Raw genomic sequence first — 288358 nt, 5'->3', positions numbered from 1 at the left:
TCTCATTCTTTTTCTCCCACCCTCTCTGCCCCCTTTGTAAAATATTACTCTGGAGCTCAGAAGGACTTAGAGGAGTTTCTGTTTTTTTTCCTCATCAAAAGAAGTAAACCCCTGCTTGCCTCACCTGGCACACCCTTCAGTGAGGACATGGTTGGCTTGACAGCTGGTATGTCAGCCAAGTTAAACAAAACTCATGGATTTTGAAAGTAAGTCCACCATAAATTAAGCTGCCTGGTGAGGTCTGCAGAGAACACATTTAATGAGTTGTGTTATATTAAAAGTGTAGTGTAGCTGCAAAAGTATGTTAACTGTAAATTCGGTGTGTGTTTAAAAAATGGGCTGCTGATAATTGAAGAACTGCATTTTTCTTAATCTCAATGTGAGAAAAATGGTGGATAAGAAGCTCAGATGTACTACTTCTAGCTCTTGTGTTGATAGGAAATAATTTGTGATGAGTATTTTGCTGTTTCCTACCTTTATTTCTCTTCTTCGGAGGATACATCCCAGGTAAGATTTAGAGATCTTTATCCCCGAACTGTGATCTGCACAGGTCTTTGCAGTTGACCTTGTTCCACAGAAGTAAGAGATGCACAGGACAAGAGGTAATGGCCTTAAGTTGTGCCAAGGGAGATTCAGGTTGGATATTAGGAACAATTTCTTCTCCAGAAGAGCAGTGAGGCACTGACACAGCTGCCCAGGGAAGTGGTGGAGTCACCATCCCTGGAGGTGTTTGAGAACCATAGAGACGTAGCACTGAGAGACATAGAGGGCATGGAGGAGGTGGGCTGGGGTGGGACTTAGTGGTCCTAGAGGTCTTTTCCAACCTTAACGATTCTATGACCAGTTGAAAGCACTGTGGACTCTTCCAAACAGGCTGAATTAAATGGCAGGTAGTGATTTAGAATAAAAACTTCACCCTTTGAAATATGATAACCTTCCAAAGTATTTCGACACATTTCCAACTGTTGGTCTTGAACTTTCCACGTAGCAACAACAATACCCACATGAGCAGAAAACACAGCTGAGTTTTCCCCTTTCAGAAGTAATCTGGCTGTACTCCAGAAAGGTCTGTACAGTTCGTTCGTTCTTTAGGTTTCAAAGAACAGTGCTAGTATGAGGTAACAGAATGATTACCAAAATAATATTTCCTTTTCCTTTATTGACCAAAGAGGCTTTATACATATATCTTTTTTTTTTTCAGCTAGAAAATTCAGTAAAATGTTATCTGGGGTGGGAGAGGGGTTAAGGGTAGGCACTGAACTTGCCATTGTTTTCTATTCCATGCTGGCAACATTTTTTCTGCAAACACTATTCAGCCCTAAGCATGGACTGAGGAGAACCCAGAAGAGAAAGGCTGATAAGCAGCAAGGAAACCTGACATGTAAGGGCAAGATGATAAAATGGTGTTTGTTTGGTCTAGCAAAGCTGAGGCAAGGGTACATAGAACAGTCTGGAATAGAGGCAGTGAACATCCAGTGATGAAACAGAGGATCTGGCACCAACCTGTTGTCTGCTCTTATGGCTTACGACAAAGGAGTAGCTCTCAGGTAGGTGTTCAGAACACATAAACGATGTTGTGAAGACGGTCTCCTTCCCTCCCAAAGCCAGAGCAGAGCATACTCGTGGACCATTTTTAACCCAAACAGGAGAGCTTCAGTAGACAAAATTAACATTTTCCCTCCACGTGCCTATTAGGTATCCAGGGATCTGTTTATGCAAACTACAAATGCTTAATGGAGATGATTTAAGGGAGAAGTGAATGTCTTTTTGCTGAATGAATATAAATAACTACACTGTAACTTAATCAGTATTTACTTCACTACAGTCTGCCCGTGAAATCATGTCTGTTTGCAACTCAGCTAACTGGAAGTTGGAATAGAGAACACCCTCAATTTTCTCTCATTTGACTGCTGGCTGGGGTGAGGGGACAGTTCTCAACATGAAGACATTTTCCTCCCTCTTTTTGCATGAAATCACAGAATCATCAAGAAAAAGGGACTATGTACAAGGTTAAAATGCAAATAAAATCATAAAAAAAAAAAGAATACATGATTTGTGCTGAACTGATAAGACCTAACACAGAAATATGATTGTTTTCCAGGGAATTGCATGGCTCAGACAAATTGCACTATACCCCGAATGAGACAAGATCTATAGCCAAAATAGTTCAGGTCAGGGAAGCTTTCACAAAACAAGTAAATACTCCTGTCTTCATTCTGCTCTGACTCATGGAGCTGGTTCAAATGCAATCCTCACAGCTCCAGCTAAGACCTCTCCTTTCAGCTAAAATCAATTGTATCCTGGAATTCAAGGCTGTAAGTAGATTTATTTTACAGAAACCTCTCACTTAGGCATAGAATTAACTAAATATTTAAGGGAAGGGAAAAATCGATGCTGGTTTAAATAATCATGTATTTCAAAACCAAAATTTGACAGTCTGTGATTTCATTTTTCTGTATGAAAAAGTAACGGGGGCAAAAGTTTGAAGAGCTCAGCTGCTATACTTTGCTTTAATGTGTTTAATAAGGATGTTTGGGCTACTCCATTATTTGTATGTCAATACAGACATTCACTTTTAGCTGCTTGAAGGCTTTTTTTTTTCTTTTAATCCAATGGCAACTCTTGTTCTCTCTGCCCTAACTGGCCACCTGGAAGTGAAAACTGTCATTTTCTGTCAGGTGCTCCGTGTGGTTGTCCTCAGTAGCAAGAGAAGATGCATGCAGTGTCAATGGGCCTTTTTTCTTGGCCAAAGGAAGGCTTTTTAAAGAAAAAAAAATACAATTACCAGTATTTCACAGCTGTAATTTTACTGTACAGGTTACAGTGGATTCAGCTGCAAGAGCATGCGCAACAGCTGGCTTCTGCCTGTTTCAGTGCAACCACAGAATGTAAATCTGTCTCTGATTTTTGTTCTAATGAAAAAGATTAAGGGTAACCATAATGTGCATTATTCCAGCATCCAGTAACCCAGAGCAATTTCTCCATTAATAAAACACTTCAGTAATAAACTGCAATAAGGACAAATATAGAGTTGCTCTTGTAGCGTGGCACTGAGCATCCCACGCAACTGATTTCCTGAAGTGTGAGGTGAGGACACGTCCAGGGCTCTAACCATAAAGTCTGTTGCGTGCGATGACACTGATGACCCATTTTAACAATTAACCTGGCCGCCTCCTACAGCTTCAACATAGGCCAATGTCTTCCAAGTTTCTCCCTATAGTCACAGCGAGGTAAAAATATCTGCCTGACCTCTACGGGCAGTAATGTGACACCCAGAAGCAGGAGGTTTGGTCTCCTTTATCGTGCAGCCTCAGCTCTGCCATAGAAGCCCAAGTGATCACTCACTTCACTTACTCTCCCAGATCCACGTGAAAGTAAAGACGTCATCGTCACCAATGGTGCATTATCAGTGATCATCTCTCATTAAATCAACGTTACTGGTATTCAATATGCTCTTAGTTGGCAGGATTTAAGCTATGAAAAATAATACTGAAAAGTACTGGAAAAAAAAAGAAAAAGAGCACTAAAGTTTAAAAGAAGTAACCATTTTCTTTTGGAACTAGAATATAAGTACATGCAGCATGGGTCTGATTATTTTCAAAAGTTTGATTTATAGCACTTCACAGTATGTGACCGGGAGGCTGAAAAGGCTTTTCATAGTTGTGGGGATCTTGCATAACTCGGGAAACTCTCGGTAGTTCTTAATTAGTCCACTACAATTTGCTCTGTGGGACACTATGCATCAAATAATCAAGAGTCAAGTGTGGAACAAAGGAGCAAAGTGCAAAATACATACAAATAGACTGCTGAGAAATCATTTCTGTTAGCAAAGCCAACCATAATTTTAACCCTAGGGCTGAATACCTTCTAATACCAGAAAAGAACAAATTAGAAATTGGAACAACTGTGCTGGCAGACAAAAAACTAACCCCATTAACAGGACTATCCTATTGATTGCAAAGGCAAATGGACTGCCAATAAACCCTCCTGTGTTACAACAAAATGCAATTCCCCTCATCTTCAAGACTCTTTTAATGTTAAAATGGTTTGCAACTCAATTTTTAAGGCTTGTTTTTAAATATCAAGGCATATTCTGAAAATCTTGCTCATGGGGAATGCAGTCTTGGGCAGGAACTCAAAAACTTTGAGGGAGTCCTGATGTCATCTTTGTTTTGTTAATTCTACAGAGAATGCCTATGCTATGTAAACTCATGAATTAGAACTTGTATGATGGTCACAATTTCTAAATATTTAAAGGAGTGCTTACTAGTCTGTTCTGTCTGTTAAGTATGCTTGTATGTAAAATGTATTAATTCAGGTCAGTGTATGTAGGCATAATATCTGATTTGCACACATTGTGTGGGAATCTATACAGAAAGGTCTCTGGGTTTACATTTTGGAAAAGTTCACTTTTAAACACAGCCTAAATTTGGAGCAAATCCAACAAGCTGATCCTGAAGGATTCAGAAAAGTCTTGGCATTAAAGGCTTTCCTTATGATCAGTTTGTTCAAAAATTGTTACCACTGCCAAGAAGTATTGCAACATGCATGCTAGAAGTTCTTTACATATAAGGAAAGGGAATTCTTTTATAAATGCATAAAATTATTTCATTATGTAAACCTTACAGAATAATTCAGTAATTAAGAGAAAAGTAACACTGAAAGCAAAGACCCATCAGTGGGGTCAGAACTGATGGATCTGCACTGTAGAGTACACAATTGATACAAAGTAGCTCTGCTGAGGAACATCTGGTGGAATTTTAATTGCAAAGTCTGTACTCAGCGAGGTAACACAAACAAAACGATGACATTGGCTTCAGCCTCTGGCAGCAAGCTGCCTGCAAACAGGCTATCACTGTAACCACTACTGAGCATTAGGAGACTCCTCTAAGCTTCCATACTCCTTTTTACTAGAGAGAGAGGCAGGTGCCACAAGGGAACAAGGAACATCAGAAAAGGATTGACGGTAACATAAAGGAATTTTGCTGTTTGAAGAAAGACTGGGCACACAAATTAGACGAGTGAGAGTTGCGTAATATTAAAACAACAACAACAACAACAAAACATGCAACAGATGTCTTCAAACTCACATCCAAAAGGAATGTATCTAAATCCCATGAAACTGGGCTATAAATGCTACTACTCTTGGGTCCTAAAACAAGATAAAAAAGTGTATTCGGAAGAAACATTTTTTATAGCTAGAAGTCCTCCTTACTGTTGTTTTTTTTTTAATATATATATATAATCTTTTTTACTGGCCTTCAAAACAGACAAGGACAAATAGCTTTATCTTTCAAAATCCTTGCAGCTTTTAAATTCCTGGCGAGACAGTGATTATAATTCCTGTGTTGTTTTGCAAGAAAGTGAAGCCAGTGATTCACCCCCTCACATCAACACACAGCCAGAGCCTTGTGAAGGTAATTCAGAACAGGTAAGACAGTCTGCAGCAAAGGATAGCATCTCTGAGCTGAATGTTTTAGTTGTCTTAAAAAGAAAGTTGATCTATTTCTTCAAAAATAAGTGTAACTACAAAAGGTCACTTTTTTTTCCAAATAATAAACCCCCAAATTTGACTGGGGAAGACAGGAAATATTGCACATTCCACTTATAATAGAGAAGATTAGAGTAGGAAACAGTAAAATGAAAATAGCTTGGGGCATTAATCAAAAGAATGCTGAGTGAATACTGGGATCCTTTTGTCTGATGATTTGTATATTTTTTTCCTGTTTTTTTCTCCTAGCAAGGTAACATTTGAAAAACTGTCTGTACTTTAGAAGATATCCATCTCTACTTTACCTTGCCGCACGGACGGTACTGAAGAAAAAGAGCTTGTGCAACAATGGTATGTATAACCTAACAATAAAAGTAATAATAAAGTAACTTAAATAAGCAGTAAGATTTTGATGAGAGCAGGTGAGGCAGTGAAAAGCAGGTAACAGAATCAGACAGATGATAAAATGAAAAAGATGAAGTGCCAATGCTTACGTTACAATCTGTTCTAAAAACCTGCAGCAGAGAGAAACTAAGTTGTCCATAAAAGAAGGCCAAATCTTAAAAGTATGCAAATAACAGTACAGTTGTACAAGACCAGGCCATCTCTCTGCTTCTGGTGCTTAAAGGGACATTTTCCATTCACCTCTGCCACTTCCTTTTCTCTCTGCTCCTAGCACACTCCATATTTGCATTTTTGTGATTAGGATAGCAAAAAGCTAGCCCAAATAAGTATTTTTTTTGCCAGATTAGTGAGCAGAATTGCCTCACCAAGGGGGCAGAGAAGCACTGGAGCCAGTCAAATGCTGAAAGCCAATGAAACAGAGTAGGAGGAGGCACGCTGCTGGGAGCAGTGAGATATATTTAGAAGCCTAAATTTAGACATTTTCTTTAATTGCCTAGCATTCTGGCACTTGTAATCACTCATTTGTAAGTAATAATCACTCTGTTTCAAACAGCTACAGCAGAAGTTTGTATGACAGAAAAGACTGAAGTGGTAAAGGATCTAATTTGTTTTTGTAAACAAAGTCACTCAACTTTACCAAATAAAGGAAACAGAGGGACTTAAACTCATTTTTGAACTGTTTCTGCAGAGTAAGTATGTGGTTGACTGCGCTGTTTTAGACGGTGAAGTCTGAAAAAAGAATGCCTGCTCACAAACATTGTCATTTGCTGGGTTCTGGTCAAAGCCACAGATTGACTGTCACACAAATCATTGTATGAGCCCTAAAGATAGCTCATTTCAAAAGAAGCAAGATGTGGTCCCAACTCTCATTTTGTACAGCAAGACTTCAAAAGGAACCAACACAAACCCTCAAATGTTCGGCTGGAAGCGTCATCTTCATGACAGTTACAGGCCTTAGTTACGCCTAGCCATGAGTACTTCCTACGGATACACATTTTCAGCGTTGACCTTTAAGGAGCTCTGTACATGCTTTTTTTTCCGTGAATGAAGTGCATGAGCAATACACTTTGGGTGGACTTACATGGCAAGGAAGTACTTAAACCCATCCTACGCTCCAGGATTAACTTGCTAACAAGCACAAAGCTGATAATCAGGCTTCAGATTCACTGAGATTAAACAGCAGTTTTGACCTCAGCTCTGTTATGTTCTAAAACCATTTCCTGTGCATTTGGCTTTTTTTAGTATGATGTAAGTTCAGTTTTGGCTTGTTTAGGAGTATTTAACTTGTTTATTCTTCAGCCTCTTTTTTTTTTTTTTTTTAAGTTGAATTACATTTCCTAAGTTGTATTTAAGTGGAAATATTAAACAAAAAAAAGCAGATTTGCTAAAACTGCAGGAGTACTTGCATGAGTCTACCCTTAGGATGATGCCCTAAATAGGTCCCTCACAGAAACATCTACAGTTGTACAAATTTTCACAATTCAGAGGGTGAACTTCTATTTTGAAATTCTCAAATGGGCATTTTTTCCAATAAATATTTTTTCAAAATCGTAAAAAAAATCTCCTCCTCTATACTGCCAGCATATGTGTAAAGGTTTGATTTCGATGCCTCTTCAGCTCTCATCTATTCCTTGTTCCTAAATGCAATGTTCTAATTTCCTGACATTTTATGAGTCCATTTCTTGGAAGACTGAATATTGTCTCCAGTAAATTTGATTTTGAGGGAGCTTTCAAGGCCGTCTAGCACCAATTGAAATCAGCTGCATCTGCATCACACAGTCCACTTTTTGATTAATGTGTGAGACTGGCTTCAAGTATGTCTACCTGAAAATGCTGTTACAGTTACAAATAGAGCACTATGGATATTTGTAATTAGTGACTAAGCACCATTTCTATCTAACAGCCAGTTTCTGGCTCATATTATCTTTCTGAGTGCAATTGCAATTTCATACTGTAGAAAATCGAGCTATATTCCAGGGATAACTTCTATGGCTTTTTCCTTTCCATATAAATTGATTGAAAACAATGAATTCATTTACCAGGGCCACTAAGATCCAGAAGAAGACAGACGGGCATTGCTTGCTGCTTTACAACACTGTTCGTAGCTGTAGGAGGCCATCGATTCAGTGTGGCTGTACTTGCACAAGACCTAAAACCAACAAAAGCCAAACAAAGAGCTGAAACAGAGGTGGTAATGACAGAGTCGACATTATCAAACTGCTTCAGATTACAGCCTGCGAATGACTGTTTGTTTGGCCACACCATTATATAGTTTTGAAATGAAGCCCAATGGAGCAACCAGGAAGCTTCTCCCCATTTGTGTACATAAGAAGCTGACTGAAAAAAGACTCTCTCCGCTCATTGTTGTCCAAACACAAAGTAAGGAATATCTGGAGAAATGTATGAGGGCAACAGTGGCTTTGTGTGAGAATAAAGGAAAAAAGAACATGACTTGAAAGCAAGGGGTATGGCAATTGGGAATGTGCACCTCATGGTGACAGAACCATAAAGTATCCTGAGTTGGAAGGAACCCGTAAGGATCGCTGAGTCCACCTCCCCAGAGCTGGACTCTACCACTGTATTGACTGATCCTGGGAATTACAACACTCAGCTTGCCTTTCCCAGTCCTTCTACAGCCTTGTAATTTTTATTTGGCTGTAAAGCTTTTATCCCGGTATATCCTATCAACGGATCCTCCCTCTGGCTCACCTGTTGGGGCTGCAGATAATAGCTGGAGAGACAAAGCCCGATCCCCGCTGTCTGGGGCCCTGACCTCCGTGCCCGTGAGGGAGCAGCTGGAAGCAGGACGAGGAGGTGAGGAGGGGGCAGAGCGCGCTGGCCCCGCGCTGAGGCAGCTGCCCGGGCAGAGGCGCCATGTCCCCGCAGGGGCTGCGGGCGGGAACGGCCCTTCGCCGTTACAGCGCCCAGCTCCATCTTGCGCCTGAGGGAACGATGGGTCCCGGCCCCATTTGGAGCTGGGGCGTGGCGGGCTGAGGTAACCCGGCGGGGCCTGGCGCGAGCTCGGGCCCCGCGGCGGTTTCCTGCTGAGGGGAGGGGCGGACCGTGACGGGCGCGGGGCTGCGAGGCGGGGCGGCCGCCATCGTGTGTATGCGGTAAGGACTGAGCATCCCCGGAGCACGGAGCCGGCAGGAACGGAGGTAACGCGGGCAGCCGCGCCGGTACAGCTGCCCGGAGCCGCCGTGCGGGGCCGGCCGGGCGGCGAGCAGCGGGGTGGGGCCCTCTCCGTAGCAGCCGGGGCCGCTGCAGGTGCGGGTTTGGCGCTGAGGGGCTGCGCTCGGCCCGCCCGACCCCCGCCTCTGCCATGAGGCGCCTCAGCCCCGAGGCGCGCGGCGGCCGCCGGGCATCCGGAGCGCGCGAAGCGGCTCCGAGTTCGGCTCCTCAGGGAGAGGAGCGGCCGCAGCAGCGCTCTCCCCGCGCCCCCGGGCAGCTCCCTCACAACGCGCGGTGTTTGCGGGCGGGCGGCGCGGTGCTCGGGCGCAGGATGTGACAGCGCATGGAGCCATGGCCGCGCTGCGACTGAGGTGTGTTAGCTTACACAGCGGCGTTACTGTGAGTCCCGTGGCCTCTCTGCTGGGGGTGCTGCTGTGTTTGTGCAGACATCCCCTCGTGGCAGCTGCCGCCCTCCCGACCCGGCTGCTGGCTGAGGGCGGTCTGCCGGGAACTAGGGAGTTGCTTTGAATTTCCAGGGGAATAAATGGGAAGTGTGAGCAATGTGGAGGCATAGTGGTACGGTGACGCGTTGTTTTCCACTCGTAGCCTAAAGCTCGCACAGCTTTAAGGGGGCTGGGTTTGCAATCCGCCCCTGAGTTAGATTTGTGTAGCTTGGGTACTTCAGCAAAATTTGATAAGTCGCTTGTGAGCGGGCTGATTTTCTCTCATGTCATGTTCACAGCCGTTTTCAGGGTTTGTCTGAGGACGTGGGTGGCACTGCTGAACAGCTTCACACAGGTACGTATTTACTGATACACCACTGAGTGTATACCTAGAAAGGACTCAATATGCTTGATAAACACACCTTGCCCCTTCTTGAAAACGGATACTAGAAGCTCATTTATTTGATCTAAGCTTTGTGTTGGTTTATACGACGTGAAGAATGAGGCGGAGATGTGACGCTGAGGGACGTGGTTGGTGGAAGTGGTGGGGATGGGTTGGGGTTGGGCTTGAGGATCTTAGTGGGCTTTTCCAACCTTAGTGACTCTGTGATTCTGTGTTCACCTATGGGAGCTCGCAAGACTTGGCTGAACAGGTTAAATCTTTACATTGAGGGTTACTTTTGTCACAAGGCCTTCCTGTCTGCTGGCTGTGTGTAGCCTGGACAGGATTTTTCTCTCACAAAAGCAATAAGAACCATTCTAGACAGACTAAGCCTTTCCCACATAAATACTCAGACTGTGAGGTGCCTAAATACATACATTGCAAGGAATAGGCATTTCTGGGACATACAACCTTTGCTCTGTTGGTGCTTAACTCCCTGAAGGCATTTATGCTGTTTGCTGGTGTAGGGCAGTCTTGACTCTTACCCACAGGACCAACTGTTAAATTTCTCAACGGGGATTTTACAGCTAGGATATGCAGATGGAGTATTTCTATAAAGTTATGTTACAGTGAGGGTTAGTTCACATAGTCAAGACAACTGCAGAAGACAGAGGCAGGTATACTGGTCGTCTCTCCTAGTGAGCAGGTGTTGTACGTGAGCATTTGGATTGGATGTGGGCTGAAAGATTCCCTCCCAGCTGGACAGCTGCTGTCCTGCTGAATGGGAGAAAGGAGTCTTCCTCTATCCATGTTCTTGAAGGAAGGTCATGCCGTATTTCAGTGCTAGTATTTGGTTAAAGGCACGTTAACCTTCGGTAGTTCCTTTGGAACGTGGCCGGTATGTGATAGGCCTTATCAGAATATGTACTTCTGAAGTGATCTGAATTTCAAATCATTATGTCCGGGTTTCCTGTTGAAGCTTTCTATGTTACTCCAGTAAAAATCCTGTGCGTATCAGCAAAAAGATTCCTCACAGCTGCAACCATCAGCAAAAACAAGAGGTTAAGACTTTGTATTGCACAAGGGTGAGTGGTGTAGAAATACACGTATTAGCTTGTGTGATGCCATAAGCCTGCATTAGCCTTAGTAGTCCTATGGCAGGGCTTTGGCAGCGTTAGAGTTCTATGTGTAGCTGGAATAGTGCAGAATTGTTGTGTGTTAGAAGATACTGTGCTGTTTCTCCCTGGTTGTTCTCTTCCAAGTATATATTCTGCTTGCACAACAACAATGGCCTTGTGCCAGAGTCATGGATTCTAATATGTTTTTTGTTCTTAAATTTTCTAACTTTGACATCAATTTCCTTCCTGCTTGTCTCTCTTTCTTTTTTTGGGGGTGTGTGTATGTTTATACATGTACGTATGTGTATATATGTGTGTGTGTGTGTATATATATATACACACATATATACATATGCATTCAGTTGGTTGAAGCTACTGGGTTTAGTTCCGGTTAAGTGAAGTTTGTAGACCAAAGAAACACCCCAAACCTGCCAGTAGTTTTGGTTCTGACCTAGGGGTAGTGTAATAAAACGCCAGACTCGGTGACGAGCAATTCCTGCCCTGAAGGCTTTGAGGGTGTAAAACAAACAAAAGGTTAGCGAAGAGAACCAAATGAGTGAGCTTGAGGGAGCTGTTGAGCACGCCTTAGAAGCTATGAATAACAAAAGCAGACTCGGAGAGTCTGAAAGAGTATTGAGGGGAAAGTGAGCAAGCTTGGGAGGATGTTGTGGTTGTTCTTTCTCAGGTAGTGCAGAGTAGGGCGAGAAACAGTCAAGGTCATCGGTCACAAAGTTGTGTAGAACAGCAGTCACGTGCTGCTAATTGAGATGGAGGCATTTGAACAGTGATAGGGTCTGTACTTACAAGTAATTAAATTTACCTCTGGACTTTGGACCATGAGGTAAATGACATTGTCTCATTGTAGAGCTTGCCTATGTGTGAAAGAATCAAGTTTGATTTAATTGGAATGATTTAATTGATGTGAATCAAATCATCAGAGTGCCTGATTACTCCAAGTCATGCTTATGTTTCTGAAAGAGCTGTGCTTTAAAAGGTGTTCCAGGAAGACATGGGAGTGGTGATGAGGGCACATGGTGTAGCAAATCACAAAGCAGTGTAGTTGCATGTGGCAGATTTTCCAAATGGCAGTCGGATGCCGTAGTAATGCTACAGTACTCTTATTTTCCCCGCTAGGATTTCTCCAGAGTGATTTGCCTTCTGGAATATGTTTGCAGCCAGTGTCCTGTCTGAGTCAAAGCAGAAATGTCAAGTTAAATTTCAATTTCAGGTTAAGTGCTATTTTTGCTGGTGACAGGTGTTTGTCAAATTAGTCATGAAGATGCCTGCTTTGGTTGCTTGTCCTTCTGTTTTACACATTTACGCTTTCTGATGACTGAATCGTATTTGTATTTGGTTATTATGATTTTTGCACTATGCAATTATAACTGAACCTTCTCTTTCAAAGCAAACAAAATAATCTTACAAGCTTGCAGGCCTTATGAAGACTTAGCTCTACTACACCAATAACAGAAAATCAATCAGTCTGTGGTTGCAAATGTATTTGGTGGGAGCAGTGGAAGATAGGTGCATATTTAGACAGAGTGACTGGGTACAGAGTAAATAACAAGGAGGACCGATAACGACTGGTGAGCTGAACTTGCTTAAAGTTTTCGTTGCAGTTTGCACATATCAGCACACTCATGTGGAAATGGTGTGGATTCCTCTCTTCTAATTAGTTTAATTCTGTTGGAGATGCCTCACTGTAGCAGTCCGGCTTTTAAGTTCTGAAAGAGCAGAGTTTCTGGACAGTTAAAAAGTTTTGGTCTAATTGAAAGCATGAAATCTGATGGCATATGATGACACTAGATAAGATGTTGACTTGTGTAAACTGATAAAATGTGTATTTAGTAATGAAGCATCTTTAGAGTGTTTCTTTAGCGAAGGAAGAAAATAAATGAGAAGGCATTCAGCTGAACAGATTGAGGATCTCATTTTTCATTACTTCAAAGAACAAAATCTCTATTTCGATGTAAAGGAAGCTTGAACATTCACGCTAGTTGAAGAAAAATGATATTTCAGTAAATGATTTCTACTCCATTTCAGTAGAAGTTACTTTTTAATTGGTTGAAAATAGTCTTTATCCTTTTCGTATCTTTAAAACTATTGAAGTTAAGTGATAGCAAGCCAAATTTCCTGTTTTGCAGTATACAGATGTTGTCTGGGTAATAAAGGAAAAGTTTGGTTACTACATTTTCCCTCCAGAAAACATGCTCTAACTGGATGAGCAAAACCATGTGTATTTGTTTGCTACTACGTGCATAGATATCTATGTAGTTTGTCTGGTTGTGTACTGTTCTATAGTAAAGGGCTGAAGCATGTGCTGAAGGTTTAATGAGGGGCAGGTAGTGCATGCTAGTAATTATTTAGGGCCTATTCTTTATGCAGTTGATATCCCAGTAATCTAAGGTACATTTGCAATTTTGGTTGGTTTCCATTCAACACTTCTCCATGGCTAGATTTCTTAGTTGGTCTTCAATAGAATGTGGCTTGCTCAGAATCGCTGCTAATTATCAGCTTGTTCTTTTACTGAAAATGTGATTAGCAGTACCTTGCTTTCAGGAGGCATGAGAGAACTTCCTGGAGCGCTGAGAAGAAGGTGCTTCTTTTCCAGATAGTCAATTCTGAAGCAAAGGAAAATGTTTGTTTGATTTCTGTGTTCTTAGGTACTGTTAAATACGGTTACTAGTGGAGAAATTTGGATTGGATGTACTTTGTTTTTTTGTGGGCGCGCTGCACTCTTAGATAATGCCAAAAAATGGGGCGGTGGGAGCTGGGAACAGAGTTTATTGGAGAAGGTTTGGGGGGGAAGGCAAACCATTATGCAATATAAATCAGCAATTAGATGAAGGGAATTCTGGAGTAAGTGTCTCTTCATGTTGCCCCTGGTAAGAGCCTACATTGTGTTGATCAAGCGTGCTGCTGTTAGATTACTTACAACTTACCTGTGTAAGTATTGTCACAGGATGAATTTTTTAGTACTGCAATAAATCTATATTCATGCTTCATACTTCCAGCTTGGTCCCAGAATGCTTTCATTTATTTATGTTTCCTCATTTTGGCTCTAGCTGCTCTTTTTCAACTGTGCAGTTCCTCAATTCTGTCCTTCCTACTTTTTTTTTTCCCCCTAAAGGTAGAAATTCCTTTCTCTATTTAAGTTATGCTGGCACTTGTGTCTTGCTGTGTGTATGTTGGGTTTTTTTTTTTTTGTTTGTTTGCTTTAACTATACACGGAATTCCCTTTGTGTAATGACACATAAGAAGTAGTAAAAGGTTATTTCACATAAGGTGAAAAGTTGGAAAGGAGACTTGGCAAGAATGTTACAGGATAAACATTTTTATCATGATATCAGCTGTCTCTTCTATTCTAGATTGCAGTTCGGAGTCCTGGAGAATTCACAGCCATTCCACTATGGGAGAAAGGACAGACTGTGCTAAGTCTCATAGCTCACTGGCTGAATACAGCCCCGTCAGTAAATCAGACAAGACAGATCCAAACGACCACTCGGAAATACAGGATGGAAACCAAAACACCATGCAACTCAAGAAAGAAATATCTTTGCTAAACGGGATAAGCCTGATAGTAGGCAACATGATCGGTTCAGGTATCTTTGTCTCACCCAAAGGAGTTCTCATCTACAGCAAATCGTATGGATTGTCTCTAGTAATTTGGGCAATTGGAGGGATTTTTTCAGTCTTTGGAGCTCTCTGCTATGCTGAACTTGGAACCACTATTACAAAATCAGGAGCCAGTTACGCATACATCTTGGAGTCTTTTGGGAGCTTCATTGCTTTTATTCGTTTGTGGACCTCGCTTCTAATTGTTGAGCCAACTAGTCAGGCGGTTATTGCGATCACCTTTGCTAACTACATAGTTCAACCTTTCTTCCCATCTTGTGATCCTCCATATATTGCCTGTCGTCTCATAGCAGCTGCTTGTGAGTGTAAGTATTTCTACCACGGTAATATTTTTATTTGCGGTTAAGCTTTATTTAAACAAATCTTACTGAATCCCAGGGTTGTTGCGTACTGAAATGATTTGAGTTACATTAGGAAAAAACAATATTTTCCAACATATGAACAACTTAGAAGTATTATTCTGCCAATTGTCATGTTCTTATTCAGAAGCAGAACAATGTTTAACTCTTCCAAGTTGACTTACATGAGAAAAATGGAAAAAAAAAAGTTTCTTTTTCCTCAGAGAGATATATTAAACCACAAGATACTCTTGGTGTGATCTACGAGTTGTTCTTATGCTGTGAATTCTGCTGTAATTTATTTTTCGATAACTTCTCAGTGTGGACATGCTTAGGTAATTGCTCTGGTAGATCTTCAGGAGTTCAGAGAATCACAGAATGGCTTGGGTTGGGAGGGACGTTAAAGATGATCTAGTTCCAAACCCTGGTGGTGATCATTCATTCAAGATTCTTTATGCTTGTAATTAACAGTAGCATCAAAAGAAGTTGTACCTGTTGTAAAGCTGTTTTGAAGTCAGGAAATCTTGTGTGCAGATAGAACACTGAAATGTTTGTAATCACATAGCTAGCTTGATTAGTCAATACAGATTAGTCAACAACAACATGTGCTTCAAATCAGGACTGTTTTGCTGCATGAAAAGAATGGAACTGATTGTACTATGTGTGTCTTAATTTTAGGTATTTCCTATTAAGTGCTTATTCTACATACATGTTCTTCATTTCTAGTACACAGTGGAAAAAAAAAAAATCTTTCAGAAAGTCTGCATGGCAGCCCTTGGTTTCATACCGTACAGTCTCGCTGCATGCTGTGGAGCCTGCCCTCCCTGTCAACCTGATGTTCTTATCATACAGCTGATAGGCATCTCGAGCTTCTTACTGCCAGCAGCATGCTGCGGGAAGGAGATGTGCTGTTCCTAGTTGGTTCCTTTCTGAGGCAACAGGGAGCCTGTTGAAATAGCTGTGATGTTCCTTGTGGTGTTGTCTGTGTAGGACTGGGGGGAGGGAACGGGCACAGCAGAGTGTGTGCTTCTAATAGTTGACCTCTGTAATTAGCTGTAAAAACTCCCTTCTCCATTTTTGGGGAGTTAATTTGTTATTGCTGGGAAAGGACTAATGTGGGCCAAGGGACACAGCGAATGGGAAGAATAGTCACATACTTTCTCCAAAAATATCTGTCAGCTTACTCAGCTGTGTTCCCCTCCCTCCCCACCCCCAGATGGATGACTTTATTTTGTTGTGACGGCTTCAGGGCAGGAATGAAGGACCTGTAATGTCATGTCTACCTTCCTTAAACAGATGTTGTCCCAAGGTATCCTGGCACAGATTTGTTGCTAAGAGAGGAAATCTAGCACTTTTTTTTTTTTAATTTTTTTATTTTTTGCCCCCCCCTTCTTCTGAAGTGAAGACATGACAACAAGATGAAAGACTTATAACAGTCCATGTTCTGGTTTAAATGCTTGTCCTGCCTTGTTCCAGGCCTCAGTGCTGACACTCACCCCTGCTCTCCAGCTTCATGTTGAAGCCTACGCTGCTCCCTGGCAGGGCTGAAGTTGTGTCAGTCCTTACCTGTGGATAAGGTTAATGCTTTATTAATGAAGCTGCTGGCCTTGGAAGTCTAAACACTGGTTAGGTATAGATTGTATGTGAGAACAGGTACACTTGCCATGTTGTTGTTTTGTTTGTTTGAACTGTAGTAGTAGCAGTACTTCGGTGAGGTCTGTCTGAGAGTTGTACAGCACTGCTGTACAACATTTGTATTGAAATCAGATTGGCATCTGGTGCTGCAGAAGTAAACGTGGCAGTTCTCAGCAACCTTACGTAGCTAAATGATGTTAAGTTGAAGAGAACATGATAGAATAATGTTAGTAAAAGAAAGGACATGACTTCTTCAGATTCTTCATTGTTTTCTTTTGTTTATCTCTTTTAAAGATACCAGAGACAGAGTAGCAACTCAAAATAAGAGCTAATAACAATTGCTCCCCACTTAAAATTGCTTCAATATCTGAGTGCTGAAGTACACCCTGTGAGGAAATACTCTGAGAGTAATACTGGTCGTTAATTCTGAAGAGCAGAGACCAAGCAGAGTTGTTTTTTTTCCTGAGGGTTCTTTGCTGGCTGGCAGCGCTGCCTTCTGAAATTTGACACAACTATTTTTCCCCTCTGGCAAAGCCTGGTTCAGCTGTTCTGCTGTACCCGCACCAGCGATGAGATCATTACCTTGCTTTTGTTATCTTTTAAATGGTTACTCTTCTGTTTGGTAACTGTGCTTATTGCATTTATATCTTAATAGGAGCATATTATTCTTGGATTATGGGAAAGGAAATAATTTATCACATCTCTAATTTTGATTTGCTGCCACCTTACTTCTTTATCAAGTTAAATTTTTAAGTATGCACATGTTAAAAGCACATGGTACAAGAAAGTTCTACGGAGATAAAAACTGCAGGGGAATATAACCACGTTTGCTAGCTAGTGGAAGCGCTGAGAATTGGAGGGAAATACATAAGGGTTGGAATAAAAAATATGATAATCTGGATGAGAAAGATGTTCACTGACTTAGTATTTTATTGAATAAAGGACACTGAAGATACTGAATCCTATGAAGTATTCGACATTGGAGTTGAGGCAGAGGTTGTCTGGCTCTCTGCCTGAGGAAAAAGCAAAGTGTTGAGAGCCATGAAAACAATGTATTTCAACAGTAGCTTGCAAAGCATGTTTTTGGGAAGTTGATCGTATGAGTCAGTTTAGTCAGCAACTGTTGGTAAAATATTTGTGAAGTCTGGAACTTCAATTCCGTTTCAGTCTTGTGAAATAGGTCTGACACTGATTTATTTTGTGGTAGAGGGAAGAATATACTTTCTGCATTTCTTGCCACCAGTTCTTAAAAATACAGAATCATAGAATAGTTTGTGTTGGAAAGGACCTTAGATATCACGTCGTTTCAATCCCCTGACGTAATATTGCATTAGTTACAGACCATGTCCTTTGATCTGTTCTAGTCTCAGTTGTTAATTCAGTGTAACACAACTGGAAAAGAGCAATGAATTGCCTGTGACCATGTTCATTTAAAATAGTTTGTGGATGTTGAACTGATCCTCAGACTTAACAAGGAAGGAGGGAAAACCTTTTAAAGCTCTATTTTAAATGTTTACTTAAAGGAATTTTTGGATAATCTTTCATTTATCAGAACAATATCGATAAATTTAAGTTAATAATTTCATGCAGTGGTTCTCTAGCTTGAAAATTGCTGCAGAATGCATCTGATGAGGGGTAGCTAGGAAATGGGTCTTGTTATTAGAGAGCCACCAATGTGGGGAAGGTCTTTCCTTCCCCCTTTTGAAACAGTGTGTTTTACAAACCTTTAGAACATATGTTTCCTCTGTTTTTTTTCTGTTTGTTTTCAACCAGTGTGTTTTCAGTGCCTATGTACTGGTACTCTGCTTAGTTTAATCTAAGTAGTAGTATAACAGGTGAGTGCTTATTAGGATTGCTTTTGAAAAATGAATTAAATTGAATAGCGTTCAAATTGCTTTTTAATTTTATTTTTTTCTTCTCTCCTCCCTCCTTACCTCCCCACCTCTAGGTCTTCTAACATTTGTAAATTGTGCCTATGTAAAATGGGGAACACGGGTGCAGGATATATTCACTTATGCCAAAGTTGCTGCTCTTATTGCCATCATCGTAACTGGAATTGTTAAAATATGCCAGGGTAAGCTTATAATCTTAAAGCACTATTATATCATGATAAGCTGTCCTATCTCCGTTGACTTTGAGCTGGGTGAAAGAAGGTAACTGATTGCTCAGCCGTTTTGTGCCATTTACTGCCTGTTGTGTGGAATCGTAAAGGAAAACAGCAAAATACAGAGCTAGCAAAATACAGTAGGAGTGAAGAAAGCTGTAAATTCCTGTGAAAGAACATCTTACTTTGCACTGAGGTCAACTGAGCGTTGTTTTCACAGACTTAACTTTGTGCGGGTTGGAAGGTGACTGAACCTGAAGATAGATAGATGTGTAAGAACCTGTAACCAGATCTATGTGACAGAAGCTTGTTGTTGTTGTTTTCGTGCTCAAATCCTGAGTTCTGTTACAGCTGTTGGAAGTGAGAAAGTCGATGCCTTTGGGGATTTTGTGTGTGTCTTGTCTGTGTTGGGCATGTGCCTTCAAGTTCAAGGAGAAAATTCTGAACCAAGTTTTGTTCTTACCCTTTCTCTTGAGGAGGATTTATTGCTATGCTAACTTAGACGTAGAATAGCCCTAACTTAGAATAAATAAAATTACCCTGCTCTCAAAGCTGCCACAATTGCCTTTTCCTGGCAGTCTGGCAATTTGTGTCCTTTGCTCCAAGCGGTTATTGTTGAAAGTAACTACTGTGAATGGAGCGCGAATAGCATAGGTGAGCTCCTGCTGGAGTGCTAGGTCCTTAGCATGTCTGTTTGGCAGATACTAGGCTTGTTCCATGCTAACTTCTCCTCATCGGCTCATTTCTCTAACTCAGCAGTTACTCTGCCTATGTTTGTGCCCAGGGAATAGTGATCTGTGTGTAGGATAAACACAGGAAAGAGGTGCAAGGATAGGCGAGAAGCCTCAAATACTTCCCTGTCCAGTTCTGATGAAGTCTAAACACTTTGGAATGCATAGTGCAGGGCACATTATGGAATGGCGTAACGAGTCACTGGTCTGTATGTGTAAAGCACTTTGAATATATAAAACTGCCACAATGAGCATATTTTGACTTGTTGCAAGTCAGAAGATAACTAACACACATTCTCACAAGTGCTGGTGCAAAAAAAAAACAAAAAAAAACCGCTTTTTCCCTCTTAGCTTGGGAAATTTTTTTCTCACCAATACTTTATATTCTCATTATTGTTCTGTTTGCTGTTATTAATAGATAAAACTTAGATATCTGCTTTTATATATTGCACTGTTATCTAAAAACAACCGTAGTCTTTGTTTTATGTATAGGCTAAATGATTGAAAATTTATAAGGTTGTAGCAGGAGAGAGTGAATTATTTTCTGAGTGTTATTAAAAGAATATGTTTAGCCTGAGTATGGTCACTGCTCCTTGTCTGTAGCTCAGTCTGAATTTAATGCTTCTGAACCTTTTGTGCCATTGTGTGCACAGAACTGTGTAGTCATAGTAGTAGTATCATCCAAGAGCATGGCTTTTAGTACTTCAAGTGCTCTGCTTTGTCTCATGGCTGAAGCACAGAGTGGAAATGGAAGAAGAGTTCAGTGGGCAGCTTTGAGGGAATTATGGTTCCTGAGTTTTGTGTCTGTGTGCCAAACTGAAGGAAATTACTTGATGTATTTGATTGTCCTGCACCTCGTTGTGTCTTCTCTGTATGCAGGATATTCATCGCACTTTCAGAACTCTTTTGAGGGATCCTCTGTTGATATTGGAGACATTTCCCTCGCGCTCTACTCTGCCTTGTTCTCCTACTCTGGTTGGGATACACTCAATTTTGTGACCGAAGAGATCAAAAACCCAGAAAGGTGAGAGATTGGAGCTTTCTAGGACCTGGGTACTTCCCAGTTGTTCACTTTGTATTTGTTTTCGCTAATGAGTTCTAAACTTATGCAGAGATGAATAAAAAGTTCTCCTTACCCTGATGATAAGGCCATGTGTAATCATCAGCTAAGAATTATTAGCTTTAATTAAAGTTGTGAGAAGTAGTAAGTCTAGATGATTGCAGGATGCTCTGTTCAATGCTTGGTAAGGTTTTAGTTCAAGCCAGCACATACTATTGGTTGCAAAAGGAGTTAGTATTGCAGTGTAGCAGTTACATAAGCCTGGGCTGTTTTCTGTGTGATCATTCTAATTTAATATTGAAGAATGTTATCTTTTACATGAATTTATGGTGTAACAGTGTGACTGACTACACTAGTCTTGTTCAGTCATGGGTCTGTAAGCAGACACCTTTATGTTAAAAATAGAATGTCATTTGATTTTTTTTTTTTTTTTGCTTCCTATTATAAGCAACAGCTCAGATTGCTATAGCAGGAAGATAAAGAACTTAAGAGTTTTTGTTGTTTTTTTTTTTCAATTCTCCCAACAGAGTGGACTTGTGCAATTCTTTCTGTTACCCTGGAGTTCTGTGCTGTGCATTTCTTTAACTGTAGAATTGTGTATTAAAAAATAGCAGTTAATTATTTTTAACTCTAAAAATAACCATTTTTAGTCAGACTGAATTTCAGGTCAATGATAGTATTTCTTCAAACTGTCTTGCAAAGACTTGCTATACATACTTAAAACAGATGTATATGTTACGTTTGCATGTAAAATGTTTGTAGTTTTTGCTCCTGCAGAAAGACATCTCATTCTGAGTGCTGTGCTTTCCCATCTTCTCAGAATTAATGTATTGTTCTGTGTTGACAGTTGGGTAACATTTGTGTTAGATGTATTATTTGGGGAAAAAGATGTCTTGCAGGATACATGGTTGATGAAAACTTCTTTTGGTATGTTTGTTATTTGCAGGCATTAGTGCCTTACACACCTTTCATTCTTGGTAACAACTGAAGCTGATAAAATTCAAATTTGAGCTTTCTGCAGTACCTTGACATTGAAGACTCTTCCGAAATGTGTTTCATTCTTTGTTTTGTGGGGTTTTGTGGTTCCTTTTCTTTGTCTGTTTTTGTTGTTGTTTCGTTCATGTCAGATGTTCATCTGTGTCAACGTTCTGTGTTTGATTTTTAAAGTGAGTGACTGGGAGAGGAAAGCTGAAAGAAGTGCAGCATATATCTGGTTTCAAGTCCAACCATGCACCTCACGCTGCAAGTCTACCACTAAACCACGTCCATAATCACCAATATTAAATGGTCTGATTAATTTGTTCTGTGCTGTGATGAGTGCAGATGAGATGAAGGCTTTTGCTTTGATGTAGTGGATCTCCATGCACCAGTGCTAGAACTGCAGCATTCTCCAGGGAGAATGAATGCAGTGGCTCAGAGCTCCATCCCTTTGGATTCTATTTGTGGTGCTTAACATGGCTGGTAGGAAATAATGTAAGGCACGTGGATTTGAAGGCTATTAGCACTGATCTGGAAACCCTAAGGTTAGGGTATTGAAGAACAGCTGCGTAGAATCTTCCTTTCAACATAATTTATGTTGAGACTTATTACAATACATGTCTAATTCTGCTAGTGTTCTGTATTAGAATTTCCACTTTTGGAAGAAACCAAAGTCTTCCAGACATACCTATTTTGAAATCTTTATTTTATCTTCATACCTTTCATCTCTAAGGTGAAGGATGCATATCAGTGAGATAATTGTGTTACTGATTTCTTCCTCAGGTTGCAGGTTTTATTTTTTTCCTTGTCTTACAGGAACTTGCCTCTGGCTATTGCCGTGTCTATGCCAATTGTGACTGTCATCTACATTATGACCAATGTAGCTTACTATACAGTGCTGGATGTTCAAGCTGTTCTTTCTAGCGATGCAGTGGCAGTGGTAAGTTGGCCATGTAGCACTCTGCTACGTTGCTCACCCTTCACTTTTTAGGGATGTGTTTCACGTGTTTCTCAAAGAGGAGCAAAACAGGAAAAGAAGTCCTTACTCTCCACGCACCAGTTGTAATACTTCAGCAAATACAGAGAGATATGAAGACTCGCTGTGAAAAATTTGATCTTAAAATGAAAAATAGTTAATGAAGTCATGCAATAATAATATATGAGCAGACTTAATAAAATAAGCTCAGATACAACTCGTTAATGTGTTTTGCATAGAAGCTAACTAGACTTGTGCGTTTTGAGCTGATTGTAAATTAGACTCATTAGTACATAATGGTCTTTTCTGTTCCTTCATGCTGCCGTATTTAAAAAGCTCAACATTCTGTTTGGGTATTCACTGGTGTGGTGCATATCTGTAGAGGAATGTGTTGCAGCTTAGCTATGACAAAGTTTAGCTTTGCATCTCCTTTTCAATAACTTGAATCCCTATCTTCCCAAGGTTGCGTTAATTACAACAACTTTTAATATTTTAAAATGTGTTGTTTTTTTTGTATATGGATAGAAGTTCAAGTCCAATTAAAGTATAAAGCTTCTTAAAATGAAAGCTGGATTAAACGTGTTTTATGCTCAAAGCTAGTCATTATACAAAAGTGAAGGGGTTTTGTTTTGCTTCCTTTTCCTGTAGCTGTATTTCTGATTACTGTATCCTTTAGATTTGAGGGGCAGAATCTCACCACCTTTTTGGATATTTGCATTGGAGGAAAAGAAATAGCCTTCCTCCCCTTTATATTGCCATGTAGCTTCTAAATTTTAAGTAGCTGGACAATGGGCAGAGAGAGTTAAATACATCAAAATGAAGGAAGTACACACTCGGTTCCCACAGAGGATTACTGGGATTGAAAACTGGTTTGGCCAATCAGCAAACTCTTGTTTAAATGCATTTAGGCAGAAGGTTAGGCAGAGCACTTATTTGACTCTCTTTAAAACTTGGGAAGTATTTGTGTTTGATGTAACCTTGCAGAATTGTTTATGGTAAATGTGAGTTGTATCCTGTTGTTTCAAATGTAATTATGCAGGCATTTATTTCAAAACATTGAAAGTAGATAAATTCTAATTCTTGGCCTCCTCTTAGCTTGAATAATGAAATGCCAAGTTGTCACAAAATGCATTGTTAGAGACTTGATCAAACACTTCAGAATGAAACAAAAGAAGACAAGGATGGAAAACATTTAATTTTGAGTCAGCATGTACTAAGGGGTAATAAGGTCTCCAGGAATGTTTCTGTTGTAGGCCGTGGTTTCCCATACATAGTGTCTTTTGGTGACTCATAATGGTATTTTTAATTCTTCTCTATAATTAATTAATCCAGATGAAACTAAAAGTCAAAACAAAGTCCACTGTCCATTATGACTTCAGGAAAGCAATACGCTATTATTTTTTCTAGAAGATTTGGAAATATTTTGCTTTGACAGCAGTGAAACTCTCCAGAGCAGGCTACCCAGCAAGAGTCCGCTGTGCCTACTCCACAGCTCCTGGCCATTGCCATCACAGGGGGTTCACGCAGCCGCGTGGTGAACGGGATCAGGAAGATTGATCCACCTTGGGAAAGCTGGGGGAATGGTTCAGCTTGTGGCATGTCCAGTCTCTGTGGCTGTGCGTAGCACGTGGTTGCACTGCAGCAGGAATGAGCAGCTAGGTAAAGAAGGGATCAGGGATGCCTGGACATTAATATGCATGTGAAACCCAAGGCTAATTCTTTATGATTTTACCTATACTTCCTGTACTTTTTGACATGGTTTTTGATCGAAAGTGAGTATATATTTATTTGTGTGTATACACATTTGTGTGTGTGTACATATACGTATATACACAGTCTAATTTTACATGAAATTGCAGTGCACAGAACTGATCAGGTCTTCCTCTCTATTAAGGGATGCATGTGAAAATGGAAGATAAATAAAAAAAAAGGAAGGCTGAGTGGTGACTTAATCCTCAGTGAACCTAATTGCTTGCTGAGATACTAGGAGACTAGAATATGAATGAAAGTATGTTTGAGATTCTAGGGGATTTATGCTTTGTGCTAGTTTTAATGGAGCTTAATTGGATGATTGACTTTAGACATGTAAGGCTGTGCTTTTTCACTAGATCTCAGGATCGCCAAATACTTGCACTTAAAAGTTTTAACTAACTAAAGGCATAGCTGTCTAAAGGCATTTCTGCTGAGACATGTCATCAGCTGGCAAGCAGCGTTCTGCTGAGTGCCATTACTTACATCCCTCTTAGAATGAAAAGGTGAAAGTTCAGCTGAACTCAACACATGACTCATTAATGATTCCTTCTTGTTGCTGATGCAAATTCAATTGCCCAGTTTTATGACACCAACTTTAAGCTTGATCTGCTAATATATTAACAACTAATGTGGACCTCAGCAAGGAACGAGGTAGAGTAGAACTGGTGATCTGACACACACACACTTTATGTAATACTTGCTAATGTTTCAGATTGCAGTAGATGAATGCAATAGGTATGCTCTTGGTATATGTCTTCTGGTTTAGCCTGTCCTCAAGGGGAAGCTGCCCCTAGCTCTGAGACTGCTGAACAATGTGAACCATTAAGCAGCAAGGGGCAATAACTGGGAGAGTTTCTTCACGAGTGCACTCGTGGTCTGCTCACATAGTCTGCATGTGACTGCTGTAGTTTCCTTTTTGTCTTGTAAGTAGTTGTTACATGAAAATTACTATAAGGAATTTTTAAAGAAAAATGTCAGTAATGTTGCTGCATTTCAGAACCTTTTGTGTAGTAAAGCACCTGTTTAATTTAGTCTCTGCCTATGTCTGTTTGGGAAGGAGTAGCTGTCTCCTATTCGTCTCAGTCAGCTTTGAGCTAGAAGGAGCATGCCACCAGTTTCTAAATGAGGAGAGGAAAGGTTCCAAGTAAAAGGAATACCAGCAATAGTGCATCTTTGCACATCACCTTGCATACTGTTTTTCTTAAAGGCTGAGAGGTGAAAGAGATCTTACCAAGGATTGATATGAAACTAAATGATATAATGGCCTTCCTTTTAGCTCATTATGAGCTTTGCTGCTGGTTTAATTCCACTGTCAAAGCTAAGAAATTCAGTTTCTTAAAGCTCTCTGTGTTGAAGTATGTGAAGTAATGTGGCAGCAGATAGCTTAGGAGTCTGCAAATGCTTTTCAGCCATTTGCTGATCATGTAAAAATCACTTCCTTTCTCAAAGATTCCTTTCAGTTTTTCAGTTCTTACTTCTGTTTTACTTCTGTATGCAAACCATTGCAACCATTGCTGTTAAGCTTTATGCGTATGAAACAGTTCCTCTGTTTCACACAGAAAAAAGTGCAGAAATTTTATTTCAGCTTCCTTTATCCTTGCACAATTATTTTTTGCAATTAAGAGTGGCATTGTAGTTTTTGTTTGTGAAGAAGGCAGCTGGCTCCTCAGTCGCTTGATCTTTTTTGGGCTACCTCATCTTCTAACAGGAAAGAGCGAACTAGCTGACATGGCTTTTGAGCATTGCTTGTTACCTGCTTCTTCTGTGTGGTCATGTCTTTTTTTTTTTTTCCTGTCTGGTTGATTGAATTCATGCAGTGGGTGATATTTGGCAGCTTACTTCTTCAAGTCAGAAAAGCTAAAAATGCTTCGTGATGGAAGCAATTGATTGCCCTTCATAGCTGGCTGTCATGTTTCATGAGGCTGTACGGCTCTGCTTGTAGATTTGGAACAAAGATGACCACTTCAAACACGTCTTTGAATTCTATCATGTGAGTCCAGCACTGATCAGTCCAATTTAACCTGGTATACTCATATTCTAGAGCAGACTTGCTTTGGTTTGGCATATGTCCTCCTCCAGTGAAACAGGAATGTAACAGTCTGTGTGACTTAGCTGTTTTAATTTTCTGTGGTGTATAGTTGAACAAATTTTGAAACATACTTTCTTCTGAGTTCATCCAGAAATTGCCAAGTTCCTTTTAGACGCTGTGTGTTACTTCTCGTACTTCATTTGGCCAGTCACTGGCTTCTTTCCTGAAGAGGGAAACCTGCTTGTCTGTAGCTGCCTGTGTCACATCCACCGTGCTTGGTTGCACTTGCACCTCCCACTAAGGTTCCTTTGGTTGAAATGCATGTTCTCTACCTTATAATGGAGGAACTGCTCATTAGAATTATCAATAATACAAGGAGATAATTATGCCTGTTTAAATAATTCAACCAACAGAATGGCAGATGAAACAAGAGTAACAGGAGATCTGAACAATTTTCTTCAATTCCTTTCTATTTCACCTTGATTCTCTGGCTGTGCTTGGTGTTCTCTTTCTCTCTTGTCTTTAAAATGTGTGACAATAAATCTAACTTGGTCGAACTGAACAGATGTCATACAGTATCTTGACAAATGTGATCTATGACAGTGTAAGAAACTTGATGTGCTCAGTGGCTATTTTATTTGGGCAGCTTCCTGATTGCCATAAATCATGGTTTTTGTTTCCCTTAGGAATTAGCCTCTTAAAGGCCTGAGAAGCTGAAAACAGAAAGCAGGCAGTAGTTCAGACTGGCAAATCTTGTAATGTGGGGGTGTATTTATAGTCTGCCTCAAGAGAAAAGTCGAAACAGAATTAATTGCACTTCCTAAATAATAGCCAGACTGCTCATAATCTCTTTACCACTATATATGAAGTTTATATAGATAAGAATGTCGTAGAACTGAGCCTGGAAAAACTCGCATGTGCAGTAAGGTCTTGAAATGAGCTATTTAAAGAGGCTCTGGAGATGCCTTTTAAGCCTTCCTAATCCAAATACCTCATAATCTTTCAGTGTAGCTTTGTATAAGTTTCTGGTTCCTGTTAGAGTACATTCTCTTTGCACTTACCCATCTGATCAGTGCTGGTTTTCTGACTTGCCAGCACTGCTTGCAGCTCCGCGTGCTCTCAGTGCAGTCTGACGTTTTTCCTGTGCCTCTGTGTGCACTTTTTTGCGTGCAGCCAAGTATGATGAAGCAGTCCTCATCTTGTGGTTCCTAAAATAAATGTGGGTCTTTCTGATTGTTTTGTGTGCCTGAATTGCTGGGTGTGATGTGGCATCCCTTGTGTTTTGTTGTGGCAGCTCGTTGTGTGGGATAACTCCTGCTCCATTTAGTTCAGAGCATTCATTCAGAACTATTATTCGGACACTTCAAAGGATAAAAAGTGTTCTTAGAACCATTCACGGAGTACCAGCTGATGATCATGAGATCAAACTGAGCCAGGACAAAAAATGTAGTTAAATTAGTCATTCACATCTTTAAACAAAGCTGTAATTCAGTTTTCAATAGTTCTTCTGGGAGTAATGCGTAACGTTTCGGTTGTGAGGAAGTGAGGGCAGTTCAGCTGAGACGTGTGTGGCTGGGAGCACCTGACTTCTTCCTTCATTATTCTTCCCCATTGATGGTTTGGGAAAAAAATCAGAATGGAGGAAGTGATTCCAGGTGCATGCCTTTCTACACTGTGTGTGTATATATGCATATCTTACATGTCCAATGTATGGGAGGGCATAAAAAGACATCAGCTTTAATTGCAAGTGTTATAAAAGCCACTGAACTCTTTTATGTTTCCTAGCTATTAGAAGCAGTTGTAGTGGAAGTCTGGGCTACAGGACTTGACAGACTATAGCAGAGATGACAATTTAATCTCTTAATCCTTCTTGCTCTTTAGACTTTCTCAGAAGAAACCTGAGAAGAAATCCATCCCCATAGTGGTGGCTTTCTCCTGTTATGGTGGACTAAATGCTTCTGCTATAGCTGCCTCCAGGTAGGCTCCTCTGTCATCCTCCGCATACCCCTACAAATGCTCCATTCTTTCCCCTGTTGCCAGCTCATTTGTTTTTGTAAATGCACTTCACTGCTCCCAGAAGTAGTGGTAGTTAAAGTGGAATTGGTCAGATGCTCAGTTCAGAGCCCAGCCCTAGCTTGTTTGTGGAGGTTGTAAAGTTATGGTTTTAGCAGAAAGCAGCCACTAACTCTTCTCCCTCCCCTTTTATTTTCTCTTGGTATACTGCACGTGGTATATGTGCTTGATAACTTGACTGCTTTTTGTACTTTTCTCTGCCCTCCTTTCTCATGCAGAATAACTGTCTGACATGCACGTGGTTGAATGCTTATTGTGGCCACTTTTACTTAGCTTTCAGTAACACCTTCTGCAAGAGAAACACTATAGCATAGCCTTGGTGAAGACATTTCTTAGCATCTGTCAAAGTAGAAGTGTTGGAGGATTTACTAGTATGTGAGTGAAGGATAAAAGTAAGATTTAAGTATTAGTAGTAATGTAAGAACTTGGCTGTTGTTTTTTTTTAATAATATATTTTTAATGTTGAAAATGAAGTCAGAAAACGCCTGCACAAAACCTTTGGCTCTATACCTGCCATGTTAAGCTAGGTACTATCTAGAAAGTTCAATGACACTTCAGGTACCTTTCAGCTGAGCAACTTGGTTTTACTGAAAGATCATTTAGCAGACAGATCGACTTGGCAGACCAAGCTGAACTTGACAGATCATTCTGAATTGAAATACTCTCTTGCCTTATCTTACCTCATAAAGTTAAGCTCTTTTTGTTAATGCTCCACCCTCCATTCTGTCAAGAATCCCAATCAGAGCTTTAGAAAATAAATCAGAAATGATAGTGTGGGTAAAGGCCCTGACAAGGTTACTCTCTCTTTCAAAGGGGCTGACTGGTACAGATCGAGGAAAATTAATGATTTAGGCTTTGAGGTGGATCAGCAGTTGTTACATATCTTAGAGTCACAAGTCTGCATCTGGAATACACTGACTCTGTAACATCTTCATCTGTGTATAATGTGTGGAAGTGATACCATAGCTTTGCCTTAACACTCTCTGGGTTTTACTGCTCGTAGGACTGATTTCTGTTTTTCAAGATGTGTGAAATAACATTGGCATATTTTAGAAGGATAGGGTATTCCTGATAGGATGGAAATGGACTTTGAGTTAGTTTTACATCTGGTGTTCCACAATGGCCCTGTGCTAGATGTTCCAAAAGGAACTGGAAAATGTTTACGAAGAGCAAACACAAACCTGCCATCTGGGGAAGAGGATTCTCCAGCTAATTTGCATCCTGTAGCATAAGATTACATCCTTATGTTTTCCTTCTCTTTTTTACCTGCAGCTGTTAATGTTACTTACCTAAATGCTTATCATTTAAGCAACGTTACTAAACAATGTAATTCTTTAACATCATGTTGAGTGAGTTCTGTATTTTACCTTGCATATTTTAAAAAAATCTTCTGGCAGTTACAAGTTTTGGTATCTAACTTCACTTGCTGTTTGGCTTTGGAAATGAGGCGGCCCCGGCTTAAATCATCCTTTAAAATGATTGAACGTCCTTGTAACAGTTGTCTGTTAGAATTTTCATCTAGTCCTCCTTCTTGACCTGTTCTGCAGAAGTTGTTGTAATTCTTTCACTGGGTTATTACAAAATGTGTTCTGCTTTGGGAGGTGAGCTTTGTCAGAGCTGCGTTTAGATCAGATAAAGATCTGAGAGAAGCACTGAGTTCTTGTAGTTAATCTTGAACAGCAAAAATCTTTTCTGTACTATAATGTAAATAACTGTAACTGTACTATAATGTAAATAATGATTTGCTTTTTTGGTTTCAGTGGACTGAAAATGGGCAATCCATGGTACACAATTTTTAAAACTTCTGTGGGAGTTCGTGTGCGTGCGTTTTTCTTCTCCCCTGTGTTGATGCTGCATTTTGAGCATCAAAAAACGTGTATGAAAAAAGTGAGCTCAGGAAGAGAGGTGCTTCAGTAAGAATCAGGTTGACTAACACAATTACCTTTGAACCTGTTGGAAGGCTCTCACTGAAGTGATTATGTGCTTTTGTGCTGTCCCTTAGCAGCAGGAAATCCTGTCTGTCTTCGCTGAGGTTCAACTAGATGACACAGAAGGATGGAATACGTTTTCCTGTTTAATGTGGATGGTGGTGTGCAGCTAAGCAGGGTTGGATTCTGAACCTCGGTGATGTGCTGAGCAAAGCACTTTGTTAGCCCAGAAAAAAACAGGAAACTTTTACTGACATAAAAACAACGCTTGGCCGTTAATTATTCTGCATTTGATTAAAGCTGTATGCAGGGTTTTGTTTCGGAACTCAATCACTTGTTGCACAGAAAAAATCAAAGAAATTTAATGTAGGTTTTATCGAACCACCCCGAAATCAGATCATAATGCATTGCTTTTGTTAATCTTGTTCCTGGAACAGTTAAATCAGAAATTGACCACTGTTAAAGCCAGCTTTGTGTTCTTCAAACAAAGGCCGTTTCTGAATACTAACTCACTTTGACTGGACTTCCTAGTTCATGAAAAAGAAATTGTGACGAAGAGTAGTAGTTCAAAGGGGAGGCCAAGAGGGAGATGGTATCAGGATATTAAAAAGCGATTCAAAGGAAAAAGTTGTGGTAGGAAAGACTGATGCACAGAAAGCTGAACTAGATTATAGGCTTCTTGTGTCTGATGATCTTGAAAACAGCAAAGAGAGCTGAAGAAGTGATGTAGAGAGAGGTTCATAAGATGTGTAAATGACTGCTGCTTGCTGAGACGTAAAATATTTGCTCTGTGTGTCCTAATACCCGCAGAATCTTTGGGTGGTGGTGGTTTTTTTGAATACCACTTACATGTGAGTACATATATTGCTGTTCTGTACTGGTTTAGTGCTAATGCAGACCTGATCCTTTCACTTCTGTGACTGTTAGTTTGCGTCAGGAAAAGAAATCGTGGAAGTAATGAGCTATCAGAAGATAGGATGCAAATTACTACCTGTTTGCACTATGCTTCTCCGACCACTGGCGTTCAGTGGCTCTTACTACTTGCTGTGAAATTTTGAGGCTTCTGGCTTCTTAGCTTCGGCTCTGTGCTATGGGAGGTCCCATCGCAGCTGGCCTGCGGGATTGCCTAGCGCCGCTAACAAGTGACTGTCTGAAAAACTGCTTCCTCTATGAGTTGCTTTGTTGTGAGACAAGTGCCCAGAGGTCCTGATGGCAGAGCTGAAGGGCAAAAACGAGTCCCTTAGGAAACTGGAAAAGCAAGAGAAGAAAATACATTGCTAGAGTAGTATCCACAAACTGCGTGTGTGCTAGTGACTGTCTTTGTTATCTGCGTTACGGCGCTCCTCTTTTGGATGTGTAATCGTATCTTTATTCTCTCTCCAGTCAATATGTTAGACCCAAGTTCGTAAATTATGTTAGATGTAATCAGATGTACTGGGATTGGTGAGAAAATTCTAAGAACACTGCTGTCTCCTGTGAGAATTGTTTTGTGATCAGAAAACGTGAGTCCAGGAGCTTGCGTAAAGAATTCTGTTCCTGTTTAGAATCAGGAAATAAGGAGAAATGCTGTGTGCTGCTTTGTGCTGCATTATGGATTGTCCCTACTAAGTTATTATTTTTCCATATATGCTTGGAACAAAAGCTTTGATGACGTTGTTTTACATAAGCTTTGTTACTGATATTTTCATGTTGTTTGTTTTTTCTTCCATCAGACGTTTGCTGATGAGGTGTTTGGTGTCCTCAGTTGGACAATTCCAATTGCTGTGGCCTTTTCTTGCTTCGGTGGACTTAATGCTTCAATTCTAGCATCATCGAGGTATCTCTTCATGTTTAACAAATGTTCATTGGTATTCTTATATGTTACTATTGCAGTCATCTGTTATGAGAGCGGCAGAAGCACTTTTGTACTAGAACCTGTAACACATAGCTACAATATAATAACAGATGAAGTAAACCACAGTGTGGGTGTATGTAGTGACACCCCAGGCACTGCCTTACTTCCCCATAACTTCCTTAGCTGTGTGCAGAATACAATTAAAGGTCAAATGAGTATTGTCTGTGAGGTGAGTTCTTGTGTCTTCTAATTATTTGAATTGAATTATCGTCCACTTTACTTGATAAAATTGTTACAGCAAGTTCTGGTTTTTAAATGTATTCATGTTGAACTTACTTTGTAATCATAGTATCTTTTTCTCCAAGTAAAAAGTTTTGAAAGTTGTTGCTATTAACCTCCAGTCCAAAAACTTAGAATATAGTATAGAATCTTTCTTCTGAGCACTGACTATAGGTGTAGCTACTGGTTTTAAATAGATTTTCTCAAGCATTTTAACATCCTTCCCTTTCATTGAAGGTATGCGCCGTGTCTGTATGTAGAGCAAACATGAACATGGTCTGGTGAGATCACGTAGAACAATTTATAGTTGACAGTAAAATCAGACACGATTGGTTTATGAATGTATAGTTAAGTGAGCTCATTTTAGAGATCTGGTGATCTCTTCTGGTTGCCGTTGAAAACTGTTCTGCTATGAGCTGCAATGTTTTCAACAGTAGCTTTTAGAATTTTTTTTACAGTAACAGAGCTCTATTTCAGTTACTATGGACATTTTTTATTTTGTCTGGAGGATTGTTTTCTAAAAAGTGGTTGTTAATGGTATGTTTCTAAAAGCTTATATATCTTGTAATGATTGTTGTAAAGTACATCTTTACAGGAGGGGTTGAGTCCATTTTCCAGTTTAAAGTATGAAAATTTAGTGGTATAAACACATATTTTGAATGGTAGTTTTTTTTCTGTAATTTGTTCTTTCTTGTCTTATGGCCTCAGTATCTACTTTGTGATTTGTTTTATTTTTTTTTTTTTTCAGGCTGTTTTTTGTAGGATCTCGAGAAGGTCACCTTCCTGACCTGTTGTCTATGATCCATATAGAGAGGTTCACGCCTGTGCCAGCACTGCTCTTCAATGCAAGTTATTTTTGCTTTTCTTTTCAACAGTCTAGATGTGACTATAGGAATTATTTAGAAGAAGACATTTTTACATAGGCTGGAATGAGACAATAGAGGAAATTCAGTTCAAAACACAGTAACAGTCTCAAAAGACTTCCTTAACTGAAAAGAACCAACCTGCTATACTCCTAACAATAAAGAAAATTGAAACTGAATGGATATGATTGGATTATTTTGTTGGGCCACTGTTACGTAAGATCTGTTAGCAGACTTGTTGACTCTGAGCTAAATACAGATTAAAACAATTCATAAGATTAGAATGTGACTTCTGTATGCAAAGTAAACTGAGGATGAAGATATTATCAATTGTAAAAAGTCAATTACTGTATAACCTAATATACTGATAAAAACCTCTAATGGATACTGAAGAGTTATTACAAACTGATAAGGAGTAAGAAATTATTGTATTTGTACTCCCGTCTCCATGGGAAGCATCAGTAAATCTCAGCAGTGGGAATACTCAGAAATAATTGTTTAGTTGATAGCACAAGGGAGAACTTTAGATTGACTGTCATCAAGGTGATTTCTGATACTGCAGATTTTGAGGGAGGCATAAAATCATACTGAACACCACAGAGGGAAGGATGGTGTTAATTTAATGGAAAAGCAGCTTAAAGAGTATGTTTCAAACTTCTCTTGTTCATCTCAGTGCTGTTCTTTTCTGACAGTGTGCTATGACCCTGATTTACCTGGCTGTGCAAGATGTCTTCAAGCTTATTAATTACTTCAGTTTCAGTTACTGGTTTTTTGTTGGTCTGTCTATTGCTGGTCAATTATATCTACGTTGGAAGGAACCAAATCGAGCCAGGCCTCTCAAGGTAAAATTTACTTAATACAGAATTGTTTAAAATCCCTCTTTTTTCCATAACTTTAATGCACTGTCTGAAATGTGTACCACGCTTGTTATTGCCAAAGCTTACAAGTTGATTAGGACACAAAACATCTTCCATATTGTCCTGTGAAACCTAGCTTGTTAGCTAGATGAGAACAAATATTGTAATAGCACACTCTTTGTTTTTTGGATGTTACTTCAGTCAGTAGCCCATCTCTCTGTCAACTGAAAAATGTCTCAATAGGCCAACATACCAGGGAACCTTTTTTTCCTCAGAATAGTTTTCATTAGATTAGAAATCTCAAGTTAGGAATGCTTAAGTTAATTCTGTCACCGTAGACCACATTTAACTGTTGGTGTTTCAGTTTAGAATCTGATCCTCTTATCACCTTCTCCTACCTAAAGTCTATATGCTTCATGACAAAGTCCTTCTTGTTTCCTGAGATTGAAGGGTTTTGTTTAAAAACATATCGTTCTGCTGCACAGTTTCTTTGGACACAGGACTTACCATACCGCATTTTGCCTTACACTTCTTAGCAGCAGTTCTGTTGAAGAGTTCTACTATTTTTTTACAATTCTAAATAACCATGAGGTCCAAGAGGAAGAACTAATAATTTCACAAACTGGGGTTCAGAGAGAAGAGGCTATGATTGTCACCAGAACACATGCAATTGTAGATAACTATTATTTCAGTCACGTTCTGCTCTTTCTTCTGTCTCCAGCTCAGTGTGGCTTTCCCAATAATATTCTGCATATGCTCAGTATTTCTCGTGGTTGTGCCACTCTATAGTGACACCATAAATTCACTGATCGGAATTGCCATTGCTTTATCTGGAATTCCAGTCTATTTCTTGGGAGTCTATTTACCTGCATCAAGGAGACCTCAGTTTATCAACAAGATTTTAGGTAAGTCTCTTCACAGATGTAGATGTTGTTAGGAAAGAGAAAAATGTAGTAGGTGAATCTGAGTCCATTGATGAAAAGAGTTGTGGTGGATTGACTCCAGCTGGCTGCTCAGCACCCACAGAGCTCCCTAATCTCCCCAGCAGGATTGGGGGAAAGGATAGGAAGAAGGAAAGCAAGAAAACAGTGTTACTGACACTGTTTTAGCCACAAATCTAAAGCATCTAAAGCACAGCACCTTATGAGCTGCTATGAAGAATGTTATCTGCATCCCAGCCAGACCTGGTGAAGGGGGATACTGATTTTACGTTTGCTTATACATCCAATTTTTATTCACTGTGTATTTAAAGTATCACCCATTTTCTGCAGATTTTGTCCTCAGTTTTTAAACACTCTGGTCTAATCTATCATGTGAAAAGTTTTTTTCTTAATTAAGGCTGATTAGTGTAAAAGGGCTGGATGTTCTTGGCAATGCAAATGAACTGTCTTGCTATACTGAATCAGTTGTTTAAAGATGCTGTTTATGTCAGACACAGATTGAATTTTCCTTCAATTGAATTACTGCAGTTAAATGATACATTTCTCTCCAGCAGTGCCATGTTATCATTACTGAGAAAACCAGAATGAGTTATGTGGGAAGGAAGATTTATAGCATAATCTTGGAATGTGAGAGGATGTGGTGCTGCAGCAGTTAGTGAATATGTAAATACTCAATAATATTGTCACTACTGTGTGCCATTTGAAGTTCCTGTGTGTTTCATTTTGTTTTGTTTTGCTTTTTTGTTCTACCAATTTTACATTCTTAGTTACAGAGAAAAAAGATTTTACTGAAGTAACTTGGCAGAGTGCTTGAGAGAAAAAAACACCTTAGGCAAGAGATAATGAAATCAACAGAACAGCCTTAAATATTGTTTAAAAATACTGAGTGGAAAATACTTGTGCTTTCTTTTCTGGTTCGTACTTCCCTTAACAGAAGTGAGCCAGCATTCTTGACAATTAACTGTCATTACTTGGTTACATGTTGCATAATTACTGTTGAGATGGGTGTCAATTCTGATCTGTCTTTTATTTCCTCTGCAGATGCAGTCACACGAAACATGCAGCTGCTCTGTTGCTGTGTTTTAACGGAGATGGACGCAAATGAAGAAAAGAAATTAGAAAACAAATCTAACTAAAATTTCAAAGCCGTCATAAGAACAGGAGGGAGAGTAAAGCGATTACAGCAGTGAAAGGGAATAAATGGAACTGGAAAAAGTGGGAAAACTGTTTTCACTCTTCTCTCAGAATACTGAAAATGTACTTGCAGCTAGACTCCTGCATAGACCGTGCCCTCACGTCATCCACCTACACTGAGATACATTTTCAGGGCGTATTTTCACTGGATAATTATTACCTACTCATTTCAGGTACACAAGGTATCTGTTGATACTCTTCATTCTGAATTTTCTTCAGAATTGCTAGTAAAATGGTAAGAGCTAATGGATCAAATCAGATTTCTGCAGAACCTGCAAAGTGAAGTAATGCATTTTTAAGTTGAACTGAAAAACACTTTGAGTCAGAAGACCGGAAGCCATTTCCAACTTAATTATAATGGATGTTTGCATGAAATGATTTGCTGTGCCATCTCAGCTCATAGAATCACAGAATGGCCTGGGTTGAAAAGGACCTCAAAGATCATCGAGTTTCAACCACCCTGCTGAGTGCTGGGTCACCAGCCACTAGACCAGGCTGCCCAGAGCCATGTCCAGTCTGGCCTTGAATGTCTCCAGGGATGGGGCGTCCACAACCTCCTTGGGCAACCTGTTCCAGTGCATCACCACCCTCTGAGTGAAAAACTTCCTCCTACTATCTAACCTAAATCTCCCCTGTCTCAGTTTAAAACCATTCCCCCTTGTCCTATCGCTATCTACCTTTGTGAACAATCGTTCCCCCTCCTGTTTATACGCTCCCTTCAAGTATTGGAAGGCCACAGTGAGGTCTCCCCGGAGCCTTCTCTTCTCCAAACTAAACAAGCCCAGTTCCCTCAACCTTTCTTCATAGGAGAGGTGCTCCAGCCCTCTGATCATCTTGGTGGCCCTCCTCTGAACTCATTCCAAGAGCTCCCTGTCTTTCTTGTGCTGGGGCTCCCAGGCCTGGACGCAGTACTCCAGATGGGGCCTCACAAGAGCCGAGTAGAGGGGGACAATCACCTCCCTCTCCCTGCTGGCCACTCCTCTTTTAATGCAGCCCAGAACATAGTTGGCCTTCCGGGCTGCCAGCGCACACTGCTGGCTCATGTCCAGCTTCTCGTCCACCAGGACCCCCAAGTCCCTCTCTGCAGGGCTGCTCTCGAGGAGTTCTTACCCCAGTTTGTATAAATACCTGGGATTGCCCCAGCCCAGGTGCAGCACCTTGCATTTGGCCTTGTTGAACCTCATTAGGTTCACATGGGCTCACTTCTCCAGCCTGTCCAGGTCCCTCTGGATGGCTTCCCTTCCCTCCGTGGATCGACTGCACCGCTCATCTTGGTGTCATCTGCAAACTTGCTGAGGGTGCACTCAATTCCATCGTCTGTGTCATTGATGAAGATGTTGAAGAGCACCCGTCCCAGGACTGAGCCTTGGGGGGCACCACTTGTGACCGGCCTCCACCCTGACATAGAACCATTAATCATAACCCTTTGGCTGCGACCAGCCAACCAGTTCTTAACCCACCGAGCAGTCCATCCTTCAAACCCATACCTCTCCAATTTGGAGAGAAGGATGTGGTGAGGGACCATGTCAAAGGCTTTGCAGAAGTCCAGGTAGATGACATCCATCACCCTTCCCCATCCACCGATGCCGTCACTCCATCATAGATGGAGTGCCACCAGATTGGTCAGGCAAGATCTGCCCATGGAGAAGCCATGCTGGCTGTCTCGGATCACCTCTTTTGTCTCGTATGTGCCTTAACACGGTACCCAGGAGGGTCTGCTCCATGATCTTCCCAGGCACAGAAGGGAGGCTCACAGGCCTGTAGTTCCCTGGGTCATCCTGCCTCCCTTTCTTAAAAATGGGACTAATGTTTCCCTTTCTCCAGTCACTGGGGACTTCACTGAACAGCCATGATTTTTCAAATACGATGGAGAGCGGCTCAGCAACTACATCACCCATCTCCTTCAGAACCCTGGGATGCATATCACCCGGCCCCAAGGACTTCCACACGTTCAGTTTCATGAGGACATCTCGGACTTGTTCCACTGTTACAGTGGGACGGAATCCGCTCCTCTCACCCACACCAAGAGGTCCAGGGTCCTGGCAGACATGGGGAGCCTGACCACCAGTGAAGACCGAGGCAAAGCACTTACTGAGCACCTCAGCTTTTTCCACATCTGAGGAAGCCAGTTCTCCATCCTCATTTATCAGAGGAGGAACACTCTCCTTGACCTGTCTTCTCTTGCCTATGTACCTGTAGAACCCCTTCTTGTTATCTTTCACATCCCTCGCCAAGTTCAGCTCCGTCTGCACCTTGGCTTTCCTGATCCTATCTCTACACGTGCGGGCAACAGCCCTATATTCCTCCCAGGCTACACAACCCCGCTTCCACTTTGCATACATTTCTCTCTTTTCCCTCAGTTTAAGCTGCAGGTCCTTGCTCAGCCATGCCCGCCTCCTCTGCTCTATTTCTTTTCCTGGGGGGTGGAGAGTTCTTGCGCTCTCAGGAGGGTGTCCTTAATGAGCTGCCAGCTCTTTTGAGTTCTTATCCCAGAAGACAACTGGCTACATCACACCACGTAATTTGTCATTACTAGCAGAAAAAATGGATCAAGTTGTGCTACTATGTTTAAAGACCTCTCCCTTCAAGAGAAACTTATCATTTCCATATGCTACATGGAAATGTGGTATCTGTCGCAAGAATTTAATCAACAAAGCACCTTTCTGATGATACAAATTCCTTGATGCTGAAGATTTGATTTAGGATTCATTATGTTTTCTTTCTTTCCTGCCAGGTTGTTAGTACTTGGTCATCTACTACACGGTTATATGGAACTTTAATAATTAAAATGTTCAGTCTGAATCTTGTAAGCATTTGTTTCTGAACTGTTTCTGCGAACACACATTCGCAATGTTACTTCAGTCAGAAAAGTTCTGAATTTCATTGTTGTTCACTAGAAAATGTCTATCCATAAACTCAGAGAACAGACCACTTTTCTTTTATAGCAAATATTATGGTCCATGGCAGCAACTCTATCTCAGAAACTAAGTAGCAGGAAAAGAAAATAAGAATGAAACCAGGAATAAGTAGTAGTGTCTTATGGACTGATGCTGATCAGTCGTGTTTGTAACTTCACAGCTCTAAGCCTAACATTAGGACACTGATAATGAACTTCGGTGTACCACAGGGTAACATGAAGCCACTCTGTTCAGCCAGCAAAGCAAGATACCCTTCAAAAAACACTCCTATGATTTTTATCTTAATTCAGAATGTTGTTCTCAGCCGACCTGAGTTTGTCCCTGTGTACGGTTGTTGCGCGTTTATGGTGAACTTAATCTTGTGACCACAAGATTATGGCTGAGGCCACGTCTCCTTCAACTGCTGCACGTTTCCATCATCTTGAATAACAGTGAGTATATCTGGATTCTTGTACTGACTTCTTGTCCAGGTTATCTTAAACAAAAAGCTGCAGATAATTGCAAGTTGCAGAAAATGCAAAATGGAGTCTGAGCTACTTTCACGAAGCAGCACTGATACAAAGTTAAAATTCCAGGTGAGGAAATTTGAACACAGTTGGAACATAAACATGCAAGGTATTCTTGCTATTTAATTTAAAAAAATAGCATTTAGCTTTCTTACTGCAGCTTTTTAGTCTTATGTATGATTAGAATACATTAACAGTATTTAAGTTGAGACATCTGTCCAGTTGGCAGCATAGCTTTAACAGGCTAGGACTGTGACATAGGTTAATAGTCACCCAGTCCTTCCTGAGAAGAAACATTTTGTCTCTGTTACCTTGGTTATCACCATTCAGAACTAATTGACCACAAAGGCCCTGCTGCACCTACAGCTCACGGCTGACTTTGATCTAACATCTCATTAGCCATTTATTAGAGACTTAAGTAAAGAGAGTTTTGAAATACTTTTAAGTAAGCGTCTAGACAAGTAACTTGGTTTGGGTTTGGGGGGATAGTTCTTACAAAAGCAACTGCTATACCACAGTAGATATTCAGTACTGCAAGATTTCTTAACTGTTAGGGTTCAGCCAGATGGATGAATCCCAGTTTGCATGTAAAATTACACAGGTGATGGTGCTAGGTTATCGGCTGACAGCTGCAGTACAGCAAAAGCTAAGTGTATAACAAAGGAAACGAGCTGTATGTTTCCAGACTTAAGCCAGAGACTAGCATTCGGGATGCTGCCCTCTTCTGGACCCAACAGGGAAATTTAACTACACCTGGGAGTAGCATAGGATACTAAGAACCCTTGCAGACTTTAAAATTTTTCACAAGTTTCAACAAGGGCTGACAATACCTGCATTTTTAATAATTATTACACAACAGAACATGTTACTCAGTATGGAGTTTCAGTAGGCTTTGGTGGTGGTGTGGCTTAGCTTTCACTTGCCCTACACATTAAAGCCAGACTCCAGACAGTTCACCCGGGTCCAAGGAAGGGATGGTGGAAGGCTTGTCCCTTCTAACAGCACTAATGCAATCTAATGCTGAAAAAAAAGCACAAAGGTATCACTGCAACTCCTAAGCTTCTTAGGAAAAGGAAATATAATGGAAATTTTGGCTTCCAGGTTAAGTATGTGTATGTTAAGTATGTGTATGATAAGAAACAGTCTCAGATTTACTACAGACTGGAGCAGGTACACTAAGAAGCCAACATTAAATATATATATATATACATATACATATATATATATATACTATCCAGACTACAAGAACTCTGCAGTCTGTTTCCCTGACAAAAGTAAAAACCAAAACCTTCAAAGTGTTGGTGCTGCTAGGCAACGTTACAACATAGGTCAGTGCCAGCAATCAAGTACCTGCTTACAGAAGGCTGTGCAAAGTTACAGTAAGTAGAATGCTAACGTAACTTCAGCTGAACCAACTTCTGTGATCTCTGAGAAAAGAAAATGTAGTCAAAGATTCTTTATTTACAATTCAAATGCACATAACATTGTTCCACTGGAATTACTGGACAGAGAGCCAAAGAATGGGAGGGTCAAGGCATTTTGTATGCTCAAACACTTGTAAAGAAGGTAACTTGAAACCTAGGAACAAATACAGTAGAAGGCACGAGGAGAGAGTCCCTTTTCTGAGATTCCTGCTTGCCATCACAGTAGCTATGTTCATCTTGTGAAAAATTGTACATTAGTCATGACAAGCTTTCTTCCTTTCATAACCTCAGAATGATTGAACTAGTGGAATATTCCCTTTTAAGTGATACAGCATCTTCTGCACGGGAAGAAAATTTGTATCATCAAATGTCCATCCTCAGACCTATTTATTATCAGCTGAAGTTGACTGGGCATTTGTGACAGCTTGGATGGTAAGCAAAGCTTTTAGTGTTTGCTGGAATTCCACTTTAGTACTCAAGCCTAGACAGTAGGCATCAGGGTGAACTATGCCAGTCACCAACAGTTTCAAAACATTATTTAAAAGCCAGGCAAGAATTTAGCTTAAAGCTCATTCAGGTAGAAACTGGTTTTCTACTCTCCCAATCAGTACAACTTCTAGCAGAACGTGTTTTTCCAGGTGTTGTTTGTTTTTTTCCCTTCAACGCTTTTATGTAGAACAGCCAGCAGCAGCTGTCTGGATTTTCAGTCCTACTGCAATAGTTCTATGTATTTCATCTTAAAAAAAAAAAAAAAAAAAGGCTACTAGTCAGAATCCAAATCCTGGATCTCATCATAGCCAAATTCCTGTAGAACATCCTGACGGTATTTGTTCCATGTTCTTCTCCTGTAGCACTGGTTCTCGTCACTGGAGCTCTCTTCAGAGTCTAAAGAAAAGTGCATTAACGTTTTTATGTTATCCCTTTGTTTAGTTAAACAACTTAATCAGACTATTGTAACTTCTTGGGTAACACATGTTGACAAATAGGAAGTTTGAACAACTGTATTAGGTGAGACTGGATTTGTACTTAATTATACTTGAGAGTACACGGAAAGGGAGTTAAGAAGGAAGACTGTTTCATAAGCACGTGGAACCAAGTCATCTATTCCTTCTCAAAACAAGCAATCCTTTGCAATTGCAGCAGCCTGAAAAGGAGTTCTTAGTTCTGACTTTGCAAAAACATCAAGAGCAGCTGTAGGACCACAAAAGATAAACCTCTGTCTAAAGATGACAGTCTGCAAGAGCATCTGATCTTCCAGCACAGCTGGAAAAGTGAAATGTATGCATTTTAAAGCCAGTTACTAAAACCTTGCATGTAAGTTCTACAAGACACGGTGAAACCATTTAACTGTTCACTTCCTCTATCAGAAGTTTGTACTCCTCCTTCTGCCTTCCTTCATTCAGTGTCAGCTTCCTTTGCTGTCGTGCTAAAAATCACGGAATCACACAATATCCTGAATTGGAAGGGACTCAGAAGGATCACTGCATCCAATTCCTGGCTTAACAAAGGACCATCCAAAATTATCCTTCTCTGGGCAGATTTAACCCAGTGTAAGAGCAGAACAGTAACCTAGCAGTGCTGTCAGTTGGTTTTTTTTAAGAAAGAAAACCAGAAAATGGATGGGATTTATATGTGCACAGCAGGAAAGCAAATAATACTTATGACAGGCATACCTTTTTCTTCGTCATCTTCCTCAGCTAAGAATTCATCTTCATCAGGATAATCATTACGCCAGTTATCTTCATCATTTTCATCATCTTCATCTTCGTATATTTCAGCTGGAACTTGATCATCATCTACCTACACGTCAAAACAGAACATTTCATACTAACACAGCCACTTTGCAGTAAGCAGTTTTTCAGCTACCTATACAACAATCATAAAGAGCCAAGAGAAACTTATCTGCTGCAAGCACAGTAACTCAGCAGTTGTACAAAGCACACTGTAGAACAACTGATGTTGCCAGTATACTCACAGTAATGTGTTAATCTGCTTTAGGGGAAGTGTGATGTGAATTACTTTTGTCAACATTTGTCATTTTGAAGCCAGCTGAATTCTCAGTACACGAACATCATGTTCATCACTCACTGTCGTATCAGAACTTGACTGAACCAACAGTAACTTGAACGAGCACAAAACTGGCACTGAGCATAAATGCAGTATCTGCAAGTATCTTCCCTGGCCACGGCAGCTTTTCTTCACAGGACTCTAAGCATGTTTATTCTTGACCTTCCTACTTAAGATCAATCTGTTTTTCATACCCTTACCAGTTCATACTCTTCTTTATAAGGCTGTACAGAGAGGATGTTTTGGATCCAACCAGGAGCCGATGTTTCCATGCAGTAGATGTCATAAACATACTCATCTTTCTCACGGTGTTCTACTTTTTTATGATCTTCAGAAACATTTAAACGCTCACGGATCATCTCTACTGCATTGCAGAGAATCACATCTGGATCACCAGTTTTCTGTTAAAAATAAACAAACAGGCAGATCTTCACTGGAGCCAGACACACAAAGTTTCAGTAAAGTTTCCTCTGTGACAGTAGCCAAGAACAAAGGATGGCATTCTGAAATCTTAGGCCAAAACGCTTTCCCATTGCAACACAGATATTTGTAACATGAGCAATTTAAAACAGCGAAGCATTTTCCCATTAATGTAGTGCTGTGCAGCCATGCCTTGTTTCATGGAATAGGAAAAAGCTACTGGGACAGGTTCATTACGAACTACCAAAGGGATACGACTCATCCTGTACACCTGCTCTTCTGATGACACAGTGGTTGAAAAGGCATGTTTTCAGATAGCCTGTGCTTTGTGGAAGGAGCATTACACTTTTAGAAGTGCAGGAAAGATGTGCATACAGTAGCACTGATACAATGCAAGTGTATTACAGCATACAAAGTCTATGGGAGAAACAAGGAAAATGTGAGAAATCAACAAGAAAATCTTGACAGGCCCTGCAGATAGGCTTTTATTTTATTACCTCGTTCAACAGTAGAACAGAAGAAATTTCTTGGCGCTTTCTCCTTCCTAATAAATAATTTGCAGTGCCGTTGCTTTAGTGGCCTGTACCTGAAAGCCTACATTTTCCCTCTGCTACAGCTTCTCAGAATATTTTTTCCAATCCACGCTGGTATCCCCTGAACTGCTTACGTATTTCTGAGGAAGAGCTACAGACAAGAGCTTCAATCACTTCCAAATACTGATGGAATCAAAGAGAAAGCTTACGTTTTCCTTTCACACTTACTGCTAGCTCTAGAAGAGTACAAACAAATGTGACATTGATTTGATTCCCATTTTTCTGATCAGCAGATTGATAGATAACAGATCTCAAATGTCTATTTGAACTACTTTGGCTTTAGAAGAAGCAAGAGTGTGATCTTTAAGAAATGCTGAAGGATGAAAGCTGGTTGGGCTCTGCCTGACCAGAAGATTTTCTTTAAAACAAAGCATTTGCATTTTCCTCATAGTTATGATGGGCTGCATAAGTAAAGCATCCATCCTTCGCTTATATACAAAGAACTGCTAAAGGATGCATATGCAGCCCTTCTACCTGCTTTTATATGTGATTTACAGTCTTAAATACAAAGTCTTTTTAATATTCTGTGTGCAGGGGTACCCTATATGGAAGGCAGAGCTTCTTCATTCTTAAAAGCGTTCTAGATATTGAGCAGATATTCCTCCAACCAAAAAGGTACTTAACTCATACCAATGAAAATGGGGGCTAAAAAGCCTGTCAAACAGCTGGAGTGCTGCTATTAAACAAAGCATACAAAAAAAACCAACCTAAAGAACACTGCAGATACTGCAATTACAAGGAGATGCTCAAAAGTATTTAAGTGAATCTTGCCTACAAGTGGCATTCCTAACCATCTGAGTGGATGAGAAGACACTGAATTAGGCTTTTTTTCTTCTCTAGCAGGTACAAAACAACTCAGCAACCCATCTAAGAGAAAAACAGGAGTGTTAATGTACCTGAACAGTGCACAGAAAAAACAGAGTGGTACAAGCCAACTGTGTACGGCTGTCAAACATTACTGCGCTCTAGGATCCCCATAGAAGTTGCTTCTCACACCACGTGTTAACTACTGCAAGTTACAAATCTCCAGTTAAAGCTGCTGCTGAACGTGGGAATACACATGATGCAAAAACCTTCCAGTCTGCCCACGCGTACCAGTCAGCGACAGAAAGGTGCTTCAAGCATGCTACGTTTATCTGCTGACCTGTGGGTTTGCTGCAGTAACGCTGGAGTCCTCCACCACCTCCTCCTCTTGTACGATATCAAACAGCTGGAATTTCCCACCGCAGTCCGAGCTCTTATCGACAGCACCGTTCTCCTCTGGTGATGCATCTCCTGCTGCTGCAGGGGCCGATCTGCCGCCATCACTCGCTGCCTCGCTGTCTGTGTGCGGTGTGGCTGTCCCGCTGGAGCCCGGCCGATGGCTGGTGACCACCCGGTAGCGGTTCTCCTTCCTCCTCACCTGCTTGGAGGAGCGGAGCTCCTGTGCGATCCGCTGCGCGCTTCCCAGGGAGGGCCGCAGGCTCTGCGCTGCTTTGTCTCGACTGATCCCCTCTTGAACGTATTTCTGAATGGGTTCGTTCTGGTAGAGGAAAAAAAAGAGGAGAGACGTGGACCTGTTAGAGTGCATCCAGAGGAGGGATCCTCTGATGCAAGGGGTGGAATACCTCATCTGTGAGGACAGGATGAGAGCTGGGGCTGTGCAGTCTGGAGAGGAGAAGGCTCCGGGGAGACCTGAGCGCGGCCTGTCAGTATCTAAAGGGGCTGTAAGAAAGAAGGGGACTGTCCCTTTAGCAGACTCTGCTGTGATTGGACAAGGCAAAATGGTTTCAAACTAAAGGAGAGGAGATCTACATTGGATATTAGAACAAGTTTTTTTATGATAAGAGCAATGAGGCAGTGACACAGGCTGCCCAAAGAGGTGGTGGTGCCCGTCCCTGCAGACAGCTAAGGTCAGGGGATGGGCTGTGAGCACTGATGGAGCTGTGGGTGTCCCTGTGCATTGGAGGGAGTGGGAGCAGACGGTCTTTAAGGTCCCGTCCAACTCAAATGACTTGATGATTCTACGAATGGAAACAGTGACACCACCCGCAGTAATCACGCTCCTTTCTAGAAGCGACTAGAACCTAGCTCGCAATATCCTTTACAACCAATTACAACGGAACAAAAAAACATTTCTTTTCAATCCCGAAGGCCGTGCGTTAGCTGGAAGCCGCTTCCCCTGCGTAGCCGAGCTTCAGCACCCAAACTCGGCGCCGGCTTCCCCAGCAGCCCGCCCAACGCGCACCCAGCCGGCGGCCCGAGGAGCCCGGCGGTACCTTGGAGCACACGGTGGCCACCAGCTTGAAGACTCCCCTCTCCACCGGCGCGGCCTGGCCGGGTTCCGCGCGCAGCCGCTTGCAGGAGAGCAGCAGCGCCTCGGCCGGCTCCGCGCCGCCCCGCTTCCGCTGGACGCGCAGCACCGCGGCCCGCTCCATGGCGCCGCGCGGCACGCCGGGACGGGGCGGGCACTGCCGGCACAGCGCCGCGCGGGGCAGGCCGGGCAGGCCGGGAGGGCGGGCCCGCTCCTTCCGCGGGGAGGTCAGCACGCGGGGTTTGCCGGGCCCCGCTCGGAGAGTAGGGGAGCGGCTGTGGGTGGGCGCTGTGGTTTGTTTTCTTTATTCACAGTCAAGGCTGGGGGATGAGTTTGGGTTGAAAACGCTCGGATCGCGCGGGGGGAAGGCAGCGAGCAGTGCTGCTGGCCGGGGTGGGTGTAGGAGGGAGGTGTGTGTGTGTGTGTGTGCGGGCACCCGGAGCTGTGAGATGGCTGTTGTGTTCACTGGAAGGTGGTTTGTTTGCTCTTCCACCAATGTTTTGCATCCCGACAGCAGAACTGCCCGTTCGTAAATAACATACGTTGAGATTGGTCATGAAGACGTTTTGTGGGAGAGCCAACCCGACCACGGGCTCGTTGGAGTGGGTAGAAGAGGATGAGGACTATGACTACCACCAAGAAATTGCGAGGTATGCTGGGAAACGTCAGCCTTCAGTTTCGAGTTTGCTTCTGTCTCCACAGAAATCCCAACAATGCAAGGCTAATAAGGCAGGCTGAATGTTGCGGTGTTTATGGGGGTGGACAATAAAGGTGGAGGTCACCATCCCTGGGGGTGTCCCAGAGCCGTGGGGATGTGGCACTGAGGGACGTGGGCAGTGGGCACGGTGGGATGGGTTGGAGTTGGAGTTGGGGATCTTATTGTTCTTTTCTGTCCTTAACGATTCTGTGGTTTTATGATTAATTTAGCTTGAGAAGTACAATTGGGTCCTAAGTTATGATGAATGCAGCTTTTGGTGTGTGTATTCTGGTAATTAATGACAGACCATTATTAGACAGCCTTTAATTGCTTTGTATGAACCTCCCTCTGTTCCACTTGTTACTTCAGAGCTGTCTGTCCATAGGTCCATACTTTAGGACCCATTGCTGGAGAGAGGATATCTACCAGCAATTAATTAGCTCATGGGAATTCATGACCACACCACCGAAATTACTTAATTCCGTAGGTCTGGGAAACCACTTAGAACTTCAAAGAGCGTGCCATGGTTATCTGCGCGTTCATGGGACGTGGGACTGGTTGCATTAGAAGGGGAAAACAAAGGAGGTTTACAGGTCTGCAGTGCTTTGCAGCATGCAGTGATTTGATTGGAATTTTGTTTGTTGTAGATCACGCTATGCAGACATGCTTCACGATAAGGACAGGGTAAGTACAGAAGCAACAAACTTTTGAATGGTGAGAAGACAGTCACTTTCTTTCTCTTGAGCAGATGCCACTGCATGATAGTAGAGATTTCTCTGAAGGATGAAGTGTTCAGATTCATTCTCCTCAAGGTGTCAGACCTGCTCTTAGGTCAGGTGTAGATGCATATCTGCAGGTTTGATGAGGCCTGGAGGAGTGGTTTAAATGTTCCTTATGCTCTAGCCATTTAGTCAGCTGTTTAATTAAAAACCTTTTAAAAGACTTCTATGTGTCTACGTTATGGTACCTTGAAGCAAAACCTGTAGCATCTTACATGGTTATTATTATAATCAGCTTCAGAAGAAGTTTTGTATTTGTAAACACTTCTACTGACTGGCTTTGGTGTGACTGTATCGCATAAGGAATGCCTGTAGGCCTTTTTTCTAATTATTAATACATATAGTCTGAGAAGGGAAGATTTCTGCACAAAAATTAAAAGCAGCTAGAAGCTGTTGATCTCATTTTATTTAAAAAAAGATCCCTATTATGTATTTACTTTCTTCATTTCCACAGAACATGAAATATTACCAAGGTATTCGTGCTGCCGTGAGCCGAGTCAAGGGAAGAGGTGAGAGAGCAGTTGTGCTAGACATAGGGACTGGCACAGGGCTCCTGTCTATGATGGCAGCTTCAGCAGGTGCAGATTTCTGCTATGCAATTGAGGTAAGCATTTGTTACAAACTGCATCCGTGTTTGTGATTTCTTTTTAAGAGCTTCAGTGCAGCTGTTGTGTCTTCATGATCACTGGTGTGGGTGCATTTGCTGTGCTGTACTTTGCTTTCTGAAGTGCAGATGTTGTATCGTAATGTGTATGAAAAAGAGGTAGATCTCAGAAGAGTATAGTTGAAAATGCATAAAACATTTTTTGGGAACAGTTTCTGTAGATAAGCAGATCATCTAACAGTCGAGTTTTATACTGCTCTGTCTTCTCTGCTTAACAAAACTCAAGTGTAATGTGGAGAACTTGATTAATATTCTTGAAAACAGTGAGTATTCTCAAGCCATGTTGCTGATCTTCCTAAGTTTCAGTTCTTGTTGGTGGGCTCTCAGACCACTAAATCAAAACAGGGACCACATCTTGATAGAGAGACTGCCTCGTAAACTGCTCTTTTCATCTCTGTGTTTAGGTAGAGCATCTCCTACTGTACTGACAGTTGTGAAGCATCCTGATGGTCGTTAACAGCAGTTACTTAGGTTAAGGGTAATACTAGGAATACTTTGGCCAATTTAACATATTCTTTTAATGCATTTGTAGAAACAGAATGTTCACTTGTCCCTAGGTTGTGTCTGGAAGCCACATGTATATAAGTTCTAAGAGCAGTATATTATTCCAGTTATGGAACTGGGGCTAGGTTCCAACGTGGCCGCGAATTTCTTAACCTGAGTAGTCAGATTTTGTGGCTGGGTAGAATATTCAAAATCTGTATGCTTACAAACAATCTAGTCTTGAGGCCCTTTTACCACCCTCTTCATTATTCAGTTATTTTCAAGCTGTCTCTTTATTCTTCTCTTTGTTCTGAAGGAACGAAAACTTTTCTTCAATGTTACTCTGTTAGTAAGAGCAGAGTTGTGGTATATTCTGGTGACCGTTTCTGTGCTGGTTCTTTTTTCCCTTTTAATTAATATTTTATTTACTTATTTTTACGTCTTGAGCATGTACAGGTTTCTTGAAGCCTTTCTGATGTGTATGTCCCTTTATGTTTAAGAGCAAGTTTGTTTAATGTAAATGCTAAAAAATTCATAAGGTGTATTCTTTCAAAAGTTAAAGTGGAGTAGCTTTTGGAGACAGCTGAGGGTCAGTTTTGAACAATGCCATTGGAGGCTATGAACTTTTGAAGAGAGGCTTAAAATCTTGTTTCATGGTCATGAACTTCAACCACAGGAGAAAATACAGGTGTAAAATTTTAGCAGGACCAAATGTGCTGCATTTCGTGTTGTTGTATTTTTGAAAGCTAATATTAGCTAACCAGTTTGTTGCACTCTTGCTACTTACAGGTTTTCAAACCCATGGCTAATGCTGCTGTGAAGATAGTGGAGAAAAATGGTTTTCGTGACAAGATCAAGGTGATCAACAAGCACTCCACTGAAGTCACAGTTGGGCCAGGTGAGAAATATAAAGCTGGGTTCATGTGTATACTTCACTACTACTTCAAATCTTTGAGGAAATAAGTATTTTTTTCTACTTCTCCAAATGATTTTAATTAAAAAAAGAAGTCCTTTTTTTTTCCAGAAAGTAATATTGGAAGATTACTTCACAAGGAAATGTTTCTGGTAATATTTAAGTAGTCATTTGAATTTCTCAGTAAACCTCTATAATGTATTTTGCAGGCTTTGGCAGGTTCTCTGTCCGGAGAGAGTTTTTAATGACTTGTCTTTTCAGCACGCCAGCCTCCTGAAAGACTTCTTTGTCAGTCTTAGCATAACAACAGTAAATTATGTCTTTCAGATGGAGATATGCAGTGTCGTGCAAATATCCTGGTAACAGAATTATTTGACACAGAGCTGATAGGAGAGGGGGCTTTACCAACCTACGAGCATGCGCACAAATACCTTGTACAGGTGAGAAAATGTAGCATGTCAGGTTTCTCCCTAGGGATCTTTTGTGGAGTAGGACAGAGGTAGATGACAAAACTTCAGCTTTCTAGGCTTCCTTTCACCTGTTTCTGCATGGAAAGATAATAACACTCCAGAACTTTTTATAGCTTTCCCCTGTAACTGATCTGTTTTGCAAAAGCATTCTTGCTGAGCTTCATGGTTAGCTTTTAGTTCTGCGTTTGTTTAGAACAACTTTTATGTTTTCTACGCTTCAAACATGGTTATGTAGTTGTCACTGAATAAATAATTGGGGCATTGTTCTTGTTTAGTCATTGCAATAACAAATCATGTGTTAATGTTGATAGCTTAGTAGTTATGTGCCCAGAGAAGCTCAAAATGGATCTGTCACCTCAAAATGAGAATGTGGATTTCAGTTTAACTGAGCAAGTGAACGGATACTGCTGTATCACTGATGCAACAAAGTGATCCTTCAAAGTAATCCTTCTGAAGGACGCCCAGTGAGATGGACAGGCCTATCCTATTTCACATAGAGGGACAGTGTTCTGATGTCAGGGAAGTCTGAAATAATTGGAATTTAAGATTTCAAAGTTCCCAGTCTAATTACTTTTCCTTTAATTTGGTTGGCATTTCAACTGATTTAATTTTCATGTATGTTAATAAGACAGCTTTGTTGAATTCTTTTTTTACCCTTTGTTTTGCATGCTCAGGAAGGATGTGAGGCCGTGCCTCACAGGGCAACAGTGTATGTCCAGTTAGTGGAATCCAAAAGAATGTGGTCCTGGAACAAACTGTTTCCTGTTCGTATTGAAGCAGAGGATGGTGAAAGAATTATTGTCTCCCCTTCAGAAATGGAGAACTGTCCAGGTGTTCCTTCTGTTTGTGACATCCAACTGAACCAGATGCCTTCAAGTGACTTCACCATCCTTAGCGATGTGGTGACCATGTTCAGGTAGAGTAGGCATTGCTTTGTTCAAAACAAAGTTTTCCTGTTATGCTTTGTCTATGAATTGTGCATTCTGCTTAGGAAGCAGGTGAGAATTTCTGAAGAATACTGAACTATTTCTTTTTACAATTTCGGTGCTTCTCTGCAGCGTGGATTTCAGTAAGCCAGTAAGGAGTGCATCTACCTGCTATAGTGTGCAGCTGGAGCCTGTGAAATCTGGCAAGGCACAAATTGTACTCTCCTGGTGGGATATTGACATGGACCCCGCTGGAACGATAAATTGCACAATGGCTCCATACTGGGTAAAACCCACGTCTGCTTTCCAGGTAAAATACTGAGCCCTCGGATACTGTCATCAGATGACTTCCAGTAATTATTTTAAGTGAAGGGCCTGCTGGGTATTTTAAACAGCTGTCTTGTAAACTGTATAGGAACTTTGCTAATATTTTATGCATTGGAAAGTGATAAATCATAGGAATGCTAATTTTATTATGCACAAATTTTAGGTTTGCTTTAATGTATAACTTAAAAACTGAGGCTGCCTTTTAATCTACAATTCTTGATAATTTTTTTTTTTAATTTTACTTTCAAGAAATAAAACAAAGATTTCCACGTATTTTTCTTTAACTGGTCCCTGTCCTTGGTCTTTGCTCTGTCCTTGTGTTTTGCTTCCATGTACTTTTTGTATTCAATTTCCAAATGCGTTAACTTTAATATATTTATATTCCCATCAAGAAGATGACTATTAGGGAAAAATGATGAGTTGACAGTGGATATTGAGAGGAAGAGGAGATCACTGTTAAACTAGACTCCTGTGCTTTTATATTTACTTGTAGTGTAAACTTGTTCAAAAAGAAACTACAGAGCAATTGTTTGCACTTACTGTGTTTGAAAATAAAATTGAAAACTATCAAGCTTTGTGACATTGGCTTACAACATTTGCACTGCAGAAAGCAACTTTTTGAAACACAAGATAGCTGTATCGTCATGTCATAGAGACACTAATTGGGCTCATTTGATTCATGAGACTCCAGCCACTGGTCACTGTGAGCAATTCAATACAGGTTTCTAACGTAAGTGAGCTATAGAGGTAAAACAGCATTAAAAAGTATAAAAGGTATTTTTGATCTGGTTTTCATCTCATAAAACACAAACTTAGGTACACGGCAAGCCAATGGTCTCAAGCTTGTTCTATTTCAAGACAACTGTACAGGTTATCTTTATTCAGTGCACAGTATTATTCCTTACTCAGCCTTGCTCACGTGAACAAGATTCTTTCAGCTAAGCACGTGTCAGTGCTTCAAAGTCATGCCCATTCTTTCTAGTTCATTTTTTGTATTTCTTTACTTGTGCATTTACTGTTTGAGTTAATCCCTAAGGTTTTGTTTATCAACTCCTTTCCAGTGGAGGGATCACTGGATGCAGTGTGTGTACTTCCTTCCCAGCGAGGAGCAGGTTCTCCGGGGTGAGGAGGTGCAGCTGACCGCCTGTCGTGACGAGTACTCCCTGTGGTATTCGCTACGGAAAGCCAGGTAATGAGATGTGTGTGTGAAAAAAGGGTGGTACCTTCCTCCAAGCTGGACTGTTTGCTGCTCTTACAGCTGAACCATTGTGTGGAAGAATGAGATAAAAACCTAGAGGCTAAAAAAATTACAGAAAGCCTAAACAAATTAAAATGCACTACAATGAGCAGGTGACAAAAAAAATAAAAGTGATGCATAGGAACAGACTTGAGCTTTGGACAGCTGGATTCTGTACTTAATCTTCCATTTTTGTTGTTGTTCCAGACAAGAAGACGAGAATAAGGCAGATGCTCGTGTTGAGAGTCCTGTTTGTAGATGCCAGGCTCACCTTCTTTGGAACAGACCGCGCTTTGGGGAATTAAATGATCAGAACCGAACACAGCAGTACGTCAGGGCTTTGATGAGTGTGAGTGCACGTTGCCTTTAGTTTTCCTGGCTTCTCTGGTAGGTGCATGTATTGTTTTAGTTGTAACAGTTATTTTTGGAATTTTTTCTCCCTTGCTAAAGGGTTTGTTCATAGAGTGTATTTTATTTACATCAGCAAGTGTAAATTGGATTTTGTTGTGGTATAACCCTTCTTGGTGTGTTTTTGTTTTTTTCTAATAGCAAGCAAGCGTTTTTTAACAGGCATTTTAGCAGCTCTGTGTATTTGTGAGAAGGTGTATTGGTGATTGGATAGGGGCAGACTTTTTATGATCACGTGTGGAAATAAAAACATAGACTCTTCTACACACCCAATGTGTGTTGGTGAAAACATTTTCTTACCTAAAACAAGGGATTACCTGAACATTTCTTACTCTGTTCTGTTCTGCTTGAAGTGCTTATGTGAATCATGTACATCTCACTCCTTATTTGCTATGCAACTGTAAAAAGTGAGGAAAAACACCTCCAAAATGTCGAGGGTTTGAAAATTATTTCATTTGGAATAGGAATAACAGCAACAATTTGTTTTACTGTAGGTTCTGAAAGCAGATAGCGTTTGCCTTTGCATCAGTGATGGCAGTCTGCTGCCTGTGTTGGCTCACTATCTCGGAGCAGAGCAGGTACAATACTTCCTCCTGGGTTGGTTTTTTTCTGACCTCTGTGTTTTAGCTTGGTGTTTTCAGCTCTGTCATACTCCACTCCTTTATTTGATGATTTCCAAAGCCTCTTCAGTGACAGGTGAGAAAGAGGCTCCCATTGTGTTGAAAAGGAGGTTAAATTCATCGAGCTGAACTCTAGGGAGATAGCAGTAACCGATTTTGATGTTTGCCAATGCAAAGCCTTGAATGAAAGTGCTGTTTTTCATTCCTTGCTGATTGCTGTTTACCTTCATATACTGGTGCTTTTGGAAATTCTCTTTCCCCTGACCAAAATGTCTGGCAGGCTTTTTTTCTTCTTTTCTGTTCACAGTTCTGTAATTACATTTATTATCCACTTGAAAGTGGAAGGTCTGTAACAGCCAGATAAGAGGCTTTAAGAACAATGAACCTGTCTGTAGATGGAAGACTGAGAGTTGCCTGGCTGTCATGTTTACATACATACATACATACATTGATGCATTCCTGCTTGAGGCCCTACAGACTAAAATCTGTCATAGCTGGACTGAATATCCAGGAATGTGTAATGTAGTATAATCCCAAAGAAGACACTAGGCAGTTCATGGAAATGAACAAATGTGCACGGCTCTCATGTTTTTGTCTTTAGTCTCACAAGAGGCCAGTCTAATTTCCTATAGACTCATAGCAGCACATTGCTTAACGATTCACCAATATTGAATGAAACCTAAATGTTTTCTTTTTTTTTTTTTTTCCCCTTACTTCAAAGTAAATCTGCAAACGTGTTTTGAAGCCTGTCTGACTAATCTGGATATCTTGAGTGAACATTTTGATGAACAAGAAAATCAGTGGAAGTTTTGTAGGTTGACTGGCAATATAATAAAAACTGTTTATCGCTGTAACCGTGTTCAGAACATAAACTACACACAACACCATTCATATTGAGTCCTCCTAAAGCTTCCATCCCGATAAACTTAAATCCCCAAACTGTTGTCAGAGTGGAAATTTGAATATCTAGCTGACTGCAGTCTGGATTTAACGGTTTTGCTGTAAGAGTTTGTTTTGTTAGCAATATGCTTGCATTTGTTCAGAGATAAATGTATGCCTAGAGCAAACATTAATGTTATGTGCATCTTAAAAAAGGAAAATGAATGGTTGCGTTCAGGAGTGGTTTTTTTCCTCTTGCACAGCTGTGAAAGCAGCATTAGTTAGCCTGTGGCTGCTGAGAGTTCTTTTGACAAAGGACTGTAGCATGTATGTGTGTTTTTTATTAAGTATGTGTGGGCTCAGTTCATTAGGGTATCGAAATATTTCCTTCATCGTTCAATCTGTAATCATTTTCACTAAGAATATAAAACTAGTTTGATTCTCTGTGGTGTATTTTCCGTAGGTATTTACATTAGAAAACTCTGCTGTGTCCTGCTCTGTCATGAAAAAAGTGAGTATTTGGTTTTGTGTTAAAGCAGTAAGTATTTGTTCTGAGGGTTAGTGGAATGGGAGAGTATCATGTAGATTGCACCAGCCTCACCTGAAGGGCAACAAGGAGCAGTTCTTCTCTCCTGCTGAAGAAGGACGGAGTGCTTTCCTGTTCTGCTCTGAGCAGAAAGTAGGCAGTGAGTCTGAACTGCCAGTGATTTTTCAGCTCATTCCAGGACGATTCTGGTGGAGTGAAGCCGGTTCAGAAGAGGCAGCTAATGTCTAGAAAGTGGTTGGAAGCCGTTTCCTGGAGTCGTTGGTCATCTCTTGCCTGTTTCAGCTGGCACTGCATACATAACAGAGTTCTAGCTCAGCACGTGACTTAAAGACTACGAAAATGGGAACTGCAGGCGAGTTAGGATGCTGACCTGGTTTCACATACAAGCCAAATATGCATGTTTTCACAATTCCAGCAATTTCTGGCTTCCATGGCTGTCCTTCCCATACACTTCAGAGTACAAATAAATGATGGTATCATCTGCCATTTTTTTTTTTTTACTTAGTTGAAGGAAGATGAGGAGCACGTGCTGTTGCTCACGAGGTGTGAGGAGCTGGCTCTCAGTGCGTGCTCCCTTCAGGAGCTTGTGCCATCCTGAGGGCTGACTTACGGAAGGCAGTTTTTAAAAATTTCTTTTGGGTGTTTGTTTCTTTCTTGTTTGTCTTTTATTAAAATATGAATTTGGTGTGGATGCGAGTCTCAATTGCAGTTTTGGATAAAGACAGAACGTTACTTTTTTTCTAGTTTTTTAAGGCCAATCATCTTGAAGATAAAATTAAAATAGTAGAAGCCCGTCCTGAGCTGCTGACGTCGTCTCACCTGGAAGATAAAAAGGTATGGAATAGTTGTCCAGTACTGAATGTCAGTGGTGTTACAGGAAGAGGAACATGAAAGCAAGTTTTGCTCTCCAGCTGCGCTGCTGTAACCGCAGTGAACCACAGTTCGTACAGAGTAGCAGTCATTTGAGGCTTCCTCCTACTGAAACGGAGTGAAGCATGCTTTACAGACTTGGAGGTTTTCTGTTGTTGTTTTTTGTTTTGTTTTGCCTTTGAAAGGTTTGAAAGATTTTCCCTTCCAGCATAATGTACACCTGTTGTAACAACGGTTAAACCAGTTTAACTGCGTAGGTACCACGAGGCTGTAGCTCTTCTTCCTCAAGGCAGTCTGAAGATTGCAGTCTATCAGGAGGTCCTAAAATCCTGAAGTTAAAATTTTCAGAGTTCTGTGACTCTTCTTATTAAGCTTTCCAATTGAAAACTGCAATATTTTTTCATGGAATTTCGATTTAAAATTCAGTGACTCAAAAAGGTGTCTGTTATACAGTGTGCAGTAATTAAATCCGTATGGAGAAGTTTTTATCTAGATGACTTTGCTTGCTATATTTCATTGTCAGCTATTGAAGATGTAAAGCCTCTGTTATGCCTTGAGCTGTTGTTCTTTATTTTGATGCTTTCTATCTCTTTTCTTTGCCAAGATTTCTGTTCTTGTTGGAGAGCCGTTTTTCACGACAAGCTTGTTGCCATGGCATAACCTGTATTTCTGGTATGCTAGAACAGCTGTGGCCAAGCATCTTGCCAGCGATGTCACCGTCTTGCCCCGGTCTGCTGCCTTGCACATGATGATCGTGGAGTTTCAGGTGAGACTGTTCAAAACCATCCATTTTGTATTGATATGGATTCACCTAAAACGGAGTACACTTTGGGAAGTTTTTAACACCAGGTTTATATTGTCATAATGCTGTTCTCTTTGATAATCGTTGCACTTGCCACCTGAGAAGAGAACGTTTGACATCTTGGAGGTGAGCTTTGACATTTCAGCCATCCCTTGTCTGGAAATTACCTTGAAAATTTTTGCTATTTTAAATGAAAAGACTGAATGCTTTCAAATATTTCTTTACATTAGACAGATTGTTACTGAAGCATGTCAGAATTGTGTTATATTCTGTAAAATAACAGTCTTAAAAATGATATTGGAGTGCAAGACTATAAGCAGATTCCCTAATTGCATGTTCATTTTCTTTGAAACCTTAGAGAATGCACACAGTTCTAAACTTGGGTCATAGTACCCTGAAAAGTAATCTTTCAGAAATTTCACAAAGGTATAAACTTTTTGTTTGCTTTTATTAAGGACTAGAAGATGGTTGGTAAAGGTTATTAAGAGTTTGCCTACAATGACGACAGAAATTACAGAAGTACTTAGTACGCTGACTTTCTGTCCAGTAGCTTAAGTGGGGGGACTCTCTAGTCAGAAACTGTGTAAATAAAATATACACATCTATAAAACAAAAGATGCATATTACCTAACATATATTCACATAATCATAACCTTCAGTTTCTTTTCAAAACACCAGCTCTTCTATTTCCTCTAATTCGCCAACTGCAGTTTTGTCCGAACTTTCTTTCCCTTCACAGTTTCCTAATTCTGATACTCTTTAACCTTGTTCCCTCACTTCTACCTTTGATTTGTACAGGTGAAAACATGTATGTTCTTTTTTCCTGTGGGATTATTCATCCACACTGCATGTTTTTGCATAGCTCTTGTGGTTTTCTGCAGAAACATAGAGAATTTGAAATGTATTCCGAGAAAATAATGCAAATCTGAGCCATGTAATAGGAAGCAGATGTTTAAGACTAATCAACAGTAATCAGATTGAAGTAAGCAGTTAATTTTAATCTCATGCTCTTTTATCCTGAGGATTTACATCCCTAGAATTCAAAGGGTTTCATAAGAAAGTAAATTCTATTCTCTTCATGTTTTGGATGTCAAAACTGAAGCATGCAGAGTGATGATTAAGTTTATTCAGTAATCTAGTACTGAACCTAGAATGACATTCATATGACCTGAACCTCAGTTTTACACTGTTGTATTCAGTGTTGTGTTCAGAGGTGATCCTACATGGCTGTTGTGTTAGAACATAGAATATGCTGTGTTCCATCAAGCTAGTCCAAAAGTTATAACTTAAATTTGGCGCTTTCCTCTTTGTTCAGTGGTGAGTCTAGTCTCAAACACTAGAATGTGTTGAGTTTTATTTTGGTTTTAGATTACATCTGCATTTGTCAGTTCTTGATTAGACAGAAGAACCAGACATACTCTTATAAGGTATTCTGCAGAAGTATTCTGTGTTGTCGGAATAGCCATATCTCATTACACTTCTGCAATTAGCTAAAGCTGGATTCAGGAGAAGAAATTTGATGAAAATGTCCCAGTTATATTTAAAGTTCTACTGCATCTTATTCACCATCTGTGAGGTGAATACAACCTGGAAAACAGGTGTTGTAGAAAATCTATTTCATTCAAGTCTTCTGTGGGCTGTAGAGGGGAAAACTATATTGTCAGTCCTTCATGCCTTAATCTTTCTTTCACTGTCAGTTAATCCTTCCTGCAAATTGGGGGCGAAAATGTTAGGATTACACCTTCACTGTGAGACAATACAATGCACTCTGTGAATTTTTGAGAACATATTTCCTTCAGTTCATCCAGTAATTTAACTTTTTTATGGCTATAGTGAATTTGTTGTATTACCACTTAACTTTGTTTTCCATCTAAATAGATGAGGAAATATGCCCTAAAATATTCATTCAACAGAATTATTTCTCTTTTTTTTTCTTATGATTACACAGAAATTGCTCTTGTAGTAAGAACTCTTCTGAAGGAAAGTGATGTCAATTTTAGGGCAAGAACATTTTTGTCTTAGTTCGTTATGTAATGTTTATGTATCTTCCTTGTAAAATATACCAGCTGTGCATTTTACAAGGAAGAGTGATGGTTTGTTCAGACAAAAGAGGCAGTGTTGACATATCCTTAGTTAGGAAGGGGCTGATTCAAACCAATTCACTTAGCGAAGATCAACTAAGAAAGAAATCCTCACAGTATTGACTACCTGAAATTCTACTGAACTAGGTCTGATTTCCATCTTGTAATTTAGAGGTGTAATGTAGTCTGTCCTGTTTTGTGGAAACCTAAATTTGGTTGACCTAATATGCACAGACTGGGGGGAGGTACATGCACTTTACTAACAGTTGACTTTACAGCTAAAACTATTTCCATTAACAGAGCCAAACAAAATCTTATTTTCCTTTTTAGGACTTATGGAGAATCCGGAGTCCATGTGGCACCTGTGAAGGTTTTGATGTCCGGACTATGGATGATATGATTAAAGTAAGGCTATTTAACAATGAGTACGTTAGTCAACGCCGCCGTTTCAGTTTTTCATAAATATTGTGGCTATTTAATCAACTCATCTAGGAGCTGTTCATAAAATGCATCCTGCAGTCTTCACTTGCCCCTGCAGGTACTTTTGAAAGTGAGCAGGGCTCTCTGAGAAACAGATGAGACTGATGAAAGGGTGAGATATATCTATCAGTTTCTAGCGTTTATTGTGTATCTCCATATTTGTGGTAGCCATTTAGGTTGACTTTGTAGTCACTGTGTGGGAGTGCAGGCCACTGCAGAGTAAAATTCATCTCAAGAGAGAAGTTTGAATGCATTGTATCTTGAGAGTACCCACTTTTATCTGCATGTTGAGGACTGTAGTCCATACGAGTAGTTCATGCACGTAGCACATGGTTTTCCTTTACCTAAGAAGTGCAGTCCTATCCTGTTGGAACTTCAATGCTTAAATATCCTGGAATCACGATGCATAGTTAATTTGAAATCAAGGACTTTTATTTGCCTTTGGACTGTTTTCAGATAATTTTATTACTTTTTCTTTCTTCAGAATTCTCTGAATTTTAGAGAATCAAAGGAAGCAGAACCTCACCCTCTGTGGGAATATCCATGCAAGTCCCTCTCCAATCCCCAGGAGGTTTTGTTATTTGACTTCAGAAAGACTGTACCACAACACTGTCTCAGCACAGAGGGTTCTGTAAATCTTTTACGGTGAGTTTCCTCATTGCAATAAATGGTTTTCACTGTAATTACTGTCTTTTTACCTCATTTTTAAACTGCGTGTGTGTTAACTAGTGGGATCATAGTTAACAATTTTTAAAAATGTCACCTAAAGTTGTGGAATTCGCCCCAGCATAAACTTCCCATGGCTACTCACAATAGGCTTTAACAGTGGAAGGGTAATTATTTAGACAACATGCCTGTATTTCAAGAATAACATTTAATTAGTTGTCACCATGATTTAAAAAGTAAACAGGTTAATTTATAGTTTACAGAAAACAAATTGTTTGCAGTCTTTGAATTTGTTCCCTGTTGCTGTGTTCTTGCAGACAAAGCTCCTATTTAGTGTTCCAAATTACTCTGTTTAATAGCTTTGAAGTGTACATGATCTTTCCCTTCAGCAATAATTCTGACAAACTTGGTATTTTTCACATCATCTGAGATACTTTTCGCTGTAACTACAGATTGTAATTACTTCTATTCAGATATGAAATGCTGTTATAAAATAAAAAATGGGTAAGTTACCTGTAACTATCTTGGGTTTGTGTAACTGGATGTTTCCATTGTGAAGCCAAATTAATGGCTTCACAAAACCCAGAGCCATCTGTGTAGGGTTTCTGTTGCCTTTGCACCAGTTGTATTTCCAGGCACCATGCCAGCGTGACTTCTGCCCTTGTGAAGCACAGACTTGAAGTGTGATTAATAAAAATGATACAGACTGGGCTCTGTGAAGGAGATACTCTCCAGATACTCTATATCATTTATGCCACGTTTTATTAAGTGCCTGTTAAATGACTATGTCTGTTAGCAGATTTAGTTGTGATTTAAGTTCCTCTCCATTGTCTGTTTTAGATTTCATGTCTGCAAACATTTAAGAATTTGCAAACCATTTACCAAATTACTCATCTGTTCAATTTGTTTTCAAAGAAATAAGTTATTCATGCTTTCACAGCTCTCACAGCTAGGTGAGGAATGGGTGCAGTGTTTAAAGACATCAAGTATTGGATAAAGATAATGCTATGGTGATGGATTTTAATCCCCTACCTCTCTCCAGAAAGGGAAAGAGCCATGGAGCAGTTCTGTGGATGGAATATCATCTTACTGCTGATACCTCAGTTAGTACAGGACTGATGCAGATTTCAAATGAAAAGGTACTTCTGCAATCAAATCTTATTATCTTTCAAAGTCTGTTAGGATTACAGGGCTGAAAAATGAGTCTCTGTTGGCCACGCTTGATTTACATAGTGCTCTTTATTAAACTCTTTGAATATTATGTAAACAGAACTAGTAGAGCTATCTGTTTGTATCTCTGTGGGAAGAATGAGATGAACCTTAAAATAAGAGTCTGAACTGGATCCAAATGCTTCTGTAGATTGGAACCACATACAGAATGCAGATAGGATGCTGGTTCAAAGCAGAATTTATACAACTTAAATACAACGTGCTTAAAAACAACATCCAACTTCCTTTTCTCAGTTCAAGAAAAACAAAGAAATTAGAGAAGGACGGAGTATTTCAGTACTCTGTGTAAATACTGTTTGACCAAATCTGTTTGTTTGTAACTTCAGCGTGCAGCATAGCATGTTAGACTTCAAGTTATGCATTCCTATAATGAGTGGTTGGCAATGATTGTGATAACTTGTATCTGATCTTTCTGTACTGAACTGAAAATAAGAACGCTTGTGCTCTTGTTGCATTATTACTGTCCAATAGTAATATCCTAGGATTGTGACTAGTTTCACTTTTAACTCTTTCCTGTAGGGAAACTGTGAATGGAATCCCCACTGCAAGCAAGCTGTCTACTTTTTCAGTTCTGTTATTGAATCAGAAACTCCGGCAGACCTTCCTACCACTGTCACGTATGCTATGAATTTTGACACAAAGACAGGAGAGATTGCCATGGATTTTAAGCTATTATAAAATACTTTCACTTGTGCTCTAAATTATAATAAACTTATGAAATATTCTTTGTATGGCAGAGGTTTGTTTTTTTTTTTATTGTGCTTAGAGAGCAAACACTTTGAAAAATACTTTTAAATCTTTTTGGTTTCATTTTAAAAATATTTACCCAGGGAGGGAGAGAGAAACCTTTCCTTAAGGACAGGTATTCCTTCCAGGATTCATGTTACAGCTGTACACTTACTTGCTAGCACCTCTTCTGGTGTGAAACTACATGTATTTTGGGGTGCTGAATAGCATTATGGGAATACAAAACAGTTAGTGTACTGGGTATTATATGGCATATTAGCAGATGAAGACTCTAAACATTATGCTGACATTAGATAAATGTGAGTTAAACTCATCTCTTTCTAGGCTTTGCTTTTGTTGCCGTCAAATGGAAGCTAATCATCAGAGTGCACAAAAGGAAATCCCAAATCAAACTACATGTGTATATTAGTATGCTCATTAGGGAAAAGGAAATGTGCAGGCTACTCGCAGGATCGTGTACGTTGCAGTTAGTATTAAATTGAAATAGTCTGTGAATTAAAGTATGTTGCACTGACATTCTTCTGGAGTCTGATGTGCTGCATTTCTGAAGCTGAACAGTGGGCAAAGTGTGGAAATATATAACTGAAAATTAGAAAATACACAGATTTGAGTTAGCTGGAAGTGACCAGCAGATGACAGTCTGACCACAAATGAAAGAAAATGACCCATAATCTAAAAATAGTCAGATATCTATAGAATATAGGTAATGTGCGTATGTGCAAACTTTTGGCTTATATTCATTCCATCAGCAGTCTGAATAACATCTGCACGTTTAGGTAAGTTGTAAGTTGTTCTGCAATAGCGTATTGTCCATAACTGAGGTTTTCTTAGTTGCATTCCAAATTCTGTTGGCAGAAACTGCAGTGTGTGACCGTGTGTGCAATTCATTCTGCTTTAGATGAACGATCAATTGCTCTGTCTTGTCTGTGTGTTCTATGAAGTCAAATAGAAAATCAATGTGCTGCCTGCCCTAAATCATGTCACCCAGCTGCAGGGATAGCTGTGAACCAAAGCCACTCCTGTTTCCTCTGAGCAGCAACTTCTGTCAAGTGACAAGAATACAGTAAAGAAGCCGTGAGGGAGCAGGAGCCTACTGCGCTTTGCCTGGTCACCATGGTGAGTAGGAATTTTTCCTCTTTGTAAGTTTGTGATCATATTTATGGACCTGGAAGCCATCTAAAATACTGCTAAATATTTTCCTGATCAAGATCTTAGCACTTAATAAATGTAAGGCCTCGGGAAGAGAAGGATTACATAACTAATGTTTTTCACTAGAGGAGAAAGCTCCTGACAAGGTCTGTGAATTTCACTTTTCAAAACTGTACTTCTAGGATACTGAAATTCAGACTCACATTTCTCAAAAAATTGATTGGAATATAGAAGTTACTCTATACAGTTGTTTCTAATTTTGATACACTGTTCATAGCCCACAGAGAGTATAGTATCACAGATCTGTTTGTTGTATGTTGAGACACTAAGATCTACAATCGCAAGGGGAACAATAAACGGGCTAAAAACCTTGGCCCTTAACTGTTCTTTTTGTTCCAGTGCTCATTACTCTGTTTTAAAAAATACTGCATTTTTATATTTGTATGACAATTATATATCAAATAAATTAATTTGTGCAAATCTGAATGCGTGAGGTTTGCATTTTGTAGCTTCTAGTCTCTTGAAGGAGGTAACAGCAGAACACAGCTAGATGCTGCCTCCTGTGGCCTGACACAGGGCTTGAGCTGCTGTGCACTACAGAAAGCTTCTCAAGGTGCTCTGCTTACTGCACAACTAAAGCAGAATCTAACAGAAGCGTGCAGTGTTCTGATGGGAACATAGAATTAAAAGGACAGCAATACAGCAGGATTTATGTTTAAGAAATAGAAATAAAACCAACGCAACTGAGGTTACAGCATTTTAATGTCTAGTGTTAACTTTCTCAAAGATAACCGTATATGTATGTGCCTCAATCAGACTTCTTAAGAAAAATCATACCTTTGCTATAACATCAAATGGAAGAAATATCTTTTGATGGAAATTTGTATTTTGTTATTAGCGTTACATGTTGGAGATACGTAGGCAGTGTGATAGGCCCTAGGCACGGTGACTTAGAGGTATCCTTCCCAAACCATTTTGATATTGTGAGACTTGACATTGTTTAGACTCTCAGAGGTGAGTGTAGCAAAAGTGAAGGCCATAAGGAAAATGTAGTGGCATTTCTGCAGAACTGTGCTTCCAGAGCTGCACTGCAGCAATTAATATAAGTCATTATTAGCATGTGAGGAAAAACATCTTAAGTTTCTGTATTCCTAGAACAGTAATTTTATTGCTGATGCGAGGAAGAAGGAAATCTGGAACACTGTGCATATTTTAGCACCTGTGTGTTCCTTAGAGGAACAGCATCTGATGAATGTACTCAGGAAACCTGGTTTGTCATAAGTACTGTTAGCATTGTTAATGCTTTCTTGTTACACTTGTGTAGTTAGACAGGCATTGAACCTGCTCTGGGGGTTTGGGTAGAAGACATGAAAGCTGTTAGGTTGAAACAAGCCCTTACCACATGTATGGTTTCAGTGTTTTTGCATCAGCCACACCATTCATCAAATTCTGTTACCTAGAAAACACAATGATACTGACAAGAATCTGGGTGAATCAGTGGAAGCTTTGTTCACCTGTTTTGAGGAGTACATAGCATATAATTATAGAATCATCATAGAATGGTTTGAAGGGATCTTAAAGATCATCTTGTTCCAAGCCCCTGCTGCGAGCTAGTTGTCACCCACCAGGTCAGGCTGCTCAGAGCCCCATCCATGCTGGCTTTTTGTGGCTTCAGGAACGGGGCATCTACAGCTGTTCTGGGAGACCTCTTTCAGTGCTTCCCCAGCCTTGTGATGTATCAGTATTCCTTGGCTTCTGTAAGTTCTTCAGAGTAGACTTGAAAACATAGTATGAGCTGTAAATTGTGTGGAAAACAGCTTCATGTAGGGGGATACTCACCATTCCTTGCATATGTGTATTTTTAAAGCACTTGTCTCTGTCCTTTTCCAGAGGGCATTTTTCTGCAAGCATACAGGGGGGGAAAAAGGCCACTTTATCAGAAAAACACATCTACCCAGGAGCAACATTTCAACTACTATTTGTTCTCAGAGTTGACAGAAATGTTGCCATGATGTGCTGAGTTGGAAGAGCTCCTGGCTATTGGCATCTCAATAAGTTGATCATCCTGTTTTCTCTTGGAAGGAAACGTACTCTGTGCTGCCTCCAGAGGCATTTCCCACCCCCCACCCCAATGACAATAGGTTTGATACTGACTAGGCCTGCAGGCATAGATGCATGTTCTGAAAGAAACAAGATCTCCTGCCACCACTGAACTGACATTACAGCTCATGAGAGCCAGTATGTAATGGGCTGATTTTTGTATGTGGCACAAGAAGAAATACTTCCAGTAAAGACAGGTTTTATTAAAGTATTAAGAATGATCATACATTAAAAATTGCTGCCATCTACATTCCCTATCATAGTTCTGCTGCTAAAATAACTTTCCTATAGCTCTGAAGTTTTACCAACATTTGGTGGATGTTAGTATGTGGTTATCCCACCACCAGTCCACGAGAGGGTGCTGAGAATCCATTCCTAATTTTTCAGTGCATTTTTCAGTTCATACGTGTTTACTTCTGTTAGGGAGAGGTGCACAGACTTACAATGCAGCTTTCTTGTCTTCTGTGCAAATAAAATGCTTGTGATGTTATATGATTACCATGCATACGCACACTGAAATTGAAAACTAGTACTAACACAGTGACAATTGCTGGTAAGACTGATACAGACTTGCCCCTATAGTGAACAGGCAGGTGAAGTGTCCTGTGTTAAATACATCAAATGAATAATATTCTTAACACAGTGAATTTGTCTTAGTCCTGATGAAGCAAAATCTTGCATTTTATTTAAAAAATCTTTTCTAAGTCACAGCAGTTGCAAGTTCTTTTTCCGTGTTGCAGAACTACTGCCTTTTGTCTGAAGGCCGGACAGTCCAAGGGCTGGGATCCAGGAGCTTGCTTTTCTCCTTCATTAGCCCTTTGAAACTGCTCTGTGTAGGCTTCCTGCATTTAACAAGAGAGAGGATGCAGTTCAAGACTAATTCATTTAGGCACTCATCTTTTGTATTCTATTTGTAGTTACAGCTGGTTGTTAGGAGGGAAGGAGACTTGCAGCTTCTTCACGGTAGATTTTTCTAGTGACGATGGTGAGCTGAATACAAGGGGTGCTTGCGTCGTTGTTTTACCTTATTGACCCTGCTGGCATTGCAGACTATTAATGTGGTTTGGTACTTAATGGTCTTCAAACTGCATGTTTCCAGGCATTTAATGCAGATTAATGATTCAGATGCTTCTTCTCAGAGAGAGGTATGCATTATCATCCCTGTTTTTCAGATGAGGAAAAACCAAGAGTGGTTTGTGTGGGTGTTAAAGTGTTTCATCTGCCCCAAGATCACTGTAAGATTAGGTCCTCGGAGCTAAAAATGACTTGCTCAGGGCTGTGCAGCATCAACTAATCCCCTGGCTCCCTTGCTCTGCTTTAATCATTTGTTTGCTTAGTGCAGTGTGATTTCAAGTGCAGCCTTAGGAGGTTTGACCGAGATACAGCAGATAAAGGCTCAGAGGCAGCAAATCCTTGGATACTTCAGTAATTAAAACCATGGTTTAAAAATATATGTATAAGGCCATAGGGCTTTGTTGTTGTTTTGAAGGCTGTCACAAAGTTGACCCACTTTTTTCTTTTTCCCCAGCAGGGTTCTTATCTAGGATTTGAGAGCCCTAAAGATGCCTCTTCTGCGGACACAGGCACTGATCAAAGAATGAGAGCTCCTGTGTGTGAAGGGAAAGCCCTGACTGAGGGCTGATGGCTCCCTGCGGTCTGTGGGCACAGCCCCAGGGTATGTTGGCTCTGCCACTGCTCGCGGGGCACAGCCTTCTCCTCTTCCTCAGGGCTGTGCTGAAGGGCAGCTGCGTAATACACTGCAGCAGGAGCCTGTTCGCAGCGCACGTTGTCTCTCGCTCCTCTTGTTTTCTGCACCCTCTGCTCTTTCTGGCCTTGCACATCACTCAGTGAGGTGGAGTGTGGCACTCGTGCAGTGGAAGAAATAACAGGCACTGGTTTATTGTACTCTGCTCAGCAAGGCTGACGGATCCCGCTCCAATAAAGTGACTGTGTGGCTCATGCTAAAGAGTATCTGAGAAACCAATTATTCACAACCCCGAGAATCAGCAAATAAATCAGGCTGCTGCGATGAATGGCATTGAGAGGGAGAGAGGCAAACAGCTCTCGCTCTAGCACTTGAACATGACAGCTGAGGGGAAACATGACATATTTCTAGGAACCGTGGAGGTGACTGTGCTGCAGGTCTGCATGCATAATCTCACATCCCCCTCCCAGGCAACTGCAAAGACATTTATAACAAGGGATTGGTGACCAAACCCCTGTCCCTGGATGGCTGCGTGTGTCTGTGCCGGGCAAGGTGAGGGCAGCACCTGTGAGGAGGCCCAGCCGCAGCCCCTCGGCCGCTCCCGCCTTTTCCTCTCCGCGCGCCCCGCTCCGGATTGGCCGAGCCCTCTCCTCAGGGCGGTGGGCGCCATTTTGGCCGCCTGCCGCCTCGGCACGGGGCGGACATGTTCTCCTCGCTCCGCCCGCTCTCCCCGACGAGGGAGCGGCCGCTGGGGGGCAGCGTTTCGCCCGAGCGCCGCGGGACGCAGCCGTGAGGCGTTATGGTGAGGATGGCCCCCGTTGGCCGAGGTGGAGCGGGTGGCCCCGGGGTGTGAAGGCGGGGCGGGGGCTGCTGCGTGGGCCTTGGGCCGCGCCCGTCGCGTCGCGGTGGCTCTGCCCGGCGGGATGCGGCCTTACCCGGCCCTGCTCCCCAGCATGGGCCCCGGAGTTGTTTCCTGTGTGAAATAAGCAGTGCCACCTGCTTCCAGCCCACAGGTTTGCACGAGGGAGCAGACTTTGGCTGGGTCAGGGGCCTGCTTTGTGTCAGGAGTCATAGTGGGAATTCAGAAACAAAACTTGAGGTGTTGAGTCTGTCTGTGTGACTATCGGACCAAAGAAACCATGCATGCTGTGGATATGAAAAAAATACCGTGCAGTTCTCTTGCTCCTTTGCCATGTGTGTGGCTTGGCATGCCAGTCTCGTTCTGATCAAGCAAAAGCCAGGACAGCTGCTTTGGTACTGTGTGTGAACACTTCTGGTGTGCCAAAAGACATAACTTCTTTGTTTTATCCCTGAAATTTAGTTGCTTTTGGATCTAATTTGCAGTAGAACTTTAAGTTTTCTTACAGAGCTGGCTTTACAAGTAACAAAACAACTCTAAAGAGCTGTTTTCTAAGCCGTGCTGTCGGACAGAAAAGCAGAATGTGGTGTAGGGGGTTTCTGCTTGTTTGTTTTGTGGTTTCTGTGTTACAGGTGGTATTTATATCCCACCTTCATCAAGAGGAAAGAAGAGGGAGAGTAACAAATGAATGCGTATTTCTTGAACCTCCTGTGTGACGTGAGCCAGCTGAGACAGACTGACCTCAGCTGCACGCCTGCAGTCTGTCATTCTGCCTCTCTGGTAGCATGCTTCCATGCAAGTGATTAAAATGGCTTTTGGACTTTATTCTGGTAGTTTTGTTCTGTTCACAGAGCTAATGTGATGGTCCCTAAAAGCGAGCTTGTTGGTGTCGCATCACCTTGAGCTATGGCCTTGCCCAGATCAATGGCCATGTCTTCCATTCCTCCCACCTCTGTTTTGTGGTGAGGACATGGCTGCCCAGCCATGCAAAGTTTCAAGAGTCTCACAGAAAAGCAAGCCAGAGGCCTCCCAGAGTTAGCATTATCAGAATTAGTAGAGTTTCTCTTAAGCAAAAGGTGTTTCTGTCTACAGAAAAGTTTCAGCTAAAGTTTATGCTTCTGAAACTGTGCTGTGGAAAGAAAGCCACAAAGCTTTTATGTGAAGGGGCCGACAAGGCATGTGCAAAATGTGGTAAGATGACAGTGAAGTACGTCTCATTTGGCTTTTGTGGCATTAGAGAGCACTGTTCCTAGGCATAGCGTGCAGAAGGATGGAGGTCTTGTGGAGGCATGTTAATGTTTTATGGTCTTGTGCAGAAAACTGGGCTAATGTATTATGTTATGATGGATCTTAGCAGCTCTTTTCTCAAGAGGACATCAGAAGTTCGTGGTTTTGGGTTTAACTGCGTGTGTCCCAGTGTTCATATTTTGTAGGTTGTCTTCTGTTGATTTTTTTTTTTTTTCCATTTTATTATTTATGTACTTGACTCAGTTTTAGGTTCACAGGGCACAGGAGTGGTACCTCTTCGGTGGTAGTTCAGGGCTGTGATTCTAACTGTAGTGCGATGGTTCGTAGTCTTTGCCACTTCTTTTACAGGTCATTTCTTGTTATGTTTCTGTTTTGCATGAAACTGGCAGGGAAGTTGCATCTCTTCTACTTACCTATCCCCCCCTTTCTTTTTGCATAATACACAACAGCCAGCATTCAGCAACAACTAGCAGTTCCCTCTATGTCACACAGCAGAAAAAAAGAATAGTAAGGTCAACTTCGATGTTAAATGAATGTTTTCATCCTTTGGTATTATCTTGGTGCATACTTTGCAAGATATGTCAAAGGAGTCTCCGAAAAGAGAAGGCAGGGAAAAATCTAGGCAGGACTATGTCTTTGTACTTCAGTACAAAACAGTACTTTTGTTTATTTTAGCTACCTCCACAGGATTCATAGGTATATGTGTTTGGTTTCCTTGTGTTTTCTTTTGTGTTTTTCACAGAGAGAAATCTCTTCAAGATGGGTGTCTTGTTGTGTACATATGCACTGCCCTTATTGTCAGGCTGTGACATTTACTTGACTTTTGTAGATTATATGAGCAAAGGGGGGGAGGGAAGGAGGAGAAGTAGCGTTTCCCTTTCACTGGTACCTCTAGTCATCAAAGCAGTTCATCCAAAAACGATTTAGTGCCAGGGTTGTGTTGTGGGAAGTTGAACTCCTCTAATTATCCGCTGCAGGCATGCTAATGTACAGATGTGCTGGCAGCAGGTTCCTTGTTCCACAGTGGAAGTCATCAGGTTATCAACAGGAGTTTTGTGATAAGGTTATGAAGTGGTGCTTCTAAGTGCTGGTTAGCCATTTCTTTTTTTTTCTTTTCTTTTTTTTTTTTCTTTGAAGCCTCACTCAACGGGAGAACATCCCATTTAGAATGCTGCCATGTTTGTATTTGTCATGGTGCCAGTCAGCCAAGCTATGTAGTCTAACCTCAATAAATAAAAGTATTTTCTCACAGGAGATCTTCTGTTTGGATCAATGCAATGCCTTGTATCCACTGCCAGCTTCCTGCTGCTTTCTTGGAGGCTGCTGCCTACATCCCTTTGCTAAAGGGAAGAATATTCCACTTGTGTCAGCCTCTGGCTGAAAACAAGGTACACTGCTCTGTTCTTTACCTCTCCTTAAAGCTGAGAGCTTTGACTCTCGTTTTGAGGCAGTGTGTATTTGCATTCGCTGGGTTGTCTGGGCAACAGCTAATCAAAGAATTCTATTTAAAATAAGATTTTATCAAGGCGCCTCTAAAACTAAAGGGAATATCAGTATAAGCATGCTTCTCAGAAATAGAGCTAGCCAGAACTGTATATTTTGTTGAATGGCTGCAACATAATTAATGGCCATTTAATATTTCTTAATGTACTTAACTTTTTTTTTCTCCTTTTTAGATGCTCTTCTATCTTTATAGCACACCTGCAGACCCAGTGTTTCCTTCCCTGCCCCCCTGCCTCCCCCATGCTGGATGGGAGCTCCAAGTACAAGCTCCTTGCCCGGAGACATGACTGGGAGTCATTTGTACTAGAAGAGTTTCTGCTAGCAAAAGCTAGTTCTGCCCATGTTTAAAACATGAATAGAAGTATCTTTTTTTTTTTCTTTCTCTTTTTTTAAGGAACAAACAAGGCCCCAAACAGATCATTATGCATGCACTCGTAAATAATCCCTACTTAGAAGTAAAAGAAATTCTGTACTTTTCTCCTGACCTCAAACCAAACACAGAACTGAATGGAACCTCCTGGCTTGCTCTGTCTGGTCCCTTCCTGTGGTAGGCCTTACACATAAAATCTTTCTTCTCTTTACAAATACAACAAACCAATGAAGGACAAAAACAGTTTGGTTTTTTCTTTTTTGCATTCCACTGTGGTCTGTTGGAAGCTGCTTTTGAACTTGGCTGGTCTTGTGGTCAGAATCCTCCTTCTAATTGTCGGCCCTGGGAGCCAGTCCCAGACCAGGGCTTTCTATACTGGGTAGGGAGTCATTGCTGAGCATTTAACCAGACACAGCGTTTGTTTCTGTCGGTGTATAATAAATGCTGGATTTACAACTTGCACTTTGCTCTAACATTGGAATGGACAGCTGCAGATTGGTGAGGCTGAGGATTTGCAGAGAGGTGGAAGCACACGCAGGGTCAGCTGTGGGCAGCAGGGATCTCGCTGGGGCAGGCACTGATAGCCTGTGTGTGCCACAGAGTTCTGAGAACAGCAGTCCAATAACTAATGAAGTAGCTGCAGCATGAAGCCCTTATGTGCTTATTGTGAGTTACAAGACGTGTTCTGTTAAAAGTCTGAGTTTGAGATGGCTATAAATAAGCAAAAGTGGCAAAGGGAAATTATAGAGTTTAAATACCTGTTTCATAACACTTCTAATTTCGGGCTGAGATAATGGACTAGGCTGCATACTGAGAATCAGTTTGTCTTGTGTGATACACCTTTCATTAGAAATATATTTAGCATAGTGCTTGGCACCACACTAGGCCTGGGATTTATTTATTTTTCTTCAATTGGTGCCTTGTAGACCTTGTGACAGCCTGTTGTTCCCTGATGGCCCCAAAGTGCTTGCGGAGCTTTCCGGTAGCTGACAGCATTGCTGTTGACTTCAGGAGAAGTTTTTAGTTGTAGAGGAAGATGTAGCTCAATTTTGCTGGGTATTCAAATTTCTGGATTTACATTTGGAAAGTATTTAGGAATCTGTTGCATCCAAACAAAAAAAAATTAAATATTATACCTAATTAGATTAGAAAAATGAATGAGGATCTTTGTCTGGACCTGTTGTAGGAGGCCAGAGTGTTCAAGCTAATTGAGAAGCTCTTAACAAGGGTACCTTATAGCCTTTGATCTGGAAAGCTGTCATCTTCCCCCCCCCCCCATGCCCATCTCTTCCCATTCATTGCAGCAGGATCCATTCAGACTGCGTTGCCATTGGGTGATTTCGGGTTGCACACTCCGGTGTTTTGGTTTGGAAGAAGTGGTGTTCTTTGCAGGCTGCCCGTGCAGACCCTGCAGCTGCCTGCTCCAGCATGCAGTGCTGTGGCAGTAGTGCAAGTTGGTGCCTTTGTTTTTACTGCATCTTTCAGAATCTTAAGATTACAGAAGTATTATTGTGGAATGGGGCAGCTCTTGCTATAGCTGCATCATGACCTCTGCAGTGTGAGTCATGCTAGGCATCTGTGAGAATCACAGCTCACAGGATAGTTGTGAAGGTCTGCCCTTCCCCTCCCTCCATTTAGGAGGATGTTGCCATCCTTTCTATGAGCAGGTCTGTTTCTCTGGCGTAACACCGCAATGACTTACTAATTGTCCTCCATTTTGTATCGTTAAGGCGGAAGGATTTATATCAATTACTTGCTATTATGTTGTTTCATGTGTGTCTCTGTGAGGCTGATTCCTTTTTGGCTGGGTGGAGAGTAGTCAGAGCTATCAATATTCAGTACACTAATGATCGTGTGCCATTCAGGGAACGCATTAAGGTCTGTATTGAGCTCATCAGATTGATGCATCTCGGTGCTGCGATTTGGAAGAGTAAAATTTTTGCAGATAGGAGTGGAACATAAAAGGCTTCAGGCTGCTTTTGACACATTGCGTTGACTTGAGGAGTTTCAGCAGAGCTTCGCAAAACTCTGATGTAATCTAAGTGGTGGTCATGAGAAGCTTTTACCTGATAGTTTTGATATGGCTCAGTGTCCTTGCAGTAGAAGTTGGAGGTTTTCTATTTGAGCTGTTTTGGGCTTGGTTTGAGCTAGCTGGGTTTCTGTTGGCATGTGTGGGTTCTGTGGACAAGTTAGGTTCCTTTGATTCGGTAGATGTCTGCCAGAGAATATAACTGATGGAACAAATGGGCTGGGGAGTCCAGGTCATTTTTAATCTGAAAGGTGCCCCTTGAAGACTGATGTGCATAAGCGAGTGCTACTGGCTGCTCAGTGGATAGCTCTGTGTTGTTTTGCTCAGGGACAGGCAGCAATGACTTATTAATTTGCTTTTTCATCTTTCCCACTGCATGTGTGTATGTAGGGACCTTGGGAATTCCTCTGAAATTACTAGAACAAGACTTTAATGCATGGTCTGAAACTTGATGTGAATGTGACGACTGGACCTCTGCCATGAAGCTAATGTGATGATGCATTCTAGAGCTGGTTTTGATACCTTTCATGCTAACAGCTTTAGAGTACTTCCAAAATAAAAATTAATGCCTGGAATATAGTATAGATTTAGAATAAATAAGTAAATGAAAATAGCGACGAAGCATGCAGCCACCAGCCCAGCCTTAGACTGATAGGGATTACAAGTTCCTCTTCCTTACTGCAAATTGTTTTGCCTGTTTGAGATCTTGATTAGCTGAACTTGAAACTCCTGTTCTTGAAGTACCGCCCTAACCATCCATGCACTTTCACATACTTATGCTGAACGGAGAACTTGTACTTCAGTGGTGTGAACAGATTACTTTAAAAGTATATTTTTAAAAAAGAGTTTGAGCAGCAGTGAGGTTTTTTTTTTCAGGTTATTATTCTTGAGACGTAGTAATGGCACAGCCATGTATAGTTGTATGTCAGGTGTTAGAGTTGGTACCTTTTGGAACTGCAGCAGTGTCTTGTGTGAATTCCTAAAGGAAGACAGCAAAAAGAAAAAAATCAGTTTTAGTTTTCTCTGTTGTGACATTATGCCCAATGTGATGCTGAGGTCTGTTCAAAGCGACATAAATCTGCGACAGTGATACTCAACCAACGTATCTGTAACAACAAAGTGAACAAAGTTAACTTTAAACTTACTGGTTTGCATGAAGTTTGAGAGACTTGAAGTAGTTTAAGAAAATTTGAAAAAGATGAGATGCTCTTAAAAATGTAGTATAGCAGTGGAAACCACTTGATCTGTGAAGTTTGTAAAGATAAAGGGCATTCTGAAACACGTGTGTACTAGCACTTCAGGCAGCTTGGAGTTGTTCTGCCAGGTCAGGATGTGCAGATACCAACGGTTCACTTTCAGAAGGGAGAGGGAGGCCTTGGCAGAGCTGCAAACTGCAGGCACGTGTTGGAGGATGGCGTTCTCGTGTGGGAGTTGAGGGAAGGTGAGGTGTCGGCTTATGAGCATTTCCAGAGAAGCAGAGCAAACAGGTGCTGTTCTCTAGGAACCGCACAGCTTACAGTTGCGTATTGACAGGCAGGATGCTGAAAACTGGTATGTTAATAGGAAGGTATAGGGAAATGTCTGTTTATGTGACCATTTTCCATTATTATCTTGTAATTTAAAGCACACAGGAAGTCTGGAGCACTTTTATACTACAGTTAATCTCCTCTTTTGATTACTTGTTATTGTGTTGAGTGTTCTCAGTGCCTAGGAACCACTTTATATGACCACATAGTGCTGGGGACTGTAGAAGGGCAGTGACGTGATCTTCTGACCCAAAGGCTGTGAGAAACAGAAAGAGGGTGCATGATGGAACTCGGCTGCCTTGGCCTGTTTATTGGGTTCAAAGGCAGGAAAAGTGTCTGGCACTGTGAGGGGCCATGGTATTGGCATGGGCACTGAGATGTGTAGGGCTGAGTACAGCTTGAAACATTTTGCAGTCATAGATGTTCTTCAGACCTTTGTGGAAGGAAAGAAAGGGAATGAATGTAAGGCTTAGATTAAACATTGACAGATTCCACAATCCAATGTAGAACTGCCCTCAGATACTTCCTTCCTTTTTCTTCTTTCTTAGTTGCCATTAATGCATGTTTCTTCCCATACGCATCTGGTGGTTGTAAGGAGCAGTTGTTAAATCTCCCATTATGTGAAATAGGAGAATTACGATTGTTGTTTTCCTAAAGCAAGCCCAGTTTACTGATTTCACTGGTGGCTGCATGGAGTCTATCCTAAATGTCAGGGAAAAAAGTACAGAAAAAAGTATGAAGGGCTTAAAAACATAGGAGGTGGTAAATGGGAAATATGGATTAGTCATAAACAACAGTAGAGGGTAACAGCATGTGTTTTGAAAGGCCATGAAAATGTATATGAGCAACTTGAATTAGCAGCAACAGAGAAGGAGTATGAGTACAGCAGAGCATTAAATCACCAAAGAAAAGGGCTAGAAGAATACCGGTTCAGCAGCATTCTGAGCAGAAATTTCAGTGGGTAGGGAGGTTTGTGTTTAATGGGCGCTTTGCCAAGAGAATCTGTGCAATAGCCAAAGAGGCAGATGGCATTTTAGTTCGAGGGCTGGCTAGCAGGCAGCTGTGGGCATCAGTTCATAAGAACTGCACTAAAACTCATGGGGCAGGGAGAGCAGGAAGAAGGACCCACGCTTCTCTGTTCTTGTTCTTAGTGAAATGTCTGGAAGACGTAAACTCTCAGGAATGATTGTTTTTGCCTTATGGTTCTGTAGTATTTAACACAGGGGAACCCACTCTTGAGGTGCTGACATTGTAATTCGGACTCAGATGATGGAAAAACAGATTTGGTATTGCAGGAGAGCCACATGCCATGCATCCACCACTGGAAACTGTCCAGGTGTAATGGTGGTAGCAACAGAATGCAGTCAGCTCTACAGCAGTAGAGAAAGCTGCAGGGACAGTGTTTCTAATGTCCTGTCTCACAGATGGAGTGGGCAACCCTGCACTCAGCAGAGGGGTTGAAACCGGGTGATCTTTGAGGTCCTTTTCAACCCAGGCCATTCTATGATTCCTTCCTTAGCCGATGGCAGGAGATGTGTGCATTGTGTTCTTCCTTAACCGCTTGCATTTCACCGATTTCCTCCTTTCTGCTTTTGGAGAAAATAAATTCTTCAAGGTGGGTTTCCCTACCACCTTTATAAAAGACTGGGGACCATTCAAAAAGGCTGAATCACCAGAATGGATTATTTTCCCTTGATGTTCTTCTGTGAAATCACTGGATTTCTTAAGGACGCGTATGTGTGTTGTGTTCTTGTTTTTCTGTTTTTAAGTTAATTTTGACTGTACACTATACAGATCAAACCTGCTTTCAGTTCAGGGACCGGGAAACTGTTGAGGTATCAAAATGCAGAGCTGGATAATACGCTGTTCTTGTGAAGTATTCTTCTGTTAAATGCTAGTAGAGTGCGGCGCAGGATGGATGTCCCAAACTGAAAGTGTGGACTTGGGACGAGGCGCAGAGTTCAGCAGCCTGCAGCGGGTGGAACGCACGCTTGTGCGAACGCTGCACGCCTTGAAACTGAGCGAGGTTTCTGTGCAGGGGGGAATGTGAGCAGCAGAAGCCAGGCTGTTGAGTTAAAAGCACTTGGGTCTTTCACCCTTTCTTTTCTGCAGATTCACTAAAACAGGCACAGCACAATGGGAGTGCACTTTATCCTCCCATGAGGCAGCAGGCAAATGTTCAATTAAGACTAACTTAAGAGTGAAACTTCTGTTAGTGATATCAGACTCCGCACCACAAAACCAGAAAAGGGACTGCAAAGAAACATTCGAGCCTTGAAATTTTATTATCTTGTTTGCATCAACCAGTAATTCCTTTCAGCACCAATAAAAGACAAAAAAAAACCAACAAAAAACTCTCCTTGTTGTTCAAAATACCTTGTTCTTACCAGGTCAAAGGTTGTGGTTTTCTTACAGGCAAAGAAACCAATGAAAATATTTAATTTTTTATTTTTTTAATACATTTATAACAAAATGTCAGAAGGTGTGTGCTTACCATATAAAAACATTAGGTCCCAGAAGGGTACAATACCGAAAAAATTATTGAAATAAAAAAAGGTTATTCTTGTTACAGGATTTCTAAACCTCAGCAATAATACAAGATTTTAAAATCACCAAGATTGTATTTAAAACAAGATGGCATGGAAAAATGAGACCTTCAGTAACAATTTGAACCTCATTATAATGAATGGTAAAATTGGGAGTTTCTGAAAGTGCTTGAAATTGTAGGTATTTCTGTTCTCGTCCTGTGGTGCCAGGAGGAGGTGAAAATGTTTCATTTCTGAGCTGATGATATGTGCTGACACCGACGTGTTGCTGTGATCCGAGGGTAGCTCAGAGACCAAACTGGAGACAGTCAGATCTGCTTAATCTGGACTACCAAACAAAGGCTATTTAAAAAAGAATAACGAGTGGCATTCTAAGTTCCTTAAACCTTACTGTCTCATCCAACAAGTAGGACCGAGGTTCTGGCCAGACTAGCTGAGAGTGCTTCTGGGACAAAACCTTGTAATAATTCTTGCACAAGACGAGTGGACCCATTACACAAGACAGCTTGCTCTCGGGTTTCCCTAAGCCGGCCTCAGGTACCTCAGAGGGTGGCAGGCTCCTCTTGGAGCCACTGTGTGGTACAGTTTGTTAAGCTGCTTTAGACTGCTTCAATTAAGCATCCAGTTGGTGATGATGATAAAACTAGCTGGCCACTACTTGAATTATTTAGTCAGCGCTTTCTGACAGAGCATGAAGCATTACTACCCTAGTCCTCAGTGGCTGAGCTGTGGTGGAAAGATGTGGCTCATGTATCCCTTTCAGGCCCTCAGACAAACAGTGCACAAAGGGACTGGCGCTGCATGTGCCTGAAAAGCTACGTACTGTTTTCTGTAGGTTGTGTTTTTGAAGTGATCTAAAGGTACTGACTTTGTAAGGACCTGACATCCTTGAATCTTCTGGAAGTTCATAGTTTTCATCTGTCCTCATTTATGTCTTTTGTTCACTTGTTCTGGAACCGCTATTGTAAAATGCAAATTGAACATGAGAAACAGAAGATGTTATCTAGCTTTTATAAAAACAGATGACACATCATCTTCAGTGTCTGTGTTGAGTGGCAGTTATTAAACCAAGAATAGCATTATCACCCACTTCTTGATGGTATCTGAAACTCCTGCACAAAGTGGGGTAAGCAACAGTAGATTAAGCTTAACTCAAATTTCTTATTAATAACATCCTGCTAATAAATTGTGTCATGCCATCCTTAGCAAGGCAGGATTGACATCGAAAAATGCTATCCAGCGTTTAATTTCCTGGGCATATTCTGCCCTTTTTTATTTTATTTTGTTATGTAAATATGCTGTTGGATAATATCTGTCTAAGGCTTGTCATGATTGATATCCTGCCAGTACTGTCATTGTCTGATTCTTTGTGAGATAGGGTATGGAAGAGTAGTAGTAGTGCAGAGAAACTGGTTTTTCTCCAGGATGTTGCTCTTCTGGAAAAGAAAGTCTGTTCTTTACAGTTTACCGGTACATATGCTCTCTAACTTCTGCAAGCATATCAAGGCATCAGAAGGCACAGGATCAATGCAAAAAAAAGCAAGGAGCATCTGTACAGTGGTGCCACACAGCTGTACCTCCCAGCATCAGTCTCTTGCAAAGGTAGATCCTTAAGACAGTAAATTAGTTAAGAACTACTTAGACCGGTTAAACGTATGTGCACTGTTTAAAGAGAACGTTTTACATCTATCCATTTATTGATCACTCAAAAGCTAAGAACATCAAAATCTAAAACAGTTTACTTCAAATTTGAAAAAATATTTCTCAACATATTTCAAAAAGTTGACAAAAGTGCCTCATTTTTAGTCAGCACAAAGCCGTTGAACTAATTTTGAAGTAATTTAGACAAAGTTAGTTTTACTGTAAAGAACGAAACATTGTTTGGCAGTAGTTTTATGACTATGTCTCACACAGTGTCAAATTCAGCTCCTGCAACTGATACTTAGTGAAATTGATATCAAATTGTAATTTACATCATTAGGAAAGCTATTAAAAATACTGTACCTTATATTTAACCTTACTACTGAGAAATAGCTGCTGGACAGCACACAAATTGCTACTGATACTGTTTGTTTTTTTTTTTCTTTTTTAAAAAGGTTAATAAAATACAAGCAAGGTAGAAAATAGGATTAAAAGCATTGTTTCAGGTACAAGTCTTTCTGAATTGGATGGAAAGATAAGAAACCAGAAAAACACATTGCACTTACGTGCACCCTCTGTATAAAGAGAAACATACAAAGTGGGAAACCGATGGTGCACTGGGACAGTACACTAAAGTCTCTGATGCTGTAAACTTGAATTCCTAATTTTATCAAAAGGGGGAGTGGAGTCTGGATCCATTTTTGAGTCCCCATGGGTTACGCTTTGCAGAGTACCGCATGGTTTGGCACAGTACACTTGCAAGAGGCAGTCTCTGCTGAAGGGATGCCAGGACTGGGAATGAGGCATAGAACACGTCAGTATTAGGGGCCCTGGGAGAGTGAGAGCAGGGGCCTACCACCTGCTGGGAATTAGCCAATACTGTTAGAGCAGAACTTTCATGACTAGGAAGAGTTCGCAACTTGCAAAATCAGGCTGATCTAAATATAAGTTCACTTGTTTACTGTAGTTAATTAAAGCCAGTACAAGAGGCTCTGCAGACTAGGATTTCTAATTTAAATCTAATTTCTTTTGATCTAGCTCAAGCTGATTCCTAGCAGGTATAAACTGAACCATGACAAGGTCATCAGGAGTTTGTGGCCAGCATAACTGGAAGAAGAGTTTATTTAATGGAGTTAGTATTAGACTAATTCTTTTCAGCACGGGGAATTCGCAATACAGAGGTAATACCTCTAATACTGGAGAGGAATTAGGCAGAAGAAACTAAGTATTGGTTAAAACACAAGGGGTTTCATTGTTCTTCCAGCAACACAAATGCTTTTGAATTGAAATCCCTGGAAATGCCAAGAAGCCTAGTTAATGGACTGGACTTTCAGCTTTTTTTTTTCCTTTTTTTTTTTTTTAAATTAAGTTACAGAAGCTGAGTAGGTCAGGTCATTGGGATAAGATGGCAAAGGGGAGTGGCCCCACCTTTAAAAAGCTGCAGTGGAAAGAACATATGAATTTGATGGCAAAACCCCGATTAAAAACCTGTGAGTGCGTAACAAATGAGTTGTGTCTTGCAGACATGCACCTAGGCTCAGCTCAAAGGAAGTCATTGCTGAATGCTGAGTCACAGTTCTGTTCTCTAGCTACTCTGTAGCTACCCATGCTGTGCTTTCCCTTTAAGTGTACTGATTCCTTTGGAAAATGAAGTTAGTCCTGCCTTATCGGTTACACACTATTCTGTACTTTCCCCCAAAATGTCACTTATGTTTATGTTAACTCTATATCTAACATGCATTTTACAAGCTATTTCCCATTTACTCTTCCTAGCTAAGGCAGAATGTTGGCTCTGGTGTTACCAATGGTACTATAGGAATTTATTCACTGTACTGTAATACATAGATCATCCCATACCATAATTCAGAACTGCCCCACGTGTGGAAAAGAAAGAAAAAACATTACAGGGGAACTGTATTTCTTCTTAAGGGAATGACTTGTGGTTAGAAAACTAAAGGCCAAATTCTGGAGTAGTTATTCAGACAAAACACTTAACAACTCCAGTGGCAACACTGCTGGAAGGAGGGTGGTACAATGTCTTAATTCTAATTTTTTTAATAAATATCCTTAAAAGGGAGAGGAGAATATTGGTTTGCAAAATTAAACAGTTTTTCCTTTGTTTACTTTAATATCTTTCTGTAATGATGGAAGGGTTTGCCAGTCCCAGAATGCCTTGCTTTGGCTGGTATCTGATTTTTGAATTAACTTCCATTCTGATATTCCCCATGGTATCTTACTATTTTATCTCAGAGTGGCATGCAGTGCGGGCGCATGCTACTGATGCAAGCACGCTACTACAACTTCAACAGGCTAAAGAAAAGAAGAAAGCTTTAGCTTCTTAGTTATACAAAGAAATTAAGCAAAAAACCATTGAGCAGCACTAACTCACAGACTAATTACAAACTAAATTGTGCTATATATTAGTATAAAAACATGTTTTAGTAAGAATGGCACTGGTTCAGAAGGAGTGAGGACTTCCATCTTAGTTCCATTCGGTCCACAGTGAAAACATTGTAGTACAGGCCTGCCCTGTTGCCTGAGCAACTTGTGACAGTGGCTTTTGGCCACAACCTTCAATTTCTTCCCTTTTTTTATACTCCATTGTTGGTACGTTCTGGGCAGTGGCCTGGGTCAGGTCTGGTAATTTTTCCTAACGTGGCACCAGAATAGTTCATTCCTATGTTGTGATATTTTCTTAATATCGTTAACATTTCCCTCTTCTAATCTCTCCGAGCTGGTCAGTTTTAAGGGTCATCTTCTCCTGTAGACACCATGAGACGCATTGCTACTGGTAGGTGGTCTGTCAGGCCTGCTAGTTGGGTAATAAAGCTGAACTCTTCCACTTCCTGCAGACAGAAGTAAAAGTAAGAAAGAAGGAATTTGAAAATTTATCTGCTATATCACACACTAAGATTCACCTTTTATTCACTTTTATTTAGTTTACTTTTAGCTGTCTTACAGTATTAGTAGATGTATGGGACTAGTCTGGCATGGCTGGAACTGCTGGTAAATAAATGCTCTGCCACTCAGGGCATGTCAATGTGATGCAGTTAACGAGGCACACCACTTAATACATAGCTGTACTCTTTTTTTTTTTCTGCTTATAGTAAACCAGTGTTGTTCCAGATAGGCTTATCTGTAATGCTGTGGTAGGTAATCCTTGTCTGTAAGGAAATCTCCTCCTGGAAGGACGGGCTGTACTGCTTTGGGCATGACATACAGCTGAAAGTCTGACTTCTTTAGGCTGAGATGCTAAGCCTTATGGGAACATAAGGTGGTCAGGACCTTGGTCCTTGTGTATTAGTTCCAGCCTTTGTCCTTGCAAAATGTTGTATGATCAAATTAAATTTCTGTATGAAATACTGCTTGCTTCCCAGCTTTTGAAAGCTGAATATAGCAATCTTAATGTTCTCTTCACCCAATTCAGTTGTCCCCTCCTGCAGGCTAGCTACTAACTTTGCCAGTACTCTGGGAATGGCTTGCAGAAAAGAGAGAGACTGTAGTTCTACAGGAGCTTTTTGGCTAGTGTAAACTAGCATGCCTTAAGGGTACACAGTCTAGCCTCTTTGTGGCCACATATTTCTTTATGCTGTCAGCATGAGTCTTATCAGAGACATAATCTGGGTCAAATCTATTTAAATGTTGGCTTGACTTGCTGATTGTGTGAACGGAAGATGGGTTTATCATACAGATGCACCATGGACATTTTTCCATCTGAAATGGAAAGCCATGAAAGAAGTTAGCTGCTCAGCAGCCGTGTCTATGGAGTGCACAGATGGATTGAGTTGTCATCTGCTGAGCTATGCTGAACTGCTTGATTACCTGCTCTTCTAGAAATTGCAATGAGTTATACTGAATAAGTGTGAACTAGTTTCTCATTTTCATCATGGAGTTCTGTTTAAGGTGAGGTCCTCAGTGAGGGAGCAGGCAGTGTACTGCAGGTTCTCATTCTAGTTACTCCATGGCAGCTCTTGCATTTGTATTGCAGACTTGTAGATGTTCATAGGCATAATAGAAGCGCATCCAGACTCTTTAAAAGTTTAAAGAATATTCAGACTGGTGATATTGAAAGCATCAGTGAGAACACTTTGTCTGGCAAAAGTTTAAGGAATGGAAACAAGGTTTTCTGTTTGTTTTGGAGGGCAGTGTATGGACAAGTGTTCCTTCAACCCCATCTAAAATGTATCTAGTAGGCTTACAAATTCAGTACTTGCCTGTAAATGTAGAAGATACCAAAGCACTGCGCTGGTTTTTTGTTTTTTTGTTTTTTTTTTTTTGTGTTTTTTTTTTTTTTTGAAACATGACTTGTGACTCAGGCTGAAGGGGCTGCAGAGCCATCCAGACAAGTCTGTTGTGTGAACTATGGCTCTTTTTTGTTAATTGTGAAACTCACCACTTTCCATTCCAGGTAGAGACCTTCTTCTGTATAAAGCATATAGTCAATCCTCCTCCCGTTTCCTTTCAGTGATGCCTTCCTCCCCTTTTGACTGGAACTGTGGTTCTTGCTGGTGGGATAGACTAAGTATCCTTTCCTTCCTTCTTCGCTTTCCAGCACCCTATTTCATTGGAAAAAATAAAATTACATTAAATGTTGGCTCATCCCATGCCTTTGTGCATTACACTGGATTCTCTCCAACTCCCCAGTAAGGGCAATGCTTGTCCAAAAGAACTGTTAAATGTGCAGTGTGAAGCACAATTTCTCTCAGATGGATTTTTCAGTATGAGGTTTCACCACTGCTAACAGTGCTCTTAGAGCCTTATTTGGCATCACTGATGCGGTGCAGCGGTCCTGCAGACCTACCCTTATAGCCAGGAGAACAAAAATCTGGAAGAGAACCTTGCTCGCCTGCTCTCTGTAGTATACTGCAACCCATAGCCCCTCAGTTGATTTCCAGCGTTGCTGAATCCATCAGAAAGGAAGCGGTTTAGAGATAACCTCAGAGCACACCTAAGGACTTTTGATACAGGCCTCTCAATTCTGTGTACCTCTGTTTGAAAGGAGGACAACCACGTTTACGTAAAAGGTATGGATGAGTGGCATGGTTTTCAGGAGCTGGCATTTGGGCGTGTGGTAGTTGGTTCTGAGCAATCCTCTGCATCAGGTTACTGTGTCTTGAAGCCTGAGCTTACTGTACTACTAAGCCTAATGTATTCGATTCCTGAACATGACACTGTATTCAGACTCTGCTAGCACTGCCCCCATCTTGCACAGAGATTACACAGCCCCAGACCATACATGTAAACAGTCAAAATGAAGAATTACTTTTCTAGGTACCAGTCTTGTATTTGGGCAAATAAGCTGCACCTTTGCCATTTAAAAGTTTAGGTACTTAAACCTTAATAGTGTGTTTTATGCAGAAGGTTATTAAGGCCCTAAGCAACTTGATTTGACTTTGAAGTCAGCCCTGCTTTGAAGGTGACTTTGGACTAGATAGCCCACAAAGGTCCCCATGACTCTTCTACAATAATTCTGTGTTGCTAAGCTGCTCTGTATTGCTTTACAATCTTGTATTCTATTTAAAAGATCTACCCAGGTACCTCTACAGACAAGAGATGATTGTGCATGTGAATGCAGGAGCTGCAGTTATATTCAGTCAATATAACAAGTACAATGACAGCTGTTTTGCATGGTAACTGTGCATGCAGAGAGGGACAGACTAGGTGGCATTTTTTCTGTCAGGCTCAAAATACAGGAGCACATGTTTTTCAGTAACCTCCCTGAAAATCATTTTCCTTTACTTACTTGCCAAAACCTGAGCTCGAATGTTCTGTGGTTTCCCTTATAAGAGCTGATTACACCATTAAGCTTCATCAAACTGCTGCAAGAGAAATACAAGCCTGACCTTGGGTCCTGGCAGGTACAAAGCCTTTAATTTGGCCTTGGAAAAAATATAAAGTGCTCTCGATCACCCAGTTTCGAATGCTTGACTTTGGATGATTTTTATGGGTTTGGGAGATTTTTTTATGTGAGTGTACAGAATGAAGGAAAAATGAGAGACAAAGACTAGACCTTCCCAACATGGTTTAATGTTTGAGATTGAAATGGTTTCTTTGTCAAATTTTGTCTTTCAAGTCTCTGGATGGTGTTAGAGGATACATAGCACTTGCTCCAGCTGATTAGGTCTCATTAATGCTATAATCAGTAAGATTGGGTCAGTTGAGATATGCAAGAAGTACTTTATGTGCTTTCAGAAGATAACAGAGGCAAAATTATGGTCATATAGTTGGCTACTTAATCAGAAATTTTCTAACTCCCTTTGGACTTAGTGAAGCACTGAAGGTTCTTTGAGTTTACTGTAACCAGCTGGCGTAAAAGTAAGCTTCCTTTTATGTATTCTGCAAGTTTAGACTGTCATCTAATAACTCATGTGAAATTGGCTTGCTTTCTGCAACCCATTTACAAGCTGATTTTAGAGAGCTACTGCAAATGATTCACTACCTGAAAGCAAGCTCTTTGATGGAACTGACCTCTTCCAAAAATTGTATTTATATTTGGCAAAGCCAATTAAGAAACAAAGTAGAAGAAACTGTTGATTAGTGCTGCAGTATTATTCACAAAAACTTGCATGCATTAATTTAAAAGATGAATTTGTTTTAGCCTCAGTTCTGTCTTTGTGAATGTGAACACAGGATGTTCCCTTAACCGACACAACCGGGCAAGGAAGAGAAATATTATTTTCAGATACCTGGAGAGAACAAATTGTAAGAGGGGGTGCATCTACTTCTGACTAAGACTTCTGTCGCTTTATCCGTAATGGTTTGCTGTCTACAAGTAGGGACGAGAACCAAGCATCAGGCTATGCCATGCTAACAGTTAAATGCTCAGAATTTAGGTGAACATAACTAATTATGACTGTCACACGACTAAATCTGATTTATTTTCAGAATAGTTGCCTTAATTTTTAGGTAAGATAACAAGTAATTGGATTTTTTTTCTTTAAACATCTCCCATCCCTTAAGTATGAAAGTTTTGTCAGGCATTCCTCTGCTGCTAGTCTGTAGTACTGGCTGCAGCTTCATTGAGCAGAGGAGCATGAGGAGCAGTATACATAAGGGAGCCACAAGCTTACTCCTTAAGGGACCGCCTCCCATTCAGGTGAGAAGCCATGGAAACTAAGGAGGACTTTTTACTGGTGTACCTGCCTGTAGCCCAGAACTGTGAGCCACTGGTGGCAGTGGAGTCAAGAAATTTCCTTTTAAATCACTCTTTAGCTGGGTTGTGATGTGCTCTTCTGTGCCAGACTCTGTTTAGGGTTTAGAGGTTAAAATGGGCTTGTTCCAGTCCTAGCTTTAAGGTGAACGTTGTGATACAGTATCAGCTGTGTTCATTTCATGAAGCCTTGAAGCAGAAGCTTGTGCAGCTTCTAGCACTGCAGTAGGGCTTCAGATCATTATGTCCAGCTTATTAATTGTTCTATAATTATAAATGACTTGCTCATTATTTGTACCAAGTAGGTTCTCCAATTCCAGTGTTCTACGTATGCTGTACTTAACATTAAAGAGAGACTTCAGAACTACTTGTTCTACTGCTTTCATGGTCTAATTAGTTTGCTAATGCAAACTACTTAATTTTATAAATAAACTACAGCAGACTGCTGATGTAGAAATAATTCTCTGGGTAGCTTACATTGCCAATTTAAATGTCTGTTTTAAATATCTGTAAAGCTTGATCAAAGTTTATTACTGAAAAAAAATGTAAGGATGGTTCAATTTCAGGCTGTACTCCATTTTGCTGAGTATCCGAATGCTACTTGTTAGCTGGAAAGGGCTCCACAGCTTCGGTGCTGTCAATAACACTCCATAGTCCCTAGGTACTTCATTTAAATATGTTAAGAAAGACGCTTTTAAAAAATGCTTCCAGCATTTTTGAGGCTGGATTTCATTAATGACTTTGAATTTAACTGCATTTATTGGTAATTTCTACAATTACAATTACCAGTCCCTTGCAGAGATGGGAGGACAGGCTCTCTTGGCCTCTTGCAGAAGCGACTGTTTCTCTAATATAAAAGCACATCTACATAATTCACACATTCAGATCCTCATTACCCTGCAGATGTGCCTAAGCAGCTACTGCTTTTTTCCTGGGTTTAAAAGAATTATCATGTATTGAAGAAAACTGAAAGCTGCTTTTAGTAGGCAAAAAGTCTTAGGTATGTTCTGTTACCAGAATTCAAGAATATTTTCCAGTTATCTCGTACTGAAGTGTTGTATATATGCTTAGGTAGCACAAGTAACATTCTCAATCTCTTTGGATCATTTAAAGGCTGTCTGTCTGTCATTCATGTATATGTCAGTGGAATTTAATAACAAGTAACTCTTAAGGGAATAAAGCAAAATATCCCCAAATTAATTTGGTGACAGATTGGCTCAAAAGGCTGCTTGAAAACACAGATCTTATTTTTTATTTTTTTAAAGAGCTCCAAGCCTGCTCTTGGAACCATAAAATAGAATGTTACACCCACATACAGATTTGCATTTGCAAACTTGATTGTAGAGGCCAAATTACCTTACTTTTACTTCCCCAAAATCCTTTTCACATGTACTAAATTCATGTTTTTTAACACGTGAATAGAAATGTCTAGAAATCTTGCAGGCTTTTGAATGTGTAAAGTAGGAGTTACTATAAAAAAAAAAAAAAACACCCTTATCTTTTGAATATAAATGAAACCTAGACCTTAGAAAGGGAATAACAATATGCAATAGACATACGTTCAAAACTGATACATGGAAAACTTCAGGAGTAGCCTTCAACTGAGTGTCCATCTGTACTGTACACTGCGCTTTGTGAATAAAAATGCCAATGTAAAATGTGTCTATGTACTGTACCAGTTCCATTGCATGCACTAATTGAAGAGTCTGTGCACACTCATTAATTCAAATATCTTAACTTCTTCGGTGTATTTTCATAATGAACAACCAGGACATCTTTTATAGTTAGTCATGATAATAATATACTTTGTCCATGAAACTGCCTATGAAGGCAGAGAAGGTGCACAAAGGCTTAGCACATTATTAACTGCTGCTCTAAAGCATACAAAGCTTCTTAATTTCTCTCCATTGGTGTATTACTTAACGTAGGTAAGTCATATTCACAATATTAACGTATAGGTAATCAAGAAGCTTAGCGTAGGGCTCTTGCAAATTAAGAGGTTTTTGTATTTGTTGGAACTCCACTAGCTGTAAAACAAGTACCTCAGTATCAAACTCTTTAAAAGCAATGCTGTACTAGCATTTCTGAAAGACCGTCAGCCATGTTCCTAGTTACGTCTGATGTTTTGTTTTTAATTAATTCCTCTCTATATTTGTGAGCTTGCTTCTTCATATTTATCAAGATTTGCAAGCTTTCCAGTATGGGTAATTAGTTGCTGGGTTGTGTCAAACCTTATGGTTTGTTGTTGTTCTTGTTTTTATTTGAGGAAAACTACATTTCACTTTTGTTTCTGTCCTTTACAGTGCCATCGCCATGGAACTGACTGCCTGCAGAGATCTTCAGACAAGCTGTCTGCGTGCCCTTTTCAGTAGTGCTCAGAGTTCCTCTTCCTAGGGGCCTGTCCAGGTAGGACCAACTCTAGAAACAAAACACACTGACAGCGGTCGCTCTCATCTTTTCACCCGCTGAAGCCAATTCCATTTGGTTTTGAGAAGCAGTCGCTTTTCCTTCCCTTTCCTCCCTCTACCAGACTTCCAGAGTAAAAAACAGTATCTTTTACAGTCCATTAAACACTGCAATTTATGAAATGTTAAACAGCAAACAATGAACTGGCTTTTTAAGGAATTGTTAAGAATAAGTGGGAGAATTAGGAGTTGCGTACTTCTGTAGGTTGTCTGGAGTGAACACTTCTTCATCATATAATCCTTCAGGATCCAGCAAGGTACCTGTGAACAGAAAGGGAAAAGTGACTGTCCCAGCATGGGCCCTGGTACTTGCCTCTCAGAAAGCTTCTGAGGTACAGGAGTGGGAGTGAGGACAGCGCACGTGGCAGGGGTGGGGGACAACACTGTTCAGATTTGAAAACACTATATTCCCTTCTATGTTACACAGGTAATACACATAGCAGATATTACAGAGGTTGCATCTCACACCTGACTAAATGATGCTTTCAGTCCAAGAGATTATTTTCAGAACAAATGTATATAGTTGTAACAGTGAGGATGACAATACTTAAGTACATTTTAGCATGCTGTCTCCCTCCATGTCATCTTTTCCACTTTGCCCACAGCACAGTGCTTAGCTAAGCCTCTTCTGTTTTCCTGGTAGGCATTCCAAGCAAAACTTGAACTTCAGTCTTATCTGTTGCTATCTCTTGTTCCTTACTAATTCTTGCCTGAACTTTTTCTTGTATCCTGTTTTCAAACTAGATACACAAGAAATTAGCAAAAGATAATTTCTAATGGCAAGGAACTGTCCTGTTTGTTACTTACAGTCTAGATGAGCAGCCTTTGCTTAGTCTTTACAAGCAGCTCCTCTCTCTAGACCTTTCAAAATATTGTCTGTGCCTTTTGAGTTTCTCAGGGGCAGAGAAACCTTTTTTCTTTTTCTGTTACAACAGAGTAAAGCCACACTATTAAGTAGTCCCAAACCCTTATATTTAGCATCTTCGTAGTTGTAATTGCTCCTCTAGAGAAAAGCTGTTTCTTCATCCAAAACTTTACTGGGCTCATCTGAGTTTCAGCATGTTGGATTATCTGAGTTCTATGAAATCTTATACAAGATGAACCCTGCAAGTTCCTCATGTTGCTGAATTTACTAGTACATCCTCACAGTGTTTCTATAACACCAGATTGAACATTCAGATAAAGAGGTGCATGTTTTCACTGTGTGCAGAAAGCTCAGAAACAATAATTTGGCTCTCTTTTTGCAAAGTAATCTAGATATTATTTAAAAAGTAGACTAAGCGTGGGAAGGCATGCAAGTAGCTTGATGTATCAGCTCTAGACTGTAGACTCACGTTTGAGATGTCTATTTCCTTCTTAATTAAAATTCAACAAAACATTGTTAAGATTTACAAAATACATGTTGCTGCCTTTGAGATAAACCCATTGCAAAAAGTTGGTCTCAGTCAAACAGTTACTGCCAGTTAGCTATACTGCCTGCTGCCCGTAGGTGTTCTGTGAGTGACAGACAAGAACTGATCTACTGATGGCTAGAGAATGTCTTACCGATTGCCCACGGTTTGTCCTCCCCTGGACCAATTCGACATGGGTCTTTGTAGTGTGTAAACAGAGAATGCTGTTGCTCCAGCTTGTCCTCTGCAGGGAAAGAAGCACAAGAGAAGGCACATCAGTTGTTTGTTGTAAGCCTGTGGACAACTGTATGTTCTACCACAGAATAAAAGGCAAGACTTCCTTCCTACTCAGTATGCATGCATTTTCTAGAGGACTGATTTGAATTAGTTAGTAACTTTACTGCACAGCAATATCCTGTCTTAACCAGTAATTCCAACGAACGCTTGCTGCTAATGACCATCTTCCTACGAAGTCTATCTATGAAAGATAGTTTTTATTAGTTTCTAAACGGAAGTGAAGGTTTCCTAACATTTCACCTTACCCCACCATTCATGTTTGCATTGTATATGCTTGTACAAAACTTCTTGTTGAGATCGGATGAGGCAGAGATTTGGACTGACTTCATAATAGCAAAGTAAGTGGCTGCTATGGATGTATGTATACACCTGAGTAAATTTGAAGATAGAAGCTAGTGCTGTATTTGCTTCAGAAGAATTGACTGAATGCTTTTCAAGCAGTAATAAATAAGACAAAGGACAGGCAATTGATAATTCACTTGAGATATCATCTAAAGCATTAAAGGCATTCTAAATATAATCATCAAGATCTCTCAGCTTTCAAATTAATTTCTTCTTAATTGCTATTGTGCTTCTTGCATTTAAAGCCAAACAGTGCATCGAGTTCCTAGGATCACTAAATTTAGCAGTAACCCTAGAAAAATGCACACATCACAATTTCAGATGCTCAACATAAAAATAAGCGAGTTGTAGTTCTGTGCACCCTGTTTAACATAGTGATCATTATACGTAGGAACAAGTACAATCAGAACTTGAGAATACCAGCTGCTACAATTCCATTTTTGTTAAATGGCAAAGGAACTGGCAATAGCTCCCAATAACTTTCCTTCTTGAAGTACTTTCAGCTTTTACAAGGTTAAAATTTCTAAGCAACACAAACTCTTCTCATGGGATTAATGGAACGTTCACCTGTATTTGGATCTGCTGCTGTTATCATTATCTATTGTCAAGACAGCAGAGTATGAAAGGCATGAGAACAGACTCCTTTAAAGTCTGTGCGTAGTAGAGACAAGGCAGCATACACACTGTAGGGATCAAATTAGTTCTCTGTTTGCAAAATAATGTTCTTGCTTAATATAGGAGCTGTTAACTTCTCCCTGTTAAGGAGGAAGCACAGCACAAACAGTGATGTGGAGTACAGCAGTATTGAGTGTCCATAGCTCCTTCCCATTCTGATGTTAAGAGTGATTTACACAGCTGATAATCTTTCAGCTAGTGCATCCACAGCAGCTGATGTGCCTCACTGCTCGATTCCAGCTTTTTTCCCCAACACCTAACCAGCTCTCTACATTGGAAGTATCTTCTTAGTTGCAAGGAGACTGGAAAATGAATTTGCCAGTCTGTCTTGGAGCCGTGGTAGAGAACTGAAGGACTGACCTCCCAAAGACTTGCCAGGTGTGCAATGTGGAGAATTGTTCTTTCAGTCTGAACAGCCAATTGGCTTGTTTGGTTTGTTTCATTTTTCTGGAAGAGTCCAGAATGTAATCTGTACAATCGCTCCTTTCCTTGGGCTTTCCCTTGTGATATCATATGGCTACAAAACTTCAAAAATAAGACAGGTAAAATTTTGCCATGATTAATTTGCCACCGTGGCACTGATAGTTTACAAGTCAGAGCTGATGAGACAAACTTGGACTCACCTGACTGGAATGGTTTTTATGTTAAGCTAAAAGGTTTAAAAACATAAAGATTTTACTCTAGTGAGACCAACCTGACAAGAAGACAGCATTGTAATAGTGTTTCCAGTAAGCAAGAATTCACTATTTGTGATATTATTCTCTAAAGCTAGGAGGGAGGACTTAGTTTCAGAATATTTGTCAAAAGAATAAGGTTATTCATGAACCTGGAGGTCTGTGAAAACTGTACTGCAAATATATCTAAGAATAGAAGCTTGATATTCGCTGCAACAACATTAATTATTTGCTGTATCAATCTGTGGAGTGGGAAGGAACACAAAAAACAACCCATACATGGAATTACAGAAAGCTGATTATAGAAGGCAAAAAAAACCCCCAACAGTTCAGTTGTGCAATCCTAACAAATGTCCCTAAAACAATGAGTAATGTAAAATGGACAAGAATACTTGCCAACTTTAAAACGCTGCATTGATCTTGCTTAGTGCATAAGGAAGCGAAGCCATGTACAAATAACAAATAGCCAGCTTAATCTCAGTTCCCAGGCCGAGTGAATTTTAAAGGAGAACGGAGTATAAATAAGTTACAGAGATAACAAAAGCACATTTTTATAAGCTACATTTTAATCATCTTTATCATTAGTTGCAACATTTACGACTATATTTGCAAAAGCAAATAGTTGTGTTTTCTTTTGCTTTAAAAAGACAGATCACAAAGGCATTAATTTTGCTTTGTACTTTTTTTTCAAGATAGTGGTTAGAGTACCAAAACTTCTCAGGTAGGGGATGCTAACCATACATGTTGCCTCACAGCTTCACTCATATCTTTCTCTTCATGCTGTATGACCCCTTAAGCAGACTACTACAGCCTGACTGGGCAGGATCCCCTTTGGCATGCAGAGGATAGTTTATTTCCTTGAAGGATGTATTTGCCTTCAGGCCATTCCATCCATCCAAGAATACTGCAGCTGGAACTGTCAAATGGAAGTAGCTGTGCCCATTTGTGTCCCCCAGCTTCTGTCTCCCTTCACTGCTCTAGTTGCCTTGTTAGCCTGCTCTTACAGCAGCGTGGCTAGCTGAAGACCCGTTACTGACTGCATTTCTTCCTTTCCTCCTTAAAAATTCACTACTCCTGCTATCCTTGTATTGTCCTAAAAAACTTTGTTTCACTGCAGCATTCTGTAGCTATTACTGCTTACTGTTCATCTCCACTGTGCATAACGGATTCTCTGATAAGTCATGCCAAGTCTGGCCATTCTGAGTTTATTTCAGATCACACAGTTGTGATTAAGTTACTTTTTGTACCAGTGAGCTAGAAATGAACAGTAAGGCTGTTTTGGGTTGGTGGTCTTTTCTACTCAATTAAATGTTTATCTGACTTTGCTAAAATCTTCCATTACAAGTGTCTGATACAAGCTATGAGATAAGAGAATGGTAGCTATTTTTGTGACCAGACGCTTGTTTTGTTTTGTTTTGAATTATTGGTGTAGTTGTTCCTCTCTGTGCCAATTACCAAGGCTTTTTATGAAGACTACAGAATTCACATGTGATGATGTTTACATATGCACCTGCTAATCCACAAACTCAGTAGTCTGAACAGGTTGCTCAGATGTGCTGTTGATACCCCATTGCTGGAAACACCTGAGGTCAGGCTGGATGGGGCTCTGAGCATGTGATTGAGCTGTAGATGTCCCTGCTCACTGCAGGGAGCCGGACCAGAGGGCCTTTAGGGGTCCCTTCCTACTCAAACAATTTTATGTTTCTAATTGCTGAATTCCCAGTTGAAAGCTGCAGCTTGAGCTTACCTGTACTCGGCACCTCTCCTTGGTAACACAGTGCACAGATGAAATGCCTATGACTGAACTCCCCCCTCACTGTACCTGGCTTATGTATGCCCTTATCTCAGAACTTCTGCTCTGGCCCACTCACGCAGTAGGCCTTGCAGCCATCAGCTTTGCAGGAGGTTGGCTGCTGGGCTCTGCTGATCCACATGCCAGCTCCAAACCAGTAGTTCATTGCCACTGCATAAAGTAAGCAAGGAACTCATGCTGGATGCATGAACTGTACTAAGCGGGAAGCAGAGATGATACAGGAACACAGCTCTGTGCTCTGTGTTGGCATTGTAACTGTTAGCAGAGTATACTTTATGCTTGAAAAGGCTGCCCTCTCTGTAAGTTCACCACCCATTAATTATGGTTCTGTGGTGTTCTTTTTGCTAGTGCCCCCAGCATCGAAATACAGAAGAAAAAATTTAAAATTATTGTTTTTCAACTCTGAATAAAAACAATGGAAGTTACATAGCATCAGTTAATTTTGTCCAAGATTGATTTAATGATGCTGAGTTCTCTCTGGGGCGTTAATCTCTTGCATCTGTGTATGTGCACTATCAAAGGACTATTAATTGCAAGAATTTATTTTTCTTTCGCAAAAATCCCATAGCACACACCTTTTATTAATAACTAAAATTATATGATGTGTTTTAGCACATCTACGTCACACAGGTAAAACTAAATAACTGGATTCTTCTCCCTTGCAATTGCTATTGCAACAAGTCACAAATTACTGCCCTTTGTGCCTTAAAAACTATCGTGTTAAATAACTAGGCAGAATTTGTGTGAGCTGCTGTTCTTGGCTCATGACAAGACTAGTACTTACCTTAAGAAGTTTCTGTAGCAATTAGGCCTTTCCATGCACAAGTGAGTCACTACTAAGTACGCTGCTATAACCCACAAAATGAACAGATCAAGAACTCTGCTATTGTATGTTGGTTTAGGCACACAGAGCAGAAGGCAAAGCTTATCTTACCAGAGGAGCAGTTATCGAAGTTGAGATCTCCACAGATTACATCAAAAGCCACCAGCTCCTCTGGATTGGCTGTGCTGGAGGAGGAGGTAGATTTTCTGAATTCAGACAGCCAATCTTGAAGCATATCCAGTTGCTCACATCGAACGGTAGTGTCTCCTGTAGCAAAGAAGAAAAATGTCAAGAAATAGGATCTTTCTTTTAGCGTGACATTCGGAACATTGCATGCCTGTGGTGCATCCAGCGAAATCTCTTGGGCCACTGCTCTGGCCCAGTGGACAGAGCAGAGCTGGGTCAGAATCCCACCTGCTTTACTTAGAGGGTACTGAGATTAAAGCAATCTAGGAAGACAAAAATAACGTACAGCTATTTCAATCTCATATTCTCTCCTTTTACCCATCAAACATAATCCCTTCAACAGGGCAGATGTAGACAACGAAATTAAAGGAGCACCTTCTCTTTAAAATAAGAAGAGATCCCCACCAAACTTAGTGCATGCATTACTAAGCCTAGACCAGGCCAGTTTAAGCCACTGAGGTCAGATTTACGAAAGATGTAAGTGGTAAGTTAGCTTTGCAGGGCCTTGACTACGATAGGAGGATTTTCACCTATATAATTAGCTATATTAAAAATTCTTACATGGAACAGGAACAGATGAAAATCCAGCTTTCTGGTTATAAAACACTGCACGTGTGGACTTGTATATACATAGGGAAGTGTCTTTAGTTACATGGTTTCAACCGGCTTTTTCTGTGCGATAGCTGATACAGTACAAGCAGATAGAAGTCATTAAAAGTCTTTGCCCATGCTTTAGTAAAAGCATCAAAATTCTGAAATTAGTACTAGAGAGTGAACAACTTCTGTAGTTGTTTAAACGTGGACTAATTTTTGTCATAAATAATATAGTCATATTATTTGCTATGCTGTTGCTAGACATCTTGGGGAAAAATGGTGTGAGATTAAAAAACGACATGGGTAATAGCACATTCATTACGTAAAGCTTAAGTTCATTAGGAACCACATGTTTTGATGATGTAAATATCTTCTGAAATCATACTAGGCACTTCTGAAGAAACAGGTGCAGAAAACTGACCAAATAATCATGTTCCTAGCCACAAGTGGAAGATGATATGATGCACTACGTTAATGATCGGGAATTCAGAGTAAATATCACCCTTTAGCCAAGACTGGCCAGCATGTTCTGCAGTAAACCACTTGATCTTTCTTTGCTTTCTAAATTTTAAACATGAAAAATTTCATTTTCACATGTTACTAGCACATACCGTCAACATTCAATTTACTCATACTGCAGTAATCCATCCAAGGAAGGGGTCTGTTTATGTTCAAGTAAGAATTATGAAGCTGAAAGTATTTTTCTATATTTTTAAAGGTATCTATACAATACAGGCTTAGGTAGGCAGTACTTCAGCAATGAACAGCCAGATTCTTTTCACTGGTTGCAGGGAAGTTATCTTATGACTACGACTGCTGAAGCTGTGCCCTGTATTTATAAGTGACATGGATGATTGGTTGCCAAATGCTCTTTGTTTGTGAAACTGACACAAACCAGCTCTTTTAATTATAGCAACTAACTACGCTTAATTTCAGGCACATTAGGTGACAAAGTCTAAGAAAGAATTCATCACTGCAGTCATTGTAAGAGAATCAGTAAAAGCTTCATATGGGGAAAGAAGTGGGAAGAGATGCATTCTAGAAATGATTCTTTACTATATTGTCCTTCCTTTCCTTTTCTTTTGTTTTCACTGTACCTTTAATGAAGTTATAGCTTTGCTTGTTTCAGATTTGAAACAATATGTCAATTCCGGACATTACTTCTCTTCAAAAGAGAAGATTTGTTTTCAAATTCCACAATCAGAAGCAAAAACAGTGAGCCCAAAGTCACTTGTTCTTATTAAAATTTTCTTTTAACCTACTTTGCTAGCCTGTGATGGCTATTAAAATGTTGTAAGTCACTATTAGAAACATCAGTGATGTATGTCCAAAGCTGCTTTCAGTGGTGACTCACAGTGGAGATTGTGAGCATTTAAGTCTGCATCCTCACAGCTTGTTAATCAGTCATCTCACCTGAGGCTGCCACGCGCACTTTATAGGCTTTTAAAATGTGAACTCTGCAACACTCTGTAACTGCATTAAAACGTAGATGTCAGGCATCAGGCCTTCATTCTCCTAGCACAATTAACTTGGGAGTGGTTGAATTTTCAGAACATTGGGGGCAGGTTGTTTTAAAGTAACAGTTAAATGCAGTCGGAATCAGAAACTTTCCACCAAGTGTGGTTTGATACAATCCTAAATAAATAGATGAAATATAGGTAAGAACATGACCAGGAAAAGAGACCTTCAAGTAGGTTCTGACAGTGACTCATCTCTTCAGACTTAATTCAAACAACAAATAATCTGATTTTTTTCCTTCTAATCTTCAGTTATTCCCAACGAATTACAACAGTTGGGCTGTAATACACAAGCCCGTACAAGCGCTTTTTGGAACTATTCCCTAAGCTACAGTTTCTAGTACTTGTACATAACGTTCAGATAATACCCTAATCACACTGCTTGACACAAATCCAGTCCACTGTATTCTTGGAAAACCCTCTTGCTACCAGAGTGCACATACAGTGCAGAAATGTACCTCACATATTTGCTGATCATACATACTGGTATACTACACACCACAAGAAAACCCCACAGTTAAGATGTGTTTAGTCAAAAGCACAAGAAGTAGGTCACATGGAATAAATACGGCCCACAGCAGGTGATAGTGACTAACAGCAAACAGTGTGCGTGACTGACGTATGCATTCTGCCCAACTAAAGATTCAGGGGAAGGAAGAAGTTGCTAGGGGCTTTAGGTAATCATCTAGTCCATCCCCTCTGCTCAAGCATGGTCACCTGGAGCAGGCTGCTCAGGACTGTCCAGTTGGGCTTGGAGCGTCTCCATGGATGGAGACTCCACAGCCTCTAGGCAGCTCGCTCCAGTGCTCAGTCACCTTCACTATGAAAGAGTTTTGCTTTGTTTAAATGCTCTTTCTTGCATTTGAGTTTGTGCTTATTGCCTCTTGTTCTCTTATGGGGTATGACCAAGGAGAGCCTGCCTTTATCTTCCTTACACCCTCACACCAGCTGTTTATACACTTTGATTAAAGATCCTTCCAGAGCCATCTCACTAACAGTGAAGCGTACTCACAGTCATGGACCCTCCTTTTGCATCACCTGCATCTTTCTATCCTACCTTATCTCCTTAAGCCAGTACTACTCCTGGCTTGCCTTGCAACTTTTAGCATGGTGCCTGTTGACAAGACTACAGTAACTTATCTTGCTCTGCACAAAGTCCTGATTGTATATTGCTTAGCTGTCTAAGAGACTTATTCATTCCTGAACTGTCAGGATGCTGCTTGCATTTTCTGGAAGTATCTATCTGGCGTGTTTTCACTTCGGATGAGCGATCAGATAATACAGCCATTACCAATAAGGGCATCAAACTACAACAACAACCTGAAACAGAACACAGCAAACTCACTTAATAAACATAAAACCCACTTAATAGATGCACAGAGGTAAAATTCTCCAAAACAGGAAACTATTGAGAAAAACATAAAAGACATGCAAAAACATTTTAGGAGGACACTGTGAAAGAAAACAGGCAGCACGCACCGTCATTACTAAAAAAGTGTTAACTACATAGTGACATACATCTCCCTTGTTAAGAATCGTGAGCCTCGTAGCAGCACTGTACACCAGAAAACCACAGAAGAAAGCATTGCAGCTCTACAAACAGACAACCGTCACTTCCTTTTAGAAAAAGTTCAGAACCTGTGACAGGCTGCTTATCTCCAGTTCTCCCCTCTCTGACATCTCTGGTTCTCCCCACTAGAGGTCATGGAAGCAACTGCACTTCAGCACACAAAGTGAAGTGTGTGCAATGAAGTGAGCTACAGCTCCGTTACAAACAAAAAAATCCCCTAAATGCAACTGTGATCTGAGATGAGTATGAAACTAATGTTATCCACCTTCCCGTAGCTACACAGCAGGTACTGAACGTGTCTGGATGCAAAACTTACTAGTGAGACTTAGTCTGAACAGCTTGCAATGATCCACGGCGTTGGAGATGAAGGTAACTGAACTGATCAGACACCTAAGTAGAGGAGAAGCCAAACCTGAGTCCAGAACAATCGTTGAAAAAACCACTCCAGGGCCTGTCTGCTGCTGCAGTGAAACAGCATTGGTTAATATTAACAGAAGGGAGCTAGGAAACATCTCCCAACTATAACATTCCACTTTCCTTCTTCCAGCCTTCCCCTCTAATTAAATGTTCAGATAGAATCACTGATCTGATTGAGTGCCACCAGTGATTAACCAGAGAATACAGATTTGTGCTAATTGCTCTACACCCTTTTCTTCAGTAACTGGGCTGGAAAAATGCAAGTAATCGTGTTGTGACTGGTTCCTGCAGTCAGCATTTCCAAGTTCTTTGCAAGTTCCCTTCAGCTTCAGATTTCATGGAAGGATGAAAGGGTATTGTGGGAAACCACAGCCAGCATAAACAAATACTTCACCTTTGTTCGTTATAGGATAATCATAGCTGCCTTTTTCATTCACTTCTGAAACGATTACTTGAAATTGTGGCTTTAGTTTGAACTGCAGGTAGGTACCAAAGGAGGACTGCTTTGTCCTCCTCAGAAAGCTATCAGGAGAAGGAGCACTAGGGAGAATTAACAAAGCAGCTGATAGGCCTAGCCAGGGACTGGAAATGGAAAGATGCAGTGCAAGTTTTTAAAAACAGAGTTCTTAGCAGTGATCGGTGCTGGGGAACACGAGCAAAAAAAGGAAACGTAAGATGTGAAGCTTAGTCAAAGGGAGTGTCAGTTCCAAGTCACAACCAAAGGACCCACCCAGTTTAGCCGTGAGACAGGCTGTGCCATCCCTGACTGTGTGACGAATTAAGCAGACCTGTGTAATGTATCCAAGCCAGCAGGAGCTGGGGGGAAGCAAAAACAACAACAAAAACCCACCACACCAAAACAGCAACAGAAACAAAAAAACCCTTTTGTTCTGCTGAGTTACATTGTTGCTAGGTAAGGTCCCCAGTCAAATGCAACACCTCCTACAACAGCTGTGTTAGTTTAAGTGAGAGGAAAGGCAAGGGCAGACTGACACAGCTTTGCTACTTCAGAAATCTATATAGAATCACCTCCTAGGGATGTTTAAGACCAGAGACATTCCTGATCACACAGCCATGATTTCAGACACCGAGGGATCTCTCTCAGTCCCAAGCTAAGTTCTGCTTAAGCTGCATATGGATTGGTAAAGACAGTTCTGGAGAAGTCTGAGTTCCCAGCGCACGCTGATGACTAGATGCACAATAACTGCAAACAAGCAGCACACCTGACGTTATGAGAGAGCATCCAGCACATACTATCTGGACCTGGGCTGGAATAGGTTGAGGCTTCCTCTGTTTGGTCTCTTGGTAGGGTGTCTAAAAGGCATGACTCAAAGAGACTTGGGAAGCAGGTAGATTCTAGGCAGCAAAATCTTCACAGAACATTCAACACTAACTGAAAAATATAAAAGAACCATGTAAACTTAACAGCTCCCTGGAAAAAATAGCATTCTAGTCTCATTAAAGGACCCCCTCATTTGTCACTGAAATGCAGCTATTTCCAGAGTGGAAATGGAAAAGCTCCTTCATAACAGCATTCAGGAATAGGTACAGAACTGAGAGGTTAGATTAATCTACATCTAATTCTAACATCTTAGTGAAAAAGGTGAAAGTCAGCTCTGAACAAATTGTAATTGCTTCAAACAGCGTTTAGCTAGCACATCTCTTCAAAAAAAGCATTAGTTCTTCATTGACCATAAACATTTGGATCCCTTCATTTTTTTCTCATGTCAGTACCAGAACTGTCAAGCGCAAGTTTATGTATCCTAGAGGAGAAGCCAAATTGCACTCAGTCGTGTGACAAGATGATATAAATGGTTAACCTTTTAAACAGTGCTTCTTGTTACAGATAACAACACATCTTTCCACACTTGAACTTGGTTTTCTTTTGACATTTTTTTAAACGTGTGAAATGTTTTGAGACAGATGATACAAGTCAAAGTATAGCTCTGCTGAACTGTTATGAACTTTAGTTTTCTGTTTCATTACATAAACTTATATGATTTATCAAAGGACATTTAGACTCTTAGATCCTTGCCTGTTCTATCTGAATGTTGCTTGAACCAGATAAGCATAAAAATACAAAGCAAGAACATAAACAGGAAAATGGAAAGCTACATTTTAACCCTTGGAGAAGCTTTGGAGTGACTTTGTGGAAAAGAATGTTAACTTCCCAATCTTCTTTTTTTTTTTTTTTTCCCCTCCCATTCCTCTTAGTATTTTAGGGATGTCATAATGTGCCTATAGCTAAGAATACATGCAAAAAGGAACTGGACTAACACCAGAGGTTTATAACCTAAACTATACTAGCAACAATCCTCAGCTCTACAACAGCAATCTCACAGTAGATTACCATAATTCCAGAGTTAGACATAGGAAACTAAACAATGTCACACTGTTAAAATGTGTTTGAAAAATTTATGATGATTCTTTAAAACTCTGTGGTCTCTCTAATGCACTTTAGGGATTGGCAGTTTTGTTCCCAAGTCTGTCTCTGCAATTGAAGCAGTGTAGGAGGAATGGTAGCTGTCTGACTGGGTTAACCTAGACGTGCTGTAGAGCATAGATTCAAAGTTCTGCTGTTTACATCGCATTTCTGTCTTGTCTCAACCTGCAGCATACATTCTGTCTTCAGCTAGTCCAGGAGGGCTGCCTGGTGCTCTGCAGCACTTGCTCAGGAGCCCAAGAGTCACAGTCACATCAAGTAAAACTAAGGATATGCATCCCTCCCTTTGCACAAAGCAAAGACTTTTAGATTTGACTGTTACTTCATTACTACACATATTGTAAAGTCTAGAACTGATAGTTTTGATGCTGAAGATAGGAGAGAGACATGGAATATTTTCCATAGACATTTCCAGAATTTGTCAATTTTAATTAACGAGTGTTCAGGCCAACAGCTGAAATGGAGAAACTTCACTTCAAAACGTATGCATAAGAACACTAGAAATGAAACAGAATGACCAGAAGTTACTAACTCTTCCTCCCCTTTCTTTCTGGAGTTGGTTTGTAAAAGGCAGACGAAGCCAGTCCATGTAGTTCTGCCTACTGACACTAGAAGGAGAGCCAGGTGTTGAGGTACTATCATCAGAAGGGTCATAGAAGTTTTTGCAGTGGTTATGGAGGAACAAGCCCAGCCACAACCTGACAACCTACATGAACTTCCAGTCTGTTTATAATGGGCAGTGGAGTCCACATATCTCACAGACAGACACCTGCTATTAAAGAACATCTCATTCTTTTTTGTTAATTCAGTGAAGATTCTTAACAAATCCTTCCAAACTCTACTTAAGAGTTACTGTATCGTATCTTTAAGGATCATAGAAAATACTGTTTCACAAAACAAAGGAGACACAATATGCTGGTTCATGCTGTAACAAATAGAACAGTGGGACTGTTCTTAAAACACAACTAAGAAAATTTTTCTGCAATAGTATTAACTTGCCAGCTGCTTATGTATGAAATTGGCAGGTAAAACCAGGGAATTTAGGCTTTTTTCAACCCCTGATTTCTGATGGGAATAACTGCTTGTAAAACTTTATAACGTGCTGGTAGCCACCACATGGGTTTTTAAATGCAACTAATGATGATAGTAATGTATTTGCTGAAATAATGGTATTTGGTTAAGAGAGAGCAAAGGGAAGAAGAGTTCTCAAGGGAATTTTTACAGCGCATCTCTTGTAATACTTAATTACTCCAAGACTAAAAATGCAAAGAATTTGTGAAATATTTGTCTACTTTTCTTTCTTCACTATCTCACCACTGTTCTCAGTGCACGCTGCTCTTCATGGGAAACACTGGATGAGCAATGCTGGCAGCTTTTGCACAACGGCAGCTGTAGCGTAGAAAAGTGAGAAATTGTGAGAAGCAAATTAGGACAGTACCTGCAATAGCTTGCAAGTGAGTGCAGGAAATGTATCCCACAATTCTTTGGTCCTGAGGTGTACTTCCCACTTGCACCTGGAAGGAAAAGAAGAAATAAAAAGGTCATTAATGGAGGAGTGCTTAAAACTCCAATACCAGCTCCAGAGGCACAGTGTTTGTACATTCCACCGGCCTTTTTCACCATTTTTTCCATCTAGCTCCCTTTGGGAACACGCACTCCCCTCAGGAAACACCTGACCATCTCACTTGGCATTACTGGGTCCTATTTTGCAGCTAACACACACACTCCTTCCTCATCAAGACTGCTTCAAACAAACAAACAAACAAACAAAAAACCAGTGAGCTACCATCACACACAGTCACAGCTTTGTCAGTTTACTTGGACAGCTGAAAAAACAAGAAAACCAAGAACCATCTGATCAATTTTATAACTGGAAAGCTGGCTTTGAAGCAAGTGAATTTAGAAGTCATTTATACTCAGCAATGCCTTGTTAACTTTCAGTTTTTGGTCCAGCTAGAAAAGCATGCAATAAACATCTCACATTTTTCTGTCCTCAGTCTGTTCTGTCCTCGTTTAGACAGATTCCAAATCAATATTGATGGTGTTCTTAGTGCTGTTTGCATAGAGTTAACTTCCTTCGTGGAGGCTGAAGGCGGAGGAAGATGAGGAAGATGTACACAGCGGTGTTGGATTTACCTCTAAGCCAGAGGATTCTCTTAAACTCAGAAGGATGTAGCACGGTCTCAAAGAATACAGAGATGTGCTGGATGGCTGTTACTGACTGCTGCAGGAGCATGGCTGTGCAGACCTCTTCCTCCCACAGACTGCCTTGGTCTGAATCTGTCACAGTGTCACAGGTGAATTAGGAGTATCATTCCAGTTTCTTATGCAACGCAAGTGGTTTCAAGAGAAAACTGGGAAACCATTAGTTTAAGTCCTCTGCTCTCCAGGGCAGGTAGGTCTATGAATACTTTCTCCAAACTTAGTAACTCAGAATCAGATTTTGACATCAGCAGCAAAAACTATTGTGAAGTCTACCAGTTTACAAATTTGCAATGACTCCTTCTGCAGCAAGGAACCGTGCATGTGACATACCTTCCATTGTTACCTAACATAACAACTGCATGTAAAGTTCTGTCTTGGAACAAGAATGTGCTTCTTACAATCCTCTTAGTGCCTAATGCAGATGGAATCATTTTCCAGAAAAGCATAAAAGATTTAAGTCTAAAAGCTGAACATGCAGATAAAAGTTGTAGTCATTTGAGAAAAATAAGTCAACTCAGATAGGCTTTAGAATTTCCTGTGCAGCCTTTACGGAGTGCTTCACAAGACCTCCTGCTCATAAACCAATTTATACGTAGCATCACACACCCATTAATCAGAAATAAGTAAGAAATACTTATGCAGGCAGTGTCCCTGCGTGTGCATATCTAAACTGAAATGGACTTGGGATCCATAGCTCTCCCAGGATGACAAGAAACGGCCTAGGAGGAACAGAGCGTGCAGCTACCTGCTGCGGGGTGGGCACAACACATGCAATCCAGGGCTGCCACCAGAGGGACAGCGCCCCTTGGCTCTGCACTTGGTCAGAGTGGCATGCACCTCTGAGGGAGAAGGGAGAGGTGCTTTCATTAACACTGTTCTAATTTAAAAACCAAACCAGAACAAAAAAGCAAGAGCAGAAGACATGAAGACATTAGCATAATTCATTAACATAATTAGAATTTCTTTGGAAAGTGCCAGAATGGAAGTACATCCAAAGCAGCTCATCTCCCAGATTTCCCATTTCCTCCAACTTTTTTGACTTGTGGGTTTTATTTTAAATGGCAGCATTGATGTAAACAGCCAAGCAGAGTCGTTTTGAGTATAATTATAATGGAGGAAAATATAAATATGACAACTACTAAGAGAGAAAATAAATATCCTTGCAGCCTCTCAGTCAATTCCCAGCTACAGGAAAAACATTAATACATAAAATATGGTTTGAAATAAAGTAGTAATAAAAATCTGATTATTCAGTCTAGTTTGGTATTTCACAGATGAAAAAGGACGATGAGGAAAACTACTTGACCTCCCAAATATGACAAGCCCTGTAATTTTGTGCAGAAACATTCCTTTGTGTGGCCAAATGCTGTAGCTACATTTAGACTAATCCATTTTCAAGGCTATATTATGTTGTGGTGACTCGGCCTGACCAGCTTCGTGGCAGTCCTGCAGGAAGAGAACACCCACTGTTCATTTCAGCCTGCAACGTGGATCTTGGCAGAAGGGTTCCCCTTCCACCAAACCAGGTCAGCACGTCACAAGTAAAACATACTTCTTGCTTCTTAGCACAGAAGGAACTTCTAAATCCATATTTACATAGAAAATATATGTAAGTAAATAAGCCAGAGTAGTTCATTCCTCATAAACCTAAACATAAGCTGGCTTCAGTTGGTCTACATTAGTAGCTCAGTAACAGATTCATTGATTTACTTTTTTCATAGGGAAGTATTCAGATATTGCATTCTAAAGTCTTAGATGTATTGTCGACCACTTTTCTACTTATACAGAAATTTGTAGTAAAGTAATATCTAAATCTGAGTTCCCAATTTTTTAAAATAGGGCAGTCATTACAAGAGGAAAAAGTCATAGGTGGTATGCTGTTAAACTCTCAGTTATCTTGAGACTTAGAAGTGTCTCTTATATAATTTCTGAGTTGACAAAACTCTTTTTCAATATTATTACACTGAAATATGCAAACTATATTCTAATTCTTACTACCTTTGCAAAGGTTAAGTAATCAAACTAGTCCAGCTTTTGGAAGGGTACAGGCTAGAAGTGCATTCTGATCTCTGCTACAGCACTGAACATCTACATTCTGTTAGCTGCTGGTGGGGGAAGAAGCTCTCTGCAGATGATAAAGAGGCTTTTTCCCCTTAAAAAAACCTACTAAGTCTACTATGGTGGTATTTGTGCCTGGAAATCAAAATGCCAGTTTCCACTGCTACATATTTACATTAGTGCTCTGCCTGTGAATTAAATAAGTAAGTGCAAAACTGACAGCTCTAAATTTTTCTTTTCAGTCACAGGAGACTGACATCAAATACTTTTCATTGAAAGAATCCTTCTCACTTTATGCCACAGAGCATTAGTAGAATACATTGGACTTACCATGCTGAGGCTGTTACGTACAGTGCAAAATTGTGTAAATTCCTAACGCTGTGTATTGAAAGCTCATCCAAGACAAAGTACTACTGTGTCCTCCGAGTGGATGGGTAACAGGTAATAAATAGTGCTCGTGAAGGAAATCAAGTCAGCAAGGCTGCACTGGAAGGATTCTTGTTGACAAATTTCTCAAGTAGCAACAGTTGAAATTTTGCAGCTAGAGTGAAGGAAATAACTTTGAATTCAATCACATTACTTGCTATCATGGGAATTTACTGAGCTAACTGGAAAATCCTGCACATTTTATGTTTACTGTTCTCCAGTATAAGTAGTATACAAAGCTGTAAACATGACAAGTATATTGTCTTGAGCAGTTTACATTTATACACATCTGTCCCAGTAGTGCAAAACAGTTCTGTTCTGTCTGAGTCTCAACAGATATGTACACAAAGGAACAGGGAAATGCTACCTAAACACTAGGGGCATTTCAGTACCAGCTTAACAAATAGCTTCAAATCTGCCATTGCTATGTTAGTAAATCATCAAATACCTGGACGTAAACATTCTTTTATGCTTAAAAATGGAGGCTGTGCCATTCAGGAAAAATCACACTCCATTAAAGATTCAAACCAGATTCTCAAACACAGTCCAGTAACTTGTAGAAAAAAAGGAAGGTTTTGTTAAGAGGGAAACATTACCTTTTGGGATGTTGTGTAGAAGCTTCACAGCACCTGGAGGTAGGTAGCCATTCTAAGACAATCTTAAGTAGGCAATTTCTCAACTTCTTTGTGTACACTCTAATATGAAGGGTTTACATACACACGTTTAAAGGATATACCATTGCCTTTTCCTTCATGAGAAGGAAACCCAGGTGTGTAAAGAAAAGAACTAAAATTTTGGCATACTGGAGAAGGAGCTCCAGAGCTCATCACCCCACAATCAGCACGCAGCCAAAAAACCCAAAGGTAACATTAAGAGCTATTCAGGGAGATGGGCTGTTACACAGAACAGCTGTAGCTTTCACCAGTACGGTTCAATTACATCTTGGTCTGTAGATGAATCAAACCATTCATTTTATCACAGTATTTGACAAGTTGTCAATTTTGTCACTAGAATTAATGTGAATTGTAGTACTGATTCCTGCGCTTCTCTTTTGAAGGAGGCATGTCTCCAAAGCATATAGCTCTATGGCAAACAAACTTATGGTCGTGCCATGAACCAGGCTAATGATGTTCATATTATGAAGAAAAACTAGTCAGGCTAAAAAGTACACCTGCGTGTTCCATGGAAGAAAAGACTCTCCTTTGAAACAAACGCACGAGGAACGTCATCTGTGCAGGGGCCTGAAGTTAGTTCATCAAAACACCACAGAGAGAGAGTAGGCTCAGGGTACACAAACAGGCTTTACAGTAGATGTGATAGTGACATACTCTCACAGAAATACTCATCTTGCCATATGCCGCCAATATTAGTGGCATTAAAAATATGTGAGCAGAAGTTTAATGAATTATTGCAGATAGAGCAACTGCATGCACACAAGAGCAGTGTCTCTGCACGCTCCTGGTTCAGGCCTGATTTGATGCTTGCTCTCAGACACCAGGCTGCAGCACTCGGCTGTACCTCCCCATTTCAGCTGCTAGGGGAATATCATGGTAAGGTGTAAGTATAGTGAGCAAACAATAGCGTTAAGGAAGAAAAAAAGAAAGAAATGGATAATACTGTTTCCCTCTTTCAACTTTTCTGTAGTCTCTGAGATGGTATCAATTCCTCATGGGCTTTTTTAGCTGTTTTCCAAGGCTAACAGGAAAGTCAGTGCCAAGCTGGAATAGCAAGTCAAATTGCCCTAATTCCTCCTCCTGTTCAGAGATGATGCCAAGGAAAACTTGTAGCTACTCACACAATTCAAACATTCCTGTCCCACAGAGATGATTGAGATTAGAGGTAGCTCCCAAGAAAGATGTACTTTATTCCTGCACCTTGCCCTCTTCATTGTAGTTATTTTTGGTTAGCATAAACCCATTGCAAAACCATGCATCCTCTATTAGCACGTTGACAACTTTGCTTTTTGCCTTCAGGGATACGTAGCGACTGCTAAAGAAGATATATTAGTTAAATTACTAATATATTAAGCATATTACTTATTTTTAAAAAGGTTTTACGTGTTAGAGAAGAGCACAAAATTCTGTTTGGTGTTTTGCAGTTCTTTCTAGCCACAGCAGCACTTGATTATTTCATTCTGTTTTTCTGTAGCTGTTATGTGACAACAATTGCTGCTATACCAGCTGAGAGAATTAGCTATTTGGCAAAGCTTCATTACATTTATTTTTGAGGGAAAGTGTTTGGCTGTAAATTGGTGCCATGAATGAAGGGCTCTTCCCCTTCTGAAAAGGATAAAGCCCACAGCTCACTCTCTCCAACCTGCATTTCATCCTCCACAAAAGTTTTAGCGTGTCCCTACTAATGAAGGAGAAAAAGGTCATGATTAATAGCTTAAATTACATCAAGGTGAAGTAAACATGGTAAAGTATCATGGGTAGTTACCTTTTTTTACTTCAAAAAAAGAAAACCTCTCAGCAAGTTTATTGGCCTCTGTCCAATTCTTACATTAACATTTTAAAGCAAAAACTGAACATGTGGAAAATGTTTAGGTTACCCTCCTAAGTTAAATAGGGTGGCTTTACAGTTATCTAAACAAATTCATGAACAGCACTAGACATTTCTTTTAACATCTGGGATAACCTGAATAAGGGACATCTGATCAAGGAGAGGAACATCTGAAATCTCTAGATGATCTCTGATTGGCCTCAGCAGCCATCGTGCTTTTCTGTGCAATCTTTAAGGTTTTGTGGCTGCACAACTGCATAGCGTAAGTTAGCCCTTCGTTCTCAGCCACAGCACAAGGAAGTTGTTATGAGAACGTAAAGAAAGCTTAAGTGACCCAAGCAGAATTTACATGCATCAGTAAAATACAAAAGAATCAAAGAGGGTAATTCAGGGAACCCTCCTTTTATCATAAATAGCAGATGCTCGGAGAGTAGTGAGTAAGTAAATTCAGCTTGGAAGCAGTTTTGCAGTCAGCTCCTTTCACTGTCTGCTAAAACCATATCACCTCTTTTGAGAGCAAGGTTAGGTTTGCACATAAAGCAAAGGTTGCTAGGTTTCCTTTAAAACAAAGAATAACAACATGTTCTCTGCACAATTACTGTAATTCCTGTGAACAGCATTAATTTTCAGAGAATTTGAAAACTAAATCTGTTAATAAGCTTAGGAATTAATATTAATTAAACACAAGTTCTTTCAGAAATTGAGCAAAACCCACAAGACTTACAATTTTTCCTTTTTGATTCCAACAGTCTATTGTTCAAACTACCCACATAAGACTGTGGTTTTGCTTTTGCTTTATGTTCAAATACTGTGCTTTAAGTCAGAATTCTTATTTTTGCTAAAACTGTTGCTCTTGACAGATGCCAAAGAATAGAACAGTCTCCTCCCAAAGAGCAGCAGGCAGAACAGCCATCTATTCAGTATACTTCCACATCTCCCAGTCTCAGTGGGAAGAAAACCGCTCCAAAACCTCTTCTCAGTTAATAAGCATCTTGAAAATCTCTCTCGTTGACCTCTGTAACCCAAGCATGCACGTACATGTCTTGCACGGTTTAGATTTAGAGTTACAACCATTACAATTTAAGGCTAGGGAAGAGGAAAAAATTGTCTAGAGAAGTTTTATTAGATGGATACATCTGGAAAAATCTGGACAGACTCTCCAATCCAGGAACTCATCAGGTGAGGTTATGGGTGAATTTTCTGCTTTTACTACACTAGTGCCCCAAACTTGCACAGCATCCCTGAAAGCAATAGAACTAAGGATACTGTTGCATACTACTGATATCATCTGAAGATGAATGTTAAGATTTTGCAACCTTCTAGTAATTTACAAACTGGTGCTCTCGCTAGTACCTTTTAAACTTGATTTGACTGCAGTATCATAATCCAATTTCTGCAAGGGATGTGTATTTTTAAACTCCCTTTAAACTCATCAAAAATACCGTGAATTAAAATTATGTAGTGTCAAATCTACAGCTGCAGAAAACTGAGCCTACTGCAGCACGCTATATTTAGTTGCATGCAAGCGCGTTTAGAATCCCCAGCCCAGGATAGCATCCGTGTCAGTCACACTGCCCTCCTCTGTCTGTAGCAGAGCAGCCATAAGAGACAATAGGAGATCTAAGACCAACCAAGCAGACTCAAGGGTTCTTTTCTTAGGCATTTTAAATTAATGTGAAGTGCAACTCTAGAACATAGAGTCACGGTGGAGTCTCCCAAGGGCCCTGACTGTCAAAGTATGAAAATGGATTGGCTGATTTATATATTTGCTGGCTTCTCCTCTGAGTCTTCAGCAGCAAGTAAGAACAACGGTTCAACACTTCAGACACAAAATTGTCACTTAGGTGCAAGTTACATTTCACCCTTTCCTATATGCTATTTTTTTCTGTGACTGTGTCCCTGTTATGTCCCAGCAAGATCCTCTTACGCTGGACACAGAAACACTGCCAGAGTTTGAAGAGATCAAAGTACTGCATATAAATTAGTCCTCCGCTAATGCAGAAAATGGGCTTTACACAATAGCTGCTCACAGCTATGTCATCCTGCTGCCTCTGTGCAGACCTGGAGAACATCAGCCTACCCAGATGAAAAAAACAGCCTGTGATCTCTGTCAGGAACCTGCTAGCAACAGTGCCTTTTGTGGCAGGTATCTTTTGGAAGAGAACAGACCAAGACTAGCAGGATTCCTTTACACAGGTCTTCAGATAGCACCTTACCTTCCTGGGCTCTAGCTTCTCCTTCTGTTAAGCAGATACTGACCTTTCTTTATCATGCACTTTGAGATGTATGAATGAAAGCAGTACATAAGAGCCAATCATTATTATAGCTACTAATAATAACCCTTGAGCTGTGTAAGTCTCTCAGGTAAAACAATTCTGTGTGACTAAGCAAATCTTTCAAATCCTTCCAAATCTCTACCTGAACTTTACAATCTAGATGGTGAAGGCAGAAAAGATGGGGGCAATGGAAGATGTCCTATTCACTGGAAACAGGACCTATTCCAAAAGGAAAAATGTACGAGACGCAGATCCCTGACAGCAGGGATCTGTAATGTGACACAATTCTCCCAGAACGGTTTTGCCTTTCCATTCAAAATAATTCCAGTTGCAGTAAAAGTTTTGATTCTTTTATTTATCTCAGTAGTTCTATCTGTAGCAAGGAGATAAACAGTACTCACTAAATGATAATCAGCAATTTCCTTCTCTGAATATTCCTCTGAATTTGGATGTTGAGTCTTCCCTGGTCTTCTGAAAGATTTTAATAAAGGTTTCATCCTCCCAGTGAGTGGAAACAAGGTCATTTCATCTGTATTTTCAGAACATTCAAGTCTCCCCTCACTTCCTTTTCACACTTTTTTAAGCAGCATGGAAAGCAACTGGTCCTTTACTCAGACATGGAAGCTACGCAAGAACAAGCTTCTAAAGTATTGAACAAGCTTCTAAAGTATACTACAGAAACAGTACTCAAGTAACACATGTCCTACTCGAGAAATAGGAGCACTGTGCTTTCCACCAGAATCATAAGCTTAAAGAACTTGCGTGGGTCAGAGACAATTAACACCATGCTGCTACTGAGTGTGAGGCACTTAGGATGCTGGTGTATTTTTGCAAGGCTATATTGCTATCCTCGAAATCACACCTAGACAGACTCTAATGTAGGATTAGACTACAGCATATACATAGAACGTAATGCACAAGTTGTCCTCAGCCAGTAAAAGCATCATCTAAAAGCAGTGATATAAGTGATATATCCGGTTAGAACTGGCCAGAAGGGCCCCTCGCCACCACCCTCACTGTGCGGTCATTGCCAGCTGGCTGCTGTCCCTCTAAGACCTGGAGAATTCTGAAGTGAAGGAATTGATTCTCAGTGACTTCAAAAACAAGCCAGGCTTTTTGCTTATGGTAGCTTTTGTCTCGGGACTCCACACACATGCAGTTACTGATTAAGCACTACATCAAGAGCAACAACCTTCAAACCAATTTTGTTTCAAAGTTAAAATAGATCATTCTTACTTTTTTTTTTTTTTTTTTTGGTCAAAGAAGGAAATGACCACTCATACCAGTGTACAATTCAGAAAAAGTCATTTCATATCAGGACAGATTTAGCTCAAAATTAAAAATATTTTATGTATAAGATGCAGTATTTCAGAATGACACAGACCCAAGGTAAAACAGTCTTTTAGCTGGGACAGAATTTTGTAATATTTAAGAGTTTGTAGTCATCTTTGAATCTTCATATTAATTGGTCCCTATTCCCTGCTTAACTGTAACATTATTTAACAACTTGAATCCATAATTAAGTTCATCATCCCAGTGGAATTTTTAAAAGAGGTTTAATTTTCTGCAAAAGAAACAGAGACAGTGCTGTGTGCCTAGCAGGGTAACAAATCATTGACTCAGCAACAGGCAGTTGAAGGCAGATTGTCTTTAATCTCTTAATCCGTAATATACGCATACACTGAAGGGCAGTCTTTCTGACCCTGGTATACTGCACAACACGTGTGTGTGGTTTTTTGCTCACAGCACTTCATGAAGAAAGGATAAACTTCAGCTGGTTAGAAAATGAGTGAAGTATAGATCATTTAGATCCAAATTTTTGGAAAACCTGAATTCAGATATAAACAGGGTTTTGTTTCTGTCACATACTATTATCAAAGAATGCAAGAGCTAATACTTGCTTTTTTATGCAACTGACAATAACAGGTGTTTTGTAATGCATTTCACTAAGTAAAAGCTGTCACAAACCAACAAACATGAAATCCATGATCCTAGGAGATGCTCACATCTGTCTAGCTTTGGTTCTACGGATTTGGACTTCAGCACAAAACTTTTGTTTGTGGTTAATTCCAAAATAGAAGGGTCCACTTTCCAGTTTACAAGACTGGTACCAGATTCTTCTTAGAATTCAGCGTGAACAGCTATTAGCCTTGGAAAAGTACATCACTGCATGCAGGCATTTATTTCTGCTGTTCATGATTTTCAGAAGCATAACCCCAGGCTTGCTGTTCTCACTACAATTAGTTAATGTAAGTAAACTTTTTAATAAAGCAAAAAACCTGTGTGCTTCCCGGTGTCCCAAATATTTTTTCTGTTCATTTGCCTCCCTAGTCACTATTTTGCAAATGAGAGTAATAGCCACACATTTCATTGCAGCTTTTACCTTACTTGCATGTAGACTTTTGATTGCTCTGATTCCCTCATGAACACGTAACACATGACCTAGCATCCAGCTGTAATGCTCACTGGGCTGTACTCGTGTTATGAAGTTTAGAACACGTGCATTTTACTGATTTTTACAAAAAATAAACTAAAATTCCACAAAAGCCACTTCAAATTTTGATACTTAAAATTATACTCCAGTCTTACCTCCCTCATTATTCCATGCACATCCAACACTTCAACACTTCATCTAGGCCACAAAACTTAAACATTGGTTATATCAGGTAATCTATACCTGAAAATTGCTTTCATCAAACAGAAGTGACTGAGAGAAAACAACATAACTCATCACGTGTGTGGTGTCAATATTTACAGCTTCCAAAAGAAAGGCTCTTACCTTGAGAAACAAGGCTCCCTTGGAAGCCAAGGAGTCCGTTCCTCTTCCATTGGGATAACAGTGATAGGCAGCATCCATAACAGGATAGCGGCTGGCAAAGAGTAGACCACTGTTCACAAACTTAAAGCTACAGCAGGCATGGCAACCGTAGACCCCAACATCATAGACAATGTATTCAAAATAGTGATGAAGCTGCTCTTTCAATTTCTCGGCAGCTCTTTTGTCAAACACTTCCTGCAAACACAGAAAGTCCAAGTTGGCAGGGAAGAAAGCGGAGATCTCATGGTCAAAGGTCTCATCTGTGTGCTTCTTTTTCCGCACTGAAGTCTTCTTCATGATTGAAGCTTTATAGAGGAGCTTGTTGTTAACAGTGCTTTGGTCCACTGTCCCATCTCCAACACGAACCTTAACTAGCGACTCTCTTGAGGCAGAGTAGCTGTCTAAACTGCCAGAATCTCCGTCTTTCTGTTTGTGGTTAGGCGTTTTTGAGATCTCTGTGTCACCTTCCAGCGAGTGTTCTGCTGTGCCGCTAGCATTAGCCTGGCCATTGACAATGTCTGTTTCTATGTCTGACACGTGGCCATTATCCTCTCCATTTATGCGGACAATGCAAGTGTTTTCCTCTCCTTCGTTCTGCTCTCCAGATCCGGCTTTATCATCTCTACCATCCTCACTGTTGTTGGAGCCAGAATTGTCTCCTTTGTACTCCATTGATGTTGTCCTTTTCATGCCAGCATTAACAGTACGATTAGTGCTATCTCCACCCTGGGGGGACACCAAGCTGCTGAAACTCGCTGCGCTTATGGAGGTGTTGGTAGGAGAATCTATATATATTTTGATCTGTGGTCTGCTTGCCCCATTTCGGATCCTCCGGCCAATCTCTTTAGCCCTAGCCTGTGTATTGAAAACATTATTAAATCTCGCCAGAGAATCTGGCAGCAGGCAAACGTTGGCACTGCCAAAGCAAAAGCTTTTCCCATTCCCTGCAGCCTTCCACTCACTGAGCAGCGCGGCTCCATTGGCATGGCTCTTGTCTTGTAGTCTGGAGTAGATATATGGCCTTCTGGCTGACTGGAGTGGGGACCATAGCAAGAAGCCTATCAGAGCAAAAGGGAGAGAGGCCACCAGCAGCGCCAGGTAGATGGGAGTGGTGATAATGATGCAGAGTGCATGGAAATAGCATGGATCATCTGCTCTTTGACGTTTTTCATAGGTGGTTGGAACAAAAGAGGCCACAAGCCTATCTGCAAACCAGTAACATGGGAAAATTAGGCCCCAGGAAAAGGAATGCAGAACTGACAGAAAGCTGTTGGGAAATGGGGAAGTATATAAAACCATTGCAACTTAGTTATGACAACACTTCAGGGCCTACTACATGGTGTCACTGTATCAAGCATCCGTAGCAACACTGGGAGAGGTTTGGGGAAAAAAGGTCCAGTCAGGAGTTCGTTTCTTCCAGTAAGAGTCAATAACAAAACTGTAAGAGCACCATTTCACTGTGTTGGAGTCAAAAGAAAAGAAGGCCACTGTTTTTGTTTGGCTTTTTGGCATCTGTATATGTCAAAGCATGTCATTGTTCACTGGACGCCGCCATAACGAAACGCTCCAGAGGCAAAAGGAAAATCTGTAAGAACAAGAAACATGATACATATGTAACAGTTACTAAAGGTTTAAAGCAAATTCTCTCACATTGATTTCCCTTACAGTCTAAATTATTTCCCTTTCTTATTTAATTTAGTACTTTCAACAGTCTGTTACAGACCATGGATCCAGGGCAACTCCAACTCCAAGAGACTGGTATTTCCATGCTCTGAAAGTAATGCCCCCTATTTTATTATGTTGGCCCAGGATGCCAGAGGCGGATGTTGGTGGTACTTCAGAAAAGCTGAACCTTCCCACCAATATTCTGTTCCATTTTGTCACCATGAGACAGATAGCAGCAGAGGGGCAGCCTGATAAAATGGCGTCTGACATAAAAATGCACATGCAGCAAAGGTGAGGAACTGAATTCCTCCGTGTGGAAAAAATGGCACCCACTGGCATTCATCGATGCTCGCTGAACGTTTCTGGAGAGCGAGCAGCGGGTGTGAGCGCAGGGAGGCGGTGGTGGGGCCTTTCAGCTGTGGTGACAGCAGCAGTGGTCACCTGTGATGGTGCACATTCTTATGAGCGCAGCATGCAGGGTCTTTTCATCGCTGGCAGAAATGAATAGCTAAGGGCAGATAGCTGAGAATCTGCTCTATCCAATAGCGTTATTGTGCTCCTTGTTGTAGTTTCCATGGAAATAAATAGGAGGCATTACTTTTGGAGTGACCTACCTATTTCAGTACATTGACCATGCACACGACTCATGGTGTCATAGAGGACATTTCTACTACAAATTTCAACCTTACACTGAAATATATATTTTGGAGTGTCTTTCACCCATTCACATTAGTATTCATTTCTTTATATCAGCTGCCTTCAAATCCTCACCAGCAGCGTGGAGCAGCTTTCTCTGGGCATCTCGTATTGTGTCACTGAAGTTAAGCTTACGTAAATTGCCCAAGTTCTTGGGAAAAAAAATTGCATTCAAGAGCGAAAGCTACAACTGCTATAAAAATGGTTTGCTTTGCTGCACTTCAAACCAAAATGGTTTCACTTCACTGTAACACTTCACACACTTGAGTATGGTTTCAAACATTTAACATTCAGTTTAGTAGAAACGGTCAAACTACTTTGCTTCAATATTTAGGTATTTAATACTCATTATATGTTTAGAGCCACAGTTCAACGTTATACGGTTACAGTCCACAAAAAAATGGAACATGATTGCCTATAGACTTCTTACATATTCTGTGACGCCGTTATTTGGTGCATGCCTAAGCAAAATTTCAACTATCATAGTTAATGGCATTGTTTTTAAATTCCAGTTTTCAGCTTCAAATGGAACAACACTAACTGAATATATAAAATTAAAAACAACAAGACCAAAGAACAACAACAGTTTCACCTCTTTCCTCTAAAGACAGAGAATGTCTGTCAAACACTGTGATTTCAGATGCAATATTTGCACCTGAGGTATTTTGCAAATGCCATCGCTAACCAAAGACATGGAAATATCAGGGGCCATGTGAAGGAAGCTTGGCAGTACACGTACAGCTTATATAGTTTTTACAGGTCATTTAAATAATCTTAATGATTTTAACGCAGGTTTTGATAACATGCAATTTAAATATTTCTTTAATAAACACATAACCATGTAAATCGAACTTCATGAACCTTGACAACACCATCACCAATCAGTGCAGCCTCACTCTCCTCAAACTGAATTGCGACGTTACCCGATAAGAGAAACAAGAAAAGGAAAGAATGGAAATGCAAAAAACAAAGCAACTTGGTCACTTGTCTAGCACTCTGCAGAAACACAACAGAAAGTGAGGAAGTTAGGAAAGGCAGTTTTATAATGAATTATTCTCTGCAACAGCACAGTGGCCAGCGAAGGCAGAATTCCCATTTATCTGAAGGATAAAAGTTAGCATGCACTGAATGAAAACCATTCACCAAGTAAGAAAGTGGGAGAACGAATACTGGACTGTGCTTTAAAACTCTTCATCACTCCAAGATATCAAAACTTAAGAAAAGTCCAAGAGAATGTTTATTAGCATAAGTTCAATTAAAATCTGGGGCTCTCAGAGAGCCAAATTAAGGAAAATGGTTTGACGTGTACTTTAAATACTCTGCAGGGCACATGGAGACAGATGGACATTTCTATTTCTAGCGAGTGGCAAATAAATCAGTGATAGAACAAAGAAGATACAGTGTTACAAAGCAGTGCTGCCTCAGTATCAGAATAAAAATGCAATTCCTCTGTTTTCTGTCACCTTTTAGATTTCCGCTCCTTCAAACTAAGCCCTCGCAATGATGTGTGTTCCTACTGGCAGCCTGTTGTTCATTGTGGGACATATGCAATGCCAGACTGCCTACTCAGGGTGTGCTGTACAGGTCAGTGAGAAATAACGCATTCAAATACATAGCTAGGCTAACTCTCTTCTTACCACACACATTTTTGTTTAACAACGATAAGAAAATCCTTCCTCCAGCCCTGCTGAAAAGGAATTTAGGCTGATCACAGACTGAGCACATGAGATTTGCAGCCATCCATTTTTGGTAGACACAGCGGATAAAAAGAGAATTTAAATAAAGAAATAGCTGAAGATGAGTTAATTTCGCAGGCATTTCTTCTGTGAAAGGCAACCCTGGGGAAAGCAGTAAGTGTTAATCTGAAAAATACAGTTAGGTGGTGGCAGGGGCTTGTAACATAGGCTGGAGACAGGAATCGATGCTAAAGCAGAATGAGAAAAATCAGGTTGGGAGGGGACAAGATGGTAAAAGTCCTCAAAAGTGAAACCAAGCGGCTGGTAACCGAGAGGCACAGCTGAGGCTCTCCAGCTGCTCACAGCCAGCAGCACACCCTGCTAAGAACGGGCAGGCGGGTCTGCTTACTAGGATATACGGCCCGGTGTATTTTGCCCTGATGCTATTATCTAGATGGAAATTGCAAAAGCTGGATCAAGGAAGATTTTTCTTCTTAATGATTAGCTTAGCATAACTTTCACAATCTTATACGTGTTTGGAGTTGAAATAAATAAGTGACTAATCAAGTGCCAAATAACAAATGCTTGGCATTTACTTCTCAGGAAAGGCATTTTTGAGTGTTGATAAAAAGGAGAAGCCTAGCAGGTTCATTTTTCTGTGGGATTTTTAGGACTCCTCAAAAGAGACTGGCATCTACAAATCACATGTTAAAAATAACTTTAACCCTGTGCAATTATGTAATTACTATTAAACGCCAAAAACCTGTAAGAGACTGTAAAGAAGTTATTCTCTTGTACTGCTTAAAAAGCTTTCTAAAATCCCTGATGATTTACATAATCACTCCACACACTGGAAAGTTTCTTCTTTAGAGCAGTCCCAAGGATAAAGAGAACACTGGTGCCTGGGGTGTGTGAAGGGAGGATGGACTGCAGACCTCCTATTCCAACTTGCAAGCGAATGACCTGTATGGGGAAAGGCACAGTTGGGTTGCAGACTGTAAGGTCAATTTGACATTTGCTGTTTTAAAACCACGTGCCAGGAAACAAAATGCAGAACTACAACAGATTCATAACAACTTGACTAATGGAGTCTTCTGCAGATAAATATTAAGTATAAAATGAGGGTGTTGCAGCTCCTAGGGAAAATGACACCAAGTGACAATTTTTTAGAGTGGTCAACACCTGTTTGTGATGTGATGCAGGAAAAAACTGAGCCAAGATACCTCATGCAGGTTCTGTTATGGGCTGCAGCATCGATGAATTACAAGATCAACAGCTGTCCAGCAAACCATGCAACGTTCAACCAGATGGCTTCAGAAAAACTATTACTCAGGTTATGGGAACATAGTGAATCTAAGGAACTCATGGTTACTACAGACATACTACCATATGTATTAGTTAAAAAGGAAGAAAAATGAACATAATTAGAAATCCTTTCGATTGACAGGATTACACAGTAAGTGCCATAAAGCAAATGGATTAAAACTGGGGTCTGTTTTAAAAAACATTTAGCAAGAATGTCATTTCTTGTAAACACTAAGGATTAAATGATGGTTCAAGGCTGCATGGTGCCTCCTGCCCCTCCTGTGCCTTACACAAGGATGGCACCTTTGAAAATCATGGGAGATCTGCTGGACAGGTTCTGACCAGGAGCTGCCCCAGCTGCAGAGCGGAGGCAGCAGGGATGTGTGCCATCCACTTTATTCTGTGAATCCTAACAGCGTGCTCACAACGAGTGGTACAGCACTACAGAAACTCTGGTACCAGAGCACATTTTAAAATCGATATTTGGAGAAAAGGGAGGAGGGAATCGTGATCTGGATGTCCTTTAGTTAATTTCTTCATATTGCAGACAGAACACATGACCTAATTAAAAAGCAGTCTTCTTGGAAGTAAAAGAGTATTCTGATTAATAAATCTTATAGATGAAGGAAATTGCACAGTTTGCCACAGCTCTGTTACAGACTCGCTGGCACACATGAACAGGAACTTAGTTTCCTACTTGTTTCTTAGCTGCAAAACCATATGCTCCCTAGTGCCTCAAGGCAACCCGGAGAGATGGAGAGTCACGAGAGACACACTTTACCATCTCTGCAAAGTCTTGAAGGGCGGGGGAAAGGCACCACGTGATTCAGCTGCGACTTGGAAAACATGACGTCAGGAACATCGCTCCTAATGCAGTGGTTCAGATGGAGCCCAAAGCTGAAGTGCCTAATTCCTTCTGATGATGGGTATTACTTGGTAATCCAATGCTTTGTTCATAGGGGCTTGAGAGATTAAGGGAGAATTTAAAATACTGCAACGAAACAGATATTTTTGTATGCTACAAAGAGGTAAAACACAGTCTTGCTTAGTTGTTTTTATTATATTCTAAGTCTTTGAAGGCTAAAAAAAGACTAATTTTTTTTTATTTTTATGGTGCCAGTATAGAACATCTCAACCTCAGTGATAACAAGAGATCAGGTAAAATGGTTTCAAAGATTTTTATGATTATAATTATGCCCAGAAGTGCACTAGAGACATCATAGATCAAAAGAGATGCTCCTAGCTCCAACATAGCTTGCAAACTAAATAAAGGACAATACAAGTTGTCAAATAATAGAAAGAGAAGAAAAACAAAGGTTGCAATAATAAGGTTAGGCGGTCTAGAAATGGTCAGAAAGTTTTTAACTTCCTTTTTCTCAGAAAACTCAATTACACTTTCAAACTCAGGCCACTTGGATTTCTTCGAAGTCACTATTAACACCTCAACAGTTTTTAAAAATACATGTAGAGCGCTGCAAGAACACGGGTTTAAAGAAATGAAATTGTGAAGTGAGTGACTGATGTGGAAGTTCCTCAGTGGGTGCTGGGTTTATTCATATTTAAATAAATTCGCTAGAGCTTGATTTTCTTGAATGCTGACAATTGCTTGGTCATCAGTAAAAGCTGTAGCAACACATTTCTAAGGTTGGATAACAGAAAAACAGTTGTTTAGAATGCGTTAACTTTTTTTTAGTCCCATTTCACTACTGTCAGTTGGTTGTCATTTGAAGTACAGAAACCTAGCTTACAACAATGCAACTGCTACACCATATGAAATTGCAAAACTTAATGTTTGAAAGTGAGAATAGGCAAGGTAAAGATCTGTGTGCTCTTCAGAATCACAGCAAACACAGGGGATATGGAAGAGGAAAACAGAACTCCCACACAGCTTGAAGGGAACAGATCAAAACAGAGAAGTGAGAGAGAAGTGACAGTGGGAGGTGCAGATTTTTGTGAGCATGGCATGCAGGCTCTTGTTCATTGACGGCGAAAATGCAGAGCTAATGGTGGTGACTGCTGAAAAGTAGCGTTCTGTAGCTGAGCATTTGCTCTATCAAGTAGTGTTACTGTGCTCTTTGTACCTATTATAGTTGCCATAGAAATAGGAGGCATTACTTTTGGGGCAGCCCACGTAATAGTAATAAATTTTTCGGACACTTGGGTTCAGTTCTCAAAAAGGAGCCTCTGAACTATCCATGTCTCTCGCTGAATTAACACAGGTTTCACATTCCAGCAGGCAAGGAGCTGCTAAGGACAGCCTGGGTAGTTGAAGGGACCTGGGCACGGCCTGTGAAGTGCACCGACTTCGCAGAGCTCGTGGGCTCCCGTGTTCCACCCTGACAGGCGCTGACCCAGCAGTGCAGAGCAGCTCTGGCAGCTGCACCCTGCCTGCATCTGTGGGAGGTAACAACCCTGCTCGTTCCAAACCAGCTGGCTGTGGCTGCCCTCCTGCACAGTGACCTCAGCAGAGAAACCAGGCTTCGCACTATCGTGGCATCCCATAAACCTCCTCACGCAGAGTGCAGGTTTCTCTACCACGGAGCTGAAAAGCTGCTCGTGATCCGACTGCACAGCGTGCTCTGTGCTTTACGTTCGTGTGGCATGGCAACAGATTCTCATCTCCAAAAGCAAATCGCATCAAGTTGGTAGTCCTAGATCACATTCCCAGGCCACGATGAATACCCACACACCTTGTGCTATGCAAGTTAAATAGGATTAGCTTTTAAACTTTATATGAAAATATAAAGACAATTATATTAAAGTATGGAAACACAAAGATACCCAAACAAATATAACTGATTGAAAACATTAAAAAAAACAACTTTTTTTTCTTCCTTTTTTCTTTCAAAATGGGTGGTAAATTGGAACCAGTTCTTGCAGAAAACAACTAGCTTTTACATTCCTGTGAGCAACTTGGATTCCACCCTGACACAACAGATGTTACTTGCTGACAACTTACTTTTGGAGTCAAAAACGCTGACGGGATACATCTTATCATCCAAGCACAGAAGAAATTTATTTTTTTCTTTACATACATAAACTGCAATGAATATACAATGGGGGTGCAGCTTTACTAAGGGATCCCAGCAGGCCTGACCCAAACCCAGAAAACCTCACCAGTCCAGTTCCAGGTTCTAGAACACACTCCCAAACCTTGGTGCATTCTCCAATTTGGATGCGAGTGCCCTGTACCAGACCTGAACATGAACTGACTGGTTGGGTGCTACGTGGGATCTCTGTCCTAGGGTACTTCGTTCCATTTCATTGCAGGGGCAAGGGCTCATCTAAAAATCCCAACTCCAGAAACTTTTGTCACTTACTTTGATTTCAGCGCCAACAGAAGCAGACACTGTGTTTCTGTAGTATCTTAGAAGGGCCAATTGCACAGATGGAGCTGGTTGCCCCTAAAACCCCCATGGCTCTGCAACCTAAGTGGCACAGTAACTAGTTACAGCTGCAATAAGCAAGGACATTACTCTGAAACGTGCATTTAAGTGCATCATTTAAGTAACTCTCTAAGGACTTGATAATATATGTATTTACATACACACATACGTATATAAATCCTATATATAAAGTCCTAAACCAGCAAAACCACATTTTCTCATGCAGGAGACAATCACCTATTTCAAAATTATTAATTCTTATTTATGGTCTTAGAAACTGGGAATCCACTGGAAGTGGAATCAATAGCAAATCCTCTTAAGGTTTAAAATTACAGCAAACATTTCCTACAGCTTGAAGTTTTCCGGAAAGCTTTGCTATCAGGCAAGAAGTAGTCAAATAAATTCATCTAACCACTTAGTGATCTCACTCAGTACCTGCAAAGCTAAACACTCCCTTTTCTGAGCCCTTATTTGGTGTACTTTGGTAGTGAGACAACTGCAGCATACAAGTGCATGAATCTGTGACACTGAGCTCTGTTTATACAATAGAAATGGAATGGGCTCTATTTACAAAATCACCTTTCGGTGTGCTTTAGCCTCATATTTTAGAGGAGCTGGCGTAATTCAATAATGGCTAAATAAATCTGATCTTTGGAGATGGTTTGTTTAATGAATCTTAGCGAGATGGAACAATATTAGCTTTGGGTGCCCAAGAAAGAATTGAAGATAAAATTTTTCCTACTCATCTTTCACCTTCTAAAACCTACAGAGGCCTGACTGCAGCCATGTCTGGCCCATTAATTGTCAGGGGGGTACGTGCTGCCTTGAAAATGAAAAGCTGTTCTTTCTCAAACAGCACTTCAAGCCTTCAGGCTTCTGGTTAGTCCAGTATGGCTCGTCAGATAGAATTATAACATAATCAATTCTCCCCAGTGTGTGTATTTTTATACTGTTGAAGTTATTCTCACCAGCTGGCAAAGAAGTTACTTTAGCCTACAGTAAAAGCCCAACACAAATTCCTGCCAATAAATCTCTGTTCCCCCCAAAAAAGAAAAGCTCTCCTAAAATTCTCACAATTATATATAAAGGAAATTAAAATTCCACAGAAAACACAGGTATCCCTATGAAGAAAAATTAGTGTATTTGCTCATGTTCTACATAAGGAAAATTCACTAACATAGCATTTGTATCTTAATCAAATTTTCATGGACAGCCTGAGATTACATTGCTTCAGCAACGCTTTCCTGCTGTACTGACAGTTGTGTTTCCTCCAGATTCACAGGGATCTAATTGTATGGTGGCCACTCATAAAAGAATCAGCATTACTCGAACCTCAGCACAGAAATACTGAACCGTCCTCCAAACACCTGTTACCAGCTCCTCTGATGAAAGTGCATGAATGCTAGGCAAGAATTCAAGCTCAGCAGAATTTTAAGCTTAAATAGTTTTGAGATACATAACAACAAACCCACTAGCCTATCTCAAGTAGTTAAATAGCAATTTGTGTTTCCAAAAAAGAGAAGAAAAACAACACAAAACCACGCTCTACATTTGATTTTTTAAAATGTGATCCAAATTCAATGACAAATATTGTTTTCTTATTTCTAAGTCCATTTTACTGTAAGACACATTTAGACTGACGTACTCCAGTGCTTTCATTTCTTCTTACAGAGCAAGAATAGAAGCAGTTAGCAATTTATGACTTTTCTTTAAGATATTGCACCCAACCAGTCTGTACTTTGTCTAAGAGAACACGTTCATTTGTTGCCACCTTTACATGAAATATGGATGGATTTTGCTCAGATATTACAAAGCTGTTCATTTCCCAAGTACATGAATCAAATATGTAAAACCACAAGATCTGTTTGGCGATGTGTGTTAAAACCACTCCTAAGCACAGTGAGGATTTAGTACAGGATTGTTCCAGCTTCATTCCCATTACAGCCATGAAGCACCTAACTGAAGAGCAGTGCAGACCTGTTACCTCCCTTCCTTTCCTACAATGGAGTCATGGTTCATTGTTCTGAATGCTTTTTGAAGAATGGTAACTTTTACCTAATAAGAAACATGCCATGAATCCACTCAGTATCCAGCTATGTAACTCTGCTTCTGTACATTTCCAGAGATGCCGTGCAGCACTTTTTAAATGTTATTTGTCAACAAAATAGTAATCTTGAGAGAAAAAAATCTTCTAGACTCGGAAGAATGCAAAAGAGAAGGACTGCAATGTGTTTCCCAGTCATCCAAAACTTATTTTGCTTTTTATTAAGCTTTGGCTTATGCAGAAAATGCTGATCCTTCCTCTGCCTTCAGAGAGGCCCTGACAAACCAGGACACACGCTCAGCGTGCCCTCGCCGCCCTTCTGTCCCCGCACAGGAAGCAGTGTTCAGTCACAGAGCATCCTTTCAGGTCTACAAGCACTGACAGTTTCTCTCACTCTGCACTAAATTGCCAAAAACTCTCCTTATTTTCTGCTGGTAGAACAGACCTCGGCTCATGCCAGGCTGCTTCCAGCTTTCCAGGTTCCACGGCTCTGAGATTCCTACTCCACGTGCATCAATGCGCTGTTGTGCACTAGTCTGTGGGAACCTGGTAGAACAAGGTAAAATTTCTACCTCTTCTACCTCTAGATAAGATATGAGCGTAAGACAGTAGAAAAATTTCACAATATTTTAATGGAAAACACAGTGAACAAGGGAAAATGAACAGCTACTCTGGTTGTGCACAAAGCTCACTTTACCATTTTGCGGGCTTCTAATGTTTTTCCTTAAAGAAAAAAACCAAACAGTAACTTTACTGTTGTTTTGTTTTCCCCGTTATTAAACACAGTTATAAAGACCAGGACAATCTACAGATATTTTACTTCATACCTCTCCGCCTCCATTTTTTTAATGACTCTTGCAACAACAATGAAATCATCAAGTTTTCAACACCCCCAATGAGCAGGAGAAACAGAGCAGCTTATTTGCATCTCTGAAAGGAATCCCTGCAGTATTCTTGTATGATCACCAGCAGATGATGCACACGAGATGCCTCTCTCAGCCATTAGCAGAACTATTTGTTTAAATATTTAGTATGCTTTCTAAAATCTCTACCGAGTCAAACCAACATCAGTCTTTTCATTGTGCCTTAAAGTAAAATGTTTAAGTGAAATAACTGTTACTCAAACCGCCAGAGGCTGTGTGCAGGAACACACACTATTTCCAGGTTGTAAGCGTACCAGAACACAAGTCTAAAGAATTCAACTTTTGAGAATGAGAAGCCTTGACTCCTAAGTAGGCCTGGGCTCACCCTATAAACAACTTGGCCTCAGTATGATACTTAGGATGCACAGCAAGCATCCAGCATCCTCCCTGCTGCTTTCACTCGGTCCACTAAGCTTCACTGTTTCACCTACTTAGCAAGAGGGCAAGACCGCAAATGAATACTGCTACTCTAGTGTGTGTGTCTGGGGGCAAACAACACCTGAGCATATTCACTTTTGGTCAAATATGGTCAGAAAAACAAACAAACAATAATAGATATATCTTTTCATCCACCAGATTTCCGAGGCGTACTCAGAATGCATGCAACTCTTTAGTTTCACAAAATTTGTTTTTAACAGTCTCTGTACAGCTAGTTCTACTGCTGCAAGTTAAATGGAGTTTTGGTTCTGCATCAATGGAATTGTCAAGTTTGTTCCACTCCCTGGACCAGGTGTACAGCCTGCTACTTGCAAAGAGTGCCCTCAGACACGTACAATTCCTGGATACCTTAATTAGGGTTATAAAAGTGCTAAACTGCATATCATTAGCACGGTATACTCTCTGTTCATGTGGATGCCTAAAGCTGAAGATGCCTTTGCTTTACCTTCCAAACTGATGCAGAACATCTTATCCTGCCATTAAATAAAGCTCGTTTTGTGCTGTGATTCACTTCACAGTCCAGTATTTAGAGCCATTTTGTTGACCAGAAATACACTATCTTCCTAGAAAAACAGGCTTTCATATGTTCAACAGTGTCATCTAGGAAGAGAAGCTGTTTCAGCAATGAAATGAAAATCTGTCTAGTGCAGATGTTTGTTACCTCTTTCATTCAACTGGTCAGCTGCCAGAGAAAAAGGTGCAACTGATGGAATGCTACACGTACCATACCTAGCATCTCCTTGGCTCTGGGTTACCCCACGCTGTCACACACCACAATTGCAGGGTCTGCATTATGAACAATACAGCTTCAGTGCAGTAGTATAGCAACTGTCATAATCTGACAGAACGATCTTTATTAGCTGTTAGTTGCATTTCCAGCTCTGCAGGCAGCCTGTTGCCCTTGCTACAATTTGCAGGCCATGCAATTACTTGAGCATGACTGGTGAAGATGGCACTTGTTTGTTGGCCATGGCTCGTACACCTGATTTGCCCTTAATATAGCAACTCTCAGAGATAAATTTGCACTTGTGAAGCAAATTACTTACTACTGGGGAAGTAACAGAGCTGCGTTAGAGTAATATTATTTATCACATTCTGATTATTACTTACCCCAAGTGTTATCAGATTTGGAGTGGTACAGAAGGAACATACTGTTAGCGTCTTACATAATTCATCCTGTTCCCTTGAATAGTTTCTTAAAACAGCATCCCCAGGATGCCTGCTTTTGAAGTTCAACGAGGTACACATAAAGAGAGTAATAATTATAATGGGGGTGTGTAACGAGCTTCACCATCAATGGGAGTCAAAGTACAGGAGATTTTTTTATCTCAGGTAATTACTGCTATGTGCAGTAAATGCACCAGCAGAACTGATGAAATTCAGGCTTTGGATTACGTCTAGCGACAGAAATTCACAAAAGAGAACTTTCGTTTTTATTCTTCATTTGTAATAAGTATCAGACAGGCGTTAGGCTGATAAATCGAGGACCAAGAGACTACAGCTTTGTGTACTGACAGAGCTGGACAGCAGAGCACGGGAAGCAGAACTTCAAATTCCAGTGTGCCTTGGCTGCAGATAATTCCATAGACGCAACTGTTTTCTTGTTAAGTTTGTCAAACTTTCCACTCCACTTATTGTAATACGGTCTAGAGAAATAACTTCCTTACCTGTGTATAGCAGACTGCTATCACAGAAATACCACGGACCAGCATAATCCACCAGCTACACGGTTATCCTGAGGTGGATGGACCTTTCCCGGGGAAGAGAAGGCATTTACCTGCGAGCCACATTCAGTCGCTCTTGAGCTCAATGCCCTGAAGAACCAGGAAGTTCCTAACGCCCCGTGGCCAGAACAACCAGGAAGTAGGCAGATGCATTTTGCTGTAAGTGCTGTCAGACTGAACAGGGACAGGGCCAGGACCACTGAGTTTGCACAGGGTGCTGAAAGCAGGTACCAGCTGGTTACGAGCTTCATTCTGGTTAAAAGGATTATCAATGAGCTTTGATGGGAAGAACAACAGGAAAAACTCGTAATTGCTGGCAGGTGAAAGATTAAAGACATTGTATCTTTTCAAGGACAAGAAATCCTCTCGCAAAAAAAGAAAATAAGAAATAAGTTTTGTGCTCTCTTTTGCTGTTGTTCTATGTTCCGTTTTTCTTATTGACTGTGTTTTTGCATCTCAGACTGTCTGACACATTCAAATAAGTCACTTTGTGGCTGAAATCATACCAGAATTACTAAGTTGTTAGCCTGGATTACCTGAGAATTGCAACTGACTCCAGCACAACAGGCCCGAGCAGCAAGCAGTGAGGCAGACAAGGCTTGGCCGCTCACTTGGCTGATACCACAGCTTGACTTCCAGCATTAAGAGAAACTAAACCAACATCTCAACACAGGTCAGCTTGAGAACCATTATACCATGCTTATAAATGCACAACTGATAAGCATCTCACTGAAACGACAGAAAAAAAGGAAGGAAGGTATGAATGCAAGTGAAGTTAATTCAAAGCAAATTCACATGAGTTCCAAAAACACTTGTCCTGTATGAAAGATCATCTTTGAAGCCATCTCTTAGTTGTCTAAATGCAGGTTTACTGACTTCTTTTTACTGCAACACAGGATTTTCTGTACTGCAACATTATCTGGAAACAAACAGAACATCAACAAACAAAAGTGCTAATTCTGTGTCGATACTTCTCAGATGCCAGGTAGGTGCCTCCGTTTTCCAAGTTCTTCCCTCTTCAGTTGCAAGCACCCTAACAAACAAGTTCTGGGGAAATCATTGCTTTTATTGTCAGCATTGATCTCTTAAGGCAAATGTGTCCTGGCTGTTCAATATGGTTAGATCTGCATAAGCCATTGACATTTATCAGCTACATTACAGCAACTTGCTGTACTTGTGTATCACACCTACTTATACGTTGCATTATAGGACAACTGTGCACTGAAAACTGTTAAATATTTGCTCTAACTTAGGATCCACTTTTTAAAGTCCTCCAGTGAGTCCAGCTACAACGGCTCTTGGTTACAAATCTACACAGCTGATTTGCAGCAAATAATTCAGCCAAGCCTAAACCTTTTTCAAACTGTAGCTGGGCCTTGATAGAGGAAAAAAGGATGAGAAACCTCAAACTTTGTACTGCTCAAGCAGCACAGCCTCTTCTTACCTCACAGGCCAGAATTCAACCCCAAACGTTCCTCTAATGTATTGCTGTTAGGGGAATGTTTGGAAAGCAGATCTAGCAGAAGGCTCTAAGGGCTTTATAGAGAGAGGTTTCTATTAGAAGAAAAAAATCCCAAACATGTAACAACAACAAAAAAAATCATCAAAACAAGTTTTCTGAATGCCTGCCTACACAAGAACATATGCAACTTTCCACCAGGGCTCAAAACAAGACTTTCTTCTGTAATCTTCAGATAGACTATCTTACAGAAACATGCTTAAAAACACAGATTAATACTCATCAGCACCACTGCTGTACTTTTAAAGAAATGTCAGAGTCAAGAATTTGAATAATACTGTAAGTGCTCACTTGCCCTTCTATTACTAAACGTAAAGGTGATGCTACCTGCAGATTATGGTAATACCACAGCAGCTGAATGCCAGCTTCTCTCACCGGGACACAAGAGCCTCGGCTGCGGGTGTCAGATGCCACAAACTCCTCCAGGGGAGATCTCATATTCCTGACACTTTTCCCTTAATTTGATCACACTTCAAAGAAAGGCATGTAAAAAACAACAGTGAAAAGGCTAACAGGGCAGCATGCAGAGAAGTTAAACAGAATTCAATTAAGACAGCTCGTACATAACACCTGCAGTCTCAAACACAAGGAAGCTTTGAGGCAAATGACTCAATCCTTACTCCTCTGGATTTTTGAAGTATAGGACCGCAGCAAGTTCCCCAGACAGGCAGTCAGTGGTCAAACTCTCCCAATCAAATTAGCACTGTCATCAGCATACACGGATATTAAAAACAAAACGTGTTCGTACTGTGAATACGCTCGGTCTCTCTCCAGTTACCTATGAAAGAGCTGCTCTCTGTCTGAAGCAACACACTTGAGACTTCACAGGAAGTACAACATGCGAGAACATTCATCAGCTGTAGCTCTGGCAACCGCAGGGAAAACAGTTGAGGAGGATTATTGGATATTGTGCTTCATATGAAGAGGCTGCAGGCTGATGAGGTTTAACTGTTGTAAGTTCAGTTTCACACGGTGCAGCCAGGGCAGACTTAATTCAATGAAAAAAAGTCTTATTTATGAATAGATAAGCTAGGTAATGTTCGCATCAAATATTTAAAGAAACCAGAATGGAAGATGTGACTTCACTTTCTGATACAAATCTGTTAGCCCCGGGTTTGCAGATTCACCACCTGCTGGGCCTATTAGTTGCCCTGCCTCCCTCCCTGTGATCTCTAACCATAACTTCCTTTTCCTCAGAAAAGTTCTTTTAATCGCTCCTATTTCTTATTTCAGGGAGTGTATCTATTGTTACCGTTACATCACAGGAATTCCCAAAAACATAATCATCAACAAAAGACTGCCATTTCCACAGTAGGAAACATGAATCGTACAGGGTGTTTCACCTCACCCTCTCTTTTTTCCACGGTTTTCCTTTCACGCAGGCAGGTACGTGAGTGCTGCTAATACACCTGTTTTTCTATCCACTTCTAGTTATTCAGCATACTGGGGCTTTTAAGGTAGCACTTCTACCTCCTCCTAGATTAAAAGCACTACCTTCAAAACATGCTAAAATGAAGAGCAATATTAGAGCAATGAATCAGAGAATCTTGTCACCAACTTTCATCTCAGAGGCCGTGGTAATGGCAGAATGAAGAACTGAATGAACTGTCAGGCCAGGACTGAAGGACGACCTGCACAATATTCTAATGCTGAAATTCTAAATAACTTTCATTACATTTTTTGGATGCATCTGTAGGAAAAACTTCATGACCTGAGAAAGGACCAAAGCAGCCAATACAGGACAAAGCATCAACTCACAACCTTCTAGACTTGCTTCACTGTTTCTGACTTCTCTGTATCAAGTATGGTTCAAAGGTAAATCCAGCCCTGCCTCTGCCTCCACGCCACCGCTCAGTGCGAGCAGCTGAGCCAGGGTGATGCAGAAACTGCTGAGCAGCAGCAGGAGCTGGGGCAGAAACAGTGAGCAGCACTCCTGTTCTTGCACCAGTCACCAGCCCATACACGAGCTCTAGGCTCTCTGTGCGCACTCCTCACTCCCTGTCCAGCTTCCCGTTCCAGGCTGTCTTTTCCGCTTGAGTTCTGCACTGCGTTAGGTCTTGAACTTGGGCACAGCTTGTTAGGGAGGCACCTCACTGATGAGAAGCGCCACGAGCTAGGAAACCCCCAGCCAGTCGGCATGTCAGGAGACAAGCTGCCCCCCGAAAATAGGCAAGAATTTTATTATTTGTGGTAATCATCAGTTGTGAAATGCTACTCAAACAACTTCCCTTGCTGAGATCACTTAATCTCTGGCCCCGCGTCCCACCCATTCACACAGTCGGCTTTCAGGAAAGCAGTAACCATCTATCTTGGTGTCTTTGATGAACAAACTACTATTCATCATATAAGATTTGCCATTATTATATATAAGTTATATTCCAGACCTATTACATTAAAAACTGACGCATTTTCATCAACATAATTAATGTTTGTTGTATTATCACTCAAATAAATACATTCAGTTGTGATTGGAGAACAACACTCAGCTCTCAAATAGCACTCTGTATCTGCAGATCAGCGCCAAGCAGCTGGTAATTCAGCTTTTGTGAACGGTCATCAGCATGACTAGCGTGTTAACAGCTCAGCCACGGAGCAACACTTAGAGGCATTCTTTTAAAGGTTAATGAAACAGCTCAGTACGTACTTCAGCAGTGACTGTTTCTAAGAAACTGGTTAAAGACAAATGGGCCTCACTTGAATTTTAATTCAAGTTACAGTTTTAATCTGAACAGTTAATATAGGCGTTGCCTGATTGTTATGAATATATGCTTGTTCCTGTGGTATCCCGCTTAGATTTGTTCACATTAATTGCATATGGTGTTACTGATTAAATTCACTGGGAAAGAACACAATGCTCGTATATAATGAGTAATTCACTCTCAGCTTGTTGATTCTAAGTTCAGAATCACTGCGTCAGTTCACATGCAGAATATGTGAAGTGTGTGCTATACTTGGTTCACGGAGAAAGCTCGTACCAATAGCAGCCCTAACTATTCAGCATTACACTTGTATGCTACTACTTGCTTAATTTTACATTAATTTAGCCACCCACTAAAATATATATCTTTTTTTACAACATACATGTGCATAGAGCCCAAACATCCATTTGGAAGCATTCGGCATTAATATATTTTCATTAATATAATGCATTCACTGTGAAGTCTCCCACTGGAGTCCTCGAAGAATTAAAAACAGAGTGCATAGCATCAGCTCCAAAGATCTGAGAACCAAAACAAATAACCAACCACCCATCCAGGCAGGCTATTAAGAAAGCTTCACCTGAGATACAGCTGCATAAAATTTGGAGACGACTGTAACAGTTACCAGCTGCAAGTAAATAAACAGGTCTTTCTTAGGCACATACCTTCCTCTCCTCTCCAACTTTCTCCTGTGAGTATCACTGCAAACCTTTTGAAGATAACACTTAGATTATTTGAAAGCAAACCAAAGCTAGCTGAATAATCTATGGAATGAATGCAAGGAATCTGTGTACTTAACACTTAAGTATATTCATTTTAAGAATTCATTTATGATAAACAGCCTATCTTGAATTCTAAATGTTCCATTACTCAAGCACAGACGGCTTGTAACAGCTCAGTAGATCAGACATCCTCACTGGGAATACACAGTGCTAGCCAACAGATCAGCAGCCATGTTTTCGAGTCTTTCCTTCCGCTACTTAACTCTCACAGTGCAGATTTTATCCACGTATTTCCACGAGCAGCTCATGTTTGAGCAAGAGGGAGCTGTGTAACTCCAAAGACAGAATCCATCCAGCCGTTTTGCACAGGGGCAGACCATGACACTCATGCCAGGCACTAATGACTCCGAGGGGACTCAGGACAGGAGCTGGGATGCTTGTCAAGGAACGATCTGGAGCACTGCAAAACTTGTCTTCAAGAGGGAACTTCTTCTGTACCATGCTAACCATGCTCATGACTTTCCTCACCTAAGACTTCATCTATATGAAGTGATAAGTGTGTAGGTGTGCATGAACTTTCATTTATGTACTTGCATATATTAACTTTGACTAGTAAAACTATTAAGCTATTTTATAATTGTACAGATAATAGCTGTAGAAAAGAACTGGCGGTGTTATTTTTGCACAGGTGTGCATTTTAATATCACCAGTCTATCCTTCTCCGTTGTATTAAATGTTCCAGTGAATGATTCTTTGCATTCAGACAGCGGGAAAGTATTTTTACTTTATGATATAAAATCGTCCTAAAAACAGCAGAAAGTAATTAAAAATAATCACAGATAATATAAAATCAAATAAACCATCAGGAATATATCTTCTGCGTGTGGAGATGCCAAGGGAAAAAGGAGCAGTGGCAGATGAAACTCCCTCCTGAGTAAATATCTTCTGGGGATGAATTCAATATAGTGTGCATCCCTGTGGATGAAGAAACTCCAAATACGTGTAGCATATATTTATCTGTTCATTTTCTCCCCAGTGTGGAAAAAAAGATATACTACCACAGAAACAAAAATCGGACTCTTATCAACACATTAAGGAAGGAAACAACTGACTGCACCCCTTATGGCCCTGGAAACCTGCTCCTACTAAACCAGCTCCCACGCCACTCTAATGGGTGCTACCTGCATGCTGTTATGGGAACACATCGTGTTTGTCTCAGAACAAGAGATGCCGCTTTTCCCAAATTACCTGAATGTCGCTCACCACGTACAGTTGTTCCTAGACTATCCTTCTGTCACTGTCATCCCTGTTGAAGGTAATTGATGAGGTGCAGTGAAATGTTGCTGTAGCTCGGAGCGCTGTGTGTTCAGCAGTTCTTCAGCCCATCGACCCCTCCCAGCCTCGTGGAAGGAGCACGCGCCGTCTGAGTGCCACACGTGGGGCTTGTTTTGGCCTTAAGAAATGGAGCTGGTATTAAGTCTCGGCATTCTAAATCTTGGAACTGCTTTCTTTTTTTTCCTCACCATTTCTATGGAATTTCGGTCACTTCATTTTCTTCTTAATTAAAAGTATTTTTGTTACATCTTTGTGTTTGGTGAGCAACGGTACATGAAAAGATGTTCCATGGGACCTTGTGCAGCAGCTCTGCTTCTCTATCTGATGCTTTGTATTTGATAACCCAGATGGTCCCTTCTAGTCTTACATTCCTTGCAGAGGACACCCAGTACTGTGAACTGATGCCACATGGTACAGAAAAATCACTGTTTTTTCTTTTTTTTTTTTTTTAAATGTTGTGCAGTTATTGCTCAAGTTTTAGGGTTATTAATGTAGTTTCAATCAATGAAAAGCACAATTGTCAAATGAAGCTCGTGTTAGGAACGTAAGCTCTGCAATCAGAAAATTAAGCTAGCTCTAACAGGCAGCAGAGGTATGAACACAGCATCGCTTCCCCCAGATCTGCGGCAGAACATGATTACTGAAAATAAATGCAGTCCCAAAAACATGGGAAGGAAACATCAAATTTGATAATGCTAAAATAGTTATGACTTATTTTTCTGTAGAAGTGAATATTTCACAAATACAAGAAAAACAACTCACTATCACTGATCCTACCCTCAAAGGTTCTGTGCTTTCTTGCAGCAAGGATTGTCTTTTACAACGTGTCAGCATGGTAACAGGCGTAGTGAGCTTCCAAGCTCACAGGAACCCTTTACATGACACTCAACATAAACAACAAAACTGATTTTTAATGACAAAAGGGAATGGCAGGCCCAAGATCAGTCCTTGTTCCTGTGCACATTTCAGTTACTCATGGTATTAGCTATGAGGACTAACCAGTACTTTCAGATAGATAACCTGTAGCACCATTCACATGCGTATGTCAACAAAACATAATGGTAACCCTGAGCCAACAGGGCGTAGAAGTTAGGAATGAACTAATCAGGAAATGTCATCAAATCCAGTTTGCAATAAAAGTGAAGTTGCTGACTGGAAAATTTAATACATTACTATTTATGTAAAAGTCAACAAGGAACTAAAGCACTACTGCCTGTTAGGCATCTCCTTCCGAATACACCGCTCACAACTCATCCTGTTCAGACATCTACATCAGCTATCCAAACATTCATTATGGCTTCTGTATTACTGAGAACGTGTTTCAGAAAGCATGACTTGTTTGTAAGCAAGTAGCTACTAGATTAGAAATGTTTGTCCTGAAACTGTGAAAACAGTATGAAGTCTTACCAAAGACTTTCCTATTGAAAAGCCTTTCTAAACCACCTTTGTTTCCACATGAGAGATTTTTAAAAGCCACAAAGAACAGTTTGGTCCTCAAATACCTTTAAAAATGTCTTTGACAGAAAGCCACCAGGGAACTCATTCAGTGTTTCAGCTCTTTTTCCATCACTACAAATCAGAGCTTTGTTTCTTCTCTGCAAAAACAGCAACATAGATTTATGCAGTTTCTCAGAATTAAGAATGAAATATAAACCTCCTTAGATACAAAGCATCCGAAGTGGGGTTTTCTGATCTCCATCTCACCTTGCAGGATTCAGAGAACTTAACCCACTGCCAGGTAACCGCAGTGCTAACAACCTGCCCCACCGATCCAGATGTAGTCTTGCTGAACTAGGACAGCTTAAGAGAAATAATCAAAGAGAACGTGAAAAATTCTTCAGAAGTATCTGTAAGAAATGGTAGTGAAGGGGCAAACACAGCAGTCACCCAGCGCAAACTTTGCACCAATAAGAGAATTGTTTGCAAACTTACACGGGGAAAGGTAACGGGCTGTCACACCCACGGTGAGCAGCTGCTTTACAGTAATAATTACTTATTGTTTGGATCAGTTTCCTTCCCCATGTTTGCTCACTAACGTACTGCCTGATGTGAAATTCAGTAGCTGACCCAGGATGGGATTTACAGGACAATAATTTGATTGTCTTCCTTTAACTCAGTAACTAAAACAGTCAATATCACCCCAGACTTTGAAATGCTATTGCTGTATAAGGCACTGAAAACAATGACCAAAAAAAACCCCCAACCATTTCAACAACTTCTGCAAACTAAACAAAGGTGTGGGTGAAGCGTACATGAAAAAGGAAATGAAAATGTTATATAGTCTGAACTATGAGACATGAAGTTATTTTCAAGGTTTAACATCCCCTTTGGATTGAAACCAAATATAACGTACAACAAACATGGACAGTATCCCCAAATCCACTTTCAATATCAGCCTTTGAAATCTAAATGAACTCTTCAGTGTTACTGCTGAGTTGGAAATATTTTACACTGATCAACTGACGCAAAAAGCTCTATCCATCCTGACCAGTCATCGCTGGCCATCAGAGCTATGCTAAGTGAGAGCATTTTCAGAATTGTTTGCTGCCGTTGGTTTCTAGAGGCAGAAGTGAATCCTCACGGGGAGCTAGGAGTATAGCTACTGCTAACGCACACAGCTACCACGTGATAAAATCACAAAGAGCAAGCATGACCAAGAGGTTATTTTGAATCTCAGGAGGCCAGGAAGCTTTAACAGAGATGGGAGAAGCAACATTTTAAAATTAAAAAGTATATATATGCACATATAAGGAAAAGACTAGGCTAGTCCACATTTCATGTGTATGCATGAAAGTCATAAAAGTAGGTTTCTACCTTTTACATGGAATATATATAATTGATATAACATTTACACACACACATCGTTTTTGCAACCTTTCCATTTGCAGAGCACCTAAAACAATGTAAAAGACTGATCCAGGAGATGCTTTTCCCTTTCTGATTTTGATTTAAGCCTGCTAAAGCAACACTTAGACGCTGAGTTCATTCTATGGTTTGAATCTACACACAGAAGTAATAGATTACTTTTAAAGTGGGAGCCCAACAAAAAGAAATACATTTTGCTCAGCTGTTAGGTAAAGCACACTGAAGATACTGTAGAGAAAATGACATCTATCAAACTAGTATTTAATCTGCAACAATAGAAGACTAAGTATTCCAAACATATCTGCGTTTTTAAATGGGTATTCCAACTGCATTGAAGATCAGCTTTATTCAAATGAAAGTGTGAACTATTCCTCAAATTTGTGCTTTATTAAAATGAAGTTTGCACAGAATAATAATTACACAAAAAGTACAGAAGTCTGGGTGAAATTGACCTTTAAAAATGTATGTGAAGAAAGAGGTAATGTGTTTGACACTGCCTTTTTGTGACATTAATCTCCTTTACAATGGAAGTTCTTGCAGCATACATGAGAGAAGAATCTGACCACAAGATCACTGTCATATTGCTGCCACATCGTTCCTTAAAAAATAAAAAAAGAGGAAAAATCATCATGTTCACCATTCCTTCTGTATTCCGAGACAGTCTGTGCTCTCTTCTATCTAATTGCAGGAATGCAATGAGTTGTGATTCATTTTCATATTTTAGTCTTTTAAATGTGTGCTCAAAATGGTATCTAATCTCCAAGTGCTTTAATGCTGTATTATTCTGTCACCTGAAGCAATGCATGGAAGGGAGCGTGGGGGAAGAAAGAAAGACGGGAGGTTATTTCCTGAAGATGTCCTAGGACAAGCAAAGAAACTGACTGTGATCTAATGGAAATCTTCTCACAGACACCTGCAAGTCACTTTGTTGAAGTCCAGATGCCTAAAAGTGAAGCAGAGAGGAGCCCTCTGAAATCAGACCCTTCGGTTTCCCAGGCAGTTCATACTGAAAGCTACCTTTACAGTTCAGAATTCAAAATAACTGATAACGGACACAAGAAACTAGCTGGAATTAGCTTCTTGAAGATATTCTGTTACTTGGTTAAAGTTCTGACAATCACCTCAGTCCTTTACACAGAGCTGTGCCACTCCTGGCTGCCACAGGCTTATTCTTCCAGTGCAGACAGGCGCTGATACACTTTGATCAAAGGAAATGAGCAGAGCTCAGTTAAAGACTTTTCAAGAGCACTGACCTCCAGAGCTGTTCTCATCTGTAGAGTTTCTGGACTAGGTAATAAATACAAAACAGTACTGAAAGTAGAAAATGGAACCCAGATTGGAGTCCTGTTCTCTATTTCCAAGACACTGCGTTGTTCACTCCTTACGTCCTGAACACTCTCTGAAGAATCAGTGGGAGAAAATGACAGAGCAGAAACACTGCTCAAGGAGTTCTCATAGCCTCGGGCTGTAGTGCCAGTAAGCTGCTGGTGTACAACCACACTTAACCCAGTAGGCTAGGATAAAGGTCAGAGGACCAGCAATACACAGTTCTCCTTAGAAGGATTACAAAAACTTGTCTTTTGCTGAAAAGGGCCCTTCCTAACACATATATAAACTAAGCAACACTTGAATTGTTGGGATATGTGTTCCTGAAGTAAAAACTTTGCTGCCAGCCACACAGATAAGCACCAGATGCTAAATTTGGAACTGTCACATTCGAATCCAGATTGAAAGCTGGGTCTAACATTCTTTTCTGCTAGCTTTCCACAGTCGTAGTTGCAGCTTTCCATCATTCACTATCTTTCCCTAACGTATTTGTTCTAGTATTTTCTTCTACATTGGTACTATAAATACAATAGCATGAGGGATTACACGAAAAGAAAGTAGTCATACGGACTGAATGCGTGTGCTTTTACAAGCATCTTTAAAATCCAACCTATTAAAATGTACAAACACGTAATAAAAAGGTGACTCATATAGTACAAGTCTGTTATTCATATGCAAACATAGAAAGAAAACGGATGTGTTTGTGAAGGAGTGAGGAAGGAGTGCTACACAAAAGACCAACTTAGAGAATTCTTCTCTGAACTATGTTGTTACAGTGAGAGAACACTTAGGAGACAGACAATATAAAGGAATCTAAATGAGCAGCCTCAGAAAGGCAAAGGCTTGTTCATGTCCTGAGAGACGCTCACTGGCACAGAACATACACTGATGTGTGTAGCAGCTAAATATTCCACGTGTAGCCGGGGAGGCTGTGAGTTTCTCTCACCACAACTTCTTATTTATTCTCTCACTGTTGTAAGTCACGACTTACCAATCACACAGCAAAGCCTGAACTTCAGGTCATGTAATTATCAAAGTACACTGATATGTTATTTAGTTTCAGTACTCCGGTGAATTCAAAGTTTTCCTCTGCTCTACTCAGATGCTATATCAACTTCAGTACTCAAACAGTTTGTGGGCTGGTGAAAATTGTTTCAATATGAAATTAGCTGTCATACACTGTACTACGGAGAAAAAAAAAATCTAAAGTCTTCAGTTTCAATTAGAAAAAGGAGCAGGAAATAGAGGGAAATAAGGAGAGAAGAACAAAACAGCATACTGAAGTGACTGGATCGGCAGGTGTTGTCAGTATCATTGGTAAGGCTTCTGAGGAACAAAGGAGAGTTTAAATTATAAACAAAGCAAGGGAAGGCAGCAAAGTTTGACATACACCTGGGGGCCATTCCTCCTTTGCAGAAACAATAACCTGGATCTGAATTCCTGAAAACAGCAAGCAACAACAAATGTCTTTCTATGACACACCGTCCTGTTTACACACATCATCCAACACAAGCCAGAAACCGTCCAGAATCCTCCAAAAATAACACTGCCTATCAGAATCCATTTAGAGAGCTGCAATCACCACAGAATGAGGAAGAATGCTGTAAAAAACACCAGCTAAAATGGAGAGTTGTAAAATTAGCTAGGTTTAGGTAGGATGTTCCAGGGCATTTTCCAGAAAATAGAGAAAAATGCTTTCACTTTTAAAAATGTCACCTGCTGCCAGCAAGCCTGAAAGGCTCTGGGAAAAAGCTCAGCGTGTTTCCAAGATCAATTGATCAAGAGCTTTCAGAATCCAGGAGCAAAAAAAGCAGGAATCTTGACAAGAGCCATGCAATCAGAATGCTAATGGAACACGTGCTGCCATCCCAGTACGGACAAAAGAGGCGAAACGCTGTTATTATTTGTTATTACCAAACTCTGCGTGCCTGGATGGCCCTTTGTGCAAACAAACACATGCACAGCTTTAAGGAAAATACGACAGCAGCACAAGCATAAACTATAGCATTAATGCAAAAGCAAACAAATGACAAAAACAAACAAAGCACCAAATGAACACAGCAGCAGCTCCCCATGACAGCTTTCAACACATCAGACCAAGAAATCAAAAGCTGGGATAGAGTCTGCAGCTCAAATTTTGTCGTTTAAGAATTCAGCAGCACAGCTTTCCAGTTTCTACACATCTGTCTTGTTGAACTGTCTTACATTAAAAAAAAATTCTAAATGAAGTAGAAAATGTTTAATAACATCTCTTACATTTCTGGTAGTCTTTTTATAATGACACCGTGTGTAATTGCACTTGAACTGCTCGTCTTGCACTGACCACATTCTGTGCTGTATCCTTTTATTTCTTCAGCTCTCCCATTCAAATTTAATATCACTTCCACTATTTTTCATTATTTATGTATTTCCTTCTCTCACTTTCCATTACAACCTCTCATATTTAATTGAGCTATCCCTGTATATTCCAATGGACTGTTACATAAAGCTCCAGTTTAAAAAGTCTAATAATAAATACACCGTGAATAACTAACACACTGAGAACTACGGGCACATAGGTACCGACCCTGACAGCATCCCAATGGATTATGTTGTTACTACTCTATATTAATTTTTTCATGATGAGCTGCATTAACATTCTGCATTTTAATTCATGAATACTGTGAATAAACTCATAGCTCCTTCAGAATGTTTAACAGCATTACCGTAGAACAACATTAGAAAGACGATCATAGAAAGTTTCCAACTGCTCTGTCAGCTATAATGAAATTTTAAGTATCAGCATTAAGAAAAAAACCCATAAAAAAGAAAGATAATTCATTTGAAGCTTATTTAAAAAAAAAAAAAAAGTAGAGCTATCTCATTACCAGTATCAACAAAAGATATTGAGATTTCTTTTTGCCAATAAACTAGCAAGATCTGCTAGCAGGAGTGCGCCAGGCAGCCTTCCTCGCAGGGAAGGAAAGGAATCAAGCAGCACTGAGACCTGGCAGGCAGCGCCACAGGAGAACCTGGAACTACTTCCCTCTAATATCAGCAATTATGAGCACATGGTAGAGGTCTTAATTACTTTATCAGATACAGAGTTCAGCTCAAGATTTTTTTGCTTGGGCAGTAATTAAGTATGGTAAATTTTATTCTTAGATTTTAGAATTGCATGGGGATACTCAACAGGCCTTCCTATTGTCTTGGGAAGTTCTAATCACACAACTCTGCCACATCAGCCTTAAATATTCAAGAGATTCCTACGAGAGCATCCCACTGCCAGTTTAATATGACTGGCCACATTCTTTATTATAAAGCCCACTGCCAGCAATAGATTAGCATCAACTAACTGTGTCCAGCTCTTGGGTCCTTCTCCTTTTTAGCCTGTTCTGTGACTTAAATTGTCTCCTTCACTCTTCCTCCACAAATGACAGCTTATTTAGCAATGCAGAAGCTCCATTTTAAGTACATCTTGCAGGATTTAAGCCTAAAAGCAGCTCAGCACATAAAGATTAGCGCAAGCACACCCAAGGATCAAGCTGCAAACTCCAGGGCTCTGGTCTTTGACAAATGAATCCACTACAGGAAAATTCAAGTGACTATCTTCTGAAAGCATTCCTGAGGAAAGTGGGAGTGGAGAAGGGTAACACGCTAAAAAGAAGGCATCTGTTTATTGACTGGATATTGTAATATACTTTCTGCTCTTACAATGCAGTTAGTTAGTATTTATGAGGCACACTTTCAATCTGGTGGTTAATTTCCGCATTCAGACAATCCAATGCTTTTTAATTCAGAGGCATGGCTTCACTTACATTTCAGAATACTGTGTTCATTTCCTGTGTAGGGGAAGGTACCTAGATATAGTGCATGGTTACCACTTAAATCATGATTTCAGGTGTTCTGTCTGATAACGCGGAATGCAAACATTGAAGTGCCTTCTGTGAGCTGATTTCCCACGATTCGTAATTCATCACTAGTTAGGGCTACGACCTTGAGAAACAATTCAGGGACCCACAACTCATCTAGCTGTTATGAAACAGAATCGTAGAATGGCTTGGGTCAGAAGGGACCTCAAAGATCATCTCCCCCAGCTGCAGGCAGGGTTGCCAACCTCCAGATCATGTCTTGCTGTTGCCCAGCTTCCTCCCACTAAAGTAGCTGCAAAGGTGGCTGCGTTACTTTTTGCAGAAAGTACATTCCTACACATTGTTTCACAAAGTTATTACACCCGAGGCCTGCTCAGTTCATTAGCTAATGACAGTTTTCTGAAAAACAAACTCTGTCCAGTGTGGGACACAAAGATAATGGCAGAGCTCTTTTTAATGCAGTTGCAGCAGGCATCCAAGAATAGCGGCACGTGGTCATTCCGCTGGATAACAGCAGTTTCATTTGAGCACCAGCTGCAGAATTTGGCCTTAGAAGCAGCAGTTCTGTTGTTAAGAGGCCCACAGAAATCCCAAGCTGGTGATATAACAACAGAGCCAAAAGCTTCTTTCTTTACAAGAAAAAATCTGCAAAGTTGACATGTGCTTATGGATGTTTTCATCAAATGAAACGTCCATTACAGTTACATACAGTTGGTTGGTACACAAATCCTATAGTTCACAACCTAAAAATACAGGCTGTCCAAAGGAATTCTACACAAATATGAAAAAGGCAAGTTTTATCAAGTGATAGCTCCAGAGTCTTCCCCTCAGCTTAATTAATTTATACTTTTACAGGAAGGGACTGGGGCTATGAAAATCTCTGTTAAGCCAGAATTACAACTCCAGTGCTTTCATAGTTGAATTTTGTGGAGGAATAAGGAGCGTGCCCAAGGAATTCATCCATCAGACTGAGTCACACGAAGACAGCTTACTGTGCAAGCGTGGCAGTCCAAGACAGATGGTATCTATCAGATATATATCCAAGACAGACAATTGTGCATGTCACGTAAAATATATGTTGTACAAAATTAGTCACCTGTGTCATCTCTGTGTATCCTATGTACCAGCATAACAGCTGCTATGCAGCAACTCCTAATTAGACCTTCTGCACTCACTCCTCTTTCTACAGTTCAGGCCGCATTAACGTGATGCTTGCGGATGTCAAGAACAACTTCATTGAGCCTGGTGCAATACAAAAATTCAAATATATGAAGCTCTGTCTGCCACCTCAGAAAAGCACTGCCAGAGGAAATCGCTGGCCAGCAGAAAGGGCTCAGATGCAGTCGTATCTTAGCTGTCTTTAAAATTCCATTTGTATATCTCCAGTTTACCCAGCTGCGCCCGGCAGATCTAAACCACGTTCCCCTGCTTTTCATAACTTTCTAAGTATCTACTAGCAGGCCAGCTTTTTGAACTTGGGTTATAACATGCATTAATCCTTGTATAATTCCACATAACTGGCAGTAATAGAGTTAGTTACTTTTTTGGCTGAGATGTTACCTTTCAGCAGCATTTTCAGTGTTTATTATTAAACACTAAACGCACTTGAACATTTCTTAGTGTAACTGTGGAGTAGAAAGAAGGAATCCTCATTGGGACATTACATAAACGCAGTTAGCATTAATTCCACTCTGTTGCTTTCTTTACCAAAAATAATATGTAAAAATATGGTAATTTAGCTATTTTTAATTAGCTGCAATTGAACCAAAGGCTGTTTTCTTTAATATGACCCAAGAAAAATCTAAATAGCCTACTACATTTTGGGGCTACATGAGCTTTAAGGCACTTCCAGTCCAAATCTCCCAGACTGGCATTTCTAGTGCACAAAGTCACCTCTCAGGGAGTTGAAAAACTTAGTAAAATATCCCACAGAATTTCTACTTACACAACCAGTTCATGGCGTTCCAGGAAATTTCAACTAAGTAAACCTGGCAAACTCAACATGTTATAAACAGCTCTGACTATACTTTGCATGTATTTGTGAGTGGGGTATTGAGGAAAAATAAAGCAGCAGCAGCAGAAAATTGAGCTGTTTAACTCTTTAAAAAGATTTATTTCGAGAAGTGAGTAGGCTAGTGAAGGTATTAACAGGCGCTTTCCAAATCACAGTCACTAATTCAGAAGTTTCCAATTGGCCAGCACTGTAGAATTGTAAAACACAATTCTAACCAAGGTCTGCTAAGGCCTTAGAAATTTATGACTTGCTTCAAACTCTACTGAGAATTGATAGTCCTTAACCACGACATCTCCTTCAGTCCCAGGAAGCACACACAGAGGTGGGAGAGAAGAACATGGAGCAGTGCCCCTTCTCCTGAATCTGAGAGGAATGCTTGTGTCATGGCAGCAGGCTCCAAAGCAGGATACAGCATGAGGTGAGCACCTCTAGAACATCAAGAAAAAAAGGTTTGTCTTTGGTATTTGTCATATACCTGTATCAGATGTAGGCCAATGTAGAAAAATCACATGTAAACACAGAAACATCTGTAGAGAAAACTTGGTCCTGCACCAGCATCTCATGTGTCAGCTTTGGTAGTGGTCCTCTTGTGAAACACTGTGCTCGTCTTTGTGTTGGCAACACAATTAGACTGCAAGTACAAAGTAAATGAACATGTGATTCTATAGAGACAACTGGCCAGCAGGACTTGAGTCAGAATACACTTGCACTTCACAGTATCACATCCATTTTATGAACCTTTTTGGGGGGAAGTTACTATATTCTGTATGTTTTGAAATGCTAGGTTTTCCCAAGCTACACAGAAGAAAGAAACTGAAGTGTGAATAGAGAGGGAGAAAGGAACAACAGAAAGACCAGATGAATGCATAACATTAATTTTACAAATAGTAAAATGTACTGTACATGAGAGCTGCACATAATGCTCAGCTGCATGGAAAGGTACCTCCCCACCTATCACACAGAACTTAATTTCACAGCATTCATCTCTGTGTGGTTACACCCTAGGGAACAGCGTTGCCATGGTAATGCAGGCTCTAGGCCTGCCTTTTTTCTCCCATTACCACTCACACACGGCTTTTGTTCGGTTAAGATTCAAATAAATTCAGACTGATAGCACTGTTTATTTGGGGCAAAAAGGAGATGAGGGGATTTACCTGAAAACAAAAGCAGCCCTGCAGGAGGGAGATGTATAAACACAGCTTAGATTAAAATAAATCAAGGAAAGTTGTACATGGCTGCACTCAAAATAACATCGAGAGAAAATATCAAAAATTGTATCAGTCTGACTGCAGCCATGTTAAGGACAGAACAGGATTAAATTTCATTTTTAATCAGGTGACTTCATTACCAATTTCAGTAGAAAAAGGAGAAGATTGGGCCAAACTAGACAAAGTCTTTAACAGACAGATAAGCGTATTTGAAATTTTCTTTTGTAAAATGAAAGTGTTTTTCCAAATAAGTTTGACCTTAAGTTACTTTAATAGCAATCATAGACCCAACATTTCATACAGACCCAACATTATGCGTAGGAAAAAAAAATGCAAATCAATTGTAACATTTTTCAAACAAAGAATGCCTGAACTCATGCTCCCCCTATTAAATCACAGAAAAGTCAACTGCACTCCTGAAACACGGCATCCCAGGAGACTGTCAGAAAAAAGGTCTGAGAACCACGTAGGTACAGTTTAACCTTATCCGTGGCACTGAAGGATTCCCTCAGTGAGTTGGTGAAACAGTTTCCTGTTAGCGCTGTTCTTTTCTACACTCCAGCTGTACCGCACGCACAAACCTGACCCAAAGACACAGAGTGTGTAACACAGGATAGAGGAATTCATCAGACAACGTTTGTTGGGGACATGCCGTAGGGATGGTACTGGGCCGCAGTGCGCCCTCACAGTGTAGGAGATACTTGATGCTCAAGAATTGAGTGAATTAAGTAATCCTGTCAAACTACAGGTTTATACAACTTTATTTTATATACGTCAGGATATACTCAGAAAATGTGCTGATTAAATTACTCTCTGGGCATTAAAGCCACCTATAAAACGGGGTGTCCCTTTGCACCATCTTGTCATAATATCCCCATCTCTTCTTGCAGAAACAAATGATTCTGACACCTGGAAATTCTGGCAACTCACTGTGACTTAGATGCACTGTCACAGTGCTATCCCAATTGCAGTTTGTTCTTCAAAGTGTATTTCATTTCCAAGGTGATGATGTAAGAAACAAAGCAATAACAGATTCTCTTTTAAAAGTCAATTAAATTTCAAAAGCCTTTAATCCATTTCTTTGATACTGTAGTCTAGGTGACCCTTAATCAGATCTCAGCTTCTATCTTTCCAGCTCTTTATATTCTAACAAGAAAAATACTCTAAGCAATATAATTAAAAGAAACACCGTGGCTACTTTTAAGATCTCTCTCATTTCTCAGCTTCCAGTTTACCTCCCCCATTCTCTAAAGCACTCAGTTTCTAAAACCACTGTCCTTTCTCACTGTGCACCAGTAGAATTGACCCTCCTCCAACGCATTCTGAGTGCTCTGGCCACCAGCGCTGAGGACGAGTGGATGTGGAAATTCTTCCTTGCTCAGGTTTGCATGACGTAACAATTGCTGTCTGACAAAGGAAAGATGACGCCTGTCGTTCACAGAGCTGTGTGACGAATGTTTGCAGAAATAGCATCTAAACTGACTGCAAGTGCACGAGGAAGGGGGCCCGGTCTCAGGTTTTCACGATGCTGTATTGTACTCTTTAATTTTGTAAAGCTCGAAGAAAACGCAACCGACTGTAAACCAATGGTAAAGCAAAGCGTTCCATTTCCTGCCCATTAGAAAAACGAGCACATTAAAACAAACAGTTCTCCCCTTCCCAAAGAAAACTCTTTAACAGAAACAAAAAACAAAATGCAAAACCTAAAAAAGTAGAGGATGCTATCTGCAGTTCAAAGTAGCATTTATGAGAGGAATAACCAAAGTGGCTTGGTGCAGTAAATACATTTTTACTAGTAGGAAAAAGTATGTAAATGTGTTTTGATTAGTACCCATAATCCCCGTTTTTCTGAAAAGCCAAATTCTCACTAGTAAAAGCTTTTGTCAGCACAATAATTCACCAGGTACGACCAAAAGCCAACTAGGAACCCAAAATGCTCTGTAAGACTTCTTCTTCTCGTCTGAACAGCAAGGTCCCTTGCCGCTGCTTGAGCTCAGTTCAGCTTCATGAGCCTCGCTCTGCAGGACTCTGCTGTTTCTCTCAGTGTAAGAGTCCAGGCTTGCTCAGTATGGGCTAAGCAGTACTTCTGACTCACTGAACCAACATCTGCAGGGTAGCTTTGAAATGAATCTGCCTTCTAAAAAATCCTAGTTCTTCTACCAGCATTGAGAATGAAAAACAATAAGTGTTCACTACAGAGTTCACTTGCTTTCATAGCTACTGCAGTTACACATGAAGAACAATGAGCTAAATCTAAACATCAGTGCTAACAAGAAGGAAGCAATGGCAGTGAATGTGAGTCATGAATAAGAATTTCTTCACATTCACTTTGGAACAGTTGAAACATTTGAAAGACAGAAGGTCGAGTAAGTACAGTATCCACATTTCGATGCACAATGATTTATAAACTTCCAAAAACTATTACAAAAAAATATCAAACCCTGCTCAGGAACATTCATCAGTTCATTTTCCATACTAAGACTGATTAACAGGATAAGACCATGCCTTTGTGCTAACTGCCTGGGACCAGTTAAGCAGTTAAGCTTGTATTACATAGCCTCAGAACTTAAAAAATTGAAAATAAAGATCCTCATCTGTGTGTTACTGGTTCTGTTACCTGTGTTAATTCCCCCCACACACACCTGTCAGATCATTAGGAAATCTAGATATTTCTAATACGTAGAAATTACACATCTATGCCTTAATAGTGAGCTGTGTGTGTGTTCTCATCTTTTTCACGCAAAACTATTTTTAACACTAATAAAACAATCTCTACAACAGTAAGTTTACCACATTTCTAAGATGAAACAGTATGTGTGCTTTTTAAACATAATTCTAAAACTGTTGATATCTAAGAAATGCTCAATTAACATAAAAAGAGATACACAGAAAATACTGAATACAAGACCTCGTTTCTTCAAAGTTTCCTATCCAAGTTACTCTTAGACCAGAGTGATTATCAATCACATGGAGATTTCACTGCAAACGATGTTGTATCATTACACCCAGTCATGAGCTGTTTATAAGCATTTCTGGTCTTTGTACATGAAGATTTTTGTTCCATATGTGCTAGTTTTCACCGTCTAAATTAATACGACCAAAGACATTCCGTAGAGCCCCTTCCAACATGTTATTTCACAGCATGACCTAATCATATGCTATATCAAAATAAGATTTAGTAAAGGCAGTACAGGAAATAAAGGAAATAGGATTACACTAATTCAAACACTGAATAAAGAATGGAATGACTGTCTTAATTCAGGCAATTTGAATTATTAATGAACTGTTTGCATCTGTAGAGATTTGCTCTATTAGAAAGATTTCCTCAACCATCTGGATCAGGAAATTGGAAACTCAACTTCTGCAAGGTCAGACGCAACAAGCGGGAAGGGGCTGCTCCTTTCCAGAACTTATTTTCTGTGGCTCAAACGAAATTATCACACAGTCCATCCTCACCAGTGGGTAACAAGGTGCCAAAGGGATACTGAGACAAAAACTAAATACATGATTCCAAAATTATTCTCAAATATCTTAAGGAAATAACAGTTCTAGCTGTTTCTAGAACACCAGAGAAATGGGCACAATGTCAGCCTTGTACCTGGCTCAGGACTGTTCTGAGCATCTTCTTACCATCTTTCCTAACATTTTCTTTCTGACTTGCCTTTTTTACTTTTGTAGTGGAGATGGGAATGAACTGGAGAAAGTGAGCATTCCCATTCCCAGCCTCCTTCCTGTCCTCCTAGAAAATGATAGAAGAGAGCTGACACAAATGTGAGGTCACCGTGAGGTACCTTGGATTAAATAAGGGAAGTGCAAGAAGGAGGACAGAGATAGAGAATTGCAAACAAAAACAGGTGAGAGAGGAGCTCTAGGTTTATCTTGTCCAACATCCCCAAACATACACTGCTCAAAGGGGAGAGAACTTTCAGCAGGTTGTTCAGGGCCTTCTTCAGTTGATGCTTTGATAATCTCCCACGCACGGCCATGCCTTAACCTCTCTCGAGTCCTGTTCTATGTATTTGACCACCCGCACGGTGGAAAATAAATTCTTTCTTATTGAATTCTCAGCATACTCTTTGATTTTATTTTCAACAGTGAATGCACTGCATTTACCTATATGAACTTCAAGTTTATTAAAATAAGTTTTCCAAGAAAGGGAATGGAGTCAATTTATTTACTACATCAGCTCCATAAAACATATTATGTGGTAGTGTGTGCATCTTTCATTGTTCATTATAAAATCATCGCAGCAAGAAAATAAGTCATCCTACTTCCCCAGGCATGTGGCCACCTGACCTTCCACTCCAAAGAGATGTATTTGCTGTGAAAGTTGATAGAACATACCAGTTTTAGCCAGCCTACTGACTGCTTTGAGAACAGAGAGAATGCTTTTCATTCATGAACAAATATTACATTTATTTCTTCCCTCTCACACTGGAGAATTGTGAGACTTACAGCATCTTAGATGCAAAGTCACTCAGAATTAAAAACACCTAATTTATATACTAATAGACCTTCAGGCATACAATAATCTCACTTATTTCTGTACCTAACAAATTCTACTTAAAGAACAGCACTATTCGTCTATGTCTAAATTTGATGGAGACTTCCCTTGAGAAATTTGTTGCTGCTATTATTGCCAACAGTGCTGAAAGACACCACTAGTCCTTCACATTAGGTATTTTATCCCTTTAATCTTGCTTAATTAAATCCTTTATAAAGCCTTTTCTTTATTATTTTTCACCTCTGTACATGTCATTCTTTTGATAATTTGTCAGTCTTCTTTTATAGTTACTTTCACTTCAAGAAGTTTCCTCCTTCCTTCTAAAGTTGCATTTTCCTTTGAAGTTGGACTCAATATTCAAATCTCAGGCTGCACTGAAATTAATGCCTCCTATTTTATTTTGTCAGCCCACGATGTCAGAGGCGGATGTTGGTGGTATAGCAGTAGAAGTTGAACCTTCCCACCAACAGTTCATTACATTTTGTTGTCATGTGACAGATGGCAGCAGGGCAGCATTTGTTCAGGATGATCTGAACAAATGGCTTCTGACATGGAAATGTAAAGGAAGCAAAGGCGCTGAATTCCTCCATGCAGAAAAAAAATGGCACCCGCTGACATTCATCAACACTTGGTGAACATTTATGGGGACTACATGGTGGATGTGAGCACAGCCAGGCAGTGGGCAGTGTGTGTCAGCAGTGGCGACAGCACCAGTGGGTTACCACTGATGGTGCCTGTTTTTATGAGAACGGCACGCACTGGCAAAAACATATAGCTAATGGTAGTGAGTTTGTTGAAAAATAGTGTCTTGTCACTGAGAATTTGCTCTAGCAAATAGTATCATTGTGCTCTGTGCATCTGTTGTAGTTTCTATGGAAATAAACTATGATTCTATCACCATACTTAAAAGAATTTCAATACTAAGTGTCAGAATTTTACATACGTAAGTTGATAAGTAACCCCAGCATACACGCCCTGTCGGTTGCTCTAACATCCAGTGACTTTTCTTCAGCCTCAGAAAGGACATATGTAATCAGAAAAAGCTGACATTAATTCAAGTATGGCAATTGGTAAACATATATATCAAATGCACTGTAAGAGTTGTACTACCATCTGCACTGGGAGAAAAAAAACAGGAAAATCACTTTTATGATGTTTTAAAGTCAGCTGCCTAAAGGCACACAGACAATCAGCGTCAGGTTGGATGGGGCTTAGAGCAACCTGCTCTAGTGGGAGGAGTCCCTACGCATGACATGAGCACTGAACCTGCGTGACCTTCAAGGACCCTTCCAACCCAAGCCATCCCATGACTCCATGAGTAATCTTCCCATCCACACTGTGAAAACCTACTGTAGTTACAGTATCCTGCACATTCAAACATTACAGCTTCTAAAGCTATGTGAACAGAAATCTTGCAAAGGCAATCAGAAGATAAAGGAACAGATGGCATCAGCAGTCTATCATCACTGAGGCTCACAATAACCACTTTCCTAATAGTTTCCCCCCATCTCAACATAACCCACTGGATCTTTTAAGTATTTATTAAGTGACATGAACATTCTCAGCATTGTCCTAGCAAATCAGATAATCAAGAGTTTTACTTTAACACATCAGTCTTGATGCCTACCTCTATAGTTTTATTCTACCATCAAGTTCCACAGACCCCAGATGGAATTACCAAGTACCTCACGCACAGTCCTTATTAATCATGGCTTTACAAGGACTGTTTCTGAAGTAAAATTTACTCTTATTACTTTGGAAACGTACAGCAAATAAATAAAGTTGTATAAGTGAAATGGAACATACAGCAAGCTAAACAGTTAACACAAGCACTTGTCGAAAACTCTTCATGCAGTTCCACACCATCATTCACTTAAGATTGGCTGTCTTGCTGTCATCATTTGAGTTGTGTAAATGAACATATGGCACAGAAGTGATAAGACAAAACTATGACTGCTTTCTATTGTGCCTCTGAACTACTTCATTCTGAAGCAGCCAGCCAGAAAGACAGACATACTGTTCTCTTACAAGCTTTCAGCAACACTGATTCAATGAGAATATAGGAAAAAGTTAACTCTGCAGCTGCATCTTCAATCAGCAAGTATCAGTAGAACATAACTTCTCAGAGGCTTCCAAATATTATATACAATATTAATAACTTAGGTTTTTTTCTGAAGTTTATTCAATATGAATATCTGTAATCGATGTTTAAGGTCCTACATCACATCAGAAGTTTCAGGTCTTTTTTTTTTTTAATATATTTTTTGCTTCCCATATTCAGCAGACAGCTACAACTGTTTCCACCATCGGGCTCAACACCTGTGTTCAGTACACGGCATAATTCTGAAACTGGTGGAAAACCTGCAAATTATTATTATGGTTTTGCAGAGAGATCTTGACTGTAACCACTGCCTGTTGCACCAATGGAGAGAGAATACAAGCAACTGTCAATGAACACTGATTGCAGAAAAAATACAACCACCCAAATCTTCCAAGACACGCTGGGAAATACAAGTACTGGCTTCCCTATACTGAAGAACGTGGCTCCACTGTACCAGGTAAGAAGTTTGCTACGTTATTCTATTAACGTCAATAGCAAACACGGGTGAATTTCCACATCGGGTCCTACACAAACCCGTTTCTGATAACATGCCAAAGGTAAGAACAGTTCTCCAGTCAAGGTTCAGTGAGAGAAAAAAAAAACAATCATTTATATTTACTTATGAAATGTAAAAACACTTTGCCTATTCAAATAAGGCTTCAAGGAAGAAAATGTTCCTGAAACACTACTAATATGGATTTTTATTGTACATACCTCTCCATTCCTGTGGGTCTTACACAAGTCTTTGTAAACAGAGCTATAAACAACTTTCTTGAATACACAACAGAAGCCCTCCCAGCAGCCTGCTTTTGTTTCATAGCTACCGCAGATGTAAACATTCCAGAGCACCTTCTGGTATCAAATTCTTCAGAAGATTTGAAAAACAAAATAAAACTAAATGACAACCCTAATACTTCAGTACTTGCTCACAAAATCATGAACATGCTGTTGGTCCCCGAAAATAATAATTTGGGGCTCTAAAGGGTACTGCAGCACATTCAACCTAGCGCTCCACAAATGATTTCAGATGAAAAACTTTTACAATTTAATATCAGACAACAAGAACTTGGTGTATTTTCCAATAAACATATTGCTTTCTAATTTTGCAGACCTATTTGCAAATCATTATGCAGCAACCTTTTCTTCTCAGTGGGATTTAAGAACAGATTAGCAGCAGTTAAAAACCTGAGATTTGTACCCTGTGGTTAAGTGAAGGAAAAAGACGTGCTGGTTGCTAATATTTTGGTCAAACCTGACTTTAAAGAAAATAACAAGCTTGGAACTACTGACTGGGACTTAAGTACTATTCTACATAAGGGAAGTTCAGCCTTTATAATAATAGGACAAATTTTTGATGACAGGTTTTAGAGTCATTCTAAGACTTTCTTCAGGGGAAAAGTTGTACACAAGAGTGATGCTGCTGATCACTGCAGCCATTTGTGAGCTTGGTTCTCATCCAAGTGGATGCGACCACCTGCTGACTTCTACAACAATTACACGTGGCTTTGTGCGAGCTGTACCTGCAAGTACAATTTTACAGGATGTCTGTTAGAATAGCTGAGCTTCTCATTTAAATTTTAACTCACAATGCCTGTGAGCTCTTGAGAGATTAAAAAGAAGTATACGCTCAGATGTTTTGTTCTGCAAACACAAAATATCCTTAAAAATTGTAAGCCTGCTTTGAGAATATCTGGGAAACTCCATTCAAAAGAAAAAGAAAGCAGCCTCGAGGTGATCTCCCCAAACAATATAAAAGAAATCTACATGCTAAGTGGATAATGTTGTCTACAGAAATATCTAGAAATTGTTTTAATCTTTCCCTATATTTTCAGGAAACTAGCTCCAAATTTCTGTCTTCCATGCTAGTAAAAAAGCAAGAAATAGCAGCACTGTGTTATTATAGCCCTAAAGGCATTACCAAAGCCCTTCATTGAGAACAGGTTTCCTTTACAGGCTTTATTTCAGAAGGGATCTGACTTTTCCAGAGATTGGAAACCTCTTCTCTCTGATGAAACAACCTCTAGGCAGCCCCCCCACCCCAAAGAACCCTACCCAGGACATGGTGGTGTTTTCTTTTCTGGGTGCCCAGTTGGGTGCACCTGTCAGGCCACAACACTGATGCGGGATCAGGTTTTGGCCAAATTTGCTGTTTGGACCATTCCAATTTCTTTCCCTTGGAAAGTACCTATTTCAACTGTGAAGTCTTTGAGACGTATCCCATCTTCTGTACATCCGTGAGCAGCCTCAGAATAGTCATCAGGAATTAGAGAGGCACAGCAGCAGCTAGAAATTATGGCAATGGAGACGGTACAGATAAAGGCCCTGGGCAACCTGATCTGACTGTGCTGTCCCTGCTCATTGCAGGGGAGCTGGGCTAGATGGCCTTCAGAGGTCCCTTCCAACTCTAAGGATTCTATGATTCCATAAAAAAAAAAATCTAGGAAACAAAGGAGGGGGGAAAAAAAGCACCAAGTACAGAAGAATATTAACAGTAAGAGAAATTAAATGTGAAAAGCAATTATAAATTTCTAAAGAGACAACATCCTCCAAAAAGAAAAAAGTAACCATGTATCCTTTCAGTATCTTTTTCCCCCTAAAAACAACACCTACCACACCACAGGACTCAAAAGACAATTCGTACTAAATAGTGATGCAAGAAAGATGAGAGAATTCTCACATAAGCGACAGGAGAGCTAGAATACACAATGTAAAGACTGGGAGAGAGGAGATCTCTTCCCTCCCTCCTCAATTTATGTCTTGCAATTTCTCAGAAAGAACTGCTTGCTGACATCCCCAGACTAATGTCTAGATTCCAGTGTTGTCTGTGCCCCTTGCTCAGTGCTCTCTCTGCTTTGCCACGCGTTCCTGGAAATCTAAACAGACAAGACAGGCTTCTGGGGAGCAGGCGCTGCTTTCTTGTATTCTTGTACAACATGTGATCGAAGTTACTAGTCTACAAAGATGCGACCACGGACAGAATGCTCAAAACCAAGACTTTGGCACTGCTCGGTATTACAGTTGGTGCTGACCTCATCTTGGCCATGAACACAGTCATCTGAAAATATATTTGGGTTTACAAGAAGTTTAAAGCATGAAACATTTTGTCTTCCATGTACTCCTGGGGAAAGCTCTGTGTGAAATTGTTTTCCCAAGCCAGTAATATGCTCTAAAATAGTGTAATATTGTCCTCAAAAATGGAAAATCTTCAACTGAACGACTCTCAAACCTTCATTTTGGTTTAAAACCATTTGCTGAATTTTAAATAACTGTATCTCAACCTTATGATTTTTTTCTTCTACAGAAGTAACTTAAAATTAATTCTTAAGGAAGTCCCAAATATTTTATTTTGAAAATATGAAAGTGCTCAGCTACATTAATTTGGGTTCAAAATTGTTTCTTCTTAAGGTGGGAGATTAACAGAAAAGAACCCTATTTTGAAAAATATTTTGTTTTCAATTAATCCATACTTTGACATACAAGGGCTACACAGAAAAATTCAGCAGGAAAGTCTCTTTTCTGTCTGCAGTACTCTTCAGTGGGAACTGATGATGATTCAGTTTGCTTACCGAAATCTCTAATTTCACAGAGCTTTCAAAGTCTTAGGGAAAAAAATAAGAACTGGATTAAGGAAGAAATAGGAAGTGTTACTTCTCAGCCAGTACTCAACCGAACAAAGGCTGAGGTGACACAGCTGTGAAGGACCTGGTCATTCTCAGCATGCAGACAGTCAGATATTTGGACCAGTAGACCTAGTTTAGATTTTACTTCACATATACAATGAGCCAGAAAATCACATTTTATACTACACGGACATAGACTGCATTGATACTACTTGTATCATACAGACTGCACTGCATGCAAGAATCCGACATATTCAACTTGCCTTAGTAAGCAATAAGCTTCATTTCTTCAGTGATGCTTGAGCTATGCGGTCTGTTTATTACTTGGTATTATTACAGCTGCCAGCCACTCCGGTTAGTACTAAACAGTATTCACATCTTCATTTATATGGATGAGAACTCCAGTTGTACTGCCCGTGTGTCAAGCCACCTCCACCAATGAGTGACTGGCGCATTCTGATGAGCCCCATTACTGCTTCGAGTTCTCAGGATTTGATTATTCAGAATCATTTATTTAGGTTGAGCAAGAGGATTGTTCAGCACCAATTCTGTTTAGAAGATATTGGGCCTGCCTAAAGTAAGTAATCTAATTTAATTTGCACATCACACAGAAGCATTAGTCAGTTAAAAAAGGCTTAGCTAATTTTCAGGTTAAGGAAAGATCTGACGCCCAAACAGGTCTCACCACAAATTAATAAGTCAAAGTCCTTATTTTCCTCTACACTCATAGGATCAAGGGAAATTTGAGTTGGAAGGGGCCTCACAAGCCCTGTAGCCAATCTCTTATACAACACAGGGTCGGCTGTGAGGTCAGAGCAGGTTACTCAGGGCTTTATCCAGCCTCGAGTCCTTCTTTCATTAATGAAAACAAGGATACACACAAGCGTATTTAGCCCATCTAGCCACTCTGAGCTGGCACAGCAGAAGCAAATCCCAGTACCAGAAGCATAGAGCAGAAAGAGCTGAGCTGGATCCACATGACCCAGGTTCATTCAAGAAAGGCCTTAGCAGGGCTGAGCTGATTTGTTTCACAGCAGTTCACAATGAAATAATACAACCCTTTTGCTCCACAAGCTAAGAAGCATGCTTAGACCTTGGGTATTTATTCCTCATACTTTAAGCAGGGGCCATCAAGACAAGTGCTTAGCCATTAGAAAGATTACAAACAAAATAAAACTACAATTTCTTCTTCTAAAAAAGGCCGGGCAACCCAGCATGGTTCTTAGGCCAGTTCTTCATGCACTGTTACACAGAAAGACTATGGGAAGGAGCAAATCCCCAAACTTCAACAAGATGTAGGTTCATGGTGGTGTTTCAAGCTTTTTTCAGTCCTCCTTGTTGCTGCGTAAATAAGAAATTAGATCAGTACCACTCAGAATTCCTTGGGAGCTAAGTAATAACTCAATAAGGCAATTTCATCTTTTTTTTTTTAAATAAAAGTTAGAGTACTTATGAATTAAACAAGTGCACAGTGAGAATTTGCAAAAGAAAGCTGTATAGCTTCACCAGGAATTAGCATCTTTTACAAGTTTCAGAAATGAAGGCCTCCAAATTGCCCTCGCATATTCCAATATGCAACAATATTCAAATATGTCCCTCAGCTTCACCTTTGCACACTGTTCCAGCTGTGTCGTTTTAAGTTATTCACTCAGAAATGTTATTTTAATCAAAAGTTAATAAAAGAATCATAAAAAAATAATATTGGAAACATTTTTAAACAGTGTACATGTAAAACAAAGTATATCACCTTTCTCTCCCTATAGATCAAAATAAATTAGATTTCCTTAAACAGATGCAGAAGTATAAGACAAATAATGGTGATGCTGATAATCTGTACATGATTTTGCCAGTAGGGAACAAAGTTGCAGAAGAGAGAGGCAGGTCTTCAAGCTTCTTGCTGTAGTTCATAAAATTAAAATTTCACCAATCCAAAGAGAGGTAGAGAAAAGTTTATGTTCACACATTTCTGGCTGTTCAAATTTAGTCCCCTGTTAAAGCTCTATCAAGAACCTTTCAAAGGCAAACAATGGGCTTTTCAAAAATAAGACGGCAAATCTCTGATAAAAATAGACAGCCAATTTTGTGTTGAACAAATGAAGACTATTAAACATCTTTTTAATAAATGAAAGCATAAAAGAATTTTTTCTGCTTAAAATGTAAGAATTCACACATAGCTATCAGTCAATACATATCAATGGATGTAAGGGAAAGCATTTATTAGCTTTCTATTTAAATTAGTTCATGTGTCTGACTGAAATAATCCAACAGTATATTACATAATTCAAATAGCAAAGCTCCTTTGTATTTCATTTCTTTAGTTGACTATTTTGAGAAATAAATGCATTTTGCATAGAAAAAAGTTATGAAAGAAGTTACATAATAACCATACCTCTGCTAAACAGTTCCTTCCTGTTTGCAGTAAGTCTGAACAATAAACTTCTACCTACCATAGCAAAATAAGAGAATCCATTAACTCTGGCACTACAGATCAGGAATTGTTTCACTGTAGCTACGACTTCAGCCTGCCACCTGGAAAACTGGCCTCTGAACTTCCTCTGCAGCACTTCCAAACCAAGGGCAGAAGAGAAAAGAAACACCGAAGAAATACAGCATCAGCTGCCTAACAGGGACTGAGAACACTCTCCTCTCTTTAATTTCAATTTCTGATTACTTTTTAGACACCTACATGCATCCCGTCACTTCAAATTAAAAACTTATTACCACGTTATTAGCCACAGTCTTTTTCTCATTGAAGGGAGCAGCAAATTACTTCCATCAGAGTTAATGGAGGCAAGAACAATGGCTGCTACTGCTGTTGTTAGGCCTCTTCAGCAGTTAATTCTTGGCCTGCTTCTGAGAAGAAACCAGTTTAGAAAATTAGGCAGTTTCTTCTTAAGCTGACTATTGTATTGGCTCACATCCAATTGCTAACTAGACAAATACAAGTTAGGCACTGAAAGCCCACAGACAGCCTTCTTATGGTGTAACTTGTTTGCTAGCAGCAATGTCTATCTAGTCCACATACTCCCTGAAAGGATCACGAGACTTGATTTAAAAACTCCCATTCTCTCTGCAACGTATTCATAAATATGCATAGATATGTATTAATAAAGATAGGAGGGAAGAGTTAAGATGTAATAAATGTTCAAACATTACTTCTATTTTTTAATAAAAAAACTAATTACAATTTGAGCATAATGAGCACATAAGAATTTTTCTTTCACTGAAATAACACAACTCATGGGCTATAGCTTACTTTTGTGTAATTAGTAAGATTACTTCAGAGCAAGTGAAGAAACACTACAAGAAAGAATGATGTCTGCAAGTATACAGCATGTACAAAGGCACAAACAGGTACATAGTATGTGCTCATACAAACAAGGCAAGAAACAGAGCTTCCAGCTGGAGAAACCAGACTGACACTGCCCAGGTCCTTCAGCAGGACGAGTGCCAGACAGTAATATTAAGTTCTGTATACTCCAAAGAGAAATTGCTCCACCCCAAGACAGAACGTCAAGCAAGACTGTACATTATACATGTGAAGCTAAGTAGGGGAAGACGGACTGTATTTTCCATGAACAAAATGTTAAATATCTTCTTTACTAGCAACTTAAAGTGTAATTTTCTACATGCAATTCACTGGGGACTGGTACATCTTTTTCCCTCCTCTTACAAACAACAATACCAAAGCCACTTACTTTACCATACAAAAATGCCCTAGATTTCCCCATTCATTGAATTTGCATCTATCAAAAATTCATGCAAAGAGAAGTATGATGAGAATCAGAAACTCCAGAATGTGATAACTGTAAAAAAAAACAAAACAAAACAAAAAAAACAGTATTTAACTGCATTCTCCCAGTTCTAAGCCTACCAGCTGAAATCAGCACATCACTAGAAAGGAATGCTCTGAGAACACGCTCTGGAATTACAGATTCCATCCTTTCCCAGAAGCCTTTATTGATGCAACATACATAAGGCTGAGGCTGACTTGGAAGCCCTGGGCAGAAGCAATGCTGTATCTGTAACAGAGACACTCCTTTCCCTCCCATTACCTTTTGTTATTGTAATGTTGGGAATCCTTTATGAGGTCGCACCACTCCCACAGTAAAATAAATGTTAGCATGTTAGCCAAGATATCAAGTGAATATAAATTAAGAGACCTGGGAAAGAGATCCCTATATTGCTCAAATTAGTTGCCTTCAGTTCACAGATCAAGTTGCATAACTTATTATTCACAACATTGTGTTATTGCATAACATAGATATGTGCTCCTTACATTGTTCAAGCACCAATTATACAAGTTAATTCTGAGAGAGGCCGTACAGGAACCTAGTCTATCACATGCACTTACACGTGTGCTGTGCCTAAAAGATGTATGCTTTGCAGCTTATGTAAAATGATCAAAGCCACTCAACTCACCCAACAACAAATAAAGGCAATTTGTGCATTGTTCAGGAGGTAAATAAGGGACGCTCCAGCTCTCTCACAGTTTCTATGGATGCAATTAGTATCTCAAGGTAGCTACCAAATTTGCTTAGTCCAAAACGAGCCCGTTACATATTAAAACCTAACACAATAATATTTAAATTCAGCATTTTGTTCTCCTCAGAAAGCTAAAATAACATAAACGGGAACCTGAGTCTAATTTAACAGATACAATAAACTTGACAATAAGCAACTTGTGGAGCTGCAGTTCCAAAAGAAAAACATTACAGCACTGAAAAGAGGACTGCATTTGAATTCCAGTTTTGCAGGAGAGGAGTTCCCTTCTTGCTGTATAGGTCACCAGAGTTTATGAAAGCCTGAAACAGAGTATAAAAATCTACTCAAGGTCGTGCATTTGAAATCCATGAACATCCATCTGGCTAAACTCTGTTTATCTGTTCACTACCATTTTAGTTCCAAATAAACCAGATGTTATATATGAAAGCTTTAAATTACATCATTAGTAGTATTTAAAGGAAAATACGTACACCTCCACCAGTTCTTGAGTGAATTGCTAACACCGAGTCAGCAATAATTTTTTTAAAAATCAATTCCAGACTTGATTATTCATACTCCAATAGTTGGATGCAGCAGTAGAATGAAAGACAGACACTACCAAAAACAATGTGTAGACTAGATTTAAATAGAATCCAAAATCAAACTGAAGGCTTTAGAAGTCTCACGTAGCCCATTCCTGTCTGTGGCCTGCAGTGGTGATACTGCCTTTCAATTCAGATGGAACACAATCCTTTTTCTTACAGCTTGGTTGTCAGCAAATGGCTCTTAATTCCAACCAAAGAAAATACTCTGCTGAACACAGTCATTCCTACAGACACAAAAAACGCTGTAAAACCTGAATACAAACCCAAGGAGCTAACTCTACTAAAAATTGCAAGATTCACTGATGTTACTTCCAAAACATGATCTATGCATCACATTACTCATCCCTGCCCTGCATCAAATCCTCTCAAGGTACGCTGAAGATAAAAAGCAAGCAAGCAAAACACACATGCACACACAAACAAGAGCACACAAAAAAACCCCAAGCACACCTTGCATTATGGCAGTGTGAACAATCATCTTTTATGGCCCCAAGCTTGTACAGCATGTAGACACCTTACAAGAAATTAAGTCATGATCAAAAGTTTTCCCCATTGAAGATATGGCCATAAAGAGAAAAACACAGATCTCAGTACATGTCCAGCAGTGACTGTAATATTCTACTGAAGAAACATTCTTTGCTATTGTGGTGCCTGGCATAGTGCCTAATTACTGTGGCAAAACAGAAAAATGGATGAAAAGTGACCACGCATGGCTTTAATCCCGCGAGCTCTTTCTGACACCAAGATCACATTTGCTCTCAATCAACATCATTTTCTCTGCTTAAAAACATCTAGGATTGTTGAGATGTTACTGAGATATTGTAAGTAATAGTTCAGTAGATTTTAAAATATTACGGCAATAACTACATTTTATTAGTAAAGAAACCAGCAAGTCCAAAATTACACTTTGCATGGAACTCCATCCCTAAACATCTCCAGTTATTTAAGAAAATAATTATAAAAGTCTCAACTTAAGCAGAATTTAAAGTGGAAATTGCTTTGTATCCAGCTCCCCCAGTGTTTGTTTCTGACTCAAGAAACTGATTCAGCAGTGAGACACTAACTAACCTCAGCAAGTTTAATTTTAAACTGTGTTTTGTTCTGGATAAAAGAGAGAAGCTCCAAACCCTCTAATTTCTGTCCTTCAGCTCTTACTCTTAGGCCTGAACTTGCTGTTAACTCCATTCAAAAGATTATCCGCTAATTTGAGCATCCAGTCAGTTCTATAATTTAATATTAAGCCTGCTTAACAGAAGGTTCAAACTAAGCACCTAATTATTTTACCTATTATCATACAGCAAAGCAGTGGATAGAAGAAAACGATACCACAAATCCCGCAAGTCCATCTACAGAATTTAACAGAGCTTTCCAATTCTGTCAGGTTTGACAACAGGCAGGGAACAGAGTACATAAATCTCTGAACTAAAACATGGAACTTTGACAACATCCAGGTAATTTTCTTTTTCCCTTCAAGTGTAATAGTTAACAAAAGCTATATATATTTGTTAGAATTTCTGATACAAACTTGAAATACAATAATAAATCGTCAGCTTTACTCAAAGGAATTCACCTTGAGAGTTGTTGCAGGATGTCAGTTTGTACTTGTCTCTTGCACTGATGCATAACAGCATTTCAGAAATTAGGATTGTTCTGCACCCTGCCAGCATTCTGCTTTATTCATTCTGCCAGTGAGAACAGATACTAGGCTTGCTGGGATTTTTTTCCTGTCAAGCAGTTGAACGGGGGAAGGCAACAAGCTTCAAGACAGCTCAAGGATGTTTTATGGACAGCACGCCTATCAACTGCAAGTTCATGACTGTTCCCTGAATCATATTCCTCTACACTGCACAACGACAGTACCTCATGAGAAGAAATCAACATCTTTCCTGAACAAGTTACACACAATAGATATTAGAAGCACTACTGGAACCGTAACCTGAAGATAAGATCTAAAAATCAGTGATGTATCCATCGAGTTATCCAATAGATGAAGACTGTTTTTTTTTTCCTAGCATGAACAAGTCTGCAGAAGGTCATGTTCTAGTAGTGCTGCTAAGCAATGCAGAAGAGAAGCATGTAAAAAAAGATGCTCAGAAAATTTGTTTTGCTGTCAGAAGTCAATTATTGTATTCTTTATGGATTGGTAAATATTAGCTATGGATATTAGAAGTTTTTCATGACAATGTTTAACTATTTCTGGTCTCACCTCATTGAGAGAGCATCATTTTTTCTTTACTTTTACAGTGACTTACATATGGAATATTTTTAGCAAGTAAAGCATTTTAAGGATTTCCTTTATTTTCAGTTTCTTCCTCTGTTCCAACCCTTTAGAGTGAAGCCTGGCAAAACCTTATTGACTTGCCTTAATCTGACTGAGATGTGCTCACATCCACAAGTACCGCTCATAATGCATGCACAGAGAGGTGAACTTCTCCCAATTTTCAGCTTTCAAGAGCACGGCTTTCCCCCCCATTGTTAGTTGCTAGTTATAATGGGTTTATATAGATGGGCTGCATTAGTGTTTTGTTCCTGGTAAGTTGTGATGGTAGGCAGCTCAGCATTTTCTCCTTTTTCCCTGTAACCCCTCTTCAGTACAAGTTGTTCTTGTCTTTTTCAGTTATGCTGCTTCCTGCCATTTCCTCCTGAAATGGAGTTTGGAAAGGGCAAGAACAGCACAGAACCAGAAATCAAGCAGATCTACTGCTATTCCTCACAACTTGCAAGTCACTTCCCAGGAGCAGAATACAAACAACAAACCGTGCAAACAGCTTTAAAGGAGCTGCTGTGCTATTACTGAGCCATAGCGTAAGCTACATACATTACAATTCACTGCATAGATGAAATTATTCCGTATCATTGTTTGTGGGGTTAAGGAGATAACGAGCACTCGCTGTTCTGGCTGAGGATCATTTTGTAGAAAATAGCAACGGAAAGGATTTTCCTCATTAACGAGCCATGACAGGGGGAAGAATGAAACTTAAGACAGCTAATTTTTCCAGGATGATAGTGTTCTTCAATTTTAGATCATTTCAGTTCTATATTAATTAGAGAAAGATGGAAGCTTTTCAATCAATCTGTTCCCCCTCTCATTACATATGTCATTGTAAAAGTTACCTTACTTTAATAAAACATGAATCTCTGCGCTTCTTATTATGAGATCACAGACTTGGAGTGATGGATGACCCCGTATAAAGGCGCATTTCCACAGCACGTTGTAGTTCCACTGAGTCATCAGCTGGCACGTGAAAGCAGAACTCCAGAGTCTTTGCTAGATGACAACTTTTTGTTTGTTTGTTTTAAACTAGCTCGTTAAAGTAGCTTCTGAGTAATGACAGATACAGAGCTACTGACATTTTATTTGAGCATAGTCAGGTATTACTGAATACTTCTGCACAAACAGACAGTGCTTTAATAGTCTTCAGCATCACATTAGTATCAGTGGCATGGCATTGCACTGCTAATGTAACAGCTTCTCTGTAACTTAAATGCACGCATGCAAGATGCTTTACAGAGTATTTTCTGCTCATTCTATCCAAGATAAAACAAGTTTTATCTGTCCTGCAGCTTGGGCATGTTTTTAACACCACATTTATATTAGTTAAAAAATAAGAAGCATTTGAAGATCTAAGCATTTATTATTTTCAGGGTTTATGCAAAGTGAGTTGAAGATGGAATTGTTTCACCTTGTCAATAATTATCAGACAAAACATAGAGCAATACATATTAACTTCATAAAAAGTTCTTAACGTTATGTTAGCTTAAAATAGAGGTAGATCTTCTGCCATCTCTGGACATTATTCCACAATTCTATGATTATTCATGTAACAAGTTTAGAAACCACTTGTGGAGAACAGGTTCTAATAAATGAATAGCTCATATGGTCGTTTACTTTTTGCAAAAGCAAACACGCTTTGCTGAGAGGTACCTGAGCCCCACGTAGGGCTTTTGGACTTGAGCTACAGAAATCCAAAATAAGGCTTTCAATGTAGACCATACAAACAGAACGCACGTTCATTATTTGTAACCATCATTCCTCACATTTTTGGGATTCGTAACATAATAGGTATAAGACTTCAAGGATTCAAAAGCCATTGATTTATTTAGTATTTGGCACTTCCTATCACAGTTCAACTCAGCAGAACAGAAGTAACTGTTTGGAAACCATAATTTTTCATATTATTTATATCAGAAATCATGTCTCCTAGAGCTTTTAAGTAAAATTGCAACGCTGTCATTCTCTAGAAATTTTGTTTCTTCGTATTTTCTTTTGGTTCTGATTTACTTAATTATTGCCTTTACCACAAGCATTAGAATTAACAATCTAACACCTCAACACCCACCTGGCATCAAAGCAGAAGGGGTAAATGCAGCCATTCAGTAACAAAACGCTCCACCTTTAAAATTAAACACTAAATGATCTGCTTGATAAAACAACCAGGTCTTGCTCATCCCACAGCTCTTGGATTGCAATAAGTCACTTAGCTGTGCTACACATTAGTCACTGCAAGCTCTTACAAGCGATTCGTTTTGGGATAAGACCTATTCAAAGAAAATCTGTTCTATGTTTAAGCATACTTGGCACACAAGCACTGCTCTGATCTCCATAAGGCAGATATTTTTACTTAGATTTATGAAGCTGAAATGAACTGCACACTGAATTGCTTATGTCTTTCCACTGCTCATAAAGGCTGTGCAGATGATTTGCTCAAACTCTGAGTAGACAACGTGTTTGTACTGGAGGTGCATAAAGCTAGGTTCAACAACACCATCAGCACTCAAAGTGCAACCTCTGTGTTTTCCCTGGCCTTTAAATCTACTTTGAACTACTCTATTCCGAAGCTTTTGACAGAATATCTGTTCCTTTGTCCTTGTCCTCTTGAAGATACTAGCAGAAAATGTCATTGTACTAATTAATCCATGTCAGTTTTAGAATTTTAACTGTAATTATACTGTAGAAAAACACTAAAGTTTTAAAGATCAGTTTTCTCTTTGTAGCAAGAACTAGCAGTCAAGAACATTCAAAGTTAGCACAGGGACAGCACAGGGTCTCAGACAACTCACACTTGAAAATAAAGCTACACAATGCATATGCTTTCTAATTATACTCTATAAACTGGTGAATTTTCCAGATATTTCTCCAGCATTTCTAAAGTCAGCAGAGAACAAGCTTTCATACAAAGCAAGCTCGATGAGATGCCACCATGGAAGTGAGGAAAGGTACAATATGTCTTACAGAAACATACTCATCTGGTGCATGAAAATAGCTGAATTTTCTGGTTTTTAAACAGGACGCTGAAGACATTAAAACCAGTAAGGTCAATTTTAATGCTATTTTAAATATATTATATTTAAATGTCCACCAGTGAAAAGTGAAACATACAGTGGTGACTATCACTGTCCAGGAACCAAAGAATGTGAGATGTTGGTTATGTTTGAGACAAAGCCTGAATAACCAAAACAAACCAACAGAAAAGCACGACACTAACAATTCTTTTACAGACTGTGTGTTATACACAGGTTCTCATTAGCTGGTTATTTGTGATTAGTGCTTAGAAAGCAAAAGGCAGATTTAGATCCAGTGTGATTTTGCGATCTCATTTATTTAGAACTTCACATAAAGAAGTCATCAAGACTTCTTATAAAGAACCAGACTTCTTATAAAGAGGTTGCATATGACAAAACAGATACCCTCACACTTAAGTAAATCAGGACTACCTGCTCATCCATTCAGCTGTCTCCAGTTTCAGACTTGCATTAAACCTGGAATTTAGAATCTCTTTAGTTTTAAAGCACCGAAGAATTCTATTGTTTAGCTAGTAACTAGGTACTATTTGCTACCAAACACTAGCAAAATAAGTGCTAACCAATGTAAGTCATGTCAGAATCTGCTGTATCTTCAGCTGGAAATATTTTCAGTTTCCAATAGAGCCTAACTACCTCAGGAAAAAAAAAAGAAAATCCAAGTACAACATTTAGTAAAATGCAGACATCACAACAGTACTTTCCAACAACAAATGAAAGTATCCTGCAGAAAGCAAGTCGTGGTTTTCATTTGAGTCCCTCAGCCTCTTCTGTTGCAAGAAGTCCCATGGAATCCAGAGTGACAATTTACAAGTTTATTCCCAGTGAAAACTGTAACTGTAAGAAATCTAGTATGCAAAATGCATAATATACAGGGATGCCCACGAAGTAAAACTTCTTGTTGTCAATATCTTCAAGAATCACAGAAAACAACCCTGCTGTATTTTGCTGTAAGTTGCTCAGGCAACATCACTGGAGCATACAGACAACACACTGGAATGATGTTTCCATTTGGAAAACAGATTGGATTCTTAACTCTACCTGTGTTCTGATGGAACACAACAGGCTCTTTTTAAATTCAGTAATCAAAACAAATATCTCCTTTCATGTCTTGAATCAGTAAAGATACAGGGATTCACGTGGTATTTTCTAAAGTAATACAGTACAAGACTAATGTTCATAGCTTCACGAGAAACACTCATACACAAAACACTGCTTCTTCCGATTGTGAATTTCTTTTGAGATTCATTATTGCCCTTCTGTCTGAAAAGAGACTCTAGGGAGGTGACAGGTTCCTCGGTTAGCATTGTTGTATCTGACAGAATGCATAAAAGCCAAACCACTTTCTCTCCAGCTTTCAGCCTGAGCCGATCAAACACAGCAATTCTCAGCCTCTTCTAATTTTGAATTCCAGATTTTGAAGTTTACAGAATAATTGTAGCTTTCAAGCACAGAATCACTTCATCACATAACCCACACCACCATAGATAAACGTGAATGCTGCTCTAGATACCATTAACAAGAAAAAAACTTTTATTTCACAGTGTAGGCACATCAGCCTGATTAAAAATGTGTATTTTTAATGTTAATGCACATTTCATTAGGAAGGAACAATCCTTGAAGGCACCTTGCACTTCCCTTCCAATCAATAATAATTTACAACTAGAAACCTTCTCTTCTTCTCTCTCACCCCCCCTTTTCCAGTAGCCTTTTCTTTTCAGTAGTACTTCAGTATCATTCTGATCAGGATTGCATTTCCTCATTCACTAAGCAGCACGTGATTTCCATACTGCACATGTAGGTGAGTTTGCACTACATGGAAACCATTACTGGTTTAGACTTGAGTCTACTCATACTCGACAGAGGCTAACTAAGCAGGCTACCTACTTTTTTTTTTTTTTTTAAACTGTCCTCTTTTTTTTTAGCAAGAAAATATCCTGAATACCAATGGGAAAAAACAATTCCATACACAGGAATACTCTTAGGAAAATGAACAGAGCTCTCACACAAATACTTTGTGTATGAAAGAATATGTAGAAGTCAATATAGTAATAAGACAGACATAAAACCTACTCTAAAATCTCATTCACTATTAAAGTGAGCTGATATTATAGGTCTCTTCCTGAATGCCTGGGCTCTGCTCCTAGAAGGGAGCTTATCAAATCTTTCATTTTATTTTCTGGACAACAGCACGGAGCGATGGGAAAGTACATGCAAGAAGCTAATTTTGAGCATCATGATAAGCACTATTCAATCACTGTAAAGGCTCTATAGATACCACAACAAATGAGAATTTCAAAAAGATGGATTTTAAAGGAAAGGTGACCTCAAGGGATGTTTGCAGGCAGCTTCTAACCACAGGGGAGAGTAAAACAAAAGAGGCTTGTTAGAAAACTTGACAAATAAGCACCTAAGACACTTGACTGCTTATTTATGGTTCAGAATAAAAAATAACACCAAGAGAGACAATAGATATGGCAGAAGAGACCACAACTAAGCAGCCTGTTTTGAAAGTATGTGGGCAGGTCCTGCTTTAACTGTATTTGAGATGCGTTGAGAAACCATGCAGGGTGGCTAAATCAATAATCAAGCTAATGACCTTAGTGACAGAGTTCTGCACTGGTATTAACTGCACAAAATTGGATTCAAGATTCATAGAGAAGGAGATTTCTTTCAGAGTGAGGGAGAACTGGAAGTCTGGCATTTGGAAAGCTTTTTTTTTGGAAGGCAAGGGAGGTCTGTTCCTGGTTCTCCGGTTCAGTCAAAATACCATGGCAAAATATTATCAGCAACATTTAACTTTCCCATAAAATTCAATACTTAAGAAAAAAATATCCTTTTTCTCTTCTCCCCCAATCAAGAGCGACATCTCAGGCTCCATCTCTTTACCCCGGGCTCCTCGGGTTTCATAAAAGTTTAGGAGCCACCTAAAAAATAAAGATCTGTAAAGGTCAAGATATGCAAAGCGCCAGAAAGGTACTTCATCATATACTGGGACAGAAGGAAAGACAGAGTTGAACAGGCAGTTTAATCTGGCCCAAGTCTGCAAATAAAAAGCAGGCACCTGAGCTGGCAGCAGTTCAAGCTAATGCAGCCATATGGCGTAGCTCAGCCCCGCGCGGACACAGCAGGACACAGCAGGACACCATACGGCAGAGTTTCAGTGCCACAGCACTGGAGGAAGGTGACAACGTGTCTCTCCACAAGCTGTACTTTACCACATCCACCGCTAGCTCAGCAATTCTGTACTGCAGACCATTGCTCTACATTATGCACCAACAACCAACCACGTTCAACAGTAACTGCAGACATCTGTTTCCCTTTTCCAGGCCCCCACTGCAAACATTTCTGACATCAGCATGGTCTCCATAGCACCTAGAACACTTAAGGGATTTTTTTCCAGTTTTAAAGCAAACCAGAGCAGAAAACTGGACAGATTGAAATGCAACATGACATTTAATAATTTAATAAACTACTCCAAACAGCAAGGAGTAACTAAACTCTGCGCAAGCCCATTTTTCATACGTTCACAGAAAGCTTAACTCAGCCAGTGTGAACCTGTGCAACCTCCAGCAAGGATCGCCTTGCACTCTCTCTTGTTTCAGGATTTTTCAGCTTATCCCTTGTACTGACAATAGTGCTTCAAGCAGCCCTGCACGGGCAGCTAAACCAAGGAACTGATCCTGCTAAAATCTACGTGGAGCAACACTGACTTGCATCATCCTAAAACTGAGTACGACCTGCATGCCCAAAATACTATTTTGTGTCAGGGCACATCACTACAGCCGACAACTTTAAAAAGGTTGTGTGAATATTTAGAGATAGGGTACAAAAAACTGCAGAAAGTACTGAAGAGGAGACTGGCTATTACTTGGCATTCGGCAGGTTGCTAGTTTTACTCTGAAGAAATCAAATGTTGTTTCTGCATTAGATATCAAAAAAGGGGAATTGATCTAAAGAAGTAGAGCACAATGTGTTTTGTAACTTGCCCTCAGAAACAGCTAGTTTGAAAAAGTAAAAATACCATATATTTCAGTAACATATTTTATAAATACAGTTGTTGAATTATGTGATTAATTCTCACTTGTAAAACTGAAATAGTTGTGAATAGTATGGGAATAGTATTTTGGACTGGAAAGCATGCTGTAAGGCTGTTCTGTTTGGATAAGAGACCCTCAGCAAAAGGAAAGCAGACTTGTCAAACACCCAAGAAGCCAGGGCCTCCACACAAGGCCAAACTGCCTCACTCTGTGGGTAGGTTGGGATACAAGAGGCAGCATCAGGATGCCCCCCTCTGTCCTCCTTCCACACTAATCTCAACCCAAGGACGAACAGGTGTCCAGAAATAATGACTGAGTGCTGAGTAAGCAAGAGTTCAAAGTTAATTAATTAGCAATATACATGCTTAGCTAGCAACAATTTATGTTCAGCCAGTATCTGTATGTTTAGTTGAGCGCTGGGAAGATTGTGAACCTGAAGTACTCAGCCAATAAGGAACCAGGGGAGGAAAAGGTAAGCATTGGGTAATAGGGCATAAAAGATGGAACACTGCCTTCTGCAGGCACTCCTGTTTGCAGGACGCCCGCCACTGCAATTGCAAATAAAATCTGCTTTGATCAGAGATACCGTCCTGATCAATTATTTGGATATTTCCAACAACTGTTCACATTGTACAGGATCCTTTCCTCTGTCAAAAATACTTACTCCACATATCTGAAGTTTGAGATGTGATTTCAGAAGAGAAGGTGCCATTTTTGCCTCTATTTCTGTCATTTTTCTTAGATCTCACTCTTTGCTGTACCAAAAGCAGTATTTCCTTCCTTCTCAGGTTCATTCTATCTTCTTTGGCCACCAGTCCTCTTTGACTGTGTTTTATTCTTCAGAATAAAAATACTACAAATGTAATTTATATGGTCTCTGCCCCCTATTGATAGTTATCATCCCTCCGCTCCTTCTAATCATATTAGTTTACTGTGGCACATTCAGTACAATTTTACAGTGAAGAAATCTGAAAGCACGCAGGAGTTTCTCTAGAAATGAGTCTTGTAAGATCCCCTAATAATCAGTCTCACAAATTTCTGCTCACGCAACAGGAGGATGTTTTGGAAAGGCGCACAAAATTAGTTTCCAGTATCTTAAATCTCAGAAGACAGTTACATTGGTTCTGTAACGATGCTAGTAAATATTTGAGATTTCTAAAGCATAAATAGATCATTTGATTTTCAAAACTGAAAGCACATCAAATACTAAAGCAGAACAGTGCTATGCAGTATTTCAAGCTATACAGATTGTACACATCCACATTTGTGACAAGTTCCAGTCTGTAGCTTGGAAGAACAAGTGACAGCACAGTAATTTTTAATACATCTTGGGAACATTTTCAGAGTAGCCACTTCCAGAAAATGGCCTTTTGATAGATATCAACCTGGTGTATCTTTCCACACACGTGTGCACATACGTATATATATATTTGCCTCATTTAAAATTCTTGACATGATGCACTGGGTGTGTACCCTTCATTACTAGGCCACTACTTACCTTCATGCCTATAATTAGAGACTAATAATGCCGTAATAAGCTCACAATATCAGTGAGGTGCAAGCTGAATCAGATTCACTATATTAGCCTCAGCAAATTAAATTCATTTGCAGAAAGACATTCAAGGAATAGACTACAGATGTAAAATACAGCTAAATCATCCCCCCTCCTAAAAGCGCGACAAAGGAAGCTGCATCTCATCAAAAGCACATCAAGAATTCTTTGTCCAAAATGAATGAGGCTTGTGACTGGTATGAATTTCTCTGGTCTTATGTGATAGACATTTCACAATTTTGTATATTTTTAGTCTTTGCGAAGAAAGGAGGAATGATTTATGAAATATTACCCTTCCCCACCTAATGTATTTACCACCATGACATCTTTGTGCATGCCATAGGAAATAAAGTGCAATCACCTGATAACATGTCTGGGAAAATTGCTTTCACTCATCTACAGAGTATGTTCAGGCTAGGCACTGCAAGCTAGCCTCTGACCACATAAAATTTATTTAACCACTCAGTACCGAACAGACATAGTCATTTTTAAGGGACCAAAGACAAGTTCAAAACATTGTGTTAACAGACAACTAAATAATTTTCAAGTTAAAGGAATTATTCAGAGGTGGAAAATCATCTAATGTGCATGAATCTGCAGCAGTAAGTCAAATGACTAGCCAGAAAGACCTCATAGTTCAATACTATGACCCCGTGATGACTCTGCTAGTAAAAATGTTGGCCAAATGAAAGTTTTTCCCATTATAAAACATTACTTTTGTTGGTGATGCAGCTATGTTTTATATAGGGCTCAGCACTGCTAGATCAAACAGTCTAAATCAAATTCAGCAGGAACTGCATCATTGATTACAGAGAAGGGCAATCAAAGATAAAATGTTTAGCCAGAAGGCAGTACAGCTCTAGAAACAGTGGTTATATCATAAAACTCACAATATTAATGCTTACGTAAATTTTAATTAAAGCATTTAATTCCTGTACAATCCCAATCACACAAGACTTTTCACACTCTTCTAAGTAGCAGTCTTCCTTTCACAAAAGGCCATGGTTTAGACAAACACATAGACAGAATGGAGGTAGCAAAACAATAAATATTCCCTCGATGTTAAGTTTGGTCTGAACTTCGAAAATTGTTCGCCTGCACATAGCAAGCAGGAAAACGCTGTCCTATTTTGTGCAGGGCATCAGTTTGGGGCTACTGAAATGAATGGAGACTTTGTCTTTGCTCTGCGTTTTCTTTTATACTTGTTATGACTGCCCTCACTACCTTCTAAGAATGTCATGCATAGCTACAGGGAGTAGATTTTCAACAGATCAGCTTGCTTAGGCACAAAATCGATCTGGACAGATCTTTACTAGAACTCAGCACAATCAACACCAACCTCTTTTGAAAAATCTGTCTCCAATTATTAGATGCCAAATACTCAAAAACCTGGCTCCGTGCTCTTGAAAATCTGATTTTGGAAGCCCAAAAGTAATACTGCAGCCACTGAATGTTTTGGGGACTCCTGACTGTATTCCTGTCAGGGGAGGAGCAAAGCAAGAGGCAACCTGTAACAGACTGAATAAACCTTTAAATGACAAAGCTTACTTCTGCTATATTTACTGCCACTGTCCATAGTACAGTTTAGGTTTTAGCCTGTTTTATTTGCATATTATTCTTTCTCTTTGTCAGTTTGTCATCGATGTTAGTCTGGCACATTGCTAATGACAGTAGATCCAGAGCCAGAACAGAGCTCACAACTGGCCTGAAAGAAAACCATCAATACCTCCCATACTCCAGTAATTGAACCAGGTTGAATCTATGTAAGTGAGTTGAGTTTAAAAGACACTGGCAGAAAATACAATAGTAAAATATATTCATCCAACTGATAATTTACATGATGTCTTGCTAAAGAGAACAGAGCCATTTGTTACTTAACTGCATTAGAATGGTATATAATCCCCAAGTTACTTCCTAAAACAAATAATTATGCAAAATGAGATTAAATTATATATTTTGAAGCATTCATACCTTTTACATTTCCTGTCAAACCTGGAATACCAAGGCTTTGCCTTCAGCAAAACTTTGCCCCAAAGGCATCAATAAATGTTTTGTTGTTGTTAGAGTTTCCTTCCTTGTTTCTGTTATACTGAGGATATTTGAATATAGTAGCACAGCAGGAGCTCCCACCTTTGTGTTCAAATGTAGAACTGAAGTGAGAGTTTTGGCCAATTCATACAGCTACTAAATTAAGAAGCTTTCATGAGTTCCCTGAGCCACCATGCAGCGAAAGTAGAAGCATCAGACTTATCTGCACGTTGTGATCAGAGCTATAAGGAGAAGTTTCCAACCACCTGTTAAAGAAACTCTTGCCTTTACAAGACATGCTTAACATCTAACGTATTAGTGTTTCACTTTTTACTGCAACCACCTGCCCCAAAAATTTAAACACGCTGTTTTCTTAAAATAATCTTCTTTTCCCTCCAGTTAAAATACAGACTTTTAAAGAGAGAATGTTAATTCTAGCCTATCTAAACATAGGTGATTCTTATGAGACAACAAAAACATTGGTGACTTAATGTAAAACCCTTCTAATACCCTAGCATATAATTAAGTAATTCATTAGCAAGTAACTTCAAGTGGGTGTAATTTAACGTTCCCTTCCTGCACCCTGAGCAAACACAACACAGAATACTTAATCCATTTGATCCCGAGGCCCTAAAATCCACTGTCTTGGCAAAATCTCATACAGAAACTCACACGGAGGAGCTCCAACCCACCCCAACCCTCAAGAATCATAAAGGCTTACTTGTAGGCTCACCACCTACAGAGAAGGAATGGTAGACTGTGCTTAGTTAATTTTTCAGCAAGTTCCACAGCAAGAAATTGCCCCATAAGACTAACTTATCCCCTGCCTAACCTCCTGTTCTGCAAGGTGGGCTGCTCGCTCAGGAGATGTGCTGCAAGCAGGCACACCTGACCCCAGTCTGCCCTCTCTTTTCCACCTGGAGCAAAAGCAGCAAGCAGGTGGCACTGATCCCAGCTCTGTAGAGGGCAGAGAGCTGCACGTGGAAAAAAACAAAGCCATAGCGTATTACAGAATCTCTCACTTGAAACAGCGCTCAGTTATTTAGTAAGGGTACAAAAATATATTTATATTTTTAATTATTTAGTAAATCTACTGCCATTGAAATGCTCTTCCTCCATACTGCCTAGCATGGTTAATTCCACAGGTGATGCTGGAGAAACAGAACTAAGAGACCCTCACAGAGAGAAACCTGTGCTCTGTCAGGCAGGGTGGCTCAGGAGCCCAGCAGCAGCAGCCACGCTGTCCCAGCCCCAGTTCTCCTCACACCTCTGACTCTCCCTCAGCTACCACTATTGCTGCACTCATTCAGGCTTTTGTTCTCCTCTACTTTTTCTGTAAGACAAGCTTGACAAAGTCAGGAAAGAAATGAGAAAATGAAGTTTCAGTTACTTCTTAAGGGCTCACCTCTCCCGAGGAAAAGATGGTCGTGATACTCGCGAGCTCTGGGGAAACTCCCCTGACCTTCCCGCCCTCTGAGGGGCGCGATAACGAGGAGCCCGCTTTCCCGCCACTCGTGCTCTGATTGGCTGTTCGGCCGCAGAGCCGCAGGCGCGAATGGAAAGAGCCAATCAGGGACGGCGGGAGCTCTGTGAGGAGAGCACGAGATGGCGGCCGGGGCGTCGTGAGGCGGTGCGGCTCCTCTCTCTGAGAAGTAAGTGAGTTTGTTATTACTACACTGTTTCTTTCTGGTGAAGTCGTTTTGGTTTAGTGGAGTGTTCTGGCGAGAGCGGGTAGGTTTGTCCTGGTGGCGCGGGTGAGGTACTGCAGGTCCTAGATGTCTCCTCAGTGGCAGGGCTGGCTGTGAGGGCTGGGCCTCCTCACTTCTACTATCTGCCTCTGGTGAAGAGCTAAATATCGCTTAGCGTTCTTGAGCTGAAATATGAACTGTATATTACTCTTTTTAATGTTCTATTTATTTGGAGGTATTTAACGTTGGCTTCTGAAGTAAAATGTCAGTGCCCTCTTGAGGAATACCTTATTTTACCTCATGTATATCTTTCTAGTGCTACGTAGCCAGACTCTTAAGATCTATCCAGTTTTTAAACTTGGAAAGAAGGGCATCAGTCTTGGTGTTTTAACCGATTGTGATGAATAAGTCCTGTCACTGTAAATGCGGAGCTGACCTGGCTGGCTGTTAGCACGCTCTTTCTGGTCCTCTAGCATGCAAGTGACTGAGGTATCGAGTGAGGGTGATGAGCGCGAGCCTGGCAGAATGCGGCTGTGTGAAGGGAATACTGCCTGGGAGAGGCAGAAACCTGCTCTGGTGTACAGATGAGCTGCCCGTGTTACCTGATTGTCCTTCTGGCATTTTCCTTACGTGTGTCTCCTGGCCATCCTAAGGTGGCTTTCTTATCCTCTCACTTCTGATTCACGTTAATGCTACTTTCCTGCAGAACGGGAATCCAATAAGGGGCAAAAAAAAAAAAAACCTAACAACAAAACTTGAGGTAGAGTGAAGAAGAGGAATGAAATGAAAATGTATTTTAACTTTGGATATATCTATAGATAGAAAGTGAGGGCTGTTCTTGTTGTTGCTGTTGGGGTGTGGTTTGGAGGGGGGAGGTGGGGGAGAGGTCAATAATGACCTCATTATTGACCTGCTTGTTCCCACTGTGAAAGAGGCTTCCCATTGATATTCTAGTTCTCAGGGAGTATGTTTTCATGTAAAACTTGTACTACCTGCCTCTCTAAAGTGGTTTTAGTAGTAGATTTATGTAGTCCTACTGATGATGACTTTTGCTGTGTATTTTTTCCTCTGAACTGTCAGCATATTAATTAGCTTTATCAGTTGCATTGGCTTATTTTTATCATTCAGATGTTGATTTTTATGCTCGTTAGTAGTTTTAAATCTGTTTTCTGTGTCTAAAAGTCTGGGCTGGGTAACTTGGTAATTATGTTGGCTTTCTGCCTTAATGTGTGATCTATAATGTTTTGGAGCCATCACATACTGTTATTTAATTAGGTTGCCTAGCCTGCATATTAAAAAAATCTTTCTGCATCTTGGAAAGTAATTTAATTTTCTGAATACCAAAAAGATAATCTTATTCTGTAATAAATTTGATGGGATTTTGAATATTCTATTTGTCCATGGCATAGCTGTTGCTCTTCTGCAATCGTGGTTAAAATCTCAGCAAAACTTGAAGAATTTGGTAAGAGCTATCTTAAAAAGTGGATTCTTCTGTAACTGCATGGCTTAAACACCCTTAATATTAGGCAGTACAAATCTGTTCAATGAAAACAGCATATACTGAAGCTGTATCTGTAGTAGTGCAATTTTAAATTGATAAGCACCTTTGCAGGGTTCAGAAGAAAGATTTGGTTTTTTTCCTCTTGTTATCAATAATTGGCAGCGATAATGGGCTGGAAAAGTACTTAGTAAAAAGTGAATGGGCTAATCAGTAGAAATGATTTTTCCTATTTTCTTAGATGCCCATTCTAGGTACCGCTATGCATCTCTATTTTCTTGAGAACTGTCACTTCTTATGAAGATATCAAGTGCTAATAAATTTTATATTTCTTTTCCTAAGACCTCAGGATGCCTCCCTTTGTTTTGTAAAGCTGTAAAATTCCCAAACTTGTTCTCCCCACAACTGCACATTGAAGCTGCTCTATTTCCAAGGATATTTATGGGCGGGTATTCTTAAGTGTTTTTTTCTGGTAAGTGTAAGGAGAAGTGAATTTTACTAAAAGTGCTTAAAGCCTGTAGAGAATGCAAACACTAGGCGAGTCTCAAGATGCAAGCATTACGTGTACCTGGAATTTACTGAGAGCTGACTTACAGCTGTGAGAAACACTAGGTTTGTTCAAACTATTTTCTTCTTAGTAGAGAGATTTTAAATCTGGCTTCTTCACACTTCTTAGCATCTGACATGGTTATTTCTATTGAATAATGAGCTATCTCTTTGCAAATTGATTCTAGATAAATTTATCTATTCAGTGCTTATGTTGACTGAGCATTTCAGTACTTGCTTTTCAAATCACTTATGTTTTTGAACTGTTTGCTGCTGTTTTTCAGGTAGTGCTTGACCTTTCAATCACTCCTTTGTCTGTTTGCTTCTGTGCTGATGCTGAACTGCCAAGCTTGGGGCCTTATTCACTGCCTGTAGTTCAGCACATCACCCACAATTCTGCAGAGCTGCTGAAATCACATGATTCCTCTCACTTCACTTACATGTTTGGCAGTAGTTCCTTTATGGGTATAGCTGTTTTTCCTCCCTACTACTGAATGTTCTAGCTCTGGCAACGTCAGTTCCTTCACCAGCCATCTGTCTCCCTGGCTCAGCTCCGTTTCTCAGAGTAGATGCAAGGCCTACTGAGTACAGCATCAGCTGTTAATTCTTTATTCAAAAGGTTTTAAAACAGCAGCTGCTGCGCACATCCTGTATTTCAATTTTCTTTTCAGTGGTTATCGCTTATGGTTGCTTGCTTCGGTCTCCACCTTTCTCCAGGTTCTTTTGCAGCTTGCTTGTCTATAGCATCAGTTCTCTTCCTGAAGTCCTTACATTAATTTTCTTCACTCTGACAACATAGACTGACTCTGAGTTCTGTCTGGAATGTGCATGTCAGAATGCAAGTACAGTCTAGTCCGCTTCTGTTTGTTGTTTTCCAGTAGCTGCATTCTTTAAAAATGGTGAAAGAAGCATCTAAATACTTTGGATAGATATTATACAAGTCAGGTTATAGCTCCTGAAAACAAAAGATTAACGTCATAGTTACTGCCAAGAATTTGGAGAAAAACTTTTCTGCAGCAGTATCTGTAACGTATAGGACAGGTTGTCTTGTAGCTCAGAGACTGGCATATTGCTAAGCAATCTAGCAGACTGTTATTTAATAAAAAGTCTTACTTGCTTGTAAGCTACTCAGGTTTGAATACAAACCTGCCTTACGAAACCCCAAGCATATAGTATCCCTACTTACTGTAGTAGCAGTTACTTTTATTTATGTACACAATACCTATTTCATAACCTGTCAAGAGCTAAAGTTCATCTAGGTGGTGTCTAGAGCACTGTAAACCACCATTTGGCATGAGTGCAATTTTCAAAGGTAGAAATGAACTGAACAGTAATTTCGGTGAAGATAGAGGCTTATTGGATTTTTTTTAAGGCATGTTGATAAGCCTTTCTTAGACTCTCCATTCCTTTCCTGGACAAATTCAAATATTGTTTATTGCTAATGCCAATTAGTCAGCCAAGCGTCTGTAGCTGGCAGCTGTCCTCATGAAGGAGGCCTCAGGAGATTAAAACTCCTGGGAAGCTGATTTGCATATTAGATGTTACTGTTCGTCATCTTCTAAGGGTCTTTCATACATGTTAGTTGTTTCTCTAATGAAAAAGGAAAACTAAGTGTGCTTACAAGACTAACTAATAATCAGTAAGCTGGATTTTATTTCTCCCTGTACTCATGACCTCTAGGGTAAATGCAGACCTGTCATGTAATACCTCTGCTGAGGGAATGTCTGTATAAGGGAAGTTTGCTTCCAAACTAAACCATTGTAGCTAAAACAGCTCTCTTCCTATTGTGGTGTTACACTAATAGAGGTATGCTCACAATAGATTAGTCAGTTCCGGATCAGGGAGCTAAAGCTGTTGTACATTATTGCTAATGGGACTCGTGCTGGTTGAATAATTCCAGTGGTGTAGAGAAGCTTGTAGCCTTACTAAAGGCTGCGTGGTTTTGTCTTTCTGGCATTGACCAGGGTGGTCTTGTGCTGTCTTGGAGAAAGTGACAAATAATTAAAGAGGACAACAGCATGGAAGACAGTAAGGGTGTAAATTAATTTCTTGTCTGTCACCTCTCAGGTAAGTTAACTTCTTGCCCCTGAGGTATGACTTTCATATTCGAGGTGGCACAGTGATGGCTCTTCAGGCTGTAAAAGCTGGATTCAGAGTGCCATTAAATGAGGATCTCAAGTGTGGACATGACAGTATGTTCATGTATGACTACGAGAGACAGAGGAAGTTAAGATGCCCAGTAGTAGACTGCACTTGTGAGTTGGTAGCAAATAAACTTTTTCTCTCAAGTGAAGCTGCAGATATCTCATTCTAAAAAGAGCAAGTAGTCAAAGTGAAGAAAGCTGCAGACAGAAGCTGGTGAACTGCAGATTATTCTTCTTTCTTACTGGACTGTGCTCTGTAGCCTAGATTCAAACTGAGTGTTGTCTTATTGGTATTAAGATATATTGTTAAATGAAGACCATGCCTGTGTTCATCTGCCGAGCTGGAAACCAGTAAACTTGCTACAGAAGAACAAAACTATTCAACACAATATGAGTGGAAAGGTATTTTAAGATCAGACAAAATTGACTTGCATGCTAGACTATAGAGATGTTAGTGTTAGCTGCTATTTAGTACTGCATAAACTAAAAGGAATCTTGATGACTATCCTCTGGAGGAAAAAAAAAGATGATAAAACTTCAAAATTCTGGGCTTGTAGTAATCTCTTACCAAAAAAATGCCTGCCAACAAACCAGTCAACTTGAATCAATGTAGATAAATTAATAAAAATATGAAGAAATAAGAACTTAACTTTTTGACTTAAATTAAAATCTTTCCATCGTGGAAAACACAAACTCTAGCTTTGTAGTGTTTTTTTAATCTAAGTTTAATTAGAATACAATATAAAAACTATCCAAATAAATTACTTCTAGTTGCCATGACATGAAGTACTCTTTTGCAGTGTCCTATAATAATAGGCTCTAAAGAATGTTGTTTCTATTAATCTTTTTCACACTCAAGCAAGGCAGGCTGTTCCATTTACTTAAAATGGGCTCAATAAGAAGTTAGGTCAAGTCACTTTTCACATCTTGATCAAACAAATTATGTGATGGAACTTCTGTGTGGCACAGACATGAAGACTCTGGTGAGATCTGAATGCAGAGATCTGGAGCTGGGCCCCACAGCATTTTCAGAAGTAGCTCTTCAGAGGCAGATTATGGAATCAGAACTGTAATCTCTGTTTGACAGAGTTAATATGCAGTCTTTTCAGGGATGAAGCTGTCTACTGGTTCTTCCATCTGTCAGGATTTTCCTAACTTTTCTTGGAAGGAAATGCATGGATTTTCAAATGGGGCTGCGTAGGAGAGAGCTCCCTTTGTGGCTATATTATGGATCCCCTTTAAAGAGTTGTAGGTATTCAGGAGCTGCTAGCAGACCACCACTGGAAAGATGGAATGAATGTAATGGAAACAGTTATTTACAGTAAAGAGAAATGAAAAAAAATAAAAAACCACAAACAACTCAACCTGTATTTTCACCTTTTTCGTGTGACTCTTAAAACTGGCTTGTGTGAGAGAAAATAATGCTTTTCACTATTTTCCCTACTAGATCTTCAGGAAAATAATAGGCCTGAGGGGAAGCCTAGATTTTTCTGATCATCTGTGATAGATTTCAGCTTTGTGTTGTGTTAGATCCTTCTGTACAAAGTGCTTTGAAATTCTGATCTCTCATCTGTATGGCAAAGCAGTGCTGATTTCACAGAAGTAACTGACTGTGCTGAGAAGTCAGGAACTAAATAGAATTTCAGAGACTGGAAGAAAAACAGCAATGTTTAAGGGCACACTTGCTATTTTAATGTATCTTCATTTCACTTAATTTTTTTCACTGAGACGGAATTTCTTACCATCCTCAGTAGCAGCAAGAGACAGTTCTGCTTACAAACATGGCAAGGCTGGAGTAGTCTGCATAGAAAGCTATAATTCCTCAATTGGTAGCTGCTAATTCTTTAGAAATAATAGATCTGTTCCTTGGTTATACTCAACTGTCTTTACATCCGGTATGTGCTTAATAAAGTAAGAAGGCGGTTGCACTAGTTGCTGAGGAAATGGGTCGGGCATCTTGGTATTAGCTGGTTTTTGGTCACTCTGCAGGATTTTGTGGATTTCTAGCTCACTTTCCATCACAGTTTTATGAATACTTGAGTGAGTGATTGCAGTAAAGTGACCACTTATCAGCTCTTTGGACAAAGGGGAGATTAAAGCAAGTTATTGCCTTTAAAAGTGAAAACTGCCCTTGAATCCCAGTGTGGACGGTAATGAACAAAGTAAAAGTTTCTGTCAGCACAGGATTTAGTTATCTCTCTGTCATACTTTTTTAAGAGTTGAGTTTCTAGGTAAACTCATTGAATAGAATCAGTTACAATGTTTGGAAGCAGTTCTGTGACTGAAAAGCTGTGGTCTGTTTTCTTTAAAAGCATTAGAAAAAAAGTTAAATAAAAAATTGGTTCAGATATGTAACCCTTGAATAGTTCCATCATGGGAACAGTTTCATGTGACTTAATCTCATTTTTCCAGATCTGAAGAATTAGAGTAAGATTACCTAGATTGCTCTGAATGCATGACCAAAACAAATGTTAACAACTATTAGTGTATAAAAGCTCTCCGAGTTGAAACTTGTGTTTATAGACGGTAGATTATTTTGATGTGAAGCACATGATCTATTTAGTTTAATAGTAATTAGTACAAAACAAGTAGTGAAGTGATGATCAATGTGAACTGATTGCAGGCCTACTATCAAACAGTTTGTGTAGGAAAGTCAACAAAAGACCTGTAGAAACAATCAGAAAAATCTTATTCACAAATCATTCATGTGAACGTTAGGATGGGACAGGGAAGAACCCTGTCTGCTGTTATCTTCAGCTTCAGTTTGCATTGTAGATATAGGAATGTACATATTGTGTTATGCAGATACAGGATGGCATAGGAAACTCAAGAATCTGTGTTGATAAAGAACAATTGCTAAGGTATGGAAGTTGAGTAGCTAGAAATGGTTACACGAAGACTGGTTTAAACATTGCAAATGTTTGTCGTATCAAACAAAAAATCTTTGCTTTTCACGTGTCCAAATATACTTTAGACTTTGGACTTTGATGTAATACTTGGTTAATACATGGTTTACTGTATTAAATGCATGTTATTACTTGTCCTTAGGATATTTGTACTACGTAAATGTGGAAAAATGCGTATGTCTGTCCTAGTTACTTTAGGCATACTCATACTGAGAGTTTTATTGCTTCATTTCTACTGTGACACTGAATCCTGGTGACTGGCTCTAACAATAGTACTGGACAATGGTTGTGAATGGTAGTGCCCAAGCCACAGTTCACATGTGTATCGATGAGGTGTTGTATTTGCTGCATTTTGCCATTGGAATTTTATTAATGGCTAGTGAGGTGAAAGACTGATTCTGATCAGTCGGAACAAAAATGGCTTCCTATGGTGAAGCAGTATACTCCTTTCAAAGAGGTGGAAGACAACAGGCTGTTCATCTTTCAGTTTTAGGAGAATGTATATACAAGTGCTTTCCAGAAGGTACACTCTAAAGATCATGAAATGATCTTGGCCTCCATTAGTGTTTTGTTTCAGTCTATAGAAATGGCTGAAGTGAGAAGTTCAGACAATGAACAAAATGTAGATTTCAAACACAGGTCAAATGTCAATTAATTTAGGAACTTCAGTAGTGACTAGAGTTCTGATGTAGGGTGCTAAACGTTTACGCTGTCGCTGGTTCAAAGATGAAAATATATTGACACCAACCGCTAGCTGTTCTCCACTGTTAGATTACAATGAATTTTTTGTGCCTCTAAAATTGGAACTGTGCATGTTGTGGTGCTCTGGTAATTGCATCTTGATCAGAAATCTATTTTACTGTTAGCTTGGGGTTGCTGGATCCAGGTGAAATTAGCATCAAAGGAATAGGTAAACTTCTTTGTAAAATAGAAAATAACAGCAGTAAAGATCTTAACCACTCTTTCTTGGAAGTCTCCTTGGCAAATAAATTTAATGAATCATATTTCGCTTTTTAGATGAGCTACCAAAGTCTATCTTAAAAATCTTTGTTTAAAAAAAAAAAAGGCAGTTTTATGTCTTGATAAAAAAGAGGTCATATGATTAATGATTATCTGGGTCAGAAAGTGGACAAAATATTGTTCTAATTAAAGGAATTATTATTACAATATACAGATCAACAATAATGTACATTCCCTATAAATGAGTTTATGGTAAGAAGGAAATAGGAGCAGGGGTCCAGGAACACAGTAGGATTCATGGCTCTCACTTTGCCACTCTTTTATTTGAAGACAATGTAAGGCTCTGTTGTGCTTAACCCCTGGGCCAGCTGAGGGCTTGTGCTGCTGGCTGGAGTGGAAGAAATCTAGTAATAAAGAGTGACTAGTTAGTTTTGAAGTGCCTTGCTCTGTGTAACATAGCAAGTTAGTGGTGTGGTTGAAAATGTACCTGGACGTTGAGTTTGTTGCCTGCTCAGTGAACCATGCTGTCTCTCCAGAATGACAGCACTGGCCATTCTAGTCTGTGGTCAGACAGATAATAACTGAAGTGGTAGGGAAGACTTGCATAATTCATGGATTCGATTGTTATTGGAAAGGCTAAGGATTAATTGTCTTGTTATTGCAACATGATAATGCTGAGTTAATTGAAAATATGAGAGGGTAAAAATGATTGAATTTTTGTTAGTTATTCAAGTTATTTTGATGCAGGGTGTATATGAGTACCATTCTTAAAATCACCTCGCTAGGGTGAAGTACAAAGTAAGGCACATGACCTAACAGGCTGGTTAGAACTCTGCTGCTCTCAAGTGTTGTGTTTTTTTTGTTGTTTTTTCCTATTATTTTTTAATGTTGCTCTACTCCATCTTGAATAGTCTTTCATTTTCTGCCCTGGATGTAATGTGCTTCTATGATTCAATCAAGAAAGATTTTGGATTCCTTCACAGATGTGTGTGTTGGAGTTCAGTGTTGGAGAGTGAGACACTGATGTCTCTGCATAGCATAAGCAGTGGTGGCATAGCGAGAAGCCTTAGTCCATCTTCATTCTGGACCGCACAGGATCTTTAGTCCTTGTAATTTTAAGTCCATGTTTACGCTGTGTTCTGGTTTGGTATGTCTCCTTATCTTGAGTCCTACATTCCTATTTGTCCCTTGCATCTTTTCTTGTTCTTAATTTTGTCCTTAATTTCTGACCCTCTCAAGCATCATCTAGGCACCAAGCGGCTTTCCCCTTCCTTCCTACACAGACTTTATTTCTCCTCGAGCGCTTGATTTTATCTCCTACTCCTCCGTGATGCTTTCTTTTCTTTGAAGAAGCATTAAGGTAGGCCCTTTTTCTATCAGCAGCTGAAAACCAAAGAATCAAGTAAAAGTTGGTTCTAAAATGCAAAGTCTGGAAGCAAACCTCACCTTAAGGAGTATGAAGAAAACATAAGCATGCTTCTAATAAAATATTAGCAGTAAGATATTCCTTTTCCCAAGCATAGAGGAAATCAAATGTTTAGAAATAATTGAGAAACAGATGGAACCCTGCAATGCTCTCTCTTCTCCCTGAGTCAGTTTATAAATACACTCAAAGCTTGTATAGTTTCAAGTGACAGATACGGCTTGTCACTTTGGAGGTTATTTTTGCTATTGTTAAGAACAAAATAGATTGTGCTTGAGTTACAGTAGTTGACAGATGTCAAGTACCACAGAAAAAAATACTTGTCTTACATTTATCTCAGTTTTCATATTTAAGGAGCTGCGTATGATTAAACTATGTAATGATATAACAATAATAGAATATTTTTCAAATGGATGTGTTCTAGTAAACAAAGGAATGATGGGGTTTGGGGTCGATGTCATTGTATAGTAATGAACTGTTTTAAAAAAAAAACTGTTTGAGAAAAAGTTTGACAGTGCTCAGCTACTCAGAACAATGTCTAGGATGTGTTCTCTGAAGCTTACACTGAATTTGTTCATAGTTCATCTTATGGTATTGTGGCATTTTTCCTATGAGACAGTGAGATAGGTGTAAGCCTTGATGTTCTTCATATTTAAATAGGAATCTCCTGGCTCATGTTGTCTAACTAACCCATTCTCACTGATAATGTATTCCTGGACACCCTTTTAGTTCTAGGACATTCCTCAACATTCCAAATAACTTTTAGTTACTTGGAGTATATGCATTTTGAATGATCTCAAAACTGAACAGAGGTTTAAGACAAACCTTGTTCTAATTTTGTCATAGAACATTTTCATAGGTCATATGCCACTTTATGAAGTGCAGGTTTCAGTAGATCCTATGGGAATGTCAACAAAAAGTAGCAGGAATAGTTTCCCAAATTTTTAGACTGCCAAGTTAACATTTGCCTGCTCTGTATTTGGGTTGCTATAATTTATAGGCAGAAAATGGGCTGAAGCTGAACTTCTCACGGGTAGAATATATATAATAAGAATTGCAATTCTTACAAATAGATGCTAGTCCAGACACATTATCTATGCTATCTGTAGAACAGCTAGTGAGCAAAGAGGAAAACCTATGAAGTTCTGTTTAACCTGAAGCCAGTAGGCCTGCAGCCAGAGTGAATAATCATCATACAGACAGGAACAGCAGGCACGCTGCCCAGGCATCCGTTCCCATTGAGGAGACTGGGGTCAGCTCACACACAAGTGCTTTCTTTGAGTTCTTTAAATATACTTGCTAAGCCTTAGGCTTGTAGCACAGTAATCAAGAATGTGAAATTTCTCAGTCTCCCTCACCTTCACTTCTATATGATCTTCTATAATCATGAAGTTAGTTACTCCTGCTTTGACTTAAGAGGATGTTTGCTGGTCACTTTATTGAGGTCTGACAGCATTCTGAATGCTATTACAGTAAAAGCCGAGTGACCCTGGCAGTACTTGCATGACTAAGTCAGGAATTGCTGAAATTTGGTGACTTCCCAATGGATAAATACAAGCTTATGTGCAGACTTTGCCCTCTGTGCTGTCTTTGTTTTCCTACCCCCACCTCAAATACTAAAAGCTAAATTCAGTAGAACTTAAAATGTTGTACTTGGTGCAATTCACCATGGATACCATTCCCAAACCAGAAGTATCATTGCACAAATTCTTGTCAGCATTATATTGTCAGCTCAGATTATAGACTGTTCCTCTACAAAAACTTCACGTTCAACTGTGATCTAATGTTTGTTTTCCCAGATTTTTACAGTGGGTTTCAACTATAGTACATAATAGTACATGATTATAACAATCATGCTTGTAAAGCAGCCATGATTTTCTTCTGTTTATTTCTGAATGTTGTGGAGAACTTACTACAAATACTCAGAATCCATAGGTAAATCTTCAAGTTAGGAGGCATACTTTCAAAAATTACTGATACCGTGACTCGCTATTTGCAGGTGACTTGCTTCAAGCTCCCAGGCCCTTTCTTATAAGAGAAAGCAGTTTGGTAACTGTTCCTTGCCCTGTGCATTCAAATATCTTTTGAAGATTGGAGTTGAGAACGTCATACTGACAATTTAAGAACATTCATGGGGATATGTATAATCTAGTTATACTTAATGGCAAGCATTGCTAGAATGCAAGCAGGAAACTGGCACTATACAGTACATAATTTTTTTTAACCTCATTCTGGAGTTATATGAAGTTAATGCACCATCTGAGCCACAATCCAGGGAACAAAAGAGCATGTTATTTTTTTTTTTATGGTAACACAAAATACTTTGGCGCTCTTTTGTAAAGGTATGTGTCTCTTTGCTCCCTCATGCAGTTAGCAGTAAAGAAACACTAGTTTGCTTTCCATTGATACATGCTGATTTTTAACTTAAACAATTTTATACCAAATTTGATTATAGAGATTTTGATCTTAAACACAAAACTTACAACACTGTTGTACAGTGTGATAGTAGCTATCACTTGTGCACAAGTCTTTTTGAAAAATGGACTTTTACTGAAGTGTAATAGAAATCTTTCCATGACTTCAGCAGTCTACTACAGAAGATAAAATAAACATTTCCATGAAGAGCTTGCAGCTTGAGATTTTCTGCACTGTGCTTAATGTGTGATAACTGGACAGGAAAAGTCGATGGACTCTAAATCAGAAAAATATTTTATTGCCTGAGCTGGCATGTAAGCAAATAACATGTTCTACTTGTGATATGCTTTAGCATAATCAGCGTTGGGGTAATAGAAGTGTCCTTTTTAAAATATTTTAAGAGTAGGTCATTGGCTTAATGAAGCTAGGATAGCTTGCTTTTAATAAGCACAAAGAAGCTTTGTCTTTGTCCTAACTGACCAGGTAAAAATATCCATGTGGCAACAAGCAGAGTTGCAGTTTATGAATTATGGCAATAGAGGGGTGTGGTCAGGGCATGCTGTTCAGCCCTTCTGGTATTTCAGTAGCTCCTCAAGGGTTGTTTCAGGCAGCAGCAACTGAAATGTCTAGAGTGCAATTCTGGTGTTAAGCCTCTTTCATTCCTACCCCAAAAGAAAATCTATTTTAAGGTTTAACAGTGTCCTTTAATTTCAAAGCTAACTGCTACTTTGAGGTATGCAGGCTGGGTTAGGTTGTGTATGCTATGGTTAGCACTGCTAAACAGAGCTAGATCTGTAAAGGTCAAAATGGTTGACTTGTCACTCCACAGTAATTGTTCATGGTAGAAAAAAAAATCAATAACATAACTTAAGTCACACATATAGCTGGTCATGTGCTCTGAGGCTTCTGTGGTACTGAGACTAAAAGCCAGAGGTGGGGAGGAGCCATGTCAGCAAATCATTTTAATTCGAGGGGGGTAGGTAAGCCTGCCTTGCATACAATCGTAAGCACAGATTGATTTTTAATTTTTCAGTAGTATGCTACTGTAATGGCTAACTTGATTCTTAAAAGGCTACTTTTGAGAACCTGGTGTTCTGCCCTGCATGTTCAGGGTTCTTACTGTAGAGAGTTTTTTTGGATATGCAAGGACTGTGAGATGACGCCCAATCTGTTCAACTCTTCTTATTATAGTAAAGCACAGAAACTGTTAAACTACAGCCAAGGTAACACAAAACAAATGCATTCTCCTCTACTGGAAACAAGTTGTATACCCATATCTTAAAATGATGAATTAAACAAAACAATAAAAAAACCAATGAAAAATGAGAAGTGTTAAGTTTCTGTCTACACTGGAGAATCTTTAATAACACGGCAACTAATGTGAGTCTCATCAACTTGCTTTTAAACGCCCACCTTACTGACCCCAGCAATTGCCTGATGGCATTCTTCTGGTTTAATACATGATACGGTAATGTGGGGAGTGAGGGCTGCCTAAACCACATTCTTTCTTGATACAGTGTATTATTACCTTACTCTTTACATTTTGGTTTTCTAAAGGAAGCTTTAAAAAAAAAAAAAAAACTCTTAGTTTAGTTCTCTGGTTTCCTGTTGAAATCGGCACAGAACCTATTCAAGTTCCTGGTCTACCTGCATGCATTCTCCTCGGTTAAACTTGCTTCTTACATTCTACACCCAAGAAAAGTGCTGAGTTTCCCTTTTGCTAACCTCCCCCTTCCCATGCCACTCTGAAATTAAGTAAATCTATATTACCAAAACAAAAGAAAATACAGCTACATCCTGCTCTGAGGTAAAATATGCAGTCTTACGATAGTTAAGGAATACTCACCAATGCATTGACAACAGAAGCTACTCCACATGCACACAGTTGAGAACACTTGCTGCTTGACTGTGCACATCTAAATGTTCTCGCTCCATTCCCTACCTCATCACTCAGCACTAAGCGGAAGCCTGAAGCACCATGCATAGCAGCACCATGCTTGGCTGCGAAGGACTTCATTTAGGATGTAACTTATTTTTTGGTCATACATAGTGGAATTTTTTCCTCCCTTTTTTGACACTTCTTTACAGGACCACTATATATGCTGGTCTGCCTCTGACCTTCTGCTGCGTGCCCCAGCTCCTTGGTGTGGCTAATAATCCACATAGAAATATGCAGACAATTATTGCTGTGCAAAATCCATACAAGCACTACATACAACTGAGGTGAGTATTCAAGGAAACCATTTTGCAGGCTTGACTGTAGCACTACCTGTAAGACAAGCGCTGCATTTTTTTTTTTTTTTCAGTGCTGAGCCATGAGAATACAAGCACGATGCCAACAGCAGATTAATCGAGTTAGTTTCTTTCTTATGTATAGCTAAGCGCAGATATTTGCACTAAGAAGCCTTTTATCTCGTCTCTGTTCCCCACCTCCCGGAAATTAAAATAACGAAACTACTTAAAAAGCGTATGCACTGCACCGCTTTGTTCCTCGCGGTCCGCCTCGCGGTGCATGCTTCTGCCCGCCAGCTCGCCTCCCCACCGGCCTCGGCTCGGCACCAGCCCCCCGGGTAGAGGGGCGGGGGGCCGCGGATGCAATGCGGATGGGCGGGGGGTCTTTACCTGCCGTGTCCCCCCGCGGAAACAGGGGCGCCTGGATCTGCCGCATCCGCACCGGGGCGCGGCGCTCAGAGTGCCCGGAGCGGGCGGCTGAGCGCCGGAGCCATAGCCGCGCCGGTGAGCGGTGAGAAGGGAGAGCCGCCGGAGCCTCCGTGAGCCGGGGGGAGACTCAGCACCTGGGCGCTGAACAGCTCCACGGAGCGCCACAGGCGGGGCCGGCGCCGCGCTCCCCGCCCCTGGGCGCGGGAGGGCCGCGCCGCCCTCCCCCCCCCTCGCCTGGCTACGCGCCTCTGCGGCCGCCCCGCCCCGCGCCCGCCTCAGGCGGGGACCCGGCCCGCGGGCGGTGGCCGAGCAGAAGGGCGGGAGTGACCACGCTTCCCAGGCGGCCTCGCGGTGCGAGAGGCGGCCCCGCTCCCGAGGGCTGCGGGGAGATGTAGTCCTGGCGCGTGCGGAGCGCGGAGGGGCTCGGCTGGGTGGCGCCGCGCCGGGAGGGGGCGGTGGGTTCCCGACTCGCTAAGGGGCGGCGGCTTTGCGGCTCGGGCACGGGGAGAGGCGCCGGTGCTGCCGCTTCGGGGCGGGGCGCGGATGGAGCCGCGCTTTGTGCTGCCTCAGAGCGGCGCTTCTCCCGCCCGGCGTTATCGGGGCCGAGGTCGCCCCTCGCTGGCTTGTCGTTAGTGGGCAGTCTGCGCCTCTTGCCTCTGAGAAGGCTTTTCAAAATATGTATGTATATATTTTAACAGAAGTCTAAGATCCTCGAATTCTTCCGTGAATTCACGGGCACGTTTAGGGAAAAATAAGTGATACTGTAGTTGTTGCGGTCCCGGAGAAAGTCCTGAAGGCTGTACTCCTTTCCCGCGCGCCCTTCCTCTCTCCCACTGGGGCTTATAATTTAGAAGATCCGTAGAAGCAACTAAACAAGGTCAGAACGCTGCCTCGTGAATCAAAAGCAAAGCTCTACAAAAACGTTGCAAAAATGCAGTAAACGAATTGCGTCTGCCTTTCATAAGGGCGTCTTTCACACCAGTGTTTCTACAGGGTTCCTCAGATGATTGTGATACATTTTATGAAGCAGGGTGTCATTAGTTACCTTACAAATGAACTGACACTATGTTTCCAAACAATTTCTTTAGTTACATCTCAAAATAAGTGGTTACTGGGTATGTTTTTAATTGGAAAACCGTAGGTTTTTGTAACTGCTATGACAGAATCTTTGAAGAGCTGTTTCAAAAAAGAAGTTAAAGGCCAGCAAATTGATTTAGAAGTTTGAGTGTCTCACCTTGACTTCAGTAGTACTGAAGGCTCTGTTCTGCAGCTTTGTAAGCTTTCTTTTGCCTTCTGGGATTTTGCAGTGCTAGAAGGTGAGAATGTTAAGTGTTGCTTCTGCTTTCTCTTTGTAGAGAGCAACTTAGAATTCTCCGCGTTAGGGTCATGTGCACTCCCCTGCTGTTGCTACTTTGAAACTGATGCCTAACCATCACTCATGTCCAGGAGATGGCTTTTAGCAATTGTAATGCAAGCTACCAAGTAGGAGAACTTGGACAACTGAGCTAAACTAAGCAGAATGTTTTATTTACTCTGCGTTAGCAAAACCTGCCTTTGGGTCATCCTAATCCCTGTGTTCTTTGTTCTAAGCTAGTGATGTAGAAAATGTTTAACATATACTTTTTGTTTGTTTGTTTCTTTGAAAAGGTAGATATTGCAGTGATTTCTCTTCCCCTTTCAGATGTTTTTTGGATAGTTCTTAGAACAGCCGTGTAACAGGCTTCCATGATAGCAGCTGGATCATGCAGCCAGAGTACTGAGCAAGCTCACTTCTGCAGCTCTCCTTAAAAGGTGAGAAGCTGACACAGACTCTGATATTGCACGTTGCAAAGTGATTTTTAGATTCAAAGTACTGTTAGATTTGTGTTGTAGTGAATTCCTGCTACATTATATGCAACCGACATAGTAACTTGATCATAACATAAGTAAAGTCTGTGGAATGTGTAAATAATTATTCTGATCTTTGCTACATTAGAACTGCTAAGCTACTTCCTAAAGTAACTTATGCAGAGTTTTCACAATTTACTTCAATAAGAATTCTGTATGCTCAGTGCTCTACCTGAAGTTCTCATCTTTTCGCATTTGTAGCAAAGAATAATCGATAAGCTGAAAGCGGTATTTACTCTATTAGGACTTTCATTTGACTGAGATGGTAGGTGTGGGAAGCATTTATGGGACTACAAGGCAAATGCTTCCCTTTGAATAATGACTCACGATTACTAAAAGTGAGTTTTGGGTGTAGTCAAAAACAAATAGTGAAAAAAAGAATTTCTTCCTTTCATCATTTCCTACACATTCAAATAACAACAGAATGAGCATCCTCAGAGATGGGCATGTGGTATTTTGAAGCAAGGGTATGCTATATCTGAGGTAGCAGGGAACTTGAAATGATAGAGAGCCTAGCAGAGATAAACAGTGTAGCTGAGGAAAACTTTCAGGTGTATATGTAGCTGCAGGGCATCACAAATTACAGGACCAGAAATTAGCACCATAGAGTTTTCTTATATGGAAGAGGCCCACTGCAACTTCCTTCTTATTGTGCATTATTTCCTTATACCATGACCCTGATGAAGCCATGTTTTTCTGTTTTTAGCTGAAAGGGCCCTAGTAAAGCAGTAACTGTTTGAAATGGTTGATTTGAAAGACATGTCCAAAATATAATCAAAATAGTTGTGGGAATCTAAATATATTATTTCAAAGAGTAACATACATTGTTTCAAATAGTAACACAGTTCACATCATCTTACAATTAAAGGATTTAGTGAGAACAACTCTGTACATATTGCAGGCAACTTAGGTGAGTTGTAACTCAGATCTCTTACCTTTCTTGCTCTCTTTTCTGCCTATAGTCCTGAACTACAAATTTTTGGGTGCTGAAATTGAAGAACAAACACGACTTTGCTTCCAGAGTCATGTAAAAATTCTTGAGAACTACTGTTAAAACTGGAGTTACGTCTGCCTGTGCTGAGTAAGATAGAGTTCCAAGTAGCTTTGGACAGAAGTAAACATAAAATGATCTGAATCGAATAAGAAAACTTCTTTAAGGTCTCGCATTGACAATCATTAGGCATTTTAGTACAGCTGAATAACTAAATTCATGGATCCTGCTGTCTGCTAACAGCAGCTGTGGTGTGCTGTTGTCAGCAGCAACCAGCCTGCTTACCCTGCAGACTGTAACTCTCATTTTCCTGCACGAGTGAAATGGATTTGGGGAAAGCCAGAAAGATGAACTTCTTTCCCAGTTTCAGTGGAATTTTGGCGTTTATCTCAGCAGGAGAAAGAATGAAAAATAAATCTTATGAAAGAACTGAAGAAAAAGATTACTATTTGTATTTTCTAAGGATACCTCAATGTGTTACTTGTTTTCAGTTTGTTGTACATCCAAACTCTTTTTGAAGGGATTAGTAAACAGTTATATATTCTGAAGGATCACTGATCATTCTGAGGGCTGCCCAACTGTGGTTCTAATGGTTGTTTTTTTTATTATTATTATTACTTGAAAGAACAGCAGATGTCACAGTTCATCCTCGCTACCTCAATTTTCTCATTCTCAGTAAATTATAACCATGTTGGGTCAACACTTTTGTTGCCTTGCAAAGAAGTAAACTGAAAAAATAAAAGAAATTCTGTGTAGTTGATTAGAAAAAAATGCCAAGTGGTGTAGCAAAAATAAATGACACAGCCAGATATAATAACAGCCTCATATAATTGAAGGGATATAGAAAATAGTAAAGCACATAAAGTATACAAAAGCACAATAAACCACATAATAAGTGCTTCTTAGAGACAGCCTTAATCTTCCCTTAAGTAGTCAGTATTTAAATACAATTTTGAAATTATTTTTAGACCTTCTATTCACATAGAAAGTGCCAAAAGTTGTTCTGAGATGTCCTCCATAACTTTTTTATGATTCTTCATTTGAAGATAAATTAATTATCAGTTAGAGATACCATGGAATATTACTCTGTGTATGTAGTTGCGATGGTTTGTTTATGGCTGTCCAAAGGTAGATATCAAATACACAGAAAAAATAGGCTGACTGGGAGAAGCAGTTCATCTTAGATTATCTGGAAATGTTTTTATGAGGGACAGTTAACAGGCAAGGAGCAAAAACTGAAAAATAGCTGTAGATGTGAGAGACTTAACAACTACGTAAGGGGACGCGTCACATGGTAATGCTTAAAGGCCTTATTTAGACAGTCCACCCTTTTTCTCGTAATCCTCAAAGCTTCAGGGAATCCAGGAAGATGGTCAGAAGGAGACTTCAGCTGTTGTGTTGACAGAAATAAAATGGAGCTCAGTGTGTTATCTCTAATTGTGCAGTATTGTTGGAAATCAAGTAGGTGAATTCAAGAAAACAGAATGACTGCTTTCCATGCTGCTTTCTATACTGAAGTCTAAGGCACTGGAGTATGTATTGGAATTACTGCCTGTAGGTTCTGTTATGTCATTGCTATGGAGATATATTTTTGAGTAATACTGTGATTTAATTGTATGCTTTCATTTTTTAGTACCCACAGTGGGCAATTAATTTTCCTATTTACCTTTGTGAGGCTTGTGACACCCTCATTGTGGAGTCTACCTGAAGAATGATGAGCTGAAGTCAAATATTTTTCATAGTAGAGAAAAGCCTGTGCCACGTTCATGATAAGGGAGCTGTCTTGTGTGTAAAGAAAAGAGAACTGATTGTCTTAACAGACTTGCTGGGATTGAGCAAGGGGACTCAGGATGGCTACCATATATCTGTTGTTATTAGGAGTCAAAGTTGATAAAGAAAATACTGTTGGGATTACTTTTCTATTCATAGGGTTGTGTTGATAAGCAGATACTTTACTGGCAAGGTTCAGAAAAAGCAAATGTACTTAATCTTCTGCTGCATGTTTAGTTTTATCTTTTTCAGTGAAGTGGCATCTCAGTCTCAGTTTCTGAAAGGCAAGAAAACATGGCCCTATGATTAAGTTTAGTAAAACATATGTGCCAGTTAAGTAGCAAATCCTTAAAATAAAAGTTTAATTCAGTTGCCTAAATATACAGTAAAAATTGCGCTAATGAACCACGACTTTCAATATAACTTAGGTTTGAATGACAGCCGAGTAGCAGTTGCCATCAAGAAGTGAAGGCCTGTAGCGTACCAGAAGGCACTGTTGTAGCCTTGCTGCATTGATTCTGAGTCACTTATTGGACCATAAAACCTGAAGGCAAATAACCATAGATTAAGACATGAAGGCAGCTAGAGCTTGGTGGTTGGTATTCTTATTTGGTATTTATGGTACATGAAGTTAGCTTGAGGCTACCTAGGATTTATGGGGAGAATTTTTTTTTTAATGGTTGTGGATGAGAATTATTTTTCTTTAGCATGAAAAAGAAATGCAATAATTGTCATCTGAAATCTATTTCTGTCATGACAGGATGCTTCTATTATAAGGTAAGGGGGAGAAAACAAACAACAAACAAACGCACACTTCTCAATGTTACCACTGGGTATACCCTAACAAAGCCTTCGTCAGCACTACCAGATGCTTCATTTTAATCACTTTTGTGCTCTTATCTACAAGTTGCTTTATGAAAAAACAGTTTATTGTGTGTTACCCTAATATTGAGTGTAGTCAAATAACCTACATTTAGAAAAAAATGTGTTAAGAAGATCATCATCAAAATAACTTTCTTGTACTTTTTTTCTCTTAGAATTGATCGTATAAAAGCTTAGTTTCAGAACACACAATCCATCGTTGAATTCCTTGGTATATAAAAGACAGCAAAGCAGTAGTCAAACACTTATTTTCTGATCTGATGTTCTAATTATTGAAGATGACAAGGTGGTCTTGTCGCTGCTCAGCAAATTGCTCATTGAACTGTCATGGTTTGATCTGTCAGGTTTTAAGCAGTGTTCTTAGTAGTCAGTAGACTATGCTTCAGATATCTGTAAGAATGAATATTGTTTTTCATGTCCAGTTGGCCAGGATAATTATAGTGTCCAAAGGAGCAACGAAGGAGGTAGATAGCTTTTAGCCTTGTTCTGGTAATCAGAAGCAGCAGGCATCTCATGCCCTTATCCTGTGAACAGTTTTTATGAAGTGTAGTAGATATGCAAACCTGATCTCCCTGTCTAAACAAAAATGGTTTAAGCTGGAACCTTTGTACATAGAAATTGTTTGATTAAATTCTATGTGTGAATATTATTTTTTTTTGGATCAGATGAATGATTAAGTTCTTTACATAAGAGACAGGAGTATTTCTTAGAGACAACCAGAGCAGAACTGTAGGTATAAATGCTACCATGACCTTTTTATCATTTTCCAGTTTTTGTGCCAATCTGTTCTGTCTGGATCCACTCATCTGCATTCCTTCTTGTTCACTGTCCAGCTTTGGGAATGCAGATGGGTTCCTTCATTATTGCATTTAAGCAGTTTAGACCTTTCCTTTATTAAAATAAAATAAAAACAAAATGGACATATTTCCAGTGTACTAAACTATTGCTTACAGCTCAGCTATGAAATTTAGAGATTTTTGTACTTCTGATTGATTATTAGTTCACAATGATCCTTTGAGTTGCTTGTCCGTTCTTGAATTTTGGGCTCCCCTCTTAATCAGAAATTAGTAGCAAGTAGTAGATGTAATATTGGAACTTGATTTTTGGCAGTTCTCTCCATTTCGAAGCATTGCCAAGTTTTGATGATTATAGCTATTTCAAGGTAACCTATTGGCTTCTTCTAGGGGCTCAGATTTTAAGGATTATTGTCCTTTGTTCATAGTTTTTGAATTCACCTGGAGGACAAAAGAAATACTCATGGCTTCTGTTTAAATCTTGAGAAAATAACATACAGGCTAAGGAAAATTAACAAAATAAAATTAATTTGTCTGCAAATTTGTGAATTTCTCCATGCATTTGGCTTTAAAGTTCTGAGAATCATACTTAAATTTTATTGTTCTGGTTAACCTGGAGGTAGGAAAACTTGCACATACCTTACATACCACATACATTACATCTGTCTCTCACTACTTAAGATGTACACTTTAATAACATGGAAACTGAGGTGAGAGCATGGAAAATTCAGGTTTAAAAGAAGTTATTTTCTATGAATTAGTGTATTAGCAAGACAGATATTTTAAGGTGGGAGCTCCTTGGCTTTTTAGGTCTGCTGAGAAATTGTTCTGAACATTAAGCATTATGGATTTGTGAGTTAGGTTGTTTCTTTCAGTATTTTGGATAAGTTTATTTTCATAGATGTTAAAATAGGCATCAAGGATCACGCTTTGCTGCCAGCCATCGGTAAAAAGCTTCTTGTTTTGGAATACATTACCAGCTTCTGTCTGTGAGATGTTTAAAATACTCTTCTGGGTAATCACGTAAATGATGGGTGTTCATTCTGAGATGATTTCCTTAAGTGGTTCAGCAAAATCTCCATTAAAAACCATCATGAAAGGTTGCTTATTTCCAAGAAATTAGTGAGAAAGCATGACTTAATTAAAATTTTCTTTTATTATTTTCTAAAGCCTGCTCAGATGTTTTACTTAAGATGACATCAACATTTAATATAATTCAATATAATAAATATCTTGTAATATAGGTGACCAGATGGGAACCTTTTCAAAATTATATGCGATGAATGACTAATTTCATACAAATTTTTTCCATGGTGTGGATATCTGAGAAAAATAGGAAAGATATTTTGCCTCCAAAAGACACATCTGGCTTCTGCCCAGAAAAATAAAAAATATTAAGATTGTTTGTGACATGTCCTCAAAACAATTCCAAACAAGTAGCCCTTCACTGTCAACTGGTTGTGAAATAACTTTTTCTTCCCTTCACATCTTTCCGAAATCTCTATGGTGGTTAAATTTTTGGAACTGTATGTCAGATAGTGCTGTGCAGCAGGACTACTTTCAAGAGAAAAAGAGAAAAGGAGAGCAGATAGGCTGCTAGGAGCAGGAAGAGAAACAGTTCTGCATTTTAGGCACAGTGCTGACCGTTTTGGGTAGGTGTAGGTTATGATGTGGAGCACAGAGGAGGGAAAAACTTTATTTAAACAGCAAAGCATAAATTAGGCAAAATACCTGGAATGCAGAAACACTTTGAGGAGTAAAGTCTAAGTAATGATTATATCACAAGAACCTTCTGTGTTAGAGAACACAATGTGAGCATTCTAGGGAAAAACTGTGTATTTGTGAGATCCCAGCAGAATATCCTATTATTTTGAGACAAATTCTAAATGGGAGGAGAGTTTTTAAACCCTCAGTAGCCTTGAGGAGAGCAAATAACTAGTGAACTAATCAATCAAATAAGAGGAAAGTAATTATCAATAAGATGTAACTAATCCATCAGAAATCAACAGAACTGTAATGCTAATGAAGGCCAAAACTTCAATCTGAATAACTAAATTCGGATTTTGCATCCTTTCTCCCCTGAAAGCTGCTTTTGTTTGGATACCCAAACCAGTTTTATTTGTGTACCTAAAAATGGAACTAGAACTACATTTCCAGTTACAGTTTCAGGATTTTTTGATGCTTTCATTCTTATGGGTGCCTCATATTTTAGAGCAACTTTTTATGGTGGGCCAGATCTTTCTCTAAAAGTGTTGTCTTTTTAAGGAGTCAGGCTGGATCACTTCTAGAAGAATAACTCTGTTTGACTTGAAGGACCCAAACTGAAAATGGCTATTAATATTTCACAGAGGTCCAGTTCAACTGATTGACATATATTCACGTTTGTCATCAGAGAACAGCACTAGTTAAAATATTCAACATCTTGTATATCTGAATCTTGTTGTTTCTAGTTCTTGCTGTTCCTAGGAGGAATGTGTGTTCCTTTTATCAGGTGTGATCTGTTACTGGAATTTCACTTTCTAAAGCAACCAGGTAGTTGGTTGTGTTTTTTTTTACCCCTTGGACAAAATGACTCATACTTCTTTTGGGAACAAAACACGTTTAATAGCAGTAAGGACTGATAAACTGAACTTGCCCTCTTCTGTTATGACAAGCACTCCACAGAAATAATACATTTGTTGCTTTTTCTCCAAGTCCAAATTGAGCTAGTAAGTTCTAGCCAGTCAAACTTTTCCAGTCCAACAAAGCTTCTGAAGATTTCATCATCATCCTTCATCAGGGAGAGTTAGTAAGCTAAATAAGGGATGCTGGGAATGTTTGTATTGCTTTTCTCTATACCAAAAAAAAAAAAAAAAGGGTTTAATTTCTGGCTGGCTACTTTTGCCAGTGTCTTCAAAGTCTCACATTAAACTTCTAGGAGAGTTATTGATTGTGTACGGTAGTAGCTTCCATTTTCCACATTAGCCCTATGAGGAAATTAAATGATCAGTAAGTAAATATTGAAAGCATAAAATCTGTGCTGCTCTCTTTCATTATTCATTTGAATTAGATGTTCATTGATGTTATGGGTGGAGCAAAAGAGTTTTACTGTTTTGTTTAATGTTTTATTTATTTTGGAGCACAAAGCCACTTACTTTATTACTCCTTAATAGAAGAACATTAAAATATCATTCTTCTTTTTGTGGAATATTTGAGAAATGAAAACTCAATTTTTATAGCCCTTCAAAATACTAATTTGCAAGTTGTAATTAGTTAAGCCTTATTTAGCAATAAAATAATTTTACTTAACATATTTGAAAAAGCCAGACCATTATTTTAGGTACCAAGTATAGATCAAGCTGCCTACCTTTGGACATCCAAGATGGGAAATTTCAGAATACTTCTGAAGTTAAGATAGTTTAACAGTGAATAATTGCCAGAAATAGTTTGCAAACAAGTTCCTAGTTAAAAATTAACTTCAGATTATCAGATTAATCTTTAATATCAGATTATTTCAAGAAAAAAATTGATCTGATCATAAATGAGTAACTAGTACAGAGGGAAAGCATGAAATTAATTAAAACAGGATTCATTAAGTATCACTCCACACTGAATCCATATGCTGCCTATCTGGTAAAAAAAAAAAATGTGGTAATAAAAAATTAGGAGAAAATCTAACAAGATTTGAGAAACAGAGTTAATTATTTGCTAAAATAGAAACCGATAGGAAAATAGTATTAGAGGTAAGAGCTAATGAATGAAGACAACTGATGTCATCTACCTGGACTTCTGCAAGGCCTTTGTTATGGTTCCCCACCACATCCTTATCTCTAAATTGGAGGAAGATGGATTTGAAGGGTGGACTATTCGGTGAATTAGGAGTTGGCCAGAAGGTCACAGCCAAAGGGTTGTGGTCAGTGGCTCTGTGTCCAGGTGGAGGCTGGTAATGAGCAGTGTCCACCAGGGGTCCGTTCTGGGTCTGGTACATCTTTATCAATGACACAGATGATGGGATTGAGTGCGCCCTCAACATGTTTGCTGATGACACCAAGCTGAGCAGTGTGTTTGATAAAGCAGAAAAAAGAGATGCCATCCAGAGGGACCTTGATAAACTTGGAAGGTGGACCTTTGTGAGCCCAGTAAGGTTCAACAAAGCAGAGTGCAAGGTTTTGCACTTGGGTCTAGGTAATCCCAGATATGTATACAAACTGGAAGAACTCTCTGAAAGTAGCCCTGCGGAGAAGAACTTAGGAGTTCTGGCTGATGAAAAACTTAAACATGAGCCAGCAGTGTATGCTTGCAGCCTGGAAGGCCAATGGTCTTGTGGGTTCATTCAGAAGAGGGCTGGCCAGCAAGGTGAGGGATGTGATTGTCTCCCTCTACTCTGCCCTTGTGAGGCCCCAGCTGGAGTACTGCATCCAGGTCTGAGGCCCCCAGTGCAGGAAAGATGTGGAGCTTTTGGAGAGGGTCTTGAGGAGGGCTGAGAAGATGATCAAAGGGCTGGAGCACCTCTCCTATGAAGACAGGTGAAAGGAAATGGGCTTGTTGAGCCAGGAAGAGAGTAGGCAGTGGGGACACCGCATTGCGGCCACCGTATTGCGGCCTTCCAGTATTCAAAGGGAGCTTACAACATTAGGGAAATCAACTTTTTACTTGGGTAGATAGTGATAGGACGAGGGGAATGATTTTAAAGTAAAGGGGGGGGTTCAGATCAAATGCTGGGGGGAAGTTTTTTACTGAGAGAGTGGTGAGGTGCTGGAACGTGTTGCCCAGAGAGGCTGCGGATGCCCCATCCCTGGAGGTGCTTAAGGCCAGGCTGGATGGGGCCCTGGGCAATCTGATCTAGTACTTGATGTAGCAGTTGGTAACTCTGCCTGTGGCAGGGGGCGTGGAACTAGATGATCCTTGAGGTCCCTTCCAACCCAAGTCGTTCAGTGATGTGGAATGGGGCATGGAAGGTTAGGATGAAGGCTGGACTTGATCTCAAAGATCTTTAGTAACCTAAATGATTCTATGAACTAAACACTGCCTATTAAAAAGATTTAGTGATCCTACCACAGAGTGTGTGGAAGTGGTTTTAATGATGTGCAAGTGTGCTGTTGCATGCATAAACCAGTAAGAACTTGGGTTATACTTCTTAGGAAGCTGAAGCCAAAATCCAGCCATCTGTGATCCAGCTGCTGGTCTAATGCTGGCACATACGCGCTGCTGTGAATATGCTCTTCAGAAAATTGGTCTTGTTTGGTAAAGATTTACTTTTCCACTCCCAAGTTAGTTTACTAGTGCTAATGGAAGGAAAGGGTCTTAAATTTAAAGTCTTTAAAAAGAGGGATAGCAGGGATACTGAAGCCCTGTCATAGCTCTCTTTGAGGGTGCATTTCCATATCATTTGAGGAATTATATTTTTGTATTTGGTTCAACTTGGCATAAGATTGGTGCTTTGCTTGGGTACCAGTGCTAGGTCTGTTCAGACTGGCTTGGGCACTGACAGTAGTTGAGCTGCATTTGTGTGTCATGATCCTTTAGCTAACACATCCCTTACTTGAAGTAACTGAAGTAATGAGACGCTTTTGTATTGTACTGCACTGGCTTACATAGGTAAAAAGTTATTCAACCCTTAGAGGGGGTATCAGAGATCAATGAAGTGGCATGTATAGCCTTGACATAGCTATACTTTCCTGCTGCTGAGCTGATATGTTCAGCTGCAATAGTTTTTTTGCTATAGAGCTTTGAAAGGTGGAAAGTAATTCCTTAAGCAAGATTATGTTCTTGTTTCCTATGGCATCATTGCAATGCCAGCTGCTACAGTTTGCCAGTCTCACTCAGTCACAGGATGTTGCTAGCTATTCTGATACCATCTGTGATGTGGTATGGGGTTGATCGAGGGGTGGAGCATCTCTCCTATGAGGAAAGGCTGAGAGAGCTGGGCCTGTTTGACCTGGAGAATAGGTGACTGAGAGGGGACCTTATTAATGTTTAGAAAAATCTTTAGGGAGGATATCAACAGGATGGGGCCAGGCTCCTTTCTGGGGTGCATAACAAGAGGCAACAGGCTTTAACTGAAGCACACAGTAAATTCCATCTGCACATGAGAAAAAACTTCAGTGACCAAGCCCAGAGAGTTTATGGAGCCTCCTTCTTTGGAGATGCTCAAAACCCACCTGTCTGTGATCTAGGGCAATGTGATCTAGGTGACCCTGCCTGAAACAGGAGGGTTAGACTAGATGATCCCACGTCCCTTCCAACCTCAACTGTTCTGTGATGCTGTGATATGACGTCTTTCTTATTATGGTATTATGGTAAGTGGTCCAATAAGGAGTAGCTGTTCCCTCTCAGTCCCATCCTTTTAAAAGTAGAAGGGCCAAAATCCTATGTTGGCTATGACATTGAGTAGTTTCAACTTTAAAAATCTTTTTTACTAGGAAATTAGATGGGGTTTGAGTAGCACTGTGTTACACTTAAAGCACCGCAGTCTAGCTTGATGGAAACTGACCTCTGGTATCTACTGATGGGGAAAAAATTTCTGTGCTAGTTAGTAAAATTTTCTGATCTTGTATGCAAAAGTAGTTTTATTGCTCTGTTTTCCTTATTAGTTTAAGTCATCATATGTTTTGATTTGTGGCATACATGTAGCTAGTAAGACAGTGTTTTAAATCCCAAATTTCTTGATGTTTTTTAAGATCTATTTTCCTGTTTCTGAATGTACTGCCTGTCCCTATAATAAAAAGCTGGCACTTTCCATAATGAAACACTAGGATTACTGGGATTTATTATTATTTTTTTAAAGCAAAAAAATTTCCTCTTCATTGAGCGAGTTAGGGGAGTAAGTTCAGAGGTGAATGTGGTCCAGAGCATCTTTGGTAACCAGTGCATTTTCATCTTCTAATTTAGGCAATGAAGAGTGTAAACTGAGACTGTGGAGGACTCTGTCATTAATTGAAGGAGAAGGGCAACTTGCAATTCAAGCCTCCTGTTGTAGGCAGACCTTTCATTCAGATCAATTATGAGATCTTTAATTTGGATTCTGCAGTGACTTTTATATAGTTATGCTTTCTTTGAACTGCATTGATGTGGGTCACCAGCAGGCATTAAACAACAAACTTGAAATCTGAGATGCTGTCATTACAAAGAAAACATTCTGAGAGCTGTAGTCATGACAGTGTAATCCCTCTCTCCCTTGATCTCATGGGAAGTCGTAATAAATGAACAGAGAGCTTTCAGCTTCTGAAGCAAGAGGAAAAAAGGAATCATCCTCCTTCAGGGAGAGATGAGAAATGGAAGCTGTACTCTGTTTTACACAGCCAAGCTCTCAGTTAATAGTGGGTCAACTTGTAGGATTATGAGTTTTAGAAACAGTTACTGCAGAGTATCAGAATTCAGACAAGCAGAAGAAAGCTTACTATCTGTAACCTTTGACTCTTGTTCTAATGTTGAAGAACCACCAAACTTCTTAAATTTATGTGCTTTGTGTTCTGTCTTTCCCAGGGTATTCATTTCTGGGGTGAGCTTCCAATCTGTATCTTTCTCAGATGTGAGAGTCTCAAAAAGGAGTGGTTTTTTTTTTGTTTGTTTTTTTTGTTTAATTTATAGCCATGCTAGTTTTTTTCTAGGAGGAAAAAGTTTTGTTTAATGTACTTGTAACTCTCTGATCAGTTCTTTTGATGTGATAATTTCAGATTTTTTACTTGGTGGGTTAATTATTTTCTTTTTATTTGCAATTGTTAGAAAGTTTTTTTGAAGAGACAAATGTGATTGTTTAAGGTCCTGTGATTTGCTTCTGTAACAGCCAAAGGTCCATTAGCAAAACTCCAGACACCCGTATGCCAGCTGTGTGTCTTCCAGAAGACAGTTGCCTATTTTAGAGGCGTTGCATATGCATACATGAAGATCTTTATTTTCAACTCTTGTAAAGCCTATGAGGGTTAGTTCACTAACTCAGTAAGTGTTGAAGAGATGAATTATTTGAGATGTGGGGATTGCTGTGTGGTAGGAGGTCTCTTAGAATAGTACAATTCCCACAGCTGGAAAAGACCTGCAAGATTATCCAGGCCAACCGTCCACCTACCACCAATGTTTCCCCACTAGACCATGTCTCTCAGTACAACATCTAAGTGGTTCTAGAGCACCTCCAAGGATGGTGACTCAGCCACCTCCCTGGGCAGCCCATCCAGTGCCTGAGCACTCTTTTGGAGAAGAAATTGCTCCTAATGTCCAACCTGCATCTCCCCTGGTGCAACTGGAGGCCATTCCCTCTTGCCCTATCCTGTGTGACACAGGAAAAGAGGCCAACTCCCACCTCTCCACAACCTCTCTTCAGGTAGCTGTAGAGAGCAATGAGGTCTCCCCTGAGCCTCCTCTTCTCCAGACTGAACAATCTTAGTTCCCTCAGCTGTTCCTCATAAGACTTGTGCTCCAGACCCCTCACAACTTCATTGCCCTTCTCTGGACGTGCTCTAGGGCAACACTCTTAATCTATCAGAATGTGAAATGATATGGTTTTCCAGTGTGAAATAACAGCTTATATTAAGGAAATAATTTTCTAATACTGTTCTAAGAGCAACATTTGCGGAGAATTTATAAAAATAACTTTCTATAACATTTTAACTTTAATTCTTTTCTCCCCCGGATGACAAATCCTGGTTCTGATAAGCAAGGAACAGCCTATGTTCCTTTGTCAGTGCTGGAAGGAGCTTCCAGAACACCTTTCTGTGCTCTTGTCTTCAGCTTTGGCTGTGTACTTAAAACATTTTCAGATCTGTCTCACACCGTACTGAATATGTGTTCCCAACGTGGCTGTGCAAATATTCATTTTCAGAAGATGTAAAATATATATGCCCAGGAAATTTCCTCACAGAAAGCATTTAATGCTATGCAAGTGGCAAATCTTGATTTAAAACAATTTTTTGTTCCTGCTGCTCTAATTTGGGAGTAATTGTGTGTTTGTTGTAAAAGAGCCAGTTTGCTAAAGGTAGTTAAAGAAGAGGCCATTTTACTTAGTTACTACCTTGATTTTGCTTACATTATGTGGAATTTGAAGGCAGTAAAGATCATGGGAAAAAAGGAAATTAATGATTTGAAACTATGCTAAGTATCTTGTGTCAGCTGATTAACAATGCCTGTCTGATACAAGTCTTGTCTCTGGCTTAAAAGCTTCAAGAATATCTTCATTGAAAATATCCGGAGCATTCCTTTTTCTTTCTTTCTTTTTTTTTTTTTAAAGTGGTTTAAAAGGATTAAGCTGGTTTGAGCTATACACTTCTGTTCATTAGTAATCTTTCTGAAAAGATTAAATTTAGAATATGATGTTTCTTTAGGAACTGCTTGTGAATACCAGTTTACGTGAGACCTGTTCATGGGGAGGGGAAATGAAAGAAAAAGGTTTGGGTCATTTTTTTTTTTTATCATTTAAAGAAGATTTGTTGGAATTTATTGCCTAATACTGATTCCTGTTTAGTGATGTTACATTTTTGAGCATTTTGCTTTACCTTAATGTATTCACACAGTAAATGGTACTGCTGACTTTCCCCATTTGCCAAGCTGTCTGCATCTACTTTAAACACTTGTGTTTTGTAATTTCCTTGGGGCCTCTATTTTCTCCAAAAATGCAGTAAGGGGTTTTACTTTGTTGATTTTTGTGGTTGTTTTTGTCTGTGAGAATGGAAATGACACCTAGGAGCTCAGCAGCAGTAAGCCTCTCGGGCTGAAGTTCCCCAGAAGCTCAGGAGCCTTGCTGGAATATAAATTCCATATGCATTCTTAGTTCATGTTTAGCTTTTCTGTGGACAGGTAAGACAAAGAGCTTTCTAGAATACTCCTGCTGGATATTGTTATTTAAAATGTTTTCATTGTGCATTACACCTCATATATCAGTGTTCGCATCTTAATTAAAATTTCCTGATCTCTTTGGCCCTTTTAAAATAATATCACAGTTTTATTGTTCCTGGTGACTTATGCTCTTGCACCAAAAGTAGTAACATTCACATGTTGCCTGGTCTGCAGGCCAAAAGTGGAATGATTTTTAAAGAGGTTGGGTTTTACCTATAATTTTCATAGGCTTGCTGATGTTAATACAGCTGTCAATCCGGAAAATTTAGGCAGGCAAGTGATTTAAGGTGCTTATGAGTAACTCTTTGGGATTTGGTTAATAGAGAATGTGGAAAATCTTGTTTTACTGTAGTGCATAGGTTTTAGCAACTGGTTCATTCTTGTAAGATTTGAGGGATGAGAGAGGAAAATACTCCAAAAATATCTGTAGTTACCTTAGAAACAATATAAAAGTGTGTGATGGTAAATTTGCCTACAAAGTGCTGGGGAGCATATAGCATTCCTTCACTCTCCTGTCCATCTTTCTTGTTAAACAATACTTTATTTTTTTTTTCCACAAATGGCTGCAGTAATGTAGCTAAAATTCTTTTTTAACATGAGTATCGACAGATAAGAATTAGACGCTCTTAATTCATTTTCACTGTCTGATTGTGGACAAAGTCAGGATGTAAATTGCAGGAGTGCTCTGGTGCTGTGAGTTCTGACAGATTGAGAAGGAAAATAAAAAACCGAAGAATGTCTGAATGTATTTACCTCTATAAGCCTTCCAGTGTATCGACTACTGGTATTTAGAATATTGAGAAGATAAGGTTAATAAAAGTCCCTATGTCAGTAACTGTAATTTTTATTTTACACCTAATGGATCTCCTCTGTATCTGTCAGCGCCTCGCCCTAAAGGGTATGCCAGGAGGAGCTGTGAATTTAGCTTCAGTACTTGATTGATTCAGCATTCTAGCTGAAAACAGAGCTGGATGCTCAGAATTAATTTATGCTGAAATCTGACTGCTTCCCAAGTAAAATTATTCAGAAGTGGAGATTTCATTACTTTGCTGTTTTCTCCACAGACTGCTGCTGATTAACCAGAGCTATGAGATTTTCCTTCTGTGTCTGATGAAGCTATTTTTGGTTCTTCAAAGTAAAACCTGCTGAGATGGAGTGGCAAAGTCACTGATGATGTAAATGGCACACTGTGTCAGCTCTTACCTCAATCAGCTTTAAATAAACATTTGTTTGAAATGGTGAAACAATTAATGTAAACACAAAGTATCAAATTCAGCTCTGGAATGAGCCAGTGCCTGTCTACTGACTCCAGTTGGTTTATACCAGGGTTGAAGATGAACAGGATTGTGTCTCCTTCATAACCAGTCAGGTTTTCAAGCGAACCTTCCGTCAGCCAGACGTTGGTAGCAGATGATTTAACAATAACAGAAGGGATAACATAACAGTCTTCAGCAAGGAAAAAACAAAAACCAAGAGCTCAGAGCCAGGCAGAAGCCACTGCAAGAAGAATTTTACTGTGCTGAGACCTTTTCTTTGGAAGTGTGATGAAGCTGGGGGTTGCTTCTGCACTGTTTTAGCCAATGAGATCTTAGTAGGAGACATTTTAAAAGAGGAGTTCTGCAAAGGCAGTTTGATAGAAGAGCTGAAGGGTTATGCTCTATATCCCATATACAGTAAAGCATTGAAAATTTTCACAAGTTTGAAGATGTAATTGTTTTAGAGAAAGTATATGACACTTGATCAATCACAGAGAATTTTGTCCCTCTGTAAGCAAACAGACTTTGTATGCTTACAGTGTTCTTCTTAACTCCTTAGATCTTCAAAAGTTGGCCATCTCTCTTCTGTGCAGATAATTTAAAAGCTTACTTTAGTTTCCTCTTTTGGCTGTGAACGATTTCAAAATTTCAAACAAGAGGAAAAAAAAAAGCCAGAAATAGAACCACAAGTTACAAGTATTTTAAACACTAGTGCTGGTGCCTTCAGCAGTAGATGCTTCAGTACTGTTTAATGATTCTTTCTTTACAAAAAAGAACATTAATCTTCAGTATAGAATTTCAACCCAAATGGCCCCTTTTCATCAGCAGAAGGGTATTGAACTTGAATGGTTTTTTGCTTCTATGCAATATGCAAACTGCGTTATTTTTGGAGCGGAGCTCTTAAGTTCAGTCAGTCACTGCTGAATGGCAGTGTTGATTCTGTGGAAAATTCTAGTTGGAGCTGTGTCCACTGAGAACTATCCCTGTCTCTCAGTTGATCTGTGTTTCAGAAGTCTGCCATGCCATTTCAGGAAAAGAATTATTTCTGTTTAAAAAAAAAAAGTCTTAAATAAAATAATACTTTTTAAAATGCTTTTTTTGTATACGGTACTTTTTCATCCTACTGGCTGTCTAGTTAGGCACCTTGTTATTACTGCTGTGTTGGAAGTGCAAGCTGTAGCTCTTTTTCTTTCTGTAAGAGATGATTGATGTACATATTGCAGATGAACGTGTCTAAAGAGCAGGGAGCCTTTGGTGGTTTTTTTCTCTCTGTCATTGTGTTTTAATGTGTCATGTCATTAGTGTATACCAAAAAAAGGATTGGGATTTATAAATGAAAGGAGGCTTCTAGATTTGCTCAGTAAATCTGGGTGCTGGACTAGTCCAATAAGCATCTCCATGGGAAAAGCTTGCTACTTCTGTTGAAAGTAGCATGCATGTTGTGAGCCATTGCTTGGAACAGCTTCTTCTTCAGGCCATCCTATATGCAGTATGCTGCAGACAGAAATGCTTCAAAGCAAGGCTCTATGAGAGAAGCTGAGGCTAGTCTTTTTCTCCCTGTCTACTGCTGAACTGTTCAGTGTGTAGTCCAACAGTTTGCACTTTGTCCTTCCCAGCAGTCACTCACTAAAGCAGAAGTTTCATCTCGCTTATTTCATGACTAAACTACTTCAGAGTGGAAGTTGTATTGCTGTTTGCTTGATCTGCAGTTTCACACTAAAGGCAAATACACTGCTAAAAATATAATTTTTATCTGTGGCAAAGGAAGATGGCACGAAGCCTCAATGGAAAGCCAAATAAACATATCTAAGCTGATAACAGGAAGGCTCTAATGTCTGTACCAATACACTGAAAATTTAAATAAAACATCAACTTCTCATGCTGTTTAAAATAATAAGCTATACTTGGAATCATTTATCAAAATAGCAATACTATTTCATTTTGCAGGGCTGGCCAAGGGAACCAAAATTTTGCTTAGTTAGTGCTATTACCACTGAATTCTCAAAATTACGAGTTCAACAACTTTAAAAATGAAAAACTGCGTTAAATATTCTCTATATCCCAAGACATGGCCATATAAATGTAAGCTGCTGGGCGTGCATCTCGTAACGTTTGAGGGACTTTTACAAACAAGGCCTTGTAATTTTAAGGATGCTTCAGTCATAATTAGGGTAAGAATACATTTATAAATAATTACTATCAAAATATCTACCCCTGAAATACAGTCTTCATTGTTCTGCTTCATGTGGTGAACTTATATGTTAGTTTTATACGGCATTGTCTACAACTTACATGATATACCTTCCTTGCTGCACTTCTCTCTTGCTCAGTGACTTTTTTCCTTCTTTCATTCAGCTTTATCTGTAGTCATAAAAGGTAATCTATATTTAATATGGCAGTATCCAGTCAGGGGATTGAAAATCTAAAAATATTTTTACTCTAGCATGTGCCTGCGGGCTTGTATTTCATTGCATTCACTGTCAGAGAAGGATGTGGTCAGGAGTAAATTGGCTAGTCTTTTGATCACACAGAATATTACCTGCATCATTTTAAGAGCTGATGGGGGAGATTTTCTTTTCCCCACACCAGATTTACTTTGCTGAACAAGACAGCTTGCATTAAAATGTTGTTAATAAATAATATCTTGTCTCTCCAAACTGTCTGTAATAGCAGCACATATATCCTAAAGGAGAGTAGCTTGCAAATATTCCATATTACTGTCTAAAACTGTATATATACTGTGATCACAATTTTACTTATATAGACAGGAGAGAGGGATGCGTAGACTACTTATCCCCCATTTAACTGCATGTTGAGATGATCAGTCACTTTAGTTATCTAAGTGCAATTTGCTCCATCGATTTCCAGCTATTGGCAGGTTAATGCAGTAACTACTGAAGGCACCGGTGATTGCTTGTGGTTGCTCTTGCATGCTTTATGTGGTAAAGCATAAGCATGTTGGTAACCAAAACTCATCTATTGCTAACGTTGGTGGAAGGATGAGTGAAGAAAGAAAACAGCTTAAAATTAAGTGTTAGAAATAAAAAGGCTACTGGTTTTTCTGGATGGCCAGATGAATTTGATACATGTGGAGTGATTCCCTACCCTGCCATGCATAGTGAGATACAATGAAAGCACAAAAAACTCTCAAGAAAATTAGCAGATGCCTACAAAAACCAGTTAAAAGAAAGCGAACTGATTTGTTTATTTATATAGTAAATATATGCAACATTTCTCTGAGTTGCATGGAGAGCTGACCCTTGCCTGATATTATCTGCATTGTTCTGTGAAGACTTACTCAGGAGTTCTAAGAAGGGTCAAGAAGACATTCAAACGGTCACTATTCATAAAGTAACCTTTGTGTAAATACCATAAATTTGTTTAATAGTTGTTTGACTTAATAACAGTGATGCATTTATTTTTAATTCTTTCCCAGTCAGGACCTTAAATCATTACTCTGCGCTGGTATAAGCATAAAGCTGGTAGTGTAACGCAGTTCTCTCTACCATTCTGACGTGTTCTGTGTAGCAGGAGGGAGCTGACGGCATATGTCTGGGTAGTCTCTCTGGAGTTGTGTATGTTTAACACTGCTAAAGACCAAGATCCTCCCTACCTTTCTTTCTCAGCAATTACGACATGCGGCCCCATGTAGGCAGTTCGAGCTACAGAAGTATTTTCCAGTGAGCCTTTTCCAAGTGGTTTGTCTTTGAGTTTGTTCAGCCTTCTGTGATATTATAGTATGTCAGAAAATACCTGTAATTACATAGATTGCTTTTTAGCTTGGTAGGATGGTTTGGGGTTTTGTTCTTTTTTATAAAAATTGGGTTTTTTTGGTTTGTTTTTTTTTTTTTAACATGCTTCTGTTCTGCTGCTTTTTGGAGAAAGATCCCTTTTCCTGCTGTTCTTGTATTGACAGCTCTGTATTATGTGTTTGTACTTTGTTACAAATGTGTAGCTAAGCAGACTCCTAGGGAAAAGTCAAGGTATTGAACTCAATACCGATCATTTAGAATGTGAAAAGAATGCCACTTTTGATACCTATTTTTGTCCAAATTCTGATTGTACTACCATTCTTCATATCACTGTACACGATCTGTTCTTACCTAGTTTTGACATGTGTCTTTACACCACAGTGTACGCTGATTAACTTCAGCTTAGAACACAGAATGTTGTGCAACGCTGTAGAATTATGACGGAACGTGTAGTGTTTAACAGATATCCATAACAAAGTAGTATGGGAGTCAAGCTGACTGCTGAAATATGTCTAAATTACTCTTCCTTCTACAATGTATTCATTTTATCTATGCTTGCTCATAGCATATATTTGTAAAAATAAAACAAGCCAGCACCACCTCGCTGATCCTATTTTGTTTCTGTTCCAAGACACAGCTCAATGCCTGGCCTGACCAAATGAGCCAGGTTGTGGGCAAATGTGCCGGGGTCAGAAGAACAGAGATCGCAGTGCAATCGTTGCCAGCTTTGTGCATCGAGCAGCATTTGCACAGAACCCTCTCAGTTTTCTTTTTACTGAGTTCTTTTCAAATGGGTGAGAATTAGAAACTTGTTTTTTCCATCTTGCATAGCTTTATATATACTTGCTGGGAAATGAGTTATTACCAAATATAGCTTATAGGACTGCAGCAGAAACTTTCCAGTCTGGCTGTCCACCTGGAAAACATTCAGAAAATATACAACTGTCATATTTGCCTGAGATTTACTAGGAAGTTGTCTATGTATATGCACTATGGAGTATCTGTGCAATAAGCCTGATGTTTCCCCCGAAACAATGTTTGCACTATGTAGCTGATGTATTGTTAAAATTAGAATTGCAGTTACTATATTTCTGAACAAATATATATATGCTCATTTATTTTAAATACATTTCAGAATGCAAATGTATAACAAACATATCTGGAATTCTTGGACATATGGTGACCTCTTTGATGCCGCTGTGTGTGCATAGTTGATGTGACCTAAATACAAAATAACTAGGGTACATTTGTACAGAGTGAGGAATCCCAAAGGAGTTGGGAAAACCTCAGTAATTGGAGGCATGCAGGGAGATGCTGTGTAAAACATCATGGCTCTGAATACATATATTACAATTCCTGGGATCTGAGGACGAGTGATCAATGAAAGAACTGTACAAGTCAGTGACTGCTGTGTATTACCTGTTGAGCAACGTTTATTGTCATTATTGGTATTCAAAAATTATACCACCATCAACACCTTGTCTGTTATAATTTGCTGTGTTCACAGATGGGACCTCTATACAGGCATTTCCAAGTAGAATTCTAGCCATAATTCAGTTTTCAGAATGCCTTGCCTAAATACCTGTTTTTATTGAAACTGTTCTAATTTATTGCTGCATTTTTGTCGGTTCTACATTGGGAAAATTGCCAAGAAAGCCAATTGCTTTTCATATAATATTGTTGATTTCTAGGAGGTTTTTTCAGAACCAAGTTGCACAGGCATATGTCAGAGGGAAATACAATCCTGCGTGATTTATTTTATCATGTTGAGTAAGGAAGACTAAGTACAGAAAATGGTGCTTTATAGTTAGCCTCTAAACCTATTGATTTGAAGTACCTTAAGTTTAGGAAAAATAATTGTCTGCTTGAGTAATAATTTACGTTAAGCTTTCCAGTTATCCTTATAAAGAATAAGCTCATTAATATTTAAGCTACACATTAGCTGTGTCTCTTACAAGGATGAGATAATATTCCACATAACTATCATTAATTATAACCAAATTAACATGAACTGAGACTAACTGGTAATAAATCTTTTGTAGTGGAAGCCAAATCTTATATATATAATAATATAATAATAATCTGATATAATAATGGAAATTTTAATATAAAGTAACAGCTTTGATAGTTTTTTCAGTATTAAGTGTACACTAAGAGCGAGCACTTTATGTGTTGCTCAGCAAATTGTGTGGAACATTACTGAAGTAGAAGTAAGTTGGTGTAGTGCAGAGACCTGTGATGTGTGGTTTCTGTTCCTCAAATAATCCTGAAAGCTACAATAACCAGTTCAGGGAATTAACAGACATTTATTATGAAAAACATTTTTCTCTCACAACGCTAGACACCTGATTCCAGTAGGCTTTGGCTTGCCTGTTTCATGTGATGCTTAGCCCATATTTGGGCAGAATAGGTGGTTGAGGTATGAAAGGACCATTGGAGGTCATCTTGTCCAGCTGCCTCTGCTCAAGCAGAGTCACCTAGAACTTACTGTGCAGGATCATGGCCAGAAGACTTTGTAGTATCTCCATAAATTGAGATTCCACAACCTTCCTGGGCAACCTGTTCCAGTGATATATCACACTCTCAGTAAGGTGTTCCTGTTCCACTGTTCGGCCACTTTTGTGGCCAAAAATGTTACTTTCTTCTGCCTGGTGACAAGAGGTAGTGGGCACAAAGTGAAGCGTGGGAGGTTTCCTCTGAAAGTAAGGAAATTGTGGGGTGGTTTTTTCTGTTGTTGTTGTTGTTTTGTTGTTATTTTTTTTATTTTGTTTTGCTTTTACTGTGGTGGTGACTAAGCACTGGCTGGAGAAACTGTGGAATCCATGAAGATAGCGTTGAAATGCAGTCTGGACACAGTCCTGGGCAACCTGCTCAGGCTCTCAGAGTTGGCTCTGCTTGAGCAGAGGGGTTGGACCCCATGTTTCCTGAGGTCCCTGTCAAACCCAACCACTCTGTGATACTTTGAAATACATATTCAGAGGAACTAAAAGTGTAGTACACTTCCTAAATTTAGAGAAAACTCAAGTTCAATGTGCTATATGAAAGAAAAATACCGATATGCATGTTTGTACCTTAGGAAGGATGGCATCCAAATCCAATGTTCCCTACCTGTTGTAATGCACTGTGGGGCCATTAACTGCTTATTTTGGGGTTTGTACATTGTAAAACTGCAACCTGATTTTAAGTAGGGATTCAATTATCCCATAGATTATCCCATATTCCATATTATCCCTTATCCTATATTGCTTTCATTTATGATTTTGTTATATATTAGTCTCTACTTGTGTATTTTAAATAAGCACAAATTTGAGCATACATGTAGTAGCTCTAATCTCGCAGAGCTGCAGTATTTTCATTTCTTAATACCTGTTGATCTAAGGTTGAAGTGTGCAGTTGCATGGAGACCTATGTTAGCTGCAACTTCATAACATGTAGCTGTACATTCTTGAGAAAGTTTGTATTGTGGGTAGGATGGCAGCTCAACCTTTCTTCAACAGAATCTAAGTTTGACAAGCTGCCACATAAAGACCAGTTTTTCTGCAGTGACCTGCCTGGACAGTGTGAAGAACTCTGCTGTAGCTTGTTTATTTCTTTTTCATATGAAAACATAATTCCTGCAGGGAAATCTATTTCAGCCACAGAACTAAGGCCTGTTAACAGCTCTTCTTTCTGCCCAAATGTTCCCCTATGAATTGCTGATGGTTAGGAGAGCTCACAGTGACAGCCGACAGCAGCTTTGTGCTTAGATGACAAGAATCTGCCTCTGTGCTAACTGCAGCTGGCACCATTAACTACCTATCCATGGACTAAAATAAAAACAATTATTGCTGCATGCATTGTAATGATGAAATCCACTCTGTTTCTATGGTAACATGAGTGACAATTTATAGTATGACCTTAAGAAAGTAGAATGTGACCATGTCTTTTTTTATTTTTTGTAGTTTTACAGAGAGCAGCAATTCACAGAAAATAATGTTTGAGAGTGCATATAAATGGCAAAAATAAAGGGAAGATGTGCTTTACAAGTAACAGAAAGATGCGCAGCATGCTTTCAAGTCGGAGCATTGCTTTTTGACTCTAGTATTGTTACACAGACACCCAATTTAGTGCTGTTTTCTGCTTAATAATCTTTTAAGTAGAAGCTTAAAAAAAGCAAAAGAGTGAAAATGAGTGAGGGTTTAAGTCAAATTTTTTAAAATTGTTGTGCCATCTAACTTACAGTACCATATGAAAAAAGTCTTACATGCTGAGCTTTTCCCCGCAGAAGTACGTTGAGATGTTCTCAGAACCTTCCAGCGCTTACACTAATGAAACTCTGTCAGAGGTTATTCAGTGGATATTTTTATTATACCGCAGGATTTTAGGACTATCCAAACTAACATTCATCTGGCTAATTTGTTTATTAGCAGGAAAGCTATGGCAAAATGTTGAACAATCCCAATTGTATACGTCTTTATGGATATTAATGAATACTACAATATAGGCTGAACAAGCGACTAGAACTCTTGAGTTCTTTAGACTGACTTAAGCATTCCCTTTGAGTGTTACTTTATTTTCAAATGACCGCCCTGTGCAAAACATACAGTGTGTTTAAGTATGCAGTTATTTAGTAAGGGAAGTAGTACCAAACATTAAATAATTCACAAACTTTCCCCTCCCCGCATAATTATCTCACCCCAAACCACTTTACTCAGTATGTGCAGCTTGGTGGGCGTTCCTATGACCGGCACTGGAGCTAGGGTCAGCTCTGCTGTGAGTAAAGGATTACAGAGTATCAAGCTAGCTAAAGCTTCAGGGCTGTGACAGTAATCCATTGCCTGTTGGCCTTTGCTTGCGTGTGGCAGACATGATCAGATAAAGAAAGGAGCACTTAATTCTACCTTTGTGTTAAAACATCCTTTTCAGTCACGTGATATTCTTTCTTGAGATATAGTCATTAATGACTATCCTGAACTTACAGGATTTTTTTAAATTGAAGTTAATGATTATCATTGATTGTAATTCCAAGAACATCTATAACCATGCCTTCTAGAAAAGTTTTTAACCTCCAGCTCATTTTCAAACTGCATTTCACTGTTTTATAGGACAAAATAGGGCATCAGACTATCTAACATCCCTTTCTAAGCCCAAGCTTAGATTGCTAATTTAACTGCTTTTATTTTTAATAGATGGATATTTTAAACTTTTTTATATTATGCATACTAAACATAGGAATAGGTCTTCTCCTGTATCTGCAGTTGCAGTAATAAACAGACATTCTACTTAAAACAACATCAACAACAATATTTTCATCTTAGACAAAAAGCATTTTGGTCCAGTGTGAAATATACAAGTAATATTATCTCCATTTCTAAGAGGATTCAACTGAACTTATCAGAAAAGATAAGAGTTAAAATGCTAAGTATTTCTAGCATTGAGATTTGTGTTACATATATAATCAATTATATAAACATAAATCTTCTATATTATGAGCCAGATCATACAGCATATGTGAATTAGGAGATTAAGTTGCTGTCGCCAGAGCAAGAAAGAAAACTGCTTGAACATAACAGGAAGAATGGAGAAGACTTTTTATTCATTTGAGAAGAGCAATAGTTTCAAATCACCTAACAATTCTTTTTATGGAGCGTAAAAGGAATAAAGAAAAAAATCTGTACATACTTCATTCTCATTTTGATGATTCTCATGTGTGTATGTCCTTTATACCCATGAAAATTCTTCTCTAGATAGAATTAGCATCAAAGATTACCAAGACAGTTTGTGGAGAAGAGAGAAAAATAGAAACATTTACAGCTTATGCTGTTCTCAGAATTCCAGCTACAGGATTATGTTTTCACAGTTACTTAGTTATTTCACTTTAGCTTGTTTGTAAAGATAAAATAAAAATAAAAATGTGTAGAGGTGTTCATTTGTTCTTTTCTGGTCTTTTTTTTTTCCAGTTAAAAGCTAATATATCCAACTCAAATCATGTATTGTTTCTCAGTTACTTTGGTATTTGAGTTCTTGAACTGGCTGCCTAATGATAAAGGCATGAGGGATCCAAAGAATAACACTGTGAATGAAGAGTTAAAGTTACAATTGGCATGTGAACACTGCATCAATCTTCCAAATTCCAATTAAATTTAGAATTTAACAAATCATAATGTGGCTAATAATGAGATCCTTATGAGAATATTACATTAAATATGGTTAAGCTGCAAACACTCATGAGTACACTTTGCTTTTTAAGCCAGATATTTTCCTACCATAAAACCCTGAAAGATCATACTGACTATTAACTGGTAGAATCCATTCCCACACACAGCCATGAATCAATAAAATATTCTTGTAGAATCTTATAGAGTTTTATTACTTTGCATTAACAACCATTGAGTAGTAATGAGCAGTAAACTGAAGATGAGGGTAAGGATAAGTAATATCTGTTTTATGAAGGCAAAATTAACAGCGAGGTATGTCTGATTATAGTTGGCAATGACAGTCCAGATTTACTTTGTTTTAGTGTTTTCTATTTACTGAGCACATTTTCATTCAGCCTTTAGGCTATGTGAAGGCAACATCCTAATAAAAAGTATACTGTTATGTTAATCATATTTTACAAAATTAAATTCATACCAGGAAATACAATATGATTTAAGTTAGAAATTCTACAATTGTGTTATTGCATCCATGCAGAATTTTATTTTCTTTTGCAGCTTTGAGATTTAGTCTTTGCTTCTTAATCTGGTCAGAGGCGGAGTACAAATGAATGCAGTTCACCAAAGAAACAATCAATACTGAAAGTATTCACCGAGTTAGCACTTCTGGTAAGTTATTTAGTCTTTCACTTTGTCAATGTATCTTTGGGCAAAACTAAGCTCTAACAGGAAATGTGCTCCCAACAGCTTCTTGTAACATGCTAAGCAATTGATGAACATACAAGATATTTCTTCTAAAATATCTATTAAAAGTGTATGTTCATATATTGTATATGTTTTTATATATAGGTATTATATGCAACTATTTATGACTAGAGAAAACTAGAATTTGGGTGCAACTCCTTGGATGTGAAGCAGAGGCAGCAAACAGTTTCTCTGAGTTACCAAAGTACAGTAATCATTCAGAATTGCAAGGAAGAGGTAGATTGTCTGTGGAGTGCTGGGACCGTGGCTCTGTAAGGAAGGAGGCTGGAGTGGGACAATATATATCTAAAAAGGCAGCAGTGAGTATGAGGAAGTAGAAGGAGGTCCATATGGGAAAAACAGTCCATCAAACATGCCTGTGCTAAGTGAAATCTTACATGCTTGGTTGTTTTATTTCTTTCCAAGTATATCAGATCATCTGATTGGATAACAATCAGATAAAAAAAGTCTTCTTTTATCCCTACGTCGTCACAGCTACAATACCATCAGAGACGGGTATTCCAGAGATTTTTTCCATATTGACAGATAAGCAAATATGTTATCTTTTACTTGTTGATGCTTCAAAAAGAATTGTGAAAACAATTCAGCTACACTTCTCTTCTTGAAAAGACCTTAAAGAGAACTTTTAATTGTGAAAATCATTAAGGGAATCGGAGAATAGGATCCTTTTTCAAACAAGTTTTCTATCTGGAAAAGAAAATAAAAGAAATAGAATTGAGTCAATTAAAGCTTACATTATTCTGTTGGGTATGATAGTCTAGGACTAGCACAGTATGTTTACCATCCTGCCCAAAGAATTCTGCTTAAGATCCTGAATTCTAAGACACCTTGAGCTCCTGTTGGTATCCCTGTTTAACCTCTGCTTCTACAAAGGTTCATAAATAGTTCTGCCTTTTGGCATGGAATTATCCAACAAGAGTATGTAGTGACAGCCTTCAGTGATGACTAAGTACAGTGAAAGTTCAGTACAGAAAGTGCAAAATTGTGGTTCCGGTTTCCCAAAGTGTAGAAAGGAAAGGCTATGTGGAAGGCAGCTGTGCCAGCTTCTAAAATGCACAGGTAAGAGCAGAGATTTACAGCCTCCTTTGAGTCCCAATAGCTATTGGATGTCATGGCTTTCAATATGACTGGAAGTTTACATTCTGTGGTTTTAAACATATGAATTTTAAATGAAGTCCACAGCGGCTTTGTTCTGGCAGGACTTGGAATGCATTCCATTTCTAAATCTCCCTGATACCTTTGTTTATCTATAGTCTTGCCTTCTCTTCTTTAAATTATATAGACTTATAAGAGAGGGAAGGATTTTTAAATGTAAGTATGAGAGTGCCAAAGACTAGTCTAACTAATGATCTGATCTGTGTTCTTGCTCCACCAGTTCTGAAACATCCTTTAAAATACTAATTTGAAAAAGAAAAAAACCAACATGAAAATGTCACACTGCTTGCATGTGCATACGAATGCAAGACTTGTCCTTGTGGCATATGCTATTCAGTCAAGCCTGGTATAGTAGACATATGTCTAAGTAAACTCTCCATCTGGTATTAGGTATTTAAATATATTCATTTGCATTTTGTTGAGGATACGGTCATACTGGGCTTTTTTGGCACTTAGAGATCTCTTTCTTCCTGAACAAGTGGCTCCTTTTTATTTAAACCTTAAAAGAGAGTTACTAGAAAAACAGTTCTGGTTTGTAAGTTTACAACATCTCAGCACTTCACGGTGTTTCCCTCTTCTGCCACTGCACGCTGTTCTAAACTAAGGGAGTCCTCTGACATTTGTTTTGAAAAAGAGAAAAAAAAATACCGGCAGTTTGCTCATTGCAGTCTTGAGTGTTCTACCTTTGATTTCTAGCTTGTTGCTAGGCCAGTTTTCAGTGTGTGAACATCCATGGCGTCCAGCAGAGCGCCTTGCCTAGTTATTTTAATCTCTGATTCTTTATGGTGATAAGCAACAGTGAGTCCCAGAGCTGAACTGCTAGCTCATCATACTGCAAAAAGTCTGGATAATGAAGCTTTCCAAAAATTCTGACTTCTCTAATGTTGCCATAGCAATATAATTCAGCAAATTCCTGAGTGAAACTTTTAAAGTTATCATGAATAACCTAAACAGGAAAATAACACTTGAAAGTTCTAGATCTACGTGTTCTACTCTTCTAGACATCCATAATGATGTACTTTAACTTGAATTTATTTTAGGAAAAGGAATGAGAACAAGTAAATCTTTAGTGGGAGAATATAATGTGTTTTAAATATGTAGTGTTCGATGAGTGCAGAAATAGAGAACACAGTTTGTAAAGTTAAATTGAAACAAACTAAAAGCAAATACTAGTAATTTTATAGCTGCATGAACTATACTCAAGTGGTAGTCATCTGCTCTAGCTTACTTCATCAGAAGAGTAAGATAAATTCAGATTTGATAGAGATTACATCTGCAGTGTTCAGTATAGGATCGTAAGAAGCTTCAGCATAGTAGGAAGCTTGAACTGATGCCATGAGTTTGAGATGCTTTGATCTAGACAAAATCTCCAGGGCAGCCGCATTGCTGGAACATGATTAGCAAAATACTTTTCAGGAACTCATTTTCTCCATAGTCCTGTACTATCCAAATACCAATCGTTCATTTGTTCTTGCAGATACCTGTTGAAAATATTTTCACTCAAGTATGTTTTCTGGTTCCATAATATTTTGCAAGCAAGGTTTATTTGAGTTTGTTTCACAAAGAAAGGAAGAGGCTTCAGGTGTGTCATAGGATCATAGAATCCCCATGGTTGGAAAAGATCGGTGAGATTATCCGGGCCAACCCTCCACCTACCACCAATGTTTCCCCACTAAACCATGTCCCTTAGTACAACATCTAAATGGTTGTAGGGCACCTCCAGGGACTGTGACTCAGCCACCTCCCTAGGCAGCGCCTTCCAGTGCCTGAGCACTCTTTTGGAGAAGAATGTTTTCCTAACATCCAACCTGAATCTCCCCTGGTGCAACTGGAGGCTGTAATGTCAGTTTGGGGTATCTAGAGTTCATTCAATGAAAAGCCTTCTGCTACTGTGGACAGATTTTTTACCCAGTCAGGTACATTGCCTCCTTTTATTTCCTCATTAATCATTTTTGCACTGTGATCAGTATTCCAGCTTCTGCTTTATACGCTTTGAATGTTAAAGAGAAGTGCACCCTTTACAATGAAAGACAGAAATCAGTATTGTCAGGGTAAGTCTACCTAGTATTTAGTTAAGTATGTAAAGGTAATGACAGCACCTAATTTGCATGCCACAAGATTCTGCTTTTATGTTGCTGTATCTGTAGAGCTTTTGTTGCTACAAGTACAGTAGTAGTGCAGTACGGTGATTGCAATACTGTGGTTGCAGTAAGAGACCAGATGGCAGTACTGGTTAGTTGTTTTACAGCAATGTTTTAAAGGAAGAAGTATTGTATTAGCTATTCTCTGCACTGCATCGAGGAGCATAGATTACAATAGCTTAATTCGTATTTAGACCCTAACATTAAATAGTGATATTTTTAAAATGAATAAACTGATTCAAACTTGCTGGTTGATCAGCACTTTAGGAAACCTAGCTACTTAATTTTTTGCCCTAAATAGAAACTGCTGTCTTCTTTGAGAAACCTCACCGTATAATTGTATACGTCAGTTGCTAACAGCAGGCTGAAAATTTGGGTTTGAAATAGTAAAATACGAAACAAATGATTTCAGTGGTGTTTGAAAGTGTTTTTTAGCTGGTCGCTCTTGGTTTCATGATCTTTTTTCTTCGCTGATTAAGGTTTGCATGTATTTTTGTACTGTACAATGTATGCTACAGTAGCCTTAGAATAGTTAGCAGAAGTTATCCTCGGAGTCTGAAGTGCTGTCCTTATAGCACAGCCGTATGTCACTAACCCAGGTCTATAGTATTATCTCTGAATCTTTGCATCCTTAAATTTCCTTGACACTGTCACGGTGCTGTATGTTTAACATGTTCAGTAACTTGAATAATATAAGTAAAATGAAGACTTCCCAAACTGATCATTGTCAGTTTATGTAAGCATGGGTATCTGGATGCTAAGATTAGAGATAGAACTCCCTTATATTTATCATTTGTATTTTGTTTCTTATAATCAATCTTAGGCCATAAAGCTACAGTTGAAACATAATTTCTATATAAAATATGGTAAAAGCACCCTAATGCTGTGGCAACACCACAGTGAACGTTGCCCTTTCATTAATAACCTTCTAAGCATCAGATACTCGTGAAGAAGCTGACCAGTCTTCAAAATTCCATTTTGGCTTTCATGTTACAGGAAAAAAATAGCATACACTAATCTGTCTGAACAAGGTTCGTGTTGGAAACTGAATCCCACTGATGGGCAGTACACTGCAGCATCTTTCTCTAAAAATAGCAGAACTCATGTGATTTACACTGGTTATAGCCACAGAATTATGACAGGAGTAAGGTTATCTTTAGATGATGTTATCCCAGATACTACTTTGTAATTTCAGAGTCCCAATACATTTTAATAAGGGTTGTTTTGTTTTAAATACATAGGAAAACTCCTTCTACCAAAATGACAACATAAAGCAGCATGTGTCTATTGAGGGTGAAAAAAGCCTGTATTTTCAGACTGCCACAAAGTTGTTTGCAATGCAAAACCACCTGTAATTTCAACATCAAATACAAGCCTGATTATTGTGTTTGAGGGAAAGTTATTTTTGACTGTTTGTCCTCCTTGAGTGATACAGTAAGATGCAATACCAAAATAGCTGTGGTTAGTGTGTTAGTTGCCTAACCGTACTTTGAACACCATGGGCTTTTTTGCCTATGTTAGTGGATAAAAATATGTTGTACTGCTGGAGTCTTATTCTAGACTGAGTATCAACCCAGAAAAGACTGAGTATCAACCCAGAAAGAAGAAAAACTTAGTTAAGAAAAGGAATACAGCTTTAACTGTTTAACCACAGTTATTTTTGCATCGCATACGGAGCTAGGTGTTAAAGTACATGTCAAAAACAAAGCTAGGAAAGAGTAAATGTTGAATTGAAATGTTGAACAGTGAGATTTATTATGTCAAGACTATCTGGCCTTCCCTATGTACAAGATTAGGAAATCTGAAGGAAAATGGCTGATATGGCAGTAACACAGATAAATTCAGTGTTAGTTCAGAGGTGAGATTAAATATGAAGAAGTAAAAGCGTATAAAGGCATTTGAAGGCAGCCATGGCAACCATATAACTTCTCTGTCTTGCAATTACAGTGTTATTTAAAACATTGTAGGTTTTGGTCTCAGTTTAGATGAAATTGAGTTGTAAATATTTATTTCTCTTCTACTGAAAAAAATAACGCTTTGTCATGTGTCACAACACTCGTTTCCTTGCTTTATATAAGGTATCTGTACGGATTATTTTCCACTGATTGACCAGATTGTTTCCCTACAAGACCTTCCTGCTGTTCCCATTTGGAAAGGAGAGGCTCTGTCTTTTATTCTTGAGGGTAGATTTTAAAAGAAGCACGTAGTCAGTTCTTACTCAGTGAGTATCCTGCGCAGGATTTATGCATCAGACATAAGGATAGCTTAAAAATACTCTGCCTGCCAGATTCCTACTTTAATGATTCCAAGTTGTTGCAGAGCACGTGAAATACAGATCTAATTTAAAGTTGTTTCTTTCTTTCTTTCTTTCTTTCTTTTTTTGCAAGCATACATCACAAATACAATACCTAAGTGAATCATAGATATTTATTTACAGATCTCAAAATATACCTACTAGGGGCCTTGTGAATAAAATATACTGGTAGCCTAGAAAGCTTCAAGTCTTGAGCAGTAAAGCATTCACTGTAAGAACCACTCTATTTTGAAAATGTTACTGTTAAAAACTTATGCTTGCAGTGCACAGCTATGGCATCTGGAGTACAATTGCACAAATAAATTTGCATTTTGGGGGCTGAAAACTCAGCTCTTTCGTGAAGAAAGGAAGTAAAAAAAAGACCAGTTAAGGAGGTACCAGCACTTGATTACTGGACAGAAGGAATCACTGTGTGTCTGTTATGTTACATCTGGTGCATTTAATTGATGTATCTGATCACAACATTTGTTTTATGTAGATAAATGTTTGTATATCTACATTATGTGCTGTGCTTCTGAATCAGTAGTAAGCAGAAATATGAACTATGTGGAGACGAAGTACAGTAAAATATTTCAGTGTTGGAGTAGAAGCGAGTGGGTTTGTAGTCCATGAATTCTGAGCTTTGAAAGGATACTGATCTCTTGTTGGACCAAAGTTCAAGTTCTGCATGATAGTAGTTAGTTGTACACTTGTCTCTCTTCCTCACCTCCACTGTTCAGCATGGTAACCTTGTCTGGAGAACAAGACAGGCTTGAGAATGGTTAAGAACTACTCATGGAAAACTAAAAGCAGTTATCAACACATTCTTAAACCAGAGCTCATGATTGCAATCATTTTTTGCCATATTTGAAAACCATCTCTGCTGCCAAGGGCTGTGGGGAAGGTAGTGAATAAAGGCTGTGTGATAGAGTGAAGGCTTCTTTCTATTTTTGTGTAAATTCTTCCTTTGATATCTGGATATCTCACACAAAATACACCTAGGAATTCTACCTGCAGTTTTATTTGAAGGAATAAAGTTCTTGCAGGATCAGAAAATTGAGAGCAAGCCATGTGAGGCATGATGTAAATAGCTCCAGTGTAGTAAAATGTCTCTTAAATAGAAACATCTTTAGAAATGATTGTATTTCTGTAAGAAGTGAGAAAAACAATATGTTCATTACTGGATCATAAAATACAAATAATTTCTGGTGTGCTTTCTATTCAGTAAAGTGAAAAAACTTACTTAGAGTGCCAAAAGTAATGTGTTTACAATGTATATAATATTTTACTTGACTTGCAGGCCTTTACCTGTAGTAAGTTTATGAATATTTATATTATATGAATTAATTGAAGCATCATTTGGAAATAATGCATGCTTCGCTTTTGAGCTTTTCTGATTTTTTTTTCTGTAAGCAATCTTTCCATGCTTATGAAAAAAATTAAATCTAGAGGGCTGCAGCTCAACTTTACGGTCTTAATAATTTTTAGTGTAAAAAAGTCAGTGTTGCTATCAATTCTGAGTTTCAAATTCAGTAATTATGTTCAATGCTATAAATTGTGAGTTAAAATCATGTTTTGTATAGGTTTGCATCAATAGTGAAACTAAAACACGGTGTTATTTTGGGACAAATTGTAAAATTAAGGCATAAGGTAAAGCTATGACTCCTCTGTGGATATTGAACTGTATCTTAGTATCAGCTAATGTAATAGGTGTTTAATATACCATAGAATCGTGGAATTGTTTGAATTGGAAGGGACCCTTAAAAGTCATCTGGTCCCACTCCCTGCAATGAGCATGGACACCCCCAGCTCCATCTGCACTCAGAGCCCTGTGCAGCCTGGCCTTGGCTGTCTGCAAGGATAGGGCACCGATCACCTCTCTGGGAAACCTGTGCCAGTGCCTCACCACACTTACTGTAAAAAAAAAAAAAAGTCTTCCTTATATCCAACATAAGTCTCCTCTCCTTTAGTTTGAAACCATTTCCTGTTATCCTATCACAGCAGACCCTGCTAAGGGGTCTGTCCCCTTCTTTCTTACATTCTCTTTAGAAACTGAAAGGCAGCTCTCAGGTCGCCCCGGAGCCTTCTCTTCTCCAGGCTGTACAGCCCCAGCTCTCAGCCTGTCCTTGTAGGGGAGGTGTTCCAAAGAACACCAGACTGAACCAGATGGAATTCATTTAGTGGTAAGCTGAAGAGAAACATCTACCCATTAATGTTGTATGATATTCATTCTCCAAGGATGTTTTTCAGAAATTGACTTAGTGGATTTTCTACTATTGTATTTCCTCTGTACCATTGAGCCACACATGAAAAACAGAAGTATCTAATAAAAAGAAGAGAAGGAATGGGTACAAAAGTGTCTCTCTGATTTAAGCTTTTTAAATGACTGCTCTGATTTAGTGCGGTTTGCTTACGCTTCATTACACATTCAGTGGTGTGGTCTGCCATCTAGTGTTAAATCTCCCAAAGGCAGCAAAACACTGCAAAATTATGAAACTAGCTTTTTCAGCAGGACACTTGGATAGTTAGGAGATTTTCTGAAATGTTAGGTGTTTGGGAATGCTGTGTGTATTTACAGTGCAGTGAAGAGGCGGTATTTACTTCTATTCCTGCTGACTGCGTATTTCAGTATTTGCTATCTTGTTCTCTGTTCAATTACATTTCTTGTCTGTGGATACCAATCAATTCAAAAACTGCCTTTTGTCTACTTTGTGAGTTTGATGTTTATGCCTCAGGTAATGTTGATACCTGCACTGACCTTTTTAAGAGTGCAAGCTTTAAACTGTAGTTATTAAGAAGTTAAATTATAGAGAGAGGTAGTTTTCTAAGGGATTCTAAATGCATCTAGTAGAGTAGGGAAGAAATGAAATCCAGAGATTTTGTAAGGAGTGATCATAGAATGCATTTTATAATAAAACAAAATACCATTGTAATAAAATGAATATGACAACATTGACTTACTCTGCCTCTATAATATAAAACTGAGATTCTGTGCATTCAAGTGAAGTTGTTTAGGAGGTGAGGTGTTCTGGGGCAGGGGGGAAGCTTCTGTATTTGTTTCTTCAAAAATTTCAAAAACTAAGGCTAATAGTGCCATAGTGAGCAATGTTGTTTCCTTTCTTTGTTGAACGTCATTTTCTTGTATTTACAAAATATTATCCCAGTGTTTGGAAATTGACTTTCAAAACTCAAGAGCAAATTGAGCAGATGAGTTGATTTTTCTCTGATTAAGGCAACAGACACATGGGGACGTGTCTCCTGTCTGAGATTTAGGCATAAGTGATATTTAAAAAAAATATGTATTTCTCAAGTCTATTTCAGTACAGGTTTTAAAGAATATTTATTTCCTTTGCTGAATCAGAGTCATAGAGTATCTTTTTCATTGCATGCTCTATCAGTGTGTTCAGGAAGTACATGCAGCTTACCAGCTTTTGGTCACCATTCTACATGGGCTACTCCAAAAGTAATGCCTCCTATTTTATTATGTTGGCCCACAGTATCAGAGGTGGATATTGGTACGGCAGTAGGGGTTGAGCGTTCCCACCAGTATTTCATTACATTTTGCCGTGTGACAGATGGCAGCAGAGAGGCAGTCTGATAAAATGGCATTTGATTTGGAAGTGTGTGGAAATGAATTCCTCCACGTGGAAAAAATGGCACCCATAAACACTCATTGATGCTTGCTGAACATTATGGAGACCAGTCAGTGGATGTGAGCACGCTGAGGTGGTGGGTGGTGCTTTTCAGCAGTGGCAAAATGTCACTGTGTGTCACCGCCACTGGTGCAGCTTTTTACGAGCACAGCATGCAGGGTAATGTTCATTGCTGGCAAAAATGCATGGCTAACAGTGTTGAATATTTTGAGAAATAGAGTTCTGTAGCTGAGAATTTCTCTATCAAATAGTGCTGTTGTGCTGTTTGAGTCTGTTGTAGTTTCTGTGGAAATAAACAGGAAGTATTACTTTTGCAGTGACGTATGTACGTTGTAGATTTAACTAAAAAAATTGTGCGCTGTTGAGTGTCAGTTTCAGATGGCAGACAACTTCCAGTTCTAACGAACTATTAACAAATGGAAGAGATTACAGGTTGATATGTTCAAGAAAGGTGGATTGAAATTCATCTCCATAATGGTGTTCTGCAGTAGTTTTAAGGTTCTGAGTAAACTTGGAAAAGAACTTGTAACACTCTCAAGTTATCTCCATCTTTAAATCTTATTTATTTGACAAGAACAACAGAATCTTCTCTCTAAAGCCTAACATTTTTATCTTAAGTGTGTAAGTAATGCTAAACTAAAACCTCTAGATTGAAAACTCCCTTTAATTTGTATGAACTTTCGAAACAACTGTTGAAGTACATCAATTTCAAAGCTTTCAGGCAGGGTATGTCAGGCTGTTGTTGGCATCTTGGAACATACTTAGAAGCTATTTCAGTGCTCACATCCTTTAACTAAATTGATTTGTTTTTTATAATACCTGATATTTTTTCCCTCCTCATGTGATAATTGACGTTATGTCATTCTTTTTGATCAGAAAAAGCAAGGAGAAATGAGGAAATTGACTATGCCCAAGTTCTTTACCTTTCTGATTTATTTTATTTTATTTTTGTATCACATCCATTTTCTAAATTAACCTATTTTTTAATCAGTTTTAGGTGAAGCAGCTTGGTTTGCAGTCTGGCACCCATCTCAATCTGAAATGGGGAGTATTTAAAGTCCCTGTCAGAGTACTTATATAGGTATATATTTATATGTGTATGCTTATATACATATAAATAACTTGAATACAGGTGAAGAAGAGAAATGGCTTTTATGCTGGATAATCTTACTATGACAGTAAACTTCAGAATCACCATATTTACAAGTTAGCAGCTGTTGATGTATTAAAATATTTGAAAATGAATGTCAGTTAAAATGCAGTAGAAAAGTATAGGTATTTCTTTTTTAATTAAACCAATTATAATACCAATCTTGTTAAATTTTGTAGAAAACATGTTGAATCTTCTGAGTTTCTGCAAATTACACTGGAGTTTGTGGAAAAAAATGTGTACCCTTAGACCTTTGTTCACAGCTGAATGTGAGTTAGTGGACATCAGTTCTCATCGATACGGTTTTGGTGTTCCATATTACAGGCTGATGGTAGTGCTGACCGTCCTTGCTGGAAGTCATTAATTTTACCTCCTTATCAGAAAAGGAATTTCACACTTGCTCAAAGTGGAAGACAGTGCTTCACTTGTAAAGCCCAGGTAGGGGCTGAGAACTGACCACTTCATTGGAGTGTCCCTAAGTCATAGAAAAGTAATTTTCCTGGGACAATTTTCCAGAAGCTATTTTGCACAGTGCAAAGCCAAAAAATGAATCAGAAATGCTGCTGGCTATCACTCTGCTGAACTGGTGCTATTCACCTGTTCAGTGGATAATACTATAGACATACCATTATACTCACAGTTCTTAAATATTTATTAGGTAAGCATATTAATTTAGTTCTCTCTAATTTTGTTTCACTGAGATTTAAAACTGTTACCTCACAGAATTAGTTTTTATGAGATTTATAACTAGAGAAATAGTAAAAGTGTGAAAGAGCAAATTGTTCCGTTCTGCCTGTAGATCATTAGAAAATGTGCCTACAGAATTCTAATTTCACAATATTTCTTAATAATGGTGATGTAAGTATTACGTGTAGCAGAAGGAGCTCAGCTTGACTGTTCAGATTGCAGATGGAACTTTAGCTGTTGGCAATGTGAAGTTCTATATTTGACTTAAAAATTCCCATGAATGCTGATGCAGAGAAATAATCATGGAACAGAACAAATTGGAAAACTGGAAGTCAAACTCAGCTGCATGCATTACCTTCCACTTCAACTGAAGTTTTCTTGACACTGCCAATGTCTGACTAATGGTTTGAAATGCCAAATAGAATGCAGTACGGCTTCCAGACCTGAGGACGGGATGCTATTCGTGCGAGTTATTAGTTTATAGGCTTCAATACGTATTGAGTTTTCAAAAGCAAAAGCAGACATGAAATATCTACAGAAATGTATAATAAAATTTTAATGGACGTATGAAAGGACAGAATTAAGAAATTTCTGGAATACTGCTACACTAGCACTGTCCTCTAGCTGTTCTCAACCTCCTGGCTGCCTGTACTCCTTAGAGTTTCAGAGCTTTTGAAATGCTGTACTATGATGTAAGGGTTATATTGTATCCATTTATGTAAAGCATCAGTTATCTAAAGCATCCTGCTACTATACCTGGTAGGAAAAAATGAACACTGGAAAGAGCTTCTTAGGTATTTCTGAAAGAGCAAATGAGAACGTACCTCATTTTGCTAAAGTACATTTACTGTACAGGACAAAAAGCAGTGACAATATCTATTTAGAAAAAATGATAAAGTGTTTGTAATTTGCTGCTAAGAATGCCCAAAGCCATGTCTACTGTCAGTGTGTGTTGTAAGGTTGTGGGACAATGTCCAGGGCACATCTTGACATTCATTTTCACTTGACACACAAATTAAGCTAAGAGAACTATCTTATGAGTGATATAAACTTATCCCAAACCAAACTTGCATTAGATTGTCATCTTAATACCTAGTTTCCCTTTCTCTGTAGATCACCTCAAATTATTTCCATATGACACTACATGCTATCTGCTGTTATCGATGAATTGCTGATTCAAGTGATTTGGTTTCCTGTACAGTGGCCTCCCTTTTGCCAGGCATGATGTACTAAGGATCTGAAAAGAAAGCAGGGAGAGCAGAATTGACTTCGAGGGCAGACAGAGGTTTCTTTTCATGAGGGAAGAGACTGTCTCTTGGCTTTTGAGGAGATGGGAAGTAGAAATTTGCATTCGTTTTGTGGAATGAAAGTACCATTCTTACTGTGGTTCTGCACACACGTAGGCCTCCCCGCTGGAGGAGCTGCATATAGACACTGTGTGTTCTGTCGGGAAATAGCTCTGAGGAAAGGTAGGCTGCATAATATACGGAAGAGGACTGAAAGGTCATGAAAGAAATTTACACAGTGAGAGAGAGAGGAGAAATAAAGGCATTCAATGGAAGGAGTATTAGCATTTAAAATACATTTATGTGAAAACACAGCAAAAAGGAAGGACTTGATAATAAGACAGGAAATTACAAATGAAAAGTAAACAATATTAAGATGAGGGAAAAGAGTTCTTACACCCTTGGGAGACTGTAGCCATAAGCAAGTAAGTAATGCTTTCTAGAGTCCTTTTAGAAGTGTAATGCAAAATGATCACTACAAGAATCTTCTTATATGTCAGTTAGCCTTAAGCTTTGGCATGTTTGCTCTCCACCCTAACGTGTACAGAAAGGATCAAAACCTGTGCTTCTTGTCATGTGTCATTGCTTAGCGATCTGCTTCTGTTGAGAATCTGTTCCCATAGCAACACTGCTATCGCATTACAGGCTAGGTATGTCAGTATAGCAAGTTGAAATTACATTTGTGTGTACCTACTTTGTATGATTAAACATACACACACATTATGTTGGTATGTAGGTGGTGTCCCGTATGTATGTTTAGGAGCCCAGGACATGTGGTTGGTATCTTTTCCTACCCTGAATTAAGTACATATGAGGGCTGCTCCAGAAGTAACGCTTCCTGTTTCATTATGTTGGCCCATGTTGTCAGAGGCAGATGGTGGTGGTACGGCAGTGAAGGATGAACGTTCCCACCAATATTCCATTACATGTTGTTGCTGTGTGACAGATGGCAGCAGAGGGGCAGTCTGACAAAATGGCGACTGACACGGAAGCCTGTATGTAGCAAAGGTGTGGAATTGAATTCCTCCATGCAGAGAAAAATGCAGCCACTGACACTTGCTGAATGTTTATGGAGGCCAACCAGTGGATGTGAGCACAGTAACGTTGTGGGTGGTGCGTTTCAGCAGTGGTGACAGCAGCAGCGGGTCACCTCCACTGGTGCAGATTTTAAGGAGCGCAGCGTGCAGGCTCTTTTTCATCACTGACAAAAATGCATAGCTAATGGTGGCAACTGTGCTGAGAAATAGAATTTTACAGCTGAGAATTTGATCTATCATATAATGTTATTGTGCTCTTTGTATCCAGAAACTCTCTTTGTAGTTTCTATAGAAGTAAATGGAAGGCATTGCTTTGGGAGCAACCTCCATACTATAACTTCAGGAAGAAATACACTGAAACAATACCACTGACCCTAAAGTTGGAAGATTTACGAGTATAGATTGATTTCATAATTAGCTATATATTTTAAGAGGTTTCAAAACATTTTTTGAAAAGAAGAAATATTCTCTGGAAGTAGATAATGTATTGCAAACCTGGAATTCTTTGTCTTATAAAGATTTACATCTGACTTAGGTAGGTATAAGCTACATCTGAGTAACTGTTGTGATAACCTGGTTTCAGCTTTGTTCAGTTCTACACACTGGATTGGCTTAATGGAGAACTAAGCTGTTGTGATTGTGCCTCGTAAACATTAGAATTGTGTTTATTTCTAAATAATCTGTCCATGGTTCTTTCCATGGTCGCTGTAGAGACCACTGTCATTTTACCTAGTCGTAAAGGTTATATTGGGTGTCTCAAAAGGTAAGTAGAGTGACTGGATTTTGAAACTAGAATTCTAATGACAGGTTCTGGTGGAAATTCGAAGTGTGTTTAACAATTCCTGGTCCAAATACTAGGATAGAAAACCAGCAAACAAGAAATTAACATAGTAAAACACACAGTAGAGGGCAGAAACTAAATTTTGTACCAACTCTCTTCCTTCGTTTATTAGTGGGAAATGTGGTATGCTCCAGCTATCTCATGCTTGAATTACTTGAATACAGTGCAGCTGCAGCTCCACATCTTTTTCCAGCTCTTTTAAAAAGCTGAGTGTTTTCATGCAAGTATAGCAGCTGCCCAGGAACCATTAATTCTCAGTTTTACCCTGCAAAACAGGCAGGTGTTTTTCAGCAGCTGCAGGGGGGGAGACATTGTTTTCTCCCAGGTGAATATAGTGAAGTAATTAACTACTCTTTAATGGGGCTTTGCAATTTCCTGCCTTTTAGTTGATCTTATATAACAGTTTGGGATGCTCTCAGTGTTCTGTACTTCAGCCAGTGCTGAGTGTTATGACTGATAGCAGTCATGCTAATGCATATGTAGCAGGTTAAGTGGCTCTCTAACTAGTATTCCTGTACTCATTTCCCCCTCATCAGTATCAACTAAGGAACTGCATTGTCACAGGGAAAACTACAGGAGTAGACTATTGTTCTTTGCTTCAAGCTTCAGATGGTATGGTAATGTACTTTCAGTACATACAAGGCAGTAGTGATAAATTGTTTTTGTGTACCTACTGGAGAGAAGACAGGAATTCTGTGTACTTTTGTAGCAGTTAAGCATGAGATTAGAATAAAGCTTTTTATACGTAGCTAGATGTAAGACTCTTAAAAACAACTGGAATGTATTGATATAGACCTTTGAAAACCAAATAACTTAAGTAGCTGCTATGGCTAGTTTAGATGTAGGTAGTCTATCCTCATTGCCAGGGAAGTGCAGGAGATGTGTGTTTCCTGTCACTTTCTTGCCCTAGTTTTCTATTGCTCTGAAGTGCACTTTTAGACTATATCCAGCCACCATGTTTTAGTGCCAGCCGCAGAAGCTGCAGTGCTTAATAATGCTGGTGCAATGTAACTCTGTAACTAAGTACTTTTCTTTGAAATAGGGAGATTAACTATCTTTTTCATGAATTTTTTTCTGGAAAAGATTTTTGACTCGAGCATTATGTGTTGGTGTTTTGTGGCTGTTGTGTTGTTGTTGTTGTTGTTTTTTAACTGTGTATATGCATTCATTTTTTTAGCCATTGATCAAGAAAGAGCCTGAAATGAAATGTATCAGAAACAATGAGCGAAGGAAGAACTGCTTGGAGTGTTGCAAAATGTTTTCAAGGTAACTTAACATTTCTAAAAATGTGTCAAGTATGCTGTGAAACTCCTATGAATACTCAGTTCCAAGCTGAAGGATTACTGTGAACTTACTTTTAGATTGATAAATCCACAGTTTTACTTATTCATGTTTACAGTTCTTATTGTAGCTGGGTTGCAAAATGAAATATTTGAAGAACTAGTATTCTAAGTAGTAGTTTAGATTAAAAAAAAATTAAATTCTACTCCTGTCTAATGCCTTATTTAAAAGAAAAGAAGATGGCTGGCAGGTTTCATTAAAAAGGATCCAGGAAACGGTAGATGTGGGAAACCACTCTCATCTCACTAGAATTTTTTTTATTTCATATTGCCCTGAGCAGCCAATGCTCAAGAGACTCCGCAGAACACCTGATATGAATAAACACTGTAAAATATTTTAAGTCATTGCAAGTCCAAGCACATCATAAGCCTTATAATAATGATTAAAACACATAACGAGCAAGTAGTGCTACTTAATATAAAGTGAAAAGAACCTGCTGTGACTTACTGAGTTACCTGTTGTTTGCCATTCTCCATGGGATATCTCAGTGTGCAAGTGTCTCTTAATAAATATGTACTACTAATGGCTTAATCAGATTCACAGAAAAATCTTTCAGCAGAAGCGCTGTAAGAATTTTTTTAAGCTTAGCAACAAAGTTTGAACACAGAAGTAAGTATTTAACTGTATTTGAAGGAAGGATCTTTGTTTTAGAATGGTTTAGATCAAAGCAAACTACTCTGCTCGCGTTTGAAGAAGGATCACAAAGCAGCATAATTATTTTTTGAATCTTAGTACTATTTCAAACTAGATAAATTATGGGTTCAATTTAAAGAAGTCTGTAACTGTGTAAAACAAAACCATCTCATTACGTAAATTATTAGAAATTACTCAGGCTTTTGAATAATTTGCTCTACAGAGATTATGCTACAGACTAAGCATGTATATCATAGAACCATAGAATGGCCTGGGTTGAAAAGGACCATAATGATGATCTAGTTTCAACCCCCCTGCTGAGTGCAGGGTCGCCAACCACTGGACCAGGCTGCCCAGAGCCACGTCCAGCCTGGCCTTCAATGCCTCCAGGGACGGGTCGTCCACCTCCTCTCTGGGCAACCTGTTCCAGCACAAGCTGATTCTAGCAGTTTAAGATGTAGCTGTGTGTCTGAGGGAATATTTCCATAGAAATCTCTGTATTTGTCCTCCAGTAAAGGAATGAGCCAACTTTAAAAGGAGAAAAAAGTACAATCAAAAAGCATTAATAATTCAATACTGAGTATATGTTGTGCGTACAATTAAGCAAGTTTCAATCCTTGGTTTCTAGAAACATTAACATTTCAATCTGCATACATTTTTGAATATAGCAATGCTTGATTTATTAAAAATATGCAAAGGTTCAAAACCACAGCATACTGAAGTAGAAATCAAGCTTAGTAATGTGTGGTGAATTCCTTGAAAATGTGCCACCTTAGCTGAGAGATTTTTGCGTTGCAATTTTTACTTTTAATCAAACAATAAAACAATTTATTGCATATGTAGTAATAATTTAGTAGTAACAGATTCAAAGCTGCATAACACTATTTCTCTTGCCAACTTTCTGTGTAAAATGGCACAAATCACTGAACTCTGCACATCTCCCTCTCTTCATCCATCTGTATATGCTATGCTACCTTATGGCTGACTTGACTGTAGTTCAGAATTGAACAAACCATTGGTTTTCCTGAAATAAAGGGGCAGGTTCTCTATTGACCCCAAAGAGAATAGGATGACATCCAGCATTTCTGTAATTGTATAAATGCTAATTAGGTGTCCGGATCAGATTATTTTCATTCACAGTTTCCCATATGAAAAACTTGTAGCCAAGGACTTCCCCTTCTGTGCCTGGCTGCATTAAATCCCTCAGAACATTGCGTTAGTAAAGAGCAGGTTGCGCAGATCCAGATCAGATAGCTTACCTCGAGATGTACACCTTGCATTGTGTAACAATATTACCTAAAAAAATTAGATGAAAATCCTATTGAATTCTGGAGATTTGTATTAAAAGAGTTGCAGATTGTTTCCACCTAGAAGGTGCCTGCATCAAATCAGCCCTGATCTGACAAGCACACGTTGCTATGGCAATGCAGACTATTGGATGTTAATACCCTGCTCCAGCTATCTGACAAATACGAGCTCTAAGAACCGCGAGACGCATTTTCATTTTTCAAAGCTTGTGTCTGCTATACTTTTCCCTCAAACACTTAATGGCAAAGAACCATTTTTTTTTTTCTTACAATACTTTTTTGGGTTGCAGATTAAGTTTAGCTTAGCTTCAAACTTCCATACAATGTGTTTATGAATAAAATGGCTGAATTTAAAAAAGAAAAGCCTTGTAGTTTACAGGATTCTGGTCTACTGATGTTTCTGTTAAGCTTCCCTTGTTTAAGTACTCACTTGATCGGAATCCTTTGTGTAACTAGTGTTAAAAGGCAACAAAGGTTTTTTGTTTGTTTGTTTTCTAAAAGCCCGCATTTGTAACGTTTAAGTGCATGGTTTAAACCTACAGCGAAATGAAAACTAGTTTAAGTCAGCTTGTCTTTTACCTTTTGCATTTTGTGATAAGTAATTCTCTGCTAAATCAGAAAATGAGTATTCATTGCAACAAAAACAGAAGATTACCTTCATGTAAATTAAACATATGAGTTTTTTTTTTTCACCTTGCCAGTCTTGCTGGACATACCTAAAAAGGCAGGAAATCTTGGACACTAGATCTCAAAAGTATAATTCCCCTCAAACATCATATAGGAAATACTCACATAAAACATCTGCTTCTACAACTACTCTGCATGCCCCAGTGAGAAGATGCACCTCAAAAAGCCCAAGAGCATATAGGCAGATTTTCAGTTCTTACCAGAGATACATTTGTACATCGTTATTTATTTAACTTCAACCTTACTGCATGTCATAAATCTTTGGCAGGTGGGTTAAAGATGAGTTTTCCGCGTGTTTTCTCAGGAATTGCTTTGTAAACCATAAAGTACAAAGGTCACAGTGACATTAGTTACCATGAGCTTGCTGTCAGACTTAATCTAGGACAACTAAAGCTGCAAACAGGAGGGCATCTTGGTTCAAAGAGGTTATTATTTTTTTTTATATTTTATTTTTTTTAAAAGCTGTGCTTACATGCATAGAACTTAATGGCAATTTCTGCAGATTTTACACTGTTATAATGTAAAGCATATAGTATAGCATAATTCCATTCTCTAACAGAAAATTTTATATCTGGATTTACACCTAATATACACACTGATTTCAGACGACATTCCTTTTGCCTCCTGCTCCCCAATTTAGCAGTACTACACAGTTACTGTACAAACTAATGACTTCCTAGATTTCCTTTAGACCTTGTTAATATTTTCTACTGCAAAAATAGTGTATCCTTAAATCTCAAAGGGTTTTACTGCAGTACACCAATATTGTGATGTCTCTCAATAACTGCTAGAAGTTTACCTTCATTCCAAAGAAAATGAAGAATTATATGAAATATACATTAAAATAGTTAGTTACATTTTCTTCTTTCAGTGTTTAGATCACTGCTGATGTGGAATTGGCTTTGTAAGTGAAAGAAAATTTCCCTTGTTGCTATTTAAAATTGTTGAAAATGTTTTTTGTCTTAAAGTTTACAGGGTTTTTAGCAAGAATTTCAAGAAGTATTTGCATAATAGACAACTAACTGCATGGTATGCAGAATAGACTTCTGCCAGATGAAAAACCTTTTTGCAGGAATCCACTTTAAATAACTAAATACCCATTTCTTGACTTTCCTAGTCTTTGTACTGTTATTTCTTATGAATACAAGTCTTCTGAAGACAAGCCTAGCCCGTATCTGATTGAAGGCTGTTTCATGTGTTGTTTTAAACTTGAATGTGAATTCAGAGAGAGATCCAAGTGGTTTTTACTTAGGTCAATCTCAGATACTCTATTAGTCTTTTTTATTATTATTATTTGGGGGTTTTGTGGAGCTGGGGGCAAAGCAGTTTATTTTTCCAGGACATGATTTACTTACTTATCTAAAAATGAAGAAAAGAATCTGATCATTAGTCCTAGGAGTCCTAGGTTAACTTGTACAGTGAGAATGTAATTAAGAATTTCACAACTCTCCATCCTGTTCTGCAGCAAAAGCAGTGAGCTTGCTTGTTTCATGAGCATATTTACTGTAATAGAAAATAAAATATGTAATTGGTAGCTTTCTTATTTTATCTTACAACTGCAGATAATATTAGTACCACTTAAATAAGGAAAATAATTTGTAAAGCAAACTTGCAAAATACATTGTCTGCATACTCAGTGTGTCTCAATCAAATGCATTGGCTATGCCAGATCGTTTCCTAACTGGCAGTTAGATGAGAAAAATCAGTCCCAAAAGGAATCTTAGTTTCCATGGAGCTACTCTGCTCTTCATGGATGTGTTGTAGGTTAGAACTGTACTGTAGATTGTAAAAGCAGCACTGAAATAAATGGAGGCAGGCTATGCGCAAAGGTTTTAGGGAATAAAAAAATTAAACAATGAAGAATACATAGCATTTAGCACAGGTAAATACTTCTACAGTATTCACATTATTCTCCCAGCCTTGTCAGGTAGATAAGCCAGCATCCATGCACCCTAATGTATTTGGAATAATTGGGTCTCCCTTGTAAATCCAATTATAAACAATATTATCAGAGGCTTATTAAGAGTGTAATTACTGGCTTTGGAAACATCTGTGACCAAGCAGTGCCATTCTGGAACTGCTGCTGAAAGCCACACGCAATGTTAAAGCATCATGTAATAAGCCTATAAAGCAAATGTAATTATATAAGGCAGAAATTTTGCCAAGTACTAGAAACAGACAATCCAGTAGCAAATTGTAAGTTATGCTTTCTTTTATATATACCTTATTATTTAAGTGCAAATTTTACTCAATGAGCGGAATTCCACAGCAAAGGTAATGAGAAGACTTAAGTGTAGTAAACCAAGGTTTGATTTTTGTGTGAAAATAAACACACCAATTTGCAATCAGTTGTGACTGCTTAAAGTTGCAGCGCTCAGTCAGGGTACTTTGGACTCAGCCTGTCCAAAGGGCTAGCCCTGATGCTCTGCTGCTCTAGAATCACACAGACACAGCTGTCTTTCCCTTCTATAGCTGCCCAGCATTAGAATTCATATCATGTTTGTTTTTTTTTTTTTAAATTAACAATTCACTTGTCTGATCTCAGGTGCTTCTAGCACCTGTATGCACTAGGAAGAAAAGTTGTTCCTTGTGGGTTATACATGATCAACAGATTGCCTTCTAGGTTGATATGGATAGCAATTCGATAGGACAAGCAGGCTGAAGTGACTGTGACAATGCTGCTTGTATGAAGCAAGCTTTTCCCTGCGTTAGTAAGATGAGAGCTTGCTGCTGCATCTCTAAGTGAGGCGTGATTTTAGAGCCCTACACTGCATTTCTGCATTAATACATAGGAAAAACTGATAAAATTTTAGTCATTGTTACCACCTCAAAGCTTACTTGCTATAGTACTCATTTCTACTTTCTCTATGAGAACTATAGCTTTTCCAATTATAGTTGCTACAGCTTGTTTAAAACACAAAAGCCATACTCATTTTTTCATATTTAATTAAAATTTTTGTGTTGACCCCGACCTTCTTTTTTCTGGTCGTCTTTCAAATACATAAACTCTTCTGCTCTTTATTCTTTCTCCTGTTCTGTGTGATTTCTAGTGCAACAGTATGTGCTGGTCTACCATAAAATACAGATGGTTTTCAGTTAAGCTGTAGCAGAATTGTAAATCTTAATGAATACTGGATAGCGACTGGCAACTGCAAGCTTTGAGTTGTTTTGGGAGCTGGTTCATCATCTTTCAGCACAATTTTGTTTGTTAAATTTAAAGAGAAGAGGAAGTGGGAGTAAAGACAGGTTTGCATCAAGAATGTAGCACTTCTATTCAGCCTTGAAATAACTCTGTAAAGAAAGAATGCTTAGGAGGTAATAATTGGAACGAGTAATGGAATACGTAAATAAAGAGCAAGTGCATTTTCAAGTGATTCAGTACCTTCCTCTGTTCTAAAGTTTGCCCACCCACTCCTACATACCACCTCCTGCGGTCCAGGACATTTTAATGCGATGTGGGAGGTTAGCATACAAATTCCTACTGACTACATTTGTGCATTGCTTCCTACACACCTTTTGAAATAGGGTCCCTTATTTAGAAAAGTTAATGAGTATTATAGATATGTCCCAAACTGCAAATGCAGTGGGTTGACAATAACGTGTTACATCCATTTGTAATTACTTGGCACTTCATGTTTTTGTGCTGTTTTTTTTATTCTTAACTTTGTTACTAAGACAAGTTGGTGCACCAATTACAAGCAGTCATAACTTGTGGAAGGGTGATATTGCATTGAGGGCTGGGAAGACAGATGCTGTATCTTGAAACAAGTACCTTGCAAAGGAGCCTGTCCAGTGAAGTTAAACGTGTTCTGGTGTTGAACCACTACCTGTATAGATTATAGATAGAGCTTAGTAGAAAACAGATTTCTCTGCAATAACTCCATAACAGTAGCACAATAAAGATGACATAAGTCAACCCTGAGGAAGTAATTAACAGTATATCGGTACAATTTAGTGACAAGTCTTAAGAGCGTATGTGCCTTGGGCTGATTCAGTTATTTTTCCGTCTTACAAGATGCTAACTCCTGTTTCCAGAAGGCAGCCAGAGGTTCTGATCTATTTGGGCAGAACACATTCCTGATACGCAGTTGGAGCTCAAGGCAGCTCGAGTTTTCAGGTCTATTTCTGTGTACCAGGTTCCTGGTTCACAACTGGGGCTCAGTGCTGTTAAAGTAAAACAGGTAGAACATAAGGACAGGTTTAAACCCACAGCCTCTCATTATTTATCATAACTTGTGTAATTTGAGCAGTTGAAATACAGCCCTTCCTGTTTGCCACTTTTCTGCATTAAAGTAGTTTTTATGGGCTGTTAGTATGTTACTAATCAGTGTGAGCCAGGCCCTGCCTTCTGCTGATTAGTGAAACTAGACAAGTCAGTTTAATTTCTTAATTTACTAACTGGAGTACAGGAAATAGAAACAAAGAACAAACAATAACAAATTAAGTTGTTTCCTCCTCTACTGATCTGAAACTTTTGAAAAAAATTAATACGTTTAGTATTTACAAAAATCTTTCCAAAGGGAATATGCTTATGGTATTTTATTCTAATCCATTAAGGTATCCTGCTTCTTAAAGGCCTGATGCTAAATATTTATTCCAGAGAACACCCCTAGGGAAGTCTGGCTGTTTCACCTGTAAACAAATATGGTTACGTTAAACCTTAAGAAGCATTGCAAAAGCCATCTAGTTGAAAAACTAAATACCTTTGTAGTCTACTTAATGAAGGGGAGGGATACAAGTAGGGAATCATAACAGCAGTATTTCTTGTGCTCCTCATTGCACTGGGCTTCAGTGGGAAAAAAAAAAAAAAAACAAAAAACCACAAAAAACACATTGCTACTGCTTTGTCATACCTGGCCTGCAACTGACAAACACTGTAATTCCTTGAGAAGACTGAATTATTGCGTGAACTAACAGAAAGCTGTGGGCTTTCATTAGTTTTACCTCATTTCTTTCTTTAAAACAAAACAAAACCACAACAGTCTCTAACTTTTGCTTTGGATCTAAGTGATTCCTCACTTCATCTGTATAGAATATAATCCCCAGAGACAAATTTTCCTCCTCAGGAAAGTAACATTTTAAGAAAGATATATATATCTATAAAAGCATATATAACATTTATATAATGTATAAATATAATGTATATTGTTATGTATAGCATAATATATTATTTTTATATTATATATATATTTTTTAAAATGTTTCTTGCCTGAGGAGGAAAGTTTGTCTTTTGGGATTATAGTCTATTTACATATTTTTATATATTTATATATATAGTAGAGATATAGAGATAAAAATAAAATAGAGATATAGAGAAAGATATATATATATATATAAACATAAACTGCAAGCTCTGAAGTTAACTAGAGTTTCAGAATGAACTTTTAGATTCGTTTTGATTTATATGGAAGCATGTGATAACTTGAAGATTCTCAGACAGCTGCAGTCCTTAATGTTAGTGAATCCAACATCAGTCTCTGCTGCCCAAGGCTTTCTAGTTGAAGAGCTCAGAGCTTTAAATTAGTACTTGCTAAGTAGATTTGGGTGTAGTCCAGTCAAATTACAGTAACTGCATTCCAACTAGCTACTAGTTTTTTCCTCATCTCCCCCACAGTCAGAATTTTCTTTCTGCTTTGATGACGTACATTTTAAATGCAAATACATCATACCTGGACAGACATTGTTCTACAGCCCAGCCTCCCATCTCCTCCTCCTGCTTTTCGGACACTAAAATAACATTTCTTCTGATTTCATAGCACCCTTGAGCTCTGAGCTGAATTCTACCTTTGCATGTGCTTTGCTTTTGCAAATCTGTCTTTCCCTGCTAAGAAAGCATAGGTTTTTTGATCTTCATTTGTCTTTAATGAAACATTTGGTCTCTATCCAAAATGAAACTGCGCATAATCTTTGTTATCTATTTGCTTCTGCCTGCCTGGAGGATTTTCAGGTAGTGTTTGTCTTTGGAAGGTTTATTTAAGCTTAAGATGTTGAAATTTTACTAACCATTTAAGCAGTGGGGAAAAAGAAAAGCCAGGGCTCATTGACAAGAACCATGGATGACTGGATTAGGAGCCAAAACTAGACTGAAGGATTTTTAAATGGATGGAGGTGTTTTTAGCTTTATCTTTTATATTTTAGTTGTATTTTTCTTTATTGCATCATAGCCTGTCATAGGAGTACCAAAGGACATACTAGAAACATAAAATATATGAACACCCCCTCTGCAAAGAAAGCTAGAGTGTGTGGAAGAGAAGGTTCTGGGGAGACATTATTGCAGCCCTTCAATAGTTGCAAGTTCCCTTCAAGAAAGATGGAGAAAGGCTTTTCACTAGAGCATGTAGCAATAGTAGAAGGGGTAAAGGTTTTAAACTAAAAGAAGATAGGTATAGATCACACATAAGGAAGTTCTTCCCTTGTAGGGTGGTGAGGTACTGAACAGATTACTGGAAGAGCTGTGGATGCCCCATCTCTGGAAGTGTTTGTGAGCATGGTGGATGAGGCATTCTGGATAGGTCTTTGGGCAGCTTGGCCAAATGGAAGGTGTCCATAGCCATGTCAGGGGATTTGGAACTAGATGCTATTTAAGTTCTCTTCCAACCCAAACCATCCTATGTTCCTATGGAAATGTGAAATGGCACAAACAACAATACCTACAAATAGATGAAAAGATCAAGGATGTATTACTTTGCACGGGATTAGTTACGTTAGGCAAAACGAAATTGCTAACAAGGAATGTTATACAGGAAATACATTCATTCACACATTTTCTCAAATATTCTTTTCTCTGTTAAAGCAGAGCATACCAGCTTTGTCCTTACTTTCCAGCAGGTGATTTGTTCTGTAGACCAAAAATGGTTCACTGAGAAGACATTTACTTTGGAGTTAAAAGTACGCAATTAGATTCTGCCTAGAGGAATTTGAGCAAGTTATCTGTGTCTTTGTGTCAGATAGGAACAACAGTGCTTCCCTGCACTTCCCTGCAACATCTAGAGATGTTGCAAGACCTAAGCAGTTACTATTGAAGTGAGGATCTCACCTAGAGATTGATGTTCTTTGCTTTATTATTTTACCCTCACTCAAACCTCTTGAACGCTTCATTATACAATTTCCCCTTCCAAAGATATTCCAGAGATACTTACAAACACCTGAATTGTGTAAAGCAGGGGTAATCAGTCCATGTCTTGTGACTTATAGGTGCATATTTTTGTTTTGTACATATTTGGACTGTGAAACCGTCATGTGGATAGGCAGAGATCCCTTACTAGCCTTGTCTCTGAGCTATTTTCAGATTCTGCTGTCATCTTTACTCTGCTAGGGTCATTATCTCAATGAAAAAGATATCTACTAGTCTCCATTTACACTGGAACAAAGGAGATGCTAACAACAATAAGCCGCCTCTGAACGATGGTACCCACTCAGTTTGGCAAGAATCATATTTCAGCTATGAAGTGCCTGTTTAGAGTTTGCTGGCATTCTGTTGGACTGTCACTAATTTTATTTGCACACTTGAGGTACCTCTCACTGTTTCTTCAGGTGGGGCATGACAAAATATATCAGACACCTTAAATCTCTTCCAAGTATGGCTGCCAGTCTTGCTAGTTCTGCAGTTTGATGGCTTCACAGTGACTGAGCAGCCTTCCTTCCTCTTCAGTCAGTATCCACACACATTTGTACATCTCTCACCTCAAGGCAAACTCTAAGTAGCAGTTAAAAAAAAAAATAAATCACTTGAACTACAGCAGCATTGCTTTTTTAGGGGGGGAGTGTTTCAGTGTCTTATATTGTAGGCAGAATATGAAACAGCTAGTAAAAAAGCACCAAAATGCCAGAAAGTTCAAAGACTTTGTTGCTGGATTTTTAAAATCACCAAAACTAAAGCATATGAGCATTCAGTCTGTAACACTAACATAAGCAGAAGATACTACTTACTACTACACCAGAAGTATGGTGGAAACACAAAACAGCCTTAGAAAAAATGAGTTGGGATGAGCACCTTTGACTCTTGTATGTCTGGACAGGACAGAACCATCAAAGCTTAAGAATGGCATCTGCCAAAGACAAGATCTTTTACCACTGAATTACGAAAATTGCACTCAAAGGCTGGAGAACTAAGGATTCAAGAAGTCCTACCCTCCCCTACGCCAAGAAAGAGGAAAAAAAACCCACACTTCTAGTTTTCTTAGGAAAGAAGCCTCAGTAAGGTATAGTCAACACTATCACTCCTACAAATTAATACACCGTCCATAATATCATGTTGTAACTCTATAACGTGATGGAAAGAAAGTACAGCACTAATAGTGGGGTGGCAAAGTCTTTGGCTGCAGCAAAGGAGGACAAGCCAAAATGCAGCAGCTGTAGACACAGAAACAAAGGAAAAATGCTGCTTACCTTAGAAAGGCCTCAAGTACACAGAGATCTCCAGCAAGATACCCTTCCTTTTGCTGCCAACCATTAAATGAGGTCTGGGAAGGGGTGGATCCTGGCTCCACCCCTTCCATCACTCAGGTACATTGCATGCACCTGAGCTCCCCTGGGCTGGCCCTGCCTTCCCACCAGGTGCTCCATCACTGCTTCAGGCCGTGACACAGCATTTCTGCTAAACCTATCCTACCGGAGAAAAATGTCCCTTGGTCACAATCACGCCTTCTTCATGTCATCACTTTTGGGCAGTACAGATATTTGTGAGTAACTGTTGTCACAGAGGAAGCGCCAGAAGAGCAATAGTTCATCAAAAATCACTGACAAACACCTTGAAAACTCACTAAGAACCACAGATACTTCCATTGAAGCCAACACCAACCCAACAGCATTACAAAAGCACGGACAGATATTCCACTACCTTTTCTTATTTTTTTAATTGCAAACAAAATACATAGCAGGTCTTGTGACTCATAAATGTTAACAATATCGTATATTCTATAGGTGTCCAAAGCAATTCCTGTTTGTTCAGTGAGGCCCAGGCAAGTCAGAAGCTTGGACAGCCATGCCTTCCTGGGGTCGTAGGAGCCATGTGCCTGGGCTGCTGAATTCCCTTTTGTCTCTCCACGCTCGTCCTCCCAGAATCACTCTGGGGCCTCCTCATCTTTGCTGATTTGCACATCTGCTGGCAGTTGTAACAGAGCTGAGTGTTTGAGGGGGCACATCGGCCTCCGACTCATGCTGGGCAATCCCAGGCATGGCAAGGCCTTCTGCAGCCCTGCCTGCGCACAGAGGCCCTGAAGCGCCCCTATGGGGCAGCTGTGGGGCCGGGGAGAGTTGGCAGCTCACCAGTGCTGGCAGCCAGGGCTGCCTGCAGGGAGCTTGGGGCACATCCCCGCTGAGCGCTCCGCCCGGCCCTCTGTGCCAGGGGAGGCTGAGGAAGGAGACTAGGGAAACTATCTTCTCCAGAAGTGTGGGCAGGCCCTGGAAGGGGCTGCCCAGGGAGGTGGGAGAGACATCGTCCCCTGGAGGTGCTCAAGAAACATTCAGAATTAGTACTGTGAGACACAGACCAGAGGGGAAATACTGGTGCTGCGGGTGCACTCGATTCCATCCTCTGTGTCATTGATGAAGATGTTGAAGAGCACCGGTCCCAAGACCGACCCTTGCAGGACACCACTCGTGACCGGCCTCCACCCAGACATAGAGGTGTCGACCACAACCCTTTGGCTGCGACCAGCCAACCAGTTCTTAATCCACCAAGCAGTCCATCCTTCAAATCCATACCTCTCCAATTTGGAGAGAAGGATGTGGTGAGGGACCATGTCAAAGGCTTTGCAGAAGTCCAGGTAGATGACATCCATCACCCTTCCCCATCCACCGATGCCGTCACTCCATCATAGATGGAGTGCCACCAGATTGGTCAGGCAAGATCTGCCCATGGAGAAGCCATGCTGGCTGTCTCGGATCACCTCTTTTGTCTCGTATGTGCCTTAACACGGTACCCAGGAGGGTCTGCTCCACGATCTGCCCAGGCACAGAGGGGAGGCTCACAGGCCTGTAGTTCCCCGGGTCATCCTGCTTCCCTTTCTTAAAAATGGGAGCGATGTTTCCCTTTTGCCAGCCACCAGGAATTTCACCCGACAGCCATGATTTTTCAAATACAATGGAGAGCAACTCAGCACCTACATCAGCCTATCTCTCTGAGAACCCTGGGATGCATATCACCCAGCCCCAAGGACTTCCACACATTCAGTTTCATGAGGACATCTCGGACTTGTTCCACTGTTACAGTGGGATGGAATCCGCTCCTCTCACCCGCACCAAGAGGTTGTTATGGTTTTGTGATTTTTTGTTGTCGGTATTCCACATCATTACATCATGTAAGGTACGGGCAGTTAAAGAGTTAATTCCCTGGTTACTGCAAACTACCTTTTTTGGTGTGGCCCTCTGAGGGGGAGGGGAGGAGGTGCACTCCCCAGCGGTCTTTGCGTTGGGGGGGGGTGGTGAAGCCGCGTGGGGGACGCGGGGTCTGTTCCTTGCTGCCCGGCGGAGAAAGCACGTGGTCCTCCTGCAGTTTACTGTGTAAGATTTTCAGCCTGTAAACTCTCTAATATAATTCTACTAGCCTCATTTTGATATATTTAGTAAAGTTGGTTGTTCCTCCTCAGATTGGTGCCGCTGTTTTTTTTTGTGTTTTTTTTTCTTTCTTTTTCCCTCTTCCCTTTGTCTTCCCAGGTTGCGGCTCCGCGGCTTCTCTGCCGCTTTAGCCACCGGACCGCCCGGGGGCTGGCCCTTATCGCCGGCAATTTTTTTTTTTTTCTTTCCTTCCTCTTTTCTTGTTTTTTTTCTTTCGGGCCTGTTCCCCTTGTCACAGATGCAGACCCTTAGATAAGACCGTGACAGAGGTCCAGGGTCCTGGCAGACGTGGGGAGCCTGACCACCAGTGAAGACTGAGGCAAAGTACTGAGCACCTCAGCTTTATCCTGGACTGAGGAAGCCACTTCTCCATCCTCATTTATCAGAGAGGTAGCACCCCCTTGGGCCTGTCTTCTCATACCGGTGTACCTGTAGAACCCCAGAAAGAAACTGCAGAAGAGCTGATAAGATTGCCTAAAAAACATTCCATTAAGCACAGATGTGAATCCGTTGTCAGACAACATCAACACATTACAAGCAAGTTTCCACATGGAACGCATAGAGCTGCAACCAGACATTCCACTCAAAGGAAAATCAGGTCACGTCTCTCTACCAGCCTTTTATAAGCCCGATTGCAAAGCAATAATGTGGTGGAAAGCAGGGCAAGAAAAGCACGGCAGCAACAACTTAGACAGCAGAAAAGAGAACAAGACCAAACACAGCAGCCAAGGACACATAAACAAAGGAAGAAGATTTGCAGACCTAAGGAAGGCCTCAGGCAGGCCAGGAACACCAGACACAGACACTAACACAGACACTCCTGCCAGCCCTTAAATGAGGTCTGGGAAGGGGTGGATCCTGGCTCCACCCCTTCCATCACTCAGGTACATTGCATGCACCTGAGCTCCCCTGGGCTGGCCCTGCCTTCCCACCAGGTGCTCCAGCACTGCTTCAGGCTGTGACATAGCATTTCCACTACACCTGTGGACTCAGATTTTGATACACACATACATAGAGATGCTGTAAAAAAAAAAATAAAACACCTCAGTACCTCAGTTTAATTGCATCATGCGCTTTAAAACAAGAACTGTTGTGACTGAGCTAGGATGACAGTTATTTGTTGAAACACATGCATAATAAATGGCATTGGCTCTCCTGCCATATCCTGACACTATTCATATAAAGAAAAAGTGTCAAGTCACTTGAAGAAAAATTGTCTTCTCATTTGGGCTAAGTTTAAGTATTTAATTAGATTTCTTATATCCTGTGGTTGTTTTTTTTTTTTTTTTATATAGGTACAAGCTATACAGCTTGTACTATTACACCTAAGATAGAATAACAGTTCCTGGCTCAGCTTGTTTACACTGCTGAGACCTATACTAGAATCATTGTTTGACCACCTCAGACACAGCAGTTTTAAAAATAATAATAGTGATGAAAATACCTAGCCTGTAGACCTTTCATGCAGCTGAATTTGCCTTCTGACTTGATGATTATGGATACTTTACTCACATAAAGTGACATTTTTTGTTAGATATGCAATTACAGTTTGGGCAATAATTCTGCCTTCCCAGAAATGCTGTTAGGTATGAGTCAGTGATTACAAATTAAGTGAAAAATTTAAGGTACTTAGATTTGTCTGTTTTTCAGCAGCACAGTAATAAAACAGATCCAGCAGTGTTCATGGATTTTTTTTTTAATATATGCTCTGTTTTCTGCTTCACAGTACGGTATACTGAGTATATATACAACTCCATCTAGTTGTTTAAAAGGAACATATGTTAGGGAAGCACGTACCCAAATGACAAGTAAAAGATCTTAAGAATTCAGTAGTGTAGATGTACGCTCTGTTGTTGGTGAATCACATATTTAATCTGAGTGCATAGAGGGCAGAGGATGAAATTCATGCCTCGCATTCTTTTATTCAGTTTGAATCAACCTGAAGTTTCTTGGCTTTTACATCTAGATAGAGCAATGACAGTCTAACTACTTAAAGTTCCTCTAAAAGCAAGAACTACGCATGGACAAGTACTCAAGGACAAGAAACGTTTTGTGGATCTTAAATCTTCTTTTCAGTGTAACCCTGAACTTCTCAGGTGAAATTAACACATAAACCCTTCAGCATTACCAAACTTGCGTACTACTGCCCTCTTCTGTACTTTTAATATTAATCAAATGTATGCACTGTATCACCCTTAAATTTGCAGAGCTTTCATAGACAAAAGTGTAGATCAGGAAGAGTCCAGAAGAACTGGAAAATTTGAACTTCTCTGCATTTCCTGACATATTCCCCAGGCTGATTCATGATTTCATTTCAAAGTAATTCGCCCACAGATCTACTAGAAAGCTGTCCTAAAGTATAGTAAATTATAGTAAAATATTATAGTAAATTGGAGTATAGTAAATACTGTGAAGTCCAAACTCTTCTCAGGTTCTTTAAACCAGCCCACCTGTACAGCAAAGGTGTAAACCAAAATGTATTCAAAGATCTGCAAGAAAAATCACAGCGTACCTGGACCCAGTTAATCATAAACCAATTCATATTCATGAATTTTCCCATCTTCCAGCTCCCAACTACATTTAGAAAAATACATCACATTCATTATAGAATGAATAGTACATTCCAGTCAGCTCTAGCTGCTCAAACACAAGTCTTTAAAATAAGTAAAAAACACTATAGATTTGAAGTATACATTACTATAACTAGTATTAATGCCTTGTTATTATCTGCGAGGATCACAAATCTCAAATGCTATTGACTACTAAAGAGCAAGAAATGTAAGGCTGTACACAATTCTTCTCCATGAAGGTGTCTTGTTAGTGAGGCTGACTTACATGCAGGGCACATCTCGGAAGAAATCGCATCAGAACAAACTAAGCACTTCATTCAGTTCCCCAGCAACTGAAGTTTTGTTTCAGTGTAGGAAAGATTTCTGGGGGACAAGAGGCGTTTCAGACTTGTTTGCATCTTCCAATACTTGGAAAGTTTCCTTCATACTCCTGTATCATCTTTTTCTAATAGAGCATAGAGAGATGGAAGCTGAAATATGAAGTACTATATATTTCTCAGTAAAATATATTAGATTAAGGTCAGATGGTAACTTTCCTTGGCTCTATCATGCAAGGGAAGGGAACGTTTTCTCCTTCACTTCCATTGTCAAAGCCTTGACCAAGCTTTGCCGTTAATTGCCAGGATATTCCACTAAACATTTGTGGAGATACTCCTCCCTCTAGAGGCCATATTTATATCACAAAACCATAGCAAAAGTTTACTAAAAACAGCACTCTGTTCATCTTGAAAAAAATGTGCTTGAAATCTTATTATTTCCCAGAAGTGAAGTAAACACTGATTTTCATGGCAGAAGAGTCCTCGGCACCTGAATACAAGCAGCAGCATATCCCAGGAGGGATGCTGCTATTCTAGATACTGTTGCTAATGTCTGAATTCTAATCCCAGGTATTTGCATGCAGAATAGAAGTATGTTTTCTAAAAATTTCCATGAGAGTTTGTTGAAGCAGTCACAGCCTCACAATCGTGCTGTCACTGAGCGTTGGGTAATTCCTCCCCCCAGAATTAAAATCCATTATATTTCTAAGCCCTCACAGTAAAACAAAAGCATTAATTGAACAAAGACCAAGAGTCCAAAGCCATTGTCCCTGAGAATATGCCATTTTCTTCTGTTACAAATGTAGTTATGAAACTTTGCAAGCAAGTTTCATAACTACATACAGTTGGAAGAGTTGAGTAATTTGTAATTTTTGAAAGTTTGAGTATACTAGTATGTTCTGAAGAACAGTACAAACACTGAGTTTAGTGTAGCCTTGATGAACAGATGGCAGGAAAAAAGTGAAACTGATGGTCAAGATCTGCTCAAAGCATAACACAAGTACCTGTAATATGCCATGTACTCTTGGATTAAAACTTAAAATTAAGAATTTACTCCAGTACTCAGACTGTTCTAAAAATAACAAAGATTACATTCTGAGCACCTAGCTGAGAGCAACACTCATCTTCATCAAGCACCTTTAAGTGCTCACAAAGTGCAAACAGTACTTTAAGTGGCAAGATGGGCTTGCACTGGTAACACTCACCACAACCTGCAAAAGTTCTAGAAGTACTAGTGTGGTAGCACTGTTTGCTTCTTGCTTCCAAGTCTGCTGGCCCTGGCAGAAGAAATTCAATTGTTTGATAATTAACCCTAAAATCTGAAATGAATGGGCCTTGTCAGATTATTTCACAGAGAACTAGCGGTCACCAGTTGCATGAAAAGGAAGAGAAAGTAGTATTGGGAGATTCTGTTCAGGCACTGTATGTTAGCAAGCAGCCTCAACATTGGCAAACCATTAAGGCAGACTGAACAGCAATATTTGGAGTAAAATACTGTATATGAATTACTTTTATTTCCTCAGCTCATATTGCGTTTTACTTTTGCGTGGAATGAAATATTGTCAGGAATATTCCAATTTCAAAATAATTACCTGTACACAAGTATGGAGCATTCTGAGAACATTTTTTTGCATATAAAACAGGCAGCAAAGAAGAAAGCAAAAAATGAATTGAGTAATCTCAGCCTCGTATCTCCATAAACAGGAGAGTTTCAAGTGTCCTGCAGGGGAAGGGAATAACATCTAAAGAGAGTAGATTCATTTGAGTAATGAACTAAGAAACAATTGTGAGAAAATGAGATACCTCAGTTTTCTTACCCTTAGGGATTCCCAAGTTGACATTGCACCTGAGAGGCGAGACACCATTCACAACATAACAAGTTCTGTTAGATCAACTTTATTATGTTATCAAAGTAGGACAATAAAATATTCAAAATCTATTGACCGCATTCATACACAAAAAGGGCATATAAAATGCTAGGTCTCAGAATATATGTTCCTTACAAAATACTGTTAAACGTAGAGCAGCAAAGTCTTTGCCAAACATTCCCTGAATTTAAGAGGGCCTTGAACACACTGTGTTCCAAGAACTACCTTAATACCAAACATTCCTTCCTTTGGTCTGCAAGTCCTTTGCAATTATTGCTAGTTATTGAAGCCTTCTGCTTTTAAACAGAATCACATAGTGACTCTGAGCCTCTTCAGAAGTATTACCATAAAAGCCCCTTCAGCATTTTCTGTACATTTAGTCAAAAATGAAACACATTTGGTCCTCAAGACTATTTTTGGTTTCTAAAAATATTCTGGAAGAATAAAACCAACTGAAAGTTATGGAAAGAGAGATATGATCCACATGTGCCAGGTACAACAAAGACATGTCAGTAAATTCAAAGATGTCAACCTGTGCAGCCTGGCAAAGCACCTGAATTACTCCTTGTAAGTAACTGGTACATGTCCCTCTTTCCTTAATGATATAATGCATCAGAACACTCATTCCCCACAAAATTCTATAATGCCTAAGCACATACGGCTCTGGCAGGCCTGTAAAGTAATGCTAAATACTCCTGCCTTTTAGAGGAATGCCTCGGTGACCTGGTAAGCACTTCTCAAAGGGCTGAGTAGAGTGGTTCAGTTTCAGTGACTAGAATAATGTCAGCTACTTGCTGCATTCCCTTTACAGTGAGAACTCCATCCTAATATGCAGGAAATTGAAAATGAAGAGGCTGAAGATGGTTTAGTAGAAAAAAATCTCAAGTTGTGGATGTAAAACAAAACTATAGTCTGTGGATTTATCAGGTCAAACTCTCACCAGAAGCACTGTGCTTGCACTAACAATATGCACATTCTCAGACAAAATGGTTTTATAGTAACAAACAAAAGACAAAAGCAAGACCTGAAAAAAACTTTCATTTTATCAGGATAACAGACACAAGTGTAAACAGACACAGACTATAGAGCTTACCTCCTCATGGACAGCTAAGGATAAATATAGATTAATTGTCCACAAGCCTTCAGGTAAAAAGATGTAGTTAACTGATCTCAAACAGTACAAGATTCCCAAAATTAGAAAAGAATGTTTCTTTTTTGTGTTCTTCCCCAACCCCCAAATATTAAAATTTTAAAAAGCATCTTTTGGAATGACCTGTTTTGGATCTTCATGCTAAACTCTTTGTTTGAGACCGAGAGCGTGACTGGCTAAATTGGTAAGGATCTAAACGAAGCTTAGAAACATTTTCCAGATCAGGTTAAGAACTGCTTATGCTCTTCTCATCTTTCAGCCCTTTATGCCCATGTTGGTGGCCCCCAATAAGGCTTTCAGCTCTACTGAGTGCTTATTGACAGGCCTTCTTCTTCAGCAAGAAAGACTGTAGAAAGGCTGTTGTCAGTAATTTCTTTCTGTTGCAAGCCAGTAGTACAGCAATTTATTCAAAAATCGAGTCAGACCACAGGAAGAGCTTTGTCTTTGAGCAGTCTTGGAACACACAGCTGACAGCCCTGCACAACATAGAAACTCTTGGCTAAAGGACTTGTGTGCCTTCCCTGCAACCCTCTTCATTTCAGCAGTAACCAATTACAAAGTGGCTTGAGACAGCAGTTATTATTCTAGGAAAGTCTAGACAATATAGGTGCTGAACTGGGCAACTGATGACATGATAAACAATTCCTTCTTAAGCATCAGGAAAATGCGTCTTCACCCTCAGTTACAACAATACGCAGGGAGAAAGCAAAGCTAAATAAGCAGTTTAAAACCTAGGAAGATATTGAGCTTATCTATGACTCTAGCTTGAACTGTTTTAGATTTACAAATGATTTCTGAATTACAATTTAAAGCTTTAAGGCTACCTCCTGTGCCAAAGTATTTGCATTCTACAATATGAGTTCAAGCCTGTCATTTCAAAATACCTTAGTCTTACATGTGATGGGAGCGAGCATTTTACCAAAATAGTTACAATTTTACCTTTCAGAGAACTTCAGTTCCTTAAGTAATGAATTCTCAACATTTCTGATGAATTTCTGAAATTCTTCAGCCGTTTTTCCTGGAGGACCTAGCATTTTGAAAGCATTCAAAGTTCTTTTCAGAAAAAGAAGTGCAATCTAACTGAGTGACTAGTTTTGTAGCAAGCAAAAGAGAATCTTCCAGTGGAATTATTTATTCCATGGTTGTACGTGCCATGGCCCTTAGACAATTACTTTTGTGGAGTTCAAAGCTGAAATTTTTTTCTAAGCATTGAAAACACAATACTGTAGGAGTTTAACAGTTACACGTTCAGCAATTATCTACACATTTAAGGAACAGTATATCTCAACTTCTTGAAAAAGCAATAAGCAAACTTGTAATCTACGGGAAGTGAATTTTAGTTATAAAATTTAAAGTTCCTTTCCAACTGAATGCAATGTTGATCCAATCACTACTTGGCCAGTAACTGAACTGGAGCTTAATTATTTGACTGAGAACAAGGTTTATATTTCATACTGAATTACACTGGTTTCCATTCCCTGCCCCATTTCAGGAAGGTCACTTCATTTTTAATGAATACTCACCATCCATTACCATTTCTACTACAGGAGATCATTTTTCACCCAAAATTGCAATCCTGCACTGCATACATTGGTTGTCAGTATTCAATTCTATTAGCTTTAATTTATGTGCTACTCTACACAGAGAAGGAAGGGCATTGCAAACCACTAACCACAGTTCAGCTTCTTTCCCTCATGGAAAATAAAACAGTGTGAAAATCCCTTAGGCTCCAGATTTTAAGTCATCAGGCTTTCAAAGTCAATAAGCAAACCTTTTTTTTTTTTTTTAAGCTATCAGGTACCTAAAATAAGCTTAAAATAATTCAGACATCATTGTTCCCCTCCCCAAAAGGCCTTAACAAAAGCAAGGGTGGATATGACAAAAATACAGTACAGTACCAGACAGACCTCCCACCTATCTTACCTAGTAGATACATACATTTACAGACTAAGTTAATGGGCTGTGGATCAGAATATGTGAGACCCTTTGAAAAGAATTTGCATGGGCTTCTCAAATTGTTAATATCCCTTGTTTTATAGGAGTCAGACTGCAATGCTTCCCAGCCCTCCCACTCCCAACCCTTCAAAGGCCACATAAAGAAAATCATACAGCATGTGCAATGGGCTGCACAGTCTCCAAAAGAAAGTCTGTATGAATACTGGACACAACACTGGAGGCACCAAAACGCATATTTGACCAAGTTTTCAGAATATGAAAATACTATGAAACATCATGAACACAAATCAGAGACAAACAACTATTTAGGACACCAACCAACTCCTTGAACGTAGTTTTTAAAAAAACAAAATAAATAATTCAAATATCTAAATATCAATGGATCAGAAGGCATTTTCCCATATTTAAGGGAAGGCATCACAGGTGATGAAAACAACTGTCAACACAACGTATCACAAACTGAAGAGCAGCTTTTTCACATATGAAATAGTAGTATCATTGGATAGCATTTGAATGTGTTCATTTCCTGAAAGCTCAAATATCACCACTTCCTGTTCCTGCATGTCCACCCATTTTTGACATTGCAAGGCACTCTGTAAGTTCACTGTACCATCCCCATCACTGTAAATAATCTTGGGCTCTTTGTCAGGAAAGCTTTCATAATGGAAGGAATCGGGTGTTTCCACACCAGTACCATAAAGACAGTGTATGCGTACACCAGGTGGTGTCATCTGGTAGACCAAGGGTTCAGTGTCTTGTCTCATGAGCCAGCCATCTTCAAAGTCAATGTCCCTGTAGAATTTCCTGTAGTCTCGTAGGGTGTAGTTAGCTGTAGGTGTGCTTACAAAGACCTTGTCTGGAGGCCACGTGTAGTTGTAGGGGAGCATCCAATTCGTGGAAACAGCTGATCTCTGCTGGTCTCGAATCTTGAGTGAACTGATGACTGGTATTCTATTGTTGTCACCTTAAAAACGGGAGAATTCCATTATACACAAAACAATGCATGGATCTTGCGACCAGCAGCAATTAGTACCACTCAGCGACAACATGAGTAATTATTCTTTTTGCCTACAATGAAAGTTTGAGAAGTTTCTCATTTGTGATCGCCTTAACGAACAACTTCTGCGGAGTAATTTCTGCTAACTTACAAATTTACATAACACTTAGTGGATGAATGACTGACAGACAAACCAGGAGTACTGCTTCCTTTCTAACAGACTCGTTTAGAAAGAACAAAATATTTCCTATATTAGTCAAGTAAGAAATCATCACTTCTTAGGAATTATTTATACTCTTTCCAAGTTTTATTTTAAATGTTATTCTAGATGCATGTTATATAATAATTCTGTACCTAGACCATGGTTTTGCTGAAAGAAAAGAAACATTACTGTTCTTAGACAAGTAATAACTCATGAAGGGATCTTAGAGGCTGAGCAAAACATTTTAAGGTTTGCACACTCAGAACAAGCAGAGCAGTATTATTTCATTCAGAATAGCTATGAACCATATAGTAATTTTTATCTACCGCTTGGCACAGAGCATTTTAACAGGTGCTCCCTATGTAAAGAAATCTACCAGGACATGACTACAACTGAAGGAAAACAGGAGATCCATGTAGTAGTTATCTAAAAAGGATAAGAGGAAAAGAAAAAAAGCAAGAATTATTGTCTCTGCTTATACGATTAAATAAGAATTATGTTGTGGAAAACAACTAATTCAGTCTCCATGCCTAGCACTTTATACAAAGAGAGCTGATGCTTGTTAGCACCTGGGGGAGACCATGGCATATCACTGATAGCAGCATCTTCCCTTCCAGTCAGTATTTCAAGACTGCTGAAATGCTTGCTGTTTTCAGAACATCGGTTTTCTGTAATATTGTAGCACTACTGTTTTCTAGCTGCTGTGGTAATCTGATCTGTATCTTTGCTGGAAAAGCAATTCTCCAAAGACCAGTTAATAACTACTATACTTGAGGAGTTTTCACCTGGTCAAACTTTAAGACTTTTTAAATGTAATATAAGTCTAGAGAGCTAAGCTTTATGACCAATAAAGGTCTTATATTACCATACACCCAAGTAAACCTCAAAGTTGAGCAATTTTACCCAGTTTAGATTTAATATATAAATACTGTTTGACCAAAAAATTAAGAACAAGATTTTTTGTAGATATGAAGACTGTGCATTTTCTTTGGCAGTTGGTTCCAGAGATGGCTCAAATTAACACCTGAATAAGTTACAACTTATATCCAAGTTTCTTCAGATTTTAACCATTTCTCTTGTCTTCTTCCGTAAAAGACAAGGCCATTTAATAAACAGCATATATAGTGATTATGGAATTATTTAAGACTCTGACAGAGTTCTTGTTCATGGTGACTGGCTGATCAGACTTATTCTCCTTAATAACAGTTGCTGGCACTCTTCAATTCTTCTGCCAGCTGAAATTGAATCAGATTATTTATGCAACAGGTAGTGATCCAGATCAGCCATACTACAAAAACTGAAATATCAAAACCAAAACCGCTTTTCCTGAAATAGCACCAAACTGTATCTTTCAACTCCATAAGGTGGCACTATCAGTTCAGCAAGCAGACCTTAAGCACAGTCTAGACTTCACTACCATTTTTAGAATGACTGTATGGAGACATTACGAACATAGTCCTGTGAAATGGCTAAAGATGAAATTCAACAGAGCACAGCAAAAATTAAGAAGGTCCTAAAAATGTGTTTCACATTATTGTGCTGTATAAATACTTAAATACTTAACTGTGCACACTCAAAGTTAGCAAGCACTATTGGCAAGTTTTCAGCAAAAAAAAAAAATCAAGTTCTAAAAAAAGTAAGAGGAATCTGTCCCAAGTTTGTTTAATTCCTGTAGAACAATCAGGAAGTACAAAACCTGACTCTCTTCCAGCCTTTTCTTTCAGAACAGCTCATCAGGAAAAAAGTAGAGGATTTAAGCACTGAAGTGCAGAAGTACTGTAAGGTCAATATCACACGTCAGTCAGCAGGCACTGACATTACAGTGTATGAAATACTAGGTCTAAAGAAAACATAGTTAGCATCTCGAGCTGACAACCAGAGAAAAAAAATCATTGAACTTTGCATATGTGCCTGCCAGGGAGGGGAAACAATGTCCTCACTATTAGCAACAGAATTGTTATAAGCACTGATCCTGTGAAACACTTGAGTAAGTAGCTACACAAGATCTAGAGAAAATAATTCTACACCTCTGCCACTTTAACAAAAACTGCAGATTTAACAAGCTCCTAGCTATTTACATACTATAAACAGGAATAGGAGAAGAAAGAACATATTCCTGCTTGAAACCTTGCCTGGTCTTTCTAGCAATGCAGTAGTTTTTGCTGAAGTAGTAATTCCTCTACATACTAACATCCTTCTAATTTCACAAGCTATAACTAGACTTACGTAATCTAAGCATTAATGCCTGACGGCAATTTTTACCTACAGATATTTAAGAGACATAACTAGCCTAAAAATGCGCATTCTGATACAATATTCTGCCCACTTAGGTTTCCTATATCATTCTCAACCTTCTGCTCCAGGACCTGGAGTCTAAGACCACAGATATGCAGAGTAAGAGATGATTACATTTTACTCTAAATTTAACTATTCATTATGCATTTGTATAGCTAGCCACTTTGGATGAAACTCATGATAAAGGATAAAATATGAGGAATAGAAATTTAGCCCAGCAGAAACCAGACTGGAATTTTGAGTAGTCTTTTGGAGTTTTATGAAGGTGATTTTAATATTGCTCACTTCCTGCCATTTCCCACATCTGACAAGTTTGTATGCTACAGAAAAGGTAAATCGATTTTTATAGTGCCACTGCAATTGAATTAATAATGTATAAACTGGACGTTTGTACAGAGTTAAGTCTTTGGGTTTTGTATTAACTGAGTTGTGCATTCCGACTCAGAATCAAATTCCTTTGCTAAGCAAAGCATTCTTTTGATCTGTCCATGCATGGCTGGCAATTGCTATGTGCTCTGCATTTTGATGGAGTCCAGTTTCTGATGTCAGCTTTGTTTGGGAATAACGATAACCAAAGCTAATAAATCAAAAGCAAGCCAAAAATCAAACAGCACAAATTAAATGCCAAAGCACAAAACAAACTGTTTTGCTATGAATTATGGTACTACGTGATCTACACGTGCTGAACGAGTTTCTCAGTTACGAGCAGTTGCTTGGTGAAACATACTTTCCCCTATTAAAGTCAAAGGCACATCCAATATTCTAAACATCTCAGAGATTCACTTATTTTATCTGTGAACCTTTAACTTTGGCTGGCATCTGTGCCGTGGGCAGCACACCACTTCATCTTTGCATCTATGAGTTTCCCTTTATGTTCATCTCAAGCAGCTGTGTGATATTTAATCAAAGGGAACTACTGAATGATCTACAGTTTGTGCTGGCTTAGCAATACTGAACAGAGAACAATCATGCTGAAGGCAAAAGTGACAGAAATAGAAGGCACCAAGCCAAACAGCAGCTTGTGTCATCTGCTGTAAAGAAGTTAGGAGAGATCAAGAGGAAGCACACAGTTCATCAGTAGGGGATGTAAAATTTCCATGAACAAGAAAGACAGTCTAGTTAAAGGGCTCGACACCTTAGGCTGCCATCACTTAAAGAATACTATTCTTAACTTCATAGTATCTTCAACTCTCATCCTCCCTTTTTAGTATCATCCTTATTTAGTATCTTGCACTATTAACAAAATACATTGCAAACCCTCAGATTACCTACCTGAAGCCAGTACCCGGAGAGTTTTGGCCACTCCTCCCCATGGAGCACCTAATGACACATAATCTTTTATGTATTTGTCTTTCCATTCCTGAGTCTGATGATTGAGGAAGTACAGGGTGTACATATTACCCATGCTGTGGGCAATTAAGACAACAGGACTTCCATACTGCTCATACATCAACTCTATCATCTTGCGAAGGGCCACAAAATAATCTCCATTCTCATCTAAATGAAAAATACACATTACATGGTTATAATCACCAATAGTGGATGTTGTCCTTCAACATAGTTCTTTACAAGGTTATATTCTGAAGAATCAAAAAGCCAATACTTCTTTACATCATTAATTTATGAAAGCGTGATTCTTTAAAACCTCGTTCTTTTCCTATTTCTCTGAAACAAGTATATTTGAACACATTACTCCAATTTCTCTCACCTTTAAAAATAAATTTAAGCCAAATTTTCCTCAGAAACATCCCATGCTGACGGAATGCTAACTTTTCTCCCACAAAAATCCATCCATATTCCCTAGGAGCTGTATTTTTTTGCCTACACAATGATACGAAGTTGACAGGTCCACAAAGACTTCTGACTTAATGGACAATAGCAATAAAACTTACTAGATCAATCTTATAAAGGGTACATGAACCAGTTACCAGCTTATGTGGTACATAATTTCTGTAGGCAAGGTTAACACTAGGAGAGAGTTCCAGCAGATTCCTGCTGGCACAATATATTTCATCTCTATTGCATGTAATTAAATGAGCTTTAAAAGTGAAGAAAAAAGAAAAAAATCAATAAAATGCATTTCTGTATCCCTGTAATAAGATATCACTTCAGTGTAACAACTGCAATGTAACTTTGAAGTAGTCACATCGGTAGCAGAAGTCAGCATTATTGATTTTCTTCAAGCAGTATTCCTGGATGCCAGGACTACATGCTTCATTTCTGTGGGCCAAGGGAAACTTGACACTAGAATATCATCATTAATAATATATATTATACTATTTCTTCAGTACGAGCTCACAAGCTGTATGAAGAATCTACAACTCACTTGTGCTACTGTGGAATAGAATGAGATGGAGAATACAGAGTTTCAACACTTCTATAAAAATAGGCTTAGAAAAATGTAGATAGCATTCCTCATTTTTAAGGACAAAATAATTTATTCCTCAGGATGTAATCACAGCAATTGTTAGATATTGTGTGACTCTAGAACCAGGAAAATAGGAAAATTCTGCTCTTAGCCAAGTTCTATCTTCAGAATTGGTAAATGCACACTTTAGAAATTACACTACTAATGCAGCATGTGGAGGGCGTTTTTATGGAATTCTATAGGTTTTAGTGGTTTTGGTTTTCCAGGCAAATCTTAAGTAGCAAATTATTTAAAGCAAAAAAAAAAAAGAAACCACACCACAGAGCTTTTTATCTCGTCTAGGGATACCCAGTCCTCAAGAGCTAATTAAAAATTGAGGTTTTAATGTAATTGTACAGCTGGGATGGGGGAAGAGACCCAAAACTATCTGCTTACTGGAAGTGTCAAGAAAGTTTTGTTCAAACAAGACATTATTTACTTGGTGCCTTTCGCCAGTCATAAGGTGCTCCTCTTACATCTTCATCACGTTTGTAGCCCCAGTCTACCAAGCTTTGCACCAGCATATAGAAGTAACTGCCTGTAGACATCAGATAAAAGAAACGTAACAGTGAAAAGGTTAGTGTTAGGAATGGAGGTCTGGATGCATTACATCTGATTCCATACATATGAAAGCCCTACTTTATGAATCTGACAATCTAGGATCCTGCATATTAAGCAAAAAGAGTTATGCTGACTGTCTCCCAAAATTATTAAAGCTCCTTAACTGGCTGACCAATCAATCCACAACAAAACTTGTCATACACAGAAGGGATACTTTTTTTCCTCTCAGTAAAGCTACGTCTGACCCTTGAACTGTTTAAAAAACACTAAGAAATAACTAGTGTAGAGTCATAGCTTCCATTGATTGCAGATCAATTTTAGCTATGGTACACAATACATTGATAAAGATTATCTCTGATTTTGCCAACATTCGTTGCTGGCAACAGAAGTTTACAGTGTGCCACAGGGCAACATTCTGGAGCCACTCAAAATTATTTTTCTAGCCATCAGTTAGGATGGACAGAGACAGGAGGCTTCAGTAACAAAGAAGGGAAACATCTGCAGACTGGCTGCAAGAACCTGTTAAGATGTTATATATTACAGGTTTTGAAACATAGGATGCAAGTATTATCACAGTTAAAATGCATCTAATAACAGCTTAAGAAGTGAAGCATCAAAGCATCCTGTTGACTATCACAGCCATTTTAACATTTTGAACAATGCCCGGTTTGTTAGACTTGATTGCTTATATAGTCCCTGATGCAAACAGAAGCAAGTTCTAAATATGACCCTGTTCTTACAAGGGTTATCAAGTGAAGGTCATCAAGCACAGTAGTGCCCTTTTAAAGACTGCTTCTAAGGAAAAGAAAAATACATGCAGTGCAAGAGGGCCCATTCTACAGAGAAGCTTAGCACATAACTGGCTGTTAAATCACATCAGCCACAGCTAACAACTTCTGACAAGGTTACCAGCATTTTCTGAAAGATAACTTCTGCAAAAGCAACACCAAAAAGCCTACAAACAAATAATGCAGAAATATTTTGCAGCAAAATTAATTTAACTAGGTAACTAATTTAATTGGGTAAATATTCTGACACCAACAGGAGAGATGAGTGGTTAGAACTAGATTTTCCTTAAGGTCCTTCCCAAGCCAAGCCATTCTATGATCCTATTTTCCCCCAAATCCTTTAAGTCATACTTGACACCAAGTAACACTGCTCAAAACTAAGCAGGAACAGTGTTTGTATTTGGTGTTTTGTCTGTCAAGCTTCAGAAAATGAGATGGATGGAGTAGAAAGTCCTGTGACTGAAGTGTCTTCAAGACGCCTACATAAGTTTCATCCAGAGATCTTCAATCTCACACCAGACCGAGCAGTTTTCTTGTCTCAATTCATCAGACCAAACAATAGGTAAAACGATATACAATGAAAACACTGAAAAGTAAAGTGAGCCACGTGCTACTCTCCTACAACAAACTATTTCTACTTGCAAACAAAACTCCACGCAACAAGCTACAGAAATTTGATTTCAAATTAAAGGACATACCATAAAATCCTACAAGTGACAAAGATTTCAGACACAGCTTCTACATACCAACGCTCCTTTTACTCGGATCAAGGAACTCCAAGGAAAATGTCTGCCCAAAACCTGGGACTCTGATATCCACTCCATCTGGTGGTTCTGTTACCTTGCTTGTTCTATTATACACCAGCCTAGAGAAGAAGAGACAAAACATGAAACATGTCTTACTACCACATGCCAGCTTTTAGCTGTGTTGGGCCTTACATTCTGAGTGCAGTAACAAAAACTTTAAGTACTATCACCAAGAAGTAAAAAAAAAATGTCGGATATAAGAGTACTGTAATGGCTAAGCAATTATACAACGCAAACAACTATTTTAATTAGTTTTTATGCCCTGCATGCTGAAGACATCTCTTCCTTGTGAAACATGGCATAACAGCATTATGGCTGGACTTCAGTTTTAGAACAGTACAAGCTACTTGGTATAATTTGACATCATTTCACTGCGCATCAAGCCACAGAACGGAGGTGTGGCAGTATAAATACCTCTAAAAATCAGTTATTAGAAAAAGTCCCCTAGTTAAAAAATAATTCATTTCTGTTTAAATAGAACACCCCATGAAGTTCTAAGGAAGCCCTTGATATTTTTTGACTAATAACAACTAGTATCTCAGGAAACAGAGGTATGAAGTGTTCTGCAGGTATTTTAAAAATCCTCTTGAAATAGGAAGAACATGGAGGGCTTGGGGGGTTTTGCTTGATCGTTTTAATGCCATATCAGTACAACTGCAGTTTCTGAGCACTGGGTTTTACCCCCAGATGGAGGTCTTCCAATCTGAATTGACACTCAAATTGTCACACACACACAGCACATACCCTTCCCCCCCACAAACTGCAGGTTGTGAAAAATGAAGTCTAAAACTTAAGATCTACGTTACAGTGGCCCACAGATTTGAAGATCTTTAATTACCATTCTTCCCCCATCTTCCTCCTGCCCTTGGTTACTTTATTTGATCAATCTGTTCATTCTTTCAACAGAAAGCACTAAGCTGCTACTAATTAGCAATATAGAATCAGTTTTCTATATGCATATAGTCACGTGAGGAAAGCTAGTTATGAAAGTTACAAGATGTTACCTTTAACAGAAGGAACATGGAATTTAAACAGGTTTTTAAACTAAAATATTTTCAGCCAAGAAACCAAGTGACATATCCCTCTGGCATTCTATTTATATTACAAATTATATTTGGGTCCATATGTTTATGATGCTCAGAAAGCTACAGACAGATTTGCTCAAGACATAGCATTACTCAGAAAAGGCTAGGATCAAAAATTATTTTGAAGCCACACAAAGTTCATATTGGGAAATGACTAACATGAGCATATTTTTAGAAGTTCAGAGCACAGTGGTAGAACTTCCCTCCTCCCATTCCAGAAAAACAATCGCATGTTGCAAAAATATTACTTTTGCACATAGGTCAAGACACAGAATAAGTGTAAAAGCAGCCTCTAGATCAATTTATGCTCCATATCTTTACGAAAGAAATGCAACGTTTCATGTCACAGTTAATACTGCAATGCATGCGACTGGGGACCTGCAGCAAGTACTTATTTATCAGTTCTAGCCACAGCCAGAACTGTCAGGCTTTGACTCCTGAATTTCCAACTGCAATTTAAAGTGTTGATACACATTCATGTTGCTGCATTCTTGAAGGTGTTCGTGCACAACTCTTTGAAGTATTTATGTTTTTCACATTCTGCTTTCCTTGAATGCTCAACATAGTCGTCTAAACCAGAAAAAGAGTCACGGGGGATTTTGCCTAACCAAGAGGAGCAAAAAAGTGTTTTTGAGGCAGCACTGCTACGCTGTCTTTGCATACTTCAAAAATTAATAGTTGCTTCATTATTGAGAAAGATTTTTTAAATTGTTAGTTACTCTACTGTGGTTTTCACCATCACCCCAAAAAAGAGAAGGGGATTTTGGATTTCAGTCCCATGTCAGTGCCTTTCATGTGCTTTAAGTTTGTCAAATCCATAACCACATTATTACATACTGTGGAAGTCTGTAAATATGTTAAAATTATACTGCCACCAAGCTTCATACATTCAAACAAAAGAACAACATGCTGGTGCAATGTTTTTTAAATTGCACAGGCTAAACATTTCTTGTTTTCCTAAAGATATTTACAATTTTTACAATAAAATAGTCCAGCAGCATTTAATTGGGCAATTTGTATAACCAAAATAATTAAGGAAAGGCTTCCAAACTGCACTTAAAGGATTCCACGCATCTCAGCTGCCCATGGAAACTGGGCATGCTGCCAGGAGAAGTGCAAGCTCTCCTTCCTCCAGTCTCTCCTCTCTGAGCTACCCATTGTACCTCCTTCCCACTTACCTCATCAAAACTTAAGTAACTCATCAAAACAGTAGAAAATGTTCTGCTTTAGATAAGCCGACGGAAGTCTCTAAGTGCCCAAACCAACACATGGTAACCGGTAGCAGAGGGAGGTGGAGGAAACTACGAGTCTGATTTTCATCACTGACGGCAAGCTACCACAGCTGCAAGAGCCACATCCTCCAGTTGAGCCTGTTAGTCAACCCAGCAGAACTCCCTAGTCATTTCTCACTGGTCTCAAATACGAAAGTTTAAGGTGGCAGCTGTGTACCAAGTATGTCAGTCTAAGGGAAGGAGATAACTGCAGAGAGCAACAGATGCAGTCTTACCTGATATTGTCAATCCAACAGTCAATGATGACAGGTAGGAGCAATTCTAAGTTCAGCCACAGTGTAAAGTAACTGTCGGTCTTCTTAGAGCAGAGATAGTGCACTACTGATGGCTTATCTAATTTTGCTTCCAACTGATTACCTAAGTCCCCTGGAACTGAAAGATATGAAAAGAAGACACTACAATGTAAGAGTATAACATATTAAACACATTATATCACTGCAGTCCTCACATGCAGTATTGCAGTGCTCAGAGATAGCAGTTTTGTAACTGGATAAAAATATTTCCTAAGAACAAAGTATTGCATTCTCATTTTCCACCGAAGATATTTCAGTTTTTAGAAGCATGACCTGAGGAACCACCATATAGAATAACTCTGGATCAATAGTTCCCAGCTTCAAAGAACAGATAGTGTAGGATCAGGTCAGGTTAAGGCATAGATACGAAAAACATCATCTCAGCTCTTATCAGAATTATCTGTGTTTTAAAACAAACTAAGTCTTTCTGAAATATTTTTTTCTGGTACTACAACTGTCTTTCTGTACTTTAAGAGTTGCCTGCAAACCATCCATTTGACACAAGAGTGAAAGCAAAGTAGAAGCAAGAAGTTACATGAAGTTATCACCTCTTATTACACTTCGATTACACAAAATTTTGTTGGCTAGCATACTAATCCAAATACAACGTTTCTTATCATTTACATTCACATTTGGATGCAACAACAGTATTAGTCTTTGTATGTTTTTTATGCATTATTGATGTAATAGAGGAGTACTTGGAAGGAAAGATCTTACACTTGCACCTTCTCTGAAGTATACTGCTTTTACATTTAGCATATGATAAATGCCAGCATTCCTTGAAGTTTTATTGTCCCTTATTTTAAGCAGAAAATACAGACATGAAATTCTTATTTCCAAATTCAAACTAAACTTAAGAAACGCTCCTAAAATTTTCTCACATCTCCAGAGGAGCTTCTTATGTTTTATAATGTTAAATCATTTTCAACCCTCAAGAACCAGGAAGGCAAAGATACTTCCGTTACTGAAAAAATTCTCTGCAGTGAGAAGACTTAGGAGATGGGCACTTTGGTGTTTCCACCCCCCACTTCCTTCCCCCACTTCTAGGATCCTCCTCCCTCCCTCGCCTTTTTTTCCATGTGCACAACTGTATGCTGTTGAAGTTTTCAGGTACAGGCCCACCTGTACAGTTCCTTTTTTCCCCCCCACTTTGCTAAGTTTAATCAAAACAATTTAAGTTTTCTATACCCGTCAAAGCAAGAGCTTTAAGAAAGGTGCTGTCTTTCAGTGGAACAGCTAATTTAGCTGAAAGGCCAGATATCGTTTCAGAGAAGTATTTACTGCAGAACTGAAAAAGAACAGAACTTGGGACTAAACACAGACTGGGACAGCCAGACTCTTCCCACCTTCAGCCTCGCAGCACAAGACGTACCTCAGGACTTCTTCATTGCCTACCCCACTTTCTCATTAGGTTTTTAGTGTTTTTATTTCTGTAGTCTTAAGTGAAATGCTAAAGCTCCAGTAACTGACCACAGTTTATTCTAGGTCATATTTCAAGGACACTGATATACTGGAAAGCATAATAAGGAAGATTACAGCATTGCATCATGCTCTAGAAGTTTACTGAAGTTCAGTCTTGTAACCTCAGAAAATGCTGTTTAGTTATTGCTTATAGAACTATAAGGCAACAGCTTGTTCCACAATCTTGTGCCTGTTCTGGCTGCTGTATCAGCACTCTCAATTACACGAAGAACGGAATGTAATTCTATTTATATCAATCATTCATGGCTGACCAGCTTCAGCAACAGACCTGCCAAGGACAAAACAGGTTGATTTTGCGTTCAGTTCCAACGCAAAACAAAGTATGCAGGTGATATTTTGTTTTTACCTTCAAACTCATTTATTTCAGTAAAAATCAAATTCTTCCAGCAAAGACATTTCAAAAGATTATATAAGCATCTGCAGTATTATTTAGAGTTTTAAGAACATGAAGTTTCCAAACAGCGCTTAAATAATCACGAGCACACCTGCTTGGAGTAGGAAGGCTCACAACTCTGAAGATTATTATAAATATACATTTATAAATGAGAACATTGAAAGCAGGAAACTGCATACATACCATCTCCCTTGGAGTTACAGGAGTGATTTTTGCAGATTAACTGCAAGTTTAATTTGGTTAACATGTTTTAACCTCAAGCTTCAAGGAAAGAGGCTGTATTCTTGTGTCCAATGCAAAAAGTGAGAAACATCACATCCTAGTTTTTAACTCAAGGGATGACAACAAAAGTTGGTTAATAGAAGTGGTACTTCTATGTAATGCTAGACAAAAGCTAAGAGACAGGTTCCACCTCCACAAAGATATAATACTGCAGTTCAAGCGTCACATAAAGGTACGATGTCTGTTTGTAAAGCAGATATTAACACCAATGTCTTTTTCACATCTACATTTTCATACTGACAGTGAGGCTGCTGATCACTGTAAACTCACAACTGGTGAGTTATTTTCAAATACATATGCTGCAAGCTAAAAAGGATTTGTGATGAAGCTATAGGGAACACAGTACAAATTTTGATTTTCCAAATTATGTAAACAAGCATGCAAGATCTTCAGTCCTCTCCCCATGAAACTTAAGAGTGTTAATGATTTACATTTTGGCTGGAGAGCTACTTAATCACTTTTTGATAAGTAACAGGTTAGAAAAGATCACTGAAGATGAATTCTGTAGGGTAAGGACTCGCCTTTTTGAATTCTCTGTGATAGAATTTGCAAGCAGTAGAAGAGAACATTTCCCTCTGCTTTTAGTCCATACACAGAAAACTCCTGTGGGCAAAGTAGTTTTTTTCCTCATCCTCACATCTACCAATACCTACAGTTTCTAGGTCTTTTTACAAAAACATTACAGGAGCCTCTTACTTTTTAAAGCCTGCAGACTGACTCCATACATTTCCAAAAAATTACCAAGTCAAGTCCTGCAAAATCCCTCAGCACAAGTTAAAAACAATCAAGTGTCCATGAAAGAGATCTCTAACAGTACCCTTGCTTCCCTAAATTGCAACTGTGAAATGCATGTGTTAACTAATGAACTGCTACATTGGAAACAAAGCAATTTCATATTGAGCAAGAGGAGCATTTCCATCAGATTTGACGATCTGTCACTTTCTGCAAATTCTCACTTTTCAGTAGGACTCATCCCAACAGAACCCATCCTGATTCACTGACAGACCCAGTTCACTTTAATATTATCAAGTCTCAATATTGTGGGGTTTTTTTTTTTGCCTCAACTGCATTAATAATACTATTATATCTCCTTCTAGAATGCATTTTTGTTTGATTAAGCTTGTTTACAGATTTGAAAGCCTAGAAGAAGCAACAAATTCTCCAAATTCAGGTATTAAAACAATTAGCTTTAGGATACATAGATTGCTCTACTGAGGAGTTAATGACTGATTGACAGCTCCCCATCTGGGAAGCATCTTGCCTGAATACTCCTCCAGAAAATTTAGAAAAAAAGAATAAAAAGTAACAATGTAGTGATTGAAAAAAAAATAAGTCTACTGTCTGTAGAGCAAATAATCCAGTGACTGGTATATTTTTATTGCATTCATCTGAAGTGCAAATGCCTTTGGATAAAAAAATCAACTATCAAATATTTCTCACGGGTTAAAATTTCCCTCAAATAACTCAAGATTTTCATTCTGGACATTAGCCCTCCTCCAAACCAAACTACATCTTCCTAAAAACAGATTCAAAATACTGAGTACTGCTCTCTAGGTTGAATGTCTCAGTAGCTTATAGAGTCAGCAACATAGTGCTGCAGAAAAGGCTTGTGTTTAAAATTAGGAACAAGAAAGCAAACAAGATCTCACATGATACTTCTAGATACCTCAGATCACATGAGGCATAAACAGTTAAATCACTGCTGACATCCAGCCAGCTGACCACACAAACACACACTCCTCAATTAGCAGTCAGCAGGAATTCAGACGAACCTCTTTTGCATGTAAATCAATTATTAACACACTTCATTTAGGCATCTTTCTAGAAAACTTTAGCCAAGTACCTAACAAATTGTTTGCAGAAGGTATCAGAACATTGATATAGTAATTGCGTTGAGTCAGCTCTAAGAGGTAAAGAGTTCAGTGAATCCACTGCTGATCTATTAAGGACAGGTTATCGGCCCCCAAAATTGATAAGGCATAAGATAGGCCATCTACCATCATTGTGTGCTATGTGGGAAAACGAGGTGAGAACAGTCACAGAATACAGGAATTCCTTATTAGAAGACAAGTGGGTTAAGTATATAACTGAACTGATAAGAAGAGTGCAAGATTAATTATAACTGTGTAAACATGAAGCAGGCATCTAAAAGCACTTGCACATAGCTTTTTTTTTTTTTGAGATCGATACTGTCAATAGAGCAGAGGTGTTAAGTAGGTTATCCTGTTTCTTTCCTATTTCCCTGTATGAATATATTGTCCTGGAGGAATACAAAGTCAGAGAAAGCATGAAAACAATTCAGTATTTTAAGTAGCCCTGTCTTCCCCCAAAACACTTGAGGGAAAACTATCATCTTAGACTTTAGACAACGTTGTCTTGGATACCAAGCTTTTGGGCAGGACTCTGGAATTAAGGTTGTGACTTTTATCATGTTAATTCTCTATTCTACTACCATGTGAATAACCTTTGATGCTTTCTTTAAATCTCATAGAGAAAGAGAGCAATTACACAAGCGTGTTTTGCTTTCTACTTATTTAAGTAGAGTCCCCACTCTTTCTACCTTCTCATGTATGATCACGCTCTGCAGACACCAGCTCCTGCTGGTGAGGCACCATTTGATGATGCACAGACCAGCGTATCCCAATCCAAACAGCGTTGCTGCTGTCCACATGCCTTGTGCCAGCTCCTCCCCCATTAAGGCAGTTCAACTGCAAAATTGCTTACTTGTTCCTCAGCAGGTTAGTTTTCTAGTGCTTTAACAGATGAAGGACTCTACAAAGCGGTAATTTTACACAACAAAAGCAGGGAGAGCACTAATGAGCTATTAGCTTGGCTTAGCTATTCCACAGAAGCTCACTTCAGCTAGTTAGGTAGCTCTACACATCTGAGATCTGTTGGCAATTCAAAAACCAGTATCTCAGTACCTACAGCCAACTGTTACAGGGTTGTATTCAAGCAGCTTATCTGTTTTCAGATCAGAGAGGCTCCTAGACGCATTGGTGGGTTTTTTTTTTTTTTTTAATATTGCCTAGAACATTACCCACATAAAAACAGTGCCCCATATTTGCCAGCTCTGGCTCTACTTCCTTCTCCATTACTTGAGTAAGCACAGGTTGCAGCTGCAAGTGGGGTCATTAGAGGAAAATTTTAAGAACAAGTTACACTGGGTCTTATGACCATCGCTGGTCTAAAATATTTATGAAACGATCATTATGTTGACAACATTCCTTTAAACAGCATTCCTTCCTTCTTCAGGCCATAAGATCAGATGGCTAACTTGCCACAGAGTAAGACAAGACTTCAACTCCTTTTTCTGCTTAGAGTTCAAAACATCCAAACGGAACAAGAGAGAATGCTCAGATCACAAGACCGCATTTACTACAAGCCAAGCATAAAACTGAAGGCATATGAAGAATTGAGGGCCTAGGTGCCAGCCTGACAAATGGAGAGGATCAGCTCCATGTACCCATCTCACACAGACTCCAGAAGCAGCTCAGGCCTGCACCGCCCACACAGCGCAGCCTGCAGGCACCTCAGCCTCCTCAGCGTTTGGCATTCTAGCACAATGTGTGTTTTTCACCCCTCTTCCAAACACCTCTGTTAGGCCAGCACTTAGAACGGCTCCCTAAAAATGATTTCTCCTCAACCTTTCTGCCATCCTCCTCACAGTAATTCCTAAAAAGCTGATCTCAACATAACATGTCACAGACGCAAGAAAGGTGAGGAAAAGGTCGTGAAAAGCAAACTAGAATCAAGCTGGAAACATGACCGACAGTCACTCCTTCTCCTCCTTTATTTGCTTGACCTTCACTTGCCATGTCATGTCCAATTGAAGCTAAGCTCCTGGTGCAGGTGTTTTTTGTTTGTTTGCTTTTACGAAGACATTAATTTATATGCATCAAGAACTTCATGGCATTTTGCAATAGCAAGTTATAGCAGGTCACTGCCTAAGAGTGCCGACCCTCCCCAAACACACAGCCAAGCCTGAAAAACGATACTGGTTAGAGACATTGAATCTCCGCTTGCTGGACAGGCCAGGACCAGACAGCAGAGAAGCAGGTACTTTAAGACACAGAAGAGTAGAAGATGCAAGTTACATACTGTTTGATGAAAACTCGCTCTGAACAGCAAGAAAATCTGTTTCTTTTAATCCACTCACCGATATATCTGTACTCAGCCACGCAGCATTAACCAGAGCTCTTATGAAAATATAGATCAGTTACTGCTTTTAAAACCAATCATAAGTAACGTATAAGCTTACAGTAGATCCATCAGTAGTAACTTCATGCTGCTATATTCAGTATCCCCTTATCCCAGTTGCTTCTAAATCTTCTTTGATCCCTTCATAGCTAGAGCTGAACATTGGATCAGCAACAAAAACACTCTCACCTCTGTCAGGAAGAAGCTTGCCACTAAAGTAAGCACCAAGGCTTATTGCTAAACCCAGCGTTACGCAGCAGGAGATGGGATAAAAGATTGCTTCCAGCCTTCAGGGACAGCGCTCAGAACCTGCGCACACACTTCAATTCCAGCCTCACAGGAAATCTTTTCCTGATTCCCTCTTCCAAATCGACGTTCTTTCAGCTAGCTCTGCCATCTACCATAGCTGTGAACTCATACACGGCACGCCTGGCAAATACACAGTGCCTTTTAAAGAAGTTCTTGTTCAGCAGTTACTCTTCCCTGACAGAAGTTTGTAGCAGCAGTAACATAATCAACAACAGAACCTAAGTTATTGTATATGAACGGAGCTTAACGCTAACAGCGTTGTCAGTGCTTTCCCATTTTCTTACCTTCCGCCCTTTATCATCACAATTATTCATGCAATGCGAGCACGGAGCGTACAGAACACGTTTACAGGACTGACCACTCACATTAGTGCCACCCAATGCACCCTACTAATGCGTGGGAATGCTTAGGGACTACAACTTCAGTAGACAAGTTGTTAAAACAATTGAAATTTATTCGTGACACTTATGAATGGACACAGAGAGCAGCTAACGTTTAACTCCTTAGGACCTATTTGACAGATAGGTTTCGTGCATTTGCTGTGAACTACCGGGCGCTCCCGGACGTAGCACAGGCCGGTAACGCTCGTTTTCTGCGCAGCGAGGCGAGCTAAGCCTCTCGCGTCCAGCTCCTCGCCGTGAGCGCGGTGACACGCAGCCGCCGCTCCCCACCCCGCACACGGACCCCCCCGCAGCGGCGCTGACGCGAGCGTCGCTCCCCAGGACAGGGGCACCCGGAGCCTCCCGAGCCCGCCGTGCCCCGCGGCGAGCACACGGGCACGGCCCGGCTCCACGCCCGCCCCGTGCCGTGCCCCCGCCCGGCTCTTACCCAGCACCACGGGCGGCCCCGCGGGCCGGCGGCGCGGCAGGCACTCGCCGCCGGAGCAGAGCAGCAGCAAGAGAAGGATGCTGAGGAGGGGGCTCCTTCCCGGGAGCGGGAGGCGCCTAGCGCCGGCCGGCGGCACCATCGCCCCAGCGCATAACCCCGCGGCAGCTCCTGCTCCCCTCCCGTCGCTCCGCCGGGGCCGCCGCCGGAGTGCGGCCCCGCCGCCCGGCCCGGCCTCAAAAGGGCTCGCCCCGCCCCGGCCGCTGCCGGCCCCGCCCCCCCAGGCGTCACTAGCCGAGCGCCGAGCCGAGCGGGGATCGTCGAGCTGAGCTGCCGCTCCTCCGGCTCCGCTGGTGGCGACGTGCGGCCCCGCAGCTCCGGGCCGTGAGGTGCGAGAGGTGCTGCGGGCCGGTGCGGGGCGTTCGCCTCGCGCAGCTGCGTCCGCGCTTGTGCGGTCGTGGTGGCTCGTAGAGGTGAAGTGATGGGCGTTCCGAGTAAGACTTGTGCATAAACATAGCGCAGAAGGGGTGCGGTCTGCGTGGTTTGAGCAAAAGCAAATAAACAGTGTAGCTGCAGCTTTTCTCGTTGCAAAGTCACGGGATGAGTGCCAGTATAAAAGCTCATGGGCAATGCAGCGCTTCAGGCAATGGCTGGCTAATGCAGCAACTAATTGGTTCACAGTATCGTTGAGTCCAGAAGTTTGGCAACGCTCAAAAAAATCATTAGACCTTTACACGTGTAACAAGAACAGGTGGACTTGCAATTACAGGGTTTTAAAGCCAGAAGGATGTAAGCCTTGGTGCTTGGTCAGCAGCAGTTAGTGGAAGCTGCCTGCTCAGTGAGGTGCGCGTTGGTTAGTGGTGGTTGTGAAGAGGAAGAAGGGTACCCATAGAAGCAGGAAATGAACAGAGGGAAGAAAAACGGCGCCCAGAATCACTGTAATCACAACTCATAGTCAACCACGATCCTGGGAATGAACAAGGTGAAGCTTCCTGCTTCACTCGTACATCCATTCCACATTCTGAGCCAGGTATTATCGTTTCGTGCTCAGGGAAAAGCTGCTGAGGTCTCTTTGGGACAAGGGCAGCACAGTCTGCTTCAGACCTTCCTGCGTTCCTCAGTGTGATGCTAAATTGCAGAAATATGCCTGCCTTGAATGGTTTACATACAGGTGTGAACAGTGTCACAAACCAAGAAATCAGTGGGAGACAACAGAAACCTGTAGATGTAGAAATGCAGTGTAGAAAACTACTGCTCATTGACTTAGGTAATTCAACCAGCTACATGCTGGTAGAAAAATGAAGCTGTTCTTGCCTCATTGACCAGCATTCCACAATGTTTGTAGGCGCTCCAAAAAGAGGGATCAAAAAGATGCACATGAAAAACAGACACGCAGCCTATTGAATGGAACTGAGAAAAATGAGGTTGGGTTGGGGATGGTGTGGCATTAACATGGAATGAGGAGGACACATCCGTCCTCCTGAAATAAGACAGAGGAAGAAAATGCAACGAATCCCTTGAGGAAGCTAAGGCCAAGTCTAAATCTAGGATCGTGTTTTTCCTGGCAGCTGCCACACCTGTTATATTTGTGCTAAGGGGAGAGATGACAACATCCAATACAAGCATAGGCCTTGGTCTGTCCCAGAGACAGGTGCTTAGTCACCACACAAGTGGTGACTTGAAATGACCTCCTGCTAAAACAAACTACAGGGTGTGTAAGTATGACAGACTGTAAAACTGGTTGCAACACTGATCCTGGTGTAGGAATTAAATGTTACAAAATGCAGTGCAAGACCTTATGGAAAGGTAGAGCAGTATTTAAAGAAAACTGATTTCAGTCACTTGGTCCTTCTCTCATGTTGTTATGTTCAGTCCAAAGCACCAAAATGCACGTCTGAGCAGTCAGGCCAAGAACACTTGTGTTGTAAAATGAGCAATGCCACCTGTCAAATCCTCTCTTACCCCTCTTGGCTTCCCTTGGGTAGCAGCAGAGGCAGTTTTTGAACTTACTTGCTATGCCCTTTAGGAATGCAGTTATTTTGGTGTGCTTTTTTTTGTTGTGTTTGTTTGTTTTGTCTCAGTCTTTTATTCTACCCCCTAAACGCTGAGCAAGCTCATTGCCTGTTGTCTTTGTTTCTTCTTTTTGAATTATCTTTAAGAATACTCTTTTCTACTGCTGAGCTAACAGAAAGAAGAATGGCAAGTATGACTTACTGTAACCTTGTTGCCATTGTCCTGTTATCAGAGGGTAGCTTTTCTGCTGGTAAGTCATTTCTGCTGTAAGCCTCTGAGAGCACAGGCCTTTTGATCTTCATCTGAACACCTCATTCTTCAGTGTTTACCAGCGTGCCATTATTTATGTCCTTGCTTATCAAATGTGTCATTTTTGTAACCTTTTTGTTAATTCTTCTCATGATAGCACACAGATATTATTTTACTCAGTTCAGACAAGTCTTGATATTTCTGTTATGAATCTCTGCACTCTTCCAACAGTTGGAAGTATCCTCACCTTTTCCTCTTATTTTTCTCCAGGAAAAGCCTGCTAAGCATGTAATTGCTATTCCTTCTGCTGTGCAAGCCCTGGTTCTTTAGATAACAGCCTCTCAGCTGGTGAATCAAATACTGTTACAATTGCTACTTTTTTGTTGCTTCCTTTTGGGAGATCGGTACTATTAACATTGGAAAACAAAGTAAACAAAGCTCCTTGTCTTTGTAAGGTTGTTTAAATACTAACATCAAAGTTCTGATTTCACAATGAACGCCTGGTTCCACTGACACTAAGAAATAGGAGGAACCAGGACAATCTGCAAAGCCCCTTAATGTTTCTTTCCAATTAGATGATGCTCTGCAAATAAGTCAAGGCAACATATTTCTGAGTAGTGTGTTGTTAGAAGGGCAGCCCTCCTCTGTCTCTACAAAGAATGACTTGACAGCAGGACATTTAGAGAGTAACAATCCAGGACCATGATCATGTACACTTATACAACGGAATTCTACTTGCCATCGTTCAAGGAAAACGTAATAAATATCAGAACCAACTACAAGTCTGAACTGACGGTAAAGTGCCAGTAAGCTTATTTTTGGAAAAAGTGCATGCTATACACAGCTTTTGACATGAGGCACGTGAAGGAAGCAGTCTGGACACGAAAAAGGAAGTTGTTGGAATTGAAACTCTTTGTGAAAGCAGTAGTACACCTTTATCACATTTATATGAGAATAGATGTTCCAAAAACCACTTTTTTTTTTTAACCACCATAGAGAATTCTTTTCAATGTATATAATCAGTATTCAAGCAAAATGTTCTCTACTTCTTTCCAAACAAACAACAGAATTAAACTAGATTAAGCACCAGAAATGAGAATATCAGTACCATTATCTTTGTTTAAGACTCCTTGAGGGTGCAGACTGGCAGCTTGACAAAAGCCACGAACTGAATATGAGTTTTCAGACTGGTTATTTAAAATAAATGATCCTTTCCAGAAACCTAGTATTTACTTAAACACCTTTTATTTGTCTGAACAGAATTCCCTGTTTGCCTCTGATCCTTGGCATTTCAGTAGTGTTTGTATTGGCTCAGCTATCCCCAAAAGTGATTGCACTGTGCTAGACACACTACTAGAAAAGCAGCTTTATCCCAAAGATGCACATTCATATCAAACAAGGATAATGCACAACAGGAGAAGGAATACGCCAAACAAATGATTAACGTAAGAAACTACATTACATGCTGTCTACCATTAAGCACTAATGATCATCGTACTGGGACATGTTTCACAACTGAGGCGATTTTAAAAGAAAGATGTGAAGGTGACCAAAACATTGGCACAGGTCCTCACTGTAGGCAGAGACTCATGTCAGCACTTTCTCCTTTATTACTGTGTTTCATTGAGAAATTTATCAGGTTCAGAATACGTTAACAAAATCTTCACCATTCAAGTCCTTCAGAAACATGCTGTTGTAACTTCTACTGCCTCACAAGGTTTTACCAGCCACCCTAGCTTTTGCATTTGCACCAATAAAAATTACCCTGAGATGCAGAGTCTCACCTTAATGGAAATGAGAGTAGTAGAATATGCACATTATCAGAAGTCTCATAGACAAAAAGAAAGATAAAAATTTAATAACATGCCTATTATCACATTTACAAAAAAAACAATACTTTGGTCTGCTGCAGTGCTTTGCTTTAGTCATCTTCCTCATTACTGAATGTACAGACAACATCTCCTGCTCGTTTCATTTTTTTCCTGCAGACATCACTGTAACATCCCTTCTGGAATTCCCCCAAGTTTTCTTTCTCTGGAAAATATTGTAATAGGATCTGCGACTTCTCTTTTTCCCTACACTGCAAAACATCGTAGACTAGCCCAGGTGTTCTGCTTTATAAATAAGTTATATTCATTCTCACAAGTTTGAACTCATTCCTGAGTCTGGGAAGGAATCAAGATCACTAGGAAGAAGTCAGGCCTGTAACCCAAGGAAGGCTGTGAACCTAACAGATACACTGGCATAAGGGACTTAGGAAGTTTGGAACGGTACCTTTTTTTTATGAGTTTGCCACAAGTGTTCAGAACACCACACATTTCCAGTTTCAAGTGTCATTAGGAAATACAGGTTTTCTTAAGGAGGTTGCCAAGTTTTTTCCCCTAGTAATTCTTCTGTCTGTAGTGCAAAGATTTCTAAAGCTCCTTGGCACAACAGATTTACCCTCTTAAGTTGTTCTGCATTGGTAGGAATCCTGACCGTTGTTTAAACATGACTTTAGTTTGAAAAAGAAGCACAAAAATTGCATTACACAACACTGATACGCTCTTCCTTCACTATCTGTGAAGCAAGACAATTGTCTTTTTCTTGAAACAAATATCCGCCCTTAAAACTCGGCTCGAGAAGCTTACTCCCTCCTTCTCAAGAATAGTTAGAGGTTCAGTTGATGTCAGTCATACCTGGACAATGTATTCTGGTTTCAGCACAGGTTTGGCTGACCTGTAACAACACTTACATGTTGCAGGTGACCTCACTGGGGGACAACCATAAACATGTATTTTCTCAAGAGCTTAGAGTGTGCAGTGGAAGAATGCTGTGGTTTTTAATTTGCTATTGAATAACTACTATATACATGCTATATATTTGTGCTATCCGACATATGTTGCTGTATGTTTAGTAACACAGGTTTGTTTAATAACATTTCTTCAGAGTGAAACTTTACATGTAGAAGAATCCATAAATATCCCTGACATTCAGTTCAAATCTTAGCCCTTCATTAAATCAGCTAGAGCTGAGTTCCATTTCTCATCTTACTGAAGAGGCTATTGTCTCCTTACCTTTAACAAACTTTTTTCTGTTTTTAATCCACTGTTAGACAGGTTAGCACACATTTTAGAAAGCCCATTCCCAACTAAATACAACAGTTTTTAAACTCGAGCTCTATATACAGTCACAGTAATCCCACAACTCTGTCTGACATGTATTTGAACCAGGGCTGCAAAGCTACTTTCCCTTCCTTTTCTTTCCCCCGGCTTCCTCAGCACTTCACATTCATTTCCATATTGTTCCCCATGCTGCTACTCAATGGCATCAGGATAGGAAACAAAACTTGAGATCAGTTCCTCAGTCTCCTTAGCATGAGTTTGTTTACAGTGCAGAATGGGGCCAGAAAGGAGGGGAGGAGGCAGGTGGACGGTGTGGGCGCAGAAGTGCAGTCTCATATGGAGATCAGTCTAGAACATCAGAGCCTAGCCATCTGCCAGGGTAGGATGTACACGATTAATATATCCTGTCACTCTCATCTCTCCTATCTTCAAATCTTTAATCTGTATAAAGGCGATCATATTACTCTTTCTAAAGCACATCAATTAGTGTTTGCAAACAATCCGTGTAATTGAGCTTCACAGTAAATTGTGAGCACCTAATGACTAAAAAGCCTGCCACGATCCCAAGTTTTGAGCAGCCTGCTGTAAAGACAGCATAAAGCCATGCACAGAAGCGTTACTAATCAGGAAATGTTATAAACAATTTAAAGTAAGGTAGAAAGTGATAGGGAACTTAATTAATACATTCAGTAATCCAGGCCTATTATACTTGCCTTGCACTTGTAAGGATTTAGAGGCTTTCCAATCTAATCCTAGTATTTGGCCCAGTATAGCAGGTACTCCTTATAGTTCTACTCAAAAAGTTACATTCAGAATAGAAACATTTTTAACTTGAACTACCCATTCCCTGTATTTACAGAGTTACACAGCATATTTTTCTTTAGGAAGAAAAATAAATATTGTTGATTTGTATTCCTAATACTGAGAGATTTACAGATCTCTCATAGCCATCATATCAGATAAAATGCAAGAAACAATTCATTTTTTGGTATTTTAATCACAGGATTGCTTACTGAATTTCAGCAGTAAGGAAAAATAGTATGTATCTGTGAAAGCAAATGAACTTCAGAACTTCTATTTCTACGTATTGCCTGGGGGAACTCACATACCCATCATTTAAAATAACAACAGCTGAACAGAACAACCAAGCTTGCATTCCGATTTGATTTGACTCATCTTTGGAATCGACAAGAAATTACAGTCCTGGAAACCCATATCAATAAAATACTTTTGCAAAGTAGACATGTAATACATATCTATCTTCTTGCTCTTTGAACCTTTTAATGTTATAAACTATGGGATGTTCATTCCCTGATAGGACCCAGAGATTACACTTTCTCAAAGAAATGCTCCGAATTTGCTATGATCCAGTGAATCTTCATAGATTATGTTCATTCTGTCATAAAACATGACTGACGTTTACAGTTCAGTCCTTCAGTTACTACATTTTTTGTTCTAGTCAAGACAGCAAAATAAACTCTAAGATGCTGAACTGCAAAATTCCTCCTGAGTTAAAGAGAATACTGTCAGGATTTGTGAGTGAGAAAGCCCCAAGAGTGCTGGGAATTTGAAGTACTGGGATTTTTGCTGAAGATTTCTTCAGAGTACCTGCTCCAGGTTGGATCACTGAAGAATTATGAAATTGGAGGAACACTTACATGTAGGAGGAATATATGATAAAAAGTTGAAAACTTGATCAGTGTTGTGACGAAAACTGAGTAGGTTGAACCCGCAGGGACAGCTTATGTCTTGCTCAAGTTCTTCCAAGTTACAACAATTTCCCAGCATGTGTTGCGTGAATGATAGTGTGACTTTTTTTACTGTTTTACTTACTCTTTGCGCTTTCTGAGGTAAAAAGCTAATGAGTCTAACAAGGCAGTATTAATCTGCAGGCAAGGTACTTTCCAGACAAATAAAGGAATTGGAGGAAAAAAATAGAGCAGAAGTTCAGCACGCTGCTTTTATAAGGCTAGCATGTCTTAAAAGACTGTAAGAATGACTAGAACATAGCGACATTCTTGCCAAAGAAAGCAAAAGAAATCCTGTTTGTTTGTTACGTGGCATGAGTCAAACCAGCATTTCAGGATTCTAGCACATGTGTAATGAAAAGGCAAGGAGACCATTCTTCTATTTCAACAGCAATTTCATGTGGTGTCACACCTAGTTTGGTGTCCCACATGGTCTGGAAGTCAGGGAAGCTGCTGAGAAATACAGGGCTCCAGAAATTTGCTAACTCAGAGTTGCTTCTAAAAAGGTAAAGCATTGCTTCTGCTAGATCCAGCTGATTACTGACAGAAGTTATTCGATTTCTGGAAACACAAGTGCATCCAGAAGAACTGAAACTGGTGTCCATTGGTCATTTAGTAATTTACTGAGGGGCATGTTGGTCTGCATCTAATCTCATTAAGGTTTCATTTACTCATTTTCAGTGCTGAGCTGTACAAACACTGAAGAATGGAAAAATATCTGACTGATCATTCTTTTTGAGAATTCAGTTCATCCTCTTGAAAATAATTTGAGAGTTCCTCTTTAGTGAGTACTTAAAAATGTACTGAAGAGAGTTTTTTTTAACTGAGTTTTTAAGGGATGCTTTAAAGAGACATATTGTAATCTTAATTTTATATTATGTCTCTTTGGGTCTGCAACACGTACTCCCACTGAAAGATGCATCTGTAAAACAGCCTTAGATATAGAGATGTAACATATACATGTTACAACACAACACATATACAGACTACCCATGTATTTTCTATTCTTTAAGTCCAGTTTATCACATTAAACACAAAACAGGAGTAGGAAAACTGGCTACAGTTAAGAATCAAATTAAAAAGATCCAAATTTTACTGAGGTTCCTTAAGTAACATTAAAACAAACAGAATAACAAAATGAGTTTTTCAGATCTGAGTTTGGACTGCCTATTTGTAAAAATAAATGCCCGATCTGTTACGTTTTGCTCATATCACTTTTTCAAGAAAGAGAGAGCCTATAAACACATCTAAATTATGCACAGGCACTTGCCCTCCCATCCCTTGGGCATGCTAAGTTAAAAAATGTTGCTTGATGATTCCTGTAAGAACATAGTTCCCTTCTGGTCTGAGGGACATAGGCAACTGGGAATGATTAATCACGGGCAGTGGGTTTAAGCAGCAGCACGGTGAGCAGCATTGTGTCACAGGCTGTGCCAGGCATGTCAGTGCAAAAATATCATCATAGGAAAACTAAGTTCCAACAGACTTTTGATGGTCATTATTCTAATCTTTCTGCTCAAACCATAGCTAGCATCAAAATTAGATTGGGACAGTTATCCTACTAGTCCTGTTAATCAAATGGTCAAGAACAATGATCAAAGAATATAAAATGACCCGATCTTACAATGTGCTATTGCATGAAGGCTTAGCATCTCATGATTTTTGAGGTCAGTGAGCTACATTGTCAGGCTTTAAACTTCAAAATGATATTTTAGAGCCATTTGTGGACATGTTAAAAAATGGGAGGAACTTTGCCAAAGGCTGCCTTGACATAGTACTTGGAGAGCAGAGGCAGCAGAACAATTTTTAATGAATACGCTATAAACCACTTGAGAAGCTTTAGATATTGCTGTTACGCCAGGTTTCAAATACTTTACTAGAATAACACACTGAGAAGTTTCTTCATGGTACGGTCATTTAGCTAATGGTGTTTGACAGCTGAAAGTGAAGAAGCCAAAGAATTCAAATTACAAGCTGAAGCAGTGGTAGAAAAGGGATATCATGTGACACAAAAGCACATTTTCTGCTGAAGGCAAGAAATACAGGAGCTTTCACATGGCAAATAAGTTGGTCTCATGATTTCCTGTTAAAAGATACACTATTATGAGGGGATTTGAACTCTTCTGCTTGAACCTCGTCCTAACATCGCTTGCAAACACAGTTTTGCAGCATTTGTGGGCTGCAAAGATGTATTGATTAGCTGGAGAAAATGGTTCTCTCAAAGCTTATTACTGTCTTGGGTATTTCCTCATTTTTGCCAAGCTGCTAAACAATACCGACTTCATTCTTTGCTCAGAGAAAATGACTGTTCTCTGATAACACAGGCTAGCAATTTAAAATTTTTAAATTATTTTTAAATGTCTGTTTAAATTCTGTTTTTATATTCTCTAGAGTCAACTTCTTGATGTCTATAACCTTTTGTGGAATATAGTATTACGTAGTTATCAACAATACTTCAGCCGATCTCCTAAGCCGATCTCTCTAGGCAATAGATTCAGCCTAACATTGTTCAAAGCCTGAATCTAACAGCTAGCACTTGGATAACATTTCTGACTGGATCTGTGCAATTTAAAACTGTCATGGGAGGGGGACAACCCTCATCAGCCAGAGCTTTGATCAGCTGTAGCTGATACTCAGGAGCAATGTCTAGGATGGTTTCCTACCCCTAATTTCCCCGTTACGTGCTCTGTTCGCTTAGTAACAGCCCTCAAAATGTAACAAGGACCAAGATTTTGAATCGGGATGTGTTGCACTTAGAAAACGTTTTGCTATGCCATTGTGAAGTACATCCAGCTAACACAGAGGAGAACCAAGGCATCAGAGCTATAGCAATAGTTTCAGTAATAATGTGGTCGGATACCACATATCTCGGTGAATATGCAGCAACTCAAAAGATAGGAAAGCAGCAATCACAATAAAAGTAGTCATATATCATTTGTTGTGTAGGAAAAAAGCAGATATTAAAGAGATGCCATTCGATTCCATTATGGACTAAATGCATCCCGCACAGGCACCACTCAAGACACAAAGCCAAGAAAAATAGCTTACAAAATTAAAACCGACTTTCATTCAATACAAAATAATGGTACTATAGAGCGGGTGAATAGGGTCAACTATTCACTGTTCCTTCTGACGTACAAATGGTGAGTAATCAGATGAAGCCAATATGAGACTGACAGACAAGAAGATGTGTTACTTCACATAGCGTGTTAAAGCTGCAGAACGTCTTGCTGCAGTAACTTTTGCTGCCAAAAGTGTTCATGAGTTCAGGCGTAGTCTTTGCAAGTCTACAAAAAAGTTGACCACCAAGCATTTTTAAACACACAAACTGTGTGGGACAAGCACAGTCAAACTTGGCTTGTTCTTACGTGCTTCCCTAGGCACCTGCTTTTTCCTGACATTGGAGACAAAATAGTGGGCTAAGGGGGCCTTTCGATCTGACCCAAAACTAGAATATACGAAATAAGAATGCCTAAATCCAGGTCATGTTATTAGGCTCATGTCAAATGTAATAATATGACATCTGATGACCTTAGAGTATGTTATAGCCTTACATTCCATTACAATCTATAAATTAGTAGATTTTTAACAAAGGAAATCCCCTCCATTCTACTGAGTGTAAGTTTTAAGTGCCAGCACTTTCTGACAGTGAAAACACTGGAAAAGTCATCATTTTTCACAGCCATTTCTAGTACTAAATGAGAGTCCTATAGAAGCAATAGATCGCATTACAGAATGACAATGGCAAATCAGTAGTGCCTAAAGATGGCATATCTTTCATGTTTCCCATACAACATGTTACATGTGTGTTCAGTAAAAGCTGTGACTGTACCCGTGTAGCATCTCAGAATCAAACTTGACTGCTTTTTATTTCAGAATATGAATTCTTGGACAAGATTGTTCTGAACAGTAGCACAGTACGACGCATCTTCTCTCTGGCCACGCAGAACAACATGCCAGGTATGCTAATTACTAAGTGACTGAGGACATTAAGCATTGCCCTACAAGTGTCTTTTGCATACCCATAGGTGGCTGCTATAGAGCATGAGAGCAGCTTTGTGTTATTCGTGAGTATAGTCTTTCTACTTTCAGCACAGTTAACAAGATTCCTGACAAAAGGCCACAAAGCCAGGGCTTCACATCTAGTCTGATGGCTCAATGCTTGGGTATTAAATGAGTTAAATAAGACTCTTAATCTGCTCAAATCTGCTGAGAGGGTTGAGAGCACAATTTCATCTGCTTTTCAAAGAGACTAGGAACACACTCATGTAAATTACACTAAAGGAAGCGTTGTTCATATTGCTAACCTTTCTAAGTTTCTTGGTTCAGAGGCATGGAAAAACAATTCAGATACTGTTATTTTCATGGCAGAGCTGCCCTTTTATTAGTTATAATATATAACATTGGAAATGATCATGTATCAAAGCAGTACTAAACTAGAATTATGAGAATATCTAGAAAATAAAATTACCTGCAAGATAGAAACAACTATGATTTCTATCAAGGAAGTTTATCTATAAAGCGTTATCTACAGCAATTAAATTTATGTTGTAACCTTTTTATGCAAGAGAATGGGTTTTGTAGTCTCAGCCTTGAACTCCATGTACCACATACAGACAGTGGCTATAACTTCCTCATCTGTAGTTTTACCCAAGGAAACAATAAATGGTCCCCCAATGCCGCCCTCTGTTGAAAATACATAACTACATGGACAGATCCCTTTTCATAAGAGCAACACATATACAGCAAAATATGGCAGATTTTTAATCATAAGTCTCTCTCTAAGAGACTCTGAAGACTTCCATTGCATTGCTGAATTTCAGAGATGTGAATGCTGCAGTAATAAAGCATTTACATGAAACTCTAAACAAGGTAAAAATGAAAACAGGTTTTGAAAAAGAAAAATTTGAGTAACTTTTGGCAGCAAATCATTCAAGCAGTATTTGTCATCAGTAATTTATTACTCATAAAAGGAAGAGTGTGTAAACAATTCATTTGTGTTCATTTATCCAGTAGCGATTATGATGCCAGATATGCTTAGGTAAAAGTTTTGGATAGCAATGCTTTGTGTACGTACAAATAGCAACTTGCTGACAGCTGATGTAAATACAAGCCATATTCTCACCTGCAGCTGTAGCAAATTTATACATTTACTGTTTGAAAGCTTGTACTCTGAATAGTGTACTATTTGATAATGTTGAAAAAAGATATTCTTAAAGTTTTTCAAAAATCTCTACATAGTTTTTATTCATATTCCTGCTTGTATTCAGAATTATAAATATAGATCTCCACTATCTTAATTAGCACCTCTACTCTTATGGGTCTAGTATGTCTGGTTGTACAAGGACATATTTCAACATATACTTTAATAGTTTCACAACTGCTGATCTGATTGTTCAGCCATTCTGCTATAGAGAGAAAGGTACTCATATGTAAGCATGTGTGGCTGCACGTACAGTGTGCCTCTATAAGCTCTCCTATCACGAGTTCTAAAGCAGCTTTCCTGAATACAATACACAGGAATTCTTTTCCCTGTCCAGTCATACAAAACTAATGCTATTGGCTACTGAGCTGGATAGAGGGATATTATTTTGTAATATCATTATTAGAAGTCCAGTTAACAACAACACAGCAGAGAATGTTGCTGTCTATTAGCAGTGCAAGGTACAAACCTTTTATTACATTCTGGAGTTGATCCTTGAGTAGCTCTTCATTAAGGTATTTTTCCCAGTGATGAAATAGCACTGAGAGTATCCTCAATTGTATTTGCTACATCACAGGCTTTTGCAGATAGTGTTTGCAAGAATTTAGAAATGTCTAGTATGCTTTTCCCTGCACCGTGCTTTCCTTTGTAGTAGTTACAGAGCAAAGACATTATTAGCTGCTGCGTGCATCACATTTATGTAGGAGACCCTCCTGTAATCAGGAAAGCAACATTTATACAGCAGCTTTTCACTAGCAGATGGTATCAACTTACCCTGCTTAGAAAATGGATTAGTCCATAATTTTCTGATCGGGGTAACGCGTGAGTTTCACGCAGCCATTTATAACACCGTGTATCTGAGTTTGTTGAAAGACAACTATGCCAATCATGCACATACCGTTTTCTTTCAATGACTGAGGAAAGAAAGGATTTAGCCTGGTAAGTTCCTTCAGGAATAGCAGGCAAACAAGGTTATTAACATCACTTTCCAGCATTTTAGCAGATACATGATACTTGGTATTAATTAATCATTTACTCTGAAGACAAACATCCAGTGGATCGTTCTGAAGACGACAGTTGGAGTGAATTGCAAGTCTTTTGGGGACAGTTATTCACACCACTTACATGTGATACGAATTTCCCATGCATCAGCTATTCTGCAGATTGTTACAGAGATACTTTTACTGGATGGGAGGATGGATGTGCTTTGAGAAGAGGCTGTTAACCCAAGTTCTGGGAGTGAAATTCTAAGAAAAAATGTGCAATTATAGAAATATAAATTATCATTTAAATTTATTGGTCCAAAACCATTAGCCATCTGAAAATGCTCAATGGTGATGCAAACTGCAAACTATCCACCAGAGGGAAACGCATGCTTAGAAAGAAAAATAAACAATTAGAAAGATGAATGAAGCATCTCCCTTACATTAAAAACACTGCAAATTCAGTTCAGAATTTCTCAGTAACAGTACAGACTTCCTTAGATTTTGAATGTTTTCAGAAGGTATTTTCAAATAAAAAGGTAACACAAAGTTTCCCATGCTGATGATTCTACTGTTGCACTACATGTGGAAACTATGCATAATATCTGTGCACACACAAAATCATATTTAGATTTTTTTAGACACAGAAATGCAGCCTAAATTCACTGCTGTTAAAACAATTAGACCAAGTTTATGAGAGCAGAAGTCCAGCTGTGATCATACATTAAAAACCACACCACATTTGATCACTAGAGTGGCTACAATTATGATGTCTTTAGCCACTGTTGTGTTTAGTATGTTATTAAACATATTACACTGCTATTGGAAATTTCTGTTAGATTTCCCAAAGGTTTGTGTCCTACTAGGGTAAATTTAAAAAATAACAGACTGTTAGAGAACGTTTAGAGACACCTGAAGATGAGTCTGAAACATTTGTAGTGATCCAGCAACCACAAAGAACTCTTAAAAAAACATGGTCCTCACCTAATGAGAACTCTAATGTCAGTGTTACTTAATCTAAAAGCTTGCCTCCAGAATGATACTCAGGAAATCTCAGCACTTCACTTGTCTGGGATCTTTTTTGAAAGAGAAATCTCAGGCTGTTGCTGCAATTCTGGGGTTCGTCTGTTTTCTGTTTAAAGATACAGCTAAAGGCAGAGAGCACCTGGAAAGCAAGGTTTGAATGAAGTGGAGGAAACACTTTTCTGAAAAATGAGAGGACAGGTGCTTCAGACAGAACCAGATCCACACATCACTGGAGTAGAACTATGCCAATGTTGCTACCAGTCAATATCTGTACATACAGCTGCACCCAGTGGAAAGTTTTGAAGAGGAAAACCTTACAGAGATATTGAGAATCCCACCTTGAACATTCTTTTAAAAATGTCTGCAATATCATACAGACAGGATATATCTCTGGCAATAAGTAAATAAAGGCCCTTCCAGAGCTACTTCTGGAGAAATAATGACATGCATAATAGTGATTTCATTAGAAGAAGAGACACTGCCCAGCACTTCCTTTCATTAGAAGATTTTAAAGCATGGTTTTCAGAAATTCCCTTAGAACACAAATAATTGCTTTGGGTTTTTCTCTACCCAATGTGTAAGACAAGCAGTTAAAAATAAAAGGAACTGGCATTATGTATCAGACAATATCAAAACACCGTGATTGAGATTAAGTAATTCTTGACTTCAGTGGAATTACTCTTAGATTTGCTGTTGATCTCATTATACTCTTATGAGATCAAAAACAGCTAAGCAGATTGGCGCTGGGAGGAGGTGTTGCAATCCTTTTTCCATTCTGGAAGATACTCCTTAGTGTTGTACACCATATTTGCCAGGTTTGTAAAATTCTACCTCAGTATTTAAGGAAATAATCTGTATCACAGTCTTAAATAGAGCACAGCATGTATAATTCCTTGTTTCAGTGCTTATTTTTTTTTTACAGTAAATCCCATTCTAGTTTCACTTCTGTGACTTGCCTATTTTTGTTGGTGCTGCTGTTTTAGTTCCTTCTTTAATTATTTGGAACCAGACTTTGAAATAAGATGTTCTGACATCATGGTAACAATGTACTTACATATTCTTTGGTTAGACAGGGAAGAACTTCTGATTCACAAAAGATTTGCATACTGCCCTACCAAGTTTTCTAGGGGATAAAGTAGTAGCATACTGCTGGCACAGCAGGACAACCAGATCATATGCTTTCTGAGAAACAGCCTGTTTCCTCCTAGCCCTATATGCAGGCTGTTCTGGTGGTTTTGTTTGGCTGAAGAACATCAGAAAAACAACTGCCTCCCACTTTATTGCACTTCTCACTGCAAAAGCTGGTTTCCTTTGTGTCAGCATATTTCTAAAGCACCATCAACAGTTCTCCCCTGAATTTTTAGAAGAGAGATTTCTTGAAGGCAGAGAGTACGCTAGTTTTTCATGCTTTAGAATGGAATTTCATGTCAAACATTTAATGCACATTTGTGATTTATCTGCCACTCTTCTAACTTTTTGTTCTTTATAAAAGAAAACATCCAGTTATTCACACAAACAAAAGCATAAGAAAGGTTTCTTTCTGCTCACAGGCAGCTTTAGCCAAGTAACAGGCTTTTTGAAACAGGGAGACTTCTGAGAAACTATCTCCATGCTTTAAAATCTGCTAAGTGTGATGGATACGTAATTAGAAGGAAGGCCAGACACAACACTGTTTTTTTTTTCTTTGCATGCAA

General features: G+C 39.5%; 6 protein-coding genes and 4 long non-coding RNA genes across 42 annotated transcripts in view; 5 read left to right on the top strand and 5 right to left on the bottom strand.

Moving 5' to 3' along the window:
• Positions 1-7109, top strand: part of LOC110404358 — a 19708-nt gene extending 12599 nt beyond the window's left edge. The window contains exons 8-11 of one of the 6 annotated variants that reach the window (XR_002442174.1): positions 1-2315; positions 5309-5417; positions 5741-5842; positions 6585-7109. The exon at positions 1-2315 is cut by the window's left edge and continues 2930 nt beyond it. This is a non-coding gene — a long non-coding RNA (uncharacterized LOC110404358). Of the gene's footprint in view, positions 2316-5308; positions 5432-5740; positions 5843-6449 lie in introns of all 6 variants that reach the window. The other 5 variants (XR_002442175.1, XR_002442172.1, XR_002442173.1 and 2 more) reach the window with 5 other exon arrangements.
• LOC110404351 (toll-like receptor 13) overlaps positions 1-8436 on the bottom strand; it is a 25762-nt gene extending 17326 nt beyond the window's left edge. The window contains exon 1 of the mRNA XM_021408512.1: positions 7936-8436. The gene's annotated coding sequence lies outside the window, so the exon portion shown is untranslated. The remainder of the gene's footprint in view (positions 1-7935) is intronic.
• SLC7A6 (solute carrier family 7 member 6) lies at positions 8577-36464 on the top strand. Of its 8 annotated transcripts, none has more exons than XM_021408520.1 (11): positions 8577-8710; positions 9810-9865; positions 14379-14951; positions 18568-18693; positions 20334-20478; positions 22309-22432; positions 31963-32066; positions 33112-33208; positions 33919-34068; positions 34805-34988; positions 36066-36464. In XM_021408520.1, the coding sequence occupies exons 3-11, from the start codon at positions 14420-14422 to the stop codon at positions 36158-36160; spliced, it is 1557 nt and encodes a 518-aa protein (XP_021264195.1). In that variant the 5' UTR covers positions 8577-8710; positions 9810-9865; positions 14379-14419; the 3' UTR covers positions 36161-36464. The 8 variants fall into 8 exon arrangements, with proteins under 8 accessions (XP_021264195.1, XP_021264196.1, XP_021264194.1 ...); XM_021408521.1 differs by having other exon boundaries at positions 14361-14951; XM_021408519.1 differs by lacking the exon at positions 8577-8710 and adding an exon at positions 8917-9054.
• On the bottom strand, positions 41084-46599 carry SLC7A6OS (solute carrier family 7 member 6 opposite strand). Its single transcript, XM_021408988.1, has 5 exons — positions 46405-46599; positions 45291-45668; positions 43334-43534; positions 42740-42866; positions 41084-41951 (listed from the first exon to the last, which is right to left on the bottom strand). The coding sequence occupies exons 1-5, from the start codon at positions 46561-46563 to the stop codon at positions 41830-41832; spliced, it is 987 nt and encodes a 328-aa protein (XP_021264663.1). The 5' UTR covers positions 46564-46599; the 3' UTR covers positions 41084-41829.
• On the top strand, positions 46581-62249 carry PRMT7 (protein arginine methyltransferase 7). Of its 11 annotated transcripts, none has more exons than XM_021408965.1 (18): positions 46581-46666; positions 46957-47089; positions 47784-47820; positions 48370-48519; positions 49852-49960; positions 50303-50415; positions 51120-51361; positions 51504-51681; positions 52760-52887; positions 53143-53284; positions 53838-53921; positions 55306-55353; positions 56134-56223; positions 56864-57025; positions 59473-59547; positions 60107-60267; positions 61331-61427; positions 62038-62249. In XM_021408965.1, the coding sequence occupies exons 2-18, from the start codon at positions 46995-46997 to the stop codon at positions 62194-62196; spliced, it is 2070 nt and encodes a 689-aa protein (XP_021264640.1). In that variant the 5' UTR covers positions 46581-46666; positions 46957-46994; the 3' UTR covers positions 62197-62249. The 11 variants fall into 11 exon arrangements, with proteins under 11 accessions (XP_021264640.1, XP_021264643.1, XP_021264642.1 ...); XM_021408968.1 differs by having other exon boundaries at positions 46590-46666; positions 46954-47089; XM_021408967.1 differs by having other exon boundaries at positions 46640-46720.
• Positions 77183-189598, bottom strand: SMPD3 (sphingomyelin phosphodiesterase 3). Of its 10 annotated transcripts, none has more exons than XM_021408980.1 (8): positions 189418-189598; positions 113545-115168; positions 102737-102812; positions 94683-94838; positions 90102-90191; positions 88754-88817; positions 83335-83497; positions 77183-81787 (listed from the first exon to the last, which is right to left on the bottom strand). In XM_021408980.1, exons 2-8 carry the CDS (start codon positions 114880-114882, stop codon positions 81686-81688), a joined length of 1989 nt encoding a protein of 662 aa, XP_021264655.1. In that variant the 5' UTR covers positions 114883-115168; positions 189418-189598; the 3' UTR covers positions 77183-81685. The 10 variants fall into 10 exon arrangements, with proteins under 10 accessions (XP_021264655.1, XP_021264652.1, XP_021264658.1 ...); XM_021408977.1 differs by lacking the exon at positions 189418-189598 and adding an exon at positions 174621-174686; XM_021408983.1 differs by lacking the exon at positions 189418-189598 and adding an exon at positions 173937-174080.
• LOC110404573 lies at positions 85856-160024 on the top strand. The gene is made up of 4 exons (XR_002442323.1): positions 85856-88497; positions 144073-144189; positions 151872-152041; positions 157624-160024. It is a non-coding gene; the product is annotated as an uncharacterized LOC110404573 (long non-coding RNA).
• Positions 174738-283520, top strand: LOC110404572. 2 transcript variants are annotated; one of them, XR_002442322.1, is made up of 4 exons: positions 174738-174867; positions 217285-217395; positions 232912-233000; positions 283329-283520. It is a non-coding gene; the product is annotated as an uncharacterized LOC110404572 (long non-coding RNA). The 2 variants fall into 2 exon arrangements; XR_002442321.1 differs by lacking the exon at positions 217285-217395 and having other exon boundaries at positions 174774-174867; positions 283329-283512.
• LOC110404574 lies at positions 234100-244123 on the bottom strand. The gene is made up of 3 exons (XR_002442324.1): positions 244091-244123; positions 243264-243398; positions 234100-239866 (listed from the first exon to the last, which is right to left on the bottom strand). It is a non-coding gene; the product is annotated as an uncharacterized LOC110404574 (long non-coding RNA).
• PLA2G15 (phospholipase A2 group XV) lies at positions 251027-272580 on the bottom strand. The gene is made up of 6 exons (XM_021408987.1): positions 272342-272580; positions 264769-264925; positions 262117-262235; positions 260461-260559; positions 258887-259111; positions 251027-255084 (listed from the first exon to the last, which is right to left on the bottom strand). Exons 1-6 carry the CDS (start codon positions 272478-272480, stop codon positions 254573-254575), a joined length of 1251 nt encoding a protein of 416 aa, XP_021264662.1. The 5' UTR covers positions 272481-272580; the 3' UTR covers positions 251027-254572.

Source organism: Numida meleagris, chromosome 10, assembly GCF_002078875.1.
Source record: "Numida meleagris isolate 19003 breed g44 Domestic line chromosome 10, NumMel1.0, whole genome shotgun sequence".
Classification (NCBI taxonomy): domain Eukaryota; kingdom Metazoa; phylum Chordata; class Aves; order Galliformes; family Numididae; genus Numida; species Numida meleagris.
This window is presented reverse-complemented; position numbering and strand designations above follow the sequence as displayed.

Excerpts from the sequence above, each read along its gene's own strand:
- SLC7A6 (XM_021408515.1), top strand. The coding sequence starts at position 9,419 with ATGGCCGCGCTGCGACTGAG. Across the intron at positions 33,209-33,918 it reads TGCCAGCACTGCTCTTCAAT|TGTGCTATGACCCTGATTTA; the intron begins GCAAGTTATTTT and ends CTTTTCTGACAG. Across the intron at positions 34,069-34,804 it reads ATCGAGCCAGGCCTCTCAAG|CTCAGTGTGGCTTTCCCAAT; the intron begins GTAAAATTTACT and ends TTCTGTCTCCAG.
- SLC7A6OS (XM_021408988.1), bottom strand. The coding sequence starts at position 46,563 with ATGGAGCGGGCCGCGGTGCTGCGCGTCCAGCGGAAGCGGGGCGGCGCG. Across the intron at positions 43,535-45,290 it reads TTACTGCAGCAAACCCACAG|AAAACTGGTGATCCAGATGT; the intron begins GTCAGCAGATAA and ends TATTTTTAACAG. Across the intron at positions 42,867-43,333 it reads ATAAAGAAGAGTATGAACTG|GTAGATGATGATCAAGTTCC; the intron begins GTAAGGGTATGA and ends TTTGACGTGTAG.
- PRMT7 (XM_021408965.1), top strand. The coding sequence starts at position 46,995 with ATGAAGACGTTTTGTGGGAGAGCCAACCCGACCACGGGCTCGTTGGAG. Across the intron at positions 47,821-48,369 it reads TGCTTCACGATAAGGACAGG|AACATGAAATATTACCAAGG; the intron begins GTAAGTACAGAA and ends TCATTTCCACAG. Across the intron at positions 52,888-53,142 it reads TATTCGCTACGGAAAGCCAG|ACAAGAAGACGAGAATAAGG; the intron begins GTAATGAGATGT and ends TTGTTGTTCCAG.
- SMPD3 (XM_021408980.1), bottom strand. The coding sequence starts at position 114,882 with ATGGTTTTATATACTTCCCCATTTCCCAACAGCTTTCTGTCAGTTCTG. Across the intron at positions 102,813-113,544 it reads AGGGAGCCTTGTTTCTCAAG|GTGCAAGTGGGAAGTACACC; the intron begins GTAAGAGCCTTT and ends TTTTCCTTCCAG. Across the intron at positions 94,839-102,736 it reads TCACTTGCAAGCTATTGCAG|GAGACACTACCGTTCGATGT; the intron begins GTACTGTCCTAA and ends TCTTTGCTACAG.
- PLA2G15 (XM_021408987.1), bottom strand. The coding sequence starts at position 272,480 with ATGGTGCCGCCGGCCGGCGCTAGGCGCCTCCCGCTCCCGGGAAGGAGC. Across the intron at positions 264,926-272,341 it reads GGGGCCGCCCGTGGTGCTGG|TTCCAGGGGACTTAGGTAAT; the intron begins GTAAGAGCCGGG and ends CATATCTTTCAG. Across the intron at positions 255,085-258,886 it reads TCTCCGGGTACTGGCTTCAG|GTGACAACAATAGAATACCA; the intron begins GTAGGTAATCTG and ends CCCGTTTTTAAG.